A 238,775-nucleotide genomic window follows, 5' to 3' on the forward strand; every position below is an offset into this window, starting at 1 on the left:
TAAACTACCAAAGGATCACACAGGCAGGAATGATCCATTCCTTCACAGAGTGTGTGGGGTCATGAAAAATCTGTTTACACTACAGTTTCTCATCTGTAAGGATTTGACTTTTGTAGTTTGAATGCGCTGTGCTTCCCCTTAATAGATGCAGAACAATGAGTGATTAATCATGACATTTTTATTCCTCTCTGCCACCTTTGCTTTAAGTCTTCCAGCTGTTGTCAACCTGTCAAGACATTAAGCAGTTTATGGTTTATTTCACTGACTGTACGTTTTGGATATTTATGAACTGTGTGCATTCACTGAATTCCTTTTTCTTTTTTCCCTTCTTCTGAAGACTTTTTTGAAATTATGAATAACATTTAATACTGAAACACTATTTTTTTGAACACACCCCTTTCAACTAATTGCCCAATTGCACAGCTTTAAGAGCGTGCATATCATGAATGCTGGGTCTTGTTTGTTTTCTGACAATCTACTGAACCTACTGGTAACTTGTTTGCCACGTAGCAATAAAAAAAATACTAAAAACCTTGATTATTCTGGTTAGTCACATTGTACTGCTATTATTTTGAACAAGACTGTATATATATTACCATTATATATATATATATATATATATATATATATATATATAGAGATATAGATATAGATATAGATATAGATATAGATATATCTATCTATCTATCTATCTATCTATCTATCTATCTATCTATCTATCTATCTATCTATCTATCTATCTATCTATCTATCTATCTATCTATCTATCTATCTGTCCATCCATCCATCCATCCACCCATCCATCCATCCATCCATCCATCCATCCATCCATCCATCTCTCTCATTATTCCATAATGTGAATATGTAATAAAGTATAACTGTATTTCGAAACATAAACATAAACAGTTCAAAACTTCAAAGGCTAATTTTGATCTCAGTTTGAAACAGTGTTACCAATTAGCCCTGGCAGAGATTGGCCTCCTGACCTCTGACCCCTGCTGGGTTCTCCTGCCCATTAAAACCCTTTGGGGCCCAGCTGGAGTTGATGTAGTGCCCATTCTCTTCTGACCACTAAACACACAGCTACATTCAGTTTGTAACTTCCATTTTCTGTCCCTTTGTCCCGTCTCTCTGTTCTCTGCGTGTCCTTCTTGCTCTCGTGTTGACCTTTGAGTCTTGTTTGGAAGCGATCCAGAAAGATCGGAAAAATCCTTCCCTACCATATGCTTACGCCAGCTTATTGCTTGAACTGAAAATGAACAAAATGAACCAACTGCCTGTGATTCAAAGATGTACATGAGTGATATATTATGATAAAAACTAACTTCAAAATGTCAAGTAATTAACGGCACAAATATTGATAATAAGTCTGTAACAAAACAAAATAGACCACTTTCAACATAATTAATCTGAAGTAATTGGATACAGCTAGTAGAGTTCACCAATATTAGCACTTTATTGTGTTTTTGCCATTAGCGTTGTTAAAAATACAAGAATTACAGGCCAGCATTTACAGCGCTGTCCTTGAATTGAACTAATACAATGGTTATAATTATTGTTGTTGACTGCATTGTTAACTCAGCCCCTCCTCAGAATGCTAATAAGCATTTCTCTCTCTCTCTCTCTCTCTCTCTCTCTCTCTCTCTCTCTCTCTCTCTGCTCCTCTGCTCTTGTCAGGGAAGTGCAGTAAAAGAGAGCAGCAGTAAGATCTTTAGTGGCTCCCTGGGAGCAAAATCAAAGGCCTCATTGATAACCAAACAGGGCGACATCATTGGGTTACAAGTGTAGACCCAGCAGGATGCTCTCTTTCATAACTCTAGGCACATTCAGCTGGGAAAAAAACCCAGATTTAAAGTCAAGTTTTAAAGTCTAAATTTTGAGAGAATTATTCAAAATGTGCTTTTTAGGTGTGATCAAGCAATTTGTATGTGCTACTGGATTTGTATTACAACTAACAGACAAAATCTTTAATTTAGTTTTGCTAAATTTTCAAATACGTTAAAGTGTTAGTTCACCCAAAAATGAAATTGATGTCATTAATGACTCACCCTAATGTTGTTCCTCACCCGTAAGACCTCCGTTCATCTTCAGAACACAGTTTTAAGATATTTTATATTTAATCCGAGAGCGTATGATAGTGTGTCCACACTATACTGTCCATGTCCAGTAAAGGGAATAAAAACATAATCAAAGTAGTCCATATGTGACATCAGTTAGTTAATTAGAATCTCTTGAAGCATCGAAAATACATTTTGGTCCAAAAATAACAAAAGCTACGACTTTATTCAGCATTGTCTTCTCTTCCGCGTTTGTTTTCAATCCTCAAATAAAGATTCAAACGGTCATGAACCAGTGTATTGAGTCATGATTTGGATCGCATGTCGAACTGCTGAAATCACGTGACATTGTTGATCCGAATCATGAATCAATACACTGGTTCATGACCGTTTGAATCTTTGATGATTGAAAACAAACGCGGAAGAGAAGACAATGCTAAATAAAGTCGTAGCTTTTGGACCAAAATGTATTTTCGATGCTTCAAGAAATTCTAATGAACTAACTGATGTCACATATGGACTACTTTGATGATGTTTTTATCCGCTTTCTGGACATGGACAGTAAGCTAGTGTGCACACTTGGATACGCTCTCGGATTAAATATAAAATATCTTAAACTGTGTTCTGAAGATGAACGGGTGTGGAAAAACATTAGGGTAAGTCATTAATGACATATTTTTATTTTTGGATAAACTAACCCTTTAATTCAGCATTGATAATACATGTTTCTTGAGCAGAAAATCAGTATGTTAGGATGATTTCTATAGGATCATGTGACACTAAAGACTGGAGTAATTCAGAAAATGTTGCTTTTCATCACATGAATAAATTGTATTTTTAAATATATTACAATAAAAATCAGTTATATTAAATTGTAATAAAATGTCATAATATTGCTGATTTTACTGTATTTTGAATCAAATAAATGCTGTCTTAGTGGAAATAAAATATATTTTTTGCAAAGACTCATTTTACAGACCCCAAAATTTGTTTTTTTTTTTGTATGCATAGATTTAATTGTTATACCCTTGTCCTTTTCAGTCTAAACATTTGAAAAAAATCAACAATAAAAAAAGTGACCATTTTTAAACCTTTGATTATGCAAACAAGAGTGAATTAAACAAAAAAACATTTTAACATGTATTGTATACATTTCAAACAATTTTGCCCCAAATAAAGTTTTTCCAAAGTTATAGTATACTTTGTTACAAGGACACAACTATAAATACTATACAATTCTAAAACTAATAATATCATTTATACAGAATATTTTCATTGGTCATCATTTCCAATCAAGCTACAGTCATTAAAAAGTGTGAAAATATTTATTTAATTCTAAGTATTTAGGAAACAAAATGCTGGCTATAAAATTAGGTTTAACAAGACCAAAGACTATGTAATTATTTGAAAAATGTTTGAAACATCAAATCTTTTTCACCAAAGGTCAATACAAATGTAATTTGTTAGTTAACAAAAATACGAAATGGTCAGAGGTCACGAAGAAGAAGACCTGCCTGAAATGTAAATCATATTCCCATAAACACCATAGCTTTGTCATACATTAAATAAAGAAAAAATATAAAGTAAACTTTACTTAAACAGACAAAATGCATGTGAGATTGTGGACAAGTTAATTAATTACATACAAAAAAATGTGTGATTTGTTTGAGCAGGATAAAGTATCTGAAGTATCTAAAGTCCACCTAATTACAGCAGTTTCCCAGCATACTCTTCCTCCCTACAGCAACAACATGGTCACTCTCACTGTGTGGCATTGTGGAAGTTTCATTTCCATCAACAATGTGCGGCTCATCCTTCAAGATCAGTAATATCCATGTGGGGAATTTAAAAATTGTTGCTTCAGACTTGTAGGAGTAAAACAAAAAACAACAGGGAGGTTTTTTTCCAAACCCGCACTCCATCCTCACGCTCACGCTGCTGAACAACATACAACAAAACATATTTGACATTTATGAGAGGCTGGCCTGGGGCCTATTGCACAAAACTAAAGGGATTAAGCCGGGATATCTTGGTAAACGTGTCATCTGGATGCAAAATTTAGTACACCGCTGTCATGTAAACGTATAAGGCAAACTCACACCAAGAATGATAACGATAATGAAAGATAACTGTATATTAAATTGATCCAGGATCACCAAGATATCCTGGCTTAATCCCTTATCCTAGTTTTGTGCAAAAGGCCCCTGGACTACAATTGCCAAAATATTGTGCAAACTATTGAAAACTATTAAATTAAGATTTAAGATCACCACAGAAACCATGTGTCCAAAAGGCCCGGTTTCACAGACAGTTTGCATTTTAGTCTGGGTCTAGACTTGAGGCTTGCCTGTGAAACAAGAATGAGGTTTATGGGATTTAACAAAACAGATAGTTTCGTCGGAGGGGTGGTTGGTTTGTAATGGGCCCTTGCTGAACGGAAACACATTCCTAACACCCATGTCATAAAAACGATTGTGTTGAAAAGAAAAACTATGCAAGGAACAGTAAAATTCACAATACTGTAGATTGTGACAAATACTAGAATATAATACATGTTGCCAAAAATATTTAGACACCCCTTCAAATAATTGAATCCATGATGTTCCAATCACTTCCATGGTCACAGGTGTATAAGATTAAGCACCTAGAAAGAATGGGCCGCTCTCAGGAGCTCAGTCAATTCAAGCGTGGTACTGTGATAGGTTGTCCCCTGTGCAATAAATTAATTTGTGAAATTTCCTCACTACTAAATATTCCACAGTCAACTGTTTTTATAGCATTATAACAAGCAGTGGAAGCAATTGGGAACATCAGCAACTCACCCACAAAGTATTAGGCCACGTAAAATCACAGAGTGGGGTCAGCACATGCTGAGGCGCAGTGCACAGAAGTTGCCAGCTTTATGCAGAGTCAATAGCTACAGACTTCATGTGGCCTTCAGATTAGCTCAAGAACAGTGCATAGAGAGCTTCATGGAAGGGGTTTCCATGGCCAAGCAGATGCATCCAAGCCTTACATCACCAAGTGCAAAGCGCCGGATGCATTGGTGTAAAGCACGCCGCCACGGGACTCTAGGAAAGTGGAGACTGCACTGTGCCAAGTGTAAAGTTTGGGGGGGGGGGGGGTCAAAAATTATCATAAACACACTCCTAAACCTTGTGAAAAGCCTTCCCAGAAGAGTTGAAGTTGTTATAGCTGCAAAGGATGGGCTAACTCCCTATTAAACCCTTCTGATTAAGAATAAGATGTCATTAGTAGTGAGGAATGCATAGGAAATACAGAATATGATCTATTTTCACATTTCAAATCAGAGACGGACCACTGTTATCAATCTTGAGCAAAAAAAAAACTTTACTGAAACTTTTTTTGTAAAGCATAAATAGTGATTTTAAAAGATTGATTTCATTTTATACAAAAATAATACAATGTGGAAAGAATCACATTTTGTATAAATCCAGCATAAAACAGGAGAATAAACCAGCACTGTAACCTCAGGTCAACTGGCAGTGGGAACATACTCAACAACATTTAATAAAAAAAGCATTCAAGTGACCTTTTGACAAGTATTTAAACTCTCAGGTGGGACTAAAAAGGGATGCTAGTACTAGTTTTCTTAAGTTTACCACAATGACAGTGTCAGTTTTCAATTTATAGACATATATGCCAGTAAAAACAAGGTAAAGAGCCACAATAAAAACTATTTCACAATGCTTCCTGGTAGTTCGGAGTTGTGTGTGAGCAAATAATACTGTTTGAAATGGCAACGGGCTCAATTTCCCAACTTTTATGAAATTCCTACTGATAACAATTACTGAGACCAATTCAACAGGACGCTCTTTTTCACATATCTCTCCACCATGACAATGACAGTTTTAATGTAGGTCAATATTTAGATTAGAAAGGCACGTCATGATTCATGGCCGTTCCCTTCAGTATCACAAAGATGGTGAACGACGGCTATGCGGATAGAGTTATCTGTCTCTCTGATCGACCGTAAAATTCATCCAGTATTCCTTGGATGGTAGTCTGTTAAACTGGGTTCCACCATCTGAACGCTGGCACAGAAAGACAGGTCTTATCTATCTGACGACACTAATGCAAATAGTCAACATTGACTATTTTAAAACCAGGCTTACAGGTAGATCGATGGGTTCAGGTTTTGTTGAAGGTGTTTAAACATTTATCACAAAAAAAGACTCATGCACTCCGTCGCATTGCATATTTCAATACGTCATACCTGTTCCTTAAGATTGTCGCATCCTGAATCACAGTGTACACGTTAAGACAGATAAAACAGCACACCACATGGACTATCAAATATTTACATCCTTCATAATAATGAAATAATAGTGATATAATAATTGCTTGTATTTACATCCAACTGTACAGAACATTGTCTAAGCATTTAGATCTCATGGAAGACGTCTTTGCATCACAGTTATACGTTGCATAAACCTTTACAGATGCTTCTAACATTGGCTGATTGTCATTGTATCCACACAGTTCAATTATAATGTCTTCAAGGGGCACATCTAGAGACATTTTGTGCTCTTATTCCAGGAAATGGCTGGAAATCATGTGTCTTATTCCTTTCTGGTGCATCTTTGTATCTGTAGATTTGTCTGACCAGGTTTTTCCTATTTGTTTGTTCTTCAGGATCTCACCCATTTTCATCACCGAGAAGGAAAATACTGTCTAAAGTGTGTACCCTTGTTGATCGTCCAAGCCAGACTTCTCGTCTCCCTAAGATGAAACAAAACAACCGACAGTGTTCGTTCTTGTGGGTCTTGCCCTCCACTCCAGCCCCTGGTTTATCGACAAACTCATCATCCAATGTGCCGCGAGCACTTATTATGGGTTGCCACAGATACGGGCTCGATGAGGGGGAATGGAGGTAAGGATGATGTGCTCCTGTTGCTAGGCATCGAGGATCGTGCACGCTCACCAGGCCTGCAGCGGACACTGCAAAATAAAGAGAGAAAATGTCACATAAGCATTCTGTATGAAATGTGAACAAATCCTGCAAGAGTGGAATTTCCTTATCAGCCACACCTGACCAAATATATACCTCATCCCTGTGCGCTCTTTCCCATTGTAACTGAAATTTTCGTATTGTTTGGGTGTTTTTACTCTTTCTTTGGGGAGGGAGAGGCAGGTGACCCTGTCGTGACCCGCTGGCCGACAAACAGACGCACCTGATAAAGGTGCCGGCCAGCTGCTCAGACTACACTCATTAGATGCAGGTCTCCAAATGGAGGTGAGGTTTTGTTGTCGGGCTGAGTGGGATAACTCTGCAAACAGGAGAGTTATAAAGACAGAGCGTGGTTTGTAATGTCCCCCAGAGTGCCCACTGCACCGCCCAGTCCAAATACAGCAGGCTGATAAGAGCTTGAAATTGCTCTCTCAGTACTGGGGGGCTGAGGAACCACATACCTGGGATATCTAAACGCCTGCAACCAAAGTTTGCAGTAAACTCACACGAGAAATATTGAGGATATTTGCAAATTATTCAGAATTAGAGTAGCACATGCTGGTTGGAATTTCAAGCCATCAGGGTCTGTGCTGCCAGCGAAGTGGCAGCGTGGGAAATTGGACATGTAAAAGCGGAGACTGCAGACCACATTTCAGGCTAGAGCGGTCACAGAGCGCAGGGGAAAGGCCGTAATTACTGCATACACTCCCATCCACGGCAGGGGAGCCGAAGGAGCACGAGGGCTTTGATTAACAGTGAGGATCATTTCCTCAGGAATGACTGCATTGAGAGAAAGAAAAGAAAGGTTGAGAAAAAAAAAAAACTACGGTGCTGCTTGAAAGTTTGTGAACCCCTTGCAGAATCTGTGAAAATGTGATTAATTTTAACAAAAAAAAGAGGGATCATACAAAATCCGAGAAACATGTAAGTATCTTCTGTTGCTTCCGAAGGGTTGTACTAAATGAGTTTGATATCCTATTTGATATTTAGACAATATAAGAAATCCTGTTCAAAAGTGTTCACCCCCGGTGTCTTAATGCATTGCGTTTCTTTCTGGAGAATCAGTGAATGTTTCAACCTTTTTTTTTGTAGTTATGTTTGAGTCCCTCAATTGTCCTCAGTGTGAAAATATGGATCTCAAAATGGTCATGCTGGAGAGGGTTCAAATATGCAAAAGATGCTGGAAAACTGAAGAATTCTACTGACCTGGAGGAACACTCCTCAGGACAAGCAAGGGACTCAAGAACAATCACAAAACAAGACAAAAAACAGCCATGGATCATCCAGGGAACGACACACGGTATTGAGAATCAAGGGTACAAACACTTTTTATTTTTATAAATACATCTACTTTTTTTGTCTTTTGGACTATATGACTGAAAGAAAGAAAGAAAGAAAGAAAGAAAGAAAGAAAGAAAGAAAGAAAGAAAGAAAGAAAGAAAGAAAGAAAGAAAGAAAGAAAGAAAGAAAGAAAGAAAGAAAAGCGAAAGGCGGTTTCATCAATCAAGTCGTGCTCAGGCTGGGATCACGGGTGACTGATTGGTCAAGCTGTTCAAAAGGAAATAGGAATTCTGAGGAGTATCCACGGTGGCTCGCTTCACTGATTAAGATGTGCAACAAACCCAGCTAAACAAAGACACTGAAGCAGGTTGGGTTTGTGCGCAGATTCTCTACCTGATTAATACCCTGTTGGTTTTTATCTAACTAAAAAAATTCAACATCAGTCCTATCCAGAAATCTTATGTTGATCACTGAGAAATGTTAGTGATTAAATTATGTTTTTTAGTCAGGTGTCCTGTGCTTAAAAGCAATATTCTGAGTTGCATAAAACATACATGAAACTTTACTGTACAACCAATATACAATTACCAGTATGGAGACGAATTGTGGATAAAATATACTTAAAAAGTCTGTGAATGTTAGATTTGGTCTGTGCTAATTTGAGATATATAAAACATGTTGGTAGCCTATGAAACAAATCCAATTATACAATGTTTTTTTGTATCTTTGCCCAGGAAGCAATTTTGCATTTCAAAGACGCGTACAAACACAGTCCTGACATCTAGGCTAAAACAAGGCAAAATTTGAGCCCTCAGTGAAAATGTAATAGACGTCTAATCACAAGCCAAGAAAAGACTAGTCATCAATTTCAAAGAAATGAAACCAAACACCTTGTGATCACTGTTGACTTTGCTTACATGATGGAGTATCATAGATTTAGCAAGTTGATGACATGTAACCAAATGTAACCAATGTAACCAAATTCAAGGATATTTTGGCTATGTTACTCATAGCCAGACTATATCGGGTCTAAACGGTGAATTGACATGATTGACATTGACTACGATGAGTTTCTCTTCATAGCCATTATTTTGCCCAACTGTCATAAATACAGCAGAATGTCGTGAAAAATCATGTGACTGAAACATGAATAGTAGCTGGCTTAAAAACTTTTGTGGATAATGTCATGACCATCTTTAGCTTTTATGATGCTAAAAAAGTTTACAATTAACAATTCCATCCCAAATGGAATTACCCGTAAGAAGCTAGCAGAAGTATGTAGGATGGACAGATAGACTGCAGATAGACTTAGGCATCCATTAAAGAAACCAATTAGGTCTTTTAGAGCAGATCTAAGAGACTTAAATCAGTGTTGGTAAATGTTGCAGATGACTGACCTGTTTGCTGGAGGACATTGAACTCAGTGTGCTGAGGCTATTGGCATCTGTCACCAGCATGGTGGGGGGAAACCGAGACGAGTGAGAATACTGGGGTGGCTCCTGCTTGTGTGAGTACACTGTAAAGATAACACAAACAGAATGTCATATCAACAGGTATTTAAAAGAACTCGACTAGATCAGTAGATACTGGACAGTGGATGTGGACTCACTGTGTGAGTGTGAGACGGATGCCATGAAGGGCTGTTGGCTCATGTGGCCAGACGACTGTTGCATGAGCTGCTGGTGTGGGCTGTTTAGCTGCTGCGAGAACTGCACCGGCTGCAAAGCTGCCAGACTGCCTGCAACGCTGTTGATTACCGGTACTGTCTGTGCCTGCGATGTATTCAAACCTGGATGCGAGAACAATGGGGCGTCAAGTGGAGAATGTATGAAGAATCTGAAGAGGAAAGCAAGGTGGTTGGACACTCACTTTGTGCGATGGCCATGACTCCAGAGAGGGGCATTAAGGTATGTTGGTGCAAATGGTGAGATGCATGGATGTTGGTCAGTGTGCTGACTGGAGGAAGACCTCCACCTGATACAGAGATCTGTGAAGAAAATGCACCAATAGTTTAACAGAATGACTAGAATGAATGCTTCAGTCAGAACTGTTTTAACTGTACTCTTATCTTAAGAAGGTGTTGGATGCCTGACAGACACACAGAGGTTTATTTGAATAAGCCGAGTTTAGAGGTGGCCATGCTCAGACAACCGTCTGACTACTCAGATAAGCTGCTGTCATACTCCCTTCCTCCTACACTGCCGTTGACAGAAACCCACCCTAAACCATGATGAATTTGACCTATAACTTAACACTGTAACCTTGCTAGAAAAATTAATGCATAGAAAATTGCCCTGAAACAAAAAGCTACACGAACATCTCGCCCAACTCAAACATTAGTATTCAGATAAGCAACTCCATTGAGCGCCGGTGTCACTCAACTGACAGAGAACAAGCACACCTCCACCTTTCTCCTCCTCAGCGGGGCATTTAATCAATATAAACAGAATGTTTCTTTGTCAGGTTTGTTGGCACAGCCACGGCCGTGCCCCTTTCTCACTACCACTGGCTAACATTTGCTAAGATCGGCCCAGGAGTGCACTATGAGCCAAGGCCTGCCGTCTGCCTCTAGCTTTAGTACAATGCAGCACTTGTAATCCAAGTTACTGGGTGAAAGTAGTATCTATCATGGCCCTACTTTGTGTTTCTGTGTCAAGAGCAGACATGGAGTTATCTTATCTGGAAGTACTCACCATTTTGGCGTCAGGTGACAGGAGACTGTGGCTGGGGTCCAGTGCCCCCGGAGAGACCTGCTGTAATACTGACTGGCTGGTTACCATGGCATTACTGCTATGGTGATTGATCGTCGAGGAGGAACTGACTTCACCAGGACCTTGTTGGCTGTACCGCATACCTATTGGGGAAGCAAGCAAGAGAAAATAATCAGATTTAGTCTCCTATCTGCTTTACAATTTTGTAAAGTCTGTATCTATTGGTCGCAGGCAAGTTAGGGCACAGCAAACAAACAGGGCCCTCTGCACCTGGTCCCTGGACGGTCAAGGTCATCTGAATGTGTACATGTGGGTTGTCTGCAACTCTAAAAACTATGCTGCACTGACCTTCAGCACTTTGTTTGAATAATCTACATCAGGAGTGTCTAATCCTTCCCCTGGAGGGCCACCTTCTAGCAGAGTTTGGTCCCAGCTTGAATTAAACACCCGAACTAGCTATTCAAGGTCTTTAGGATTACCGGTAATAGATACTTCCAGGCAGGTGTGTTGGGTGCTAAACTTTGCAGGAAGGTGGCTATCCAGGATGAGGATAGGACACCCCTGATCTACGTGAAATAAAGCTTTATGAGATAATAATGCTCTACTGATGCCAAATCTCTGTTTAGACCTTTTATATTTTATGGGTACTTTTGAACATTCAGGGCCACAGGAATCCAGCCTGTCTCCTATCAAATGGATGTTTGCCAACCCCAAGCTCCACAGATATGAACAAGGTAAACATTACTCAATTAATGCTAATGTCATATGCATTTCTCAGTCCAAAAGTCTTTACTCCTACATTGAAATACCAGGTTTGGACAGCCAAGCAAGATGACGACACAGCCAAATGAAATACGCCTTATTTGTGATGGCCTCTTCCCAGAGTGCTCCCAGAGCTAAATGATTGGCAGAACAGCAAAAATATGACAAAGATCACTTGATCCTTTTTTGTGTTTCATTGTGCAGGGGAACTCTGCAGACACAACTTTGCCCCCCTCTGCACACTTACAGCATTGCCAGCTCTCTGCAGTGTCTTGTAAACACCAGCGCAGGACAATAAAGCACTCCATTGGGCCTACAACCTGCTCAGAACACAATGGGCCAGCAACCATAAACAGTCTTTACTTTACTACCGCGCACCCACTAAAAGTGTCAGAGAGAGAACAGGCTATTGTCCGACTCCGTCAGGCATTCACTCGGACTGCAGGGATCTCCTCTCACGCTCAATCATTCAGGTCTGCGCTGTCTGGGCCATGCTGACCAGCAGGAGGGCTCGGTTTCTGAGGGAACCAGGAACCGAAATACAACCGTTGAGACCACAACATAAAAGTTACACGGAATGGTATCATAAACCAAGTCTTAATTACGCTCTTCAGAAAAGCATTGTTCGCTATATCTAGACAGTATATAAGGTTATTGGCTGGTACAATATTCTTAAAATAGCTAAATATTGGCTTAATCTCCAGGGAAAATATTTAGCTCGGTCACTACTTTTGTTTTCAATTCACTTTGTAGACGCCTTTTAGTATAGCTTGACCAATACATAAACTGCTACCGGAAAATTTGGTTAAAAAAGCAGAGGGTGGTGGGAAATCCTAAAGGGGAGTGGTTGCAGTAGACTTCAGCAGATTTTAAAGGGTTCAGCTCTCCCTGGGACACATGTAATATCAAAGCCTTGCTCTTCATCCCCAGGCAGTGCTCATTATAGCATTGCCGCATATGAGAGGCCTCCTGGGTCTTAGCAGGACGTACACGGCCTTTCAGCCTTTCTGTGGCCCCCCAATAGACTGACCAAGGACGGTTGAACTCTACTGTCCTCTGCTTCTCTTTTGCTATTATATGCCAGAAGTAATTAAAAATATATATTACTTAAAGGGTACATTTTCTGGTTTTCTTGGTCATGAGGTGAGGGTCTCAAATGCAAGTTTTGTTACTATTATATTAATAGATAAATAGGTATTGTTTTAGTGCTTTAGTCAACCACTCCAACATATTCTACCTAAATAGGATCAAAGAGCATTCTGGAAGCGGGTTCCTTTCCCAACAGCACCACAACACAAACATAGGGAAGAGCACAGCCAGCCCCCAAAACACATATCGGTTGACCTTCCAGCAGCAGCGAAATGGCCTGTCTGTTATCAACAGGCCAAACCTGAATCAATAAAAAAAAAAGGTAGAGTCCTTCTCCAATCTGACCTGGTAACGACCTCTTAACAAAACCTGGGTTTGCGTAGGTTCCGAGAGGGGGGCTGAGACCGGGAATCACCCAGTACCCTCCATACCTCGAGCAGAAGGGGCTCATCAGTCCTGTCTGGCCCGAAAAGAGCCAATAGCCCAGCGGACAGCTCCTGCTGTTCTGCTCAGAGCCCAGCCACTGCTTCTATACCCCAGCCTATAAAGGTGAGAGGGGATCCGAGGTGTCCCTCCCCCTGGCCCAGCAGAGATAAATGAACCTCGGTTACAGTCACTACAGTCTTCTAATATGCCATAGACAAAAGGGTTCCCTGCTGAGAGAGGGTAAAGAGAGCAGGGAAGAAGGGAGTCCCTTATCAAAGGCCTGGGAGATGTAGTAGCTGAGGATTTTAATTGTCAATTAAGCATGCATAATACAGGCTGTGCCCTGGCAACGTGATGAGGGGTCCTGCTGTGTCATTCTTGTCAGGCCTGCTTCTGACACCAAAAAACAGCTGATTCTGCTGGCAGGGCACTGGCGGGACACCTTGTAAGACCCTCGACTAAAAGCATGGAAGAGAAGACTGACTCCATCCCGTTCCTCCCCTTCTCATCCAAATTAACACACAACCTGAGGTCACTGACTGGTCAGGTGTGTAGAGGGAAACACCACACGCAAACAGACAAGCCACTCATTGCTATGCATATGCACAGAAACAAGCAACACACCCACGGCGAAAGCACTCTGGCTCTTTGGCACTCAAACATGAAAGCGCAGCAATAGGTAATGAGCTGGTTGAGTCAAAGAGTGTATTGCTTTTACTGCCGAAGTCTTGCCATATCAAACTAAGTCAATAAATCCTTCTGGGAATACAATTCATTAGATAACAGAGGAGCGGGCCTGCAGTAAACCGCAGTTACTCTACAGGTATAACTAGGAGTCAAGAGTGAGTTGAGCCACATGACCCAGGGTTGACCCTGTGTCCTGTCCAAGGGTGGCTGCTCTTTGTGCCTCACTCTTGCCTGCTGACTTCAGTGGAGCTGAGATTGCAGGTACAATGCAGATTGTTCTTGGTGTGTGTTTCAAAGCTGGGAATAACAATGCCATTTGCTCAGCTCACTCTGTCACTCTCATTGATCACTGCCCTGCTCTCTTTCTTTCCCCCTGATCTCATCAACTATCTCATCTTCAACCTCGTTGCCACACCATACAGCAGAGGATCCAATGGTCAGTGAATGTATTTTCCAACCTAAAGCCACATTCACAGGCTAAAGCTGATGATACACGGGGCAACTTTTTGAGCAATGTTGCCGGGCAATTTTACCAAGCGAAGTTGCTGTGGGCATTTTCCCATTGAGAATGGGCAACACATTTCTTATTGGATATCAAGATAGAAATGTGTTGCCCAGTCTCAATGGGAATGTGCCCAAGCAACATCTTTCTGCAACATTGCTCAAACAGTTGCCCAGCTTAAGAGTAAAATCAAATAATACACGAGATAACAATGAATGTGCCAGTACCTTGCATCTTGTTGGGTGGGGAGCTGCTGGCTTGTGGGTGATGTGGGGAAGTGTGCGTAAGGAGGGAGCTCAGACCGTGCGTTGACCCACTGTAGCCATCCATAGCCAATTTTTGTCTAAAAGCCTCTTCCTTCCTCCTGTTGGCAAACCAGTTGTAGACTCGCACCTCTGTGACCAGGTTGGAACCAAGCCCATGAGCTTTGGATGGCGATACTCCTCTCTGGAGGCACTCAGCCCTGAATGTAGTCAAGAGAAATGTATTAGCATAACTGGGATAAAAGTGAGGAAGTAGTTTTGACGTTCATAGCAAGTTCTTCCTTACCGATTGCACTCCTCTACCAGCGCCTCCCTCTCCTCTTTGCTGGGGTTCTTCTGTCGTTCGTAAGCCTGGTAAAGAATCTGTTGGGATGCAGGCCCCCACTTGAAGCGGTTGCGTCTGAGCTTCTTGCAAGCAGGTTCAATGGCAGCATCCTCCCTTGGCTGCACCATACTCTGCCCAGACTGACTAAAGTCTGCGAAAAAATTTAGCATCTGATCCTGAGTGCATTTTTCTGACATGGTGCTGCCACAGCTTTGTGTGACCTGGTTGAATTCTGAAACATAATAGAAAAAAACTTTGAATTGTCAAATAGGACAGTGTTTTTTAATCCAAGTTTAATTAAGTATCATCTTCTGAAAGAAATTAATATTTAACCCTTTGATGCAAAGTCATTTTTAAGCATCCGGAGTGTGACGCTATGCTGCCTTCACATGCTATCAGTCTCATCATGTTCAAATTTTGACTTCAGAGGGTGTTCATGTACTTTTTTTAACTAGGAAAATAGTATTTAGCCTATAGCATTACACCGAAACACCATGGTTGATAAAGCACATTGTGCTTTTTATGACAAAATACATTTTAAATGGCTGACAAAAATTATGATGCAATGTCTCCACAAAAAAAAAAAATTATAATAATAGGCCGCCCTAAAAATCTCTTACTGATGCATCTGTTTCTGCTTTGTATGGTTGTAAAATTACATATGGAAAAAATAAAAATGGAAATTATTTTTGTAAAGATACAAAATTTTGCAAAATCCTTATAATGCATGCATCAAAGATTTAGTCAACTGGTGGAAAATGTACCATGCAGTGGAACCAGACTGTTATATTACTAGGACAATATTCTCACAGTAGCTTAGAAAACTGTCACATGCAGCAAGAAATACAAATATTAACTTACGTCGTAAGATCTCCCGCTGTTTCCTGACATACCAGGTGTAGAGCGCCGCGCGTTTCTGCGTTTTCATAGGCGTGCCTTTATTCAGGTGCTGTGACAGGTGCGACTGATTGAGGCCTGTCACATCCACCACCTCGCGCTGAGGGATATTGTGCTGCTGCATGTATCCTTTGATCATACGGGCCGCGCGCCACGGGTCCTCCCTAAAGAGACCGGAAACATTAAAACATAACTACAACAAACTCATTTTACACGAAGCTATTATTGAGTCACTCTTTATTTGTTGGTCTCGCTTCTTTTATACATTTATGATAGTGCATTTAATAATCTGTTTAACATGTTATATGTTTTGTAAGTGCGGTCAGTTGTTCCCATCGCTAATAAACAATCGTTAATCAGTGTATTCAATAGGTTGTAAATAATGCCAAAGGTTAAAGACTTCATTGCGTGCGCGCAATCCAACTACTGTGATTTAATTACAAAAGGACACGTTAGAGACAACTGAAGGACTTCACGACAGCTGTATTGTTCACCGAGAGCATTGTAAAGCCATTTCGAAAAGAACAATTCGTAGAAGGCCCTAAAGTATAATTAAACATGGTTTTAAAATGGCTCTGTATTTTAGAGAGAATTATTACATTTTGCGCGAGACGAAAATTACTAAAAATATGGTAAGGAATAGAGAATCCAAACACATTTTTACAAAAGCATTATGATTTTTATCTAAATGTAATAAAATAAATAAGTAAGCCTTTCGCATTATGAAATTAGCTTCAAGATAATAGGCTAACAATAATTTGTAGGCCTATTCATCAACAGAAAGGTTGCTGGTTGCTAATAAATCCAAAGAACTTTATTCATCATAGGCTACTTAAAAAATACCGTTCACATACAGAAAACATTTACATTTATCTGGTGAATTTGAAGATCTAGGCTATAGATATAGGCCTAGACTAGACTAAAATCATGTTTTATATATATATGCTATATGCTATCCTTTATAATATTTTCTCATTATTTTCTTAAAAATTCAATTAAAAGCGGTGTAATATTTATTACCACGTTAAAATAATAATAGGGTAGGTATAAATTTAAAAAAGAAAGAAAAGAAAAGGCGCAACGCGGTATCCATGATTTAAGATGCATTTAAGCGAAGTTCTGTCTTACCATAGTATTTTCGGATTAAACCTATGCTCTTGAAATCTGTCCAGACAGTATGATTTGGAGACTGACAACATATATGTCCGTGCGCGAGCTTGCTTTATAACTTTCGACAATGAATAACTAGATCTCCATTCACGCTAATCATTCGTCACTGTGTGTCTTTCAGTTGATGATTTATAGGATAAAATTAATAACTCAACTCCACGTGCTTTAGCTTTGATTTTCAGCTTTATTTCGTGACGTCGATGTTGATTTTATCATTTGTTGAATAATATAAAGAGATAGAAATGTAATTTAGCCTACGCGTCGTGTTTTTGTTGTTGTTGTTGCTACTGAATTTTAAATAATTATAATAGCATAACTATATAATGACATATAGGCTATAATAATAAGAATAATAATATCCTAATAATACAGCAATTGTTATCAAATTATTATTATTATTATTTTTATTTTTTTGCATGGCCTAAAATAGCCTACATTTAGCCTACGGACCACATGAAAATCAGACAACAGTGCGCGTGTATTTATTTTCTTTCGAGAGGGCAGTTGGTTAATAATAAATAGGATCTTCTTTAGTTGATATATCTCTAAAAAATAACTCACGTAGATAATTAGTAACCAGAATGTGAAAAGAGGAAACTGGCGCGTGCTTTTAAATTTGTAAACACCAGTCGTTTATCTGTTCTAATTTTGTTTCCATGATTTCAGGCCATTGTTACGCATTTTAATAGCTACTTTTTCCCCCTCATTATTAGCCAGGCTATTATAACCAAATCTTCGTCGTTGATTTAACCTCGTCTCGATTTATAGTCTAGCCTAGGCTACATTTGATCAGTTTTCAGAACTTCAAATAAACATTAAATTAATAACAAAATGTGTAGCCTATGATTTGCCCATTTTGACTTTAGCGATTTTAAGGCAGTAGCCGAATTAAACTTCTATTGTAGCGAGAAGATATTTTATCATTATTTTTCCAGTAGCCTGGCCGTAGGGGAATTATTAGGCTAGCCTACGTTTTATTTTAGCACATTTTTTAGTAAATGTGGACTTTTTTTTTCCGTGAAGATGTTTGTATTAGAACGAAAAAATAGCTATCTTAAACTGTTTTTAATCCTAACGCTTGTCAATTGACAGTAATTTGACACTAATAGTCGGCCTTAAACTGCTTTACAGTAGTTCAGCTGCCCCCTTGTCCCATATTTCTCCGTTTTGTCTATATAAAGAAAAATATGATTATAGTAGAAGCATAAACTTACGCCAACATTCGCTCGATTTCTGCTCTCTGCTCCGCCGCCTCCTCTGTGTTTTGAGACTGCAGCTCTTTGAGGATCGGCGGTGTATCGTAATCATCCCCGTCCTCCGAGCCCTCATCCCCTGATAACTTCCCTTTACAGTGTCCATTGGTCAGCGTGTGGAACACCGGCTTTGTATCCGTATCACTGACTTTGGAACCGCAGGGCGACATCTGAAGACTGTCCAGTTTAACTCCAAAAGCGCTCGGGCTTGGGTCCAGGTCTTCCAAAGCTTGCAGAAGCACATCTTTAGTAACTCCAGAGTCCAGCAAGGCGCTCAAAAGCTCCTGTTGCAAAGACGTCAACTTGGAAACCATTTTTGCAAACATCTAAATGTTTAGTAGGTAGGCTACGCAAGGAGGTATACAGAGGGAAATGCAGAATGGGAAATTTTCCCTCCTCACGCCTCCAATGATCTCCTCCGAAGACACCTGCTCCCAGAAGTTAGGCCACTTCCCTGTCGGACTGAATGATATAACTTGCCATGATGTTTCCAGAGGGCAGGCGATATAAAATATGTTAATGAGTGGGCGGCTGCTGATGGCTTTTATGCAAATGAGCTGTCCTGGGCCATACTGACTCGCGCGCAGGTACAGCGTGTTTACACACTGACTGGCCTGTTATCAGCACAACTATAAAGGACTTTGGACTTTGGCGACTTTTGTTAAAGCGCGTAATAATCATAACAACAATAATAGGCTAATAATAATAACAACAACAACAAGAATATGCACCTATTTATTAGCAAAATGTCGCTATAAACTATAGATCATAGATAACTGACATCACATGACAAAACAAACACCAAGGAATGTTTCAGAAATAAATATGTTTTAGTAAGCTTATGTATAATAACTTTATCTTTAATAGAATACAGTTTGATTTTGTCAGACTACCAATAGTTTGTTCTCAATGGAGATTTCTACAAAATAAAATAAAATAAAAAGGTTTTCTTAACATCTCTATGGATAAAAACAAAGTGACAAAGCTACAAGTGCTGTCAAATCGATTAATCGCGTACAAAATAAAAGTTTATGATTACATAATATGTGTGAACTGTGTATAATTATTCCTCTAAAAAAAATGCTGGGTTAAAAACAACCCATTTGGGTTGAAAATGGACACACCCAGCGATTGGGTTATTTTAGCCTATCCGCTGGGTAACATTTTTGACCCAACCTGCTGGGTAGTTTTATTTAACTCAACTAGGCTATTGTGTAAAATTTACTGTATGGCTGGCTTAAAATAAACCCAAAGTATGTTTAACAAATGAAAATTATTAATAAGATGAATTAATCATAATTAAACAATAAACATTTATTAAATAGCTTATTAATAAATGTTCACCTTTTGTTGCTGCTATAATTATCTGATGTTTTAATTTTCAAACTATTTTGAGTTCATTTTAAGCCAGTCATTTTTAAACAATAGTTGAGTTAAATAAAACTTGCAGTTTGGGTCAAACATTTAACTCAATCGCTGTGTCCATTTTTAACTCAACTTGGGTTGTTTTTAACCCAGCATTTTTTAGAGTGTATGTAGCCTATATTTAAGAACGCACACACTTATAAAAGTATTTGCATGTTTATACTGTATATAGGGCTATATTTATATTATTCATTTTATATATAAATAGTACACATTTATTATCTTAAATATATACATGCATGTGTATGTTTATAGATAATAATTACACACACACACATACATCATGTAGAAAATAACTTTTATTTCGGATGCAATTAATCGTGATTAATCGATTTGACAACACTATAATCATTCATTTATTTACACGTTAAAGCCTTCCCAAACATGATTCTAGACCACATGAGGATAGGCTTGGATGAGTAATTTTCTCATGTCTTTTTTTAATCATTAACAACAAATAATAACAAACAGCAAAAAATGCAACAGCTCATCTCTGTTGTAAAAGCAGGTTGTGTATAAAGCGTATCAAGAAAAAGACATATTTTTATAGACAGAAGACAGAGCTGGATCATTTTAAGCTTAAACCATCCAACCAGTCTGGTCAATAGCCGGTGTTAGAATTAGACTATGTGACTAAACAGCTTAGCCCAGTCATACATTTTGTCTTGATATAGATTTTTCAATAGTGAACAGGGGAAAAAAAACATGCATCTCTAAACTTTGCATCATTTGTACTAAATAACAGAAAAACATACCTAAAAAAGGACAAAACTGCTATTCATATGTGCACCAACAGGGGCAGTTTGAATATGTGGTTTGAAGGTTTGTGGAACAGTTGGAAGGGCAGTAACGGGTGCATGCAAATATCATTTACGGCCTGACTGCTGCCAGATGCCTGAGCTTCATAACTGACATTCAGGATCACAGGAACACATGGCTTTACAGACATCCAATGTAATTCTGAGTCATTCTGAAAACTTGAAGAAAGAGTAGTTTCTCTATGGATTTCTAATTCCAATGAAGAGACTGATATTTGAATATTGATTTGATATTTGTAAATGAAAACTATGAGGAATAGAAACAGCCGGCCTCGGTCATTTTCTATTGTTATCAGTTCTACAGGCTGGTTCTTCTGTGACTTTCAGACGTAAACTGGTTAAAAAAAGGGGGATTTCTAAAAATTAGTCTATTTCAAAAGCAAGTTTAATCCGGTTTAAGTCAGTTCATAGTTCATTCAGTGTGAATGGGATGAAGCAAGAGGTTTTAGGTTAACTGTGAGCATAGGAGGTTGACCCAAACTGTGCTTGGCAGCCATTTGGATCTGTAACCCCTCCTCCGCCCTCAGCCTCCCTCCATCACAGTCTGGGGCACAGAGCGGAACGCTTGGAAACTTTTTGGGCGAAAAGGGCAGCGAAGGTATGGTGTGTGTGTGAGATTCAGCAGCCGCTGATCATGTCTCGTTCCACACAGTAACCTGGACCTTACCCCCAGCGTGCACCCTCCGACCGTTCCACTCTACTGAAGAGCTTGTTTTTCTGTTGAAACATCCAACTTGATAGAATTTGAAATAGTGTTAAATTTAGCCATTTTGACAGCAATATTAATTGTCCAAAGTAACCCAGTTAACCTCAAATTAATTTATTCATGACTTACACCATAAAAATGATTTTATATTATTATAATATATATATATATATATATATATATATATATATATATATATATATATATATATATATATATATATATATATATATATATATATATATATTAGGTACACTACCATTCATTAAGTCTCTTCTGCTCACCTGCATTTATTCGATAAAAATACAGTAAAAACAGTAATATTGTGAAATATTACAATATGAATGACTTGTTTTAATATATTTTAAAATGTAATGTATCCCTGTGATGGTAAAGCTGAATTTTCACCCTTATTAGACTTTGATTTTTGTCACATGATCCTTCAGAAATCATTCTGATATGATTTTCAAAAAACATTTCTCATTATAATCCATGTTGAAAACATTTGTGCTGCTAATATTTTTGTGGAAACCACATTTTTTTCAGGATTCTTTAATGAATAGAAAGTACAAAAAACTGCATTATTTAAAAAAAATTTTTTTACTTTATTAAACCCTTTGATGCATCATCATGCATAATTTGATGCATTGGTGAATAAAATTAATAATACTTTGTCCTTTCAAAATAAGAACTGATAATAAAATTATAATTTTTTTAGTTGTCAAATGATTAATCACATCCTAAGTTTGTGTTATAATATATGTGTATAATTATAATGTAATTTATATGAATATAACACATTTTTCTTAAGTATATACATGCAAGTGTGTGATATATTATATATATATATATATATATATATATATATATATATATATATATATATATATATATATATATATATATATATATATATATATATATATATAAATTATGATACACAGTACACAAACACTCATACAACTCTTTAAAAAAAACTTTATTTTGGATGTGCTTAATCGCGATTAATCGTTTGACAGGACTTTGTTTTTTTTTCTTCAAGAATGTCATTTAAACAGAATGTCATGCTCTTATTAAACGCACAAGAAGAAGAGATGCCCACGTTAGAGTAACAAAAAGTGTTTTTGAAATCCAAAGATTCTGTCACCTGATGGAGTTTGGGTTCCTCGCCAGTCTCGCCTCTTGCTTGTTTAGTTGGGGATACTTAATACACAACAATATTATTGATCTGACTGTACCGATGCTGTACGCAAACTGAACTGAGCCGGACGATGACATCATTTTTTGCAGAACTGCTTTATAGATGAAATGAACTAATTTAATAACTGATGATCTTTACAACAACTGAATTAACACTGATGCATCATTTTCCTGTTGTCACTGTAGAGCTGCGTTGAAACAATCTGTAATGTATAAAGCATTTTATAAATAACGGTGACTGGACTAAAACACTGAAGTGGCCCATTATCGGGCAGTGGCAAACATTCTGATATGAGAAGCTGATTTAATACCTGGGAAGAGTTGATAGATCCTCTTACCGTGAAACATTCAATGAAGCATGAGTGACGCTGATTAACAGCCTAGATGATCTGATTGGATCACAGAGTTTCCACTGAAAGCAAATGAAGCTTTGATCTGTCCCAGAGGAAACTTGGGAGTTCTCGACTATTTAAGGATCCATTTTGAATCCAATGTTTCTCCTAAAATTGAAGAAAATAAAAACAGATGCACATGAGACAGTACCATAATAGTGAAAAGCTATTAAATTAACCTAAAAACAGATTCTTTTTGAAAGAATCTGATGAAAAACGCTGGCGTTCATATTGAATCAGACTTTTGAAAACTGACTGCGAGTCTAAAATAGATGCGGAAACAACACAGCCGAAGTCAATACAGTGCGATTCAGGCTGCAGGTTCTCCTCCCTCTGCACAAACAGGACCTGTGATTGGCCGCATTGTTGTTGAGCGTGCATGGCTGTGGCTCTCTGTCTCGGGCTTTGACCGACACACTGTTGGCTCAGTCAACACACACTAGAGAGTAAGTGTGGGTATGTGTACACTTTTCCTGAATGGTGTCCAAGTCATGAAAGTCTCCTTGTTGTGTTTATTCTTACAAGTACTAGAGGTGTGTGTAGGCCCTGTGAATCAACTGCTTTGATTTGTTAAGACCTGTCCAATCGCACAGGCTTTGAGGTTGAATTATTGGCTTGTTGCCTTCTCCGCCTCCTATAGTGACTTCTTTGTTTCTTGATATTCTTAATTATAGTGACTACATACCTGATTTGGGGAACAAGCCTACAAGACGCAGTGCAACTACAACAGGTGTTAGGTATCAAATCCTCTCTAACAGATAAAAATGCACCTATCTGAGACAATAAGGACAAATTACTCTCACAACAAATGAATGAAGCAGGTTTGGGAGGCATCTATGGAGGAGCCCCGCCTCTGTTCAGGGTCAGGATGCCCTCTTTAGCTCCTCATCAGGGCTCCATGACCCCATGCGTACACCTCCCTTTCCTTTTTGCCTGTCCCACTGCAATTCTGAACCATTACATCACACTTTTACAAGGTTTTACTATAACAAGCATGTAATTCCCCGCAGTTTGTGCTAATAAACATGCTCTATACACCTGAGATGAGCATTCAGGTGTTATTATGATGTATGGAAAAGGCATTAGACAAAAATAATTAAATAGGCTATATAAACCCAGCTACAATTCTTAAAAGGACAGTTTATGCAAAAATATATACATTCAGTCGACATTTACTTATACTCATGACAGTCCAAAGCTATACGACTTACTTTCTTCATTGTCTCAGTGTTTTTTGTTCATTCATTGAAAGTCATTGGTGCCAGATAGCACAGCACATTTTTAGGGGTCTAGTGGAGACCATGCCCCGACGGGTCAGGGCTATTAAAAATATTAGGAAGGTGGTCAAAATGTTATGCCTGATTTTGGTTCAGCACATCCCAAAGATGCTCGACTGGATTGAGATCTAGAGAATTTGGAGGGCAAGTCAACACCTCAAACTCATTGTTGTGCTCCTCAAACCATTCCTGAATCATTTCTGCTTTGTGGCAGGGCAAATTATCCTACTGAAAGAGGCCACAGCCACCAGGGAATACCATGGTCTGCAACAATGATTAAGTAGGTGGTACGAGTCAAAGTAACATACACATAGATGGCAGGACCCCAGGTTTCAGAACATTGCCCAAAGCATCAAACTGCCTCCACTGGTTTAACTTTCTTCCATAATGCATCCTGGTGCCATTTGGTCCCCAGGTAAGTGACGTACCCGGCCACCCATGTAATCTAAAAAAAAAAAAACGTTATTCATCAGACCAGGCCATCCTTTTCCATTGCTCCGTGGTCCAGTTCTAATGCTCCCGTGTCCACTGTTGGCACTTTCGGCAAAAGAAAGGGGTCAGCGTGGGCACCCTGACTGGTCTGTGGCTATGCAGCCCCATACGCAACTGTGATGCACTGTGTATTCTGACACCTTTCTATCAGAACCAGCATTCACTTATTCACGTATGCAATTTCAGCTACAGTAGCTCGTCTGTTTGATCGGAACATACGGCCTGCCTTCGCTCCCCACGTGCATCAATGAGCCTTGGCCGCCCATGACCCTGTCGCCGTTTCACCACTGTTCCTTCCTTGAACCACTTTTGATAGATACTGACCACTGCAGACCAGGTACACTCCATAAGAGCTGCAGGTTTAGAGATGTTCTGACCCAGCCGTCTAGTCATCACAGTTTGGCTCTTGTCAAACTCACTCCAACCGTTACACTTTTCAATTTTGAGGGCAAAATTTTACTTGCTGCCTAATATATCCCACCCACTAACAGGTGCCGTGATGAAGAGATAATCAGTGTTATTCTCTTCACCTATGTGTGTGTGTGTGTGTGTGTGTATACAGACACAGACACACATACACACACGTTTGTTTTTGTGACATATGAGGACATTCCGTAGGCGTAATGGTTTTTATACCGTACAAACCGTATTTTCTATCCCCTTACACTGCCTCTGCCCCTAAACCTACCCATCACAGGAAACATTCTGCATTTTTACTTTCTCAAAAAAACTCATCCTGTATGATTTATAAGCATTTTGAAAAGTGGGGACATGGCCAATGTCCTCATATTTCACCCTCTCCTTGTAATACCTGTCATACCTATGTCATTATACACATTTGTGTCCTCATTTCACAAAAACATGTGACCCCCCCCCCCCCCCCCCCCCACACACACACACACACACAAAACTATACAAACTGTACATTCTATCTCCCTACACTGCCCCTGTTCCTAAAACGACCCATCACAGGAAACATTCTGCATTTTTACTTTCTTAAAAAAAAAAAAAGAAAAAAAAGAATCCTGTATGATTTATAAGCCTTTTTGAAAAGTAATGTAGGTGATCTCAGATTTTACTATCCTTATGGTGACATTTGGTCCCCACAATGTAATATAAACAAGGGCATGGGCGCGCGCACGCGCGCACACACACACACACACACACACACAGACACACACACACACACACACACACACACAGACACACACACACACACACACACACACACACACACACACACACACACACACACACACACACACACACACACACACACACACACACAGTACTAAGTAAATAAATAATTATTTAATACAACAATAATCATATTGCTTGATGATCTCACATCTGTCGTCACAGATATATCAATAGACTGATCTTAATCAAATCTCACATCAGAAGAGAAACAAATAGACCCCTGAGTCATCGGTATATAAATTAATCAATTTGAATAATTCTTATAAATTTGGTTAATTACTATCTGCAAACACTATCTCATCATCTATTTGACGGTGTTTTTAACCTTCATGTTTCTTAAACTTGTTGTTTCTTCAGTCCAAATGAACCTCTTATTTGCCCTACACATTATTTTAATAATGTATTCCGACCCAGTCAAGGTCTAGAAGGTAGATATTTTCTAAATACATATGCCTATTCTAACACAAAGTCATGCATTTTTAAGGGTTGTGAATTCTGGACACTATTTCTGTTTGGGGTAATTTTGATCCCTTCAAAAATAAATCAAAATACAATTAAAATATCAGGGGAGTATCTATAGTGTTTACAATACATACAATATGTTATGGGGTAGGCTATGTAATGCTATCATGTCTGATATTGATGATGAGGGAAAAAGGCTTGATGGTTAAAAAAATGTGAAACTGTTTTACTGGTGCTGGGTGTCTGTCTGGTGAAATTCCCCCAAGAAATCAAGGAACTTCAATGAACAGTTCAAACTGACTGGAAATGTTTTGGCACAGTTCATGCTCAGCGGTTCTGCCGGTACGGAGAGATGTGAATGTTGAGTCCTGTCCACCTGACTAGAGCTGGGCAATTAATCAGACAGCTGGCGCTCAGGTTAATAGCTCGCGCATATTCAAACGGAATGACTCAGAGAAAACAAATGACCCAAAAACACACATGCAGACACACTGAGGCATGAAAGGAAAGGGAAGAAATACGCCAACCAAATCCCATTCCATTTCGTCCCCCGGGCTAGAGGTGCACATCAATGATAGCGAAAGGTCACATGAGACAAATGTGTTAGCTTGGCTTTTGTTTGCTATGACTCGAGTGGCTGGAGTTGGAGGACAGTCACTTTCCAGACTACAAATTTATCGACTTCCAGTTCTATAGTCTTTGATTATTGGAATGAGGAGGTGGTTTAAATCAGTTTTTGTGTGTCACAAATGAAACTCAAACTGAAAGAAAAGGACATATGTTTAGTCTGCCAACACCCAGCCACTCCTAAACATTCCACACGTAAGACGGCCAAAGGCTCCTTACCTGTGACAGGCCACTAGACTGTGCATTTGTTAGTTAGTTATTAGTGTTTCTAGTGCGTTGCGTTTGGTTACGATTTGCATGTTCAATGGTTGTTTTAAAAGTTTAGAGAGTCTGATGAAGTTTCAGTGATTTTTGCACACTGGCCTGTTGTGTGGTGTGTGCGTCAGTCTGTTGAAGTTTCACTCACTGGCGCCACCCAGAGGTCAGAGGTAAAAGGAGTAAGAAAATAATATAAATATAATTTATTTTTTATAACCCATATGTTGCTGTTCTAGTTTTTTTTTTTTTTTTTACTATTCTTTATATTTATTAGTGTGTTAAACAAAAGTAGAGAACTATATTTTTGGGTCATTGACGTTTTTAAAATCCACATCTCATTCTTATGTTAGTATTATTCATATATTATTTATTTTTAGATTTAGATTTTTTGTTTAATTTTAATTTATATTTTAGTAATTTTAAACTTTCTATATAGCTTAAATCTGTATTTCGTTTTTTAGTAAATAAAATAAATAATTGTTATATTATTTAGCTTTTTATTTTAGATTTAAAGATTTTACTTTAATTTAAGCATATATTTTTGTAATGTGATTTTGTAACATTTATTAGTTTTTTACTGTCTATATAGCTTAAATTTGTGTTTCAGTTTTAGTTTTTTTATATTTAGTACCTTAAAAAATAAATGTTAGTAGCCTATAATTTATATATTATTTAGCTTTTATTTTAGATTTTCCTTTTGTTTATTTTAATTTTAGTTTATATTTTAGTATTTTTTGTGGGGGGGGGGGGGCTAAATTATAGATTTAATTTAATTTAATTTACCCAAGTTAACATTTCTACATTTTAACGTTTTTTATCTAATATTTAGCCTATGCTTTATTTAATTTCAGCTTTATTTCAAATAACTATTTTATTAAACAGAAAAAAGTGTAGAAATTATTTTCATTAAGAAATAATTATAATACAATTATATACAATTACAAATAATCAACAAGTAACACATTGAATTAAACATGAACCGCTGAAGTCTTTTCTTGTAACACATATTCCAATAATCATTGTTTTATTTAAAACTCTGGCAAATCACAATAAAAACTCTGGCATCTATGAATTCATTAAAAATATAAAATACAATTCATACATGCAGTAGTTTCAATGCACATCTTTGAAGAGAAAAGCCTTATCAAAGGGAATTATTTGCTATATGATATGCGGCATCATTCAGTCTTCAGCCCCAAAAAAGTTGAACAAGTTCTCAGATTCACCTTCAACCCTGAATTCAGACCTAATTCATCTTACATCTTTCCACAGACTGAAATCAAGTGCTTGTGGATTTGATCCTCCTCCTCAAATTCACTTAATGTCCTCACCTCCCACCCAACATACACACAATTAAACATTCAAAGGCAATTACCTGCATGGTTTCCTCTGCGATTAAGGCTAGGGTTTGGAGCTGCCTCATTAATGCAATGGCACGCAGGACGGCCATCAGTGGCCATGAGAAGTGGAATGTTCTTACCAAAAACCTGCAAAATACACAGCTTAGCAAAAGTACACATAGTTTTCACAGAAATACACTTCAGAAACTTTCAATTAGGCTCATTATAGGCCTGTTTGAGTTCATTAAAAAACATCTTTAAGTCAAAACTACATTTATTATTTCATTTCTTAGGTGTTCATGTAATTACAGTATATATATACTGTACACACTCACCTAAAGGATTATTAGTAACACCATACTAATACTGTGTTTGACCCCCTTTCGCCTTCAGAACTGCCTTATTTCTACGAGGCATTGTTCAACAAGGTGCTGAAAGTATTCTTTAGAAATGTTGGCCCATTTTGATAGGACAGCATCTTGCAGTTGATGGATATTAGTGGGATGCACATCCAGGGCACAAAGCTCCCGTTCCACCACATCGCAAAGATGCTCTATTGGGTTGAGATCTGGTGACTGTGGGGCCATTTTAGTACAGTCAACTCATTGTCATGTTCAAGAAACCAATTTGAAATGATTTGAGCTTTGTGACATGGTGCATTATCCTGCTGGAAGTAGCCATCAGAGGATGGGTACATGGTGGTCATAAAGGGATGGACACGGTCAGAAACAATGCTCAGGAAGGCCGTGGCATTTAAACGATGCCCAACTGGCACTAAGGTGCCTAAAGATTGTGAAATACTCAGACGTGCCCGTCTGGCACCAACAACCATGCCACACTCAAAATTGCTTAAATCACCTTTCTTTCCCATTCTGACATTCAGTTTGGAGTTCAGGAGATTATCTTGACCAGGACCACACCCCTAAATGCATTGAAGCAACTGCCATGTGATTGTTTGATTAGATAATTGCATTAATGAGAAATTAAACAGGTGTTCCTAATAATCCTTTAGGTGAGTATACACTGTAAAAAAAAAGACAAATTTTGAACTTTTGCAGTACAATCGACTTGGATGTTTAAGTTATTTCAACTTAAATTATGTTAAACTGACTTTTAAAAATGAGTTACTTCTTGTATAACTAATAAAAACAAGTTTAACCTTTCTTAACTTATTTTGATGAGTTAAAACAATGTAAAAACATATGTCATAACTTATTGAACATATAATTTTTTACAGTGTATATACAGTATATATATATATATATATATATATATATATATATATATATATATATATATATATATATATATATATATATATATATATATATATATTATTGTTATGATTATTTTTTAAACATCTAGCTGTGAGATGTCACCATCTGAAGCCTGGGAGCTTTTCTTCAAATTCTTCACAAATAGTTCCAATAGATGCTTTTACAATCACCTACAATAAAGGGCACTGAACCATCAGTTGTACAGTCTTCTGTCGTTTATAGGCAATAATGTCTACTTTTATGACAATGTAAACACAGCAATATTTTGCATGCAGCATTTTCACCTTTAAGATCTGTTCAAGGAGCCTTTTCACACCAATACTTAGTTCTTCACAAACTGAAAACAATCAAATCTGCAAAAACTGTTATATCCTATAACTCCAATATTTGGAATCTACAAGTGCTGACTTTTTACAAGTGTTGGTTTTTCTGTATTAACATGAAATAAATCCAGAGCACGAGGGACTTCTTATTGCGCCCTTAACTGTGCGGGAAAGCCAAAAAGCAACCGGTTACCTAAAGTGTCAAGATTTTTTTTCCTGTCAGCAAATTGTCGTCCTTTTCTGATGGCAGCAGTAGCAGGTTATCCATTTCCTCTTTATTTCATTTTTTTTGCCAGCTGTTAATGAATAACAGATAAGGTGAGGAATCAGCATTTCCCTTTAGCTCAGACACTAATCAATGTTTCTGCAGTGTGTGTGTATGTGTGTGAGAGATCTAAATGGAGGTATTGTCTAATGGTCACCTCACTGTAACTGTCCACAGCTAGAAGCTGCCAGCGTTCAGGATCCACTGAAACACAGTATATATGAGGAAGGTTAAGGCACTGGTTAACAGTAGTACATATTAAAAAATGGAGTCCACTGATAAGTTTGGAGGGAAAAAAGATTAATTTCTAAAAAATAAAATAAATAAAAAATTATATATATATATATATATATATATATATATATATATATATATATATATATATATATATATATATATATATATATATATATATATATATATATATATATATATAATTAGGAGTTTATTGAGGCAAACGTCGTATTTTGGAGCCTAAACTAAAGTTAATAATTTTTTTTAAATAATGTTTTATGATTTAATATATATTTTTATTTGAATATTAATATCATGTTGTTTTATTTAAATACATTTTTGGTACATTTTATTTATTTTTATTCTAAAGTTCAATATTATTATATTTTAATGAAAAAAACGCTTTGGTTTTGTTTCTCTTCATGTTTCTCTTCATGTTTATACAGTACACTTAATAACGATGGACAGAAACATTTTACAAGAAAGAAGAACATTTTCCATGTTTTTCTTTGCACACATTTATAATGATATATCATTCACAATATAAACATCATAAGTATATCTGTGGCATCAAAACATTTGACAAATAATTATTAGGCAATGAAGATGAACATCCATAGAATCTTTCCACTCCGTAAAAGGTTATTTTATAGTGGAAAGGGATCTTTAGATTATTCGAATGTTCTTCATGCAATACATATATATATTTAGAACTGAATACTGAACTGAACTCTGGGAAACCCCAAAAAGATTTAAAAGATTACACTTTATTTTAGATGGTCCACTTTACACTCTACTAGGCAACTTTGCAACTACATGTCAACTAACTCTCATTAGAGTTTTAATAGACTGTAGTAGACTGTTAGGTTTGGGTTAGTTAGAATAAGTTGACATGCTTGCAAAATTCTAAATTGGTCCATCGAAAATGCATTGTCCACACTATATTCTTAAACTAAAATAAGTCTTACCAATCCCACTTTTAAAACCTCTAAGTCTCAGTTGTTTCTCCTAAAATCAACCATAAACTCTTAAAACAGAAAATAAGACGATTGTTCACATACAGTTATAGAGATGTATACTAATTAGATTTCTGGCTTTTGTTTGTAGTCTAGGTATTTTGGCAAATCTGCATGATTTGTGATCTTTTCTGAATATCTAGAAGAAACACATGATATTACTGGGGCTTTTTTCTCAGGAGAACTACTAGAGAAGTTAGTATATAGGAGATGTCAATTGTGATTTGTCTGCATTAAAATACTGAAGGGGGCCATTTACGTATAGTTCCAGGCAACACAACCCTGCAGGTTGTGTTTACCCGTGTCGAGATGGCTGTGTTCAGAATCTCTGCACTCTAAAAAATGCTGGGTTAAAAACAACCCAAGTTGGGTTGAAAATGGACAAATGAATGAATTGGGTTTGAATGAGTCCATTCAATGGGTTCAAACAACCCATTCTCTGGGTTTGTCCATTTTCAATCCAACTTGGGTTGTTTTTAACCCAGCATTTTTTAGAGTGTGAGTGTATCTGCTTGCAATGTTCTTTTCGATGCCCCCCTGAGATCTCAATCTTGCGCAAATACCTGGCAATATGCCACCTAATGTTAAAGCCAAAGTTATCCATTATTTCATGAGTAAAGAGAAAAACTTCACACTCAATCAACCATAGTGTCTGTCCCAATGTCTCGAAACACCTTCGCCATCATCACACACAGATTAATTTAACTCTTTGCGCCTAATGTGCCATCACGCAAGACCAAAAAAAGTGCTTTGAAAAGATTCTTGTTTGCACAACAGCACCTAAAGTGAGAAAGAATCGATCGGATCTTATCAAAGTGAGAATATTTGGACAGTTTTGTTTTGTTTGATGTTGTCACTATGGTGCTGGTGGCCCTCCTTCAGAATGGACTCTGCCTTTTGTCCCTTTGCTCTCCGTCTCCACGGTCCTCTGCTCCTCCGCTAATGAATTCATCTGCACATCTCCTTTCCTCAACCAGCACATTAACCCCGACCACTGGAGCCATCCTCATGGAAAAACGGTCCCTCTCCAAGCATGGAGAGCAGCATCGGATTGACCTTTCCACCTCGGCCCCCCTCTCGACCTCTTGCTCTGAGTCTCGGTCCATCTGCATTTCAACACAGTGCCAGCGCATACTCAACCTCCTGCCCCTCACGCCTTGATACATTGTCAACAGCCCGTGGGGGTCTCAAAAACAGCCCTCCTGGGTGCCCGTACTGCATGCCACCGCATCGTTCACTACATTCAGGAATGAAATGCATGAAAGATTACTATTTTGAAGAAAGAGGGAATGAAATTGAAAGCCATTGACTTGTCCACCCCCCAGATTGATCAGACATTACTGTACCTCTTCACAAACCCCCTGCTGAGATAGACTACAAAAATACAGTTAGATACAGAGAATAGATCTAACAATTTCATGTAATTTTACTGCAAACACAGTTCATCTACTGATCTCATGTCAATTTACTGTAAAAAGTAAAAAAACTGACATTGCCAGAATTCCCTTCCACTTCACATTTGATGCTTTTTTTGTGCATTATGGTTTTGTGTTGTATCGTATTATATGTTGTTAAAGGGGGTGGTAAAACACGATTTCACTTTTTTAAATTTAGCTTGTGTGTAATGGTGCTGTTTGAGCACAAACAACATCTGCAAAGTTATGTTTAAATTTTAAAGCAAAGGGAGATATTTGCTTTCAAAGAAATCAATTTCTAAGGACTACAGCAAACGGCCGGTAGGGAACTACAGCCTTTTCCTCCAGACTAGCTGACATAAGCGGGTTCAATATTTACATGAACCCCTTCTCCGATAATATTAAATAAGGGGGGGGCGAGGCCATTTTGCAATGCCGACAACGAAACACTGTTATTTTCATCCGGATTGTAGGTCCACTTTGTTCAGCCTTCCTAGGGACGGGGGAGTTAGGGATCAATAGTTAAAATTTAAATCTCGCTCTCTATGCTGTACATTTTACAGAGTGGCACAGAATGGCCGCAAGTTCAAAGCAGGATTCGCACAACGCTTGTCCTGAAAGATGGAGAAGTTCCAACTTTAAAAACAGAAGCTGTTCACAGGCCATAACCTTTAAGAATGATTTATTTTACATACTATTTTACGCCGGATGCCCACAGCCTGTAATAACTTTACCAAACAATTAACACAATCATTTTCTACCCTGTTCCCTCACATAATGTCACATAACATATATCAGGTGCAGTGGGTGATCTTGTGTTATAAATCCAGCAGGCTCCGTCTCCCTGTCAGTATTGAAAACATGTAATGGCAGCACCCCGCCTACAGCTTGTGATAACTTACTGATTATCAAACACGTGAACTAGGCGGTTAGCGAATCAGAACACAGATGAGCCAGCTAACCAATCTGAGCCCATTGCATATTTTTGAAGGACTGGCTTCATAGAACCCAAAAAACCATCAGACCGTTTTTACAAGAAGGCACAGAGCAGTGTAAAATAATTTTAAAAAAAAACGAAGCATGAACACATTACAGTGCACCCCACAAACACAATCAGGCCTTTGTAAGAATGTGTTTTACCACCCCTTTAAATTAATATTTATTGCATTATTTTAAAATGCCATGCCAAATATTAGCTCATTTTGGATTTCATGAGAGCTGCACATTCCAAAAGAGTTGGGACAGGTAGCAATAAGGGGCTGGAAAAGTTAAATGTACATATAAGGAACAGCTGGAGCACGAATTTGCAACTTATTAGGTCAATTGGCAACATGACTGGGTATAAAAAGAGCCTCTCAGAGTGGCAGTGTCTCTCAGAAGTCAAGATGGGCAGAGGATCAACAATTCCCCCAATGCTGCAGCGAAAAATAGAGGAGCAATATCAGAAAGGAGTTTCTCAGAGAAAAATTGCAAAGAGTTTGAAGTTATCATCATCTACAGTGCATAATATCTTCCAAAGATTTAGAGCATCTGGAGCAATCTCTGTGCGTAAGGGTCAAGGCTGGAAAACCATACTGGATGCTCATGATCTTCGGCCCTTAGACGACACTGCATTACATACAGGAATGCTACTGTAATGAAAATCGCAACATGGGCTCATGAATACTTCCAGAAAACATTGTTGGTGAACACAATCCACCGTGCCATTCGCCGTTGCCGGCTAAAACTCTATAGGTCAAAAAACAAACCATTTCTAAACATGATCCAGAAGTGCAGATGTTTTTTTTCTGTGCCAAGGCTCATTTAAAATGGACTGTGGCAAAGTGGAAAACAGTTTTGTGGTCAGATGAATCAAAATGTGAAGTTCTTTTTGGAAAACTGGGACGCCATGTCATCCGGACTAAAGAGGACAAGGACAATCCAAGTTGGTACCAGCACTCAGTTCAGAAGCCTGCGTCTCTGATGGTATGGGGTTGCATGAGTGTCTGTGGCATGGGCAGCTTACACATCTGGAAAGGCACCATCAATGCTGAAAGGTATATCCAAGTTCTACAACAACATATGCTCCCATCTAGACTTCGTCTCTATTAGGGAAGACCTTGCATTTTTCAACAAGACAATGCCAGACCACATACTGCATCAATTACAACATCATGGCTTTGTAGAAGAAGGATCCGGTTACTGAAATGGCCAGCCTGCAGTCCAGATCTTTCAACCATAGAAAACATTTGGCGGATCATAAAGAGGAAGATGCGACAAAGAAGACTAAACTATTCCTAAACTTGAGCAACTTGTCTCCTCAGTCCCCAGATGTTTGCAGATGTTATAAAAAGAAGAGGGGATGCCACACAGTGGTCAATATGGCCTTGTCCTAACTTTTTTGAGATGCCATTAAAATGTAAAATCAACTCATTTTTCCCTTAAAATTATCTATAAATGCATCTATGTTGCATTCTAAATAAAATATTGAAATTTCCACATCGAATGCTGTTTTTATTCACAATTTGTACAGTCACAACTTTTTTGGAATCAGGTTTGTATAAGGCAGCAACTGAATGTAAAGGGTTAATTCACCCAAAAATGAAAATTCTGTCATTAATTACTCACCCTCATGTCGTTCCAAACCCATAAGACCTTTGTTCATCTTCAGAACACACATTAAGATATTTTTTTTATGAAATCCGAGAGCTCTCTCTATAGACAGATATTTAATTAACACTCTCAAGGTCCAGAAAGGTATTCAAGACATAAAGGTGCCCTAGAATGAAAAATGTAATTAACCTTGCCATAGTAAAATAATAAGAGTTCAGTACATGGACATCACATACTGTGAGTCTCAAAACACCATTGCCTCCTCCTTCTTATGTAAATCTCATGCATGAAAAACACCACGGAAAAATAGGCAAATCTCAACATAACACCAACTGTGACGTAGCCTAGAAATCTAGACGCACCCTAGCGGCAGCAAATTTAATCTGCCCGCAAGTGTCGTCTAGGAACTCTCAATACCCTTCTGAGCTGTATTCCTCACAATCTGGACGGGCCAATCACGTCGTATATAGAGTCGGCGGGCGGGGCCATAATGACGACGGCCGAGTTGCTTTTGCGTGCTTCTAGTAAACACAGAAACTGGCGAACGGCGGCGGTCTTTCGAATCAGCTTTGACCGTGACTCGGGAAGACTTGGAGTTAAACTTTTTTCTGAGAAAAGAACAAAGAACGGCACTGAAGTCATTCTTAAAAAGGGAAGATGTGTTCGGCGTTTAGCCGACCGGATATGTTGAATGTTTAATCTATCAACAAGCTCTGTTTCACCTTCGTTGCTCTGGTTGGTTGTAGCGCTATCCTATCGCGTGCAGAGGGAGTTTGAAAGACAACCGTTTATCCCGCCCCTCGGATTGAGCCCTTGTGGTGTGGCAGGCAGCGGGGCGAGGGACCGCGAGAGCGGGCCGGTGATTAATGTTCACGAGTGCCAGCTGCGTGGCACACCGGTCTCGTCTCGCGGCCATGTGACGGGAGCATATAAGGAGGAGCAAGGACAGCGGAAGACGAGAGAGGACCAGGCCTGGATTTTAAGTTATGTTTTGTTTTTGTGTTATTATGTGTTTGTGGGCAGTCGTCCGTGAGGGGCTGCCCACCTTTTATTTTGTGTGTTCGCGGGCAGTCGTCTGTGAGGGGCTGCCCACGGTTTTACTTTCATTTTGTTTATTTCTTTTGAATAAAGTTTGTTGAACGTTCGCCGGTTCCCGCCTCCTTCCTTCCCATGAACGAACTTCTCTACATTGGTGCCGAAACCCGGGAGGAAGGAGGGACGCGCTGTCGGAGAGCCCTCGCTGCTGAGGGGGATCGCGGTGCTGAGGAGTTCGGGCAGCGCGGATGATGAAAGACCGCGAGGGCTGCCCGAGGCGATGGTGCTGGAGCGAGAAAGGTGGGACAGAGACCTCGCTGCCGTGCCCCTGGGTCGAGGTGGGGTGGCTGCCGTCCGAGAGGGAGCGGAGGAGTCGCCGCGCTTGCCGTGAGCCGGAGCCTGCTGCCATCCGCCTGAGAGGGGAGGAGCAGGGAGCGCGGGGCTCGCTGCCGGGTCCCTCAGAAGGAGGAGTCACCGCCGGCCGCCAGGGGGCGGAGGAGGATCGAGCTGCCCACCAGGCGTCCAGTGCCATCGCACAGCACCGCGAGGAAGAGCCTCTCGGCGGGCGGAGGGCCGAACGGCAGTGTGTCTGGGAACCGGACCAGAATTTTTTTTTTTCCTCTTTCTTTCTTTTTTCCCTCTCTCCCCTCTCTCATCCGCGGGCTCCTCGTGCTCCCGTCTACATCTCTCTCGCCTCTCTGTCCCGCCGTGATCGGCCCCCCCCCGGGAGAGAGAGGGGGGGGGGGGGAGTAGAGCGCAGTCTCGGGAGTGCCCCCCGGCCTGCGAGGGGAGATGGGGGTATGTGGTGTGGCAGGCAGCGGGGCGAGGGACCGCGAGAGCGGGCCGGTGATTAATGTTCACGAGTGCCAGCTGCGTGGCACACCGGTCTCGTCTCGCGGCCATGTGACGGGAGCATATAAGGAGGAGCAAGGACAGCGGAAGACGAGAGAGGACCAGGCCTGGATTTTAAGTTATGTTTTGTTTTTGTGTTATTATGTGTTTGTGGGCAGTCGTCCGTGAGGGGCTGCCCACCTTTTATTTTGTGTGTTCGCGGGCAGTCGTCCGTGAGGGGCTGCCCGCGGTTTTACTTTCATTTTGTTTATTTCTTTTGAATAAAGTTTGTTGAACGTTCGCCGGCTCCCGCCTCCTTCCTTCCCATGAACGAACTTCTCTACAGCCCTGTCTATGGTGAGTTTCCAGACCAAACATCTTGATGTGGGACTGGCTTGTCAGGCTAACTGTGACGCAATCGCTGGGATCATTAATATGTACGTCCCCAACATTTGCATATGGAAGCACATGTTCATTGTCAGGGGGAACTGCACAGTCATCGGGAGTTCAGCAGGTAAACAAGCGTCACGCGAGGACAGCGAAAATAGCAGATCATGGACACAAATGTCATGTTCCAGGCTGTGCAGGGGACGTGAGGACTTTTTATTCCACAATTTTCCCACAGATAAAAAAATGTCAATAGTCATGGTTGATGTTTATTATAATCGGATACCGCAACAATTGAATTCAAAATCATTCATTTGCTCGGCCCATTTTACCGCGGACAGTTTTTCTAACATGGGACAATATACAGCTTCGCTCAGCATCTAAAACAGAAGAAAGGGGCAATTACAACTGTATTGCTGCAAGCAGTAAGTAGTGATTTATCTACTTATTGACTGTTTAAACTATTTCTGATTAAATTGAAAGTTTCTTAGAGACAGCATTGTCTAGATAATGCAAGATGCAGTAACACAGGAAACTATAAAAACGAGGAAATAGTGTGTCTAATGACAAAGGTTAATATTATTTTGCATTTTATATTTTCTCGTATTTCAGAGCACATCATGGTCACTGCATAGCCTACATTGTGACTAACGTTATATAAACATGCAATATCGTTGATGAAAAAAGACGAGTCTAAAATGTAGTTTAAAAAATAAAAATCCCCCAATCAGAGCTTTTCTGTAAAAAGAGCACATGCACTATTCTGTGTTTTACCTAAACATGTGCATCTCTCTCTCTCTGAAAACACCAACAAACAAGTAAGCTGCATTTTAGCAATCTATGTTTGAGATGTTCTGCTTAAAGTGTCATCAAGTCGGTCTGTGTTCTGTCAGGACTCAAGAGGCGTTGAACAACTGAACTTGTGTGAGCTGCTAAAATAAGTCAATCAGAACAGAGCTCAACATTAATATTCATGACCCTTCCAAATAAGGCAAAAACAATTTCTAGGGTTGTAAATGGACCTATTAAACTGTATCGGGACAATTTTTGCCTTTAAATAAGCCACACACCCTCTATGTAGATATCAGAGAACAATTTAACATATTGTTTCAAATCATTCTAGGGCACCTTTAAAATCATCCATGTGTCTCCAGTGGTTCAAACTATTTCCAAACTAAATAACATGAACCTGATATTTCATCTCACACAGCTGTGAGACATAGTTGCATACTTCTTGTTCATATGAAAATTAAAAATATGAGTAGAAAAATTGTCTATAAATAAATAGGTCTAAAAGAATGTTAACACATTTTTGTAATTTGCTGTATATAAATGCCAAATACTGGATCACATTTATGTCACTTCTAAAAAAAAGATCTATACATTTTTAAATATATATTTTTCAAAATATGAAAAGAATAGTTCACTGAACTGTTAAGAAACTTATAATTAGGTAGAAATTTAATTATTAAATTATTGAATTAATCCTAACATTTTGATGATTAGACACTTTACAAGACAAAACTACAAATGGATTTTTTTTTTTTTAAATATCTCATTCCTTTGATTTACCACAACAATATTTTGGATTAAACCTTAACCGAATCTCCCGTCTCCACATCAGTGCAATGCAAACATGAGCGAATGACACAGAGAGAAGGAGATCCTGCGGCGAATCACTCATTGAGCGTGGAACGAAGCCCAGGTTTCTCAGGAACACTCATAAAGCGTTGCACCGCTTTACAACCCCATTGCTCAACATCACATGCCTTGAAAGATGGGATATTACCTGAGATAAGGCAAGAGGGATCAGGCTTGGCACCAATCTGACCTCTCCCTCCATCCCTTCACACACAACCACAGGGAGTGGGACATTTTCATAAGGGGGGTTCCAGACCTCCTAGGGCTTCCTGAATGACATTAAAAGTCAAGCACTGATGCACAGTAGCTATGTGACATATTTGCTAAAACTCTCTCCCTGAATCACTGATCCAGGACTTTAATACGCCTTGCTGGAAAGTAGTCGAGAGCGAGATGTTTTGCCGAAATCAAAGAGGATCAGTGCGGTACCGCAAGGACTGTGTCACTTGTAGATTCTATAAATCATGTCTCTGTGATAAGCTAATTGCCTTATCCTTGACAGCAGCTCACTGAGAAAGCAATAAAGGGGCAGGATTACAAGATGTAGAACCATAAAGAGCTGGAGAAAGAGGGAAGAGGGAATGAAGCAAGAGAAAAGCACATGTAGAAAGTGGGACTAAACTAGCAAGGCAGCTGGATGTTTTTCTTTGCCTTTGTTCTGCCTGAAGGATCTCAAAGCCTGATGAAAATAACTGAAAAGGCACCAAGTAATCCTATCAGGATAATGTAGATCCAGGAAGTAACTATTCCTTCCTTGTCTGTTCATAGAGTGTGGAATCAAGGTCAAGAGGAGAACAACTATCAAGACTGTTGAAGCCTCATAAAAGACTTGTGTACCTTTACCCTGTTTCCCGTAGTTCCACTGACACTGTTGGCCAACACAATCTCAAACAATGTTACAAAGAATCTCCTTCTATACTCACATACCACATTCAAATGTTTTGGGGTGGTACGATAAAAAAAAAAGTTTCTTATGCTCACAAGATCAGTAAAAAAGTGCAGTAAAATCAACAAAATTGTGAAATATTACAATTTTAAATAATTGTTTTTCTATTTGAATATTTTAAAATGTAATTTATTCCTGTGATGACAAAGTTGAATTGTCATTACTCCAGTCTTCGGTGTCGTATGCCCCTTCAAAAGTCATTCTGATTTGCTGCTCAAGAAACATTTCTTATTATTATTATCAGTCGAAAACAGTTGTGCTGCGACGTATTTTTGTTAAAACTTTTCAGGATTCTTTGATGAATAGAAAGCTCAAACTGCAGCATGAGGAGCAGCACTTTTAACATTATAAACATTTGTACTGTCAGTTTTGAACGAGAGCCCCCATTCTCATAAGAGTCTCACATTATTGAAAATGACATGCTATTTAAGGAAATGAAATTTAGTGGAGTCAAAAGTAAAGGCCTGTTTTACACTAAGGACGATAACTATAAAGAAAACGATAAAGATAGAGTTCTCAAAATCATTCTCTATATTAAAGAATAGCAGAGTTCTGAGGCGTTCTGACATAGTGCTTCGAAAGCGTCAACACCTTAGGAGACACAGAAATGAAGAAATTGTTAAATAAAGTGGTTATTTTGTTTTTTCAGCACAAAATGTATTCTCGCCGCTTAATAACATTAAGGTTGAACCACTGTAGTCACATCTGGACTTTGAAATTGTTAATTAAATATCTGTCTATGAAGGGGTTAGAAAGCTCTCAGATTTCATAAAAAAATATCTTCATTTGTGTTCCGAAGAAGAACAAAGGTCTTACAGGTTTAGAACGACATGAGTGTGAGTAATTAATGACAGAACTTTCACTTTTGGCTGAACTATCCCTTTAAGATATTAAGGATGTATAAACTTATAAAGTAAATTTTGTTAATTTTAAAAATCGCATGAAGATAATAAATGTGACCAAATAACCATTTGAAAAAATTAAAATATGTTGCAATATGGATGTAAGAGGATCTGTCAGGTCGATGGCAGTTGGCCTGAAGTGCAAGTGTTCAGCGTGACTGCCTCAGACATTTCCTGCATTGCTTTGTTCGGCCCCATGGCTGCCACTCAATTTAAAGCAAAGCTATTAGAACAAACTGCTCTTGGGGGCACAAAGGTAGATTGGGCATGACGCTACGAAGCTAATCGTCCAAATGTCCCCTGTGCAAGGACAAACTTTGAGGGCTGAGGACAACTGATCCAAAATGTAAAAGAGGATCTAAAGAAATCTGAGAATGTGTCATTTGATCTAAAGAAAAGCAGAAAGACAAATTTACATTTTAAATAAAGAATGTTCTTTTGAATATCCTATTAATCAAAAAGTCTCATATCGCCATATTAAGCAGCTTATGAATGTTTTCAACATGTGAGTGAGCAGCAAATCGGCATATTAGAATGATCAATATTTTTTTACGGATCATGTGACACTTAAAGCTACACTGTGTGATATTTTCCCCCATCTAGCGGTGAAAAGGTATATGACCATCAAGTGAATAATAGTTTTTGTTCCTCTCAATTATGATTTCGTTTTAACAAAAAAATTCTATGGTGGCCGATTTAGTCCAAGATTAACATGGCAATCCCCCTCTTCACATTCGACACGGTGCCATCGAGTGTTAAAACGCGAAAGGCGAAGCTTGAATTTATGGGTATGTCCCTCTTTGGCTAATGTACTTTCAAGATGGAGGGGCAACATGGCGACCAGCATTCAAACCCCTCACCCGTATGTATTTTCAATGGCATATTATAAACTTACGAGATTGTTTTATTACTTCAAAGAAGTAAACATACATTAATGAGCACATATTTTTTAAAGAACTAAGTGTTTTTAGCTAAGAATAAACTAAAAAAGTTACACAGTGTAGCTTTAAGACTGGAATAATGATGCTGAAAAGATGGACGGATGGATGGACAGAAAGACTGACAGGCAGGCAGGTATAGATAGACAGATGGATGGACAGATACAATGAGACGCTTAAAAAAAATGATGTGATGTATTTTTCTAGTTCTAAAACTTCCTCTTTTTTACTTTCTCTTCTGCCTCAACTGAACAGCATAATTAGCCTCTTTTTAATAAAACAAGAAGTGAGGAAATCATTAACTCTCCAGGGGAAATCCTGTCTGTCTTATCCATTCCAGTCTACAACTATCCCAGTTCCTTCTTGACATCACCATAAGAACCATGTGATCTTGATAAGGACCATGTGCAGTTGCATTAAAAGGAGCATCTTCATTTTTTGTGGTTTGCATAACTTGATATCAGAAGATGGAACTTTTCCAACAATCAGACATAAGGCACAGACGCATTTATCATCATGTCAAAATACAACTATTCCATTTGATAATTATGAGCCTAAAAATGTATAAAATAACCTAATATGACTCTAGCAAATACGGCAACTGTTGATTAAATACTTACCCTTCCAAAGCACTTTACCCGGCTTCACACAGAAAAATAGGGTGTCAAAATTGTACCTTTAGGGGTACAACAGCTTGTCGCTGGGGCAGTACCCTTAAAAGGACAACTTTGTACCATTTTTACCACAAAAAGGTTCAAAGTAGTACCTTAAGTTACACATTTGTACTCAAAGGTACTAAAATGCACCTTTTAGGTACAAAGATGTCCATTTAAGGGTACTGCCCAAGTGACAAGCTGTTGTACCCCTAAAGGTACAATTTTGACACCCTATTTTTCTTTGTGTAGGAATAAACTTGCAAAACTGCCACAGCCTTAAAATCAGAATGAGAAAGACAAAGAAAGAGTCATGCTTCAGCACATCTTATCACACATAATGGGCTGTAAAAGAACCCGAAGACCTAAGCTCCTCAGGCACGATTAGTATCTGCTTCACGTGATTAGCTTCAGCAACTTAATGGTGTCACACCAAAACCTGCACAGGACGAGTGCACAAATACCAAAATACCACCAAAACAATATTAGTACAATGTAACGTTATGTAAATAAATCCTATACAGAGTGGAAAGATATAGGTTGCTTGCAATGAAGGCATGTTGACCTTTGCCCCATGGAAAGAATTATACATATAAACCTGAGATTACTATCCATCTATCTATCTATCTATCTATCTATCTATCTATCTATCTATCTATCTATCTGCTTTCCTATCTATTCATCCATCATCCAATATATCGTATCTTAGTGTTTAAAATTTGTCCTAAAAAACTTTCTTTACAAGGTTAACAGTCCTCCTAAAAATGTTTGGAACTGTATTATAAAAACCGCCTGTATATCTTTTGACTTGATTATCGTCATTACGACGCCATAACACTAAGGCTCGTAGACGTAAAATTTCCTCATAATTATTTTTGTAGAAATAGCAGGTGTGTTGAAGTTTTGACCTGTCTCTCACCATTTTAAACGCATGTTTTCCGTGTCAGCAACAGCAGCCCGTCAGGCTGTACGTTAGGCCTCAGTCAGAGATGTTGTGCGATGAGAGCGCGCCCTCTAACGGCTCAGCGCTGATAATGGCCGCTGCAGGCCCTGGATGAACATCAATCTCTAGGCCCAGATATATATATATATATATATATATATATATATATATATATATATATATATATATATATATATATATAAAAACAGAATAGGCAAACACAAAATCTTTTAATCACGATTTAATGAATCTGACAGGCCGCTTTTGTCAATGGCGGTACCGAAGAGGGCATAGGGCATATATGCTGTGTAAACTATACAGTCATATGATCAAGTGCAGACATCAGAGTTTCAACAACAAAAAAAAGCTAAAACAAGACACATGCAAATTAATTCTAAACCTAAATAGCAGAACAGCAGACAGGAAGACGGCAAATACATCTGTTGGGCAACCAGACCTTAACTAATTACATTCAGAAACCTGTCCTGCAGACGACTACACAAAAAGACTTAACAACCTGTTAGTAGCTTGATGGAGTTAGGATTTTGTAATATGACTTACATGGTGTTTTTTTGCTCTTAAACTTTATTTTATACATCTCAATTACATACATCTAATCCATTGTATATTCAGATTCCAAAATTCAACACTAGCTCTCTCAAACGAAACACCTCAAACATCAAATGAAAAGAAAATATACATTTACTGCAGAGGTAATCAGACAAAAAATTCCTTCTAGAACAACAGAATGCGTCAAATCAAACTATACAGACGCGCCTCCATACAACCAAATGTGCTTCTATGCTTTGCCCCAATACCCCAAAAATGACATACAGCGCATGGCATTTCAATATATTACAGCACTAAGTCACCAAAAATATATCCATTTATAGCAGACATATGTGCTGGTCAATACTTAACATTTTCTGACTTCCTTTATTATTTTAATTTTTTACAACATATGCGCTAGGAAAAACCTGCAAGGACCATTAACAAAAACTTGGGGCCTCTAATGAAAAGCAATTTAACTGCAACATGTACACAAGTAGTATGGGATATGATCCATGCAGTTGTGCACAGCCAGCATAGTCATGGTATGGTCTCGTTTAATATTCGTAGATGACATCAGCCACCAGTGCATCACAGTCTTCATTGGAGATACATTCTACGGTCTGGTCTGGTCCGGTCTGGACTCAGCCAGACTTGAAGAGGAGAATGGCCACCTGGCCCAAGTAGAAGTAGATGAAGTGTTTTGTCTCATGGGTCACGTAGCTGCCGAAGTTCCTTCCCACAATGCAATGCCACGTGGGATTGTATTTCTTATCGAACTCCTGTAACACGAGACAACGTGGTTTTAGGACACAGAAAATGCAAACGCGACAAAAATACACGACAGGAGTGCAAGATGACGGAGTGGCTCAAATCTCACCTTTTTGATGTATGCGGCAATGTCCTTCTCTATGTTGTATTTCTCCATGGCCTGCGTGGCACAGTCCACAGCATCCTGCTGCATGTCTTCAGACATGTCTGCGTTTTTGATCACAGCCTTCCTGTCGGTCATGGTGCCTGAAAACATAAAGACCAACCTGGTTAAAGTCGAAACAGTGGGGCCTTTCATGGGTGCTTCTTCCCTGACAATAGCAGGTAAATTCCTGACAGAAAGCCATCAACTGAGAGGATCTGATTTGTTAAGGTAATTCAAATGACACTAGATACTTCAATGAGAACCAAGCAGGTCTTTAAATCCAACACCATCATGTGCAGCTAGTGCATACTAGTAATGCTAGGGCCAGTCAAACTGCTCAAATCCTGTATATAAAAGTGCTTAAGTAGCAAAACTAATACTGGGATCCATGTGGCCCAAATGCATACAGGCAAAACTACTAGAGAAACGCTGAAAGATCATGCACAGATACGTCAGAACTGTTGGTTTAGCACTCAAACTAATAATCATGATGGCAATCGACTGAATCACGGTTTAAGGTCTGGATCATCTATCAAGTCATTGACAGGTCAGGATGGAGGAATGCTACGTCACACCTCCATTCACAGCGTGCGCGTTTGATGCTCCAGCAAATCAATGAAACGCAGGTGCACGCGGCGTTCTCATGGTAGCGTCTTTATTTCAACGATAAATGCATCTTTGCTAAAGCGATTGTAATATCGTGTGAGAGAGAAAATACGGGGTTTAAATATCTAAAACGAAAACATTTAGGCTCAAAATGCATGCGAGATCACTCGAGATGGTGTAACTATTCCACTCACCTGTCAACAATATTTGGCAAGAGAAATTTGCAATTCAAAACAGTCGCCGTACGAGCTTTCGTCGTTTCGGATGTCCCTTTGACGCTAGGAGAAGAACATAAGGATCAAGTCAAACGCCGACTGGTGCCCGCGCTAAAATCCCTGGCTCTTCACAATGCCGTCCTACACAGCGCTCGCCATTGGCTGCAGACCAGCCGCTCCCTGCGCCCCTCTGCCAGCATCTTATTTCATCCCACAATGCATCTTTAACCGGAGACCACAGGGAAATGTGCTTGTTTGGGTATAAGCTTCAGGACTGTGTAGGCCAGGAAATAGCTTAAATTAGACTCGGTGGACCTTCACAATGAAAACACGTCACAATAAATTATTGCAAGGTTAGAGGTATCATTGTGCCTCTCATGCTCAGTCCCACACAGTGTAATGTTACTAAAAAAATGAATAATGTAATGACTGTCTCCGATTCGTCTTCATAGTTTATTTCCGATTTCTACATAATAATTCAGTTCTTACAGATAATTGCACTTCTATACTAGCCTATCCATGTAGTATAAACATATCCAATATTAGTTATTCTAACTACATAATAGGAATACGATTGCTTGTCATGAAATTCCACTGATTACAAAACTCACGTTGGCATCTCGACATAAAGTTAGTTATTTTTTTACAATGTACATGATGACTTATGTAACAAGTCGCGGTTCATTCAGTGACCGCTTTAAAAAATGTATTCACAATAAAATAGTCAGCTCACGCCACAAGTTATTATGAGAATCGCAATGCATTGATATTGGTCGGACTATTTTTCTCTCTCCATGTAATTGTTTACCCTAACTACTGTTTACAGTAACTAAGCATTCATTTTTTTGTCTTTATTTACTCCCTACAAACCGTCTATAGAATACAAAATATGGTTTACTTCGGTCAATGATTGTCTGGGCACCCATTTAGTTTGTACAGACAAATAAATGTTTAAACATTGCCCAATATCTTGCTTTCCACTAAAGTAATGACACTTAAATGAATTTAAGAAAACTACAATTTATAATAAACTATCTGCAAAATTATAACATTATACTCAACCATTCAGAACCAATAAAAAGTAAATAAATGCACCATACAGAGTTTTGTACCAATGAAACCTTTATTTAGGCAAAAAAACTTCACTAAAAGAAACCAAATGCTAGTGATGTTAAGCATCTACTGTCCACATTGGGACAGTGTAAATCTAAAAATGCCTGAGTATACCACCCATCCCAAATGTAATTTTCCCCCATTTACCATATACGGTTCCTGTCGACTCCATCCCCATAGATTGCTCCAGCATCTGCTCCTCCAATGTGTTAAATGTGAAGGGCCAAAACGTCTACATACTCCACTGAGGTATAAAGAAAATAAAGGGGGCAGGGAAGTACTTTTGAACTGTGGTCTTAAAATCCTATGATCCTGGGAGCAATTGATCCTGTTCCATGTATCCAGCATTCCCTATCCTATCTTCATTATGTACTGATCCCAGTGATCCGGCATCCACTGAGCCTCTCCTCCAATCCAAACCTTAAGATACCAGCAAAATCAAGAGAAAGGAGGTAAAGAGTTAGAATCAAATCCACTCAAACCTGCCTTCTTTGATGCATGCATACAGCATTAAGGCAAAGACAGACTATCAAAACTAACCTAACACTAAGACTGAGTCGAATAGGTCATGAAAGTTGGATCTTTGAACAAAAACCCAACTGGTACATTTTTACAATGCCATCTGACGTGAAAATTCTTTAATTAGTAGTTACCCAAATAATGCCCTGAGGGCCAAGAATAGTATTTTTCTAGACATATTGGAGGATTGTTCTACTGCTCAAATTCACCCTTTTACGCAACAAAGTATAGATTTAGTAATCCTTTATTACAAAGCATCAGTTCTGCGTCACGTCTAGAGGAAGACAGCATAAAAGAGTTGTTTTGGAACCCACTATCCCATAAACATACATGGCATTTACAAAAATATTGGGAGCCATCACATAACCCTTTGTTTGGTCTATGAAAAGACATCCACTTTGTATTCAAAAAAAGTGATGGGCAAAACAAAATGAAGTCAGTTAAAAACATACATTTAAAAAGAACCAATGGGTGAGAGTGTGTGGGGGTGGGGGTGGAGAGACAGAACATAGGACATTTAGAAGACCATAATTCTCACAAAACAAGAGGGGGTAAATTAAAACATGGGGCTTGTGATGTGTAAAAAACAAAACAAAAAAATGGTTTTGGCTCCACCAAAGAGGTGAGAAGAGTGGAGCGCTTTAGGACCGAGAGCGGGAACGGCTATGGCGAGGGGAGTACTGGGGAGACCCTCGGCTGCGGCGTGGGGAGTAGCTTCGGCTACGGTTGTTGCTGCGGCTGCGACTCCTGCTGCGACTGCGGCTCCTTGACCTTGATCTTCCATAGCTCGGACTGCGGGGACCGTCCACCTTCACGCGGATGTACGCAGTTTCTCCCTGGCAGAGAAAGAACTTTCCACTGAGCAAATGTAATGTATAATCATGTTAACATTGTCACTATACTTACCAGACTTCTTTGGTTGCCCTCAAAACACCAGTATTTCCATTTCCATTAACCAGTAAGCACTGACTACACAAGATGTCTAGTTTGACAAGGTTTACCGTTGGCATTCACAAGGAGAGGTCAACCGATAGTGGATTTTCCTGATAATAACTACATTCAGAAATCTGTCCGATAAAAGATTAATCGAACAATAGTTTTAAAAAATCAGTAATATGAAAAATGAATGAAAATTAGTACTGAACAGTTATGAAATTAATGAGAGCGTTGTAATAAATTTAAATAATACAGCTGTGCTTCAAGCATTTTTTTGGTTATAAATAAATAAAATAAATAAAGAGCAATTTCTTAAAGGTAGCTTAAATGGTAGGTACAAAATGTCCCCTGTATTTTACCTAGCCATTATGTTTTCACAACCACTTCAAAAAGTTTGGTAAAAATCAACGGTTTCTGCTGTGCTGGTGCTTTATCTTATGAAGCAATTGGAAGAGCGAACGCAAAATCCTAGGCAGCATTCACATTAACAAGGTTATTAACAACAATAATATATAGCTCAGCAACAATTTTCCCCCTTAATAACCACATATTAATTAGCAAAAACAATACATCAGACCATCCACTATTCACAAGTGTGGGTTCCCTTAAAACAGATCCACCTAGCATATCATTAGGGAACTGCTTACCTTAAGAATATTCCAATGCTAAGTATATCCAAATGTTTGGATTAAAATCTCAAACCTACCTCATGCGACCGGAATTTTGTGTTATCCAGTTTGCGAACGGCGTAGGTCATGTCTTCTTTGCGAACAAACTCCACCACACCAGTTCCATCTCGGAAAACGTCAGCGTAACATACATCACCTGCTTCACGCATGTGATCCTTTAGATCCTGCCAGCTACCACTCGGTGGAAGCCCTGGAATGAAATACAACGATCAATACAACTTCAAGTGGCTCTTAAATTAAATTAAAACTCTGACACCACCTTACCTGAAACAATTACTCTGTACTCTGAACGTCTGGATGGGGGACCATATCTACCCCTAGGAGCCCCACCACCTCCTCCTCCGCCGCCGCCGCCACCACCACCTCCACCACCGCCAAACCCTCCTCTCCCCATTCCTCTCCCGCTTCTCGGAAACTCAACCCGAAGACGATAGCCATCGTAGTCATAGCCATCCCGAGCATAAACAGCATCTTCCGCATCTCTAAAGGAAACAGAAAGAAAAACAATGGCATGAAGAGCCAGTTAGTGCGGCTAGGGGTCGCACTGAGAAACTATCAACATATCTACTTAACTAATCCTCAGCCACTAATCTGACCAGCTAGTTATGTCCCTTAATAGATAAAATTCAACCAAAACTGCTTCAAAATACAAAACAAAAACAGAAAGGTTGGTGACAAACACTTATTTGCAACTAATTTGAATCAAACTTAATTTGTCTAGTTAAAAAAAAATTCATAAGTTTTCCTAACAAAGAGCAAAATTATTATTTTTTATATCAAATGGATAATTTTGAGTTGCAACGCCTAACGTTACCCATTACGACGACAAGCATGAATAAATGAGCTCTGGAAACATGGTGAGCACGGCTAAGCTAATTAGCATGGTAGCACAGAAAACAAAAGTAAAATGGCTTTTAAACAAATAAACACACTTAAAATATATATAGAGAGAGACCGTTAAAAGCAGTTACACAAGTAACAGGTTTTTAAATTGCTTTAAGAAGTGAAATTAGTCAAAGTGAAATTGATAACGTTGAAACAAACAGATTAGCTTTTTGGCTAAAGGCTCAACGTTCAGTTTTGCACACCTGGGGTCCTCAAACTCGACAAAGGCGAATGGAGGTCCGCCACGTCGATTTTTCAAATCGATATCTCGAATGGCCCCGTACTTATAAAAGACATCTTCGACATCTTTAGTGCGGATATCAGGGGGCAGATTCCCCACATATATGCGGCAGTCGTTGCTCCCAGCAGGGCCGCGGATCACACCGCCACCAGACATCTCAGCAGACATAAACCTTCCTGCTAAACAGAGAAATTACACATTTCAAGTCGGTTAAATAACGAATGTTTTGATTAACTTCCGAAATATGTTAAATTAACCTAGTTTCCAGTCAAACACAAAACAAAGAGACTTACTATTGTTTGATGCGCCGCTCGCACGCGCACACCGAGAGCGTATTTCCTCTGGAGTCGCGCGGGTCGCTTCCTCTTCAGTAGGCGCGCTGTAGCCACCGCGGATTAATCTTGTGAAAAGGGCTGTTTGGCGGGTAGCTACATCCGCGAAGCGAAATAGTTCACATAGTAATGTTAAAATAATTTTTTAAAAAAACGTTTTATGTGGGTGGGTAATTGGTATGAATAAGGAACGAAGAGGTAATGTCAAGCTATTAACCTAATTACTTCGCACGGTTTATTCTTGTCCTGGGGTATCAAAGACAATGTGCTACTTTATTGTTTGCACCTGCAACTCTGGTAAACTGGGGGTACAGTACACAAGGACAAAGTTGAAAATAATAAAACACGTACTATGTGTATATATATATATATATATATATATATATATATATATATAAAACACGTACTATGTATATATATATATATATATATATATATATATATATATATATATATATATATATATATATATATATATATATATATATATATATATATATACATAGTACGTGTTTTATATATATATATATATATATATATATATATATATATAAAACACGTACATACACACACACATATATATATATATATATATATATATATATACATACATTCATACATACATACAGTATATACTGTAAATAATAAAACACATGCTATATTTTATAGTGTGTGTGTGTGTGTGTGTGTGTGTGTGTGTGTGTGTGTGTGTGTGTGTGTGTGTGTGTGTGTGTGTGTGTGTGTGTGTGTGTGTGTGTGTGTGTGTGTGTGTGTGTGTGTGTGTGTGTGTGTGTGTGTGTGTGTGTGTGTGTGTGTGTGTGTGTGTGTGTGTGTGTGTGTGTGTGTGTGTGTGTGTGTGTGTGTGTGTGTGTGTGTGTGTGTGTGTGTGTGTGTGTGTGTGTGTGTGTGTGTGTGTGTGTGTGTGTGTGTGTGTGTGTGTGTGTGTGTGTGTGTGTGTGTGTGTGTGTGTGTGTGTGTGTGTGTGTGTGTGTGTGTGTGTGTGTGTGTGTGTGTGTGTGTGTGTGTGTGTGTGTGTGTGTGTGTGTGTGTGTGTGTGTGTATGTGTGTGTGTGTGTGTGTGTGTGTGTGTTTTTATAAAACAAAGGAAGCATATCGTGTATTGAAAGATTACAAACCAAACACATCTTCTATTTTCACAACTTTATTGAGCTTGAGCATTATTATCATTGCAGCATTTTTAGTTTGTATTACAGTTGTCAAAATGTTTTTCACTTTTGTCAATAATGTATTTAAGCCAATCATCCTGAATTAGAGAGGCAAAATGATTAACAAACTTGTAATCCATGCTGTTATTCTTCACCAGAGCAAAGGCTTTATTAAAGCTTTAGATGATGAAAGGTTAGATTACAGAAGCTTATATCACAGATCCTTATAAATATCCTAAGAAACCCTTACATTTTGACAGTAAGTGATAAGGATCAATATTACTCAGTCAACTGTAACGTGTCCATTTAATCAGTTGCATTGTTTTCCTAAAGAACTGTCTCAGCAACAGAAGCACATTTTACAACGTTTTTAAGACAAGCAGAAGAAACCACACAATTTCACATCCTCAGAAAGTAAAATCACTTTCATGTGCTGTTTTACATCAATATCACAATAATGAGATAATAATAATTAATCTACATATGTTTAAGAGTTTTATATGGAAGAGGGAGTGAAATGTGCTAGCTTTCAACTAATGCTGGAATGTGGGAATCAGCATTTCAATATGCATAGCTGGAAAGGTAATGGGATAGACCAGTGGCTCCACTGCTGTCACCACAAACTGAGTACTTCCCTTGGGATGCCAGACTGTTGATCTGAGGAAAAAAGACAAATAGAGAAGCGGTTAGAAAGAAAAAATATCTATCTTATCTATCTATCTATCTATCTATCTATCTATCTATCTATCTATCTATCTATCTATCTATCTATCTATCTATCTATCTATCTATCTATCTATCTATCTATCTATCTATCTATCTATCTATCTATCTATCTATCTATCTATCTATCTATCTATCTATCTATCTATCTATCTATCTGTCTGTCTGTCTGTCTGTCTGTCTGTCTGTCTGTCTGTCTGTCTGTCTGTCTGTCTGTCTGTCTGTCTGTCTGTCTGTCTGTCTGTCTGTCTGTCTGTCTGTCTGTCTGTCTGTCTGTCTGTCTGTCTGTCGATTTGGTTGGCATGCCTCTGCTCGTTTGATGAATTCCTCCGTTGCGGCGGTCTCATTATCTCTCTGTCCACGCCAGGTCTTCAGAGCTGAGGCCTGCAGTGCTCGGCCGAATGAGAAGGTAAGAGCCCAGGGCTTTACCAGTGGGCAGTTATTGATGGCATTTAGGTTAATGGAGGCCTCTTCCTCACTTTGACCACCTGAGAGAAAGGTCACCCCTGAAAGTGCAGGAAGTCTGTAATTACCCAATGTCCAGACTCGTCAGTCATTTTGAAACCAGGTTCACATTTTTTAATATATCCTCACCTGTGACAGCAGGTGGGACAGTACGGCGCAGAGCAGTGACTGTTGCCATGGCAACCTCCTCTGCACTGTATTTGGTTGGACAGCTGTGTCCAGGGGTCACCATGTTGGGCTTGAGTAGTGTGCCTTCCAGATACACATAATGATCAAACATGGCTTTGTAGACCGCTGCAAGCACCTGAATCAGTGACAGTCAATTTAAATCATATGATAATTCAAGCAATTTTGAATGAGTGTCAAGCATAGGGAGAGATGAAAAAGATTTAAAAAAAAATAATAATAATAATCACCCTCATGTTGTTCCAAAACTTTGACACATTTATTTAAACTTATTTCTATATAATTATTTTGTACATATGTCATTTCGACTTCAGGTTTGGAATGGCATGAATGTGAGTACTAGTTATTGATAACCGAATTTTAATTTTAAGTGAACTATCCCTTTAAGAAGTAAAGTTGAGTAAGAATAGTAACGAACCCTCTCTGTGACAAACTGGCAGCGCTTCAAATCATGGTCTCCATCAGGTAGGATCTCAGGTTCCACTATGGGTACAATCCCATGCTGGAAGAACAGTTGGGAACATTAAGAAATGACCTTTAACATATTTCTATTGTTTTTTATAACTCTCAATTTAGCCTCATTGACATTTTACCTGCTGACAAATACTAGCATATCGAGCAAGGACTTTTGCATTTTCTGTAATGCACAGGTTGGACGGGGTGGTATCACTGATTTTCATTACACAGCGCCACTTTGCAAAGTCAGCTCCATCCTTTTTATACTGAGCGCAGCGTTCTGAGAGCCCATCCAGACCTGTTGAGACAGTAGCGCTCCATTTTTTTAAAGTTCTGCCTCAAAATGGCCCTAACTGTGTCCAGTACATTACATCAAAAAATCAGGTAAAAGCAGTACAACTTTAACAATAATACTTCTCACACATTACATCCAAACAAAGATAACATTGTATACTACATTTTTTTATGTATAATAATGATTTTTTTAATGTATAATATGTATAATTATGTATAATTTTATATTTTATGTACAATAATATATATATATATATATATATATATATATATATATATATATATATATATATATATATATATATATATATATATATATATATATATATATATATATATATATATATATATATATATATATATATATATAGGTATTTATGTATTTATTTAATATATATTTGTGTGCTTTCCTGAAGCTCAAAGAGTAGAGTGTGATGCTAACAAAATCCACATGCATGGACTGATAAAAATATATGTCTTCACTTCAGCGTATACTGTATTTTTTCCCCAAAAAAACAAACATATAAATGTAAAAATACCCTCATAGGGTAACTAAGAAATGTATTTATTTTGGGTCTGTGCACCTACTCAAATTAACACAATAGTCACACAATTTCAAGAAATTAAAAAAAAAAAAGTGTTGCGGGTCAAAATTACATAATATTTACAAATTACTGAAACAAAAACCATTGAACTAATGTGAAATTAGTCTATCACATAAACGTATCAACAGTGAAATGAATTGAATGAGTAGATATTCAGATCCAGAGAATGGACGTTTTTGATTTACCTTGTGTAGTGGTCTCTCCATTAGTCCCTGGCAAGGGAACTACACCTTTGTCAACCTGTGAAGAAAGGGAATTTTCTTTGTTTTCCTTTTTCTTTTTCTTTTTTCTTTTTTTACAAATGAAATATTTAATTCAACTCATTGGTTTAGAGACACGACAACTTGTCACTGGCACACTACCCTTAAAGAAATAGTTCACCCAAAAATAAAAATGATAATGATATCATTATGATAAACCCATAATTTTTAGCCAATCTAATCTAATATCCTAGCTCTTCCCAGCTTTGTAATTGCATTGAATAGTGGCTGAGTATTTAAGTATTAACTCCAAAAAGTGCACCCATCCATCATTAAAGTAATCCATATGATTCCAGTGGGTTAATAAATGCCACGATGGGTTTTTGTAAGAAAAATCTCCATATTTAAAGTTTTACAATATAAAATAATCCCTGGCTTCTGGCAGCAGTTCTTCGATTTTCGAGTTTCAAGTTTTAAAGAGAAATGCTGGAGGATTTCAATATAAGAGAAGTGGCGCTTGAGTTTTTATAGGTCAGGGTCAGAGGTCATCCTTCCAACGGAACTCGATTCTCATGAACGCGCCCTTGCTGGAAGCCAGTGATTATAGTCTAAAAAGGTAAAAATATCGATATTTTTCATACAAAAAAACATTGCTGCGGTTCAAAAGGCCTTTATTACTGGAGTCGCATGGATTACTTTAATGATGGATGGATGCACTTTTTGGAGCTTTAAAAACTATTCAATTCCATTACAATGCTGAAGAGCCAGGGTATTATTTGATATTACTATGATTGTGTTCAATTGAAAGAAGAAAGTCTAGGACTAGAGGGTGAGTAAATTATGGGATCATTTTCATTTTTGGGTGAACTATTCCTTTAAAGGGACAACATTATCTATTCTATAAGGTTGAAAATTCAAATAGTAATTCCTATAAGGTTTACAATATGAATCTTTTAGAGCAAAGCAAGGTACGAAGTGGCCCTCATGTGCGACTGGATGGACAAACAGTTACCTCTGTCCAGACATTGGCAGTATTTCAATTAAATGTATTTTAAATACGCATTTAATTACTTTAGTGTACTTTGTAATTTGTATTGTGCAGGTTTGGAAAAAATAAAATGTAGTTTGTAACAAAATATTTTGAGGGAATGTATTTCAAATACTTAAATACTTAAGAAAAATCACCATATGCTTATCACCATAGTAAATGATTTTGCCATATTTTCGCACTGATGTTGGCAATAGCAATGTCCTGGTTAGAAGCACGAAAATCACGTGACACCCTTAACAGCTCTGGACCGGGCTCCCTCCAAGAAGTAAACGAGTTTTGAACACAGAAGAGGGACTCCCAGAGTCGATTTGAAAAAACGCTGTTTGCCAGCTTCTTTATTTTCAAGTAGCATGCAACTCTGCCCTGTCATTATGTTATGCCACGCCCACCGACTCTATACACGATGTGATTGGCCCGACCAGAGTTTGGTTTGTACAGCTCAGACGTGTATTGAGAGTTGCTAAAACACTCACACTAGGACACTCGCGGCAGATTAGATTTGCTGCCGCTATGGCGCTATTGTGCCTTATGAGATCGCCGTAAGCTCGTAGCTCCTCTGAAATCTCCATACTAAGCAAGCATTCACAATATAAAATCCATCTGCAGTTTTTACACGTTTTTAAACTTATGACATATAAGAAATATTGATATTCCATCGGATAATGTATAAAATAATCATCAATCCTATTGTTTTTCAATAATTGCGCATACAGCACAATTCTACTATGGAAAAGGCATACGCGGTTGGCAGCTTTGAGTCTCGTGTAAAATGTGTACCATGAATGCAAGATTATTGTGGGAGTATTTTTGTATTTTCAAAATACTAATTACTTTTATTTAATTTTTTTAAATATTTTTTTTTACATAAATATTTTGTATTTTATTTTGTTACATTTCATGAGCCAGTATTTGTAGTTTATAACAAAATAGTTTTTGATGTATTTGTGCCCACCTCTGCCCCTGTCTCAAATACATCCCATTTTTTTCTAAAGAGAAATGGAATTTATGGGTTGAATGGGATTGGGAAATGTTGCAAGCCAGATTCAAACTCCAGTGCCTGCATGAGCACCAAGGCTCAACATTTCAAAGCAAACGCCAGTGAACCTTCAACAGGTGAGACTTCATACCTTGATCCCGATAGTGATGCCCTTGTCCTTTATCATCTTGACGAATGGGATGCCATCATCAGAGTTCTGGTAGAGTGTTTCGTGGAAGAAGATCACTCCACCGATGCAGTTATCGATGCGGTCATCAGCGGTGAAGAGCACCTGACGGTAAAGGCGGCGGTTCTCCTCGTTGTTCTCCACCCCTATCTGGTTCAAACGCTTCCCCATGCTGCCTGTTAGAACATGCACAAAACCAAAGTGTGTTCTTGTGCTTTTCTTTGACACAGCAATTTCTGTCAAATAACTGGAGTAAGCCACACTAACCTATGGACTCGTCTGCAGCTAAGATGCCTTTCCCTGGAGACACTATACGCAAAGCTATCTCATGGAGCTCCTTCTTTTGCTCAGTGGTGAGGGGAGGAAACTGATGGGTCATTCTAAACGCCTGACACAACCTGAGGATACAGTAAGAGGACAAAATGAACACAACAAAACAAAAATTTCACGATAACTGCCTTCCTGCTGAAGTCATCTAGGATTCATAGGGTTCACATTCACTGTAAGAAAAAAGTCTGTAGGAAATGCACTCTAAAAAATGCTGGGTTAAAAACAACCCAAGTTGGGTTGGAAATGGACAAACCCAGAAATTGAGTTGTTTGAACCCTAGTAAATGGACCCATTCAAACAACCCAATTTCTTGGTTTGTCCATTTTCAACCCAACTTGGGTTGTTTTTAACCCAGCATTTTTTAGAGTGTGTTAAAATTACAGACATTTCCTTCAAACTTAAAAGACAACACAAAGCAATGCATAATTCAAAATACATCTAAAAATGTAAAAAAGCCATAGAAGGATCATTTTTGATCCCTTGTAGAAACCTTTAGTGAAACGTTCTTAAAATAAAAAATTTCTATTAGTGTGAAGATTATTTAAAAAATCTAAAGAAGCCCTTTTCTTCTATTTTGTGGAATAGAAAAGTTCCATAGATGTTAAAGGTTCTTCATGGAAACATACAGTATAGGCAAAAAAATTAAATTTAAACACCAGTAAAAAATCAACAGCGGAAACATATGGCTCTAATTTTACAGACTTACTTAGAGGAAAACCTGGAGATATCAGGGAATTGTAAAAATTGGGTTCTAATCTTGGGCTCAATTTATTTTCCAGTGTATGCCCAAATGTACAACATTGAAATTGGTCTCTGTGATTTCATTCTCTAGAAAAGATTGATTTATAACCCTCATGAGTTTCACTTTTTAAACAAAACAGCTCCTAAACCTTAAATCCATAAAAAATAAAAATTGTCACCTAAAGGCACGGCAGCTTTTGCATTGATTGTTATTCAGAAATGTAAAGCATTTACTTTCACAAAAGCTTAACTGATATCAGCAACTCTGAAGCACACTGTTTACAAGCCTCATACATAAGCTATTCTCTTTATGAATGACTAAGTTGCCAAATTACTTCAAAATATTATTTTTAAGTGTAACTTTGTTAACATCTAATTGAAAGCCTTTATTATAATTAACACGTCTGAAAAATCTGGAAACTGATCATGATTCTCAGCATTTGGAAACATTTTCTAAATGCTAACTCACTTGTGAAGACAAGTTTCTCCACTTCAAATTCCACAAATGAATAGTAATCCAGAATGGTCGAGGCAGTAAATTCAACAGATGGAACGACAGAGATACTCACCAAGTCAGAGCAGACCGAAAGACTCAGAGCAGAGGGGCTTTTTCCTACAGACGAGATGAGACGTGACTGATTCTTTAACAGTGGCACTGTCCCAATTCTTTATGAAGGTGATATCCCAGAGGATGCTGACACTATAAGGCGGAGCTTAACGTCATGCCCTCATTAAGTTATTGGGGGTGGTGTTAAAGGCCACCAAAGGTTGCCCACCTGATCCCATTTCTCTAGCAGCATGTATTCTCATTATTTTACACTTCTGGATTTTTTAAAAACATTTTTTAAACGGCGCAAAAGTTGCTAGGGTAGTGTGGGTTGTTGCCATGGTGTTGCTAAGCTGTTCTGGGAGGATATACTCAAACAAAGCCCAGATAAGGTTTGGATCCTTTCTTCAGAGCAAGTCTATATGTGTTTTGTTTGCCCATTTTATCATCAGCAAGGGGAAAATTGAGTCTGATCACTCCTGTAAGCCCCGTTTTTTGAGGTATTATTGTAATTTTGTAACCTGTTGGCAGCAGGGACTTCCAGGCAACATATTTCAATTTGAAGAGGGTCAAATTGCCGTCGATAATATAATTAGATTATATATTCCTCAGGCCAATCCTCAAATCTCTAGTCAGATGAGATTCCCATCATACCCTTAGGAAAATGTTGGCAGTCACAGAGCGGCTGAGATTCAAGTATATGTGATAAAAAATGAGGTGGGGTCACGGCATAATTTCAAGTTCTATACAGGTGAGTAGAATTTTTAGATGACTTCGTGATCTAGTTTTTCAAGGACAAAACAATGGAGTCAAAGTTTGGAGAGTCAGTTTACCAATGCATTGATCTGTTGTGAAATGATGTGATCAATGCTTTCGGATCTGAAAGTGCCTTTTATTCAGGTCACATGTAACATGCTTAGAAAAAGGCAGTCTTTATCAGGACCACAACGTTCAATCCATTCAAAAGTAGTAAGATAACGTAGATAAAAATGGCAGGTTTAGAGGGATACCCAATGCCCCACTATACATAAAGGACCGAACACATTTGAAGTAGACTCTCAGGAGAACTGTTAAGAGTTACGGATATTTTAAGCCAGCTCTACTGGGGCTGTGGTTTTTTTCCTGATACCTAATTAAAAACATTAATAATGATGCTTTATCTGGTGTTCAATTTTCAGCCCTATTAAGGCTGCTCCCATTTGGGTTTGTCATTGCGCTCACAAATAGGTCACACCAAAGTCTCAAAGTTGGAGAAATGTCTCCAGGTATCATTCACCGATATATCTTTTACAATTCTATCTTTCGAATTGTAATGACACGGAGTTCTACTTTCATTCTCCTTATCAGTTGATGAACGAAGTCTATTTTGGGGACACGTTCAGAGTGATCTTTACAGTACTACTGAAAACTCATTTATATAATCAAAGCCAACTGTTAGTTAACCAAGATTTATTTTTACCATAGTAATTGCACTAAATTGATACTACATAGTATTGCAATTCACTGTATTATATTTGTATATTGTATTGGACCATTGTACATCGTTCTGCTATTCTACTTGAATTTTTGTACATTTCACATGTGTATTGCATAGGTTGTTTCATTGTACATGCCTATACAGTATGTCATTTTACTATGGTGCAGCTACTACACGTCTTAACCTGTACCTCAGTGTCTGTAGGTTTATAATTCGTTTTGTTCCCAAAAGCTAACTTGTCCCTCGATGAGTTTTAGTTTATTATATCCAATAGGCAAGCACAATACAAACGAGAGTGAACGTTAGTTCAACAACAATGAATGGGAATGGTCTCTATTTGTTTCACTCTGCTCGTGCAATAGGCCTAGTGTTAATTTTTCAGTGCTTCTTTCTGGAGATTACACTGATACAGATTGTTGATACAAGTAGATGGCAGGTTACTGTGTTTTTGAGTCTCATTAAGTCATTCCCAAACCAATTCAAACAAAACATAGATTCATTGGGCATGAAGCGGCACTGTGAACATAAAGGCTAAATGTGTTACGGCGGAGTCATCACCGGCGGCCATCTTGTCACAGGCAAACTTTCTGTTGGGCTCTGTGGAACCTGATGTAAGGTGATTGATCTGTACGAACATAAATACTCTTATCTCGCTGAAATCTTGACGGATTTACAAATGGTTTGGTTTCTTGCAAACATTATTAACATGGCTACAAATCTGGATGCTTTAACACATCGAAATTGCAGCTTTTCGGTTTATGACACCAAACTATCGGGAGAGCGATTTGAAAGCTATAAGCTATATAATTTCTCTTGTTGGTGGTCAGTGTGTGTAATTGACCAACGTTTTCCACTTTTTATGTCATTTTTTAGCCAGGAAATTACTATTGTAGTAGTTAAATATTTGCTTAGTTTTCACCAAAACTCATTAAATGTAGCTCATTAAAAAGTTATGCTGCATTACTGAATGATTCAGTGTTTGAATGAATCGGTTGAATGAATAACTCGCTCATTAAGACTCACCTGCTGCCACCTACTGGTGGTTTAGTTTCATGTTTAAATTTTCTAAAATGTCTTATTTTTCCCAAAAATCAAATTTCATAACATTATTTAATGAAGTTGTAATATTTCAATGCCACAGAAGTCTCAGAAACCATTTTGTGAGGTACCTTTTTCCGCCTGCAAAGTCATTGCCTGTTAGGGCAGTGAAGCAACAAGTCAGCTGCCTAGTTTTGGATGCATGCAGCCTTAACTGGCTGCATCCAAAATTGCATACTTCCCTACTATATAGTAGGCAAAAAGGAGTGTGTGACAAAATAAGTATGGTTAATTTACATTACTCGTAAAAGAGTAGGAAAAAATACCGGGATGACCTACTTCTGCTTAGATTCTGTGTGCATATGATGGACACTTTACTATCCCATGAGGCCACAGGAGAGGATTTATGAATGACAGTGAAGAGACGTAATTTATGCTGGTAGATCACATGGTAATGACAACATGGCGAATGTAGTACGTCCAGATTAAATTCATACTACACACATCCATACTATAACATAGGCTTTTTTTTAGGACGCAGACCATTTTTATGTGAGCTACTGACTCATTAACTCAACCGATCCATTCAAAAACACGGATTTAAACAGTTTTGCAGTGTTGCAGGAAGATGCACACAAGTCGATTCTGTAACTGAATATTGTGTCTAAAAATGTACTCACAAACAATATCACAGTATACTTATATGCAAGCATGAGGAGTTTTATTTAATAGATTATCACACATATGGTGTCCCAGTAAACACGGTAGCACTGTAACTGCTATAAATATATAAATTACATTTAAGTGTGAAGATACAGTATGTTTATACAGTACACAGGAAATTATGAACAAGACCCAGCAGTTCTTATATTATAAAAATACTTAATTAGTGAAGGCAAAATTAAGCTTTCAAAAGTGAGGTTAAATATCTAATACATTTTTTATTAAGTCTAAACCAACTCAGTAGTAATACTTGTTAATGAGTGGCTAGTCAGATTGATTTGTTTGTGCTTTATGTGGATGAATTATCAAAAAATACTGTAAAATTTGATCTCATCTTTGGCAAAACATTGCATGTTACAGAGAAAACAAAGTTTGTTAATTTTATGCTTTCATGGAGAACTGGTTCCTGATGCTTTTGTTTCTGTCTCAGCTGTGTCTTCATCTACCTCAATTTTCATCAAGGTAGGAGGCAAATCCACAGGGGCCGATGAAAAGTTCAGCAGGTCACACTCAAAATTCTCAAAAAGCAGATCTGATGATAAACCTCGCATCGACCTTTCCAATCGGTCAGGATGATTCTTCAGCTCGAGGATTGGCTTGATGGGACATTTCTCCAGCAGCTGGGAATCAAAGGATATGCCGTGGAAAAACTTCTGGCTTTGGAAGTGCTCCAGGCACCGTAAGCGACGCGTGGGGATCTTGCATAGAAGCTACATTCAGACAAAGTCAAAGTGTTTTAGCAGTTGTGTTTTGGCTTGAGTATGTGCAAAAACAACAGGGTTGCACATCATTCACAACTGAATTGAGCATTTCTGAATATTCCAATTCAGTTCCTGAATTTGATTTGAACTAGTAAACAGAAATGAAATGAAGTAGCAAACAAAATTGTAATTTTAAAGGGTTACTTCAGCGATTAGCATATGGCTTTGTATCAGTAGAAATCCTGGATTATATTCAAATGATTGTGCTTTCCCCTCTCATATCCCCCTGAGACAAGAGATTTATGGATTTTATTTCTGGAAAAATTCCTCCTATGATGGAAATTGACGATATTTGCTTCATAGGAGGAATGTTTGGCCAAAGGCTAAAGACTACAGCCAGCAGAGGGAGCCATTTCCGCATGTTTTGAACTCGTGCATGGGGGATGGAGATCACACTCACAGCTCAGCTCCTGCAGGCACTCATTTAAACAGAGCTATGGTGAGCAATGTAAGTCTTTTAACTTCTCAAATTAATTTCTATGAAAGTTAAGCTTGCAAAGGCACAAACTGAAACGCGCCAGACTGAACTTGCGTTGTGAATGTATGCCGCGAGTGTAGTCGCGATTACCTCAGCTCATTCAGCTCATTTATCTGACTCCTCCAGTTAGTGCTCAGTGCTGTGATACTCATTATATTTAACAGATTTAAATATTCAGTTATTAATTGTAGTGTCTTCTTCAACTCAGTCACAGTAATCCAGTAGGTGGCTTTAGGAATGGCCTCACAGGGCAGCGAAGCATTCTGGGAATTGTAGTCTTTCATCCCCATGAGACAAAAATACATTTTCTGTCTTTTCTCAGTCTAGAAGGCACCACATTCAAAAATAATTTCACATTTCTACTACATTGATGACCCAGTTTAAATACAGATTCATCTTCCCAGCGCTGAAGTACCCCTTTAAGTAGAATTAAAATGAAAAGAAATTCATATAAATCTGCAAGTGTACAGTATTTTTAATATACATTTTCAGCATGAATTACCCATAAATTATATCTTCAACCTCAACATAAAATATATGTTATTTCCATTAGGCTATATTAACATTTTATATATCCACCAATCAGGCATAACATTATGACCACTGACAGATGATGTGAATAACAGATTATCTCTTCATCATGGTACCTGTTAGTGGAAAAAATGGCCAAAAGTAAGGATTTGAGTGAGTTTGACAAGATCCAGATTGTGACGGCTAGATGACTGGGTCAGAGCATCTCCAAAACTGCAGCTCTTGTGGGGTGTTCCTGGTCTGCAGTGGTCAGTATCTATCAAAAGTGGTCCAAGGAAGGAACAGTGGTGAACCGGCAACATGGTCATGGCTCACTGATGCACGTGGGGAGCAAAGGCTGGCCTGTGTGGGCCAATGAAACAGATGAGCTACTGTAGCTCAAATTACTCAAGAAGTTAATGCTGGCTCTGAAAGAAAGGTGTCAGAATACACAGTGCATCGCAGTTTGTTGTGTATGGGGCTGCATAGCCGCAGACCAGTCTGGGTGCCCGAGCTGACTACTGTCCACCGTTGAAAAGGCAAACAGTGGGCAAGTGAGCATCAGAACTGGACCACGGAGCAATGGAAGAAGCTGGCCTGGTCTGATGAATCACATTTTATTTTACATCACGTGGCCGAGTGCGTCGCTTACCTCTGGAACACATGGCACCATGCACTATGGGAAGAAGGCAAACCGGCGAAGGAAATGTTCTGCCTGGAAACATTGGGTCCTGCCATCCATGTGGATGTTACTTTGACATGTACAACTTACCTAAGCATTGTTGGTCTGCAACAATGCTTAGGTAAGTTGTACATGTCAAAGTAACATCCACATGGATGTTCCCTTTCATGGAAACGGTATTGCCTGGTGGCTGTGCAGTAGGATAATTTCCTCTACCACAAAGAAGAAATGGTTCATGAGCGGTTTCAGGAGCACTACAACAAGTTTGAGGTGTGGAACTGGCCTTCAAATTCCCCAGACCCAATCGAGCATCTGTGGGATGCGCTGAACAAACAAGTCAGATCCATGAAGGCCCCACCTCACAACTGGGTCTAGTGAAGTCCATGCCTCGATGGGTCAGGGCAGTTTTGGCAGCAAAAGGGGGACCAACAAAATATTAGGAAGGTCATAATGTTATGCCTGATCTGTGCCTTTATATGTCTTATACATAATGCAAAAATAATGCAACATATACTGTATATAATCATAATGGATGTCACCTCTATGAGCAGGAAGGCCAGAGCTGGACTGAGGTTTGCAGGCATGACATATGGATACTCACTGACCCTGGTCATCATAATACAGTGGTCTGCTTCTGCAGGCAAAGGAAACTAAAAAAATCAAAATAATACAGAAAAGGCTTAGACGATCTGTATCAGCCCATTACACTTTCTACACATCACAGAGCTCTGCAAATTGTATGTATACATTTTGTGATCATCCATTAAGTACAATGCTCATCTTACTACCGCCTTGTCTTACCCCTCCAGTGGCTAAAGCGTAGATCAGAGTACCAAGAGACCACCAGTCTGCAGCATGGCTGTACGGGCCCCCGCTCAGGACTTCAGGAGCTGTTTAATGACCAGATAATGTAATTAAATATCCATTTTTAGAGAAATAGCTCAGTTGCTTAGAGCTATACACGTCTTTAGTTACTGCCAGGTATACTTGGTAAACAAGTCTTACTATGGAAATCCTGTCCTATTTAAAACAAGTGCAGTTCAGATTCCAACCTCACCCATGTACTGTATTGTTCCACAGATAGTAAATGCTCTATCCCCACGCTCAAGGCGACGAGACAGCCCAAAATCAGTCAAGCGGAGGTGACCTAAATGAGACAGCATTAATATTCCTATTCCAGAAGTCCCTTTACCAAAAGCTTAAAGAGTTGGGATTGACTGCTGGAAACAATCCAAAGACACATCTGTCTGTCTGTCTGTCTGTCTGTCTGTCTGTCTGTGTCTGTCTGTCACGGATGTTTCCCATAATGCTGCAGTCTGGATTAACTTTACCTTTATCAGTTAAAAGGATGTTCTCCATCTGTTTAAGAAAAAATAAGTTTTTTCTTAGAGCATTTTATAGGGCTGAACACAAACTTTTTTCAACTTCAATAATTTATTTATATGTAAGGTGTATTGTTCAACACAAAGCAGTCATATCATAAACATTTGAATAATCCTTGTTCGTGTTTGACACCAGAATACATAAACACAGCAGTCAAACTAAATAAAAAAAAGTACTGGATGATAAAAACACAGCAGTCAAACTAAATAAAAAAGTACTGGATGATAATTGTAATACCTTCACATCCCTATGAATTATTCCAAAGTCATGCAAAAATCCTGGAAATGAAAAAGGTGTTGTAGCATATTACTTTGACTGTCATTGATACAGCTGTGAGTGAAAATGGCTGGACTAAACATATTTAATCTTTTTAATACAAATGAAAAGCATTTAAAGTGTTCTATACATTATAAATCTAAAAACACCCACCCAAGGCAGAGCCCAATTCAGCAGCAAACACCTGAACATCTCTCTCATCAAAGCAGCCCTTCAGTGTCCAGTAAGTATACAGGTCTCCAGCGCTGTAGTAATCACACACTGAAGACAAACACAGGAGTGAGAGAAAACAGAACAGATGAGAAAGACAATGTCACAGTAGACTGAGTGGCCTGACCTTGAGGCCACCATCTTGCAGATATAAGTGGACTTCATTCAAGCATGATATGAACTGAAGCAGTATTTTTGAGTATAATCACAAGCCAGTGACACAATTTCACTCTGTCACAGGGTCACGGAGGACTTCGGAAAGGAAGAAGACAAAACACAATGATTGAGTCTCATAGCTTGTCCTAGCTGGCGAATGGATGTGGAGGGAAGAACATATGGGGAAAGGCTTTAGAAAAAAAAAATACATTGAACGAAACAGATAAATCACATGGAAAAGGACAAAATCAAATAAAAGTATTGGCCATTCGTAATATATCTGGAAAATGTCTTATATGCAGTAAACAGGTAAAACTTTTAAATACATATGTATATGCATTTTATATCGAGTACAGTTAGATGTTAAACCTGAAGAGAAACATTTTAAATGTAATAAAAATGTATTTGTACACTGTAAAAAATTATTTAGAAAAAAAGTTACCTGGTTGCCTTAAAATTTTGAGTTCATTGAAATTAAAATTTTGAGTTAATACAATGACAATTTTTTGAGATTCGACAACCTTTCTTAAAATATTATTAAAAGATTTTGTAAGCATATTGGGTAATTGTGTGTGTTTTATTTCTGATGACGCAGTGAAACATGCCAAATAGTTATATTTTCATGATTTATCAAATTTTTTTATGTGGTTCAGATACAATTGGACACATTGGACATTGGAGTTTCTATTTATTAAACAAATTTCCTTCATTGTATCAACTCAAATTTTTAATTTCAATAAACTCAAAATGAAGGCAACCAGGTTAATTACTTTTTAAAGTTAAACCAACAAAAACCAACCACATTTTTTTTACAGTGTATAGCACAGACAATAAATCCCTTAGTGAGCAAGCTATAAAGATGACTGTTATAGAAAGGAAAAATAAAACACTTAAAGGGCTATATGTAGGAATTTTCATGTGGTAATTTTTTTATTGTCAATGTGTGAACAGCTTGTAACAAACCTAAAAAACTCGACCTAAAGGTTGTCTATGAAAGCCTGTAGACTGATTATTATGTGAAGAGCTAGGGACATTTTTTTTGCCAGGAAAATTAAAAGGATGAGACGTTTACGCACACTCACGAGAGCATCTCATCCGTTAAATGACACATGACCTTGAGTCACGTTCAGAGTGTGTGCAGTGCAGGAGTGCAAGCACGAGCATTAAAGTTCCACTGAAGTGCATTGATTCATTATTTGAGGGGGGCTGGGTCGGGGAAATCACGATGCCGACTCAACATCGTGATGTCTGTCAGGCGATGGCATCTATCGGCCCAACCCTAATTGAAACATGCAGCATTATTCAATGTGTTGACGTAATTTCCATAGAAACAGGAAGACAGGGCGGGACATATTGAGTGGCTCCTCCCCCTTTTTAAAATAGCCAATAGCGTTTAGTTTATATCCCAACTTGGAAAAGCCATGGTTTCCTCCTAAAATCTAACTGCGTCTCCTCCTTATCTCCTCCATTGCTCTAAAAAAATAGCAATCTGTACAGAATTTAAAGGATCGGATATGTTTTGTAGTCTGCGCCAATTCATATGATCCGCTTTGTGTTATCATGGAATGGATAGCTACATAGCTGTAGCTAAATCTGGTGTGAAGCATCTTTTCTCTTGTAAGATTAATGTACTTGGACATGGTGTCAAATAAATAATAAACATAAACATAAACATCATGACCGGAGTAGACTATGTGTACGCTGTGGCAGTTTGCATGACACTAACGTGAAACCAGACTCCTAATAGAAAGCATATTAACACTGTCTGAATTATTCCCTATCCCCTATATAGTGCACTATGTATGAACAAGTGAACCATTCAGCTTTAGTGTCTATATATAGTGTAGGGGGCGGACACTTTAGATTCTAGAGGGCATTTGATTAGACAGAAAATCTGAGAAGCTGCAGTGCAATGTGATGTAATCAAAAATGACTGATCCATATTGGCGAAAGTTAGAGACTGTTAGTATTGAATGCTTATACAGGTCCTTATAAGCATTCAATACAACATTTTTTTGCATATTGTGATAAAGTTCATTATTTTCCATAATGTAATGAAAAAAATTAAACTTTCATATATTTTAGATTCATTGCACACCAACTGAAATATTTCAGGTCTTTTATTGTTTTAATACTGATGATTTTGGCATACAGCTCATTAAAACTCAAAAAATCTCAAAAAATTAGCATATTTCATCCGACCAATGAAAGAAAAGTGTTTTTAATACAAAAAAAAGTCAACCTTCAAATAATTATGTTCAGTTATGCACTCAATACTTGGTCGGGAATCCTTTTGCAGAAATGACTGCTGGTATTACTGTGCTCAACTGGCCTGCCAACTCTCCTGACCTGAACCCCATAGAGAATCTGTGGGATATTGTGAAGAGAAAGTTGAGAGATGCAAGACCCAACACTCTGGATGAGCTTAAGGCCGCTATCGAAGCATCCTGGGCCTCCATAACACCTCAGCAGTGCCACAGGCTGATCGCCTCCATGCCACGCCGCATTGAAGCAGTCATTTCTGCAAAAGGATTCCCGACCAAGTATTGAGTGCATAACTGAACATAATTATTTTTTTGTATTAAAAACACTTTTCTTTTATTGGTCGGATGAAATATGCTAATTTTTTGAGATAGGAATTTGGGGTTTTCGTGAGCTGTATGCCAAAATCATCAGTATTAAAACAATAAAAGACCTGAAATATTTCAGTTGGTGTGCAATGAATCTAAAATATATCAAAGTTTATTTTTTTTCATTACATTATGGAAAATAATGAACATTATCACAATATGCTAATTTTTTTAGAAGGACCTGTATATATAATGCCTAATTAAATTCATAATCAAAGACTTAATCAATATTTATCCTATATTATTATTATAATGATTTTTTATGATATTTTACAGTTATGATTTCACTTGATCAATAGTCTTTCATTTAATTTATTGTATTTTATTCATTTTATATTTCCTTTTACTGAAACACTAAAGAATCAAGATGAATATTGCCTGAACTAATGTCTGTACCTCTCACTGAGAGAAAGCACGCGTTATCAGTATGTTTCGGGAAAGTTTCTGGTCAGAACTGGAGCTTAATCAGCTCCAACCTTGGAGAGACTGTGTATCTTTGTACGTGTGCAATATTCTATGTTACAGATCAGTGTTGAGAATGGGCATCCAAAGAGATGGGTGGACTTGTTGTTCTGGAAGAGCTTGCGCCTGCTCCAGATCTGGAAGGTCACTACGGGTCTAATTCCGGGATGAAAGACTTAAAGCAGCACTAGGTAACTTTTCAACCTTCATAATATATTTTCAAGACTCTTGTGATGATACATCGACTTACAATAGGTTGAATGACACGTCTGCCATAGCCTGATGGGGTCTGTATCGTTTGTAATCGTACTTTTAAACTTCGGGTTTCGGGTAGTAACCCGAGAAAAAAAAGAACTACAAAATTCGACTGATTTACGGCATATACGTCACTTCCACCAACACCCACACTTCCTTAAATTCGGACGTGCGAGCCCAACTTTTTTCGTCGGATAATATAGTCATGTCCGAAGCAGCAGAGACAAATAAGAAAGAAAAGGTTTTGTTGGAGGAAAGCAATAAGACGAAACGAAAAAGTGATGGGATTAAAGGCATGACGAGGATCAAACTGTGACCAGCGTTTGCTCGTCGGCGTGAGCTGAAGGAGGCGTGCCCGACCGATGCTGTCCTGCTTGTTACGGTGATTACCTACCACTCAAACATTGAACTGAAGTATCATATAGATTCTGTAAAACGGTAACCAATAGACTACTGTAATGCTTCCTGTTCTCCTGAGTTGTAAGTCGCTTTGGATAAAAGCGTCTGCTAAATGCATAAATGTAAATGTAAATGTAAATGACGCTGACTTGTAAACGTGAGCATCGTGATTATTTAGCGTTTGAAAAAAATAAAACCCATGAAATTATATTCATATGACATGCTGAAACATATGCCACTGACTGTACCTGGGATGAAGACATTTCACACGCGACGCCAGAAGAACACCTGCATGTGAACTCCTCCTCCTGTGTTCAACTGTTAGTGCTGCACCAACCCGCGGGACACTTTTATGAAGTTATTTGGCCCGCCCCGCACCACTGTATATATTTTTACAACCCGCCCCGCAACCCGCGACCATTAAATAGACATACCGGGTCCGCGGGTTATGAGACGACCCGCGCATCACTAGTTCAGGGCTATCAGGGTTGTCATGTCAACAAATGCACGCGCGATGGCATCCCCTGTTGTAGGATGACAGATCTTACGACAGTAGTTGAGGACATTATTTTTTCCCAACTGTAGGGGGACCCCGAGAGCAAAAGTTGCCAACTGCTGCTTTAACACGTGCCATCTGATTTACTGACAATGTGTGGAAATTTAGCATGACTGTTAATTTTCTCTGAGCTAGTCAGAATCCTCCACCTTAGTAATGACGTGGATAGACCTTGAAAACAGTATAACTGATGGGGTATGTACGATAGGTGGGGCGACGAGATGGGGAGAGAGGGAGTGTGGCCTACGAAACTGCAAATATTCTTCAGTAAATTTGTCTTTAATAAATTGCACTCCTGACTCTTGATCTACATTTTTCCCTACTGGTCTTGGGTCATAAACTGTTAACCCTTAACAGCCCTTATTATACCCCAGAGCCGTGTGGATATCTTATGATGGACAGATGTACTTTTATGGACTTCAAAACAGAAATAGCCATTCACTGCCATTATAAATCTCGGAAGAGCCAGGACATTTTTTTAAATATATATCTCTGATTGTATTTGTCTGAAAGAAGAATGTCATAAACACCTAGGATGACATGATGGCGAGTAAATCATGGGCTAATTTTCACTTTTAGTTGCTAGCTGTAGTTCACTTACCAGCCACAAGTGTCACTAATAACAAGGGTTTTTGAATTCTACATAAAGCCCCTTAAATTTTTTGTTAGAATAAAATAATTGCTATTAAAGCCATGATTTCTGAAGAGTCTTTAGAAAGCAGAATGAAAAATAAAATTCAGTAAGTGTACTAAAAATGATTGCATTATTGTATATTGAATTAAAATGTAAAAAAAGGCTTTGAAATACATTTAGTAATTTTGTAATCTTTATTCTCACAAATTTTCCCTTGAAGCCCCCTGAGGATTCCCAGACCCCAGTTTGAAGCCTGCTTTAAAACATAGGAAAAAAGAGGGAGAGGGAGTTTGTATGTGGTGTGACTCACTGATGAAGAGATTGCTCTGGCTCTGCCAACAGTCCCGGAGACTGAGGAGGAAAGGATGCCTGACTTGTCGCTACAATGTAACAGTGTAACACAAAATGAGATGGACATGAGTGCAAGCGCTGAGAAGATATGAGAGTACTAATGGAATGAACAAAACAACTGATGTATGAAATGTGTGCATGCTTATAGGGCATTGACTGAGAGGAAGTCAATGTTGTCCATGTATCACTGGCCCGGTTAGAACCAGATCAGACGAGCCCTAGCCGACACAGAGCGTAGCGGAGCAGTTTGACTCACTTGAATTATCACCTCCTCTTTGGACTGCTGGAGGACTCCATGTCTCAAAACATCAGCTTTGGGTAAAACCTAACCAGCAGTGACAGAAAACATTCTGCAGTGAAGAAGGCGCAGTGTAACAAACACATCACATTTGGAAACAGGAAATAAAATGAAAGAGAATTTAGAACAAGGCATGAAAAAACAATCACCTTAATAGCATAGGTCTCATCTTTAGACAGGTCCTTCACCTTCAGGATTGGACCAAATGACCCTTTAGCTATAAAGCCAACAATCTGAGAAGAGAATCATTAGTTACAAAAGAAAATAACATGAATTTAAAGTATTTAAAGGTACCCCTTGTGAAAAAGTATACTGTAAAAAAATATGTTCAATAAGTTATGACAACATATGTTTTAACATTGTTTTAACTCATCAAAAATAAGTTAAGAAATGTTAAACTTCTTTTTATTTGTTATACAAGATGTAACTTATTTTTAAAGTCAGTTTAACATAATTTAATTCATGTTAAAATTTAAACATCCAAGTCGATTGTACTGTACTGTATTTTTTTTTACAGTGATATAGTGCACTTAATTGTATTGAATGTGAACTTATGCCATGGGTCAAATCTTTAAAGTATAATTTTCTGCACTTGAAGTTAACATAATAATAATAATAATAATAATAATAATAATAATAATAATACAATAAAGGGCCACTGTGTTTATGTTTCTAAACACAGTTAAGTACACTTTCAAAAAATACAATTTGTTATAATCATTGTTTTGATCATTTTTTGGTATGCTTTAAAGTCCTCATGAAATCAAAAGGGACTCTATTTACTTTGTTAACACACATTTACATGTCTTAGGGTGAACAATTAATCCTTGCAAGTTAATACACAGAAAAAATTCTTTGTCACGGTGATCTTTATTCAAATTCTGAAAAATTACTTCCGGTCTGGAAATGGCGTTCCTTCTGAGATGATGTCAGTTTGACGGCTTAGGTTTGAAAATGCGTAACCACTCCCCTCTACCGTTAGTTTGCTGTGAGCGAGAGATGGAGAGGTGGAGCGCTGAGGTAAAACCCTCCGAAGCACCGAAGAAAACTCACTTGCTACTTCCGGTTCACTGGGACTTTAAGGAAGTGCACTTATTTTGATGTGTTTACTACCATACTAAAGCACATGTAAAGTACTTGATTACTGAACTGTAGTGTAATTCAATATTATTACACAGCTCTCTGAAATTTTTGATTCTGATTGGTTCAGTCACAACATTCTGATTTTAATAGTCAGTAATTCCCCAATAATGACCGTTTAGTTGTCAATAGCAATGCGTGAATAACACTGATCATCTCTTTATCACGCCACCTGTTAGTGAGATATATTAGGCAGCAAGTGAACATTTTGTCCTCAAAGTTGATGTGTTAGAAGCAGGAAAAATGGGCAAGCTTAAGGATTTGAGTGAGTTTGACAAGGGCCAAATTGTGATGGCTAGACGACCGAGTCAGAGCATCTCCAAAACTGCAGCTCTTGTGGGGTGTTCCTGGTCTGCAGTGGTCAGTGTCTATCAAAAGTGCTCCAAGGAAGGAACAGTGGTGAACCGGCGACAGGGTCACGAGTGGCCACAGCTCACTAATGCATGTGGGGAGCAAAGGCTGGCAAAAAAAAAAAAAAAAATGCTGTAGCTCAAAAAAAACAAAACAGTTTGTTGTGGGGCTGCGTAGCCGCAGACCAGTCAGGATGCTCATTCTGACCCCAGTCTACCGCTGTAAGCACCAATGTGTGTGGGCACGTGAGCATCAGAACTAGACCACGAAGCAATGGAAGAAGATGGCCTGGTCTGATGAATCACGTTTTCTTTTACATCACATGGATGGCCGGGTGCGTGGGCTAGTGGAGTCCATGCCTCGACGGGTCAGGGTTGTTTTGAAGGCAAAAGGGGGACCAACACATTATTAGAAAGGTGGTTATAATGTAATGCCTGATTGGTGTAACAGAGCAAGTTTTTGCAAATGTGTGAAAAAAATCAATAATTTAGCCACAATACAGTAAAAAAATAGCAAGGAAGAGGTTACACAAGAGTACAAAACAGACACACTTACACATGCAGACACACGCACACACACTGCTTTAATTGAAACAATGTTTAAAAATATATAAGAACAAAATTGTGTATTATTTTCAATGGGGAAAATAGCTTATACAATTTTTATAAATGTTGCATAATATGATAAAATCCCCTAAAAATTCTAAATAATAATCAAAAAAGTTTTCAATAATAGTCAAAGCGATTAATCACGATTAAAAGTTTGTAAACACACACACACACACACACACACACACACACACACACACACACACACACACACACACACACACACACACACACACACACACACACACACACACACACACACACACACACACACACACACACACACACACACACACACACACACACACACACACACACACACACACACACACACACACACACACACACACACACACACACACAGATTTCAAACACTCATAAGTTCAACTAATTGCAATTACTATAAATTTGTAGTGTGATACTTTTTCATTTAATTTCATTTGTTGACAATTAAGTGTCCAAATATTCGTACCATATTTCTCGCAAGTATTTTCTTTTAAAGCATATTATTTCTGAAATAACTAAAAGTATGCTAAACAAGAGATAGTTCACACACAAAATTAAACGTAATCATTTACTCACACTTATGCCATTCCAAACCTGTATGACTGGTTCATCTGTGGACTTTCCTCATTTTTCAAAATGTATCATTTTAACTTCCACAGGGCAAATATAGTCATAAGGGTTTGGAACAAGAAGAAGAAAGTAAATAATGATTTTTAATATTTGATTTATGTCACATTTTTAAAGGATTTTATGACTTGTCAGAGTGTCAGAGAGCTACCTGTAAATGCATGTGTCCAGTGAACCTGTGTGGGAATTCTGGCAGGAAAATGGAAATAAAGCCTGGCAGTGTCCACTCCAGACGAGGCCCCTCAGGGTTTGTGTCTGAGGGCCGAGATTGCTCAGAGATGGTGTATTCTCTGCACTGGGCGCTGCGTCTAAATAGACTGTGATGAACAAGAGGAGCTGAGAGAGACAGGAAGCCCTGATGACATGACAAGGATCTCCTCTTCACCAGTGATGGTGATGATGATTCCTGCAGAGAAGAGGACATCACTGAGAAACTACTCCACACACACTTGATAAAATAATGCATAACAGATCAGTAGCTGGTGTGCATTCAAACCTATGTAGTGGTTCCAAAAGGTTTAGGCTAAATTTGAAATGTATGTCATTGCATTATATAACACAATATAAAAGTGAATGTGATAAACTATTGTACTCTGCAGAGTGCAGACCGTGTCAGCAACAGTGTTTTGTTATTGAATGCAACAAAATGTTCATTTTTGTAAGTGAAATACATTTTTGGGTCAAATTTTATAATTAAAGTATATAGGCCTAGTTGCCTAGGGTTTTTTCCCCATTATTTTCATACATTTCTACATATATATTATTAATAATTGATCATCTGTGACTGTGATTGTAATGTTATATTACTTTGCGCGTAGATATTTTACGTAGACTATCAATATCATCCGGCGTTCAATGGATGTTAAAGGTTCTTTATAAAACTATCGATACCAATAATGTAAGAGTATGTCATTAACATCATTCAATTACCTCTTGCAAACCATTTTTAAAACATATTTGATTGAATAACGCATGAGAACACTGGGAACCTCTCACGTGTCAATGTAATCTGAATTAAATTTTGCCTCATGAAATGGATATTTTAGCCTCTATTTTAGTCACACGAAACTGCAAAGGGCAATCAATATTTAGATAGACCGATGTAATTGTGTACACGCTGCGTTTATGTACAAACTATTATGTTATGTGAGGTGTGACTATCAGAGTATTAAACACTCTTACCTTATTTTTACTCCCGTCGCCGCCCATCACATTTTATAAACAATAAATAAACCACTCGCAGTCTTCTTTAAAAACAAACCTTTTCTCCCACAAAAGTCCGTCAAAATAAAACGAACCCTTGTTATTTATCTATATCCTCTTTTTTTTCTTTTCCACACAAAATACGGCTGTTTTAATAAGCACATTACTCCATGTCCAAACCTTTGATACACATGTGGGAGCTCCGCCCACTCATTAATATGAACATATAAACAATGATCACGTTACTGCAATGAACTTCATGCTTCAGAGACGTCATAATCGATTGATTACGTAACTCATGCTTACCGACGTCACCTTTTTTCTCTTAAGTGGCGTCTAATGTCCAGTGGAGAATCCATGTATTTGCATTCATGTACTTAACGATAAAATAATGATATTAAATTCTGGTAGCAACACGTGACTATAATATCATACACATATCATGCTTTTCTGTATACTTGAAATTAATAAATATTTTATTTCTTTAAAACTATTTTAAAGACTCATTATAATTTCTGATTGCTTAAATAATATAATGAATAACTAAGAGCTCAATGGGGGGGCCTGCTTTTATTTTATTGACAAATATTAATTTACATGCTTGGTGACATTTAATACCTCCCATTATTTGTACAAAGAACAACACTAGGACCATTGCCTGGCACAACGGGGGAAAGAAAATCTAAATATAGTGCTCATTTTTAAACATTCAAGCTTGAAATAACATCTTTTACTTTTGGAGCTGACAAGCAAAAAATCAGCAGTGTCTGAAGACATTATTGAAATGATACAGAAAATAACCACAGATACAAAAATATCAGAAAATACTTTGTGTAAAAAGTGCCATAGTGTTAAAAATCACAAAGCATTAATCAGACAGGCTGCAAAAATGGCATAAAACAAGAAGCTTCCCATGATGTCCGAAAACACAAGCAGAAGATCCTCAGTCCATTTGCTTTTGCATTGCACTACAGTACAGTAAAACAGTGGTCAACAAACTAACGTCAAGTACAATTTAGTCTGGAGCTCAAATGGGGACAAATGCGTGACTTTTTTGGGCTAATTCACTAACGGTGGGATAACATGGGTTTCTAGTATATGTGAATTTCAGATTTTTCTTCTGTGCAGCAGCCCAACATACACCAGTATCTCCTGATCCAGCAGGAGAGGCGTCATAATGCTCGAATCACAAAACAGAGATAAACCGTTGAATTGTGGGACACCGTCATGAGCTATAAGGATGTTATCTTACTTGAAAAAGATGTTTGATCCTCTGTGTAGTGAATTTAAACATGTTGAAATGATTTATGGCACAACAGGAGCACAGAAAAACAACGTTAGGTGTACAGCACTCATATTAGACAGTAGAACGACAATCTCATCTTCTCATTGCCTGCAGCCATGGCTTGACCATGGTGCTGGTTTTCGTGTCCACACCCAGCGCGGACGTTTAAAGGCACCACTGGTGAAGATGAAAGGGACCTCAGACTTGGTTTGTTTATCATATACCCCTCCCACTGACGGAGACTCTGTAAGGTACAGCAACGCTTCGATACCAGCAGTTAGGCGAAGGAGTTTCACTTGCGGCGACTGAAGATGCTCTTTTTACTGGAGCTCCTGTCAGCGGTGCTGAAGCCGATCAAAAGTCTTGCCTTCTCGTCCTCCACCTGCTGCTGGAGGCTGCTGTCAGCTTTCCCATCTGTGGCTTTACCTCGAGACTCAGAGCCCGAGGCTGGTTTCAACCGTAGCTTCTCCTTGATCATCTATTTATTTTGGGACAGAAGTATAACAGTATTTGAACACTACTACAACTACACTTTCATATGTATTAAAAAGTTGAGTTTGGGACCGAGAGTAAATTACCTGTGCGACCAGAGCCTTACGACTGTCTCTCTTGACAGCCATCGCAAAGTCCAGCCAGGTCCAGGTGTTGTTATGATACTCCAAACAGGGCAGAACCAAGTTCAGATCTTTCCAGTCTACACTGCTCTTCTCTCCCTACAGATACACAAGAGAAACACAGTCCCAGTGAAGAATGTGAATGTAATATTAAAAATATATATATGCAATGGTGTTGCTGGAGTGTTACACAAAAAAGCAATAACAAATATTACAATGATTTTTAAGGTGCTTTTCATTTGGCCATTAAGATGATATGGCTTAAATTATGGTGATAAAAAAAACAGTACATTTACTGTAATATATATATATATCCGAATTCCCACGATCACTTTATATGATAAACTGATTTAAATTAGGCTTTTATTCAAATAGAAACATTCATCAATGCATGTCCTTTAGGGGCTCTGTATGTTTGAGCTTCCACAAAGAAGTTTGCAGGTTAAGCTTATGATTATGTTCGCTGATCAATGTTTATTTGTGAATGTGAAATTCAATCAAATTTGAACCCAACCGCTCAATTTATATGGATTCGTTTTTACGATCTCTTTATGAATTTTTTTAAGCATCAAAGTGGTAGTTTCTGTCAATGGAGCGTCAGAAATCTCTGATTTCATTTAAAAAAAATCTTCATTTGTGGTACGAAGACGAACAAAAATCTTGCAGGTTTGAAATGACATGGATCTGAGTAAATGATGACAGAAGTTTCATTTTTGGGTGAACTAACATTTTAATAGAAATCTTTTAACATTATAAAAATTGCCAGGACCAACCTTGTAACTGACGCAGAGGGGAACCTGAGGAATCTTGATGTAAATGAAAGAATTATTCATGGCTGCTCTCTCTTTCATCTTATCAATGTCATCAACTGGATGCTGAATGGGGAGAGATTTAGAGGTTAGATAACAAATCATTTTCCTAAGCGGACTTAGGAAACTGTCATCTCATTAAAAAAAATACCTCAGGTGGTTTGCGAAAAGACCTCCTGACTCCAGCGGTTCGATTTAACCCTTGCGTGACCCCTTTTCCGGGTCCAAGCCCTGCTATGGAGTCTTCGGAGAGCTGCCTGGGTTTCACGACACCTGTGATTCAAGAAAACAAGCCTTAGGGCCCTTTCACAGTTTTTACTGTTAAAAAAACATATGCAGGTCAGTGGAACATAAAAAAAAGTTCAAGGTCTAGAGACAAGATGAACTTTTAACTTGAGCTCCGCACTTTTAGAATGCTACGTCACGTTTGAATCACTGCAAAAGACGCGAGATGCAAGCACAGGTCTGTCTAGCAAGTATTTTATATTGAAAAACAATGGAAAAGAAGCACAGTGGAACGGAAAAAACACATTCTGTGTGACCGGCCCCTCCAGTTCACCACTTCAATGTGCACGAAAGTCACCCTGAAGCAATACCAGACACAAAACACTTCAATGTCAAAGGAGCGATGAGCTTTTAATAGCCAAGGATGGGCCATCAGTGTGGCATAACATCAACAGACAGCAATCTAATACCCTCACAGGAGAACAGAGGGAAAAAAGAGGAATGGAGAAAAAGAATCAATGTAAACTGATATTGATCGGCATGGGGCAAACTATTGATGTCAGTACAGCGAGTGCAGAGATTAGTTAAAACAGGAATGTAAAGAAAAAGAGTGTATCAGTTCATCAGAAACAGAATGGCGTAGAACAGTGATACTCAAATTGACCAAATATGTCTTTATAAGAAGATCTGCTTTTGCCCCTAATTCTTGTACGAACTCTCTCTCTCGCTCTCTCTCTCTCTCTATATGTTTTCCAAGATATCTTTGTGATATAGCTGAACATAGTTGAGTATCCCTTTTGTGGTAGGAAGGTCACCTCACCTCATATGATATTGTCAAGAAAGAAAAGTTGACAAACCTGTAGTAACCAGTCTGAACTTGTCTTCCTCATCCCCAACTTCCTCTTCTTCCACATTTCTTCCGGGGAAGAAAAATCCCATCATTCTCTTAAAGAACTGGTACATGAGCTGAATGGTGAGTGGTACCACATTAACCTACAAAAGAAAATACATTTTTTAGAAAGAGGAGGACATACAGTATATATGTGTGATTAAGATCCTCCAGTGTCAGCACTGGATTTCACGGTAGTGACCTCAAAGTGCTCTTTGACGGAAATCCCTCCAACTGGGGGGCGGACCTTACTGAAAATGCGTAGGGCAAGCTGGCGTCCTGATTGGCAGGGGCTCTGAGGACGCAGAACCACCTACAACACAGAACATTAGCACAATTACACCAACTTGACTCTAGTAGATGTATTTAATTAGCAGCAAACCATGAAACAAAGGAAAGCATGGACATGGCTACATATCCTGCTGGTCAAACTCAAACAAAAATGATTGGACGAATGTAAAAATATGAAACAATGAGACAAAAGGTGTAACAGTGGTAGGAAATGCCATTAGCCTGCAATATCAGACCACAAGCGAAAATGCAGGTGAATTTTATCCAAACAGGAACATAAAAACTCTGAGCAGGCATGTCTGGATGAGGATGAAGGTGTCGGACTAACAAACATAGGATTTTACCCACTCCATACATACCCTTACATGCTGCACAAGAGAAACCAAGCAGAGTTATAAGATTAACAAATAGAAGAGATGTGTACAATGCTGAAATTAACTTGAGTTGACTGAATGACTAGTTGGAATCCCTGTTTAATTAGGCTGGCTTAGGGTCATGTTAACATAACATTAGGGGTGTGATGAAATCTCATGCCACAAGATCTTGCGATATTAAATACTATATGTATTGATTTTTCTCGTTGAGGAGATTAGCTGACTCGTGTTTTCACGCCACAAAAACATCGCAAAGCAAAGATTCTCAGCTTTCAAATAGTCAATAAACCTACGCCAACACAGGAGAACACATTCATATTTTTCTAAATAAGTGTTTATCGTGATTGCAGTTTGAGTTTGCATGTTGTAATGTCCACATGTTCTTGTTCAAGAAATTACAGTGGCTGTACCATCTCTATCATAAGAAATGACCAAATATTAAAGATAAATTGACATTATTAAAAGTTGTTTGACCAATATTAAAAACAAAACTTGATCATGTTGTAAAGAGTAACAACAACCATCGTTGGCACCCTCTTTAGGCATTTGTTATAATACATAATATGCACATAAGTTGAACAACTGTCTTGTTCCACCACATGATAACTTGCTTGTGATCCTTTATTTAAACCAATTATTATTGCATGGTTGTTATTTTATATGTATTTTAAGTCATTTTAAATGCTATTATTCACTTAAGTCTAGTTTTATTTCCCCAAAAAAACAACTACAACTTGATAACCAAAATAATCATTAGTGACAGCCCTATATTAGTTAAAACATTTCAATATGCACCTGCAATGTTTAGCATTTTTGTGACTTTCAGTCGAGTTAAACCATTTTTCCAGTTATATATTTTGTCATGAAGATTTCTTAAAAATAGTGTTGAAATATTGTCTCGTTCTTGTGAACACAATATGGTGTATCGTCTCGTCTCATGGGCTAAGTGTATTGTCACACCCCTACAAAACACAGATCCAGCATGTTTCTAAGGGATGTACAGTATAGGCACTGTTATAGTGGATTATAATATCAGGAACATTGATCTCATCAACAATAATTTACATGAAATGTATCGTATAAAATTTGCTAAGAATAATTAAAAATGACAAATAACCTCAATGCTGATTACATGAAACCATAAAATTGTGGTAAACTAAACAGCTGTATGTGTGGCTAGATGGTTGTTGGGAAACTAATAAACTAGGTGACCGTCTACTATTTGTCAAACTAGAATATTGTTAATATAAAACCTTAATTACAGTTCAAATGTTAACTAATTGTCAAGTTGACTTCTAACTAATTGACTAGTTGGTTGTTGGACAACTAATAAATTAGGTGACTGTCAGGGGACAGGATGGTCGACAAGTCAATTCGTTGTCAAAATAGAATATTGTTAGCATGTTACTTTAAATATTACAGCTAAAAGGATATCTATTCGTCTAGTTGACCTCTAACCAAGAGACTAGTGGGCTGTTGGACAATTAGTAGACCGTCCTGCTCCCTTTAAAAAAAAGAAAAAAGGCACCAAATAAAAATGTGCACTAAACCAGCCCCCTATATAGGCCTTAGTTTAGTCTGCATTTAAATGTGTCAAAACAAGTTGAGATCAATAACAATAGATATTCAGTGACACATCTGAAATAATGTCATGTTATTCTCGTATTTTAACTACTACGCCCACTTTGACATCCGTTGGAAATTATTAAGCAGCTGTACCTTGTACACAGCATTGGGAAGCAGGTTATTCATTGTGAACCAGCCCAATTCCAGGAGATGCTCTGCTGTGTCATCAGACTTATTTAACTGTGGAAGAGAACAATCATGCAAAGTTACATACTTAGAAGCTAACATTTTACCAATGATTAGCAAAGAACATTCAGCAAATTCAACCAAAACCTCTATGAGTCCTTGCAGACGTACCTTGCTGTACATGAACCTCTGCAGTTCAAGCTCAGCTATCCCCAACTGTCCATCTTCTTCCGTGAGACACCAGCGGGCCTGAGCGAAGTAGATCTCAGTACGACGCACAACGCTAACGTCTTCTGGGGGTTTCCGCAGCTCCAGTTTGTTTGCCCTTTGCAGTTGGAAGTCCTTAAAACACCTAAAGGGGGAGCAAAGAACTTTGATATATCTAAACATTTTAATCTAATATTGTCAATGAATGATAGACAACTCAGGGTATATAAAGCAATCCTTAAGTTAAATTTACTACTTTTTAATACCTTTTTTACTACCTTAAGAATATTTTTTAAAACCATCACGACACTGAATTGCAAGTGTTAATCAGCAACCTTTCTATTATTTACACAGATTTTGACATATATAACATACAAAAAATAATATTTAGAATCGACACCAGGAGGAAATCTGTTATAAGTTATCATTCAGACACAGTAAAATAGATTTCAACATTCACAAAGGTTGGTTAAGGAGAAGCATTACTGCATACACATTTGATTTCAATTAATAATTGGTGATTCAGCAATTAAATTATTTAGTGTTTTTTTTCCAACAACAAAACCTGAGCCAAATATTACATTTCTATAACTGTGATAAGTTGTTGAATTTAACAAAATACTAAAAACTAGTGCTGTCAATCGATTAAAAACTTTAACTAGATCAACATTTTTTCTGTGATTAGTCGCAATAAAAAAGAAATGTTTTTGTATGTTTTTAATATATTTTTTAATATAACAATTTCACAGTTAATCAAATTAATGTAGAAACAACATAAAGACAGTATGGTATACTTGTTTAAATGGCATCTTTTTATGAATTAAGGCCAGTATTACTGATATTAATACAGCTACTGATTTTTTTTTATATTTTACATTTATTATTAGGCTTCAAAAATATAACAGTTTTTAATTTGAGTAAACTTAAAACAATGCTAACATAAACCCATAATAAATATCATGTTTACTCCTGCCCTTCCTGTCTTAGTTAGGAAATATACAGAAATGTAATAAAGTTATCAAAGTTATATGCAGTCTGCACTGCATAAACTATAAATTAAATAGTTAATCCTTATTAAAGCTACAAAAGTTATTTAGTAAAGAGCAGCAAGTCTCTGTTCCCTGACAGGAAGCTTTATTGGCTGCTGTCCCTTTAAGAGCAGACAGACACGCAGATCTCACTGTTTACTACTGTCATTTTAGACTTTATATAAATCATTTAAGATTGCCCTTATGAGGATAGTCGTTGAAGATATGCCTTGAAGCAAGTCTAAAATAAAACGTAAGCCAGCCACTTCTGTTGAGCGCGCAGTGTTCTGAGCTGATGCCGAACGATCACTGAATATGACGTCAGCATCAAACATACGTTGAGACGGAGACAAAAGATCTTTGATTATGTGCCCCGATATGCTAAAGCCCATATTTAAACGAACTAACGCGAACGCAGATAGAATTTCAATCAGAATAGGACACCTGATAGTCTGAAAAAATAATACCTAATTTGGAAAAAAATAATACCTCTGAGACCACATTTAACACTTTTAATGGCCTTAAATTTGACAATTTTGATTTATCACTTTTTAATACTTTTTAAAACCCCGCGGACACCCTGCAACTTCTAAAATTGTGATGGTGACCAACCGGATAAGGATGTTGAGCTCCTCACTCTTCATCTGCATGTCCGTCTTCTCTTGGTTGAGCTGATTCTGCAGGCGCAGGTTGATATCTAAAATCTCGTCTCCTCTGAACTCCTCTGATTGGGACTGTATGGAATCAGATCAAATTAAATTGTGCATGAGTAGTTTGGAGGACATGATCTCCAATGGAAAGCTATGCAGATGGCTCATGACTGGCGTGAAACTGAACACACTAGAATGAAGATGTGCACTAACCCTCATGTTGGAGTAGATCTGTTTCTCCAGGCACCGGATCTGAGCCAAATGTTGACGTACCGCCTCCTGAAGGTGCAAGATACTGCTACGCTGTTCCTCAGGGTTGCTGGAGATCTCCAGCTGGAATCGCACACGCTGCTTCCTCTCGCTGTGCTCCTAAATAAAGCAAAATATATGGGCAATTAGCAAAAACACAAAAACTCATTCCTAAATTGGTTTGCAGACAATTACAGACAGTTCGAACCTTGCGTCGGGGTTCCACGTGGAGCAGCAGGTTATTGACTATGTCCAGGATCATGGAGTACTGCACTGGATTGGTGGAAATCTCCAAGTCATTGTGGATGAGGGTGAAGGTGTCGACTGCACCTGATATGACCGGAACAAAACACTTTTTTTTTAGCTCTGACTGAACAACTTACAGAATCTTAAGTCAGTTCCTGTTTTGCTTGAGATCACGTACCAGCCTGTTTCTTTAAAAGGTCTTCCTTTTCATGGCGGTCACTGATCTCTGGTGGTTTGATGGAGGTGGCCAGTTCAGGGTCAATGTCGTGGCTGTACCCGATGTAGTACATCCGACAGCTACAGCGAGAGATGATACGCTGGACCTGCTGGGTCTCCTGCACCTGAGACGGCTGGTTCCAATCTAAATCAGAGCCAAAGGAAATGGTTAAAGGTAGGGCTGGACAATAATTCAATATCAATATATATATCGCGATATAATTTTTTTCAATAACGGTGATATGATTGAACGGTGAAACACATTTCCGATATTTCGATGTGACTGACGTTCAGGGCGCAGCCATCAGAAAGAGCAGAACACGATTGGCTTCTTGCGTGATGACATACACCACGGACACGCAGCCAGTGCTCAGCAGTAATAGGCTGATAGATCCAACGCGGCACGTTTTAGCTACAAAGAGAGTTTCCCTGACCGCAACACAAATGTGACTGAACGAGCTTCCACAAGTAAGAAGAAAGAAATAGTTGATAAGAGAAGAAAGACTAACTTTCTTTAGTGGCGTGGAAGTGGTTCGGCTATCTAAAGCTCTATTCGCACGGGATTAGTATTATCTATTCTATAGGGACCTCTGTGATTTAGAAATTACTCTCCCACATCTGAGTTTTGCGTGGCGCATTCACACGGGATAAGCAAAGCCTGTGATTTTACTCGAATTTACTGACTTCTCCCGGATATGATGTCAAGACTTCGTTATAGATAGCTGTATGAAATCATAAACAGGCATCAATATCGTTTTGATTATTTTACAGTAGCCTAATAAATAAATACAATTTCGTTCAGTTAGCGAACAGACGCCATGAACTGAGCTCAGACCAGCGGCAGGAATCAGATTTCATTTATCACGAGTGAGAAGCTGACCATATACGGCGGAAGATTCAGTTTACTAGAAGTTCAAAACTAAATGTAAAAGCGCCTATTTAAACAAGATTGCCATTGTACTATACTGTTCTGTTCTGTTCTTCATTAAGAACAGTATTGATGTTAATATTAAACACACCATTCAATCAGATTACTCTCAAATTGATAATCATTCTAAAGTGAAAGTATAATCCGTGTGGGCGCGGCTGCACGGGAATTCATAACGGTGCGCATTATGTGCAAAAATACTTTCCACATTTGCACACAATGTCATGTATTAACACCAATGCGTTAATTCTCGTTTAAATTACATTTCAAAGCTTGTGAAAGACGGTCAGACATGGCTTCACAAAAATGTATCATTTGCTTGTGTTTAAAGCCTTGCAAAAAGCAGCGTGCACTCATCTCAAACAGAGCACAAATAGGCCACTGAATTGAGTCTTCTTTTATTTATTTTTTGTGCATCAGTAGATAACGGTCAATAGTTTTGCATAAAAGGAGAATATAGCGCTTGTTCTTCACTGAAATTTAAAACTTAAAAGAAAATGCTCAATAGCGTCTGCGAAGTGAGAGTTTTATGTTTATTTGACGGTGATTTCACATTTCTTGTTCGTATAAAGGCTAAATACAAATAAAAGGTGAACATTAATTTATTTGTACTGTTTTTATTTCTAAAATAGTATATAGTTTTATAGGAGGAGGTTTTATAGACTTGGCAAATTAATTTTTCAGAAGTTGGTAGGTACAGAAATCCCTTGTGGCAGTTCTTGGTAGTTTTTCTAAAGCTTTTATATAGTTCATATCGATATCGAAATTATATCGTATCGACCAAAATTAAGAAATATATTGTGATATAAATTTTGGCCATATCGTCCAGCCCTAGTTAAAGGTGTCATGAATTTGCTTTTTACATTTTTTTATACTGTTGTCTAAGGTTAACTAATGACATCTGCATGTTTTGACATTCAAAAACATCATAACTAATAAGTAATATGCTATTTTCTACACTGGTTTTGAGGCTCTCTATGGTTTTGATGGGCGTGCCGCACTGGAGACTTGGAAGTAAACACCGACGGCTAGAATTAGATACAATTTGCATAATTAATGTGCTTCAGCTCCCCTGTCAGTTTAGTTCACGAGGGAGGGAATGATTTGAAGCGGCAACCGGGATTCTCTCACAGGGCTCGTAAATGTCTTTATCAAACAAACACAATGATTTATTGCTCATCCATCCGCGATTGATTGGAATATTATTTTTGTATTACTTGGCCCGCCCGATCGGTGGATATAAGCACGAGCACATACACAAACACGCACATATGTGCGCGCCCAGATCAAGAAAGGAATATTATTTCACTATTTGAGATTCACCAACCTGCTGAGGGGCTTAAGTTTCGGTAGCTCGTCTAGAAAACACAACCCCGGGACTACTATTGCTAGGACTGGGTATTGTTCAAATCTTTCGATCCGGTGCCAATTTCGAACCTCAGTTTCGATACTGGTTCCTAACGATACTTTTTCCGATACCATATGCAACCGAAACTAGCACAAACTAACATAAAGTGTTAATCAACGTTATGGAGATGCATTCAGTTTAAGCAGTGAAATTACACTTATCTGTCAAGTATTTCCCCAAGCACGATTGTCCCCCCTCCCTACTCCTTCGCTGGCCTCACACTTAACGTACCGGGCTACACGCTTGTATCATTCATGATGCAACTTTTTGTTTTGAAGAAGAACAGAAAAAAAAGTGCTTTTACTAATAGACTGCCTAATAGATGCATCATTTATGCTGCGTTTGAAACCATAAAAGTATCATCGTTCGGTGCCAAGCCCTAATAGCCTAGAAATCTAGACGCACCCTAGCGGCAGCAAATTTAATCTGGCTGCAAGTGTCGTCTAGGAACTCTCAATACCCTTCTGAGCAGTATTCCCCTCACTCTGGACGGGCCAATCACATCGTGTATAGAGTCGGCGGGCGGGGCCATAATGACGACGGCCGAGCTGCGTTTGAGTGCTTCTAGTAAACACAGAAACTGGCGAACGGCAGCGGTCTTTCGAATCAGCTTTGACCGCGACTCTGGAAGACTTAGAGTTGAGCTTTTCTCTGAGAAAATAACAAAGAACGGCACTGAAGTCATTCTTAAAAAGGGAAGATGTGTTCGGAGTTTAGCCGACCGGATACGGTGAATGTTTAATCTATCAGCGAGCTCTGTTTCACCTTCGTTGCTCTGGTTGGTGGTAGCGCTATCCTATTGCGTGCAGAGGGAGTTTGAAAGACAACCGTTTATCCCACCCCTCGGATTGAGCCCTGTCTATGGTGGGTTTCCAGACCAAACATCTTGATGTGGGTCTGGCTTTACAGGCTACAGCCCTAACTATTACATATAAAAAGATGTTTTACTCACTTAAGTGTGTTGCACCATTCCTGTCTGATCCAATATAGAAGGCACAACATTGTGTTTTAATCTCAATATGTCTGCAAATCAGCATCAACCTGAGACATACGATTCCGCAGTGAAATGAAGCAAACACGTTTAGAATGTCTTCCCCACGTGAGCTAGAACTTCATTAAAAATAAATGAAGTATTACACATTAGGATCCGAAGGAAGCTTATGCAGCGACTTTGTTCTTCCACAAACAGGAATAGTGCAATATCTTGCTATCTTCTTCGGCATGTTAATTGCTGATGGCTAGCGTGAGCCGATTGAGTCGGTGGGCGGGGCTACTGAACTTAATGTGCTTATTATTCTGTAGAGGCGGTGTTTCGCAACAGATGACGTCAAGATGCGAACACTATCGTTATCTGGGCCTGGTGTCTATAAAAGCTTTTCTTTGACTAACAAGGAAGTTCTCAGCTCTGAAACTTAAAAGGTATTCTTATATTACCATGACCTTTTATATATCAAAATCTCAAGGGAAAGTTGATTTCTTAGTTCATCTGACCCAAATGGAATTCAAAGCCCTTACTGCCTTCCTCCAAGTCTACACTTTTGTTACACAATGCCACTTTGACAGTCGGGTAGAAATCTGCTGCGGAGCTCATCTTATTAAAGGCTTGGCAGAAGTGCACATCAAGGGCACATAGCGATCACAAAGGGGGCACTCGTGAGCATTCTTCTCTTGTGGATTTAACAGACATTTCATTGTGCAAGAAGTGTGCCAAGGCTAATATGTCAGATCCAAAAATGAAAGTTCAGGGGGAATTACCAAGATGGCTATTGAGTGACTTGCTTTAAAGTGGTTTTGGGTTTTCCGAGTGTTTTTTAACAAGCTGCTATGCCAGGGTATTCTAAGCAGTTGTTAGGGTATTAAATGCAAAACACAGTCTAAACAGTTGACTAACCACAAAAGACTGGGCCAGCCGATCATTCAGAGCAGACTGGATTTTTTGGAAAGGCGGGCTTTAAAGTGATCAGAAGAGTGTGAAAAGAAGTGGTTCAGCAATTTACTGTAATTTTTTTTTTGATGTGTGGAGCCCCCAAAAATAAAATGATGAACTTAATATGAGCACTTTAAAATGCACACCTGTGGTGGTGCTGACCATGCCTCCGACAGCTTGGCCACTCTCCATCAGCTCCTGCACTGAGTCCAGGTTCCTCTGCCTGTGCTCCTCAATGTTCTTTACCTGTAGGTCCACAAAATAGGATTTGACTGCTGTAGTACATCATAAACCGTATTAGAGTGATATCTGGATTCTGGACTTCTGAACTAACCTCCAGCCACAGTTGCCAGTCTTCTTGTTCAGAGGGGTTTTGCTCCATGGTGGCGAAATACTGCATACCATCTAGTAGGCATGTCCAGGTAGTCTTCTGTTTGAGTGTATCACTGTACCAAGCGGGATGGTGTTCACATTGCAGTAGCTGTGCCTTGGCTGCAGATACCAGCACACAGCCAGCAGTCTCCGTGCCTCGCAGCATCATCTAAACACAGCGCACATGGGAAGATGTTTAGATCTGCTAAAACAGTATCTTGCACTATGGGTCACTGCTTTGTTTGTACCTGACAGTTGACAAGCTCTATGAACCAGTTGCGGTTGTAAACGTCATCAGTTTGGCAAGCGGCAATACCACAGAGCTGGTCGCACACTCCCGCGTCCTCTTCAGAGAAGACCACAAACTTATCAGTCTCCTCGATAAGCTTCTGCAGCATAGAGGTTCCTAAAAAGGATCAAAAAAGCAGATGAACTAGGTTAAAGAAAGCCTAGGTAGACTGAAGACTTGCCAGTTTCAGAACTGGAATAATAAAACCTCACAAATGAGCTACAACATACACCACATTTTTGAGCCGACAGTAAAAAGAAGAGACTACCTTCATTCTGACTTTTCTCTGGGCGGGTGGTTGTGGTGATGACTGGTGTAGCGGGAGCATTGTTTGAGGAGTAGCTGGACATGGAGCGCTTTAGCTTTTTCATCTGCACCTGAGTGTCAATTCGCAGACCCTTCAGAGCCTCAGTGGAGAGGTTCCTCTTCAGCACGGCTGCTTTCTTATAGCCGTCATACAACCCAAAGGCGATGTTCCTGTTGGTAGTGGTCCAAGATGCCCGCAGGTCCACTAAACACAACTTGTGCGTGTAGGAAGCATTGGTCTCGTCTTTTGAGTTCACCTCCTGAGATTGATATCACTGATATTAGTTTGTCGGTTAATGAACACGTACTCACATTGGGGGCAAATATTTGCCATCTAAGTGACATGTTAAATAATATAATATATAGTGAAATATTTCCTGTAGATAAATGATCATGTAAGAGTAGTGTATCACCTCCTCTATGCGGTTGCTCTGTCTCTGGTAGCTGAGCGAGGACAGGCTGAGCAGATGGGTCTTCTTAACCTGGGCGTTGATCTGGTGGTCGGCAGTCTCGTCCCAAGTGGAGGCCATGAGGTGCACAGTGACCAGAGATAGCTCGCTCACCATCTGAGTAACGTTCCACTCAGAGATCAGTCGTCTCATCACAGTGCCAGCTGTAAAACATGCAACAAATATTTCAGAAGAACATTTCAACAGTGTGTTAAGCAGAGAGATTGACTGAAGTTTGCTCTCTCACCCTGTGGGATGAGCCTCTGTGCTCCTCTGGTGAAGACATGGCCTTTACTGCACTCCACCTGAATGCCTCTCTGCTGAGCAAATGATGCCCAGTAATGGACCTGCACATGAACATTTGGACAGGTTTAACCTAGATATTATTTAAATCACATTTAATTCTTAACTATCTATCCAAACTGACAACAGATGAAAATATTTTGAACAATTAGACAGATAGACAAAGTATTGTGTGACCGAAGCCTTTTTCACCTGTAGCTGTGGGAAAGATGCTGTGTAGGACATCTGTTTGTAGTGCTGTCCGAGCTTCCTGCGGGATGGTCTGAGGCTGTGGAAGAGCTTGCCTCTGCAGATGGGCCGGGACACGCTGGTCCAGGTGGCCCAGAAGTTCTGCATCCAGCGCAGGGTGCTGCTGTAGAGGAGGATTCTGGGCTGACAGGGCTCTGGGAAAAAATAGACACAATTTAAAACCAAAGTTGAAAATGACCCATAAGGCTGGAATACACTACATGACTATTGCCCAGATTTTTTTGTTGACAGATTATACAGAAATTCATTTAGTGGATGATGAGCACAGACTCCGATTTTGGCTTTGAATCCTTCGAGGTGATAGATTTTTTTTTTACTTGAAAGTCTGCGTGTTTAATGTATGACGCACAGTTTTCTCTGTAACCATTTACAAAGTTGGCAAGTGTATGATGCTTAGTTATCTGTTCCAATTTTAAAAGTTGTGTGGTGTTTTCCAGCCTTTGTCAGCATTTTAAAAAAAAGTCTACAGTTCTAACTTTTGCAACAGTGCTGGTCGAGGTCCATGGTGATGGAGAGGTTGAGGTTTTCAGAACGGAAGGCCCTGTAGGAGTCATGTGGCTGGACTGAGGTGACATCCGCAATGTTCTCTGTAGCACAGACCATTATGGCATGGTGGTCATGTGGATTACCATGGCATAGCCATTGGAGGTCAAGGATCATACAAAGGCTCGGGAGATGCAGGAAGCAGATATCATCATATCTGTATAGAAACAGACCGTACACTGTTAAAACATAAGTCACATTTTAATGGAATGCAACACAATGCAACTACTAGTCTTGTACTTGGAGGCTGTTCTAACGTTGACGTCCAGGTCACCCTTGAAGACAAACTGCCCAGGATTCCAGTCAAAGTTCAGCTTGCTCCACTCCCAGTGCAAGTTCTCTGTAGTGTTGTACGGGTCCTACACAAATTAAACTTTATAGTCAACACTAGATTTATACATGTGAGTTTTTTTTTTTTTTAAGCAGTTAGTAGTTTGTTAGTACCTCAGTAGCAAGCTGGTGCAGGTTCGCCTGTTCGATGTCCATTACCCAGCAGCCATGCAGAAGAAGTCTGCTTTTATCCCACCAGGTCAGTAGAGGGGACGGGTCAGCTGTAGGTTTGGTCAGTAAATCAACAGCCTGGCCAATCAGCGTCCAAGCAGGATCCCAGCATGGCCCCCACACAATGGTATAGAGGGAAATATTCGCTGTAGGAAGAATTAGACCGGTTAAGTCATTGTTGTGCCATCACTTTACAGACTTACAACATCAAAAGTGTGTTGTGACTCACAATGGACATCGTAGTAGAACTTTAGTGGTGGCATATTCCTGTAAACGGTAACATCACCCCATGGCTGGCCGAGCTGGACAACCTGTTTGCGCTTTGCTCTCAGCTGCCCATCTTGCTCGGTACCCATCAGGCGTCCCGACAGGGACCACTCTCTGATCTCAAACAGGTATCGAGGATAGTCCCGAATCCGCACTGAACCACAGAAGAAAATGTTGGCTATCATAGACAATCATAATTGACTGAGAGTAGAATTCTGTATTAGCACTCAGTTGATTTCAACAGAGTTTGATGTTTGCATGTTTCTACCGATACTCTAAAGCCTGGGACACACTAGCAGCGAAGAAAACCAGTGGTGTTGTCGCCTCATGTCAGCTGTGTCTGGACCAAAAAGCTGCGCTTGAACACACAGCACAGGCTACAGCTGACTGCAAACTAGCATGGGCGTTCTGCGTATGCATGTAAGGAATTAACTGTCTATATCAGCAGGTATCAATAGTCTGTATTTGTCATTCAAAAGGATAAAACAAAACAAGGATAAATGAGACATACAAAATGTAAACAAAGCAGCTTGCTTACCATTTTGAATCTCAATTATGTTGATAACATTCTATATTTTAAGTGGCTCATGTTATGAAAATATTCACAGAATTGAATGCCAACGACCAGATGGCCAACCAGTGGCTTGGTGTGTCCAGGCCTGAAGTATTAAAAGTTTAATTTACTAAAATTACAATCCAGACTGAAAAAAAAAAGTTTCTAAAATTAAAATAAAAACCTGAAGTGCCACTGTCCTGTAAAGTTTAGCTCCAACCCCAATTAAACACATCTGAACCAGTTAATTGAGGTCTTCTGGATTACTAGAAACTTACATTTCTATTTATGCATTTGGTAGGTGCTTTTATATCAAGTGACTTACATTGCATTTAAGGCATACATTTGATCAATTCATGCATACCCTGGAAATTGAACTCATGACAGTGGAGTTGCTGGCGCCATGCTCTACAGTTTGATCTACAGGAGAGGTGTGCTGTGGTAATGTGGAGCTAAACTCTGCAGGACACTGGCCCTTCAGGAGCAGGATTGGACACTCCTATATTGAAGAATGCTTGACTTACCCAGAAATGCATTAAGCTTGAATTTAAAAGCACGGCACCACTGGATCACCAGCTGCAGGCCATCTCTTGGGAAGGGGCTGATGCCATCGATGTCCCTAAGCTGCTCTCGAATCTGCTCAGGACCGTGCAACGACTGATCCGCAAGTGCCACCAGTTCAAACTCTGACACCGTCCAGGTGAGCAAAGACTTGCGCATGGGTGTGTTGGAGTAAAGCCTCTTGGATCTCTGAATGTAGATCTCAATGTGCTTGCGCTCAAGGGAGGTGTAGAGCTCCTCAATTTTACGGGCTGGCAGAAGCTCGCCGTGCTGTTTGCGTAGGTCAGCCACTTTCTTGTCCAGCAGCTGGAGGCGCTTCGCACTTTCCTTGCTTTCGTCCTTCATTAGCTCGTAATTGTCACGCAGTTTGATCTCAAAGACGTCGTCCAGGAACACGAAGGAGAATTGGTTGATGCGGATCAGCAGGTCCGGTGGCAGGCGAGAAGGCTCTACCGGAGGGGCGGCACCGCTGTGTAGGGTCTTCAGCCACTTCTGCACACTGATAGCCTTGTCGAAAGTGTCAGAGAAGTTGTACTGATAAGGGAACTCAATGGCAAGGGTAGGTGCAGTGAAGAGCCAGGTGCGATTGAGAGATGTTTGGAGGAAAGGGAATTGAGATCTGTGCTGTTGCATCACCTCAAGGTCATCCAGCATCTCCAACTCTGCACCAGAAAAGGAGAAGATATCATTGCCATCAAAGTTGAACACCAAGTGGGGAGTCTTCATCAGCACAGCTCCAGGCCGCTTTGAAAGCAACAATGCTTCTGCACGGAAGATGATGTAGTTGTTCTCGGCCACATGGGCGGTAAACTGACTGCTTGCCAGCTCTACAGACACTAACATGCCAGAGGAAGAGGCTGCAGACTCCGTTTCATCCTTTTGTCTTAGGCTTAGAGATGCAGACAGAACCTTCCAATAGCTTTGGCTCTCTGTGATGTGCTGATACAGAAACATGTGATCTGATGGGGTCCACTGCACTGTTAAGGCATTTTTACTCTGCACCTGATCATATAAAGATGGGAGGAAATTAAATCAATGTGTGGTTAAAGTTGGCATGAAACAGAACCCTCTAAGTGTTTAGATCACAAGTTATCCCCTAAAATGCCACCATAACAAAATTACAAAATAATAAAATGAGCCCCAAATTTTGACATTATTGTAGTAAAACGTACAGTCCAAAACAGCCATTTTAAATCCAGATTTTCAGTGTAGTCTCAAAAGTTTAGGACCTCACTATAGTTGTTAATGGGTTTTAATTAGGGCTGTGAACCTTTGGGTAGGCAGCGGATCGATTCGATTCACGACTCAAGAACGATATTGGCCAAATTCAAACAAATTCAAAACTATTCGATTCGAGGCGATTCACATTAAAATTCGATAGGATTCGATTGTACATTTTTTTAAATATGCATTAATAGGATTATTAAAATGCTTCCCCTAATGTGTCTAATTCAAAGTGTAAATGAGGTCAGAGAGTACAATAAGGTTCATTAGTTAACATGAACTAATAATGAACTGCACTTATAAAGCATTTATTTATCTTTGTTAATGTTAATTTTACCATTTACTAATGCATTATTAAAATCTTGGTAACATTAGTTAATGCACTGTGAACTAACATGAACAACCATGAACAGCTGGATTTTTATTAACTAAAGCCCCGTTGCCACCACAGGAACTTTACCCAGGAACCAGGAACTTTGGGTGGTACTTCGTGTGTTTAGACCGCAGGAACCAGGGTCTAAAAGTTCCGGGTAAATATTTCCCCCTCCAAACGGCCCTGCTCGCGAGGTAGTACTTTTTCAAAGTTCAGGAACTTTCGAGGGCGGGACTTGAGTGCTGAACATGCTGATTGGTTGAGCTGACGCAGCATTTTATTTCAACTCGGCATTTTTAAAAGTCTTTTGCGAGGTTCGGTCTACGTTCAGTAATAATCAGTCTTACACGCCGCGCTCATGTTGACAAGAGAGGAAAGTTAATTTTTCTGAGGGGTTAACTTTTTATTTCGTAAGTTATGAAGATAATGTTGGAGTAATGACACAGCGTATATTGCCCCAGGCAGTTTTTACTTTAACTGCGCCTGACAGAATTTTTTTTTTTTCTCAGATGATTATTTAAACAATTAAATAGCTTATAATATAATACTGTATTAGTCCTGGTGGCCGTTAAGAGTTGCTATGGCTACAGTTAACACACTCCAGCTGCTGGAGAAAACAGCGGTGACATTTTTGATGTGGCAGACAAACTGCTTATGTGACAAAATGATTGCGATTGAAAGTCATTACATGTAAACACCAAATCGGTTTAGATAACGTCTCATGTAAACAGTCCACTAAATCTTTCAATCGGTAGGCTACACACAAAAATGATTACTGTCCGTTAGGGCTGTCATTTAAAAAAAAAATCTAATTCGAACGGAATTCAAATATCAAGCAATGCATTCGAATATATTCAATTATCTACAACGCCGTCATCTCCAGCAGCTGGAATGTGTTTACGGATGCCATAGCAACTCTCAACGGCCACCAGGACTGTTACTTGAAATAAACACGACGTTTATAGTTCGTACTACTTTATTCAGTGCACGGCCAAGTTTCCCACAACATCCATCACCGTCACCCGCACGCAGATTCAACACTCTGCTCATGCGCCAACCTCCGGCACACCGTGCCGTATTCAACAGTGTAGAAGCACATTTACCGTAATGAACAGTGTAGAGGGGAGATAACATGTTAACAATCTCCCTATACTTTAAACAAACAAAAAAACAAAAATTTGATATATAAACCATATATAACAACGTCAATAGTTACCACAAATAAAACAGTTGTTGCACATAAAACTGCAAGTGTTCAGTCTTTTTGAATGTAACCCTTTTAAGCTAAGTATCCACAGTCCTTAGCAGAGCACTTTCAATAGCACCACCGTCCTTCACTGAGTGCTTTCAATAACAACAGAGCAGACGCTCCCTTCTTGGTAAGACAATCAGCGAGTTGAGTTTTTGTGTCTGACCAGAGTACCTTCTTTATTCTTTTATTCTGTATGAGCTCTTTTATACTGCTTATTTCCAGTCGAAGTCGTTTCTCAGTGACCTGTTTTGTTGACTTAAGAGCATCAAACAGAGAGTGATTGTCCGTAACACAGATCAAGGGGGGAGTATTGAGCTCAGCATTTCCAGTTGTGAGCTCAGAAAAGAGGGTAGCCAGAAAAACAGCATTATCTATTCCATCCGATAGGGCTAGTGTCTCCCCTGCCAGAGTACTCCTCACCACACGTCGAATTCTCTTAGATTGCCAACAGAGAGGAGAAAACTTCCCTCCTTCTCCCATGAGACCAATCAATGTTCCCCCTTGTGTGCCCCCATCAGGGAGATTTCCAAGGGAAGCATCACTGAAAACAATCAGGTTGAGAGCATCATTGTTTCCCAAATGCTGAAACTTGAGAGTCACCTTTTCAGATTTAATCTTTCTAATGACCTTATTTGTCTCATGAATAGACTGGACTGTAGCATCTTTTATGTTTGACGCTAAGCTGCTTGCATCAAACATAATGTCTGGTCTGGTTTGTTTTGCAACCCACAGTATCTGTCCTATTTTTGACCTAAGCTGCTCTTTTTCTGTCTCATTAAGAGAGGCATCTCTCTGCACAGCACGTGCTGCTTGCAGGCGAATAGGCTGTAGATTTTCAATGTATATATGCTGATGTACATGAACTACATCGTTAATAGTGACAAAGTCCATTCCCACATAGCAGAAATTTTCATGTTCTTCACGTCCAACATGGAACGCAGACTTTAGTATAGGGATTACATCTGTTGAGAAATTTTCTGAGCCTGCCCAAAGAAAATCATCAACATGACATGCGAGTACTCCAGTAACCTTGCGCTGCTCGTCCAACCAATAAAACACTGCTGGATCTACTTGAGACATTCTTCCACCTGTACTCAGCATGATTTCTTTTACTTTGTTGTACCAGTATAGCGATGCATCTGCAAGACCATAAACACACTTGTTTAGTTTCCACAGAATATTTTCCTTTCCAGCTTCAGGAGGAGGTCGGACGTAGATTTCTCTGGACAACTGCATACCTTGTAAGAAAGCAGATTTGATGTCCATAGAATGGACATGCCACTTATTTTGACAGATTACTGCTAATAATAGCCTCAGAGAGTCGGAAGCACAGGTTGGGGAGTCTTTCTGCAGCTCGTGGATATTAAGCTCTTCAAAACCTCTGGCTACAAGTCGTGCTTTAGGAACAATGCCATTGGGAGTTTCTTTGAGACTACAGGAATTGAGTAATTCCTGATCATGTGTGTTTATTTTGCAGAGCCTGGATTGATGTACTCTAACTAGAGTCCCCCCATGTCTTACAAATACAACAGCTCCATCTTGACCAATAACTACCCCTGGTCCCTTCCACTCAGGACAGTCTACTCTTTTGTAAAATACCTTGTCTCCTGTCACATACATGTCATCTGTGGGCATGAGCTGTTTGCGTAGCGCCCTTCTTATCCGCTCAGAAGACTCTGCTTCAGTGAATGCTTTCCTAGAAGCATGTAACGAAGAAATGTGTTCTCCAACTCTAGTACTCATTGTAGTGCCTTCTAGAGCAGGTAGTTTGTCAACTAATACAGAAGGAAGGTTTGGATTCTGTCCAAACACTAGTTGATATGGACTGTAGCCATGAACGTTCAACATACTGTTCTTGGCCATGAGGGCCCAGTCAAGGGCAGTATGCCAGTCACATCCATTTTCTCGTTTGACCTTCTGGATTATTTCAGTGAGCGTTTGATTATGTCTTTCAAGTAGCCCGTTGCTCCAGGGACTGTATCCTGCTGTTGTTTTTGTCTCAATGTTAAAGTTTTCAGCCATGTCTCTGATTTCTTCATTGTTGAATTCTCCACCATTGTCACTGTACAGCCTCTGGGGGGCGCCATGGACACTTATCCAAGTGTGAATGAAGGAGTTGACAATTTCAGATGACTTCTTTGTTTTAACAATGTTTCCAGCACTGAAACGTGTAAAGTGGTCGATAATGTGAAGATACCACACACCTGGCTCCAACTCGTGCAGATCCACTGCCACAGTCTCATTATATTCTGAAGCTAAGGGTAGCCCCACTGCAGGTTTTGGCTTCGTCTTTTTGAACTTTTGGCATATTTCACAGTCGGATACTATTTGTTGTAAAATAGTAAAGCATTCTTTGTCGTTGTTTCCTGAACTGTGAATGAGTCTCTGTAGCCTGTCTGCTGACGCATGACCAAACTGTTTGTGGAGCTTCAGAAGGACTTTGCGTTTCTCATCTGGAGGCATATTTTCTGTCACTGTTAGGACTATGTCAGCTTGACCTTTTTTAGAATCTTTGTCTCTGATATCAACACAGTAATGTCCAGAACTAGTAAATTCAAGAGGAATGGATTGCTTGAACATCACTGCGCTGTCCTTTTCCATGTCCAAAATGGTCCCTGCCTTCTTCAGGGATGTTTTACTCAGCAGAAGTGGAATGTCAACCTTGACAACTTCAGTTTCAATCTGGCATTTCGTCAGTCCTATTTTAGCTGGCAGTTTCACATTTTTTGTGGAATATACCAAATTCCCATCTCCAAATCGAAATGGTCTGCAACTGGGAGTTTCTGTTTGCATCAACTGGCTCAATTGATCTTGGGTGAGGTCTTCAATATAGCTTTCCAGCCATTTCTCCCCACACACAGTACGTGTACAAGCAGTGTCAATAATTGCTGATCCCAATGATTCAGTCATAAATATCTCTGCATCTGAGATGGCTGCCTTTGTAAGCAATGTAATGTTACATTCCTCTACATTTGCATCTTCAGTTACTCTTACTTGTTCAGTTTTTTTGTGGGGACAGTCTTTTGCCCAATGAAATGTACACTGGCAAATAGCACATCTGGATCTCTTACCGAACTTATCCAGTGGATTAGTCCCTGGTAATGGCTGCTTTAGTTGTCCACTTTGGAAAGTTGTGCTCCGTCTTGTCCTGCCTTGTGGTCTTTGTTCTGTGAAAAACGCTACATCCTGGTTCACTTGTATTCCGTTCAACGAGCCTGTCGATTTCCCTCCGAAAATCCTTTTTAGAGCAGACTTCATGGAGGAGAACGTCAACTCGGTGCAGGCCGTCAATGCTAGCTGTCTGCTTTTATCGTCGAGACAGGCCGTGTCTAACAGTTTAAACGCCAGTACAGCATCAGGAAGCGTCATACTATACTTTTTTATCCGGTTGTAACGCTGTTCGAAGTCAATTATGTAGTCCTCCATTGAAACTGAACTATTCTTCGTTATGCCATCAAAATATGAATAGGCTTCATACGCGCGATCTTTTTCCTCTTTAAGAAACACGTTGTCCAGCTTTGCAATCAACTTTGCCATACCGTCATCACTGTCCAAATCTTCCGCAGGTATTTCCATCGCTGTTTCACGGGCTCTCCCTTCAAGCCCCAAAGCGACAGCAAGGGCTTGCTTCTTTTTATCGAGATCGGTAACCCGCATCCAGATATTAACTTCATTCTTCCAACACTCGTAGGGCCTGGCTTCATCAAACTTCGGCGGAACTTTATAACTAGCTGCCATCTTTTAACCATCCTCTGCTACCATGTTACTTGAAATAAACACGACGTTTATAGTTCGTACTACTTTATTCAGTGCACGGCCAAGTTTCCCACAACATCCATCACCGTCACCCGCACGCAGATTCAACACTCTGCTCATGCGCCAACCTCCGGCACACCGTGCCGTATTCAACAGTGTAGAAGCACATTTACCGTAATGAACAGTGTAGAGGGGAGATAACATGTTAACAAGGACTTTACGGTTTTATAAAAGCTATTCATTTGTTGTAAAGTGTAATAATCATCTCAGAAAAAATAAATTCTAATGTCAGGCGCAGTTGAAGTAGTTAATGATTGTTTGCTTACATAGGCTTAGGGACAGTGTCATTATGCCAACATTATCTTCATAACTTCTTATGAAATAAAAAGTTTCTCCCTCTAGCATTTTAAATCGAGTATCGACCAAAATTAACGATTCACTATTCAAAATACATGTTTGAAGATTGATGTATACGTATTATCAAGATTTGTATATTTCGTTTTCGTGCAGGCACTGCAATCGCTTCTGAGAACTAGTGGTTATGTTATAGGTCATGACAGCTGTGTGTGTGAGCAGTGTAGTGGTGTAGTACCTCCAGACTGCGGGTGCTGATGTGGTAGGAGAATGTGAATGCGGTTAGGGTCATGATGGGGTTGGGAGTTTGAGTGGCTGGGCAGCAGGGTTCCATACTCTCAGTGATGGCCTTCACCACAGCCAGAGAAACACCCTGGACAGACACACTTGAGTTCTCCCCCGATCCTTCAGCCACCACTGTGTCCACCCTCACTGCAACAGCCCCTTTAATGCAATACATAAAAACAAACTCACATACCGGAATAAGCTAACATGCATTACAAAACATTTTAATATAAAATTTTTTTTGAAAAGAAACTTATTTTATTTAGAGGGTTATTTAACTTCCAACCTGCAACATTGGAGAGTGTGAATGTGTTTACATCCTCAAGACTGAGTTTAAACTTAAAGAGTGGTGGTGGGCAGGTTGAAGGCTTTTCAAGAGGGGAATGTAAAGAGATATTTTCTGCCTTGTCCAATTTAAGAACAGAGAACAGACGAGACAGACACAGAGTGCAGGTCTCGGACACTTCCAGCTGCAGGCCTTTCAGATTGGACTCCATACAAACACTCCCAGAAGGGTTGGAGTTCACAGTCCGTAGCTTATTATAGCTGCCCTGTGAACAAATTAAGAAGGGGATCACGCACAGCCAAAACAATTTCAGAAAACAGTCTATCCATGCATAATAAAAGACAACTTGCTAGATAAAAACATTGATTTCACCTGGAGTGTGAGGCAGTCTAGGATAAGCGCTTCCCCCCAGACATGTTTTCCAGCGGGGTGAGGAGCCTGCTGGATATGGGAGCCCTGGCCCACACGCCACCAGAAATGATCCAGGGACAGAGAGGCTTTCTCAGTCACAGTCAGACTCTTCATGCCATCGTCTTCTGAGTCCAACAAGTGCTGCAGTTCTGTGAGGCACACCACAGTAAGTCACGCATGACAACAGAGACACTTTTGAGTGTCCAATACATTTTTATTTTCAATCAAAATGTATATATAACCAGAGTTTAAACAAAAAAGGAAAGTGCTCCTATGCTTGTCTTTCAAACTCCCTCTGCACAGCGTGCACGCAATTGGATAGAGCTACAACCAACCAGAGCGACGAAGGTGAAGCAAAGTTCGCTCTAAAAGCTTAACTCCAAGTCTTCCAGAGTCGCGGTCAAAGCTGATTCGAAAGACCGAATCGCCAGTTTCTGTGTTTACTAGAAGCACGCAAGCGCAACTCAGCCGTCATTATGTTAAGCCCCGCTCATCGGCTCTATACACAATGTGATTGGCTTGACCAGAGTTTGGCGAATACAGCATATAAGGGTATTGAGAGTTGCTAGACGACACTCGTGGGCAGATTAGATTTGCTGCCGCTAGGGTTTGTCTAGATTTCTGGGCTAAAAATACAGAAATAAACGACTGAAAATGAATACAAATGGCTAAAAGCACATAAAATTACTAAAACTTAAAATGAAAATATAACAATAAAAGCTTATTCAAAATGATTACTATAATAGTATAATAATACTTAAATAACACTGTCTAAAGTACATTCGAGCCAATGTGGCAATTCAGATTTTTAGCTCAAATCTGATTTTTCATGACCTTTTGTGTCCCATATTAGACATTGATCTGATGCTCTTAAGCTTTTTTTTAAGCTTACCTTTAATGCCATTCCAGCTTCTATGGATATGTTCTCTTAAACTTTTAACTATCAGTAATATACTGTATTCATTATCATTTATCACAATAATGTATTAATTATAAAATTATTTAATTGTGTAATTATAAAATATTATTAAGCAAGATTATCTCTTAATAATAAGAATACTATTAATTATAGAATACAGTTAAAATTGTATTATAGAATTACAGAATATATATATAACTCACAACAACTTCTTGGATACAGCGAAGCTATATAATTTTTTTCAGAGTGAAAACACTCGTTTATGTTTTACATCTGACGGAACAAAACCTGCTGTTGTTAAGGAAGGCAATTCAAGCCAACTATCTACTCTGCTTAACAGCATTCAATAGTCACACTTCACTATTTACCAGCGTTGGCTGAGATGAAGCCCAAGGCAAAGGGTGGCGTATCTCCTAACTGCACGGACACGTTGACATTGGACACGGAGGAGCTTATCAACACGGGAGCATCCAGCTGAGGGAAACGCCTGGGAGACAAAAGGACACTTATGTGAGAACAATAAAAAAGACCTCCATCACAGCCAAATCTGTGACTCTCAGCAAGCAATACCTTTTTTTAAGAGCCGTTTTTTTGTGCGAGGGCTGGTCCCATGACAACATGTCCAGCCAATGAGAGAACTCTTGATGACGGTAGTGGATGATACAAGTGTTGATGGTGACCGTGCTGGAGATGTCAACAGATGTCACCTTAAGTGAGGAGTGAAGACAGAAACAATAATGAATGATGCATGCATCAAAAAAATACAAGTGCTTTGATTTGGTTAGAGAATTCATATTGAAAGCAACAAAACAACTTACCTGCAGTATTGTTCTGAGAGTGTTTAGACATATAATCCTCTGTCTACTTTGTGACAGCAGAAGGCCATCTGAAAAATACCCCGTCCCAACAACATTTATGGTTAAAGTTTTCAGATTCCTAACCTTAAGTATAATCAATAATAATAGTGATAAAGAGTGTGTTCTAGAGTCCTATACCCACCCTCCAGCAGAAGCTCTAGACGGCTCTGTGGGAAACTGAGCTCAGGGGTGAAACTCTTCAGAGGAAGCTGTTCATCATCGCGATCATAACCCACCTTCAAAGACTTCAAAGTCCAGTTCAAATGTCTGAGAATCAAACAGTTTGTTAGAGCACAAAACATCATTTAAAGGTTAATAACAATGACTCTAACAGCACAGCTCACCTCTTCTGACTGTGCATGGACAGTGTGATGTTAGTGTTTTCAAAATCCACATTGACCTTCTGTGGAATCAGTTTGTGAAGCCCCTCAATTGCTTCGGTTTGAATGTAAGAGTCCTCATCATCTTCAAGAGACAAACAGTAAAAAACTTTAACAGAGTTGAGTTTACAGCAGGGTTATTAGTTAAGTAAGGTGTTTTTACACGGTTTGCTGCGGTCCAAGTGTGATTGTTCCCGGTGCCCCCCTCAGCGATGGTCTGGATCCCATAAAAACCTGGCTCTTTTGCATTCCTCTTATGTCATCAAAAACATGCATAGTGCATGATAAAAAACCGAACGCAAGTGAATATAGTGTTTTTTTTTTATTATTTGGTGCTATTATGTGAAGCAAAGTGAAAGAGACTTGTGTTTAGTGTATGTATGTTGCATGAAGGCTCGCAAATGGACCCTTTTGAAGAGACGGCAGACTGCGAGCCATTAATTTGCCACTCTGCACTATGCGCGCTCACTCTTACGCGTATACAAGAAAAAAATTAACACATTACAGAGGTGTTTTGTCGCACTAATGATGTCTTGATGAGCTAAAACGAATGCGCAGGTTACTTTACACCTGAGTCTGAGTTGCTTTCATATCCTGCAAATCAGTTCATATCAAGCACCACAGTTCCAAGTGTAACCAAACTCAGACCACCTCCTACAGTTATTCTCTGTACTGTACCCTGTTTCACTCCTGGGAGAGCATGACAGCTTTCACATTACCAATCATTCAAGCGAACCGCACCCTGTTTCATACTAAACTGTCCGAGTGAAAGCACTCGAAAACCATAAAAAGACTTGAACTGAAATAAAATGTATAAAAACGTACACTATTTATAATTCAGCTACTTGCCAAGGCAACATTTCTCCTTTTTGTTTAGTTTAACATGTAATTTAAACTAAAAATTAAGAAAATAAAAATGACCAAAACTATTTTTTTAACAAAATAACTAAACCTTTAACAAAAAATGAAAAATATAAAAACTCAAAATATGAATCAATGATACTAAAATAACACAGATTTACAGTAGGGCTGTACATGAAATTATTATTTTTTTTAATCAAAATTGTGATTGCAGTTTAAAATGTGTGTATGTGTGAAAGTCACATACGTCTATAGAAATAAAAAAATAATATTTTTTTTATATTATTAATATTACTAAATAGAAATAAATAGATAAGAAATAACTATTGTAAGAATTCACTGTAAAAATATACATAATTACATTTTGTTAAAATGAACTGTGTAAATAGAATACTACTATAAATGGCTAATTTCATTTCACCATTTTCAAACGTTATGATTAAGGTTTTATTTTGGAAAACCACAGGGGGCCCGTAAATCTTCTCTTTTGTTGACAACAGCCGGTTCCATGAGAAATTATTCTCATTACAAGTTAAAAGATGGTTGGCGCATGTTGCATTCTCAAACACGCTTCATATGGAGCAGAATTTACTGTGAATCAAGCTGCTCTGAGACACTGAAAATACTGGAATATAAGATGCTTGGCATGTAAATAAACACAGTGCTGTACTTTACTCTGAAACTTTGATATTCACACTAAGCCATATCACGATTTTGGCTGAATAATGATTCATCATGCAGCCACAATTTAATGTGTATATCAAATTTAAAATCTGGTTTAGTCAAACCTGCAGTTTGACTGGTGCAGTGAGCTGGAGCAGATCCTGGAAGTTTGGGTAACTGGCTGAGGAACAGACCCTCGTGAAGTTCGGCCAGCAGAGTTCTGACACACAGTCCCAGACGGCCTGGCCTGAGATCAGGCAGACTCACGTCACCATTCAGGACCAGACTCAGGGACACCTCTGCCAGACAAGTGTCCTGCTAATGAGAGGACAGGCACTGTTATCGCCTTGTAACCGAATTATTTATGTTTTGTACACAATATGGTGAAGTAAAACCTTAATACAAGTACAGTATCTGTGGTGTACATACCAGTCTGCTGCTCTTCAGAACTTTACTGCTAAGTTGTCCAACTGAGAAATCCCAGGCCAACCTAAAAAAATATCAAGAATCTGTTATTTTAGTGGCCAATTCTTTAAATGCCTTGCTCAGGAGCAAAACGGTTCAAGTTTGTGGCTTGGCCCTTGTGGAACATTGAAAAGGGATGCACAATATACTGGTTGGTTATTAGACAATTTTGGATAAAAAGAACAATATATGCATTTATGGTAGGGCTGTCAAAATTAACATGTTAATAATGCGTTAACGCAAATTAATTTTAACGGCACTAAATTTATTAATGCGCGATTAACGCAGCATGCGTTTTCTGTTTGATCCGTGGCATAGCCCGTAGTTGGAGAAGTAAAGGATGCAGCAGCAAATATTAATAGGGAAAGAAATAGATTAATATTACTATTCTAAACCAAAAGTGCAGTTATAGCCTACAAGCTACCATATTTTCATATTTTACCATAAGATAATTATTGATTATCATCGAATAAGTATGGTTTCACTAATAATAAATTACATTTGCATAAAGCATCCATATTTCATACGCATGTGGATTAGAGTATTAAAAACTTAATTTAAACTTCATTTAAGATACATTTACAACTGATAAAAAATATGTGATTAAGTTGTGATTAATCTATTAAAATATTTAATAGATTAATCTATTGATCTTTTGCGATTAAAATATTTGAATCGATTGACAGCCCTAATTCATATTGGACATTTAATCGTACATTATTCTTCCCTTTTTAATACATTGAAATTACACTACTATTCAAAGGTTTGGGCTTTATAAGATTTTGTTGAAATAAATGAATAGTTTTATACAGCAAGGGCACAATAAATTGATCAAACACGACAGTTTAAGACATTGTTACAAAAAAAATTGTATTTTGAATAAATCCTGTTCTTTTGAACTTTCTCTTTAGGAAAGAATTCAGAAAACCGTGTATCACGGTTTCCATAAAATTATTAAACAGTGCAATTGCTTTAAACATTAATAATTATAAGAAATGCATTATAAAGTTACAGTAGGGTTGCATGAATTGGGGAAAATCGATTTGAGATTTTTTTGTGTGTGTTTTTTAAAGTTTGCTGTGCTTGTATGTAGGATTGAACAATTTTGTACTACATAACCCAAAAGCTGCTTTAAAAATTGATACTAATAAAATGTGTCTTGAGTAGCAAATCAGCATATAAAATGTTTTATCTGAATGATCATGTGGCACTGTGACTGAAGCCTGTAATATGCTGGAAATTCAGCTTTGCCATCACAGAAATTAATTACATTTTATCATATATTCTAATATAAAAATAAGTTATTTCAAATTGTAACAATGTTTCACAATATTACTGTTTTTTTATTGTATTTTAGATCAAATACATGCCTTGGTGTGCAAGAGACTTCAGTCCAAATCTTACCAAACCTTAAACTTTTGAATTATAGTGTTCTATTACCGACATCTAACACTCCCTTAATATTAATCTTAAAAATACACTTACAATTTAATAACATTTAAACAACCCATTTTTTATACTGTACATGATCATATTTGTGATGCCTAAATTTACTTTCATGTTTAACATGACTGATTTTAGCTTTTAGAGTTTCATTTTTAATTTATAAACACAAGACCTTTTTTTATTCATTTATATCAACCCCAACATAGAAATAGTTACCTGTTCATTGGTTTTAAATTTTAATACCAGTGCATCCCATCTAGATGCCAGCCCTGAGCTCTACCCATTACGCACACAGCTACTGGTCACACAACACCATGCAAAGCTCTTTTAAAAAAAAGAGCAGAAGTTCTCATTTTCAGAGGTTAATCACCTTTTACTCTGATGATCGAGCAGCAAAGTGATGGCAGAGGACGTCATGTGCCAGAGTGACTCAGGCAGGGCCAGATTCAACACCATCACATTTATGGAGTCGATGTGGAATGACAGCAGCTACAAAACAGAGACATTTGGAAACTTTAAATGAACTATATATATATATATATATATATATATAAGTTTATATATATTCTGAAGGTTTTAAAAGTACTTATATGAACACTTTTAAATGAAAATGAGTGATAAAAGGTTAGATATAATTTTGCACACACCAACTTAGTAAACGATTTTATATGTTAACAAGTATATATTTAAATCTTGTCTTGATAATGTTAAACAGCCTGCATTTCAACCTTTATTACAGTGCAATGTCTTGCTGCATTTAATTCCAGTACTATAAAAAAAAATTCTGCAAAATTATATGAAATTATCTTCTGTGGTAATCATCAGCATAATGGCTATGCATTAAGATTAACACTCCAAACCTCTAAAACAAAGCTCAAGTTCTAAATGTTGATCACCTGAGAGAAAAAATGCAGAGTAGAGGGACTGAGAGCAGGTTTTTTGGCACTCTCTTCATTACTTTTGGGAGGTCGGGGCCTAAACGGCTCCTGCAGGTCGAAGCGAAGCCGTGCATCACCCACACACAACGCCAAGAACCGCCTGAGAAATACAACATAATGAAATGCATCAACAGACAATATTCATTTTAACTACATCTCATAACTATACTTACGGCAAGTCCGGGTTAACTAATTTACAAGAAATCCATATCCTGTCAATTTCCTACAAAACACAAAAGAGAAAAAAGCTTTACAGCAATTTAAAATATAAAACATTAAAGCAGTTGCAGCTCTTAACGCTCTAAATCCTACAGTATCACGTTTAATGTGCACATTTCTAAGGAATGATTAAAACTTTCCTGATAACCTGTTGCACAATCTATTTACATGCCTTCTGTCACATGATTGATCGTTTATACTTCTTTCTTTTTTTAATACAGAAGCATACACACACATATATTATGTAAACACAAACTTTTATTTTGGATGCGATTAAATGACGTGACAGCACTAGTAATAATATAGTTATTAATATTTCAAGAGGAAAATTTAGTGGACTGCCAAACCTTTAGTTTACTTGATTATCTGTACATCATCACAATGATGATTGATTATCTCTCAATCATCATTGTATTGCATTGCACTGTATTATATGTTTTGATCATAAAACTAAGCGCTTAAATATAATCTTGTTTAGACATATTATTGGGTGATATACTTGCAAACTGATATGTATATGCATTCTATGCAAGTGGTCTGTTATGCTGTTATATGCTGTTATTTTATTGATTTACATTACAATCTATCCAAATTTCATCTTACTTTTTAGCCATATCAGCAACTGCACCAAATTGCATATTTTAGCTCTCATTCCTCCTTAAGTAAGAACTCCATTTCATTTTCCCTTTTTATATCATAAAATAAGAGCCATAAAAGCCTGATGTATGAAACATGATACTCATATTTCATGTCAAGCTTTACAGGGTTAAGAGGATAGGGCTGTAATTAGGAGCAATGCAATGTTTTATTGAAGCAGAAACTAAACCCACCAGAGTGTGTTGAGGCTGAAACTGAACACTGATTCCTCGCACCGAGAACAGACCCACGGACTTGATCTTGAGCTCTGCATTCAGGGCATTGTGGAAAAAACGGACAGCCAAACTGCAGGCAAACCATCTAATAAAACATAAAGAGGAGAAATTTAATAGGTTTTAATGTAGTCTTTGCAACAAAAAAAAAATTATTCTGCAAGTTGACATATTCATTCTTGCATGCTGGTTTCTTACCTAAAGAGTGAAATGAATACAACTGCCAGGATAAGAAACACCGAGATGGCAATCAGAAGGGCGTGCATTGTGCTGCAGACCTTTCTTCACATTTAGCTTACAATCATGGTATGCTGACTCCAGACCACCTGTCAAACAGTCACTGATGTTAATTCATCTACAATTATCTCCAAGACATGCTAGTTAATACGTTAACAGGGAGAAAGGGGGGTTAAAGTTTAAGGATTTTGAGAAACCAAATAAATGCATTTACCAATATGAACTAATCTTAATATTCTGATACATTCAGTCTCTTCTGAAATGCATCCACAATATCACAAATTACAAACATATAACTGAATACTGGCACAGAACCAGAATGTGTTGCATTAAATCATCATTTCACACAGCCAAACTGAGACAGACCGAGAGCATTATGCAATAAACAATATAACATTAATATTATATTGTTTTATTCTCAACACAACCTAATATTTTGATCGCCAGTCTCAGGGTTGTGCCACTCTGGCACTGCAAACTGCTTTAGGGCGGATCTTGCAATGCAAGCATTAGCCAGTTAGCAGGAAAAATAACCCAACCAAGAATTATTTAACTTCGTAGTTAAGGTGTTCACTGTAATTAGCAACGCTTAAGTCGGGTTACCCACCTGAAATGGTTTGTAATGCAGACCTATCTTTTCGTGTACACCGCCCCTCCGTCTCATGCTAGGCTAACTTAGCTAGCAACAGGATCATGATGACAGCACTCTGTCAACAAACTGACATGCTAATCATGTTTACACCCCTATTAAAACACACAACATTAAAAATACATACATTTTAAGGCTGACAAATCATGTTTCATTTTGATTTAGATTTGAAGTACTTGTCTTTCCACTTGTAATACTTGTTTCAAGTGTGAAGGCAGGAATATTAACTTTTGCAGTTTTTTCATAATAAAAGCCCATGAGGCGCACAGAAAATACTAATATAACGTTTTATTTATTGGTTTCTTTTTTATATTTTTTTTCATAAAGAGCCACACACGTTTAATACGTATTACCATTTATAGGACGCAATCATTGTCTTATTTCCACTTTTTTAAATGATAGTGTGCATGTCAGTTTTATAAGTTGGACAGTCAGCTGACGGTCATCTTTATCTCAGAGGGTGTCATCTGACCAGGTCAGTTACACCATCGGCTCTCAACAGGTGTGTTTGACTTGCCCATATTAGTATTCTTCCGCTGTAACAAAATAGTATCAATGACAGCATTTATTTATCATTGTTTTGTCTGATTTTGGATGTTAAAGGGATAGTTCACCCAAAAAATGAAATTGTGTCATCATTTACCCACCCTCAAGTTGTTCCAAATCTATATAATGTCTTTGTTCTGCTGTACACAAAGGAGGATATTTGGAAGAATGTTTGTAACCAAGCAGATCTTGTCACCCATCGACTACCATTGTTTCCCCTTCTGTGTTAGTAAATAAGGGGCGAGATCGGCTTGGTTACAAACATTCTTCCAAACATATTCATTTGTGTACAGCAGAACAAAAAAAGTTATATAGATTTGGAACATTTGAGGGTGAATGATGACAATTTTCAAAGACACAAAACTCAAAGGCTTCGAAAACATAAACCATAGTTTTTCCATTTTCATATTGACAAAATGTGTCAGATTTGTAATACATTTAACTTCTTGTGATAACATCCTTCAAGTCGAACACACCTAACTTTTTTGACTCGAAGGCCCTCCAGTTTGGCTACAATGCTTTCTCTGGTACTTGGTCTGTAATTATTACAACATTGCTTGTTTTTTTGTTTTTTTTTAATTAACAGATCTTGGAAGTGTTAATATTTTACATTAATTAAACATGTTTCAAATAATTTACATCATATACTGTAGAAGAAGCATTACAATACTGATCTCTGCTGGCCATTGGAATGAAACAGAAAAGCTTTGTGTCTTTCTTTCTCTGCACTATGGAATGCACCATGAATGCTTATATGCATTTTTAATTGTAAACTAATAATTGTGATTAATTTTGTACGGCACCAAAGGAACTGTTTATTTTTAAATCCACTGAATATTTCTAACATTACACTTACTGATTATCCTCTTTATTTTATCAAATATATATTTTATATATATATATATATATATATATATATATATATATATATATATATATATATATATATATATGTATACATATATATATATATATATATATATATACATACACGCTTAAGAGAATAACTACATAATCATATGAATTTACTTAACATATACTTATTTTTCATCATGTCCAATTGCAGTTTTGGGGATTGTAAGGTGTTCTTAATAGAATTGGCATTATTTTCATAAAAGAAACCCGAATGATCATTAGTAAACCATTGAAACGTAGAACAACAATAATCTGGTTGACTGCACTGCCTGGATCTTTTCACGCAGACCGTCTTTATGCTGAAGCCTTCTGCTTGTTGTGTTTGGCAAACCACTCATCACTCTTATCTGCAACCATGGCCTGTGAAAGAAACCAAACAGAAAACACATGAATGCGGCTTGTAAGTGCATCACAGGATTTGTTTTGTACTCTGTAACGTGGAGAGACTTGCGTGGATTACCTCATCCAGTAACTCATTCCCCTTGGGGTCCATGGCAGAAAGCTGCCTGAATGCCTCATCACCCACAAAGCAGATCTCATGGCCATCCTACATTATGGGGAGATCTGAGTCAGGCAAGTGTACATTTGACAAACGCTCAACATTCAGTCTCAATAACATTGCACAATAAATTCTCACAGGATCTGCAAGAATGACGACTTCCACTGTGGCTTTTCCCGGTGTGTCCAGACTCACAAGAGGGGTGAGGATTTTGTGATTTTCTTTTTTTATTAGGGCCTCAATGTCTGGTAACTGCAAAACAATTATTATTATTATTGTTTTTTCCACCAAGTAAAATCAGATGAGGATGTTGGTTCTGAGTGAATTATCTGACCTGATCCCGAGGGCAAGCAAACGCAATCCTTCCAAAAGCAGTACCATGTTCCACAGCGCCTCCAATGTCCTGCAACTCCAGCTTACACTACAAAAGCACAAGACTTGATAGCATGACACATACAGTACCGTTCAGAAGTTTGCAGTCAGTAAGACTTTTACATGTTTTTGAAATGCACACCAGGGCTGCATTTGTATAGTCAAATATGCAGTAAAAATAGAAATAATGTGAAATATGAATACAATTTACAAAAAGAACTGCATTTTCAGCATCATTACTCCAGTCTCTAGTGTCATGATCCTTCAGAAATTATACTAATATGCTGATTTGAAGTAAAAAACTTTTCTTATTATTGTCAACATTGAACATTTTTTCAGGATTCTTTGATGAATATAAAAGTTCAAAAGAAGAATATTTGTTTGAAAATTTAAAAAAACTGTAACTGTAAAAGTCTTTACTGTCACATTTTGATCATTGCTGAATGTAAGTACTGATTTCCTTCATCAATTTGCTTTTGAACTGTAGTGTGTATCAGGGCTATAACCACCATAGACACTGAAATAATCCTTTAACAATTTAATTCCTTTAAATAAACCAATAAGACCAAACACCCCCACCCTCCCCACTTAAAAAATAAAATAAAAATGATTTGGTCCCTCAATGTTGGTTACGGCCTTGGTGTGTATGCATTTGTATTTTGTATAAATCAATTTCCTGCCATAAGGGCCTGATGGAAGCTTTATAAAAAGAGGATAACCAAAATCAAACTCATTCATGAGGTCTTGTGGCATGTCCTCATAATTTAATTATTGCCAAAAATATAATAAATGGATTATTTTCAGCCAAACCTGATTATCTGAGAATCCCATTAAGGCAGTCTTTTTGTCCTCGTTTTTCTCAATAACTTTCATTCCCAGCAGGGCAGACCAATAATGAATAGAACGCTGCAGATCAGACACTGCCAAGGAGACTTTCTGGACAGGATCTATTACCAAGAAAAAATACAATCAGTTAGGAGTCAATATATAATGGCATATTAAACTACTACAGTTACCTCATATATTTGCTTCCACATTTCATAAAGCAAGTTTTCACATCTCTATCATAATAACACAAGCTTCATGCAAATACCCACCAAAGTTTGGCTGTTCCTTGTCTATAAGGAAGAAGCGGTATCCTCCCGGAGCTTCAGTCATGTAGAGAGAATCTCCAACTTGTGTGAGAGGCCAGTTTAACCTCTTAGCATTACTCACAGCTTGACTAGACTGGAGAGTGAGACCCTAATATTGAAGAGCATAGATAAAGGAAAGATCCAGATCCCATTTAACATTTTATATTATTAATTTATTTATAATTTTTCCTCAGAGGTCTCAGATGTATCATTCTGTATTTGTGGTTCAATGTATAAATTCTTAAGGAATTTACCAGGAAGTCATTGCCAAGGCGATATTCACCCACTCCATAATTATAGGTCAACTCTGCCACAAAGTGTTCATCTTCTGGTCCAAATCCCACCATGGTTTTACTCCATTTCCCATCATATGGACTGAAAACAAAAAAGCAGATCTATGTTTAGAACGTGCCCTTGATACAGGTAGTTATTTAGCTAGTCAGATACAAAAAAAACTATTAAAATATGACTAACCCATTGCAGGTTGCTTTGCAGCCCTCCTCAAATTCCTCATGACGCAAAATCTGTAGATTAGAGTCATTTATTGTTAATAAATCAGGGTTTGAGACTGAAGATATATATATGCGACGTGTCAAAACGCCATTTGACAATAACATCATTAACTGTCTTATCAACATTATTAGGAGACAAAGTTCTCATTGGTTTTAGAAAACAGAACTGGAAAATTAGTGTCAATCGTCAATAGACAGCTCTTCTACCTTCATTCCCAAGACATCCCTGTAAAAAGTGGCCGTTCTGGTCCTGTCTCCTACTTTAAAAACAAAATGCAGTGCTCTTCTAAGTGCCATCTCTGTTGAGTCTCCCACTGTAAACGCGACGATCAAACACTGTGTATCGATACACAAACCTTTCGATCGATTGTTCGGCTATCGACAGGCCACAGACTAAACCAAATGAATTTGTTTCTACGTGCATTTGTAATGTCATTATATAGCCTATAAGGGCACATTACGTCATTATTTTATATTGTTTAACGTAAGAAGTACGACATCTTCAATTTAATATTGATTTATTGGTCAATTCTTATATCATTGTTTGGTACAGTCCATTCTAGTTGAGTGAGAAAACTGAATCAATGACGCGAATCGGTTCTTTTGAACAGTTCTGTCAAAAGAATCGGTTCAAATCTGTTGCGGTTTATCCTCCCTCTCTCTCTCTCTCTCTCTCTCTCTCTCTCTCTCTCTCTCTCTCTCTCTCTCTCTCTCTCTCTCTCTCTCTCTCTCATTTTATTTTCACCTGTTTTGTAAGTGTCTTGTTAAAACTGTCATAAAACCTATTTCCAGTATAATTTATTTGATTTCTGCTATTTGTTCATTCAGTAGGCCTGCTGCCTACACTACAACCCTCAATTTCAAATCCACCGATTCATTCTGTCGCTTATACAATTTTCAAATATTATATTACATGTTATTAAAAGAATTATAATTTTCATTTATTCGTTTATTATTATTATTATTATTATTATTATTATGCATTAATATTTTATTAATTTAAATAAATTACATCAGTGTCTAATTTGTTTTATTATGCTTAATGTTTTGTTATTCGCTCAAGAATCGAACATCGTAGTTCATTCTCAGTGACGCAGGTGGAGGTCAACAAATATGGCAGCGCTCATGTATAACGTGAGTCGTGTATTTGTTATTTTCGGGGAACATAGTTTTTTATTTAGAGGACATAACCAGATATTAGTGAATTCGAGGCGATATGTGCGAGCCCTCCGGAGGAGACCCGTGGCGATTTTGTATCCTGATGGTGAACGAGAGACATGTATTAAATCAAACGAATCAGCTAATAAAATTAATCAAAAGCTGTTCAAACAAAAAGGCAAAAACCTCGCAGAGAGTGATACGAAATACTACAAAGAGAAAGTCTCTGAGAGAGCTGGCAACAAGAAGCGGAGTGGTCATGTGTCTGAATGTGCAGAAGAGTCTCCACACGTGGACAGACTTGGTGGACTGCGCTACGAAAAGGCCCCTGCTGGAGATAACAGACTCGCGTGAGTAGATATTATTGGATTCCACCAATTCATCTGCATACTGGCAAAATATATCACGTGAGTTCTGTAGAGCAAGATGTCTGGTTAGTTTACAGTTCACTTCATTTTTTGGTTCACATTTGCTGGGTGAGGAGCACCAGATATATGTGGGTCTATGTTAAAGGGATAGTTCACCCAAAAATGGAGCCTATCAACTGTTTTACCGACATTCTTCAAAATATCATCTTTTGTGTTCAGTAGAGGAAAGAAGCTCGTACAGGTTTGGAACAACTTGAGAGTAAGTAATGACATATTTGTCATGTTTGGGTGAACTATTCCTTTAAATATGCATTGGGGAAGAGCATTGTTTTACACACAAATACAGGATACATCTTTTCAGAGAGGATGCATAAATAAGTGTTGTTGTTTTTTTAAAAACCGTTTTTTACCCAGAGGTTTTGACGTTATGAATGATCTATTGTCCATGTTCTTGTTTGTTGTGTCAACAAGCATTCAGCATCACACTATTTACAGCCAGTGTTGTAGTGACAAATTGCATGTTATGCTAAATGCTGTTTCAACTGCGTTATAATGACCATTTATGTCTGTATTAGGTAGCTTATGGCTTAGTTTAACTTTATACACACATTTGCACTTACGCTACATATATTCTCAATCATCTTTAATGTAATTATGTGTAAGTGTTTAATGTCAAAATATTTCAGTTATAAATAAAACAAATGAATGATGTTCAATTGTTCACTTAAGTTATTATTATAATTATTATTATTATGAATAAATAAACAGTTAATCAAGTGTAAGAAATTACGTTCAATTGGTTTTATGCAGCACCAATGTGCTTTCGTACTCATTAGATAGTAAGCTATGCGTGTTTTAAATTAATATAATTCGTATACTTTGATAATCATTAACTGACAGTTTGGGGAGAACCGATTTCAAAAGGACCCGATTTGTTTTGCCACCAGATTTTCTTTTCTCCACACGGGTAAATTACTAAAATATATACATTAGTATAGGTATTAAGTAAACACATGAATTGGAAAATGGTGTTTGCACTACTTTTTTTTAATTCAAGGAAACTTCGTCATAAAACAATCATGTTGTTGTACCTTCAGGAAGGTGTCCAGTGTGGCCTGCTCCAGAACGTTTCGGGAAAAGGAAGGCAAGGTGCTGCTGGAGGGCAGGCGTCTGATCTGCGACGCTCTGTCTGCTGGAGCGTCCCCTCAGATGCTTTTCTTCAGTGCGGTGGAGCGACTGCAGGAGCTTCCTCTAGATAAACTACAGCAGGCCAAGCTCATCAAGGTCAAATATGAAGACATGAAGACCTGGTCTGACCTGGTCACTCCTCAGGGTGTCATAGGTCCGTTGCCGAATCTCTTATAAACCCAGTTAACCTTTAAATGTTTATTGCACACCTCAAATCACACATTTCATTCTGTCAAATCACAGCTATATTCTCAAAACCTGATGCCTCCCACCTGGCATTTCCAAAAGACTCACGTCACCAGTCTGTGCCTTTGTTCCTGTTATGTGACAATATACGTGACGCTGGAAACCTAGGAACGATTTTACGTTGCGCGGCAGCTGCTGGTTGTGACCGTGTTCTTCTGACCAAAGGTATGTAATATGCTTAAATGGAAATGGATTTTTGTTGAAAAGGAACATGTAACACTTAACGCTTGTGACACATTAAAAACTACAGCCTGTTTTTGCAACCCAGGTCAGTTTTGACCCAGTTGAATGTACATTTTTACTCTACTTTATATAAATAAGTAGAAGTTCTTTTGCGATTTTAAATAACTATATAGTGCGCCTGAACTATAGCAAAACTAGCGTCTGTCAATAATTTTTTTTAGCAGTATTAATGAAGATATAATTTTCAGAAATGTATAAGAACGTAAATTATGAGTGATTAATTAATTATCCATTTAAACCATACACCATTTATTGAGCTTATAACTCATGACTGCTCAAAAACAATCCAAATGTATGAACACTACATATTTTCTAACAAACAACTTAAATATACTATTTAATGATTTCAAACAAAATATATTCATTTAACTTGAACAAACTTTAATGATAATTTACTTTTTCAAATTTGGCTTTTGAACTTTTGCTGTGTAAGAGTATGGGCTGAAGTTTATTAATGTCACTTACATTAGTTACAAACCAAATTCAGTCCTAAAAATGTGTGTGAGGTATGGGAAAGAAGCTAAATGTATTTGAGGGACCAATCTAACTCATAGATGCACAACAAGGCCCCAAAACGGCATTATATAATGTGTAAAGTAATGCTCGATATCCGGGTTAAAATGGACCCGAAACATTACAAAAAATTATATTAAAATTAAATCTCTTCACATTTTCAAAGTCATAATTATTTTAGAAATCTGAATGAAATGACCTGAATGTGTTAAACACTAAGCACTGGCTGTTTTTTTTCCAGGTTGTGTGGATGCCTGGGAGCCCAAGGTTCTCCGTGCTGCAATGGGAGCTCATTTCCGCCTTCCGGTTTTTCCTAATTTGGACTGGGATGACATTTCTAAGCACTTACCAAAGGACACAACTGTCCATGTAGCGGATAACTGTAGCATTTATACAAAAGAGCCTGCATCTGCTCCACTTTCAGGACAAAAACAAAATGTTACTTCAGATGAATATGTTGAAAGTGACTCTGATGAAGAGTCCGATGATGAACTTTCACTGCCATGTGTGAAGCCTCAGGTGTACCACGAGAGTTGGGCTCAGAGGAGCACGGCCCTGGTGATTGGCGGAGAGACACGGGAACTGAGTTTGGAGGCTCTTCGATTGGCTGAGGAAACCGAGGGTAGAAGGCTCTTTGTGCCCGTGGCTCAAGGAGCGGAGAGCTTGAACTCTGCGATGGCTGCTAGTATACTGCTGTTTGAAGGCAGACGGCAGCTTTTGAAGTCGCTTGACAAAACACGCAGAAGAACAAGATCTAAAATGTTCTAATAACGGATTTTCTTGTAATGCATAAAGAAAATATATTTCACCAATAATGTCCAGTTCTATTAAAGTCAATTCGACAGAGGTCGACAGACAGGTTTTGTCCTATCAGTGTTACCCCTGTCAGCACGCTACCGTCTTTTGCAGCTTATTTTCGCTGATTGAACGTGTTAAATGAGATTTAGAATGTCTCCGTTTTGAAAGTAAAATCATTGTGATGACTATATATTGCACATGACACTGCACTACAAGTTTGTCAATATCACCAATAAACATTTCAAACAGTAGCAGGATAATATGCTACATTGTCACATGACCTCATTGCATTCCATGTTAACTTAAAGGTTATTTTGAAGAGAATTCCAATTTTGTGTAAAAATATTCGATATTAGAATTCTAGATATTAGAATAATTTTAGATATTAGACAATAATAATTGATATTACAATTCTATACAGTTTTATCTAAATTATAAACAAAACTTAAATATGTATTTTAATACTAAATGTAGGCATTACAGCATAAGGTACAACAATATGTTCATTTTACAAAATGTAAGATTATATTTTATTACATTATTAGTTAAATGTGTGTTAGATGATGGCAAAAGTAATGTATACATTCCAATGATGTACTAAAAGCGGAAAAGGTTTACCTTTGCGTTTTTTTCGTGTACAGCTGACAACGTTGCAAAAACGATCCGCTTTCACACAGATCCGCAAAAACAATTCAAACGCTGTATTGTGCTGCCATGCCTGTGGTTGGCGATGTAACTGAGAAACACTGTGTCTATACACCAAACACATAATATGCATGACGTCACCATTTTCACAATTTTTGTAGTTTACTTGTTGACTATAACGGTATCGTTTTTTCCCCGAAAATGCGCAATTTGAAATTTGTTTTCAAGTTTGCATTTTTAGGCCCCCAAAAGGCTGTTGATGTGTAAATGAACGGCCAAAACGCAAAGTTTTCTGTTTTGAACAGAAAAGTTTTGTATCATTTGAAAGGCCTTTAAAGAACTACTCTATGAACCATTAACACATGGTTACCAAGATCATTCTCTGGGATGCGTTTTCATGAAAATCTAAACAACAGATTAGCTTATAACGCTTGTGTATGTGGCATAGAATAAGTCAAATTAAATCGCTAGTTTATACCACTAACAAGGCTCAAAATAGCCTCACACTAACACGGTAGCATAATGAGGGTCCCTACATGCAAATCGAAGCATTGAGAACTTTGTAAGTGTACAAACAGTTTAATAAGATACTTTATAAAGCCAGTACATTCCGAGTTTATGGACAGGCGCCATCTTGGAAAACAGTCTCTACCAGTCATGTGTTCTGTAAGTAAGGGACTCACGGGCCGCTTTGCTGAACAACTGAACTTCCATGAGCCGCTGAAATAAGCCAATCAGAGCAGAGCTCAACATTAATATTGATGAACTTTTAAAATAAGGCAAAAACAGAGCATTAGATCCTGGGGACAATTTCTAGGGTTGTAAATGGACCTGTAAAACTGTATCTGGACAATTTTAGACCTTAAATAAGCCACATACCCTAATTAACATACTGTTACTCATTCTCATTCTAGGGCACCTTTAATCAAAAATATCTTCGTGTTCCGAAGACGAACAAAGGTCTTAGGGGTTTTGAACGACATGACATGAGGGTGAGTAATTAATGACAATTTTCATTTTGGGGTGAACTAACCCTTTAATGTAACCTAAATGATAAAATAATCATAGAAAAAATCCTAGGGATTGTATGAACTGAAAAAAATTATAGTTTGAATGCAATTTTAGTCTGCTAAATGAGTAAATATCCAGTACCAACCAATAATAATAGACCTTAGGCAGGTTAGACGCCATATTGAATTTAATGAAGATGAAGAGGCTGTGAGGGATTGACTTGCAGTTACAGACTTTACAATGCCACACACTGTATAAAGGTCTAAGATCACGTCATCTTTCTAACTCTCAACTTTTAAAACCGTTTTAATTCCTGACAAAAAATAAATAAAGGGTAATGGCGTTACCTTGACGGTCAATAACAATATAAAAATCAAGTATTGATGTGGATCAATGAACAAAGTAAATTTATCTAAATCACACAGATAGCTATATAATGATTCAAGGGAGTTAAGTTTACATGAAACGGTAGTAAAAGAGTAGTAGAGTAATATGTATAAAAAGAACAGCGAGTTGTAATGCTACAACGTCATTGAAAACACAACTATGGACAGACAGACTGTGTGCTTTAATTGGCTACATTTCGAGCTTGCAATTAGATGCTGTTTATTGTGCCTTCAAAAAACACTGACCACTTTAATACAGGGGACCTTCACAGAAAATCCACTTAAATGTCATGTTTGAGATGGGAACAGATCAGTCATTCAACAACATCAAATATCAACAAGGTGGGCAAAGTCCTTATAAGAATCAACTATAGACAACTGCATTAAAAGTAAACAGCGGCAGCTACAAAAAGAAAAGATAGTGCCTTCTATACAAGGATATTAACATCAGCTTGTTCATGTATGCATATTTATCAGCACCCATAAGAAGAGAATCACAGCCGTACCGAACATATGGCCATGGATAATGTGCAGTGTCTGTGGAAAAATGATAATAATACATCTACCAAGCTATATTTATTCTAAACTCTTGATTCTTGAAACAATATCCAAGGATAGAAGGAAATACTTGCTAAAAATCTCGATAAGAGCAAATCGGAACAAAGTTGTGTTGACTTGCAGCTGCAGGGTTAAATCTTATCTCTAAATGTGACGGCAAAAGACAATCAACGTAAAAATCTGCATTTTACCATCAGCGCTGTAGTAAATGCAAGGCACCACAGGAGGAGGCGGCCGCTTCACGATGGAGGGGCACGTATTAAAAGAAAAAATGTCAATACAAAGTACGATTCTGTTCGAAGAACAGACAGGAAGAGAAGGGAGAGCACGCCTGGAGGTCAAGGGTCAGATGGAGGTTCGGGTAACGGTGCAGGGGAGTTTAGTGCAGTCCAGGACTTCAAATGGGCTCTGGTTTGAGCTTCTCAGCTAGAAAGTCACTAACAAACTGTTCTACCACAGCCGGTGTGATCTCCTCCACGTCTTTAACGTATTTGGCACGAGCAGACATGTCCAGGATGGTGAGAAGAGGCGCGGCCTCAGGCAGATTGGTGTAGTCCCGCAGGGAATCGCTCATATCGTCCTGTCGGGAGATGAAAATGATAGAAATATCATTGTCTGTGAAAAGCAAAATGACTACATTGTGTCTGTGACTAAAAAAAAGTGAAGAAATGAACTGCAAGTATATGAGAAACAACCATCCAGGAGACACTAGGAAACTGCATCAAGGCCAGCATAAAGCTCTCTCTCTCGCTCTCTCTCTCTTTAAACCAGTATGACAGCACACACGGGGGAGTTTTCTTTCTACTCCCTCCTGAGCAGAGTTGAGAGCTCCTCTCACTCCCCGCGGAGAGGAGGTCTCTGCTACAGCAGGGGGGGACCAGGAGGGAGTACAAAAACATCGCATAACCCACCTTGTTGTTTCTGAGGCACTACAACCCCAGGAAACGTCAGAGAGATGAATCACACTGTGTGTGTGTGGAAAACATTCCCATTATTCCAGTCAGGGGCTCCTAAATGTGTGTTTGTGGGGGAACAAAGGCAGCGGCAGAGTGATTTTTATTTTCTGAATGCCTTTCTTCAAGATGTGGTTTGACCTTAATACCAAATGCTGCTCACTGAAATATACCAACAAGAAACAAACATAACATCTATAGATGGATCATGAATTGAACATAAAAAATGATGGTTTTGCAAGAAATTTTGCTCATATACAGCATGTTGATAAAACATCCCTCTCCGATCGTTGATCACGTGTCTGTTTTTCTGTTTAATTAATTACTGATTTCTATAAACAATGTAAGAATATATTTTATATTTTTTCATTCTATTTCAAGACATTTACTGGATTGAAGCAAAGTCCACTTAATTTACTTAATTATTCATACACCATTATTTTATAGAAAAAGCATGTTGAAATGGAAGCATAAAATATGATGATCAGGCTTTTGAGGAATGAACATTTTTCCATCTTAATCTTCATTGTATTGCATTGTATTTTATGTTTTGTCCCCTACAATAAAAATTACAGAGCGTTGATTAAAAAACTAAGCATTTATATAGAGTGATATAGGGGGATATTTATAGGCCTATGTATTTAAGTAAATATCACTTATTTACATTACAAGCTATCAGAATTTCATCTTACTTTTTGGCTTTAGAAATATCAGTAACTGCATCAAATTGCATTTGTGGTTGTTTTCCCTCCTCGATCAAATATAATACTTAACATAAACAGATATGCAACCTTTTTTAGATTCTCTTTTATATTTTGCCTAATGTTTCAATAAACGGTTCCATAAAAAAAATAAAAAAAATAAAAAAAAATAATAAAAAAAATTATATATTATATATTATATATATATATATATATATATATATATATATATATATATATATATATATATATATATATATATATAAAATAAAAATTTGACTGACTTTTTATGATATCATGATTTACAGGATTAAAAGTGCCCACTTTCTCCACCAGAATAACGCAATAGGCCATCTAGCCTAACACACTATTATACTTATCCTTCTAAAAGTCTTTCAAATGAGAACCACAGTTTCAAGACATTATAATAATGCAATATTTGAGTTGCCTTTTTTGACCACAAGAGGGCACTACAAGAGTTTCGATGAGATCTCAGCTCGTTTATTCCATCTCTAACTGGTTCGCAGTGAAACCGAGTTATTCCACAGCAGCACATGGATAAAACCGCAATCAGATCTCGGGCCTGTAAAAGACTTGCTGTGCTCTTTTTCTTACCTAAAAAGGACTCGTATGGTTTGGTATAAGTTTGTGACCTCATCTTCAAACAAAACTACTATGAGATCGAATGGTAGTATTGTTACAGTGAGGAAAACTTGACCCTTGAACATTATAGTTACTACTTCAAAAAAATACTCCAAATCCGCAACACATATGCAATATAAAGGGTGGTGAATCAGCCAATCATTTAATTGCAGAATGTCCATTTCCTGTTTTATGAAACAGGAAAAGTGGATCACTGGTGATTTTTCACATAATCATTTCCTTTTCCACATTCCAGATGGATTCCACTGTCTGATCTGAGCCCACAACAATCTGCAATGGATTAAATTGCTGCACCAGGAGAGACAATGACTGTCAAAATGTGACATATTACAACGCAAACAGCTTGTTTCTGGGATTTGCGCTCAATGCGCCCTTGTAAAATTGTGAAGCGATAAAGATCAGCGAAAGCCGTCCATCAGCAGAAGCAAATACAGTGAGAAATGGAGTCTGTCAGTGTAACCCTTCCAGGCTTTTAGATATGAAAAGATTACATCTTTCAGGCTGTCTACCTCTCAATGGAAAGCCATGCATCTTCTTTTGTGGAGCAGCTAACCTAGTGTAAACTGTTCTTCAACCCTGGCGGCCCTTCCGCACACACACATAGTCCCTCGCCGCCTCCAGCGCTGAGCTCACCGTGCGGAGACAAAGGGTCAGCCTGTGGCTGCCTCCAGCTGCTAGCGTGATAAGGGCCAGTGTGTTTACCAAATTGCACCGGCCCTACAACGTGAAGTTTATTCTGCCTATTGTGGGCCTGTAGCATTCCATAAGCATTAGCCATCTGCTCGTGAAAGCAGAGATAAGGCTGTCTGATTGGCCAGCTCACTACGAAGGTCCTGTGCTGATTGGTTATCTGAGAGAGCTCTGATCTGAACCCAAGAGTGTTCTAGCGGTGCTCTGCACCAGACATTGGGTTCAAATAATCACACAGTGGAAATAAATAAAAGCCATCGGTGCAAGAATGCATCTCCCGCTGCCAGGCTTTGATCGACTATTTTGTGGGTGATTAAAGGAATACTGTATACTCAGTTAGATGCGTATTAAGCTCTATCGACAGCTTCTGAGGTACAGTATATGATTGATTAGCACAAAAAAAAAAAAACTGTCTACAGGTTTATAAAGACACCAGCTGACAAACCCTGTTTAAGTGTTTTTAATGTCTTTAAAAGATGTCTCTTATGCTCACCAAGACTGATTTTACTGTATTTTTGATCAAATAAATGCAGTGATATTTAAAAAAATAAATAAAATCCTGACAGCAACACTTAATTTTAAGTATCATTACGCCAGTCTTTAGTGTTACATGATTCTTTAGAAATCAATCTAATTTGTTGCTCAAGAAACATTTATTATTATTATTATTAATAATAATATTATTATCATCAGTGTTGTGAAAACATTTGTGCTGCTTAATATTTATGTGGATACGGTCATGCATTTTTTTCAGTATTAAAAAGTAAAGAAATACAGCATTTTTAATACTTTTTTTCCTTTGTGACATTATAAATGTCTTTACTATCACTTTTGCTCAATTTAATGCATCCTTGCTAAATAATAATAATTTATTTTAAATCTTACTGACCCCAAACACGCACGTTTACTTATCTAAATTGAAAGAGCTTCTATAATTATCTGTATATATAAAAAATATATATATTTTATAACCTAACCCTAACCCACACCTACCCCATTATAGAAAACTTTCTGCATTTTTACATTGTTTTAAAAAAAAGAAGACAGTAAATTACTATACATAGTTGTATAACTGAGGATGTCCCAAAAGGGAGATTTTTGGTTTGCTCACTTCTGGGTTCAAATTTGTTCCCAAAATATGTTTAAGTAGGTACACGCGCACGCACGCACACACACAAAATAATAGTGTTACCTATAATAAATATGTTTTGAACCCCACCTTCAACAGTTTACTTGTGAAGAAATTCCACGTGCTTTCTTTGAAATAGCTGCTCAATGAAACATGAAGTGTTAAGGTGTGTGGATAACAGGGTGTTCAACCTCTGAACACACACTTCTGTCTTCTATACTCATATCCTACAGCTGCCCTGGCCCTTAACAGTCTACAGAGTTTCTTACACTATCTCATTTTCCTTTGTTTCCCCACTCACACTATCTGCTCTCATTTGACAGCGCTGGCCTGTACACATGAAGTTAATCCTTGATACTGATTTGCAGTGAAATAATGTGTTGAGTTATGCAATAGATGAATAAATTAATAAATAAAGACCTGTTGAAAACATTCTACATATAATGGTCATATATTCTGTCTTCAGTACTGGTTAAATTATCAACATAAGTGGCTTGCTGTCAATTACCACAGGAAATAATATTGGCTTGCAGTTAGAAAGAACAAACATTAACATCATTTTCAGTAATTCACTTATAATGGAAGTCTATGGGGCAAGTTATTTAGCCAGAATAAACATTAATATAGACAAAATTATCGCCACAAGACGTTGTCACAAGATGTGTTAACATGAGAATGCAAGATAAAAATTTCGAAATTCAATTGCCTGTGCATTATCATAACTCGGAAAAATATGTTTACATATTATGGATTATCTATTAAAAATACAAAAATAAAACAACTCAAAGCAAAGAAACAAAATAACGCAAAAAAACTCAAAAAAAATCAACACAGTTAAGCAAAAAATGAAAATAAATAAAAACAAAAAAACCAACATGATAAATTCAACAAAAAAAAAACTAAGCAAAACCAAACACCACAACACGGTAGAGAAAAAAATGTAAAGCAAAAAATAAAAATAAAAAAAAACAAAAAAAAACAAAGGACGTAGACAACGCAAGACACTGAGGGTTTATAATGTCAGATGTTGGCAAACGTGTAGTGTAGCGCTGGGTTAGACATGCACAGGTACAGAACATGTGCGGGGAATGCCTGAAACTCAAACCATGGCATAGCAAAGCCATCCTGAAGATCTGCCATATCTGGGCGTGCCTCACACAAAGAAAGAATGAACGTGTCAAGAGGGTTAAAGTGAGAAGGGGAAAAAAGGAAAGAAATGGGTGCCTAATCGTCTATTAATGACGGCCACCGTCACATGACTTCCGCAACGGTCACAAAGAGAAAACAGGAGATGAGAGTTATGAAAAGGTTGGCTTTCCTCCCTCTCGGCATGCAGGCTTGAAAGACGAAAAGGTGATCAGGGAGATGGAAAAGAAAAGCGAGTGAGCGAGGGAGAGAAAGAAGGGCACAGCTGTTTTGGCACCCTCTGCGTTTGAGGCTTGTGCTACATGTGCTTGCCATTCAACTGCAGCTCCTTTTATTTACTGCATGTACATGTTGGTGATTGCATGCCGCCCTCCCGAAGGATTGTTTTACACAAATATACAGAAACAGATGGCACGGCACACTTGTGTGTAAATGCAAGCACACATTCAGATTGTTGTGGCAGAGAAGAAAAAAAAGGATAAACCCTTAAAGGAACTCATGAAGTCATGTGCTGCTTTTTGAGATAAATGAACCAAAATTTGAATCATTATTCAATAATAATCTTCCCCTCCAGTGAGCTGTTACTCAAAGTGGATCGAGTCAATTTGAAATGATTGCATAAATATTTTTTAATTTTTTGACAGAACTAGTCCTTTAATTGTTCAATTACACACATATTGACAAACTTACCTCTCCAGCTACAAAAAAGAGCAGTGGCGTCTCCTCCTCCTTGGCTTTGTACTTGGCCATGATCTTCTCTGCGATTGGCTGGATGAGCTCCTTGGCCGGCTCCAGCTCTCCCTCTTCCTCAGCATCTAAACGAGAGGTTAAAAACAGCAAGATGAGAGAGAGAAAAAGGCATGATGTGGTAGAAAGATGAATGAGCATAGTAGTTAGAAAAGGGAGTTGAAGAGCCAATAGGCTTTGAGTGCTCCTCTGCAATGATCTCGAAAGAAGAGAAGAATCCGCTGACCTACGAACAGCACGAGACAGGGCCCTTCATGCAGCTGCACGGCGTTGGATTCGCTGAGCTCCAGCACGGGCCGCGGGTGCCACGGGAAGAGCCGACAGTCGGGGTCATTGAGGATCTCCACCCGCCCCTGTCGCGTGATCATGTGACCCTCTGTGTCCAGAAAAATCAGTGTGGGGATACCTGGAGAAAGTAAATTAATAACATTTATTCATCTAAATCTGTTTTTGTTCTAGCCAACCAAGACAAGTGTGAAAATATTTTTTTTTTACATTGCTATATATTAAAGCTGCACTATGCAACTTTCCTTCCACTGGAGGGCGCCTATTCAAAACAAAGGTGTAGTTTGATGACGCCAAGTGTGAGCGCAGCATCTTGGGAGATGTGGTCTTCTCATCACAGCCGGTGGAAAATAGGACTCGGGCAGAAATCACGATCATGCATGTGGTTATTAACATTACTGTAGTCTAAAGCAGAGCAGGGCCGAGTGTCGTCGAGCTGAGCACGGCCGCTGGAGCGATTGTTAAACAAATACCTGCCTCGCGAACACTGGGACTTTTATTATGACGGGACGGGACACAGTCGCCGGGCGTCTGCAGTATTTCCGCTCTTCCGGTTATGATTATGAGGTATTGCAGCTCTGTTTGTCATATTAGTTACATTTAAGTGTGTTGAAAATGATGTTATGGCGTTACTCAGTGCGTTCACTTGTTCACACTGCTAAGAGTAAAGCGCTCCGGCCAAATAAAACCCGAAACCGAGGGTAGCACAGATATGACGAGATTGACAGGCGACTTCCTCAAACGCTATGCTGAAACGTCCCTGTCCTTAGTTAAAATAGCAATTTTCTCACAATTTACAAATAGTTGGAAACATCTGGGATATTGTAGGTACTCAACTGAACAAAATATATAACACCGGCCTAGTGGTTTTTGGATATTTTACTGCAAAAATACTATATAGTGCACCTTTAAACATTAAATATGGTCTGATTTGCTGTGATTTTGTCACAGTAGCATCTCATGTTCAGTGATGACCATAACGTGAGTAAATGCTTGATGTGACTTCTCACTGGTCATTATAGGATTCAAGCATACAGAGATAATCTAATGAAATAAATTACAATATAAAAAAGGGATTTTTTATGAGTTCGGCTGTTTTCGGAAAGAATCAGTACAGTGTATCCGTCTTTTATAAATATAATAAAATTAAAGACTAATCGGAGATATGACCTACTCTGTAGGTACTCAAGATTAACATGAGATTGGCAGAAACTGTGTTATTTACCCCTTAAGATTTAGAATCTATTCTAAAGAAATTGTTTGTTAACTTTTGTGTTAAACTTATTGTAAAGTATTAGCGATATGTTACTGTGTTTGATTTATATATTAGTTTTTACATAATTTTTTGTGCTTTTGTCGACAAACTATATTTTGTTTATAAGAGTAAAACGAACAAAAATACTTAATTTGACAAAATGTCAACAAAGTTAAAGGACAATTCGTCTTTAATTGTATTACTTTGTATTGTCTTAGACATATCTTACCATGTTTAATGGCTAGTGTTTGAGAACAGTAGCTTTAGGCCACATAAAGGTCTCCAACACCCAGCACACGTTCTTTCACAAAGACAAAGTCAGACGGCCTGTGGTCACACTGATCTCTCTGTACGGCCGGACTCTCTCAAGCCCTCTTTGAGATAGAAATCTGCCTGCAGTATTAGTGGCCTTATCAGACTCGCACACCGAATTCAGGCTGGAGGTGGAGGGATGGGGGAGTCAGTATCAACTCATCCAAGATGAATTCCACACATTCCAGACCGGATAGGCCAGAAGCCAGTTCTTTCTCTCTCAATGCATCCACTCCCAATGGAGAAGAGCAGAACGCAGAGAGAGAGTTTTTGGACTGTTAAAGGGGTTGTATGATACCTGGTCCATGTATGAAGAGTTTTTTGGGGGCAGAAAACTAACATAATTTGTTATTTTTTTCAATACTGGCAATTACAACAGAATTACAGACTTACATTTAAGGATATTCACCCCAAAAAACAAAAACACACTCACACATTGGTAAATGTGTAGCTATTGTGTTAAACTTACTATAAAATGTTAGATATGTGACTGTATTTATACTTGCTTACATTTTTTCCCCACATTTTTCAAAATGTTATAAAATTGTTAACGTTCTATTAGTTTGGGCACACATGTTTTTCAATTAATTAAAATTTTGCCATTATTTACTTACCCTCATGTTGTTCCAAATCTATTTAGAAAAATGTATCGTGTTTTTTTGGGGGGGTGGCCATACAATGAAAGTCAATGGGTTCCAAGTGTTGTTTTGGACCCCATTGACTTTAATTACATAGGCAAAACCAGTTAAAACATTCTTTAAAATATCTTCTTTCGTGCTCTTTAGAAGAAATAAAATCATGCCGGTTTGGAACGACATGAGGGTGAATACATAAATGACAGAATTATAATTTTTGGTTGAGCTAGCCCTTCAAAAACCTTGTTTTCAGAAGTGTTAAACAGAGTGAGTTAAACTGAAAGGGAGCGGTGGGGAACAGTAATGGTAAAGTAAACTTGATTATCCGCCCACATTCCTGAGGTCCTACAGCTCAGTTTGCAGTTCCTGGCAGGGTCAGCTATATCCAGCGACGGCCAACGTGACATCCAACCACATGCTGTTCTATCAAACAAATGCATTTCCACCTGAGCAAAAGCTAACCAAATTCCACAGACGTACCTTGGATTCCATAGAGTCTGTTCAGTCGTGACCGTCTGGCCTCGTCTGTGTACGGCACTGCCAACCACGGCATCTCGCTGAAGTACTGTGTAAACGATTCTTCCGACCTGCATCATAAGACACAGCTTTATCGCATGTTTAAAATGTTCCCCACATTTCAAATAATCAAAGGCATATACGGCTGATATTTATGTACGAAGTTAGGAATCCACCATTTATCAGTACCATACGAGTTATCGGCTGATATTCGAGATTTATAATTTATTGCCATCAGTTGATGTTGTACTGTAGGCCAATATTGGATATTTAAATTCACTCATTATTTTTCTAGGGCTGTCAAAGGATAAATCACATAAATCACATCCAAAATAAGTTTGTGTTTACATAATATGTGTGTGCGTACGGTGTATAATTATTATGTATATTTGAATACACATACAGGGATGTATATATTTTGGAAATATTTGAATGTATATATTGTACTGTCTATGTATGTATGTTTGTGTGTGTGTGTGTGTGTGTGTGTATTTATATCAATTATATTATATATATTTTATATATAAATATAGCTGTATATAAATACACAATATACATGCATGTGTGTATTTATGTAAACATAATTATACACAATCTTTTATTTTGGATGCGATTAATTGTTTGGCAGCACTATAATTTTCTAAGTTTTACATTTAGATTACCTTTGCCATCATCTAATGCTCACTTAAAGTTAATCTTTAAGTCTTAAATAATCATGTAATAACACTGTTTAATGTAAACTTTAGCAAATATCAAAATTAATATCCATTTTTCATACTGTACATAATGTCGTGATGCCTAAATTCACTTGAAGCATTGAGAATGATTGTTTTTAGTGTTTCATTTAAAAAAACATTTTTTTTTTTTAGATAAAATAGTATATTTAATATCGGCTATTTATAGGTTATTGGTATGAGATGGAAATAATTATTGGCCAGAATCGGAATTATCGGTGCAAACATATATTTAAAAAAAAGTCAGAGCCCACACTGAAAATCAGAGATTTAAAATACATTTAAACCTGGAAATGTCTAAATTTAGGATTTAGAAAAACTAAACAAAAAAATTATAAAAACAATTATGACAAAATGAATCCACTGAAATTGTTATGCTACTAATATAATTTATAGTAAAAAACTAGAATTAAAAAAAAAAAAAAGTATTTTTAAAATGTTTGTTTCCTACCTATCAGCACTGACAAACACAATCTCAAATTTGTGTCCTGATTCTTTCACTTTCCGGTATGATTCCACCAACACTCGTGTTAGACTGCGACAAGGAGGACACTGCAGGAAGAACACACACACACACACACACACACACACACACACACACACACACACACACACACACACACACACACACACACACACACACACACACATAAACACACACAAACACATACATAAGTTATGACAAGATCTCCTACAGGGTTTCTGATAATAAACAGCACTTAGTGGCCTAGCGAGCGCCCAGAGCACTTAATATTACTCTCCCTGCAGTTCAGCACTCCTTTAAGAAAAAAACAAAAAACAAATGTGAATAGGGCCTGGAAGAGCCTTTAAACTCATCCTTTTTTTTATGGCTTGGAGGTATTTTGTGCTGCATGTTTTTCTCTTTTCACAAGAGTGCTACATACAGCCTGACGTGTTCACTCAGCTCTCTTCAAGAGCTCTCCAGACCCTCTCCAGACCAGGCCCACACTGAACGAAAGCTCAGCAGTTTCATGCAGAACTCAAACGCCTGTCATTCACAAAGTTTTAAATATCCTCCGGCCCTTCTACATTTCTTTATCAAATATTTAGGCAGGATTAGGGGTGTGTTCACACTTGTGGTTCGGTTGGTTAGTTATCCAAATCAATGCCGTGTGCTGGAATAAATGCACTTGTGTCTGTGCGTAGTCTACATATGATGCTTTTTTTTGACCAGCCGAGAACTTGTAAAGAGCTTATAAAATGTGTAAGAGAGGAATCCCGTCACACACACAAGCGAAGATCTGCTGTGAGGAGACGCGGTTCTGATGCCTGTACCGAACTGTGATGGCCAACACTGCGCCTATGAAGAGAAAAGGCAGGTATGCTCGAGCATTGTCCTTTTTAGGGTCGTATCTTTCTGTTTTTGGTTTTGTCATGTCGTTTTGTTTGCACACAAGGGTTTAGATTGGAAGCGTTCGCCCTTATTCAAATGAACCGCTAGCCTGACAAGCCAGACCCACATCAAGATGTTTGGTCTGGAAACTCACCATTGACAGGGCTCAATCCGAGGGGCGGGATAAACGGTTGTCTTTCAAACTCCCCCTGCACGCGATAGGATAGCGCTACAACCAATCAGAGCAACGAAGGTGAAGGAGAGCTTGTTGCCAGATTAAACTTTCGCCGTATCCGGTCGGCAAAACTCAGAACACATCTTCCCTTTTTAAGAATGACTTCAGTGCCGTTCTTTGTTCTTTTCTCAGAGAAAAGCTTAACTCCAAGTCTTCCAGAGTCGCGGTCAAAGCTGATTCAAAAGACCGCCGTTCGGCAGTTTCTGTGTTTCTGTTTACTAGAAGCACGCAAGCGTAACCCTGCCGTCATTATGTTAAGCTCCGCCGAGTTTTGTGTTTACAGCTCAGAAGTGTATTGAAAGTTGCTAGACGACACTCGCATTAGATTTGCTGCCGCTAGGGTGCGTCTAGATTTCTAGGCTAACGGAGCAATCGCACCAGGGTTTGCTTTAATCGAACCAAACATGGCAAGTGTGAACACACACTAATGCTTCAAGCGTGTGTGTAGTACTCATTTACCATATTTAAACCCATTGAACAGATTTCTCTACACTGTATAAAATTATTTAGAAAAAAAGTTACCTGGTTGCCTTAAAATTTTGAGTTCATTGAAATTAAAATTGAGTTAATACAATGAACATTTTTTGAGATTCGGCAACCTTTATTAAAATATTATTAAAAGATTATGTGAGCATATTGGGTAATTGTGTGTGTGTTATTTCTGATGATGCAGTGAAACATGCCAAATAGTGCTACTTTCATGATTTATCACATTTTTTATGTGGTTCAGATACAAAAATATTTTGAGTTTCTATTTATTAAACAAATTTCCTTCATTGTATCAACTCAAATTTTTAATTTCAATGAACTCAAAATTAAGGCAACCAGGTTACTTCCTTTTTTAAGTTAAACCAACAAAAACCAACACATTTTTTTTTTCATCAAATTTTTTCTCATTTTTTTCATCAAAAAAATGTCCAATAATCAGCATGAATTAGACAAGAAGATACTTTTTTGTAACATTATAAATGTAATTTTTGATCAAATTAATGCATCCTACTGGGAAAAAAAGTATTAAAAATATCTTACAGACCTAAACTTTTGAATGGTAGTGTACATTTAACAGAATTCCACTAAATGGAATTTACCAGCAACACACACCACAAACTGTAATAAAGAATTTACAATGTTCAATCGTAAGGGTCAATCGAAGGTTACAACTGAAAATGTTGACCTTTCCAAGATAGTGCTGATGTTGATGTATGCTGAATGTGGCATTTGTATTCGTATTCATGAACCAACCAATCAGACTTGGGGAGAAAGAGAGAGAAAAAATAATAAATAAATAAAAATCACTCCTATTAAAATAAACAAATTAGTCAAACTGGAAATGTATTATTTGAAGCACATTCTGCATAAATGAACGCTTCAATATTATGTTTCAGCTCCAGCATCTTTTATTTTCCCATATAAATAAAATATTAAAATATGCAATTGACAATAATATTATTAATATTTATTAGATTATTATTGTTGAAAAATAAGAGGAACTGATTATTCAGAGGTAAAAATACAAGTAAAATATTCTCTTCTTTGTTTCCGTCTGTGTGTGTTTCTTTACAGATACAGAATCACAAAGCTACACACTCTTCCTCTTTCCTTGAGGCCATCTGAGGTCATTTTTCTAAATGTAGAAAAAAAGTGGCATTGGTATAATCAACGGCAACAATATGTCCAGGCACACTTAGTCTTATAAAAGTCACTTTAATAGAGGTTCACTTTATGTTGGTTAGGAGCAAGGAATGCCGTGCTGGAATAATAAACTGAAATATATAGCTTGGTTTTGTGGCTCATCTTCACAATTTGTCTGGGTTTTGAAAAGGGGGGACTGGAAAAACAAGATCCCGCTACTGCGGCCTGGCACTAGCAGTGCCCGTGCTCGCCGAAGCGCCAAGAAATGCTGTCATTCAAGAAACCGTTCCACCGTGAACGTGAATGAGCGCGTCACATACTGGCCTGAGTGTACGGAGTGACTTTTATGGTGGTGAATAACAGGGTGTCTGTGGAAAAGGTTTGACATGATGGGAAAACCAAGGGGAAGAGTAACACCACTCAGCTTTGATATCTGGTTCATGAAAAATGACTTATGAAAAGGTTGTTTTAAAAGACTGAATTAAAAAGATTCACGAAACACCCTTAAACTTTCACGCAGGTTATTAGATGTTTGAATCATCTCGCTCAGCGAATCGTTCAGAGCTATTACTGACTCCCTCACTGAACCGTGAGTCATTTTTTGGTCATGTTACTGTGATTTCTATTAAATTACTAACCAGTTTAGTATCATTGAGATATAATAGTTTTTTGACCAATATTTTTATATTCCATCCTCATTTTCATTTTAGTTAAAGTTTTAGTAATTGTGTCATTTAGCAAAGTCATTTTTACCATTTTTTTTTTTTTTTTTTACGTCTATTTTTATAACTTTTTATATGAGCTTTAGTTATTTTGGTACATGAAGTTAAAATGAGAATGCAAGTTTGTCTCCAAAGTACAGCTAGGTTAAAAGGAGATCCAAATGTATGCAGTTGAAACAACTGCAATTTTATCTCACTGTATGGCTAGGTTAGAAACACTAACACAAAGCGCTCACCCAGTGTGCAGAGAAGTAAACCCCCACGTAGGAGCCCTCCAGGGCACTGCTGTCTGCCGTCTGTCGGTTGTTCCTGAGCAAGGGCCCAGCCACCACCTCCGCAAAGGGCTTCGGCCCCCAGGGGAACTCCAGGCCTGCAGGACGGGTGGGAGCAGAGAAGAGCAGGACTCTGATTACTGTCACACAATCCTCCTTTCACTGCCAGCACAGCACATGCATATGTCATTCATATATTTATAATACACACAAGCCTCTCCTCTGGATCCTGATAGCACATGGAAATAATTATGAGCTAAAACTTCACATACACACTCTGGGGACACTTATTTTACATCTTGTGAAAAGGGGCAATCAAACACCCCTTAAATATTCTTTTCTGTAGAAAGACAAACATAAATAATGACGAAAGCCAAAATATTAGATATCACACATGTACTGAGTAATTTTGTAGAGGAGGGGGTCAAAATTATAATTTTTTTACCTGAGATTTGGAGCCAAATTACAGGGGTAAAAATTACATTAGAAATCATTATTTTATTTTTTTACACAGAGATTGGTAGGTCTGTTAGAAAAATCTGTTGACTTTAGCAATCTTAGTTGCATTATATGCCAATGGTAACAGTTCAAAAATGGGAAAAAAGCAGTTCTTGTGGTCTTTGTTTGAATGCCTGTAACTCAAGGAGTATTACAGATCTCTTAATAATATCCTTTTAGATTCTGATTCTTAACAGACGTTTGGTATCTCCATTTTAAAATCCCTCGATGGTTCAGTATAACCATCTGGAAATATAAATGTGGCTACATGTGTAAACTGGTACATTTCAGTGGTTGAAAACCAATGTGGGTCAATTTGGATACAGCTGTAACTGGAAATGTATCTTATTTTTTTATCACCTCAATTGCATAGAACATACCTGTCTCAGTGCCATTTGTACTGTTTTTCAAAAGTCTGCATGCTTGTAACTCTTAAAGTTATATCTTATAGTAATATATCTTAATATCCTTCTAGATTCACATTCTTAATAAACTTTCTTTACTTTCTTAATAAGCTTTATTTTAAGCATTATTCAGTTCAGTCCCACAGATAAGGGCATCTCAACACAGCTCTTGTTAAAATTACTCATGTAAAAATGTAAAAACATTTTAATGCTAAACGGTAGCCTTGTCCTATAGACTCTCGTACATTTCATTTGTATGAGAGTCTGGCCACTCTTCATTGACAAGCGTCAACTTCCTTGAAGACGGGTACTCTGCTCAAGTTTAAAACTATTGGATCTGCCCAGAGCCAATCTGGATCTGCCATAACCAATCGCTAACGTTTGGTCGTGATGCACGGCATGCGCAAACTAGCGCACAACATCAACATCATCGTTCTCAGCCCCTCCCTTTGTACGCTGATTGGACCAGAGAAAACCAGCGAATATACCGCGAACCCAGACGGAGTACTGAAGGAAAATGAAAATTGAGCGGACGTACGTAGGAGGGCTGAGCCAGGCTAAAACGGAGGAGGAAAACGGAGAGAAACTGCCATTCTGTCAGTTCTGCCCAACCTCACGAAGCAAAACTCAGTGAGTCAGTGATTCATTTCATTCAGTGAGTCAGTGATTCATTTGCATTGGGTCTCAAGTTGACAGTTCACCAGTAGGGATGTTTTTCAGTGAATTGTGACTTAAATGTTGGTTTATTAGTTCTACAAATCTATCCAATGGAATATATCTTGGTATATAGTATTATGTATGGAACATTTTTGTGATGCTTTTTGATGTTTTTGTGCCATTTTGTAGCTTAACAAACATGGCCACTATAATACACCTTATGTTTTGGACCAAACAGTGAAAGACCAAAAATCAAGTGTCTTGATTCTTTGTTACAGGCTTTAAAAGCCAGAAAGAACAAAAGTGCAGAGCTGTCGCTGGGGTTTTGAACCTGCTCCTGTACTGGCTACTGTGCACATGTTCTCACACACACACACACACACACACACACACACACACACACACACACACACACACACACCGGATATCGCACATGCTTTCAAACAAAAGCTCTTGGCCATGCCATCACATTGAAAGCAGAGTCATCAATCCTGCACGCCAGTGTTTCAGAATGGCACTGTGCTCCATGAGTTCATTTTTCACTCTTACTGCTGGTAACTGTTGGAGCTGAGGCTCATTAAGCTGAGGAGGAGAATCCGTCATGTGGATCACCTGACAAATTTCACTGCATGAATGGTTTTATGAAAATGCAGTGGCTCCCTGCCTTTCCAGACAAATAAATGGCTTTCTTTCACCTGCAGAGGAGTTACAGATGACACCACTCAAGTGAGCCGAGAGCTATTAAATGCAGAGCTCTTCAAGTACCGTAACCATACAGACAGGTGAAGGGAAGCGACGGACAGCCATGTACCATGGTGCCCAGTCAGGTATGCAGTGCGAGGTTCTGAGCATGCGGAAGTCAACTAAAAGGGACAGTTCACCAGCAAATACGTTTTGTTTGTTTCAAACCTAGGGCTGGGTTTTGATTCAAATTTCAAGAATCGATTCGATTCCGATTCTCAAGATCTTAAATCGATTATCATTATTCGATCCGATCCGATCTTTGAGATTTAGATAAGTGTTTTTAAAGAAAACATTTTTTCCAGCTGTTACCTGAATATTACAGGACTGTAGTTATGCAACATATTGATACTATTCTTATAGACATTCAACTGCAAATTAATGGAGTATTGATGGTTGTAAAGAACAACTGTGCGCTGTGGAGAGGGCGCGTGCTCATGACAAGCCAGCCATTACAATTTCCTTGGCAGTAAGCGCGTGCTGCAGTGAGAACGGCTGTGACGTAAGCCGCGTTCTCAACATATCCAGCAGCCCGAGTTTACTAGTCTACCTTACTCTGGTATTCTCTGTCCGCCGCGGTAACGAGAGAAGAGGAAGAGTGAGGAAAACTCGGTCTGTCCGCGACGCTTCTTCAGCACGGCGGCGGCGGTATAGTGACGAGAGCTTCGGCTTGAGTTTGTTTACCTCCTACTCTAGTATTCTCTGTCCGCGGCGGTTCTGGAGTTTTCAAAGCTGCCATGTTCGTTGTTTTAATGTCCTTCCACCTCACACGCATGCGTGAATTCAATGACGCGGCAAATTAAAATTCACGGGGAAAATGTAGGCCTACTATTAAATCGATCCTATGAGTTACGGATCGATCTTTAGAAATTAATATGAAAATCGATTCAGAATTGGTGAATCGATTTTTTTAACACAGCCCTATTCAAACCTTTACGGCAATTTTTTTTTATGGAATACATTAGTAGTAATTTTGGAAAATCTACACATGGGTTGTTGTTTCTACCATTTTGAAATGTTGTCCAATTAGTGAACTACGATGCATAAATGAATCATTCATGTTCCTACTTACACCCCTCTGAACGGGATAAGAACCAGTGGGATTGGGAGTCCTAACAAGGTCGGTTAAGCCTAGTTCAGACTGCACGACTTTCAAACTCGTCGGGTCACTGCTCTTTTCACACTGCATGACTATCTGGGGTATCATTCAGTCTCTGCTGTGTTCACACTGCATGATGGTTTGACGACAGAGGGGTTCACACTGCATGACTGAACAAGAGGAAGAATCGCCGACAACTCTCTCGCTCTCCGGTGTGCAAACTACGTTTCCCAGCTACACGTGCGATGTGACAAGTAAACAACGCGAGATCACACGTGCGTCAGACCGGAGTTCTCGCGCGAGACTTTGTATTGTTATTAAAAATTATAAACTGCACAAAGTTTGCTTCAAATTGTATGTGCGCTGATTTGTGGAGAAAAAGAAAAAAGATTATGGCGGAAGAAATTGTTGGAGAGACAGAGGGAGCCAGGATTGTGTTCTGCAAAGACAGTTTGAGGTAAATAAACTATTTTGTAATGTGCTGCTGCTGTGGCTGGATGTGCAAATGTTTGGCCTTTGTTTCTGTTTGATAGAATTGTAAATATATCTATTAAAATACTGATATTCTGCTCTATAACTCCTCCCTGAACCTCCTGCTGCCCTGTATCTCACTCTCTCATTGGCTGTCGGTCCTCGCTGATGTAATTTTCAGTCAGTCAGAACACAGTTCACACAGGAGGAGTTTGAATCGCTGACAGGTCCAGATATTTAGCATGCCAAATATCTCATGGGCATCGGCGACTCGTCGGCGATTCTCTCTGATCACGTCTTTGATTATGCACACTGCGTGATTGTCACTTGCGTGCACAAGCACCGATTTGCTTATGATCTCAGGCATTTGTCGGCGATTTCACAAAACCTGTCGGCGACTCAAAATCAGGGCAAAAATCGGGCAGAGTGAAGTAGGCTTAAGTCCGCAGCCTCTAGCATCAGTTACTAGTGCACCTCTTAAAGGGTGAGTTCACCCAAAAAAGAAAATTATGTTATTAATTACTTACACTTGTGTCGTTCGACACCCATAACACCTCCACCATCTTCGGAACACGACATGACATCTCCAACGACATGAGTGTGAGTAATTAATGACATAATTTTTTGGGTAAACTAACCCTTTAAGGGCATGGGAGTGAGTTTTGCCCCTTTTAACTAGCTGGCCTCAGTTACATTAATAACAAAAGAAGTTACTTTTTTGGGTGAACTATCCCTTTAAACCCTTTAGAGCGCTAAAAATTGAACCCTGGTACTCACCTTTTGGATCATCTCTCACTACGAGCAAGCCATTCAGACACACAACCTTCCCCGTGGCAGCGTCGATGAACACCAGAGAGGGAATACTAGTCACCTTGTACTTGTTCCATAGCTTCATCTACAAAAAGAAAAGACAGACAGACATATACTGAGATGAGAGACTGGGAATCAAAAGATATTCTAAAGGAATATGACTGAAAGAATAAGGAGGAGTGGGAATGTGTGTGTTAGAAAGCGAGATCATGATTCATCTCGGCTCATTTCTCCTTTTTCAAAGCTTTTTTTTTTTTTTTTTTTGCCTTTTTTACCATTAGATATACAATCATTACTTTCCCATCTTTCCATGTGAGGCTTAAAAATAGGGTACAAAACGTATTCCTCTCACTCTGAAGTATAAAGAGACTCAGAAATGTGGCGAGTTGAATTAAGTGCTATCCGCAGCCGAGGCGAGCCGGCGAAGAATTAGCTGAGGGCCAGAATCAAACATCTACAGGGCTGATTCAACTTTAAAGAGACTGGCATCTGAGGAAATTCGAGGGGAGCGCTTTATCTTTCTGTAGTCTCACTCAAACTGTGCCACACGGACTAAAAAGCCAGCGATTAAACCTCGCTCGACAGAGACGTTTGCCTATGTAGTCTCACGGCTGCGGCGGCCACAGCCGACTTCATCCTTTTGCAGGTGAGAAGAAACCTGGTAAATTATTCAGGAAGTGGACGTGCAAAGGTTTAATGGATGAAAGATGTCTATAAAAGTAAACTACAGTAACTGCAGCGGACTGATGCGAAACATGTAGCGCATGAGCTACGGACATGAATGATTTATCAAAACACCAGACACACATGCAAAGACTAGAGCCGGCAGTTGGTTACATTTTTGACTGAACTACATGTTATGCTTACTAAATATATTGAATTAAATAATTGTTTCTAAGAAAAGTTATTTTGTTGTAGTCATACAAAATAATAGATATTAGACGACAATGAGCAGAGCCAAATTCATTTACATTCAGATCTGGGGCATGACTAATTGTACCAAAAATTACAATATATAGTTAAATCATATTAAATTTAGTTAGTGCCGATTTAGTTCCTTCCATCCACCCCCCCCCCCCCCCACACACACACACACACACACACACACACACACGCTACAAGTCAATTTGATTCAGTCATTTAACCTTCTTCATATGGGAATATTTCAGTTTAACATTTGCTTACATATTCTGCTAATACTGTAAATAACCCATGGCATTGTTTCAGACAGATTCGTCATCTTTCAGAGTCAATGGTTTCAGGAATTCTAGCTAAACTAGTTATGTTCTCATAAGAACCATTTGTGTGTAGTCGTGATTCAGACTACACTGTTCACTATTCAGGTGCCGTGAAATGTGATTTCTTTACACACAGCCAATGAAAATACTGTAGGCAAATTAAATCAAAATAAAATTCTACACAGCCTTGATATAGTTTCAGTTTAAAAATATACATGGAGTGTGAAGTCAAATGTTACACGTAGTGGAATAAAACAGTGGAGGTGTTATCAAACTCTTTGATGCATAGTTGATGAAATGTTTTCACCGGAGGACAGTTTAGATTGTGAACAGGCAGTCAAAGAGTGTTTCTCTGTTTCTCTAAGCCTGAAGGATTGTGTCCAGAGAGCGGCTCCAACACAAACCTGCAGCGCTGCCATTGTCAACAGTCAAGTTGCTCGCTCAATCACTGGCCTGTCTGCACCCAAACTTCTCACTCCGGCCCGAAGCGCAAGCGCTCACCCTACGCTTCAAATCAGTGAGGTTAAAGGGCACTAACTGTAAAAGTCTCAAGTATCAACAATGCTGCCTACCTTACACACACACACACCTGTGAACCTGACACAGCTGTGTGTTTGGGCTCAGCTCTACAGTCAGTCGCGGGAGAGGACAGGAGAACAAAGCTCGGCCGCAGGCTGTGAGACAGCTGTATGAGTGACTGGATGAAGGAGACGGGTAATATGAAATGAAAGACAGCTCCATGATCAGCCATGTCATCGGCTGCCCATCAGTTCAGTGAGGCTAAAAACACTCTGAACCTGATGAAAACGGCTAATTGAGGAAGAACATGGACAGTTATGAATGCTGACATGTTTTAGAGGTTAAAGAGTTTCTTCATGAAACCAGCAGATGAGCCTGTTCTTTTAGTATTAGTATTTTTTAAATGCATATTAACAGTGCAAAAATATATACAACCAGGTATGAGATAAAATAAAATGAAATGACCTGAATGGATAAACTGATGGGAAATGTAGTCCTACATCTCTTTTGGCGATGCCCATGTACAAATCCAAATGAACTTGAAATGACCCGTCAGTGAGAAATTCTTAAGCAGCTTGCAATATGTAAGATTTTTGGATTCAAATATCCCAAATCCACTAGAACAATGTTATATGTTTTGTTGACTTATATGCTTACATTATCCTAAATGTTTCCAAGAATGTTTAAATCCAGAAATCTAAGCAATTTTAACCAGGACACGGACTGTGTCCAAGCGGTGCCTATCAATGACATCATACCCACGTTACCCTCAATTTCCGGTTTTATTTTGTAGAAGCCATGGAAACACCAAATACGCTTTAATATATTACGTGATTTATTACACAGGTGAGCAACTGTAGCAATCGCTCCAGCGGCCTCGTTCTGCTCCAACAGAACTCAGCCTTACTCTGCTTCATACTACAGTAACTTTAAAAATTCTTTAATACATTAATGTCCATGAATATGATTTCTGGCCAAGTTTTATGCCCACTGGCTGTAGAGGTGAAGACAACAATGCCTGTAACTCCTTGAAAAAAAGGCATTAAGCAACACCTTTGTTTTGAAAAAGCGTCTCTAGTGGCAAAAATTACATAGTGCCTTTAAAGTGATACTTCACTGCTTTTTCATATTAAACTATGTTATTCTCTTAACTAAAACGAGTTGATACATACCTCTCTCGTCTGAGTGCGGGCGCTTAATCGCTCTGACGCGCGGTGACGATCTGATAGCATTTAGCTTAGCCCACTAAGCCCAGTTCATTCACTATGGTACCAAACAGAGAACAAGTTAGAAGCGACCAAACACCTCCACGTTTTCCCTATTTAAATACAGTTACATGAATAGTTGAACGATCAAGTATGGTGACATAAAACGTGGTGCTTTTTTAACCGGATTAAAAAGGAGAACTATAATGTATGGCGTAGTAGCACTTCTGAGAGTACTTTGACTCGCCGCAGTAAAAAGTCCCAGCTGAAACATCTTCCCTCAATATCGCGTGTCAGAGCGATTAAGTGCACGCACTCGAGAGGAATGTATAAACTTGTTTTAGTTAAGAGAATAAAAGACTAATATGAAAAAGTGGTGAGTATCCCTTTAAAGCCAAATAAATCACGATGCCTGCTGTTTAGCGAAGATTTTTTGTCTGAAAAGATAACGATAATTATTAATAACAGACCAGCAACAGTTATTTGTAACCGTATTGTTACCGTTTTACAGTAGGTATTATTTTGAAATAAGGTAAAAATCTATAGGCTATAGTAACTTTCCATTTTGCCTTACTGCAGCTCTCTTGCACCTTCATTTGTACAACATATCAAAAACCCACCTACACACAGCAGCATTAACAGAAGTAGAGCATAAGAAAAGACAAAAAAAAAGAGCAAGAAACCAATAGCATTCAGCTCTTGCATACAAATGACGATTTAAAGCATTTCTGCTTGTTTCAGAGCGGTGCAGCCTGGCAAATCGCTCCACAACTGAGATCATCAAGCTAGAGAGGATCACAACTCGCCTGATTAGCATAATCCTGCAGGGGATGACGGTCGGTAATCATGGCGTCTGCATCACCTGCATTCATCAGTCACTTCTACCCACATCAGTAGAGGCTTCTCGAAATAATGATGATATATGGCAAATTACTTTCAATTTCCTTTTATTTTCCACTGGTGAAATTTAACTTTCCGTCGCAAGAGATGCAGAAAAAACTGTGACTGTCCTCATGACACTGTGATGGCAGGCTGAAGGGGAATATCATTCTCTCATTTAAAACTCTGAGCTAGTTTGCATATTTTCAAAGTGTGGACTTTCTTTTAAAGGACCTTATTATTAATTTTCTCATTTTTATGTGATGGCAACATTTACACAGACTCTCTGGAGGGCCGCACACTCATTTAGAAGACCCTGAGCGCTGTTTCTGAAAACTGCAGTACGCATGATGAAATACAAGAGATTTCATTTCACACCAGTAACAATAATGGCCTCAGAGACGTGCCATTGGCAAAATCAACAAACATTAGTGACAGCCGGCATTAATAACCTTCGTCTATGGCAGCTCATGTTGTTTCTACTTTAGTCAGAGCAAGGCCTTCGATGTGCCAATATTCCCTGCTGTGACCATTTAACAACCACAGTGGACATTAACTATACATTACATTCACTCAAAACACACAGGTCGAGCTCAGGCCATTTGTTCAACCACAAATGGATCAAGCATGCTTGAGTAGTGATGAAAGAAGACTCTCTTCATGGCGAAATGAGTGAAAATGGATGAAAGGACAGAAATAATTATATATTAAAGAAAATTAAGCTTTTTGTATTACATGGTGAAAAAAATTATGACAAAGCTCATCACCCATTTGCCTACTTATTTAAAAAAAAAAGATCATTACTGTAATGAAAAAAATCTGTTTTAAATGGTATAATAATCATTTTATATAAAACGTACATTTGTAAACTATTGAATTTAACTGTCTGTACACTATTTTATTACTCTATTACCCAACAGTGGAAAAGCGGCTATATTGAATGTTTTTGACAATAAAAGTCTTTAAAACCTATGAAAGGCTTATACGTTTTCCAGTATACCATAGAAATGCGATTCACATAACCCTAACCTGACACCAGACTTCATTCGTTCCAATGGAAAGCATATTTACCTTCGCTATCCTCTATATAGTGCACTATGTGCCATTCACCATGTATAAAATAGTAAATGCGTGAACAAGTGAACGATTAAGCTTGAGTGTCTAATTACAGTGTAGAGGGCGGGGCACTTTAGATTCTAGAGGGCATTTGATTGGACACAAAATCTGATGAGAAGCTGAAAAGCAGACTGATGTCGTTAAAATCATTGATCCATATTGGCAGAAGTGAGAGACTACGTTTTAAATGCTAATATCTTCTAAATGCAAATTTTGTCATTGTTTTGGAGCGCACTCGATTATAGATAACAGTAACATATAACTAAAATATTCATACTGAAAAGGCAAAAAACGTTTTGGATTTCAAATGCAAATTTTGATTGCATTTTTTTTACTTTAAGCCTAAAATGTATATTTGAGCCGTTTCAACATCTCTTAAAATACATAAGTGTCATTTTTTTGTTTCAAGATTCACACCAGTAATGTCTTTTTTTCTAAGGCATGTTTAAAAAAGATACTTAAAGGCACAGTCCGTAATTTTTGCCTCTAAAGGTCGCTTATTAAAACAAAGGCGCTGCTTGATGATGCCGTGATGAGCGTGGAATCATGGGAGTTGTAGTCTTGACTTCTACAGCGTGGATATGACGTCATTGACAGGCGACGCAAGGACACGGTCTGTAACAATCTCAGATTTAAACATTTTTTTAAACATCTGGGATAATGTAAGTACACAGGTCAACAAAGTATATAACATTGTTCTAGTGGTTTTTAGATATTTTTATCTTACATATTGCGCCTTTAAATGTCCTAATTGAACTGAGGCCTAATCCTGGCTTAATCTAAGCCGTGTCTGTGAAACCAGGCCAAGATTTCATGAAAATGCAGCTTTGCTTCATCAACTGGGCCAGTGAATCCTGTTACAAAATGATTTCGAGGCAGACTCTCAGGATGCTAAAAGCTGTGGAGACCTGCAGCTTTTCTCCGTGGAGTGCCAATCCTTTGTCAAGAGTCGCTTACAGACCCTCGGCCTCCTGTGGTCTCCGCTAAGAAACGCCTGCCGGCCACTGGGTTTTAACAGCACGTGACTCCTTCACCAGCCTGCAGAGTCCTGCTGAGCCCGCTCAAGCAGAAGATCTCCCCGCAGTCACCGTCCCATTCACCTCCCGCCGTTAGATCTCTGACTTTCAGCGGATCTGCTTTCATCAGAAGGGGGAGAACGAAGGGCAAGTGCCAAGTGGCAGCACCACGGACCGGTTTCAGAAAACACCCGCTAAACAATGCAGTCAAGAAAAGGAACACATGTACAGTGCTCAGCCTGCCGTCGAGAGAAAGACAACGCTCTTGCTCTTCAAAGGAAAATGAAAACATTAGCATAGGCGTTTTTGGCAAACACTTAAAAAGGAAGCGCTGGAGCTCTACAGCGTCAGACAATAAAGCTAGTGTCGCAATTCATCCCAGAGTGCTTCTACAGAGGAGTGCGGATACCGTGACTGAGCCGACACCATATTGGTTTCATGGAATTCACAGATCGGGGCCAAAGAGTTTTCAAGTTTCTGGCAGGATGCCTTCGGACATGCGGACTCCCATGCTTTAATCCTCTTAATAATAATCTGCATCAAATGAAGAGATCACTTAACTTGATTCCCTGGAGACAGTCGCAGTCGCTAACCAGTGAAAAAGGGGCATCAAATATACGCCACTTGATGTCAGCTATGATTTATTGTTGCCGTGACCTCAAAAAGGTCCATTATTTTAGCATAAAAGCTGATAATACCTTATAGATGTAGTGCAACCGTCTCTGGTTTGATTTGAGCTTTTAAAGTGGAAACATAAGACTTCGCTCACGAGTCTAAAAGGTCCTACCTAGGTCTATCCGAATATAATTATCACCTGGTAACTAAATTGGAGGCATGTTACACCCACTTTATAAATGACTGTAGAGTAGATTAGATGTCCTCTTTTGTTGTTTTCTGGATCTGAGGATCTTGCCATCTTATCTAACAAAGGAATCGTGTTCACATGTGGGGGGGGGGATGTGTATAGAGCAGGTGACTGAATTCAGAGAAAAATAGAATAAATAAATGCATGAATAAAATAAATGAATACAATAAAAATAAATATGAATATATTTAACACATGCATTGTTATACAGTGTTTATCAGTGCAAAGCGGATTAGTAGTTCAGGTAGGCCAGTATTAGGGCTGTCATTTTTGAAAAAAATCTAATTTGAACGTATATCAATATTTTTTAAATATTTTTCTCCATCATGCCCTGATGACATTATCTAAACCGATCTGGGGTTTACATGTGCTGACTTTCAACCGGAATCATCACAGCTTTCAGTTTGTCTGCCGCATCAATAATGTCGACGCTGTCTTCTCCAGCAGCTGGAATGTGTCAACAGCCGCCAGGACTTATACGGTTTTATAAAATCTATTTATTTGTTGTAAAGTGTAATAATCATCTCAGAAAAAATACATTCTTCTTTCAGGCGCAGCAGAAGTAAAAAGTGCATGGGACAAACACTGTCAAGATGAAAGGGTGTAGCCAGGCTATGTCTGTGTCATTATTCCAACATTATCTTCATAACTTCTTATGGAATAAAAAGTTTACCCCTCAGAAAAATGAACTTTCCTCTCTTGTCAACATTATAGCCTGGTGTGAGTGCTGTATCACATCATATAAGGATGCACACAAACTCAAAAGTAATCGGGTCAGGATGTTTACATGGTGAAATTTTTCGTTTGATTGGTTCATGAAAAGGTTTATCTTCCCTATCTCAACCCGAATACAATTTCATTCGGTTTGGCCATTTCTATTCCGACTGAGGTGTTTATATGGAGCATTTTCATTCAGACTGGACTTTTAAACCGATTACAGTGCTCAATGTTAACGCACCTATATAGACTGTTAAAAAAAATGTGCTACATGGCACTTTAAAAAACAGATAGTTTGTTTATAGCTCGATTACGGATATTTCACGTCATGTTCGAATGCGTATTCAAATATTGGATAAAAAGTGACAGCCCTAGGCAGTATATTCCATTAAATCAGTTATACATTTTGAAATCTGTGGCATCGTAAATGCCTGAAATTCTACTGTGAATTGTTTTTACATTGCAGGTTGGGGCACTTTCCATCTGTCATTTCCTCTGGCTTCAAGCCTCTGCATGTGCAAAGTGAAATAACACGTTGTATTTCATTTAGCAAAGCATTGTCGGCCTGATGGCAGAAGATGAGTAAAAAACAAGACGGGGTCCATTTCGTGCTTTCGAGCAAAGCGGGAGCGAGAGAGATGCTTTGGAACAGTGTGTGCATTTCACATCTCGCCCTTACTTCCTCTCTGATGAGCCTAGCAGGCCTCTCTCGCCTCTCTCTACACTTCATCACAAAAGCTGCGTCGCCTTTATGACCTCCGTTGTGAGGGACAAATCACAATTCTAGGAAACAGATTCCTCGCGCACGGTCATTTATCCCACCCCCGCCTTTAAAACGCAGTGTGACATTGCTGCATCATATTTACAGGCTAAAATATTCATTGGCCCATCCGTTAGCGGGTAGAGGCATTGTACACGCCAATATGCAGGCTAAATTGCTTTTGGATAGAGGGGTTCGGTTGCCATGGAAACTGCCCAGTCAGGACATGTCATAGAGTGGCAGGCACATTGTGGGATCTCGGGTAATAATTCAGTGATAAATTAATGCTTTAGTGAGGAAAACAGGTGCCGGAGTGTCACGGGGGAGTTTAGAAGAGGGGAACAAAAAAGAGAGACACGCTCATTCAGACGTATAGGAAAAAGTGAGATGGAATGACACAGATGGAGACAGAGAAAGGAAAAAAAAAGAGAGAGAGAGCGGGGTGTTCGTCCAGCTTTAGCCCCAGCCACACAAAAGCCATTTTCTGAAAGCAGGATTAATCCTGACTTGCGCTCTCAATGGCAGGGGGTCTTTAGTGCAAGATTTTACTAGGTTAAAAAAAAAGCTGGCTAAAAGCAGAGGATTGTAAAAGCGCAAAAAGCAAGGCTTTAAGCGATACGCAGCATTGTCTACAGCAAATCCCGTTTGCTACTGGGCCTCTGAGGAACAGGGTTAGAAGTCACAGTAGTGAGGGGGTGCTTTGTGTCCCATGGGCCAGAAAAGACTAAATGCTCTAGCAATGAAGTTAAAGGGATAGTTCACCCAAAAATGATGAGGTTCATTCTCAGGTTACACAGCACATTTGAGCTTCCTCAACAACCTGAGGTTCATTCTCGTGTTACCCAGCACATTTGAGCTTCCTCAACAACCTGAGGTTCATTCTCGTGTTACCCAGCACATTTGAGCTTCCTCAACAACCAATGAGGTTCATTCTTGTGTTACCCAGCACATTTGAGCTTCCTCAACAACCAATGAGGTTCATTCTCGTGTTACGCAGCACATTTGAGCTTCCTCAACAACCAATAAGGTTCATTATCGTGTTAAGCAGCACATTTGAGCATCCTCAACAACCAATGAGGTTCATTCTCGTGTTACACAGCACATTTGAGCATCCTCAACAACCAATGAGGTTCATTCTCGTGTTACACAGCACATTTGAGCATCCTCAACAACCAATGAGGTTCATTCTCGTGTTACACAGCACATTTGAGCATCCTCAACAACCAATGAGGTTCATTCTCGTGTTACACAGCACATTTGAGCATCCTCAACAACCAATGAGGTTCATTCTTGTGTTACGCAGCACATTTGAGCTTCTGCAAGAACCAATGAAATTTTTAAAGCCAAAATTCAATCTGTTCAACATATAAAGTGATCAAATCTCTTAAAAAATATTCATTAAGTTTTACAATCTCTATTATAATGCCAAGGTGAAATAAATCATTTTTTACTCAATTTATGAGTTAAGCAGTTGGTTTGCAGAACGAATCAAATGTGATTAGATGATAACTATGTTCTTTTGTCATTCTGCCATTGATGCACTGCAAAAAATACAAAGAATGCAAGCAGTCTTCAATAGTGGTTCACTTTTATAAATCAGGGCAGATTGCATTCATACCAATTGCAAAATATAAACCATTCCTCATCGTGGGTGCGGTTCCTTTGTTGACATTCAAGTTCTAAAAGTCATCAAATGGACTGTGCGGTGACACAATGCAGTGTCAGCAATGGCCCTTTCTTTCTTCACTCATCAACTTGAGACCTGGACCATTTCTGGCTACGTAAACTGGCACATCACCAATCGGACCAGGCTGAGGCAGTCTGCATCACAATGGCCCCACTCACGGCGAGGAGAGGTTCACTTAGAGCACGTTTTTTCATAGCTCCTTGGTCTTGCCAACAGTAACTAACATCACACCCTGCAGAAGAGGATACGCAATACTGTATGCAGAGGTGGGTGGCAAAGACCCACAGAAACAAGAGCTTAAGCCTCCTACACGTTCATCGCCTTTAAAAAAAACAAGGCATCTGGAAGCTTCGTAGAAGATGCCAAGCACGATACAGTCAGACGTGTATTTCATGTAGACTCTGCAGACAGGTTTGGGTTTATGAGAAAGCGATCATTCATTCCCTTCCCTTCTTTCGTCACCTCATCCTGACCTTTCATTGAACACCCACTCAGTCACTCTGGGCAGAAGAACAGAGAAAAGGGAAAGAACGAGAGAGGCAAAGATTATGCACTTAAGCATTGCTGCACCACAAAGAATTCTCATCAGTGGCCCGCAATGCGATCACTCAGTGAAAACATCATTGCTAATATCCTGATGCAGAGCCACTAAAGTACCGCCTGATGGGCATAAGGAAATTATGACCGCAAGCGCTATTGACACTGATTTGGGGTATTGGGGCCAATCCGAGATCAAGCCATTGTGGCATAGATGGGATGATGGTTTTACTTCTTAAGCAAGAAAGAAAAACATATGGGTTCCTATGTCAGGAAACTTTTAAATGACATAGAGGAAGTGGGACATGACAGTTGTACAGAAAACGCATTTTTTTGGTGTTCACAATAAAAGGGAAAATATTTTCATGTAATTTAAGACACATGCAGTTTAGTATTCAATGTATTCATTTAGTATAAAAAAGTATTCATGTTGGTTTTGAAGAACAAATTTTTTAAAGAAAAGTTAACATTTGTAAAAATTAAAGCTGCAAGTGCACACTGGAAAGATATAATTTTCAAAATTAAAAAAAAAATTAAAAAAAATTATATATATATATATATATATATATATATATATATATATATATATATATATATATATATATATATATATATATATATATATATATATATATATATATATATATATATATTATTTTTTTTTAAATTTTTTTTTTATTTAATCATTAATTAAATAAAACATGCCCCCATAAAACATGGGGTTAATGATTTATTTAATCATTAACCCCATTAAACATGCCGATTAAATATATTTTTACAAAAATATAGTGCATCTGGAAAGTATTCACAGCACTTCTCTTTTTCCACGTTTGTTATTTGTTACAGCCTTATTGCAAAATGGATAAAATTCATTTTGTTTTCCCTCAATACTACAAACAATTAGCCTGACAAGCCAGACCCACATCAAGATGTTTGGTCTGGAAACTCACCATTGACAGGGCTCAACCCGAGGGGCGGGATAAACGGTTGTCTTTCAAACTCCCTCTGCACGGCATGCACGCAATTGGATAGCGCTACACCAATCAGAGCTAGTTGAAAGATTAAAGTTTCGTTGCATCCGGTCGGCAAAACTCAGAACACATCTTCCCTTCTTAAGAATGACTTCAGTGCCGTTCTTTATTCTTTTCTCAGAGAAAATCTTAACTCCAAGTCTTCCAGATTCATGGTCAAAGCTGATTCGAAAGACCGCCGTTTGCCAATTTCTGTTTAATAGAAACACGCAAGCGCAACTCTGCTGTCATTATGTTAAGCCCCGCCCACCAACTCCTGATTGGCCCGACCAGAGTTTGGCTTTTATAGCTCAGACACATATTGAGAGTTGCTAGACGACACTCGCGGGCAGATTAGATTTGCTGCCGCTAGGGTGCGTCTAGATTTCTAGGCTAACAAACAATACCTCATAATGACAATGTGAAAGTAGTTTGCTTAAAATCTTTGCAAATTTATAAAAAATAAAATAAATCACATAAGGTAAGTATCACAAACCAAGCCATGAAATCCAAGGAATTGTCTGTAGACCTCCGATACAGGACTCTATAGAGGCAGAGATCTGGAGAAGGGTACAGAAACATTTCTGCAGCATTGAAGGTCCAAATGAGCACAGCATCCATCATCAAGAAATGGAAGAAGTTTGGAACCACCAGGACTCCTCCTAGAGCTAGACACCTGGCCAAACTGAGTGATCGGGGGAGAAGGGCCTTATTAAGGGAGGTGACAAAGAACCCAATGGTCACTCTGATGGTCACTCGCTCCAGTGCTTCTCTGTGGGCAGAGGAGAACCTTCAAGAACAACAACCATCTCTGCAGTACCGTCAGGCCAGTATGATAGAGTGGCCAGGCGGAAGCCACTCCTCAGTAAAAGACACATGACAGACCGCCTGGAGTTTGTCAAATGGCACCTAAAGGACTCGGACCATGAGAAACCAAATGTTTGAACCCATTGGTCTGAATGGCAAGCGTCATGTCTGGAGGAAACCAGGCACCACTCATGACCTCGCCAATACCATCCCTACAGTGAAGCATAGTGGTGGCAGCATCATGCTGTGGGGATGTTTTTCAGCAGCAGGAACTGGGAGTCTAGTCAGGATCAAGGGAAAGATGAATGCAGCATTGTTCAGAGACATCCATGATGAAAACCTGTTAGAGTGAAAGTGCCCCACTTTCAGTTAGAGCACAGACTTGAACCCGATTGAACATCTCTGGAGAGATCTGAATGAAACCTGATCTGATCTCCAACCTGATGGAGCTTGATAGGTCGTGCAAAGAAGAATGGGAGAAACTGCCCAAAAATAGGTGTGCCAAGTTTGTAGCATCATACTCAAAAAGACTCGAGGCAGTAATTGGAGCCAAAGGTCCTTTAACAAATTATCGAGCAAAGGATCGTATTGTTTTTTTATTTTTAATAAATTTGCAAAGATTTCAAACAAACTTCTTTCACGTTATTATGGGGTATTGTTTGTATTTTGATGAAAATAATTAATTTAAACCCTTTTTGAATAAGGCTGTAACTGTGACATAAAATATGAAGCATGAATACTTTCTGGATGCACTGTACACACACATACATTATGTAAACACAAACGTTTAATTTGGGTGTGCTTATATGCAATTAATCAATTTCACAGCACTCATTTTAAAATAATGTATTCCTTTGATGACAAAAAAAAATATTACTCCAGTCTTCAGGGTCACATGATCGTCCTGAAAATCACTCTTATATGCTGATTTGCTGCTCAAGGAAATAATTATTATTACCAATGTTGAGAGCAGATGCTGCTTAACAGTTTGATGGAAACCATGATACTTTTTTATTATTTGATGAATAGAATGAACAGCATTTATTTGAAATGGAAATTATTTGTAAAAATGTAAAATACTTTACAGTCCCTTTTAAACTACTGAATGTTTCTTTTCTGAATAAAAGTATTACTTTTCCTTAAAAAAAAAATCAAAACTTCTGAATGGCAATGTATATAAATTAAATATAATAAAAAAGTAAAGGTCGAATTAAAAAAGTGTCATGTCACTGACTAATCTCCACATAGTAGCACATCGTTCATGAGAACACCCAAATACAAATCCATCTTAAAGAGACAGTTTTATTTTTAGGTTCCTCCATTAATTCACCAAAGCTGAACATCTTCAGCATATGGGCCGTCTCAGACCCTCCAGGGTGTTGTAAATCTCAAGAGTAGTTCGGTGGGCTGCACAGCTTCATAAAGCTACTATAGAGGCCTGACAGCAGGACGAATCCAAAAGCTCTGGCTCCAAGTTCTACTTCAGAGGAAACTACAGGCACATTATATGTCGATAAATGCTTTTGGCGGATGACTCGAAAGCGTTTCACACTTCATATTTCAGACAGCATCATAAACTGCACCTTTATAATGTAGAATGATGATTTGTTTATGCTTTTAATGTGAGCAAGCAGGGTAACCGTGTGACTGCGTGGCATGTAGGAACATTGGATTTCACTGTGACATTTTATATCTGTCTATTAACCCACTTCCTCTTCTCTTCTTTCGCTCATTAAAGAGCACATCTGTTTTCTACAGCTGCAGGGTAACACTGCTGATTCTGGAAGCGATGCGCATCTGGCCAGACCTCGTCTTGCTTAACGCGCACAAACACGTCGATGGCCTTTCGCTCGCTGATCCCAGAACAGCATAAAATGCTGTTAAATCAGATAAGCAGGGATTGGGCACTCTCAGAGAGCCGATTACACCGACAACTTTCATAGGTTTATTGGCTTACGGCCCACCAAATTTCCAAATCATTAAAACCTCCACCTCTTGACCTAGTTTTGACTTTGCTCGGCCTGCCGCATGCAAACGGACGTCTGCATTGGGTAAGCAATGCTAAAAAATCCCCAAAGCAACGCTAAACGTCCCTCAGAGAGATTAACGAGTGTCAGTTGGTGTGTAAAGGAGGGGAGTGTTCAGTGTGTGTTATGAGGAGAAGGATGCGGACAGCTGAACGTCAAACTTTCAGGGTCACTTCGGCACATGGGGCAGCTGTTGGCCGGGCGGCCCGGTGGGCAGCGGTGGGGGAGGGATCAAAGGTCTCAGGGACGGTCTGGCCTTGAAACATACACACCGCTCACCCCCACACAACCTCTGCACTCCAGTGACCCACGAGTCCCCTACGAGTCTGCAAATGAAGGCATTTTTAAATAAACAGCAGACTTTAAAGATCTGCCATTATTCAGATGCCACACGCAGCAGTAAGAAGATCTACCGGTAAAGCATACAGTCTTCGTTAAGGTAACATGAGCAGCACTGAAGTGCACTTGAAAGGGAGGACGTCAAATGAAATGCGTGGCATGGTGAAGGCGCGCTCTCAGCACGACGGACCTCTCGTCACCCGGAGCAGAGGTCAGAGGTCAAGGGACACATGTTCTCTCTACAGTAACATCTATAGTTTGACAAATGGATTGAGTGCTTTAGGGCCATAACACTCATGACAGTTTTGTTGATTTGATTAATTGATAACAGTAATTTAATTAAATAATACATTATATATTTAAAAGGATTTAATAATATATTTTAAAAATAAATGTTAAATATTTAAATATTTACCAAAATTGTTTTAAACACCCCCACCCCAATTTTTAAAAACAAAACAAACCAAAGAAATAAACTCCAAAAAACAAAAACAAAAAAGAATAATAAACAAGAAATTCAGCTGGGTATATATATATATATATATACCCAGCTGAATTTCTTGTTTATTATTTTTAAATATATAATATATATATATATATTGTAACATGTAACATTGTGTTTTAGTGGACAAGGAGTTAAATGTTTATGTGACACTATTCATTTTGGTGTTGTGGACTGTTATCATACTTCATTACCTGTTATTTTTGGGGAAAAAGCGGAAATAAAGGGGAGAGGAGTGCCTCGTTGTTTCAAGTGCGGTTCTCTGTTCAAGTCGGGGTGTGTACGGCGTGGGTTGTGGCCTACAACAGCCCAAATAAACACCCCTTTTCACCAACACGTCTCATTATTGCCGGAGAACGTTACAATATAGTAAACCCTAATGTTGTCTTTACTTAAACAAATCAAGTAATCTTGACTAAATATTACTAGTTTAGTCCAAAAACTCAAAAATATAAGTTACATAATTAAATATAAGTATAACTTATTAACCTACAAAATGCATAAACTTAAGATTTCAAGTTGTATGAACTCAAAATCATAAATAATCAAAATAGCTCACTCTGGTCTTGCTTTGATGTGATTGGCCATGCAAGGAGTTCTGTCTAGCAACAAGAACTAATTCACTGATTGGAGGACATTTACAAAAGGCGGTCCTTTTCGCCTCGTCTATTACTTTTTGCTGATTCAAATTAAGATGGAGACTTTTTCATTGTGATACTTCGATAAGTAAAAATGTGTAAGTTACTAAACCTAACAATAATACGTGAACTAACTTATAACTATACAGATTGACTTATTTTCTGTTTTAATGAAAATAATAGTTTCGTTTAAAGTGACCATGATGGAGATAAGTGTTTGCTTTAGTTGGGCTCTTGTCCCTTGACTGCGTTTCTTTGGCTGCTTTGTGTTTGTGAGACACATTTGTTAAGGAACAGAGTCAAGAGAAAATATCATCAAGTGATGTTGTTAATTTATTGATGATGATAACATCATCATGTATTGGCAGAATCTCTGATCTCATGCCGAGTCTAATGCTCTAGTTGTCAAAGTGGTTTATAATAGTTTTAAAATATTAATAAAAATAGCCATGAGATCCTTCACTGTTGTGGTAATTGAACAATTTATTTATTTATAGACCCCCACAGACATCAAGAATCCGCGTATGAATTTTTACAATGGTGACAATCAAAATAAATAAATAAATAATAATTCTGATAAGCAACTCTGAACATAAAAAAGCTACAAAAACATCAGAACAAAACAGCAAAAGGAAAAGGAAACAGTAAGAATCAAAGAAAATTAGTCACAATTTAGATGCATAATTTATTCATGCTGAGATGCATGTTGGGACCCATGGGGAAGTTTTGATTGGTAGAACCCAGCATGGTGGTGTACTGAACTGGTGTACCCAGTTTGGTGAACTTAACTATTTAAGTACAGTGGACGTGAGCACCAAGTTAAGTGAACTTAAATATACAAGTTTTGGGAGATTCCATTACTCAATTGAATTGAGGGAACGAGTTTACTCAAATGAATTGAGTTAAATCAACTTATTGGGATTTTCAGTGTTTATCCTTTTATATATATATATATATATATATATATATATATATATATATATATATATATATATATATATATATATATATATATATATATATATATATATATATATATATATATATATATATATATATATATATATATATAAAACCCAGCTGAATTTCTTGTTTTTAAACAATAAAGTGCACTGTTCATGCTTATAACAAATAATTCTGATTATTTTGAATGAATTGTGATAGACCTAACAAACTTTAAAAAGGCACATTCAACACTGGCTTGGAAATCATAAAGCATTGTCTATTCTGTTACTGAATTTGAAATCAGTTCTAGTGATAAGAAGGTGCTGTTAAACAAGCCTGCTGTGTAGTTTTTATAGCCAATGGTCATGTGAAACAGGATACTCACAATGGGAGGGTTTTTTCCCTCTGAGTTCATGACTGGGAGAGTCAATGTTACCTTTTGAGTTTCCTCTTGAGCCCTTAGATGACTTACTGGCCTTTTCCCTGTAAATCACCTTAGCTCTCAACTCAACAAGACAGAATAATTCAGTAGAGAAGCAGTGCTTGCTGGAGTTGTGTTTGTCGGTTACAGCGCTCCATATATCTGGATAAATAGCGTCGCCTCTGCCTGCTGTCAAATGGCCAAACATGCAGTCATTGACATGTGAGGGATGCAGAAATTGTTTATAATAAAAATGGAAAAGTTATTGAACAATATGAATGTTTAGTATTTTATTAGATTGTATTTATTCTATTTAGTAAATGATACCACATACATAAATAAAACCAACAATAGAACATTATGACTAGGGCACATTATAAGAGCACATATATATAATGGCTGCTTATGACCTACAGTAACCATATGAAGATTTATAATTGGGAAATTCACATGGAGCAAAGGCTGTGAGAAGTCAACCACTGACCTAGCGACCTGACAAAGTAAAGGGAATTATGAGAAGAATGAACCACGCAGTGCGGTTGACCGAGAGAGGTCAGCATTCGGTGTTTATTATCCTTCTTAAGTGGATTGGAAGTAGTTTCCTTGAAGTAGTGTCGCAGAGTACCGGTCCCTTTAATGTGAGCAAATAGGCACAGATAAACACGCTCAATTGTTTTGCCTCCTTGTTCCTTTAGGCATTGTGTATTTGCTCTGTGAACCTTGTAAAGCGGTACACCATTAAGACAGGAAGGAAGGGGAGCGCCGCTTGCTGCGGTCCAAACTTAGTCCAGAATTCCTTCCATAAGAGCTGAAACTAAAAACTGCATGCCAACTATTACCTGAATGCACTAGCATAACCCTTTTACAGTGCTTTTCCTTTTCTCAAACGTTAATATAGTGTTTTATGATGTCTTATGCACTGTGTAAAGAGTCATTAAACCATAAACCATGATCTCACCTGCCAATTGTTTACATAAGGTCCTTTTTTTCCTGTGCATAATCTGCATAGCTGGAAGATGTGTGTATAGTAGTTAAGCAGCGCAAAGTACGACTGAAGCATCGGGCCTAAACCCTCATCAGAAAGGTGTGATTAATGTTTCCACTGATGGATATAAAAGGTCTCCCTGGACAGAGAAATGGAAAGGAAAAGCGAGAAGGATATTGTGGCTTTTGGCCTATACAAAATGTGTGTTAGACATAAAAAGTATATCTGAAATTCTGGCTGTGTTGCCAAAACCTCTGCTGTAGACATGTTTGAAGGTTACAATTCAAGATGACCACAAGTGGCAGCTGTAACACTGCAATAAGCCGTCAAAATTGCAGGAAGACTTCTTCAGCTGTACAGTTAACCATAGAATGTAAAACGAAAGAAAGATGGACGACGCACCTTCATGTCTTCTACTGTAGAAAAGTGAAGCAGCCAATGTCTAAATATGGCGCTGAAATCTTGATGCCCAAGTCTGCGTTTTGACCTTTATTCATTCACAGCATTATGAATTCTTGATAATCAATGATAAAAGTTTTACTAGTTATAATGTTCATTCTTGATATTAAAGGGGGGGTGAAACACTCAGTTTCAGTCAATCTCATGTCAATCTTGAGTACCTATAGAGTAGTATTGCATCCTTCAGATCTCCGAAAAGTCTTTAGTTTTATCATATTTATAAAAGAAATATGGGCTGTACCGAGTCTTTCCGGAAAAAACCGAGCGGCTGGAGGCGTATCGTGTGGGCTGAGCTATCTCAGCTAATACAGATAATGATCCACAATCAAATCTGAGGCTGAAATAAATTGAACAGGAGAAACGGCAACATCAGGATGTCCGTCTCTGTGGTATGTACTGTATTTAGGGGCCTTTGTGTGCAGTTTATGAGGACATGATTCGGTTTATGGACTATTGTATGTGACTAGACCTTAGAGGTAGCAAGCAAAACGGTTTTGCACGTCAGAGTCAGACTAGTGTAACGTTATACAGAACAACAATGAAGTCCGTTAGCGCATTTGAATGACGAAGCACGCGATCGTGTCGTTTACTGATGTTTACTCATGCGACGATAGCCAATAGCAGAGACATTTGAAGTTGATTTACTCACCGGCATCTTCCAAAGCAGGACCGCTCTTCCAAAGCAAGGACCTTCCGCTCTATTTAACGTCAAATAGACCCATACTCGAAAAAAACTCGCCGAAACTTGTGAGAAACCGGAAGGAGTATTTTTAACACAGAAATACTCCATCAAACGTCCAACATTAGTTTTTGAAACTTTGTCTATGTTTAGGATGGGAATCCAAGTCTTTAACAGTGTAAAAAGCTCAGTATGCATGAAACAGCATTTCACCCCCCCTTTAACAATTTAATTTAAAGTAGTAAAAACTCTAATTCTTGATATCCGTAATTGTATTTTAAGTAGTGAAATGTCAGGCTGCCATTCAAAGTTCAGGAACTGAATTCTTGATATCAATATAATTTCAGATATATAAAATGGCTTTCTTACTAGTAACAACCACATTCATAATATCAGAAATGAACAGTGTCACTAGTGGCAAGTGAATTGTTGATATCAAGAATTCATATTTGAGAATGTATAAAAGTCAAACGGCTTGCCATAGTCTGCGCAGTAGTGAGCGTGAAGTGGAGCCACAATATCAAGGCTCCGCCCACACTCCAGCAGAATCGGTTAGTAGTAGTACAATTTACAGCAGGAAAACTCATTAAATCTGTTTTTATTGTTGGCCCCACATCAAATGTGTTGTTTTGAATTTTGGGGTGGCCAATTCAATTGTCAACCGATCTAGACATGCCCCTGATAAACACTCCAGCAACATCCCACACTTCATTCCAGATAAGTAATTCATTTCCCAAGAAATCAATAATTACAATCAAACAATGGATTTGTGGTAGTCGAACAACAGTTAATCTTTTACAGTGTTACTGTGACATACCTTTAATAATCCACTTTCAGGACTAAAAATGTGTTTCACAGCTGGAGTCCCCAGAGGAACTATGTCAGGCACAAAAGCAGCTCACATCAGTGCGGCAAAGGCCTGGAATGCACTGCAGGTTTACCATTTATAAATAACCAGCAGAAAGAGTCAGACACAAAAGCCAGTGCTGTTCAGCCTCTCCACCAAGCAAAGCGGTGTTGGTCTTGCCATACTGCCTTTAACTTGGCTAATGCCAGCAGCTGGCGTTGCCAACAAATCAGAGAATGTCAAGGCAGCCAGGCAGCCAACAAAAGGCTTTGTGTGTGTGTGTGTGTGTGTGTGTGTGTGTGTGTGGGCATGTTTTTGTGACATATGAGGACACAAATGTGTATAATGACATGGGTAATGACACAGGTATTACAAGGAGAGGGTGAAATATGAGTACATTGGCCATGTCCCCACTTTTCAAAATGCTTCTAAATCATACAGGATGAGTTTTTTTAGAAAGTAAAAATGCAGAATGTTTCCTGTGATGGGTAGGTTTAGAGGCAGGGGCAGTGTAAGGGGATAGAAAATACGGTTTGTACGGTATAAAAACCATTATGCCTATGGAATATCCCCATATGTCACAAAAACAAACTTGTGTGTGTGTGTGTGTGTGTGTGTGTGTGTGTGTGTGTGTGTGTGTGTGTGTGTGTGTGTGTGTGTGTGTGTGTGTGTGTGTGTGTGTGTGTGTGTTGTGAAGAGCAATAGAGAGTCAGAGCAAATGAGAGAGGCGGAGGGCATTGCCTGCAGCAATAGAAAGCGATTTATGAAATAAAGCATAAAATAAAATGCAAATCCATGAAATCGCCAGCTTCAAATGATATAGTTATCCCTCATTGTGATTGAACCCCATCATAGTGGGGGGGGGGTAAAAAGAAGACTGAGCGGAAAGCAGCATTTTTGGGTATGACACTGTATATACTCTGTGTGTGTGTTTCCATGTGTTTTTGTATTATTCACTAATTCACCCTAATATACTCTGTATATATACACTATTATATAAACATCCAGTATTAAATACAATATTCCCATACAATACACCATCACAGAACATCTAATAATATGGTTGATTTGCCAGAATCAAATCTCTGATTCCCATTAGCCTCAGTGCACTTCACACACAAATCACTGCTGCCTCCCTCTCCACTAACACCACACACACTTTAATCTGCTAAACCACAGTGTGACCAGACAATTAAACACTTTTGGATTGAGGGAATGATAGTACAGTGTAGGCAGTTATGTTTTATTTGTTACAGTGCAGAAAAACAGATTTAGTTTCTTTGTGTGTCGGAGGGATTCCTGTTGCTGTTTTTACTTCTTTACACAATTTATAAACTTATCTTAAGTTCTCAGCTGGTCAAAATAGCATCATATGTAGGCTACGCACATGCAACGTATAGAACACATTTATCCCAGCACACAGCGTTGTTCCAGTAAGTTCCGTCTCAAAATAGGCATTATGCCATAAATGCCAACCAGTCGGGTTGTAAGCGTATCTCCTTGTCTTTAGGTTCGGTATTTGGTTTGGTGAGAAAAATGGCAATGTGAACACCAAGCGCACCAGGATTTAGGGTTGTTAGACCCTAAGGGCCCTATTTAACGATCTGAAACGCAAGTATCAAAGCGCGAAGCGCAAGTAACTTTGTGGGCGGGTCTCGGCGCTGTTGCTATTATCCCGGCGGGATAAATGGCTCTTGCGCCCGGCGCAAATCTAAAATGGGTTGGTCTGAAGTAGCTTCATTATTCATAGGTGTGGTTTGGGCGTAACGTGAATAAACCAATCAGAGCGGCATCCAACATTCCCTTTAAAAGCAGGTGCGCAAGTTCCATTATTGATTGCTATTATTATGGCGTATTTACCAGGCGCACGCCAGGAGCGGTTCACAGCCGAGGAGACTGATGTTCTTGTAAGGGCAGCCCTTACGAAACAAAAATATATTGCAGTATATTGGAAAATTTCATGCAATACATTAGGCAATATATTCACATATATGGGAATATATATTTATATTTTTCAATATATTGCAATATATTGAAAGCGGCAATCATTTGTATATTTTGCAATATATTACATGAATATATAATATATTTTATAATACCATCAATATATTATTTCATATATTTACAATATATTAAAATATATTTCAAGTAATATATTGGTAAATATATTTTCCTTTCGTAAGGGAGTGAAAGACAGAGAAGTTGTGTTGTAGCCTATGGGGATGGGAGAAACCCACCCAAAATAGCGTCGGTTAAACAGTTTTTTCAGTCGATTTTCGTTTTGTTTTTTTCTGGTTCTTGACGGACAAACCAATTTGTCAGATGTCCTTATATACATATATATCTTGCCACTATTGGGCAAACAGGTCTGATCCTTATTACTACAATTAGCCTGAATAATTTGTAAGCTAGTTTTATTCCAATTTTTTCACATCTTTGTGGCACACCAGAATGTGTTAATATTTTTTTTTTGTGTAACAATTTATGATTTCCAAAAATAACTTTTGCATCTGTGTAGATTTCATGAGCAAAGTGTATGCGTGTTGTGCACGATATACATTATGGTCAAGCATGCGCCCTTAAAATAGCATAATGAACAACGCGCAACGCGTCACTGACTTTAGACTAGGTTTTTTTCTGGTCAGAGGCGCAACTGTTTAATGAAACAGCAAAATAGCACCAGGGATTGTTTGCGCCGGAACATGCCTCCTTTTTAGCGCTGAACCGCCCAGGGAGCGCAAGTTCATTCACTAGTTTAGCGACGTGCTTCTGTGGAGGGAAAAGCGCGCTTTGCGCGGGTGCAAAATAGGAATGACACATGGGTGCAAGGTGGGTGCAAGATAGGGCCCTAAGTCTTGGTTTTTATTGGTTTTATACCGCCCACCGTGGCATGAATAAATTAGATTATTAAATTTAAACCTTTCATTAAAGTGTAAGCGTTTACAAACAGCCAATCAGGACAGTCATGAGCATAGAATCAGCTTCCCGTTTGGTACTGATGATTATAAAGTCATATCTGTCCAAAGACATGTCTTGTATCTGGTACATCACATCCAGGTCTTATTTGTGTCAGCCTCATCTGCTTCAAGCGGATCTAATTAAATGCTGTTCCACATTAACAGGATTGAGTGAACTTACCATTTCCTGTGCGCTGCCCCCAACAAGCTTTTGAATGGCGTTTACCGTAATGCACTCAAGCAGCCGTGAGATGAAATGTTTCCTTCAATACATATGTGCCGCCAGACAGAAGTGAAACCGACATTTGTACGTACACGGAGGCTGGCTTTACATTGTTCCCAGGGATTTGCGGGACATGCTGGAGCAAGGGGGGGGGGGGGGGGGGGGGAAACTGGTGTTACACTAACACAAAAGCAGGAACGATTACGTTTCAAGTAGTCTTGAGCCTTGAGGTGAGTTGAACCTGCTTTAGATGCTTTTATTTGTTTAGTTTAAGTAATATCCTGTTCGAACCATTCAACACAAAGACGATAACAAGCACCTCGCAGCTCACTTGTGTTTATGCTAGAGTACAACTAACCAAGACTTTCATGAGACATTTGGCCTCAGATGCAAAGTGAGCATCTGGTTTGTTAAACCATATTAGTATCCTGTTGTAGTTTTATTTTTTTCATCCAGTCAGTCAGTCACCCCAGCAAACGTAGCCATTAGGCATCAAATTGTCATCCTCTGCTCTCTTGTTTATATGTTGTTTAATCTCAGCCAACAAGACAGCTGAAAAGCATGTGCCTTTTTTCTTGCAGTACAATGTTCACTTGTGTTATATTGTTCTCTCAAATGAACCTGGGTGGTCTTATTCATTCTATGCAGGGGCAGCAGCTAATGGGTCGATCTGGACTGGTTCAGCTCAAACCGGTCTTCACAAGAGACTCTTTAGGGGTTTTGCTTCCCCCTGCCAAGTTTCCTTGAAAATAGAAAGCCCTCACTGCAAAACAAAACACTCAATGTCACCATTAGCTCTGTAATGAGCTCACAGACAATGCGAATGGCCTGGCAGTATAATTGAGAAAGTCAGCCGATTGCACATGCCCAACAACAAAGACAAAACTTGCAAAAGGAACCATTGCAGGCATGCACCGAAGACATGCTGGCTCCGTTATGTTCTCTGATCAAGCTTTCCCACACATGAATGGCTCACTGGCTTGGGTCCATCAATGCTCATTTATGTTGTTCTTTGTTTGCCTGCAGGTCAACAGTTCTTCCTCAATTTTCTTCTTCACCTGAGCACCAATCTCTCATCATAAATGACTCCTTATGGTCTTCTGTACATCTTTCTCCATTGTTGAATGCAACCCATCTAATAAACCACTGATTTCCTCAGAGACTAGAAACTCCATCTATCAAGCATTAGGGAACAGCTGAGCCTTTTTTATTCAAACACCCAAAAAAACTCGTTTTGCGTCTATCATTCAAAATGAACCCTTCAAAACCAAGACTTTGCCTAGTCAAAATACACACAGCCTAATGATTCCTAACAAAGAAAATGGGGCAGACTGACCACAAACTGATGGAGGTAAATGTTTTTTGGTCTCTAGGGATAAGTCGACAGGATGTTTGCTAACTGCCGTCATCTCCTGTAAATCCTTTTGTGCTATCATGAACTCAGATAGCAAGAGCATTGGTCAGCCCATAAAGCATGTCGTTTAACACACAAAAAGTTCAGATGAGCTATTCTGGTTCATTTAAACAGGCATTTTAATGCAGCTCGACTATGCTAAGTTAGCTAACAGGATGATGTTACATGTTAAAAAATAAAAGGCAGGATGTCCTGCATTCAGAGTTATTCCCCTCCAATAATTTTTCACTAACAAATGTTCAGCACAATAAATTAGTTTTCTGTCCGTCTAAATTACAACCATATGATACACAATTCATATTTTCAGGGAGTTTGTGATTATCATAAGGGAGATTAGCTCTGTACTCAGATAACCCAAGCCTTCTTTCCCCCACCCTTCACAAACACACACCAAGCCAAGACACAATCTTCTCCAGATTTAAAACTGTAGCTCACTTGGAACTTTTGCTTACCATACAAGAGAGATCTGCTCCTTTCCTGAGCCTTTTAGTATCCCTGTGGCTTTACGTCAGAGAGATGAGCCAAAGACAAAGACGTAGGGGTTGTAATGCAATTATTTTGGTCTTTAATAACCAGCATTCCTGCACTGAAGTCTGAGGGATTGTGGTTTCTGTTAGAAGGGCGCTGTGGGCTATTTCACGTCATGACAGTAGAAGGACAAGAAACAATACACTACTGGTTAGGCTAGGGAAACCTTAGAAAATGGTAGTACTTTGTCTCAAATTCTACATTTCAAATAGCCTGAATCGTCCTGCCAGGTCACAGTTTCAACACATACCCACAGGCTAACATCACATCTCTTCCCAGCCAGAAGAAAATCTACACCGCGAGTACCCAAGTGCTTTCTTTGGCCACATTCCTTGCCGCACTAAAACGTCAGCTCGGCAGGCAATCAATAGCATGTAATTATGATAACAGGCTCTCACTCTCCTATGCTGTAAACCAATCAGCCAGTTGTAAAAGACTTTGTTTGATGCAGATTAATTCAACCACCTCAACAGCATAGAAGAAAAAATCTGGTTCTGGGCCAGAAAAATTGTCAGAAGACCTTGTAGTTGACAATAGGTACGATTTTTAAACTGGAAAAATCCTAAAAACCACTAGAACAATGTTATACATTTTGTTGATGTCTGAGAGTTTCAAACAATGCAAACAACCCAACAAGCTATGTTAACCAGGTCACGGGCCATGTAATTTCATCAATTGTCAATAGTGCGGTGTGTATCAGCAGTGTCTCTCATTAGCATTCGCTCCAGCGGCCTCATTCCGCTCCCATGGCTTCCGATCTCTAGCTCATTCATGAACAAGATTGCACTGCAAAAGATAATATGACTTGTTTCTGGAGTATTTTATCTTAAAACAACCGAGATGCATGCAGACAAGTATCTGTTTATCTTGCATTTAATAGTTTAAATTATATATTTTACACTGTCAGAAAAGAAAAACTGTGAAAGGCACAATTTGAAAAACGGCTCGTCACATTGACACCATGACAGCCATGAGACACCAAGATGAAGGTCAGCCAACAGCCACCAGTTGGGCTAGTTTTTGCAGTGTTTCACATGTCGGCTCTAGTCGGGTTCCCTTCGCAGGAGTTCACCCGATTCAACATGAAGTGGAGTTGGTGAGAAAAATCACTCTAATTGGCTGTTCAGTTTATCGAGCGGGGCAGTGCATGAGAATAAAAGCAAAAATTATGAGAGTGAGTAAAGTAGTCAAGATGGCAAGAAGGTTGTTGTAATTTTACGCCGTCTTACCTGAGCAATCCAATATTTTCTAACAACTTGAGCTGCCCGGAATGAAGAAAGTGATCAGCATGATTGATATTCAAATTGTTAAGCAAGTGCTGCTTTGTTCTCTGGTTTGTATATCGTAGACCTTATATCAGTTTCCCTTCATGAGTGAAGAATATAGACTATTGATAGGTGCTCATGAACAGAAATTTCCTTAGACGCAGACACAGAATGCAGCTGTGGTCTTTGCAGTGTGTTCAAGCACAGATTTTTGGTCCATACGCAGCTGAGGCAAGGCGACAACACAATCGGCTGCTAGTGTGAACAACCTTTTACCGCAGTGTGAACAACCTTTTAACCCTCTAGAATGTTCAATGTTTGCAGGATAAAAATGTATTTCGAGTCAATATGAAACAACATTCTAGTGGAAGTGACATTTATAATCATTACTTGAGAAACCAAAACTCGAAACCCCTATTAGCAACCGATCAGCTTACCGACTGGCATTGTGCAGTGAAAAATTTCCTGGAAGTGTGATCAAGGCTTCAAACCTGTTGGTCTTGAACCAGGAACCAGTAAAGTCAAGCCAATATTGTCCTCACCACAACATTTTTAAAACAGTGACGCAATATGGCTAGACTGCCACAAAAAGCAAAACTAGATGGCAAAAAGCTAGACCGCTTCCAACTCAAGTAAACCACAGCTAGCTGTGATGGGCATTCGGTTGACGGACAGCCTGTTCCTAGCCTAGAAAAAGAGCATAAAACGTTCTACTGAGTTATGCCAGCTCTGTCCAGCACGCAATGTTTTACCAGCGAGAATGCTGTCATGACATTGGCACTTCCTCTGTGGGCACAGACGCTCCGGCAGTCTTTCAACCAGTTCAACTGACCCGCTTCAACTATTCCAGCAGCCAATCGGGATAGGGCATCCCACTCCTTTCTTCAAACCCTCCTATTCCCATAACCCCCTGCCCCTGTCCTTGATCTACAATTATCAGCACTAACTCTCCATTTTCACAAAAACGGCAATTTAACGCTTAGAAAGGTTAATGAGTGAATAATTACATTTTTAATGAAGTCTGAAAACAGCCTGACTAATAGGAAAATACAGAGAGAATGGAAAAAGTGAGGGAGCAATCTGCCCATGTCCAGAAGGCGAGTTTAATCCTTGACACCTGTCAAAGTGCTCAGACGGCGCAGACCCCCGTGGTTCATTAAAGGCTGCAGTTGCACAAAAAAGCTTAACCCAAGAGCCTCTGCTTTGAGATGGACCTCTCAGCCCAGGGGGAGGTAATCCACACACAACCGAAGATACACTCCTTTCCTTCAAGAACACATCTGTCTGAGCTGCACTCAGATCAAGCCTCATACTTACAGCTCTCTTTTGCGAACTCTGCAGGGTGCTCAGTCAAACAGTAACCAGGAGGTTAAGCAAAGCATTTTAATGCAGGACACATCAGCTGTACCGAAGCATTCGAGAATTATATTTAGAGTTCTAGAGGGCGAATTTAGCATTGGGGAAGACAGAAAGGAAGGTGTTAAAGGGTTATTTCACCCAAAATGAAATTGATGTCATTAATGACTCACCCTAATTTCGTTCCACACCCGCAAGACCTCCGTTCATCTTCAGAACACAGTTTAAGATATTTTATATTTAGTCCGAGAGTGTATGCAGACTATACTGTCCATGTCCAGAAAGGTAATAAAAACATCATCAAAGTAGTCCATATGTGACATCAGTTAGTTCATTAGAATCTCTTGAAGCGTCAAAAATAAATTTTGGTCCAAAAATCACAAAAACAACGACTTTATTGAGCATCGTCTTCTCTTCCAGGTTTGTTTTCAATCCTCAAATAAAGATTCAAATGGTTATGAATCAGTGAATTGATTCATGATTCGGATCGCGTGTCAAACTGTCAAACTGCTGAAATCACGTGACATTGGCGAGCCGAATCATTGATCGATACACTGATTCATAACCGTTTGAATCTTTATTTGAGGAGTGAAAACAAACCCAGAAGAGAAGACAATGCTGAATACATTTTCATTTTTGTTATTTTGGACCAAAATGTATTTCCGATGCTTCAAGAGATTCTAATTAACTAACTGATGCTAGCCTGGATGCCAGCCGAACTTAGCCCCGCCCACAAAATGTTTAGGTTGTGCAGTTCGGTCTGGCCTCGCTCCATAGAGGAGTAATTATCCCCGAACAGAAATTGTTCGGACCAATGAAATCATCAGGGCGGGCTTTAGACGATGACGGACAGATGATAAACAATAACGTAATCATGCACGTCATCAAAGGGGCTTGGATTATATTTGTTCAAATCTTAAACGGAGAGCTTTAAGCTTAAGCTTGAGCCAATTGATATCTTTCCTGGTTCGTTTGAAACACGCCCCATAATCACAGCCCAATGGAGCAGTTTCAGACTGATATTTTGACTAGAATTGAGTATGACCACATCAGGCTAAACCGATGTCACATATGGACTACTTTGATGATGTTTTTATTCCCTTTCTGGACATGGACAGTATAGTGTGCACACACTATCATACGCTCTCGGACTAAATATAAAATATCTTAAGTCTTACGGGTGTGGAACGACATTATTTATGACAAATTTCATTTTTGGGTGAACTAACCCTTTAAGAATAAAAGGTAAGACAAGTTAAAATGCATAAACACACAAGTATACCAGCGGAATGCATCGAGATGCCATGGTCCCCAACCGAGAGTTTATTAGGAATACAGCTTTCTGCCCAACATTCCCCTCGAACATTCCTAGTGTCTTTCCCCAAAACTGCAAAGCAACCGACCAAATGGTTTGCTGCTTGGATCAATAAACTGGCAAGGAGATTTAATTGTTTCCACACACCAGATTTCCACTTCCAGTCAATCCTGCACCTCCCCCCAGCTTTGAACTTGACTTGACATGCAGCCAAATGCACAGGATGGAGCAGCCAAAATGTGAATTCAAGGTCACTTCGGCTGGTCACAAACGCAGGTATCCATTGGGGTTGACAGGACTGCAGGGGGCCTGGACTTTAGAAGGGGTTTAGTGGTAGATGAATGAGACAGAAGAAGAGGGGATTACGGGGGCCGCTCGTGAGGGGCTATTGTTCGAGCCTGAGAAACTGTGTAATGGTTGCATGGTTGCATTCAGAGCATAAGGGAGCAGCGACTCCTCGAAGCGACGGGGAACCTTCTAGCAAGGAAGAGTGGGTCAGTAGAGTCTTGCTGAGCTCTCTCAAAAGTCTATTAAAAGTCCAGGACACTTCCTTTTCACAAGCATTAGACCATTGTGGTAAAACAATGACTGTGTTGGAAACGGGTTTGGTTTTGGGTTACTGGCTACTAGTCGCAAAAAGGCAAACTTATTGTCTTATAGACTTGCGGTGGCCACTGCAAAGACCACAGGATGTCCCATGTGTCATTTCATGATTCTGAAGGCTACTCAAGGTGCAGTTAACTGTAGTCCTTTTGCAGAGCCTGAATTGATGCAGACTTCCACCAGACCAAACACCGGAGGACCACAAGGGCTTAGGGCAACATTTGGGATAGGGCCCTGGACCAGAGAACAGCAATGGTAAACTGCTTCTCACTGGGGAAACTACTGCAAGGAGCTACTAAGAAGCAAATCCTTCCAGCCTGTGAATGTAATTATCTCACAGGCCTTGAGCGCCTTCCACCAACAGCAAATATATGTTGTCATCATAATCATACCAGTATTTTTACAAGGAAACACAGCTAATCCATCTTGTCATTGTGGAATGTGTCTGGGCCAGCAAGAAGGTGGGAACTAGACTGGTTAAAGGTCCCGTTCTTCACGATTCCATCTTTCAAACTTTAGTTAGTCTGTAATGTTGCTGTTAGAGCATAAATAATACCTGTAAAATTATAACGCTCAAAGTTCAATGCCAAGGGAGATATTTTAGAGTTCCCTTTCAAAGCCTACAGCGAACGGCCGGTCTGGACTACAGCAGGAAGTGCAGGGATGTAATGACGTCACTAGAACCATTTGTTGACTAACCCTCCGCCCACAAGTACACGCAAAATAGGGGGCGTGGTCTTGTTGCTCTCCCACGTGGAGAAGAGCGCGCATTCAACGCTTGCATCTCCCCGTTATGGTAAGAGGCGGGACCTGTCCGGGCAAAGTGCGCTAAGCTGCTGTCCAATCACAACACGGGAAGCGCTGGCCCAATCAGAACTCGTTACGTATTTCTGAAGGAGGGACTTCATAGAGCAAGGAAATCATCAGGCTGTTTTTAGGACAGAGGAAACAGCGCTGTACAGATAAGTAAATTGTGTGAAAAATACTGTTTTTTTACACGCGAAACATGAACTCATGTTATATTTCACACTGTAAACATAATCAAAGCTTCGAAAACACGCGAAGAACGGGACCTTTAATCAAATTAATTGTTAACCATTTTCCGTAAATAAAAAATATATAATTAATACAATAAAATAAATACAAAAAGCAAAAAGGAAAAGGGTAATTCAAAGAAACAATCAGAGGAAGAAAAAGAAAGAAAGCACACAAAAAAAGAGAGAGAAAGAAAAAATAAGTAATGAGACAGAGAGGCCACCATCAACTCTTTTGTTTCCATGCTAAATGAGACACTCTTGTAAGGCTGAACAGTGGGCAAGGGAGGAGAGACAAAGCATGTGTTCAGGTCTCCCCTTTGGCCTTTTCACCCCACTCGCGCATAGTACATTTTTAAGCGGCTCTCTCTCCACACTTAAGTGTCTGTTCTCACTCCTGGATACTCACCCCTGCAGACCATTAAACTTTAATAGTATTTTTGTTTCAAATGCCAGAGACCCTCAAGAACCACTCCAAAGAATGAGAGTCTCAGACCTGTTTCTTCACAAAAACAAAAAAAATCTGATTTAATATGCAAATAGTGAAATGAGGTTTAAGAGCTACGGCGGAGGTAAGAGAGATTATAGCAACTTCAGAAGACCATTAAACCATTAAAATGGTAAAAAAAAAAAAATCATCATATTTAAGCGAGCTATCCCTCTACAACTTTCTTCACAAGTCTAATGTCCTTCACTGTTGATTTCCTCCCTGTTCTTCACACAATGCGAACCCAGACCACAAAAACCTGAACGCACAACCCAAATTCCACCACTTAGTGTAAACCTCAACCCAAAAGCCAATCTACTCATTTAAGAAAGCCCTCTCCGTCCCACCAAAGGAGTGGCTGGTGCGGTTTAACTGAAAATAACCTTCAAAATAACAGCCGCTTACTCCCGAGCAAATCAAATGATGATCCACCAGTGCAAACAACTATGAAGACATATTTCATGCAGTAATTACAATCATGGATAACAACAGAATGGTAATATGCAGAATTAACATGGTATATTTATGAAATGCACGGATGCAATTTAAAGATCAAAGCTTGAGACAGTTCTTTGGAAAGGCCTTTTAATCTTGCTCCCCCTCTCAGCCCGGCCTTCAAGCTGCGATGACTGCCTCTGATTTTAATTTTACCATAAATGCCTGCACAAACTGGAGTTACGAGGCAATGGCAGCCCAATTAAATTAATATTCTAGGATAGCCAGCTCGCCTTTCAAGGCCAAATTCACTCACGGGTATCTCTTAAAAAAAGAAGAAGGGAGGATGGGGGGTGGTTGCCCCGAATGGGAACAGGGAAGAGAGAAAGGAATGGCACAGCAAGAGCCTGGAAACCAAAACAATACCACTGAAACTTTTATTGTCGAGTTCACGGCAGGAGGAAACTGAACGGGCAACACCTGCAGTTTGTAGTGTGAAAGCTCAAACTGACATGTCTGTGTGTGATATACTTCCAGATTTGGGATATTTTGCATGAAAATATTAAATGATGGGATCTAAACACATTTCACAATGGTTAATCGGTTTTGTACAGATTCCAGAATTATTGGTTATGAATCATTATAACTTTGTTGTAAAACAAACAAAAATAACTAATTAATAAAATGTATTAAAGGTCCCGTTCTTCGCGTGTTTTCGAAGCTTTGATTATGTTTACAGTGTGAAATATAACATGAGTTCATGTTTCGCGTGTAAAAAACACAGTATTTTTCACACAATTTACTTATCTGTACAGCGCTGTTTTCTCTGTCCTAAAAACGGCCTGATGATTTCCTTGTTCTATGAAGTCCCTCCTTCAGAAATACGTAACGAGTTCTGATTGGGCCAGCGCTTCCAGTGTTGTGATTGGACAGCAGCTTAGCGCACTTTGCCCGGAAAGGTCCCGCCTCTGACCATAACGGGGAGATGCAAGCGCTGAATGCGTGCTCTTCTCCACGTGGGAGAGCAACAAGACCACGCCCCCTTTTTTGCGTGTTCTTGTGGGCGGAGGGTTAGTCAACAAAAGGTTCTAGTGACGTCATTCCTGCAGGAAGTGCAGAGGTGTAGTCCAAACCGGCCGTTCGCTGTAGGCTTTGAAAGGGAACTTCTGTTAAATAAAATATCTCGCTTGGCATTGAACTTTGAGCTTTATAATTTTACAGGTATTATTTATGCTCCAACAGCAACATTTCACACTAACTAAAGTTTGAAAGATGGAATCGCGAAGAACGGGACCTTTAATCAACCGATATATGTTCATTTTTAATGTTATCTTTAATGGCCAATAAGAAAATGTAGCTGCTATATTAAAGGAGATAAATAATGGATTATTTCCTTCAGCTGAGACACTTCAGATGCACACTGAATTGCTTAAAATATGATTGAAATCACTTCAAAAAGGAAAATACAGTTCCGTGCAACATGTACAGTGCAAAAACATTTTGTTTTTGTAATCAGGCATTAGAAAATTATATACAATTTGGATTTATCGGCCAATATCAGTTATCGGCTTTTAAATATAAAGAATTATCATATCAGCAAAAATATGAATATCATTGCATTCCGATAATTGATTATTAGTTATGTATTAAAGATGATTAAAATGGATATTACAACATGGATATACGGTCACAGTGTTATAAAATAGTTCATACCGGTGATATAAGATTTTTTCCAGGCCACCTATTCCTAGTAGAAGTAAAAACGAAGAAAAAGTACTCAAGTCCTTTTAAAAAAACAGATTGACTAAACATTTCACCATTCATTATCCACAAAATGGACCACAAAAGGCAGTTTATTGTATATATCCGTCCCTGCACTTACATAAACTGCTTTACTTTTTCACTTTAGAAACATTCCATGTGTTGTGGCCAAGCCAGATATTTAGTTTGGCTGCGCTCATAGCTGGGGGACAACAGACAGAATAAAATGAATCAAGGCAGATGAAGAATGGCCGGTCATTCGCTCGACGGGGTGCCTTTGTTTTCATCTACACACTCATACCCGAATTTGCACAAAAGGCACCATTCAATTGTGTGCATGAAAACATTTGCAGCAAACTTTCAGTATGGAAAATTATAGATTTGTATCCAACTCAACAAGCCAACCGCTTTAGTTTGTCACAGCTGATACAAAGAGCCGCATGATTAATCAATAAAAGATTGTGATCTTGATTCAAACACCGTGATCTCTTTCCTAAATGACAATGATTCGCATCGGTGTCTATTAAACCTTTAAATCTGTGTTGGCATTGCCTCTGACCCAAAATAAATCAGTTATCATGATTCATGTGCATTGGTATGAAAAAGATTCACAACCAGTCTTTGTAACCACACAGTATAGGGGGCAGTCGAGGCCTAATGGTTAAAGAGTCAGACTGGTAAAGAAGATTGTGGGTTCGAGTCACAATACTGGCAGAAAACGACTCGAGGTGACCATTGGGCAAGGCACACAACCCCTAATTACGATTGTAATATTACACTTACTCTAGCAGGTGCCGATAAGTGACTGTTCAAAAACCTATTTGTCATTGAATCATTCTTTCAAGAAAATTAAACAATTAAACAAGTTTTAAAAAGACATTCAATCGTTATTTCAACCCATTTATTTTATTTTAAGAATTCAGATTGATTAAGGATTTTAAATAGACTTCAGCAATAAACATTTTGTGAGAACTTCTAGAAAATGCCATGCGTTTTTGTTGTTATCTGTTCGTAAGAGAATCGTGTTCTCGGTTTAAAACCAAACAATTGTGATTCTCAACTCCTCCAGAATCATGCAGCTCTAGTGATACAGTAGTCGTATACTACTGTTAAAAATGTCTGGGGTTGGTAACATTTTGTAAAGTTTTTAAAGTATTTTATGCTCAACAAGGCTGCATTTATTAGATTTTTAGATTTTTGTGAAAATGTATTACAAGTTTAATTGCTTTCTATTTTTAATATACTTAATGTAATTTATTTTTGTGATTTATTCCCAGATAATTTCATCAATATTTAGTTTCACATGATTCGTCATGTTGATTTGGTGTTAAAGAAACATTTCTTCTTATTTTATTAACAATGCTGTGAACAGTTTCTTAACTAGTGCTTCTTAACTAGTTTTTTTTCCAGGATTCTTTAATGAATAGAAAATGCAAAAGAATGGCATTGATTTGAAATTGAAATAAAAATGTTTTTGATACATTATAAATTTCTTTAGTTACAGCTTTGCATTCTTACTGACCCCAAACTTGATCAGAAGTGTACATTAAACTGTCATATTTCAACAAATAAACTATTAATTGGTTAAACACGCACAAATCCAATTACAGGTTAAATATGCACAAGGCCATAAAAAGTCCTTACCAAAAAATACATCTATATAATGATAAAGTACAACTAAAATGCTCTTATAGTCTTTTAATTCATCATCATCTTAAAGCACCACCACTAAAAAATAAAGTCCCCAAAAAAACTTGATCGACCTAGTAATCAACTGATGGACTAGTTTCCCATCCTGATCCATTCCTAGAACTAACTAAATCATCAGGAAATAAAGACCCCACTTTAAGGAATTGAAATCTTAAAATATTCGGTTAGCTTACGAAACCAATGATATATTGTGGGCTTTTCCGGAGCTCTGTGCTTCCAAGAGGACTCAAAACAATAGTTGCACATCCCTTCTCAGAAGACTTGAGGGTCAGGTCAGTCTTCAAGTGTACAATCCTGACCTCCGTGATATTTCATCTAACAGAGCTTTGCAAAAATGAAAAACAGGAGGTGTGCACTTGGATGTAGATCTAGACTAGACTGCAAGCTATACGTACATCAGCTTGGCGCCTTGTTCCCGTTTGAGAGGATTTCTGCAGTATTTATACTACTCGGCAGCAGAGGAACATAAACAGACACTGATTAGTGTATCAAGCCGTAATTAGTGTTAAGGGGCTTATGGGTTATTAAAGTGAGGATTTGTTACTAATACACATCCACCCTCCCTCAAAAAGAGCCACCCACGCAGTCAAGCAGCACTCATCGAAGACTCTATTTGGCGCAACCTTCTGAGCGGCGCGATTACACACAGATCTTCTAGAAGACTTGAGTCACTGCAGGTCATTCGAGGTTAATAGGCCTCGCTCGATAATAAGGATGTGGTTTGCAGACCATGCCACGTTTCTGTAACCCGCACTCTCCAGGCAGCCAGTGTTCTCCATGGGACATCCCTGACTAAGTTTCCGTGACAGAAAATGGTGAAATGGTTCGGTCTGCAGAGCCCTTGGAGGTTTGGCCTTAATGAAAGGACAGTAATTCAAAGTTATACGTTGGAGAACTTTCTCTCTGTTAAGCCGGGATATATCATCAGTGTATGAATCTCTCTGTGAAAGGGGCTTATGTCACAAGCTTCAAATCTAAATTATTTTTTTGACACAGCAGGAATATACAGAGTTAACCATTCTCCTACATTGCTTCTTTATTTTGTTTTAAAGAGCAGACTTAATATTTATTTTGGGTCCTAATTAGGAGACGACGAGCACATGAACAGAATATTTTCCAAGCCGTAAAAACACCCCTTCCCTGTGCCCAAAACTAGGCGTCTGTGGATGAGAGACGGAAACAAGGACTGGTGGGACGTTATCCCACTCAACTTGACAGACTAAGGAGAATTTTAGAATGAAGCGACTTCAACAACAGCTCGTTTCACGCATCATACATCATTACGCCATTTCTACGTCATTGCACATGCGCACAACTCTCCAGTTTCGGTTTTCCATCCGATCAAGTGTGTACATCAGATCTTGATCGGTTTACAAAAGGTCAAATCTGGCCAATTCATTGCGATATTAAGGGTGCTTTCACATCACTAGTTCGGTTCATTTGGTCCGAACCAAGGGCAAACAATTATACATTGTTGCATTTTTCTGATTTTTTGGTTCCTTTTCACACCACACTGATTGCTTTAGTCCGAACCAGTTGAAACAAACCAAAACGCAGGCACGTGACAACATCCACATCACTCATTGGCCATGGCGTATTTCCTAAACCGCTTTTCGATTGGTCAGAATTTACGTGTGGGAAAATTCCAACAGGAGAGGCAAAGCCAGCAAACTATAATAACACTATGGAGAGACGACTGCGCAGGCCAGTTTTGTCCCTAGCCATAATCTACTACACGGTGTGTATTTACCACAGTATGTAAACAAAACATTTCTATAATGAAGCGCGGATGCGACATGAAAACAACGTTCTAATAATGCACTGCAGACGGCGAGCACGCATCGCTCGTCACTTCAAGAGGGGGCGTGCATTAATTATTAACTCTTGACATGCTTCCATCTTCCGAAAATATTGCCAACGATCTATCAGGTAATAATATCATGCACACAATGTCAGCGCAGCTAACTACGGCAGCTGGTTCAGTCCAAAAATTATCAGTACTTTTGCAGTTGGTTCTGTTCGAGGTCGGATCACGTTCTCACCACAAACAAACCGCTCCAGAGTTCGTTTGAAATCGTACGGAGACCACCTCTTCAAGGAGGTCTCGGTACGCTTGTTTGGTCCGCTTTTGGTGCGCACCCGAGTGCGATTGCTGCTTTCAGACCTGACCAAACGAACCGCACCAAAGAGGGAAACGAACTCTAGTACGATTCAACCGAACTAAATGAGGCAGGTGTGAAAGCACCCTAAGTTACTTTTTACAATTGACCTGTCGGTAAGCCCCTCCCCTCGAACGCAGATGAGCCAATAGCAGTTGAGCATCGGTTGCACGGGCACTGGAATTCGGACATCTTTAGGTTTCGGCGTCATAGAGAAACATTGGAAAATCTGAAGCTCTCAATGGTTTGATGGTGTTTATGCTACAAAAATAGTAAAACGATGTTCCTGGGGAACTTTAACACTGATTCCAGATATCCTGAGACAATTTTTTTTGGGTTGTCATACTCTCATTAAGTTACAATTAAAGTTAGTGATAGGTAACTGACTGTTCTCACGTCATGTAACGGTGAAAGTTAGATCAAAAACACATACATTTAATTTGCTGTGTATGTTAATGATAAAGCAACGGAAAAAGAGAGAGGGAAAGAGAGAGAGAGTATGTGAATGAGACGTTAATGCGCACTCCATATGTTCAGTTTGTTCAGCTCTTATAGTGATTTTTTTGGAGTGAAAAACAATGTAATAAACTTCATAAACCATCAGAAAAGTTTGGTCATCATTTAGACGGGGTATATGCTACATTTTGTGTCAACAAAAATCTTGGGATAAGGTTTTTACACCGACAGCAGTCATTGTAAAACATAGCAAATCCGTTTGTTTGTCCGAGTTAGCAACAGTAACTAAGGGAGGCTTACCAATAGGTCAATTGGATTACTAGGGTCCATGTAAAATGCAACTAATAATAGGAGCAAATCTGCAGAACTGCAACATCCTACAACAGAGGATGTGGATCTTCAAATTGTTCAGGTATCAAACCAACCCAATTTTATCCCTTTTCTTTGGATAGTAAAGTGCATTTATATCTTTCATCTTAAAGGGTTAGTTCATACAACAACGAAAAACAACAACAACAACAAATAGGCCAGCTCTCATCATTTACTCACTTCTCTGTAATTTTAGGCCATATTTTAAAGAATGTTTATGCTGGTCTTTTTTTTTACTTTCTCAAAAAAACTCATTCTGTGTGATTTATAAGCCTAATGTCCTCATATATCACCCTTTTCTTGTAATAACGGTGCCATACCCAAGTCATTATACACATTTGCGTCCTGATATTTCACAAAAACATGCCCCCACACACACGTCGTGTTTCCATGTTTTATGGGGACTTTCCATAGGCGTAATGGATTTCATACTGTACAAACTGTACATCCTATCCCCCTACACTGCCCCTGGCCATAAACCTACCCATCACAGGAAACATTCTGCATTTTTACTTTCTCAAAAAAACTCCTTCTGTGTGATTTATAAGATGTTTTCCTCATGGGGACCTGAAAATGTCCCCACAAGGACAAGGATTTCGGATATTGCCATCTTTGTGGGGACATTTTGTCCCCATAACGTAGGGATTACCAGGCCACACACACACACACACACACACGTTACCAGGAGGCTGTCAAGCTCCAAAAATGACAGCTTCATTTAAAATTTTCTGAAGATACACTTTTTTTTCTTTTTCTGAGAAAGCACTATTGTATTCAGACCCAGTACACAACTACGGACTATTTTCCTTTATTTGTGCTTGACAGCCACTGTACGCTATCGCTTTATGAGAAATAGCAGCCGAACATTCTTTGAAATACTCCTTGTCTTTCACAGATTAAATTAAATCATATGGTAAAAGGCAGAACTTTCATTTTTAGGTGAACTATCCTTTTTAGGCATAAGACTTTCCTTTTAAACATCAGTCATCACTTCCTTATGAACACCTTTTTCTAGCTGGTTTTCAATCCCGCTCAGCAGCTGTTGCTTTTACAGCCTCAAGCAAACCCTCCCATGTCCTATTAGAGGCAGAAGAGGCAAAGCAACACTTGGCAGTCAAACCGGCGGTCCTTGCCATGGCCTCCCCTTCTATAAACAAACAAGCTGCACATCCATCCCATCCAGAGTCGAACCTCCGCTCCATCAGCAGCCAGTGATGCATACAGAAACAGAATGGCACAGGGAATTAGACGCACCCAACGCAGAGAGGCAAAAGCAGCTTCCAGGGCCAAACCGCCTGGTCTGCGGGGCCTTTTAAAGCTGCTGAAGGAATGAACAGGTGGTGAAGGACACGCTCACCTGTGATGGGTGGAGGAGCCGCAGGGTTAAAGAGAGGCCTGCTGCTACTCCGCTTTACTTAGAAGTCTGCTGACTGACGTTTACAAGTGAACAATGGTAGGTTCACAACATACTTGTGTCACTTGATATACATTAACGACATTTAGACAGACAGTCAGTTCTGGACAGACAGTCAGATCTGGACAAATCCATAGAAAGTTCTAGCAAGGCAGATTAGATACATAAATAGATCAAGGGATGTCTCAAGATAACGTGATCTACATTGATTTAGATAGACAGACAGACGGACATCTTTAGACAGACGTTTTGTACAGACAGACAGTATTGTTGTGCTAACAGACGATGATATTGTGTATTGACGATAACCAGAGATATCTTTAAAAGCATCAGCTTTCGGCAATATCTAGAGGATTTGGTATTTACAATTATTATATTAAATTATTATTAATATTATTATTAGGCCATAAGTATTGAATTAATAATACATTTTACCCACCATAATTTCATAGCAAATCCCCACACAACCGACGCGCTGCAAGGATAATAAAAGATTAGATTAGCTTACTCCGCATTTAAAATGTTTTAAAAACATTTTGGTCTATTATTTAATTACAAATTAATTACTAATCACTTTAGATTAGGTTCCAATTTGTATTAGTTAGTAATGTAATTGTTAAGTTTAGGTTTTGGGTAGGATTAAGGATGTATATAATATGGTCATGCAGAATAAGGCATTAATATATGCTTTATAAGAACTAATAAACAGCCAATATCATAATAATATGCTAATAACTATAGTGAGAACTTGTCTCTAATCTAAAGTGTTCTCAAAAATTGTATATAACAGTCTATAATAGGTTAGATACAGATACAGACATACAAACATATCCTGTTTTTCCTAAAAAAATAAGTGAAAAAAAAAAATGTGTTTGTGTAGTGTGCTTGATTAACTGAGACTTCTTACAGCTCGTTGGCCATGTTTGTTTTGTTGCTTCTATTCCTCTCCCCTTTTTTTGTAAGTCGCTTTGGATAAAAAGCGCCTGGGACAGTCCAGTATTTCAGCTCGATTTGTAGTGTCCTGACATTACACACACACAAAAAAAATAATAATAATGTTTTGTCCTGCATTTCTTATTTCCTAAATTGTCATTGCTAGGTCATAAAAAAGCGAGTAGTAATCTTCTGTCACACAAGCATAGCTTTAACTTTTAGTGAAGCATTTAGTGCATTTAGCATTTAGTGAAGGTGGGAAATTAGAGAGTGCAAAGGAGAGATCAAGTCAGATGTGAAGAAGTCAAAGTGTGTGTGTACATTTAATGAGGCTCTTCAAAAAGAGTTTATCAAGTTATTATGCACAGCAAGTTAAAAAAAGGGGGAAAAAAGAACTCATGAGAAGCTCTCTCGTGAATTCAGTTCTCTTTGCACCTGAATAATGATCAAATACAGACACAATTGTCAAAATGCCCCTCATCTGGAGTATCTTCCACAAATAGAGTTTGCAGATTATGGCTTAAGTGAACGTAAACTGCTCTGTGAAAACCGGATGCTTGTCAGTAAATTAGAAGTATTCGGTATTAAAGTGACAGTAGCCTAAAACACCTGTCGGTGTAATAAATGTTAATCAAACAACAAAAGATGATAAATAAATGTATACATGTTAAAAACCTACTGTACTTGAAAAACTTATCTCTATTGTATTTGTCCCATTGTTTGTAATTAGCTTCCTTGTCTTTTTGTATTAACAAAAATAAAACGTTCATACTATACTAGGGCTGGGCGATATGACGATATTATCATATATCGACGATGTCTCGCAAATATGTCGATATCGATAACAGTCAGTGTTATCAGACGATAATCGACGTCATAAAAATGACGACTGATAAACTCACAGGACATTGCGTTGCCAAATACATTATAAATAGTAGTTACCATACACACACACCTTTTTAGTGTTTTTGATGCATAACTACATGTGTTAAAGCAAAACATTGAATTATGGATAAGACGTTGGTTGTGTTTTCATTATACACGCGCAAAGAGAAGCACATTGGCTTGGCTAAATGTTTTAAAACGCTCTAAAAATATTATTTCCTATTAGGTTAAATTATAAATATAATAGCCTATTAATAATACAAACATTAATCAAACATGGAAACCTGGAAAACATTTAAAATAGCCTACTTACGCTTAAAATAAAACGAGAGAGAAACCTTTGGGGGAAAAAATAGCTCAACGGGAAAAAAAATAGCTCAACCTTAAACGGTAGAAAATGTCTATAAAACCTAACCATAGGCCTGTATTTTAAATACTATAAAATAAAGGTGTTAGAATAAAATTATTATAATATAAAAAATGAAAGAAAAATATATCAAAGTGAAGTAAAAATGCGCGTTAAACTCACAGCTCGTGCAGTGACGGAGCGCAGTATTCTGAACAGAAACGCATGAGCTGCTCGCGTCAACACTGCACTTTGCTTAATTAAATATTTTCGTTTCGAATGGTTTCGTTTAAAAGTGGACATTTTAAGCTTTCTATGCGCATATGTCTGTGAGGCAAGTAGCTGCTGCGTTTCGGTTTATTTATGAGACGCGCGCTCCAGTTCATTAGAAATTAAAGCGATCACTCCGGCGACTTCGACACATGTCTTCCATTTGCATATTATTTATTAAACCCAGGCAATTGGCCAAAGAAACCTTTATTAAAATTAAGATACAATTTAAACAAAACGAAAGAATGCTTTCTACAAAACAAAACTTAATATTAAACTAAATATAACCACCAAAAGCATTTCTGACTCACTTGCATCTTTGCACTTATCATAATCAGATGAAATTGTGAAAAATACTATTATAATAGGCCTATTCAAAAATAATATGCAAAAAGAAAGAAGACAAATATTGTTTAATGGCTACAACAAAGTGAGCAACAGATAAATGTCTGAGCTGGATTTAATTATTTTACAGGTGAGCGGTTCATGAGCGCGCGCCTGCGGATTATTGAGCCGAGTCAAGCCAAATCAGCTTTATTTATTATATAGTTCTTTTACAATGACGATTGTTTTAAAACAGCTTCACAGTATTAAACAGGACAATATTACAGCAAAATTTGATTTCCAGTCATTCTGGGAAAACAGTGATGTTATCAGCTTATTTCGTTAATTTTAGTTTTAACATGAGTCACACCGGTCCGCTTCGCTCATTACAGGCTCGTTCTCATAATTACAGTTAATGTGCCGGGCCGGGCAAGGCTCGGACACAACGAGCACAAGCTCCGGTAGTGTCGGGCTTGATTTTTTGAGCACGATCTAAGCTCTAATTGACATTTAATGTGTCATTTCTGCTCGACCACATATCCGTCGTCTTTGAGAAGCGGCTGCAGAGCGGAAACGAGGCCGCTACTGCTGGGTATAGTGTACGTGAATATGGCTGCGGAGGGTTCACTTTCTTTCTTCTTTTTTTGCACAGCCTGCAGATAGCCTCTGTTGGATCCACTGGTTCACCATTTGCATTTGGTTTAAATCCATAATACTGCCAAATTACTGATGTACATCTTTTCTTGGATATTAAGCGTTGTCCTCCATTTTATGCCTGGAAAATTTTGTGGCGCAGGGGAGTGGGCGGGATCAGTGCGGAGTAGATGATATTATCGGATATCGCGATGTTTTTGAAGGCGATTATCGCCCCCCAAAAATTAACATATCGCCCAGCCCTATACTATACTGTTATCATTAAATTAAATTTCTCATGAAATAAGTTTTTTGTGAAATGTGAGGACACAAATGTTTATAATGACATAGGTATTACAAGGAGAGGGTGAAATATGAGGACATTGGCCATGTCCCCTTATTTCAAAGTGCTTCTAAATCATACAGGATGAGCTTTTTTGAGAAAGTAAAAATGCAGAATGTTTGCTGTGATGGGTAGGTTTAGGTTTATGGGTAGGTTTTATACCATACAAACTAAAGGTTTAGTTTGTATGGTATAAAAACCATTGCGCCTTGAATGTCTATGGAAAACAAACGTGTGTGTGTGTGTGTGTGTGTGAGAGAGAGAGAGAAAAAGGAGGTTTGTGATTGCCTGTACAACCTGTCCTGTATTCCACCATAAGAAATCTGGTCACCCTAGATCCAAATAATAATACACCCTAGGTAAATAATAAACTAGCCAAATAAATAATACAACAATGAGGTGTCTTCTTAAAAAAGTCAATAGGAGAACACAACAAAGTTTAACCATGATCAATTTGATAACTTCTATTTTCATCTGCCTGTGAACTACACACAGCGAGCACGAGAATGGCCATCGAGCTTAATGTTTAACCTGCACCAACAATGCTAAATGGGGAAATGGGACACGCGAGACGCTACGCTTTTCCACCACAGTAATCTCACAGGCGGTATGAAGCGTCTCTAATTGCCTGGACACTTCTATCCAGAACTCTGTCAAAAGATGCGACCTCTTGCTCTCATGCTCGTACAAGCACCTTAAGCTGATAAACCCTTTTATTTCATCCAGCCTCGAGATCAATTCCCCCTCAGTTTCAAAAGCTGCAGAGAAAATGATTAATCAAAACAGCGATTACGGCCATCCGCAAAGTCACACAGACTCCCCACTGTTTCCTCTCAGCGGGAGGCGACCGCCGACCGTTGTCGCTGCGCTCATGGAAAATGCATGCGATTCTTTCGCTTCATTTACAACAAAAACTATTACACACAATTCATTCAAAATTATTGCTGCTGTTGGAATACCAGATGGATCCATTTTCCACAATATACCACAAACCAGAACTAAAATGATAAGTGATTTCATGATAATACTAGAAAATGTATTACAATGGGTTCAGAATTCATTTCAGAAACAAGCAAGATCTCCCCACTTTTGGGGAAATAAACATTAAATCATCACATGACCACTTTGTGTTTGGACCACATGGGAAATGGGCCTATATGATTCAAAACCACATATTTTAACATATTCAGTGTAACATATTAAAGGGGTGATAAATTGAGAAATCAACTTTCCCTTGAGCTGTTGATATTTAAACGGTCATGGTAATATAAGAATATCCTGTAAGTTTCAGAGCTGAAAACTTCCTTGTTATTCAAAGAAAAGCTTTTATAAACACCAGGCTCAGAACTTACGTATCGCTACGAAACACCGCCTCTACAGAACGTGTAATCCAGTAGCCCCGCCCACCGACTCATGGAGGGCTCGTGCTAGCTGGTCAAAAACAATAAACATGCAGAGGAAGATAGCAAGATATTGCGATATTCCTGGTTGTGGAAGAACACAGTCACTGCATAAGCGTCCTTTGGATCCTAATATTAGAAATGTGTGGTTGAACTTTATTTTTAATGAAGTTCCAGCTCACGTGGGGAAGGCATGTTTACTTCATTTTACTGCGGGATCGTTTTGTAAACAAATCTCCGGTCGATGCTGGATTTGGATCCGACAGGAATGGTGCAACACACTAATGTGAGTAAAATGTGTTTTTATATGTAATAGTATTGCATTTTTATAGGTCGTTTTGCTTATGTGTACGTGTCTAACAGATCATACCTTTAGCACGCTGGACTCAGACACGTATGGGCCAGGGCTCGCAAAGCCCGGCAGGCCGATCAATCTCATAATATTCCGTTTTTGATCTGTGCTGTTGTCTCTCTCGACTTGACATTTGAAGGGCGGAGCACGCACACGCATGTGTGTGTGTGTGTGTGTGTGTGTGTGTGTGTGTGTGTGCGCGGTTTGCGCTTATATCGACCGATCTTGCAGGCTATGTGTAATATAAAATAACAGTCCAATCAATAGTGGGTGGATGAGAAATAAATAATTGTGTTTGTTTGATAAAGACGTTTACGAGCCCTGTGATCGAGCAAATCATTCCGGTTGCCTTCTCCCTCAATCTCTCCCTCATGTCACTGAACAGACAGAGGAGCTTAAGCTCATTAAATATGCAAATCTTATCCAATCCTAGCCGTGGGCGTTTACTTCCAAGTCTCCAGTGCGTCACGCCCATCAAAACCCAGCGTTCAGGAGAGAGGCTCAAGACCAGTGTAGAAAATAGCCTATTACTTATTAGTTATGATGTTTTTGAATGTAAAAACCACACGAATGTCATTAGTTGACCTCAGACAACAGTAAGCTAGTTCATGACACCTTTAAGAATCAGCTTTTGGAAAAACAATTATCAGAAGACTGCTGAAATTATTTACTGTGTAGAGTATTTTTACACAAACATTTCAAATATGTTTTTAATGTTCATAACAGCTGTGTTCATGAACAATTCATTCTCAGTGTCACTTCATGATCCTCAGTCGAGCGACTCCTGAACAGAACAACAGCTGGAGGGAGACAGTTCTTCTCCTCCAGCCCATTATTTCAGGTCTCAATGCAACAAGCCTGTGAAAAACACCTCTTCTAGTGAACATTCTCAAGCCTTATTTAAGTTTGTATATAATATATATGTAGTTTTTTGAAAATTCAAATGACAAATGAGTAAAGCTCTAAAAATATAATATGATTCCATTTTGATAAGAAAACCACTTTGTTAGTTCTAACAATTAAAAATTACAGTAATAGAACAACAACAAAAATAACAGATTATCATTTATTACGAAAGTTATGTGATACAATCAAATTAAAGAGATTATCAGAGAGAAAAAAAAGTTGTTTCAACTTAAATTGTTCATGCTGCCTTAACATTTTTAAGTTTAGTCAACTCAAATATCCAAGTTGACGCTTAGTACAACTTCACATTTTAAGTTAACTAAACTTAAAATGAAGGCACCACAAACACTTTTTTTTAAGTTAAAACAAAAAAATTTTTACAGTGTGGTTCAAGCCATCGGTTGATTGGATGGAGGCAGATCTGAATGTGAGCTTGCAGTTGTAAGGAAGAAGCAGATTTGATAAGGATTTAATTATTGGAAAAGTCTGAAATACATCAACTGAGATAAGTCATGATGACACGCTCAAAATTGTGCAGTTAGTTACTATCGTAAATTTCCATTTCATGCTTTAAATCACATACTGATAGCAATAAATAATAGAAGTGGTCTAAATATTCCACTTCTGTGGAAGTCTCTGAACGCAATGATTGGACAAACATTTTCTGGTCCTTTTCGAAACAATTTCTTACCTTCCCGTGAACAAGTTTTTCTGTACCGCTGTGCACCCTACTCGCTCAGACTTCACACGTCATCAGCGCGTTCTGAATGGCTATGCATGCAGTCACCGTGCACCATACACAAACAGCATCCACCTTTTACAGTTCCTCCTGATGCAAAACAACAAGCTTAGTGTTCATTTTGTTACATTTTTCCATGACTAAGACGAGACAAAAGATGAGATGACACAAATGTCCTGAAACGATAACTGTGACCATATCAACACGCAATATTGTTGACAAAAAAAGATTTAACGCACCTCTTGAGAAGCTTTGCAGACTCTGCTCTGGCTGTGCTCGTTAATTTGAAGGAGGTGAGGCTTTGGAGAGGCTCTGAAGGGAGGTTGGGATCTTATGCGTTCAAAGCTAGCACACGATTGCTAGCCTCTCTGAAACTGCCTACCTTACCCTGCCTGCACTCTACAAGAAAGTTCAAATATAAACTGCATCATGAAAAAGTGTTTCAATCCCATTTAATCGGTGATGATCATTCCAATAAACCAAAACAAAAGTTCTCTCAACTTTTTGGAGGCATGGGAAAGGCCAACATTTTGCCACTGTCATTGAAATTGAATGACTTCCTGTCATTCCCTGTGAATGCCCCTTCGGCCTACTCGGAATACCCCTGAATAACCTTCAACTAAAACTCTCTCTGTTCTTAACTTTTCATTTCAGCACACAATTACGGCCCTGCATTCTGGAAATTCTCCATCGTTTGCCACAATTCAATCACAAGACACCAATTGTAAAACACTGAAAGCTCACAGTTGTCGGAGCAGAGGAGCTGGACCCTTTCAGTCTACTCTGAGTCCAAACCACACTGGAAGAAAAGTTGATTATGAGAATTGTCCTACTTGCTCTGCTGTGCCAATACCCACTAACGACAGCTCTGCGTTTACGTGGAATATGATAACATCAACCCCCAAAGAAAAGAGATGCATTAAACAAGAGGATTTGGATTGTTTTGGTTCACTTTAGAAATAAAGAGGATTTTCCCAGAGAACGCTCCGGACAGTGGATTGTTGAGTGCGTCCAGGGCGCACTAGCCGCAAGGATTCTATCCTTTGACGAAACACCAGACATTTAACAAGGTCAATAAAAAGCAGATGCAATTTTATTTGACACTATACAACCAACGCTGCCAGTGGGAAATACTTCCAGGTTCCAGCGGCCACAAGCACTTTCTGCACAAATGTTAAAAACACATTCGCATCTGAAATACCAATAAAAAGAAATGAAAAGCAATGACAGACGGTGAAAACATCCTTTAATGTTTTTTAATAATTGGAAAGTTTTTACTTGGACACTTTGAGACGTTATAAAAATAAAGAGCTGACTTCAGGGTCAGTGGCCCGATGTCCTGTTTCCTCCTCGCTTCACATCTGTTAATGCTAATGTACATGCTATATGGCAGCACCCCTCTCTTGTTATTAACCACACCTGCAGCTTTAGTCAATCAACAGCTTTTGGTTCGCACATAAAGCCCCTTCAACCGTTAAATCTGAAACAGGAGAAGCGTGCAGGACTATCAATAATCCTTGGCAAATGAAAACCACAGAAACAGAAGTATAGCCTCCAGGAGCTAGCACTCAATATCTTCAATTTATTGGCCGAGGTTCAACAGCACATGCTTGCAAGGAACATTTGGATATTGTGTTAAAATGGCATGACAGACAACTTAGTCTGGTTGCTTTAGATACAGTCACCATTAAACGACCAGGCTGGGAAATTAAAGGGATAGTTCCCACCACTACGTCCGACTGATCCGAGGGCGCGCGTGTGTGTTTCCTGTGGTGTACAAGAGGTAAAAACGATATAAATACTGTTCGTTTTCTCACACAAACCGCTCGTTTCGTGTCTTAGGCCATCAGTGTGTACTTACGATGGGGGATTGTTTAATTTGGACTTCTCTGTGTATGCTCTTTGAGGTGGTGACCATAGACCTGCATTATGTGAGGCACAGACAAGAACGGTTTGACCTAAAATGATCAAAATTGAAACTACTGGGGAAACAAATACTCCTACATCTCGGATGCCCATGAGGTAAGCTAAAACATATCAAAATTTAATTTCAAAGTGAACTATCCCGTTAACTGAGCCCATTAGCCTCACAAAATAAATAGTGTACAAATTGTGTACAAAGCACATTTTTATTTTTTCAACTCTAGGTATCGACAATAAGGGCTGCCCGATGGCCCAGGAAAGACACTCGGGACAGTTGACAGAATTGTCACTTGTCCGATCAGGACAATAAAAGAGAGAGTGGAGCATTTAAGTCGCACGTGCAACACAAAACTGACAGGAGCAGCTCTGAACAGCTCATATCTCATCGCTTTAAGTTACTGAAAGAGAAAACACACACGAAAACCCACAACACACGGTAGACATGACAGGGCAGGTAAAAATGAACCACTGACCCGACCAGTAGAAAAAAATCCTTAGCAATGAGTAGGCTACTGTACTCAAATGGGCCCTTTCAACTGATCAAAAGCAAGGCAAGGCAGTTCTATTTGTATAGCACATTTCATACACAATGCCAATTCAAAGTGCTTTACATAGAAATGAATTAAAATAGTGATAACATTCATAAGAAATAAGAATACCACGTGTAAGAATCAAAATAAAAACAAGGACAATTAAAATAGTTGTAAAGAGAAAACAGATCCCCATCTGCCTGATTCTAAATCAGGAAGAGATGGAGCAGGTTCGCAATGTCTCCTGGACCTTACAAGTCAGTCCAAGACGGCTCCTGTAGGGGACGTTACCTTTGCCCCGCAGGGCCTCCCCTTTCTAGAGTCCGCTTCTTTACACGGTCTCCTGCACAAGCAGAATGAAGCGAAACACACTGCTCCCCTTTTCCAATCTCCTCCAGTCAGACAGCCCTTACCAAAAACAATAATCAACAGATGCATAAAAAATAGAAATATACAGTTGCAGAGAATAAAAAAATAATATGATATATAGATAAAATAACAATAACCAAAGATAAGAACAAAGGGAAACTAAAACAGTTATAAAAGAATAAAATGATGACGTACAGTGACACAGTGCTCATTCAGTAAATGCATAGCTAAACAGATGTGGGCACTGTCATAGACACATAATGTCTATCATAAACACATCATGGGCGTTGTCCCAAATGGCACACTTGTGGTCTTTTAAGTCCATACTTTCATTACGTAGCGCCGCTTTGACTGTCGGGAAGTCTGCTGTGGATCTCGCACCAGTGCAAACCCAGAAAAAATATGCACAGAGGGCTTCTGAAACCCAAAATGACAAATGGGACCCCCATACGGTCTAATAGACTTAACGGACATGTGCACGCAGCAGCCACTGTAAGTCCACAAGACCGAAAGTGCATATGAAGTGTGACATTTGGAACAAGCCATATAGGCCATATGTGAAACTTAAATGCAGTTTCCCAAAAACACATACGTGTGCAGATAAACTACTCTCAGTAATTGACTCGTTGGTCGACTAGTCAATAAATCATCCATTGTGAACAATCCTAATCCTGTTTGATACATGCATCTTCACTGCAGTCACACGGCCTCTTAAAGTAATAGAAAACAGCATTTTGAAATTGTAATACTATTTCACAATATTACCGTTTTACTGTATTTTTGATCAAATAAACACAGCCTTGGTGAGCCTTACCAACCCCAAACTTTTAAATGGTAGTGTAATTGTTTTAATGTATAATAGCACAAAAGTCAGAATGAAGTGAACCAGGAATGCTGTCATTATTGTGAACCACACACACAGCATGGAGTTCATTCCGGACACTGTAAACAAACTTCAGCTCTGAGAACAACGCTGACATGGAAGACTTGGACTAACAGTCAAACAAGCTTCTAAATATAATAATCTTACTTCAACAAGAGTATGGCGTTATTTTCGAACAACAGCTATTCTGTCGCCCACAAAATTACCCACCACAGTGAAATAAAACAAAACTGCATTTAGCTGGTGTTAACTTCCCACCCTGAACACGACTGGAGCTTAGCAGCTTCTCTCCAAATCTAACATCTGCCTTCTAAGTCACCAAAAGCAAAGCTGGTGGAGACCGACAGACACAGAGGAGTCAGAGCAGGTCATGTCCCTCAGAGGTGAAGGAACAAGCAGAAGCATCCGGAGCAAGGGGTCGCTGTGATGACTTCAGAGGCGCTAATGGGATATAATCCATTTGAGATGAAGCAATTCGGAAGATCTGGGGCCTCGCTAAATCCTGCTACTTACCGCAGGAGTTACGTGCTCCCGGTTCATTCCCCAGGCTATGTGGCAGAGTTCATGCATAGTGTTATATAACGTTTCATCAACTCCGATGACTCATTCATTTTGGCTCTTGTTAATCATAAATGAACTCCACTTTTTATGGCTTTAAGCAATTGTGACAAGAAAAAGGCCAACTGGATTAATACTTTGAGGGAATTTAGCAGAGGATAAACTATAATAAAACCATTAATTACATATTTCCACTGCGGAGTCTTTTGATCTCAAGGCCAAAAAGTGATGATTCTCATCCAAGGCGTCAAGACCCTCAATTAAGACGTCAGTGGGTTTGGGATTTCTAAGATATTCACCCTCTTTTGCGTCAACTTCCATTTCCTCCATCAGAGCGATGGATGGGAACAGGCTGAGAAAATTCTAAGTGAAAAATTTACTTTTTTGTAAATAAAAACAATATAAAAAAGATCTACACATATTGAAATTGGTTGAGCTGCAAAGTTCAAAGAGCTAGATGGTCTGTGGAAAACTTGAAAGAAAAGAAAGCTTTTTTGCATAATGTAATTTTAATTTGTGATTTAGTTAATGTTAACTTAAATACATTTAACGACAAATAAAAAACTTAATATTAAATATATTTTTACATTAAACATTTAAAGTTAACATTAAAGTTTAACTTAAAGTTAATCTAAAATTTTAATATGTTGATATCAAATATAATGTAAACTAATACATAGATCAATAAACAAACAAACAAATAAATATATAAAAAAAATCAACTAATATATAGACATATAAATAAACTAAAACAGATAAACTAATAATTTGTTTTAGTTTATTCATATAAATAACCATCTTAGTTTATTTATCTATGTATCAGTTTTTATTAATATTTATATATATATATATATATATATATATATATATATATATATATATATATATATATATATATATATACTAATAAATAAACAAAATAATAAATAGATATATAAATAAAACATAGATAAACTAATTAAGATAAATAAATAAGCAAACTAATGAATATAAAAATAAACCAATAAATAGGTAAATAAACTGAAACAGATAAATAAATTAATAAATAAATAAATACATAAATAAATAAACTAACAAATAGGTAAACAATAATAATACAAATTAACAGAATAAATAAGTCTGATCAAAAAAATATTTAGCTATCTTTATACTTCATATTTATGTTGGGAACTGCATATTTTGGAGTCCAAAAAGTTTGAAAATCCATGGCATGAACTGATTTTTAGGGGGCTTTACTATTTTCAAAATTTGTACAAAATACTTTTGCAAAATAACATTTGATGTGGAAAAAATAAGATTCAACATTTTGAAAAATGTATTCTATGTTTCACGGAAGAAATATGACATTAAATGAAACAAGGAGAAAGTCAATTTAGTGAATATTAGCAACAAGTTGAGACGGAAACCATAGCAACACAGTGGCAGGAGTTGACTTTGTGTTTGCGGTAAAGACAAGAGAGCAAGAGAAGCTGTTATACCTTTTATTTACATTTTTTGGTATATTTGGAATTGTATTTAGTATTAATTAATTCATGCACTCAATGGACTGGCAACTAGCTAAAGCTAGAAAAGCTGCTGATAATGCATAACATTTGTGGATAAATAACGTTAGAGCAATACCTTATTTTAATCAAATAAGCCATTGTTGTTTCGTGGGCTATGTGACGTCAGAGCGCGTAACTGGGAGTACATCGATCTAGTACGAGTTCACAGGTGGGAAGTCACGGGTTTGACTGCTGTTCCAGTGCACCATCACAGGTAGAAGTTCTGAAAAACACAGGTTACGGGTTGCCTGGAATGTGGCATTAGTGCCCCCAAAAGGCATTCCTATGACTAAAATTGTTCCCATTTCCTGCGGCGTGAACAAGCCAAAAAGCGGTCACTTTCACAAAAGCCCCTTATCATCGATTTCTCTTTAAAGGGTTAGTTCACCCAAAAATGAAAATTCTGTCATTAATTACTCACCCTCAACACCCGTAAGAACACAAAGAGATTTTTGTTGAAATCCGATGGCTCAGAAAGGCATTCATTGACACCAGTGTGTTTTCCCTCAAAGGCACTAAAGACATCGTAACAAAACCCATCTCACTACAGCGGCTCTACAATCATTTTATAAAGCTACGAGAATAGTTTTTGTGCGCAAAAAACAACAACTAAATAATGACTTGTATAGTGATGGGCCGATTTCAAGAATTTTAATTTTTGGGTGAACTAACCCTTTAAGATCAACCACTGCCATGGCTTTAACTTGATTTTGGGTTAACTACCCCCCCCCCCCAAAAAAAAATAATAATAAAATAAAATAAATAAATAAATAAATAAACATAAATATACAATATATAAAATCCAGTATGTGACAACTTTTTTTCAGAAATTTTCCAGACCTTGTTCAGTAATGGTGGACATAATTTGGTAATAAATGTGCTGCATTGAATCATTACAGACTTTAATCTGATGTCGATTTGAAGATGGAATCTCTGCCCACCTGCACACTTCTGTGAGGTTCGTCTCCATTTCCAAAATTTGTAACCCTGCCACTAGGTGATAAATGGACAGAACATCCCCTTTCAGTCAAGGTAGACTATAATCTGGAACATGGACAACAAACTTGTCCAGGGTCACAGCCAAACTTATTTTCCCTGTACAGACTGCTGGGAACAGGACGGTCTCACATTGCCTGAGATTAAGCCCTTTCCCTGTCTGTTTTCATCTAGTCTAAATAGGTAACTAAAATCCTAGGAAACCAGTTCTCCACAAGAATTCACCATGTCCACACTCCTATTGTAACCAGTCTTAACATTACAGTGCTTCCAGTGAGAAAGAAACAATGGGGACAGAAAGGAGGTGTAAATCTAGTCTTGAATAAGGAGCTACATTTGGCGACTGCTGTATTTATGAGTTCTGAGCATCTTGCTGGCTACACACACACACATGCCTTATATAATCTGTTAATATACTGTAATCAAATCGCAAGAAAATGTAGGTTCAGAGACAGACATAACACTTCTCTGTGTATAATAACACTGTAGCTGAGGGGATATATCAGGGAAAACAGGACTTTCCATCGTCTTTTGCAATTCAAGAGTTCATCAAACAATGTTGACAAAACACTGAACGTGGAGAGCTTCCTTCACAGTCCATTTTAGAAAAAACAATAAACTGCAAAAACATTAAATCATGATTATGACATCTACCCTCTACATAAGACCGCTCACATGTATGCATCAACACTTGATCAGCATTCAGCAACTTGACTTGTCTTAATGAATGTAAACTTTGAATTCAAAGATGTTGTTGACCAACCCATACACGTTTTTTTTTTAAATGTTCTTCACTCTAAAGCCCTACTCAGACGGTAATTGTTTCTCATTGGGTCGTAAGCTATTTTCATAATTTACAGGGGCTAGTTTGTGATTTTATTGCCATCTGAATCCAGAATGTCCGTGTTTTTCTCCCACCACCCAGAATGACCTGTTTTTTGACAAGCATGGACGTGTGGTAATTTAATTGCCGGCTGAATCCACATCTCGCTTTCAAAAAGAGACCTCTTCAAAATTCATCCTTTTTGACCACTCCGGAGCGCCGTATCGTTGCACTTCGCTGTAATTTAGATGCATTTTAAAGATCTACTGAAATGCTGGAAAGAATCTTTTATTACCGCTTAAAAGGGAAGGAAGAAAAGTACGTACACATTTGAAATGGGCCATTATTACAGTAGCAAAACTTTAAAATAACCTCATCCTGATGTAAATAAGAGGCTATATTAACTCATTTCCACATTTTTTAAATGACACATCATTTTGAGATAAAACAAGACTGTAATGCGTTTATATCTTCATATTTAAAATAAAAAAAATATTTAAATGATAATCAGAATAGTATTTTCCCATTATAAAATTAAATATAAATGTATTCTTATTATTCCAAGCATATGACATTTTATTTACATCTGGCAATCATGCGACTGACCACGTGAGCAGCGCTTTCCCTCCTGGGTTCGTAGGATCACGAAACTCGCTCCTCCACCGTAAATAATTTGCCATTCATCCACATGAGAAACAATTACCGTCCGAATAGGTCAAGGTCAGTTTATTTCTAGTGCACATTTAAAAATGGCCAATGGCCGACCAAAGTGCTGTACACATAAAACATAGCAAATAGTAACTAGAAACACAGATAAAATTACAACAACAAACAAACCAAGACAGAATACTTCTTTTGAGCTAAAAGCAACAGAACATAAATATGTTTTAAGACATGATAAACTCAGACAGAGAAGAAATTGATCTGATATACAGTGGAAGCCTGTTCCACAGTGTGAGGCCACTTTAAAAGCTCGGTTGCCCCTTGATTTTAACCGTGTATCTGAAGGAGACTGAGAGGGTTTTTTTTTTTCAGATCTAAGGCTTCTATTTGGTGAATATAAATTAAGTAAATCCGACAGATAAGAGGGCGCCAAATCATTTCAATATTTAATAGGGCTTAAGATGAAAAAAACAATTCTTTTACGATTAAGAACTGTTCATTGAAGTTCTTTGGGAAACTAAAAATTGTTCTTCTACGGCATCACTGGCGGAAAAACACACGTTGGAACCTTTATTTTTAATAGTGTAACAGACATTTACATATCAAATAAAGGGACATTTCACACACACACACACACACACACAAATACTTTAATTAACATCATGCCATTCCTGGATGATAAAAAAAAAAAAAAAAAAACTAACACTTTAAGCATTTAAAATTAATATTTATTTTAGAAAAAAAAATATTAAAGAATTTATAATATTGGCCATAATGTTAATGCCAGGGCTTAAAATTGTCAAGTATAATGAAAATTTTGCAAAAAATGTTGACCATAAAGAAAAAAAATTCTAGAAACCATGCATGCATTATCTTTCTAATCTGAAATGAATTGTGTGTCATTCACAGGTCCATCTCAGTTTACCCGAGCTCAGCATTATCAGCACACAGAGTCACTCAGCAGAAAGAAAATCCGTGTTCGTCACACTGAGCCAAATGTACCGTTCACCGATAGCGAAGCCGGCATTATCACCTGCAGATAAGGCCGTCTTTTTCTATCCGCCAGCCCTGAAATCAAAGCCGCGCGGAGGGGCACGGCTCTAGGATATGTGATGAACGGGGAGCGTGGGTTTTCATCAGATCACTGACACCCTGATGACAGCAGCCCTTAGCAATGTCAAAAGCTCCGAGCAGCTGTCTCTGAATCTGCAGAGACGGTGGCACAGCCGAGATCCAGAAGGCCTCCTCCTCTTTCTCTCGGGTGCGGGACCGCCGGCTCGCCGGTTACTTCACAACGCTGGCAGATCTAGGCTTTGGCAGTAACTGGGCCAAACCTGTAATTGATTTACGAGCAGCTTTCTCCACTCCGCCTGACGCTAGTGTCCTTGTAAGGCAGTGCCAACACAGACTTCCCCTTGATACCCTGCAGACGGCCTCCACCAAACACAACTTCTTCTCCAAGCATGACTGGAAAAACACTGAATTAAAATGATATGACTCAAAAGTAAGTGGACCGATGATGGGTGATAACACTGGGTCCAGTCAGAGGTGAAAACCAAAGCCATTTACTGTACCCATAAATTCACAATTGAAATTCATTCACATTCATATCATTCCTTGATGTTACTTTTCTTTCTTCCACAGAAACAAAAAGAGATGTTCAGAAGAATGTCCAAGCTACTCTTTACATATGACACAAAAAGGTCATAGAAGCATACAAAAAACTGTTGGCTTGTGCACTATACTAAAATCTTTTGCAGCATTCAATAGATATGAAAATCAGAACAGAATTGAAATAAACACACACACACACACACACACACACACACACACACACACACACACACAAAAAGAAGACTTCTTCACAGCTCAAAACACGTTATGCAAGATGTGTGTGTGTGTGTGTGTGTGTGTGTGTGTGTGTGTGTGTGTGTGTGTGCCACTAAAATTTGATTGGATTGTAAAACAGCGTTCCATGATATTATTGGCATATTAATATTTTCCTCCATCCGTGCTTACAGCAAATTATTGTTTCATAGGAGACGTGTTACATAACATTTCAATAAAAAAATAAAAAATAGAAATGTTTTTACAACAAAAAAGTTTAAATATAACATGCACTGACAAAACGGGACACCTACACACTAGAGTTTGCATTTTAAAGAGTTAAAATGTCAACTTTGAGCAAACAAATATAAATGGCTCAATCTATACTTCTCAACAATAAGTTATGTAAAAAGTGTGATATGTCCAAATTCGCATATTCATAAATCAGTCGGCCTAAAGTACCTAGATGACCTGCTACTTCTGGTGAGATTCTGAAGTGCACATCTGACGGACACTTTTCTATCCCATTAAGCCACAGAAGATGAGTTGTGTATGACTGCGTACGCAACACAACTGAAGCTGATGGGTTATCACTTTACAAATTTAGTACACCAACATTATTTTTCACACTAGCCTATTTAAAGCACTTTATTCAGATGAAGAGAGTATGTCATTTCGGACGCAGCCCATGCAGGTCAGAGGCAAGTTCAGTATTCACAGAAAATCCCATTTTCAGCATGTCTACTTTAAAATGACTTGTTTATTAAAAAACATTTTGATTTCATCTATGAACTACTAGTCTATCTAACCTGCCACAATGCTGCAGATGTTATTGAGCCGGTTCTGAATCCACAGCATATTAAAAGAGAGTCGTAACATGGTTAGGGACTTTGTTTTTGTGCTGGGGGGGCTTATCTTTGCAAATCTCTAGCTGATGGGAAACAGGACAGACAGAGTGAAGCGAAAGAGGAGGAGACGGACCAGGTGATGGGACAGATTGAAAAGGCCAACTGAATAGAACAAGGATGTTTTGAATAGCATAACTATTTCTGCAGTATAATATAGCATGTATACAGTGCATTACTTTACATAAAACACCTGGATGACAACAACGAGCAGAATACAAGTGCTGTGTCCCACAATGCAAAGCTCTCTAATTAACTTTTCATTTTTGAAATAAACAAGTAATGTGATAAGGTCTTGACAATCATAATGAGGTCATATGATAAAGGTGCATGCTACTGAAAAATGTATCCTGGAGTAATGTCCATTTTTTCAATTACTACTAAAAAAAAAAATTCCTGCAGCGATACATAGAGCTGCCTTTTTTCTGCCCCAGGAGAGAGGGGGAAATGAGCCACTTAATACCCCGCACTACCACAACCTCAACTCTGCTTTGCAGCAGGCCAACATCATACAGCAATTAAAGCCTTCAAAGAACACAAACACAAAAGACCCACTATATTCACTCTCCCATGAAGAGAGGAAAGACGATTCATCCTCATGCTGAGGCTGCACATAGGAACGTGACATTGGTCGGTCAAAGTCTTTACAGCTCAGACTCTCTGCAGGATGCAAACTGTTATTACTTCAAAACAAACCTTAGTCTTTATCTGAACCAGCCCGGGCCATTTACATCTCCCATTAAGAGCAAACTAAATAAGCCTCAAGGAAAATCTAAGATGTGTGATCCACGTAACAGCAAGCTACAATGGTTTAGGATTATTTATGGCTTCATATTATGTTGCGGCTTAGCCTGCCTTGCTAACGGCAAAAGCATTTTGGCATGCAACGTAAAAGTGTAGCTAATAAGTAAAAATAAGATGAAGAATAAGCTGCAATATTTAAGCCACGAGGGACAAAATTGTGATATGCTCACACACAAACAGTTAACTTTTTTTACACACACATATATTATACACACATACAAATAATACATATACATATACTTTTCTTAATGTATATGTATGCATATGTGTGTGTGTAATTATATATATATATATATATATATATATATATATATATATATATATATATATATATATATATATATATATATATATATACACACACACACACACACACAATTTTCTTAAATAATAAGTTATGACAACATGTTTTTACATTGCTTTAACTCACCAAAATAAGTCAAGTAATTTTATATTTTTTATAAGTTATACAAGATTCAACTCCTCAGCTTAATGTTAAGTTGAAATTACTTAAACATCGAAGTTGATTGCACTTAATTTAAGGCAGCAACCTTTTTACAGCGATTAGATAGATAGATAGACAGACAGACAGACAGACAGACAGACAGACAGACAGACAGACAGACTATAGACTTACAAATGTGGAAAAACAAGCTATACAATTTATAGTTGTTCTGCACTGACATTTTAGAGCAGAATATTACACATTTTCACACAGAGGAGCTAATGCATTAGGTAAATTAAAAAAAATAAAACAATACTTTCACGGTGTCATATAAAACAACTCTGGCATGAAATCAAAAGTTTGTTAAAGTGGAGATGTCGAAATTTGTAAATATTTGGATGTAAACATTAAGGCATAGGTTATTTTTAATCTTAAAATACATGGGAAAACGTTCAATTAAACACCAAACAAGCAAAAAAGACAACATCCAAACCCTATGAAAATCCCTCGACCTCTTGATGCATGATAGGGTGCACAAAACCATGTCAGCATGTAAAAAAAATAATAATAATTATAAAAGTAAAAATTCAAAAGTAACCTTGGCCTATAACAAATAATGGTGTCTAAATAGTAGTAAATAGTAGGCTATACTACTACATGCATTTTGGAATCCAGATTTAGTTTTAGCATTAAAAAAATCTTGCATAACACAACATACCAAATCAAAACAAATCAAAGCTGAAATAAACCTTATACTCCTTTAAAAAAAAACTGCACAACTTCAATATTCTCTTTACACCACACATGTACACATCATTTGTCAGTCTGCATTATCAAAACACTGCATGCGATACAATCAGCATTTTGCATGGTGGCAGATTTTATCTTAAATATTTGTATGTCTGCCACTGTAAACCGCTGTGAGCTATTAAAGGTACATCATTTGCTCGTCGGTGAGACGTGCCAAGGCATGCAGCAGGAGGTGGAGCTGGTGCAGTGGACCAAAATGGATACCAGCACACAGGGACAAATCTGAGCATGATCCAAATGGCATTATCCATAAAAACACCACTCAAACCCGAGAGACATACAGCGCTAAAATATCAACCAAATGATTTGGTGGTAAACATATCATGGGGTGTGTGTGGGGGGAAGCAACACAATTACACACAACAGAATTTACAATGCAATTTATGCAAAGCCGAGTCTGTGTTTAGAATGGTAAGCATGATAAATGAATTCATGTTTCTGATGGTAATCCAGATTTAATAAAGGTTATTTCTCATCACTGGTACACCAGAGCTGCCAACCTGAAATATTTACAACCGCAAGATCACGTTTATAGAAGCAAGAGAATAACTCAATTAAATGTGTTCTGAGACGCAGTAATAATTTCCAGATTTGTTTTAAATGACATAAATAAGGCCTGGTAAAAAGCTGAACAGCAAACGTGCTTTCACTTTAACAACAGGTTATTTATTGATTTACAATCTACGCCCTTCATTTGAAAGGGATAATATGAAGACGGACATAAATCAATCATCTAGATATATTACAATGATTTATATTGCACAGCCTGAACACTTACTTACAGTCAACGCCAAATCCCTTTTAAAAATGCAATATTAAGTAATAGCTAATTCTGTCATTTAGGATGACTCTTTTTTTTGTAATTAATGGTAAAGCACTATTTTTTATTTATTTTTTACACACTGGAGGCGTCTCAAAAACTACCAAGCAACCTAACTAGACAGCATTTTTACTTTATAGGCAACTGGCAGCTGAGTCTGTATACGAGAGTATAATGGTTTAGGGCCAGTGATTTTTTTAGTTTGTAAAGGATGTTTTTACCTCTACAATGCCCAGCAGCATAAAGCCTCCAGCTAAAATAAAAAGACACCTGCCTACAACAAAAGCTTCATTATTTTCTCAGATTACAGTTAATTCATATGCTACATGGGAGTCATATAAAAAAAATTCAAGTGTGGCTGGTTTTCTTTGTGTATCTTAGAATGAAAATATTCCAGACTTTATTCCCTTTCCACTCACAAAGGCCAAAAGTCTTTTTTTTTCCTTTTCTTTTTTTGCTACATCTGAATAAAACATTCAGATTTAGATCTAGATTTACAGGGGCTGAAGAATAAAAATAGGTTTGCTACCTTTAAAAAACAACATAAAAATCTCAGTTTGGAAAGAGAGATTACAGTTTTATACTACTAATAAAGACGTTTTAATTAGTGGCCTGCCATTGAGAATACTTTAGTGATGAACATGATCAGTTATCATCCGAATATGTATCTTTATAAGAGCTCAAAGGGTGTAAAACAGCCTAACACACTCATTTGATCCCTTACACCTGCACACACACATACACACACTTTTCTTAATAATAATAAAAAAATAAAAAATAAAAAAAAACATGTACGTGATGTAATACATTTCCAATCGTATGTCATCTATTAAATCTATTGGATCATCTTACCTTTTTGTGTCTGTCTTTAAAAGGCAACGCCGGCCATTGCATCTCCTGCAAGAAGTCCTGCCACTGTTTCTGGTCCTGATCCGATGAGATGAAGACGATTTCCAATTTGTCCTTGTGCTCTGAGGATTTTTTAAACTTGCTATAAAACTCGCACAGACTCGCGTTGAACTGCTTGCAGGGACCGTTTAAACTGCAGCCGAAGTAGAGCCCGAGCAGAGACAGTTTACTGCCCAGCGCATGAACATCCACCTCGGCTTTCTCCCCGTTGACGAGCCGCTCTCCGAGCAGATTCACCAGAAACTCCGACATCGCTGCTGAGCTCTCGAAGCGGACCGCTTTTGGTTGCGTTTGCTTATTGGGGTGATTTGAAATGAAACCCAGAGTGCTCGGTGAATATCCACAGGCCCTGGTGCCCAGGTTGGCTGTCCTGGAGTCGCCGCACGGGTTCGAGAGACAGCGGCCGTCGTGTGTCTCTCCACTGTGAGCACTGTTAAGGAATGCGCGCTCCAGTTATAGACCGGCCCTCAGCAACAGCGCCGACTCCCGCTGTGAGACTTTCACACCATCTAGCGGCGAGACGGTGCAATTGCACCCAGCCATACAGTGCATAGTGCATATAGAAATTAAAGTAGACTGTCTTTGTCTCTGCCAAGACCGAATGATAACTCACTTTTCTCTTTAGAATGGATGTATGGACAGATTCTTAGAGTAACAGTATCAGTGCTGCATGGTATGCATACTTAAGTGTGTTTTATGCATATCTTTCAACCATTGCAGAAAAGTGGTCACAGAGTCACGGTAATCACCTCAAGCATCCCATGTTACTCTAAGTTGGAGAATAAAAAAAATAGCATACAGCTTTATATTATGCTATACCTCAAGACAGGAATAGGACAATGGCCCTCCAGGACCGAGTTTAGGGACCCCTGATATTGATGTACTCATTCGGTAAGTGCAATGCTATGCGAATGCTATCAAAGCATTCATCGAATTAGCTAGTTAAAACTGGTCATTTCCACTACTTAAAATATTTAAGTTGATAGTTTTAATTTAAATGTATTAATTATCTCACTCCAATATGAAGTTAAGAGCAATTAAATGTATAAGTACAAAATAAAAATCAGTTTTACAACGTTGTGTACAATAATATTCCATCATATTATCTACTCTTAAATTATCTTAAATTGTTTTACAAATAACATACAGGTTGTTGATTGTATGTTATGTTATTGTATGTTAATTGTATGTTATAATTGATCGTATAAAGCCTGATGTATTTTTTATTTTATTTTTAATTAGTGTATCTGCTGAGTCGATGTGACGGCATTTTCACTGTCACACACAATAAAAATGAATATAATTGGTATTGTCGTCATTTAAAATGCAGTAAATGGTTAAACATTTCTTTCTTTTACATGGAACTGTTGATATAAAAACTTTTCAGTCTAGCAGACAAGCCAAATCTCAAAATGGTCCTATAATGTGACTATCTCAAGCATAATTCAATAAATTACAACTTTTATAAATTAAAAATAAAAGCACATAAATGGTAATAAATACCTCAGGCATCATTTTACAAGTGTCTATTTTAGTAAATGTCAACCTTTTTTAAATCTATTTCTTAAAGCACATGGTAAGTTTTTGTCTCAGAATTGTTCAATATATATATATATATATATATATATATATATATATATATATATATATATATATATATATATATATATATAAATGGAATCACTATAACATTTTTAATTTCTGTTGTCCTTTGGTGCATACTCTTAATTGTTGCTATGTCACACAAAAAGACACATTTCAGGAAAAAAAAGACGAAAAAAGTATATTTTCTCAAACATCAGACTTCACATTACATAATGTATTTTTTTTTCTTCAAAAGTAGTGTTTTACAAAAAAGCATTTTTACTGCATATTTGTCAAATACCTCTGCATTGTACTACCTCAGAAATTACAGATATTATTATTTTATTTCACCTGTTTAATCAGATAAGATTGTGTTCATAAGATTATATTGATTATAAAATATTGTTCATAAGATTGACCTGAGTATATTATGTTTGACACATTTCACGGTTTTGTGCTGCAATAAACTTTAAACAACTTTAGACTTGGACGGCAATAAAACCCCACAATTACTCTCACAAAACTCTGAAAATGAAAAAAAAAAAAACAACAACATGAAGATGCATTTTTCACAACATTTTATTTTGTTCTGATTACACACAAACAAACATCATCTTCTAGGTTAGGATTATAAAATGATTTTCATGATTTTCTTGTAAACAAATATTTTTTAGTGTGCACAGCGCTTTACAATCACCACAGCACAAATTCACAACATAATAACAGGGCCACGATTCGTTTGGCTTAACATTCCAGAGCAGGAGCATAGATTACAAATGAAAACTAACAATGGAGAAACCGTGTCAATCCTTTTTTAAATGTGGTTGTCATCCAGCATTATTCCACACAACATTAATCCTCTGTGAACATCATTCGAACGAGGTCTGCTTTAAAACACTCATCTTCAACCAGCTTCTGGGGCTGAAAAAAGAATATATAAGCTGCATAAATTTATCATTTGTATATAGTTAAAGTATGTATAGTACATTGGCAAGCAGCATGCGTATTAAAACAGTCACTGGCAAAAAACATTTACTGATCTTTACCGTCCCATAGCGCAGAAGTGTGGGTACTGCTGTCAGCTTCAGGGTCTTCTTGAAGTCATTATTTGGGTCCTTCCAGCTAGCAACAACAACAGTGAATGCAGTAAATGTAGGCCCAAACCAAATCTAAACACTATGTTTTATTAGATTCAGTCTGTGCATTGTGCACCGCTGTCAAAGTGCATAGACCAATAAACACAGACATATGACAGCAATAGCATACACATGGGCAAAATAACGCAATATCTGACGGAATGCAATATGCAGCAACATACATTAATATAATTGGCAAAATGTAAACTTACTAAGATCTCTCCCCTACTTGGCAGTAAATGAAGACAGTTCCCTCTGGCAGATGAGGCAGCTCTCCTCTGACCACTGGCTCTGCTGCAGAGGTGGGGAAAAATACAGACAGAAAAATACAAAACATATAAATATATATATATATATATATATATATATATATATATATATATATATATATATATATATATATATATATATATATATATATAAACATATATCATAAATAATGTTAGTGTACCTGTCACACAGTCTGGACACCAGCTCTTGCCCTGGCCATCTTTATTTCCTGAGAAGTAAGCGAATACCTCTTTTCCTTTTCGTTCAGACACAGCTTTACAAAATTCCTCGTAGCCGTGAACAGCAACTTCCTCGTATTTTGTCATGATTTATTTACTGTATAGTGTTTAACTGTATAACTGTTACTTGTTGTTTAGCGGGAATCAGCTGTTCAAAGACAAAGTCCAGAAAGATGACTGATCTTTGCATAAATTAAGCTGAGGGTGTAAAACTTACGATAACAGCGACAGTGTGTGAAGTATGATGAAACGCTCTTTTGCTAAAATAAGAGTGGTATGTTTTAAAATAAAAGTCTGTCAAGCTCGATCATTTAAATTCAGTAGCCCGTATTTTCCACAATGGCTGAGCATTTTCAGCCCATTTATTTATAATTTTAACTATTTAAAAATGATTATATATTGTTTAGCCTACGTGAGACTGGTTTGTATTTTACTCCAAATCCATACACTTCTTTATACCACCACAATAGCCTAGTTTCAGTAGACCTTTTAATTTTTATTTTTTTATCAATTTAAAGTGAAATGTAAAACTTAAATCGAATTGTTGTATTTAAATACATAATACGTGAAAACAGCTGTACATAGTTCTTTATATATTTCATTTTTTCTTATATATATATATATATATATATATATATATATATACACACACACACACACACCTATCAGGCATAACATAATGACCTTTCTAATATTGTGTTGGTCCCCCTTTTAAAGAAAAAAACAAAACAGCCCTAACTCATCAAGCCATGGACTCCCCTATAGACTCCTGAAGGTGTGCTGTGGTATCTGGTAACAAGATGTTAGCAGCAGATCCTTTAAGTAGTTAGTTGCGAGGTAGGGCCTCCATGGATCGGGCTTGTTTGTTCAGCACATCCCACAGATGCTCGATTGGATTGAGATCTGGGGAATTTGGGGGCCAAGTCAACACATCAAACTCGTTGTTGTGCTCCAAAAAACATTCCTGAACCATTTTTGCTTTGTGGCAGGGCGCATTATCCTGCTGAAAGAGACCACAGCCACCAGGGAATACCGTTAGGGTGTACATGATCTGCAATAATACTTAGCTAGGGGGTACATGTCAAAGTTACATCCACATGGATGGCAGGACCCAAGTTTTCCCAGCAGAACATTGCCCAAAGCATCACACTGCCTCCGCCAGCTTGCCTTCTTCCGATGTGTTCCTCGGGTAAGCGACACACGCACATACCTGGCCATCCACGTGATGTAAAAGAAAACGTGATTCATCAGACCAGACCACCTTCTTCCATTGCTTCGTGGTCCAGTTCTGATGCTCACATGCCCATGAGACAGGGGTCAGCATGAGCACTCTGACTGGTCTGCAGCTATGCAGCCCCACACGCAACAAACTGTGCTTCACTTCTGACACCTTTCTATCAGAACCTTCTTAAGCAATTTGAGCTACAATAGCTCGTCTGTTTGATCATACCACATGGCCAGCCTTGGCCATCCATGACCCGTTGCCGGTTCACCACTGTTCATTTCTTTGACTACTTTTGATAGACACTGACCACTACAGACCGGGAACACACCACAAGAGCTGCAGTTTTGGAGATGCTCTTTTTGTTGCTATTACAATTTGTCCCTTGTTAAACTTGCCAATTTTTCTTGCTTCTAACACATCAACTTTGAGGACAAAATGTTTACATGTTGGCTAATATATCACACCCACTATTCACTTCACCTGTCAGTGGTCATAATGTTATGCCTAATCAATTTATATACACAGTATAGTCAAAAGACTGGACACAGCTTCTTATTCATTGTTTTTTTTTATTTTATTTATTGTTTTCAACATTCTATATTAATACTGAAGACATTGAAATTATGACGGAACAAATATGGAATTACAAAAATGTCTTAACCCAGAATATGTTTTAGATTTTTTGATTTTTGAAAGTAACCACCTTTTGTTTTGATGACAGCTTTGCAAAGTATTCTCTCATTAGATTGTCAACTGGAATGACTTTCCAACTATCTTGAAGGAGTTCCCAGAGGTGTTGAGTACTTCTTGTTGGCTGATCATCCCAACAACTCATCCCAAACCATCTCAGTTGGATTTAGATTGTGAAGGTCATCTGATGCAGCACTTCATTACTCTCCTTCTTGGAAAAATAGCTTTTACATAACCTAGAGGTGTTATGGGTCACTGTTCTGTTGGAAAACAAATGATGGCCCCACTAAGTGCAAATCAGATGGGATGGCATGTCCCTGCAAAATGCTGTGGTAGACATGCTGAACACCAACAGTGTCACCAGCATATGCTTCACATTGAGAACCACACATTCAGGAACCATCCATTAACCCTCTCTTAATCAGATAAAGCCATGGCAAATTCCAAACAAGCAAAAATATAAAATTTGGACTCATCAGACCAAATGACAGTTCTCCACTGATCTAATGTCTATTGTTTTTTAGCACAAGCAAGTATTTTCTGCTTTTATTCTTCCAAAATAATGGTTTATTTGCTGCAATTGTACCACGAAAGCCTGACACAAGGCCAGTCTTCTCTGAGCAATGGATGTTGAATTATGTCTCCCACTTGAAATCAGTGGTTTCTGAGGCAGGCAATTCTCCCGTTTGATGGGTTTGACAACACATTCAAAGTTCTTGAGCTTTTTTGGACTGACTGACTATTGGCTATTTTAAAGTAATGATGGACTGTTTTCTCTTTACTTAATTGAGTGTTTCATTACATGGATTTGTACAGTAGCAGTACTAGTAGGGCAATTGACTCTGTACCCACTCTTCCGCGCAACTGACGGTCTAAAGCACATTAAAAGAAGGCAGCAAGAAATATCACAAATGGACTCTTGAAGAGGCACATCTGTGGTCTGAAAACTATTCCAGGTGACTACCTCGTGAATCTGATGCAAGAATGCCATGAGTGTGCAAAGCTGTCATTAAACCTTACTTTGGGCAATCTAAAATCTAAAATATATTCTGGGTTGTTTAACCCTCCACTACATAATTCCATACATGTTCTTGCATAGTTTGGATGTCTTCAGTGTTAATGCACAGTGTTGAAAATAATAAAAAAATAAAGAACAAACACAGGAGATTAAAGAACATTGTGGAGTTGTCTATATATATATATATATATATATATATATATATATATATATACATACACACACACACAGTAAACATTTTTTGTTGGTTTTTGTTGGTTTAACTTAAAAGTAAGTAAGTAAGTTAAGTTTATTGAAATTAAAAATTTGAGTTGATACAATGAAGGAAATTTGTTTAATAAATAGAAACTCAAAATATTTTTGTATCTGAACCACATAAAAAATTTGATAAATCATGAAAATAGCACTATTTGGCATGTTTCTCTGCGTCATCAGAAATAAAACACACACAATTACCCAATATGCTTACAAAATACAAAATATTTAATAATATTTTAATAAAGGTTGTCAAATCTCAAAAAATGTTCATTAACTCAATGAACTCAAAATTAAGGCAACCAGGTACCTTTTTTGCCAAATATTTTTTTACAGTGTGTATATATATATATGCTAACTTTATCTGATTGAGTTCTCTTATGCTGAAATTACTCACAAATTTTATGATAGTTCAATAATCTCCATTCAGTTCAAAATATTACTTTTCATTATTTCAATATTATCTTGCTTAACATTGCAGCATTTCATGCTTTTCATCTTCAGAAAGATCTTTCTTCCTCCTCATATTGCATGAGAACTGTGACTTGCTTAATAATGTGGAACATCTTTTTTTCAATCCAAGTTTAATAGGTCTAATGAACATGGTTTACATCATAAACAAGAAAATACATATAGAATTATGGAGAACGTGACATGTAAATTGCAAAATGACGTGATGCACATGACAATGTAGCTCTAAGGAAGCAGGGCGTGTGAGCAGCAGCACATCATCTTCCAACAGCAGGAGCAGGAATGGCTGGGTTGGGCAGTCTACATCTATTCAATGTCTTTGAATATAAAACAACCAAATATGTGGTCACAAAAAATAAGAAAGTGGGACTCTTATACAGAATGTTTCAACTCATTGTGATGGGATATCTCGTCGGGTAAGAGTTATAAATACTTAATTTAGTCTAACCCTGACCAAATCTAAGTTTTGCTTGAAACAATTACCTTTTTTTTCTCAATTTAACATTTTCTTTTCCTCTCTTGAGTTTTTACAGTTTTGATAGGAAAATATTAAACATGCTTTATCTCAACAGGTGGGTCTTTGTGACAAAGAAAGAATACCAGGCAAAAGATGACACTATCGAGAGTTCTGTGGTAGTTAAAGTTAAAGGAGTTGCAAGCGTCAACACAACAGATTCAAAACTCTGGGGACCGGAGGACTATGTTATGCCAAAACAGGTCAGTCAAACACACTGTAGTCTGAAAAGGTTCTGATCAGTTGTGTGTCATATGATTGATGATTTGCTTTACCCCTTAACTGTCACCCCCCTTTTTGAGAATAGTCATGAAAATGCACTATCCAAACTTAAAGGGCTGTAATTCATGAATGCTTTGGAATATAGACTTAAGTTTGGTCTTGATTTAAAGATGACAATAAGATTATTGCTGAAGTGAAAGCATTTCAAAATATAAAATAATAGAAAAGTTATGGAAGTTTACATTTATTGAAAATGAAAAATACAGTACTAAATATTTTTATTTTATATAAAATAAATATTTTACAAAAAAAATGTTACAAAAAAATTACTATGAAATCAAAGCCATGTGTCTAACCAAATTGTGTTGCAAATTTGAAGTTGATATCACAAAAATTGAAGTTCCCATGAGATTTTGTTTAGGGGCTATAAAGGGGTTACAACTGCTGTTATGATAGCTTTTTTTTTTTTTTTGAGGGGCACTCTCGTCATAAATTACTATTTTACTGTCCACATGTAATTTTTATCATAAAACAATGGACACATATCTCTTCAGGAGTGTTAGACCTTTCCAACAATATATAGTTTGTCATGATTACATTAGGATTTAATAGTAATATAGTGAAGTAAATGTAGAATGCCCGTATACGTGCAGGTGACAGTGAAGGGGTTAACATTTTGTTTAATTTCACTTTCAGGGTGAGGATTTTCTTTTTATAATAACCAATTACATCGAGACGGCAAACCAAAAAATGGACAACTGTTCAGAGGTAAAACTTATTTAACTGTCAGTTTTCCCTTTCTTAGGTCAAAGTCTAATCCCCCTATGTTTCCCCTTAGGTTAGGGGTTAGGATTAGGGTTAGACAGCCCATGGAAAAATAGAGGAAACCGACTTTGACACAACATCTTCACCATCAACCCACATCTACACTTTCAACAACACTTAACACATCAGCTGTTCTCTCAAACACATCTAGGTTTTTGACTGTAATGCCTCAACTCTGTTAAGCTAGTAGGATAACATCAGTAGCTGATTACAAACCCTCCTTGCACCCACTAATTACCATGCTCCATTCAGCCCATTACCAGTGTAAAAGCACTTTAGTTATTTTGTATGAACGGATGTATGCTAATTGTGGTTAGCAAAACACTACAGTGCTTTTTAGCTACTTCCCCATTATAAACCAGATTGGATTGATTTGTATATACTTGCAGTGGTTTTGCGGTGATCATTTCATGTTCTTGTCTCAAGGGGACATTCGCACATACGTTTTTTTTTGCATTTAATGTGTATTATGGGAATGGGAATTTTATATATTTTATATAAATATTATTTTTATTTTCCTTGCGTGTGCAGAGGTGGACAAAGTACAGAACTCCAATACTTGAGTTTAAGTATAGCTACTAATGATTAAATATTACAGCGTAACAAGTTGTTAAAACAGATTTTTACTTAAAGGCACAGTCTGTAAGTTTTGCCGCTAGAGATCGCTCATTCAAAACAAAGGCGTGGCTTGATGACGCGTTGAGGATCCCTTTTAGGGTATGTGTCCACCAAAGCGTTTCTTTTTTACACGGTTGGCTGTTTCAGTTGTTTTCAATAGGAGGACCACCGCGTTATTAGAGGCATGAGTGTAATGAGGCGCTGAGCGGGTATTTCATGACATCACCGTTTCACAAAATAATATATGGATTGGCTGTACATATGAAAATACAAGGTTTCAGTTTCAGATTTATCCACTCAGGGACCCGGTTTTAAAGGGGTCATATAATGGTACATGCACTTTTACAAGCTGATTGAATGGAAATGTGTGTTGGCAGTGCCTGTACACAACCATCCTATAATGATAAAAAAGTGTTTTTTTTTTTTAAATCTCCTTATGTTTTCCCGTCTCAAATAGAGCCGTTCAGCCGTGTGACGTCACACGGCCCGACACTCCTCCCACGACTGTTGATTGACAAGCAGTTTCATCTCAGACCCGCCCTGAGCGAGCTCTGTCACAGTCTGCCATTGTGAATAGGCGTGAGCAGAATGGCGTTTAAGCGATTGTAGTGTTCTGATCTTGGGTGTAATAATGAACACAGCAGTCATTCTGATGGTCCTAAATCCAAACCGCTCAAGATGCAGTGGCTGAGTTTTGTTTTCGTCAATGTTTTTATGTCTGCGCGAACCGTGAATTATTTCTCACCAATGAGTAGTTTGAAACGTGTACACTAAATGTAGCTAAACTGGGTAAGTTACATTACGGCATGCTTTCTATGTATGACATTCTCAATATAATTCATAATCGTACGTTTATAATGAACAACGTATTATGGTTGTGTTATTACAAACTGTGTACGCCGGTTTTAAAGTTAACGTGGACGTGCTAACTAACATAAGCTTAATTATGTAGATGGTTTATAAATTACTGTCAAAAAATAAATCGTGTTGTAACAGTTATTACACTGCATTGATAACGTTAAGCATCACTGACAAGCCGACATTTACAGAAAAACAAGTTTTTATTGGCATTAGCTGTAACATCAATCTGTCAATGAACGAATGTAAACATCAGTAAACACATAGCATTAATCGTTACCCTGCCTGTTCATAAAGACAGATCAGTGACACTAGGTTAACCAACCATTCAGAAACGTCCCGTTTAGCCTTAATTGTCGCATTTCGTTGAAGCTGTTGTCTTGTCCCGTTGTCAGACACCGGTTCATATTGCTAAAGTTGCACAGATCTCCTCAGAGACTCGCATGGCCATTCTTTCGGCTCTACTGTTGTCAACAGCGACACTCCGTGTGTGTGTGTGTGTGTGTGTGTGTGTGTGTGTGTGTGTGTGTGTGTGTGACAAGGGGGTAATCTAGCACTCGGAAAGTGTTCCACCCATAGGGACTGCCATTGCTAACCAAGCCATCACCTGATGTTAGCATCCTATTGACTCCCGAGTCACTTTGACAGTGAATAACTTTACATCTGAGGCGTTTAAAGACTCCATTTGTCCATTGTTTATTTATAAAGAAACACGAAAATGCATAAAAGGCTCCATTACCTTGTATTTTACACTATCGCCCCGAAGAAGCTGTTTTTGTAAAAATAGGCTAACGATTGCGTCATAACCAACGCGACTCTGTCGCACAGTTAAGAAATGACCATATAGACCTGAGGAGACTCTCAGAAACAATCTTTTACTGTCTATGAGACAGTCGGGGGACGTGGAGACAAAGTCCGATAAAGTCAAGGGAGAAGAATGGGGAGAAGCCGATAGTGAGCCAAAAGCAACGGGAGAAAATATTTAAACAACATGATTCAGATTTCACTTTCCACAACTACTAGAAGACCTACAGCTGTCAGACAGGAGGCTCACGTCACATCTACGTCGTCAAGCTCAATATGAGCCTGCGCAGTTCGCTCAGCCATCAGGAAGTGAGTGCCTCTGATTGGCCTCATTTTTCCGCCGTTGAAGTCAATGGGATAGCTCTGTCCATTTCTTTTACAATCTATGGTGTGTGAGAGTGAATGCGCCCCACAGAACAGAGGGGCGGGGTGAGCAAAGCTCATTAGCATATGCACGAGAATGGCTTGCTGAAAACAGAGCTGTTTTTGATCAGGTAAAATGAGTTCTTACAATACTAATGAGAATTTTTTATTAATGTATATTACAAAGTTTTCATTTAGACACTAAATAATCATATTAACTTGTACAAAAATGCCATTATATTACCCCTTTAAAAAAATACCAGTATCAGGCTCCTAAAATGCTGCATCTGTCTAGATAAGAAAATGTGTTTGTATGTGAAGAAGAAAAAAAATCATCCATTGACTTTCAAACCTGCTAATGACCGACCACAACAAACTTTTTTTGATGTAACGGTAAGAATTATATTTAATTCAGTGCATTTATTCCACAAGATGGCAAATGTAATAGTGATTTGGTCCTTGAATAACTTAACAGGGAGTGTAATTTGAGGACATGATCCAAAGACTCACTCATAAGGTCCGTCACTTGTCGCCGCCTACTGGCGTAAATAAGTAACCAGCAGAACAAGGCATGGAGAATCCCCACTCGCATCACTAATGCTGCCTTCATGTGCTATCGGGATTATCGTAAATACTAGTTTGATAGTTAAAATAATTGACACGAATGCCCTCTTAACTCCAAATTTTAATGTGATGAGCTTTAGATTGACGACCAATCTAAAGTATGCAGATTTATTAATTTGACGCATGTTCTCAATGGGAAAGTGCCCATAGCAACATCGCTCTGTTACATTGTTCAAAAAGTTGCCCCATAAATCATCACCTTAGACAAGTTCCTCTCAAAATAAGTTAATATTTTCAGTAGGTTTATACATTTATTGCTAACAGTAGGATATATGGCTTTTTTTTAGAACCCCTTAATACCAGATGCCATGTGCACTAAGGACGAAGATTGCAGAGAGGGAGAGGCTGTTAGGGCTGGAAACGGTATTGTCACAAAGTCTGAAGTTAAAGTCGATTTAACATGCTAACTAAGTCCATGCTGCATAAATATTTGCCCTCCATTTATTGAAATATATCGTATTAAAATATGTTAATTCTCCATAGGAATTAAGACTGGAATTTGTTTGAAAACAGACGAGGATTCTAATGGCACTTGTGAAATAACTGGCTGGTGTCCCACTGAAAAGTCCCAGGAGCCGGAGTAAGAACATTTTCTCTCATTAATGGAAGACTTTTCTACTTCAAAGTATCCACCTTCTTTTTAACGTAAGAATGTTTGTAAATTGAATGTGCCTGGCTTCCTGTGTCATCCTGCTTGACGTTGCAAAATATTTAAAAAAATTACTTTATTCCTGCATGCGAACAAAGCTGAATTTATCCTCATTACTCCAGTCTCAAATCACATAATCCTTCAGAAATCATTATGAGGATTTGATGATCAACAAACATTTATGATTATTATCAGTATTGAAAACGGTAATGCAGCCATGGTGAGCAGAAGAGAGTTCTTTAAAAACATTTTTAAAAAATCATACCGTTCTCAAACTTTTGTTTGAGTAGTGTATATAATTAAATGGCTGACAATGATTTTGGATCGCTACAGGGCGCATGTTTGGTACGATTCGGGGCCAAACCTCATATTCTTTCATAGGGCCCAAAATTGCTAGCGACGCCCCTGGCTATATGTGTCGAAGCTTCGACCTAAAACTTACACTTTTTCACAGTGTTGAAGTAGCCTATTAAAATCATTCAGATATTGCGTTGCGATATGTATATTGCAATATATACATTTGCGATATTTTGATAATTTCTATATATTGTGCAGCCCTACATTGTGTGCACGCTGATTGCCAACAAAACACAGACATTTGATACAGTTTCAACTCGAGACAGGGAACAAACAAACACACTTGCAGAACTCCGATGCCCTCTGAAAAAAACATAACACATCCAATGTTTCCTTAAAAGGTGCGGTGTGTGATTTATAGTGCCATTTAGCGGTGAGGTTGTGAATCCAGGAAAAAATGCCATCGTTGGAGAGAGCAAAGCGTGACCATAGACTGTTAAAAAAAATATGGACGTAGTGTCCGTGACGTCACCCATACGATTCCGAGTAGCCGTTCCGAAGCCGTTCTGACGTTGCCATCTTGGCAGCGCGGCATTGCGCGTCACGACCCGGATAACAGAAAATGGGCAAAGAGGCAGGATGTGGGCGGAGCTGAGGTGACGCAATGGCTAAAAGACAGCGGATAAATGGCTATCCACCTTTCAATCAAAGTAACCACACCCATAATTATGCAGAACTTAAAGGCCTCATATAATGTAAATGAATGAGTTATAAAAAAACCACCCCCCTTACAGTTGTCATGCACACGTTCTTCCTGGAGAAGGGCCCATAAAAGAAATTTCACCCATTTTGACATAATACATGGCCATACTCGAAAAAACCTTTCCGGAACTTGTTCGAATTACAAAGGAGTTTATTTGGCAAAAATTTTTATTTTAATACTCTATCATGCGTCCAACAATTATTTTTTTGTGTTATGTTTAACATGAGAATCCAACTCTTTAACAGTTATAATATGACTAATAATGTGTTGATGACTAATAAGTCAGAATGCATGCAATAGCATTAGACAACCCCCCTCCCCTTTAACAAACAAAAATAGTTTTACCATTTATAGCGGCAAATGAACTGGAAGTCCTGCACATTCACAGAATATTAAATTTCACGGTGCAAAATAAGGTGGATAAACTAAAAAAAAGTAATTGTAAGATTAAGTTTTAAATAAATAAGTCACATTGATATGCTCATGTCAAATTCTTTTAGCACAGCCACTGTAATGAGACAAGCTGAAAACTTTACCTTGTACATAAGGAACTTCATCCGATTTTCCAAGTATGACTTCTCAAAGTAAGACATTCACTCTGATGCATTCATTAATAATGTGTACAAACCCAGCACAAAACTATTTATTGAATAACACACTATATACCATTACCATTCAATTATTTCAATTGTTGTTTTTTCTTCTTAGATTTAATGTAAACAAAACCACAAAAAGTAAATCATATTTAAGAAGCTGCTTGTATGATGAAATTTCTGAGCCGTACTGTCCTATATTTCGGCTGGGAGATATTGTGAATAAATCAGGATGCAGCTTTCAAGTAACGGCACACAAGGTGAGAATACTGAAATGTGTGCCAGATTTGCAAAATTGTATTTATTAGTCAGGATGTGACTGAAATTTCACCATATTAAAACATGGCGATATATCTCATCGAGGTTTGTTTATTTTATGTTAGACTTATTAAATATATATTAGTATTCATCCTAATTAGATATATGCATATAAAGTGAATACAATATGTAAATGCGTCATATCTAAGAAGGGCTTGAATGTTTTTTTTTTTTTGTGATATAGATAAATGGACATAAATATTAGCTATAGATAAATGGACATTAACTAAATGTTGTTTGGCCAATATTAAACAATAATAACAATTTAATAAAGTCTAATAATCACCAGGTCGTTGGTGATTGTAATCAACCTAATATATTTAAAACTGATGTTTACTTAAATAATTTGTGTCAAAACTACATGAATAATTTTTTGTTGACAACTAATTGAGCAGCTTAGAGGTAATGATGCTTTGCAGGGATTAAAGTGATCTTTATGTGTATTTCAGGAAAGGGAAATATGTTGTTAGCTAATGCTAGTGTTTAGAGGATTTTCTGTAATGTTTTTGAATTTTGTGGTTACCATGCAGAATGCATAGGCTTCGGACACTCAGTGATCTATGCTCATGTCAGGAGTGACATCACTGTTTCCTTATTTGTTCATACATACCATACATACATATAACAAATAAATAAATAAATATCTATATCTATATCTATATATATATATACATACATATAACAAATAAATATATAACAAATATATATATATATATATATATATATATATATATATATATATATATAACAAATAAATATATATATTATATATATATAACAAATAAATATATATATTATATATATATAACAAATAAATATATATTTTATATATATATATAACAAATAAATATATATTATATATATATATATATAACAATATAACAAACAAATATATATATATATATATATATATATATATATATATATATATATATATATATATATATATATATATATATATATATATATATAGACAGTGTAAAATGATTAACAAAATGGCTTAAAATTGATTTTACAATTAAATGTTTAAATTTAAGTTTGGCAAGCATAAAAAGTCATTTTTGTAAATGTATCAATTTAATTTAAACTGTATTGGCCCAAACTGAGTTGGACCAACTCAATTACATTTAATTGCATAATTTATTTTTATGTTGCAGCTACATATTTATTGGATGGAAATCCTGCCCTCAATTCAATTGCGTTTGTCCAATGAGTTCTTTTTTTGAGTGTATTTTTATTAACACAAACAATATTCTACGATTACTAATTGTCTAAATAACTGAACAATTACTAGATTACCAAAAAAAAAAAAAAAAAAATCATTAGTGACAGCCCTAGTAAAATGCACCTGCATTGCTTTATAGACAGTAGACAATTTTTCCATTCATATTTTGTCACTGAAGATTTCTTTAACATAGACTTTCTTAAAAATATCGTCTCATCTCGTTTTAGTGAGCCCGATATTGTGTATCGTCTCGTCTTGTGAGCTGAGAGTATCGTTACACCCTTATTTACTAGACGTTATGTTGCTTATTGTGCTGAATGTAATAATTTCATATAATGCATTGCCAGGGTGGTTCATTTGCGATTCTGATTGAGTGGTCCTGTGACCTTGATAAAGGGGACTCAAAGTGCAATCCTCGCTACAGCTTTCTGTCTCTGGGCTGTGATGCCGGATATAACAACAGGTACACTTATCCAAGGCATTAAGTCCCAGGAATTATGAGTTCTATTTTTTCTAAGAGCTTTGCTGCGTTTCCTGTGAAAGTAAATAATTGATGAATAAATGTAAATGAATAAAAAGCAGTTATGCTCAAGATTTCCAATAACTGTCTTCTCAGATTTGTTCGCTATAATGATGCTGCAGGACAGAAGCAAAGAACTATTTTCAAAGCGTATGGAATTCATTTAAACATCATTGTGTTTGGAACGGTATGTGACTCAATGACAGCAATGCACAAGTGCTGTGTATATGTAATTGTATATGTAATATTCTTTTTTATGAGTCTTTTCCAGGCAAGAAAGTTTAGTATTATTAATACCTTCATCCATATAGCATCGGTTCTTACTTTAATGACAGCTGTAAGTAAATATTCAGATAACTATGCATATTTGTAATAACATTGTAACTTGGTATTTGCCTTTAGCTACAGAATGCCATTGTAACATACACCAATCAGGCATAATATTATGACCACAGGCAGGTGACGTGAATAGCACTGATCATCTCTTCATAACAGCACCTGTTAGTGGGTGTGATATTTTAGGCAGCAAGTGAACATTTTGCCCTCAAAGTTAATGTGTTAAAAGCAAGAAAAATTGACAATATTAAGGATTTGAGTGAGTTTGACAAGGGCCAAATTGTGATGGTTAGATGACCATCTCTAAACCTGCAGCTCTTGTGGGGTGTTCCCGATGTGCAGTGGTCAGTATCTATCAAGTGCTCCAATAAAGGATCAGTGTTGAACCGGCGACAGGGTCATGGGCGGCCAAGGCTCACTGATGCACGTGGGGAGCGAAGGCTGGCCTGTGTCCTGATCAAACAGACGAGCTACTGTAGCTGAAATTGCTTTAAATAGGGGGGTGAAACACTTAGTTTCAGTCAATCTCATGTCAATCTTGAGTACCTATAGAGTAGTATTGCATCCTTCATATCTCCGAAAAGTCTTTAGTTTTATTATATTTATAAAAGAAATATAGGCTGTATCGAGTCTTTCCGGAAAAAAACAAGCGCCTGGAGGCGTATCGTGTGGGCGGAGCTAAAGAATGACGATCGCGAACAAAGCGGTGACGTCCTCAAGCGTGGAGAAACCCATGGCTATCTCAGCTAATACAGATAATGATCCAGAATCAAATCTGAGGCAGAAATAAATTGAACAGGAGAAAAAGCAACACAGGACGTCCGTCTCTGTGGTATGTACTGTATTTAGTGACCTGTCAACATTTGTGTGTCTTTACTCGCAGTTTATGAGGACATGATTAGGTTTATGGACTATTGTATGCGGCGACTAGACCTTAGCAGTAGCAAGCAAAACGGTTTTGCACGTCAGACTAGTGTAACGTTATACAGAGAACAGCAATGAAGTCCGTTAGCGCATTTGAATGACGAAGCACGCGATCGTGTCGTTTACTGATGTTTACTCACGCGACGATAACCAACAGCACAGACATTTGAAGCAGTTTTACTCACCGGCTGCTTCCAAAGCAGGACCGAACCTTTATCGCTGGGACCGCTCCGTCAAAAACACACTTCTTTGGTATGAGTTGGTGAAGTCCTGACAGCAGTGACTGTGGAGATCCACTTTGTGACGCGACTGAAGCGATGTTGTGAAGCTTCCCGTCCATTCTGTGTTCAAATCGGTTCAAATGCAGCGCTGCCTTCCCGGAATGCTGTGCTGAAGCGTTGAAGTCACCCATAGGAATAAAGTGGAGCGCGGCGCGGAGTGTTTATGGGCGTGCATTTTCTCTCTCGCTCTAGTCACACGCGCGCACCCTACCGGGAGAAGAGCCCGTGCGGCCCATACAAGGACCTTCCGCTCTATTAACGTCAAGCCGAGCCATACTCGAAAAAAACCCGAAACTTGTGAGAAACCGGAAGGAGTATTTTTAACACAGAAATACTCTATCAAACGTCCAACATTAGTTTTTGAAACTTTGTCTATGTTTAGGATGGGAATCCAAGTCTTTAACAGTGTAAAAAGCTCAGTATGCATGAAACAGCATTTCACCCCCCCTTTAACAAGTTATTGCTAGTTCTCATAAAAAGGTGTCAGAATACACAGGACATCACAGTTTGTTGCGTATGGGGCTGCATAGCCACAGACCAGTCAGGATCTGATCCCACCTCGCAACTTACAGGACTTAAAGGATCTGCTGCTAACGTCTTTGTGCCAGATACCACAGTACCCCTTCAGGGGTCAAGTGGAGTCCATGCCACAACAGGTCAGGGCAGTTTTGGCAGTAAAAGTGTGACCAACACAATACTAGGAATAGTCATAATGTTATGCCTGATCTGTGCATATAACTGTGAAGCAGAGACACTCATTTAAATGAGCATTAATAATTTACAAGACCAAAAATCCAAGTCATAATGTTGTTGTCATACATCTTCCATTTTTATATGGCTGCTAACAAGACTGTTTTTCTCCAGGGCTCTTTCTTGTGTGACTTCATTCTTCTGTGCATGATGAAGAGCAGAGATTTCAGAGATTCCAAATTTGAGATAAAAACAATGTATGTTTCTAGAATATATGCTAGAAATACCACTGCTGTGCTGTCTTCTTTAATTTAAGCTTAATATAATTTGAATAATACATTACGCTCTTATTCTTTAATGTCAAATGTCATTAAACACATGTATAAGCAAGCATTGATCATCTTTATATTATATCTCCTTAAAGGAATGACAAAGAAAGTCCGAAAAAAAAGAAGACAGCGATTCCAAGGAGAAAGTTCAGTTTATGAAATGTGCAATAATTGCAATGCTTGTAGTGTGAAATATGAGGAAAGTGGTTTATATCCAACAAAAAAAAAAACATTTTAAAATGATGTATTCATCTTATTCTGAGGCACACATTAGCTGAAGTCTAGATGTTATTTATATAATATATTTGCATTATGTATAAATGCAATGACATATTCAGATTTATGTTTGTCTTGGACTTGTGTTGCACCTGTATAAACTTGATGCATGTTTATGATTTGGCTGGAATCTTTAAATGTCTTGTTTCACTTGTTTCAACTCTCAATGTTCAGCTTGCTCAATGAGATGTAAGTCTGCCATGTATTGTAAATGAGGGAATTGCTGGTCGCTTGCCACTTGTTTTACACTAATGCTTAGTCTAGCAGCATCAAGTACAGGTCCATCTAAAAAAAAAAATAGCATATTGTGATAGTTCATTATTTTCCATAATGTAATGATAAAAATGTAACTTTCATATATTTTAGATTCATTGCACACCAACTGAAATATTTCAGGTCATTTATTGTTTTAATACTGATGATTTTGGCATACAGCTCATGAAAACCCAAAATTCCTATCTCAAAAAATTAGCATATCATGAAAAGGTTTTCTAAACGAGCTATTAACCTAATCATCTGAATCAACTAATGAACTCTAAACACCTGCAAAAGATTCCTGAGGCTTTTAAAAACTCCCAGCCTGGTTCATTACTCAAAACCGCAATCATGGGTAAGACTGCCGACCTGACTGCTGTCCAGAAGGCCATCATTGACACCCTTAAGCGGGAGGGTAAGACACAGAAAGAAATTTCTGAACGAATAGGCTGTTCCCAGAGTGCTGTATCAAGGCACCTCAGTGGGAAGTCTGTGGGAAGGAAAAAGTGTGGCAAAAAACGCTGCACAACGAGAAGAGGTGACCGGACCCTGAGGAAGGTTGTGGAGAAGGACCGATTCCAGACCTTGGGGGACCTGCGGAAGCAGTGGACTGAGTCTGGAGGAGAAACATCCAGAGCCACCGTGAACAGGCGTGTGCAGGAAATGGGCTACAGGTGCCGCATTCCCCAGGTCAAGCTACTTTGGGCTACAGAGAAGCAGCACTGGACTGTTGCTCAGTGGTCCAAAGTACTTTTTTCAGATGAAAGCAAATTTTGCAAGTCATTCGGAAATCAAGGTGCCAGAGTCTGGAGGAAGACTGGGGAGAAGGAAATGCCAAAATGCCTGAAGTCCAGTGTCAAGTACCCACAGTCAGTGATGGTCTGGGGTGCCATGTCAGCTGCTGGTGTTGGTCCACTGTGTTTTATCAAGGGCAGGGTCAATGCAGCTAGCTATCAGGAGATTTTGGAGCACTTCATGCTTCCATCTGCTGAAAAGCTTTATGGAGATGAAAATTTGGTTTTTCAGCACGACCTGGCACCTGCTCACAGTGCCAAAACCACTGGTAAATGGTTTACTGACCATGGTATTACTGTGCTCAACTGGCCTGCCAACTCTCCTGACCTGAACCCCATAGAGAATCTGTGGGATATTGTGAAGAGAAAGTTGAGAGGCTCAAGACCCAACACTCTGGATGAGCTTAAGGTCGCTATCGAAGCATCCTGGGCCTCCATAACACCTCAGCAGTGCCACAGGCTGATCGCCTCCATGCCACGCCGCATTGAAGCAGTCATTTCTGCAAAAGGATTCCCGACCAAATATTTGTGCATCTGCATAACTGAACAATTATTTGAAGGTTGACTTTTTTGTATTAAAAACTTATTTTATTGGTCGGATGAAATATGCAAATTTTTTGAGATATGAATTTTGGGTTTTCATGAGCTGTATGCCAAAATCATCAGTATTAAAACAATAAAAGACCTGAAATATTTCAGTTGGTGTGCAATGACTAAAATATAGGAGTTTAATTTTTATCATTACATTATGGAAAAATGAACTTTATCAAAATATGCTAAGTTTTTGAGAATGACCTGTAATTAGCTTAAGACTGCGATGACTCAATACATTTATTGCATTACTTCAGAAAGTCGATTATATTTATAATGGCATTTTAATATGATAAGATTCATTAAACTCATGCAATGAATGAATCATATTTGATACATTTCCTTTTAGTTTTTATAGGGTCATATAATGGCACATGCACTTTTACAAGTTGATTGTATGGAAATGTGTGTTGGCAGTGCCTGCACAAAACCACCCTATAATGAAAAAAAATCCATCCAGTGTTTTTTTTTTATTATCTCAAATTTAATAATTTATGCAGTTCGACTGTGTGACATATTGTTGATTGACAGCATTGTTACTTTCAACACAGACCCACACTGAGTAAGCGGTCATCATCACAGTCCGCCTTTGTTGATACGTTGGAGCAGAATGACGTTTAAGCGATTGTGGTGTTCAGTTCTTAGGTGTAATAACGAACACAGCAGTCATTTTGATTTTTTGAATTTTGTTTTCAAAGGGAATATTGCCCCCGAACAACGTCAATGCTTTCATGTTTGCGCAAATAATTTCTCACCAGACTGCTTTATAACCGAGGGTCAGTATAAAGCAAGTTTTACCAAGAAGCTGCTCCTGAAACAAGGACCACCAGTTATTTGTGTTCCTGCTGCACCTCCAGAAGAAGTGAGGGTAGTTTGAAACGCTTGCACGCTTCACGATGAATGCTGCAAAAGTTTACAGGGTAAGTTATCTTGCATTACGACATGCTCTCAATATAATTAATAATCCCACGTTTATAATGAACAATGCATTATGGTTATTGTGTTATTACAAACTTTGTACGCTGGTGAGAAAGATACGGTTGCAGATGTGTCCTCAGAGACTCCCGTCAGCATTCTTTCCCCTCAACTAGCGGGCAGGTTGAACAAAGCTCATTATCATTTAAAGTCGTATGCACTGAAATGGCTTGCTGAAAACAGAGCTGTTTTTGACCAGGTAAAATTAGATATTTATGAGAGCTTGTAAAAAAATGGCCACAATTATGGCACCCAATTTTTGCAACATAATTTTCCCAAGATAAACAGTTCTAAGTCTTCTTCTATAACGCCTGAGGCCATCCTTAAAAATATTTTGGTTTGCAGTAAAAAAAAAAAGGTCGGTAGGTAGGTCAATTTTTTTTTCTTTTTAAATTTTAATGTAAAAAGAAAAAAATATATACATTTTTGGGGAAGGTGATTACGTAGGTATGAATTTAAACAAATTAGCATATCGTGATGTCAATATTTCACTAGCTCGTTATATTACATTTCCATTAGGCCTGCACCCACATAAATGGTAATTGTGCGTTTTCTCCTTAATATTATGACTTTGTGAGTGTGACTCTTTGTGAATATTATATTTAAATTATTTAATTTGTATTTCTTTAGATAAAATATTCATTTCTATTAATTTTCCACTGAATTATGTGATCTGGTGGGCATATTAGCTTCTAGTGCTTTCTCCCTGCTGTGTTCGAAATTGCCCCCTGAATTTTGACAGCGAGTGTGCAGGAATATACTACTGGCTGGAAGGGTTGCCGTTTTTGCATAGTTTGTTCTTGCCGTTTAATAATCTCTTGAAACTTAGCAAACTGGTAGCCCCCTATAGTATGATAAAAAGATTTTTTCTTGACCGTGTCATGGAAACTGTATAAACCAGGGCCGTTTCATCCAAGGGGCATATTGGCCTCCTCAAAAAACTGGATAAGAAAATAATCAACATTACAAAATGTGACATTAAAAAGTGCATAAATCACTTGTTTTTCTAAAGTAACACTGTCCAACAGCAACAGTGTTGTAGCGCCGGTCCAGCCAATAAATCGCAATAATCTATGTGCTTTGTTAATATTGATATGAAACGAAGTCTCAGATTTCAAATGACGTCAATTTTATTATGAAATAAAAAAACAAACATCTTTCAGCCGCTGTGACTTGATATCAATCATGTCACACAGAATCACTCAAACTGTGTTGCAACCGCGGAAAGACGTCAAAACAGCTTGTAAACAATGTCATGTAACGTTACATTTACCTCAGAAAAAAACATATCCATAAACTTATCAGCAAGAAAAATGTACAAGGGTTCAGCGATTAGCATATGGCTTTGTCTCAGTAGAAACCGTGGAGTATAATCAAATGATTGTGCTTCCCCCCTCATGTATGCATTTTATTTCTGAAAAAATTCCTCCCATGATGCAAATTGACGATATTTGCGTCATCTTTGAAATGTTTGTCCAGAGGCTAAAGACTAAAGCCAGCAGAGGAAGCTATTTTCACATGGAGGGATGGAGATCGCACTCACAGCACTCAGCTCGCAGCTGCAGGCATTTATTTAAAGGATGCTTAGCAATGTAAGTGTTTTAAGTTCTCAAATTAATTTATATAAAAGGCAAGAAATTAAGCTTCCAAAGGCATGAATTGAAAACGCGCCAGACTGAACACGCCACACGTGTTGTGAATGTATGCGCGAATGTGGTCGCGATTACCTCAGCTCTCATCACGAGAACGCATCAGCTCATTTATGACGTTAAATGTAATCTGACTCCTAATCTGAGTTAGTGCTGTGAGACTCACGCGGCAACTCGATCATTATATTAAACAGACAAGTTCAGTATTTAATTGTAGGGTCTGTTCTCTAACTCAGTCACAGTAATCCAGTAGCGGTGGCTTTGGGAATGGCCTCACAGGGCAGCGAAGCATTCTGGGAATTGTAGTTTCATCCCCATGAGACAACTACATTTTCTGTCTTTTCTCAGTCTAGAAGGCACCAAATTCAAAAATAATTTCACATTTCTACTATTTTAATGACCCAGTTTAAATACAGATTCATCTTTGCAGTGCTGAAGTACCCCTTTAAGAGGAGCATTTTGCTAAATGCAACATATTGCATAGGCTATTCATTGTCATTTTTAACGTTCTTTAATATTTAATGAATGTATGAATAAATGTGGCACGTTTTTATGCAGCCACCATTTAAATGTTTATATTTAAAAATAAAAAAATGGAGTAGAAATATGATTATGTAATTGTAAAGTTAATAGGTCTATAACTTTATTATAATAAAAAAAAACATCACAGTGTAATTTAAGTAATCAATAAATTGTTTACCTTCTTATTATAACTGATTTCCATAGTTTACATAGGCTAACAGTTTACGTAACAACAAAAAAAATTCTTGAGTTGGGTAATTTTATGTTCTGGAATAAATAGCCTGGTGCAAGTGTGTCTTAAGCTTGTTTGCCATAGACCTTATTTCAGCTATTTAACCAAAACCCCATTAAAAATCCCATGGACTTTGGGATTATTGAACCGGAATTGCTAATATGCTAACTTTCTGCGTTTTGGCCTACAAATTTACGTCATACCTGCACCACTCTATAAGCAAGCTACCCCATGTCAAACATAAAAACAAACTTTAACATTAGACTCCAAGTTTATATGATAGGCCTACATTAATTTAAGCTTTTCCTCAGTTGTTTTCAAAGAAAACACCAGTCATTTATAGTATTTTGAGTCTGGTTTTGCCATAATTGATACAAAAATGCTCTTGTTGTCTTATGGCGACATCATGTGGTTAACATGTGAACAGGCAATGTGTTATTGACTGAAACGCAATACATTTTAATTTGGATATTTCCACATCCAACCTCTTCTAATTCAAGTAAAAATAATTAAAAGGAATTACTTAAATTATACTTGATTTGAGTAAAGTATTTAATTTCCTTCAAAGATTGAACATGGGCCCTAGGCTTGTGGACGAGTGTCCCATTTCAGATGTGTGCTTGGCTGCTTCCCCCCGCCCACCCCCACAGCTACATCGCTGTGTCTGTTCGTTAAAGTAGTGCATAGGTATTTACATAGGCCTATATGAAAAAAATCATTTGAAGTGTATTGTATGTTTTAAACACAGCAAAATTATTATGTATTTGACTAAAATAACAGCAATTATCTATTCTAGATATGTATGGTTGTCAATGAATGGGACTATAAATATAGCTTTGGTTTTAAAAAGATTTTCCCAATAAACAGGCAAAAATAAACCTGGTGTCCTCCATGAATCCTGTTCTTTAAAAGCACTAACCATGACTTCAGAAGTGAACCGATAACATATGAAAGCAGCATATAGTCTAATCAATATTTAGTTTGATTAACTACCGACCCACCCCCACCCCAAAACGGCAGATTTTAGATGAGGATAAATCGCATGCATATCTAAACACTCCCTTATCTAACGGTTCAGTAATGTTTGTTAAACCACTGTAAGTACTGCTACATCAGTGTGTTATGGTGTTCTTGTGGGCTCAATAATAATCTTGTCAAAAGGGTTTAAAAGTGTCTACCATGTGCAGAAAAACACTTTATTATTACATGGATTACCACCCACAGAATCTTGACAGAATTGGCACTTGCGTCGGAGCTCAGTTAACCTCAGGGCAACTGTGTGACACAGCTCTAATTGGCTTTGTACAAAACTGTGCCATGATGCCATCTTCAAAGGTTACAGGAGTTAACTGAGGATACTCTGGAGTATTTTGCCAAACACTGTGCAGCACGGATGGGCATTTGGGCTGGAATTGGGGCCTGAAGATATAAGGCCTACTGTTTTACATTCTATAGAGAACACCCAGCAAGCAATAGCCGTCATTTCACCGTCTAGGTTTACTATAGACCTGATATAGTCCGGCTATGAGTAGCCCACTTTTAGCCAAAAGAATCTTGAATTTGGTTACATGTAATTTTTGTCCAAATAACTTGTGAGATGTATAATATTCCATCATGTAAGCAAAGTTAACAGTGATTACAAGGTGTTTGGTTTCATTTCTTTAACGAGATATATTCATGGCTGTGCGTAGCCACGGTTTAGCTCCTATACAGACCGGCTATTCGTAGCCCACTTTTAGTCAAAAGACTAAACTGATTAATTGTAGTTTTTGGCAATGTAGCACATGATATGGTTAATATTACATCATGTTCGCATTGTCAATAATATCTGCAAGATGTGTCATTTCATGTCATGGTCTATCTGTAGCCACGGTTTAGCTCTGAATTGGACGGGCTGTGTGTAGTCTGCTTTTAGCCCACCCATTTGTAAACATTTGAATTAGTTTTAGCTTTGCTGTCCCGCATAACATTCACTTAAAATGTAAGACAGTCAAAGAAAATCGTAAGCTAGATATATTTGAAAAAAAAAAAAAAAAAAAAATACAACTCTCAACCGCTAGGTGGCAACTGTAGCCTGTGCTACTGGCAACGGCAGATATCGCGAAACACATTTCTGTCGGTTGGAGTCGATTGTTTTTTACACAAGAGGAGGACGAGAACGGAGAACAACAACGGGCAACAGTAAACGTTAAAGGACATTATTTGGCCTTGTAAGTATCTGTGTTTTCATTTTGACATATGCTCATTATATACATTATTTGTTATCGTGTATGAACGGTGAGATTTTAGCTAGATAACATTGTAGAATAAAGCCATGTGGTTAGCATGCTACATGTACACCTTCAAGGGGATGAACATGAAACATGTGCAACCTATAATAATTTGTCATGAAAGCCACAAATATCCTTTTACTCTTTGGATCATTATATGAAAATATGAGTCTTTTTTAAATGATTTAAAATAAATGAAGAGTTGCCACAGTACTGCAGGTTTTCTTTGAGTTTGTTCAAGATATGTTATGTATAAAAACTGAATTCTGCTTCTCCATGTTTAGTTTTGACTCGGGGGACAGAAAGCAGACCTGACCCAGATGACCTGAGAGGATGGCTCATAATGCAGCAGAAGATCAGAAATTCACTTTTGCCTTAAACCATTCAATGCTTTCCCAATCATCTACCTCATTGTTCTAATGCAACATAATGGCTAAAATATCTTTTAAACCCAAAAATTTAAATTCTGTCATTTACTCGCCTTCAAGTTGTTTCTTTTTGTCTGTTGAACACAAAAGAAGATATTTTGAAGAACCTGGGTAATCAAAAGCTTTATGGGCCCCATTGACTTCCATTGTATTTATTTTCCTACAGTGAAAGTCAGTGGCTACCATCAAATATCTGGTTACCAACATTCTTCAAAATATATATTTTTGTGTGTGTTCAACAGAAGAAAGAAACCCATACAGGTTTGGAACAACTTGAGGGTGAGTAAATGATGACTCTCTCTTTAAACATGTCACATACATGTATCTTAACCTTTTATAGCCCAGCTTTAGTGCGCATCCAAGCAAAAGAGAATGACGTCATCACAATTACTGTAAATAAAGTAAACAATTATGATGTCAACATTGCTTTTCTTGTGCAATGTTTTGTTTCTTATTTGGCAGATGCCATGATGACCGACTTCCCAGCGGCAACAGAGTTTGTTATATTTTATTTTATTATATTATATTACGTTGTTAATATTCCATATTTCTTATCCTAATTTTATTTTTAATTTTATTTTTAACATTTTATTTGGTCATTTTTATGTTTTAATCTTTTTGTATTATCTTAAGTTGTCTCTGTTGTTAATATTCTTTCTAAATAAAACTTTTATATTTAATGTGTTTTGATTGATTGTTATTTTTTTAGAACCTGTTATATTTGAGTGAAAAGAATCCTTTAGCCATTTTATTGTCTATTAAATGTATAGATTAGTCATGTGTTAGCCGTCTATTTGATGACTAGGGCTATGATTAGACGTCTATTAGATTTTCACTGACAGCCCAAATTTAGCCTTGATTTAGCCTAGACCCATATTTGCTGTCTATTAGACGTATAGATGTAGCCATTCAGTAGCCATCTAATTTTGGGCTATGATTAGACGTCTATTAGATTTTCACTGACAGCCCAAGTTTAGCCTTGATTTAGCCTAGACGTCTGGGCTGTGTTTAGACGGTTATTAGACGTCTTTTAGACGCAAAATTGCTTGCTGGGCAAGAAGGAATTATGTAGTAATAAATGTAATAATTTTGAGATCACACTGATCAGAGGGGATGAATTCATTCTTATCACAAATTTGTTATTTTATTATTATTCATCTAAAATTAAATATGATTCCTCACCACCCACATATGATATAGGCTACTCTGATCATTCCTCAGTACTCCATATTATTATTACATGATAGCCTACACAGAATTGCGGGGTAGGCCTATGCTTTTACTGAATAACTTGGGCCTAGACGAAATATTAAATATTTCCAGCTACTAGGTCTATCGTATTATGGTGGCCCAGTAGTGCACAACACAACTAAATTTAAAACACATACATAAGTTCACAACACAAGGAAATTAAGCCACAATACAACGGAAAGCCACAACGCAACAAAAAAGCCACACCACCACAACGGAAATGCTCCCGACCACTAGGGGGCTCTGAGTGCGGTAAAGTTAGTTTTCCTTGCCATCGTTCTATAGATTTGCATAGACAGTAAAAGAAATGGACAGAGCACTCCCATAGACTTCAACGGCGGAAAGTGAGGTCAATTAGAAGCACTCACTTCCTGATGGCTGAGCGAACTGCGCAGGCTCAGACTGAGCTTGACGACGTAGATGTGACGTGAGCAACCGGTCTGACAGTTGTAGGTCTTAGTAGTTGTGGAAAGTAAAATCTGAATCATGTTGTTTAAATGTTTTGTCCCGTTGCTTTTGGCTCACTATGGGCTTCTCCCCATTCTTCTCCCTTGACTTTATCAGACTTTGTCTCCACGTCCCCCCGACTGTCTCATAAGCCCTATTCGGACTGGATTCGTTTAACATGGGGACGTGGGGGTAAAGTAATTATTACCAGAGGTTCTCAGTGATTTTAGTCCCGTCCGAATGTGCCATCTCGGTAATCATTACGGACAATGTCAGTAAAGATTACCGAGACTTTTACCTTCTGTAAAAAGGTCTGGAAAAATGACCTCGGGTAATACTAATCCCGTTCGAATAGACCTGCTGTAAAAATGTATGGTAAAATTCTGTCATTTCCTCTTTAAAAGTTTAAAAAAGCGCATTTTGCGAACTTGGAGGCGCTTGAAGCATTCGGTTGCGTTGTAGGTGGTGGGACAAATCTGTGGAAAATGTCCGGTATTTTCCGCATATCATTTAAAGCAAAAAAAGAAGATCAAAAGCACTTATTAGAGGCACAACACTTATTTTAGCTCTAGGAAAGTGTCTATTACCAACATAATCCAATCAGAATCGCTAGACTGGACCTAACTGTTTATTAAAACACACATATATATTGGAGACGGAGTTCAGACTGGCGCTCAGGTTGTGTGTTTGCTCACGTGATAACGGTGACGTCATACGCACATGACGTCAAGGAGGTGCGTAAAGCGAGTTACTCCTCCCACTTCTGCTAGTTTTACTGAGATGTCTTATCCCGTGCGAATTGGCCATTAATATGACAGACGTCCTGAGGTAAAATGACTTTACCCCCATGTCCCCATGTTAATCTAATCCCGTCCGAATAGGGCTATAGAGAGTAAAAGATTGCTTCTGAGCATCTCCTGTCTATACGGTAATTTTACGGTAATCATTAGCCTATTTTTACAAAAACAGCTTCTGCGGGGCGATAGTGTAAGATACAAGGTAATGGAGCCTTTTATGCATTGCCGTGTTTCTTTAGAAATAAACAATGGACAAATGGAGTCTTTAAATGCCTCAGATGTAAAGTTATTCACTGTCAAAGTGACTCAAAAATGAATGGGAGTCAATAGGATGCTAACAGCAGGTGATGGCTTGGTTAGCAATGGCAGCCCCTATGGGTGGAACGCTTTCTGAGTGCTAGACTACCCCCTTGTAGATTTGCCTCTTGCAAAGATATTAAACACTACTGTCAGTTTTAAGCTTGTAACTATTGTATATCTACATGAAATGAATTCAAAATTCCCCTACATGCATAGCTGCATAGTTATACTTGTAAACGCTTACTCGCGATCACGGCGCTTGATGCCTACGTTCCATCTACCAATTCCGACCTGCAGTTTAAACATGTAATTTGTATGAATTAAAATGACTTTTTTTGTTTAAATGTTCAAATTCCAATGTTGTGCATTACTGAGTCAGTTTTACCAATACAACCAAGCTGTTAAATTTTAACATGTCTGTTTTTAAGTTTTAAAAGTAATTTTAATTCATACAAATGGCATTAACTGCATGGGGGAATGCAGACAGACGTTCCCTTGGGCATCAAGCCTATAATGCATGTAGGTGATTTTGAATGTATATTTAATGTCGATATACAACTTAAAACTGATCTAGGTGTTTATATCTTTGCAAGACTGGCAAACCTATAGAACAATGGCAAGGAAAACTAACTTTACTGCACCCTAAGAGGCCTCTAGTGGTCGGGGGCATTTCTGTTGTGTTGTGGCATTTTCATTGTGTTATGGCTTGATTTCTTTGTGTTGTGAACTTGTGTTTGCTTTTAAAATTTGATTGTGTTGTGCATTATACTGGGCCACCTATTGCTCCGCACACTAAAATAATTCCAAACAAAGCCTAACTAACATACCAAATTAACATTGCAAATCTTTAAGCAACAGGACATTTTGAACAAATCTAGTATTCAGTGTCAGTGATTGTAAAACTAAATTCAGTTGCTTTGATTCACTCAGAAACACAGTCACTTGTTGCCACTTTCTTTGTGTCGATGTAAAGAAAAAGTCACCAAAATACATTTGCAGACTGATAATCTGTCTAGAACGCATGAAAAGACAGTCGGAGTGATACAGTGAAAGTCCCAGTAGCGTCAATCAAAATCCAATGACCAGAACATACGGTTGCCAATGTGGCTCAGAAAGGCCTCCATTGGCCACTATGTAATTTTCTCTCTCAATACCCATATGAAATGTACTAAAGATGTTGTTACAATGTTGTGACTTATGTAGTGATGGCTGATTTCAAAACGCTGCTTCGTAAAGCTTCGAACCGTTATGAATCAGTGTATCGAATCAGTGGTTCAATTGCCAGTCACATGATATCAGCAGTTTGACAGGCGATCCGAATCATGAATCGATACGCTGATTCATTAAAGGGGTACTTCAGCGCTGCAAAGATGAATCTGTATTTAAACTGGGTCATTATTGTAGCAGAAATGCGAAATTATTTTTGAATTTGGTGCCTTCTAGACTGAAAAAAGACAGAAAATGTATTTGTCTCATGGGGATGAAACTACAATTCCCAGAATGCCTCGCTGCCCTGTGAGGCCATTCCCAAAGCCACCGCTACTGGATTACTGTGACTGAGTTAGAGAACAGACACTACAATTAAATACTGAACGTGTCTGTTCAATATAACGATCGAGTTGCCGCATGAGTCTCACAGCACTAACTCAGATTAGGAGTCAGATTACATTTAACGTCATAAATGAGCTGATGAGCTCTCGTGATGAGAGCTGAGGAAATCACGACCACATTCGCGCATACATTTACAACGCGTGTTCAGTCTGGCGCGTTTTCAGTTCATGCCTTTGGAAGCTTAACTTTCATAGTAATTAACTTGAGAAGTTAAAACACTTACATTGCTTAGCATCCTTTATATTAATGCCTGCAGCTGCGAGCTGAGTGCTGTGAGTGCGATCTCCATCCCTCATGTGCTCCAAGGCTTCAGGAAGACGTTTGGAAATCAGCCATCACGATATAAGTCGTTATTTTGTTGTTGTTTTTTTGCGCACAAAAACTAATTCTCATCGTTTCATAAAATGTTTGTAGAGCCACTGTAGTGAGATGGGCTTTGTAACAATGCCTTTAACCTTTTATGGGTCTTGAGAGCGGAAATGACATTGTGGCCAATGGAGGCCTTGCTGAGCCATCAGATTTCAACAAAAATACCTTCATTTGTATTCCCGAAGATGAACGGAGGTCTTACGGGTCTGGAACGACATGAGGGCGAGTAATTAATGACAGAATTTTCATTTTTGGGTGAACTAACCCTTTAACAATTGACCTATCAGTAAGCCCCTCCCCTCAAACACAGATGAGCCAATGGCAGTTGAGTATCAGTTGCACGGGGACCGGAACTTGGACAGCAGTACAGCACCATTGGAAATTTCATCGTTGGTTGTGTTATGTTACAAAAATCGGAAAATGATGCGTCTTGTACTTGTAACACTGATTCCAGGTATCCTGGAGGATATGCTGGGTGTCATACTGTCATTAAGTTACAATTAAAGTTAGTGAGTCCCTGGTAACATTCAAACTGAAATAACCAACTGTTCTGTCATGTAGCGTTAACAGTGTAGGTCAAAAACACAAACGAGGGTCTACATTTCAGTGCGTCTCTCCATATTAAGATGGATAAATGTAAATTATTTAATCTTACCCTGCAGTACATGCACAGTGTTGATCCTGGATGTTGTCATGTGTGATCGTTGACGAGCGTAACACAAGGCTTCTCCCGCTTGCATTGTGATCTGTAAACCCGCTTCCAAATTAATCTCCCACTTATTTGAAAATCTTTTATATAACCCTCCATTACATATTTAAATCCAACTTGATGCTTCTCTTCAAGAGGTCCTTCTATGTCACAGACTTTATTGTGATTTATCTTCAAAGTTTGACGTTACATTTTTGATATTTCTGTTTATGTATGTCTATATAATCTCTTTAATGGAGTTTTTTTCCAGATAACTTTACAAAGTTTATTATCACCCCCGAAAGGGCACAAAGTCCGGATATGTTTTAGAGTTGTATGAGTGTTTTTGTATAATTTGCTGTGTATGCTAATGATAATGCAACGTAGAAAGAGAGTTTGTGAATGAGATGTTAATGCGTACTTCTTATGTTTTGTTAGCTCTTAATACGGAGTGAAAAAGGACGCAATAAATTTCATAAACCATCAGTTAAGCCATCAATTGGAGGAGGCCCGCTACATTCTGTGTCCATAAACAACTTGCGATAAGCCTATAAGGTTTTCACTGACAGCTATCATTATAAGACAGTTACTTAGCAACTCAGTTTGTCTGTCCGAGTTAGCAACAGTAACTAAGGGGCCTGGGGTTGTAAAACCATGTAGTTTAGCATAATAGTGAAAAACCTTACTAATAATATAATTATATGGATAACATTCATTTTCTTTGACTTTATTAGAAATTACATATGTATTTACATCTTACAGATTCAAAAATAATTTTTAAAAAAATATTTAAATATTAAATTTTGTATCCTTAATGGAAAGGCCCTGCAACAATGAAGAGACAAATGAACAAAATACATCTTTTCCATTTTTGATAAGGTAAAGTGGTTTTGGGGAAGTACAACAAACTAATTTTTAAATATTCTCTTAAAGATATATTTACTCCATTATTATTAACAAATTCAGTACTTATGTGCCACCTGACTGATTCAAGTAAAAAAATATTGTACTTTTGGGAATCAAATCACTCAAAAAAAAAGTATTGTTTTTGAATATTGATTATTCTGATATATAAGTATTACATGTAGCAAATCTCACAAGATTTAGCAAGTAACTTAATTCTCAAGCCTTACCATATTTCGCGTCCTGTAGTTACCTTGTGAGTTATAGTATGATAACTAAGACATTGCTTGATTTTATATACAGGCCTATATAGGGCCGTAGCTAGAGGAATTGGGGCCCCCTGAAAAAATATTGATGTGTAACCACATGTTAACCTAGGGGCTTATTACAAAATAACAAAACAGATAAATGTAAATTACGTTTTTTTTCTTAACACCAGCAAACGTTCATGCATTTGCTGGGTTGAGGAGCCTGGCTCTGTAGACAACAAATACCATGACTCAAATAGTTGTATCAAGAATAAACCAATACTTAGTTTAGTTAAACTATATGTGACTACTAAATACAAAAAAATAAAGTGCTCCTGACAAGTTAATATACCCAAATGAGTATCTTCTGCACTGACCCTCCATGTCATCTTTGGAATGGGGTTGTGATGATGCCACATCTGTTGCTGCAGAACATTAAAATAAGTATAAAGAAGTCAATCTGACAGTCTATATGTAACAGAAGATGGTGGTGCTGTTGTAAATCCTTTATTTTAAAAGGCAAATGTTCATAAACATTTTTACAACTAATAAAAACTAACAAAAACCAAGAAATTGATCATAATAAAATCAAAACGCAGGCTAACCATAAATAAATTGTCAAGAATACTTGTCTTATTTATATAAAGATAATATGTAACTGTGTAATATATTATTAAATAAAGCCAATAAATGTATTCATCCAAGAGCAGTGTGTTGTAGGCTATTCGTGTTTTCTGGACTGTAATAAAATGTATCAACAGCCGGCAGGTGGATAATGCTTGTGACATGGGTTGTGACATTTTTTTCTGTGCTTTATACAAACAAACTCTCTTTACAATAGCGTAAAAAGACAGTGATTTTGACCACGTAATCATTTGATCAATTTGACGGCGGTGCGTGCCGCTGCCGCGGTGCAGGTAATGACATAGGCTAGTTGTCCCACGAAAGTAAATATGACAGTGAAATAACGATAGGCTATACGAAGCTACTAACCTGCCTTAAATAACGCCGTGGTCGACTGGGATAGGCTACAGCAACTCTCCTGGCCTCCCTCTCGTTCTTTTCAACGTGTTTCAGGTACCCTGCATTTGTTTCCTTTCCCCCAACATTTTCAGCCTGTCAGTCAGTCTCCTGCTCATTAACTTCAGCTGCCGCCTCAACTCTGATTGGTTCTGTTCACGAGCTGGGGTGAGACTTACAATTTTATTGGGTCAAATCAATGATCTAAAGTTTGTCACTGACTGATTTAATTAATAAATACTAAACCGGACTGAACCATTTGTAGGGAGAGCAGCAGATATTTGAAAAACTTATTTAACCTATTTGCATGTTTTTGTGGTTTTCATTAAAATCTCAGGCATACAACTAATAAAAATATTAGAATTATTCATAGAACAGGGGCCTAGTATAACTTCTGGATTTTGTGGGGCCCCTTGGGCAGTGGGGGCCCCTATAATCGTCACCACTTTTCACCCCACTAGCGACGACCTATATAAAGGTTCTTTGGTGTAGAATTCATGACTTTAAACACATTTGACATATAAAATAACATTCAGTGTTTATTTCAAGAAATGTATATTTCTTTTTATTTTACACAGTCTAATGCTCTTTTCACATAATGTTCTCTAATCCAAATAGGTTTGGATTAGACCTACATTTATGAATTAAGGTAATGAAATTAACATTTAACTTTTACTCAGGCCAACAGCAAGAAGAGAGGGACTCACAGAATTGTGGGAGGACCTGCACCACCACTGACAAAAGAAGAGGAGATGGAGGAACAATATTAAAATCCAAAAGGGGAAAAAAATTTATTAAGCAAATAAAAATGACCAAATAAATAGTGAATAATTTGTGTTTATTTAGTACCTGTGGTGTATGGTATTTCAGACTACCCTTCCTTAGGGTATTCTTCCATTCTAAAGTAATCTGTTTCATTCAGAAGGTGTGATGATCATATGTGTATCAATGCATCCAAACACATTGGAAATCCTAAAGGAAATTCAAATAATTTGGTTACTTCCTCAGCTTCCAATAAGATATTAAGTGAATGCTCTTCTGGGAAGGAGTTCGGTGAGGCCATGGAGAAAGACTCTCGGTTGGCCTCGAAGAAATTCTGGCAAACCGTTTGACGCCTCAGGAGGGGGAACTTAAGGAATGCCCTACCAACACTGTCTACAGTAGAGATGGGCAGCTGTTGACCTCAACTTGGGATATTGTTGGACGTGGAATAAAAACTTCAAGGATCTCCTCAATCCCACCGTCACGTCTTCCTTTGAAGAAGCAGTGGCTGAGGGCTCGGAGGGGGACTCGTCCATCACCCGGGCTGAAGTCATTGAGGTAAACAGCTCCTCGGTGGATGAGATTTGCCCTGAGTACCTTAAGTCTCTGGATGTTGTGGGGCTGTCTTGGCTGACACACCTCTGCAGGATCGCGTGGCAGTTGGTGACAGTACATATATGGACTAGCAGACCGGGGTGGTGGTCCCTTTTTTCAAGAAGGGGGACCAGAGAGTGTGTTCCAACTACAGGGGGATCACACTTCTCAGCCTCCCTGGGAAAGTCTATGCCAGGGTTCAGGGGGAACAGTGTGTTTTTCGTCCTGTTTGTGGAACACTGGACCAGCTCTATATCCTTTCCAGGGTGCTGGAGGGTTCATGGGAGTTTGCCCAACCAGTCCACATGTGTTTTGTGGATTTGGAGAAGGCTAGAGACCATGTTGGAGACCAAGAGACCATGTTGGTCTCTAGCAGGGCTGCCCTTTGTTACCGGTTCTGTTCATAATTTTTATGGACAGAATTTCTAGACGCAGCCAAGGGCTGGAGAGCGTCCGGTTTGGGGACCACACGATTTCGTCGCTGCTGTTTGCAGATGATGTTATCATGTTGGCAACCTCAGACCAGGACTTTCAGCATGCACTGGGACAGTTCGCAGCCGAGTGTGAAGCGGCTGGGATGAGAATCAACACCTCCAAGTCCGAGGCCATGGTTCTCAGTCGGAAAAGGGTGGCTTGCCCACTTCAGGTTGGTGGAGAGTTCTTGCCTCAAGTGGAGGAGCTCAAGTATCTTAGGGTCTTGTTCACGAGTGAGGGAAGGATGGAACGGGAGATTGACTGATGGATCGGTGCAGCATTTGCAGTAATGCAAGTGAAGCACCGATCTGTCATTGTGAAGAAGGAGCTTGGGGGAATTGTCCAGCAGAATTGTCTGCAAATGGGTTAATAAAAATAATCTTATTTCTGTTTAGGAAAGACACAAGAAACAAGATTTCAATAAGAAAGACAAAGATTTTTTTTCTCACCCCATCGGCAGAGAATTTTGCTTGTTTTAAACAAAAAACTCACTTCATTTAGATTTTATTTTACTTATCTAGTAAATGCATCTTGATTTAGGAATTAAGAAGTCAGGGAATCCTCCCCTGACATGAATGTAACTCCCTACAAGTTACTGCAGCCTCCTCATCTACATGATGCTAGTTTTGTCATTTTGACAGTGTCCTCTTGATAAAATATTCATAGTGAATGAATATACCTGCACTGCAATAAATGCTTTTCCTGTCTTGTAAAGATTTTTAAATCAATGTGCATTTCCACAAAAGAAATGCATGTTCCTGGGGACGAAAGAAAAATGCTAATTTACGTGCATTTTTCTTATTTGGCAAATTATCTGCTAATAGGGTAAGAAAAATTACTCAGCATGAAAAGCATTTGTGCAGCGTGAATGAATGAAGTATTTAAACGTCGCTTGCACTTTAAAAAGGAGGGGGAGACTGAAATAAACTCCAGGTTTACAGAAGAAAACCTGCTCCCGACCAGGTTAGGTTCACAGATTAAGTTACCCCGGTAACTGACTCTGAGTATAAGTTACCTCACGTTCCGAAACGGGCTTGACTTACACTGCTTTCTTGGGTATACAACCTTTCTTGGGTACCTCCCATTCAGAAACAGAAAACTCAGTTTGCCTTATTTTAGGGTATACTCTGAGTTTTCACCTAACCTCCCCCTGGAAATGGCTGTCCATCAATGTTTACCATCCAAAATGACAGAACTGCAGAGGATCTCCAAATCCAGCTGTGAAAAACTTGTTG

General features: G+C 38.2%; 11 protein-coding genes and 2 long non-coding RNA genes across 22 annotated transcripts; 2 read left to right on the plus strand and 11 right to left on the minus strand.

Annotated features, from left to right (window-relative positions):
• Positions 1-5,388: 5,388 nt before the first annotated feature.
• Positions 5,389-18,864, minus strand: hnf1ba (HNF1 homeobox Ba). 2 transcript variants are annotated; one of them, XM_067451082.1, is made up of 9 exons: positions 18,357-18,864; positions 15,937-16,136; positions 15,037-15,307; positions 14,715-14,950; positions 11,004-11,164; positions 10,180-10,297; positions 9,920-10,099; positions 9,708-9,826; positions 5,389-7,019 (listed from the first exon to the last, which is right to left on the minus strand). In XM_067451082.1, exons 1-9 carry the CDS (start codon positions 18,719-18,721, stop codon positions 6,999-7,001), a joined length of 1,671 nt encoding a protein of 556 aa, XP_067307183.1. In that variant the 5' UTR covers positions 18,722-18,864; the 3' UTR covers positions 5,389-6,998. The 2 variants fall into 2 exon arrangements, with proteins under 2 accessions (XP_067307183.1, XP_067307184.1); XM_067451083.1 differs by lacking the exon at positions 18,357-18,864 and adding an exon at positions 17,101-17,234.
• Positions 18,865-22,340: 3,476 nt separating this feature from the next.
• LOC137085274 (uncharacterized) lies at positions 22,341-44,030 on the minus strand. Its single transcript, XR_010906947.1, has 4 exons — positions 43,967-44,030; positions 28,628-28,739; positions 22,883-23,044; positions 22,341-22,747 (listed from the first exon to the last, which is right to left on the minus strand). It is a non-coding gene; the product is annotated as an uncharacterized lncRNA (long non-coding RNA).
• Positions 44,031-44,216: 186 nt separating this feature from the next.
• On the minus strand, positions 44,217-46,454 carry dynll2a (dynein, light chain, LC8-type 2a). Its single transcript, XM_067451086.1, has 3 exons — positions 46,256-46,454; positions 45,420-45,556; positions 44,217-45,321 (listed from the first exon to the last, which is right to left on the minus strand). Exons 2-3 carry the CDS (start codon positions 45,549-45,551, stop codon positions 45,184-45,186), a joined length of 270 nt encoding a protein of 89 aa, XP_067307187.1. The 5' UTR covers positions 45,552-45,556; positions 46,256-46,454; the 3' UTR covers positions 44,217-45,183.
• Positions 46,455-48,134: 1,680 nt separating this feature from the next.
• Positions 48,135-51,108, minus strand: srsf1a (serine and arginine rich splicing factor 1a). Of its 2 annotated transcripts, none has more exons than XM_067451084.1 (5): positions 50,953-51,108; positions 50,622-50,838; positions 49,798-50,015; positions 49,551-49,723; positions 48,135-48,744 (listed from the first exon to the last, which is right to left on the minus strand). In XM_067451084.1, the coding sequence occupies exons 2-5, from the start codon at positions 50,825-50,827 to the stop codon at positions 48,550-48,552; spliced, it is 792 nt and encodes a 263-aa protein (XP_067307185.1). In that variant the 5' UTR covers positions 50,828-50,838; positions 50,953-51,108; the 3' UTR covers positions 48,135-48,549. The 2 variants fall into 2 exon arrangements, with proteins under 2 accessions (XP_067307185.1, XP_067307186.1); XM_067451085.1 differs by having other exon boundaries at positions 50,622-50,835; positions 50,953-51,069.
• A 1,029-nt stretch (positions 51,109-52,137) lies between these two features.
• On the minus strand, positions 52,138-59,078 carry aldoca (aldolase C, fructose-bisphosphate, a). 3 transcript variants are annotated; one of them, XM_067451087.1, is made up of 9 exons: positions 58,941-59,077; positions 57,568-57,698; positions 57,265-57,476; positions 55,072-55,126; positions 54,125-54,285; positions 53,950-54,033; positions 53,475-53,649; positions 53,187-53,386; positions 52,138-52,814 (listed from the first exon to the last, which is right to left on the minus strand). In XM_067451087.1, exons 2-9 carry the CDS (start codon positions 57,677-57,679, stop codon positions 52,719-52,721), a joined length of 1,095 nt encoding a protein of 364 aa, XP_067307188.1. In that variant the 5' UTR covers positions 57,680-57,698; positions 58,941-59,077; the 3' UTR covers positions 52,138-52,718. The 3 variants fall into 3 exon arrangements, with proteins under 3 accessions (XP_067307188.1, XP_067307189.1, XP_067307190.1); XM_067451088.1 differs by having other exon boundaries at positions 57,568-57,688; positions 58,941-59,038; XM_067451089.1 differs by lacking the exon at positions 53,187-53,386 and having other exon boundaries at positions 58,941-59,078.
• A 3,105-nt stretch (positions 59,079-62,183) lies between these two features.
• rskra (ribosomal protein S6 kinase related a) lies at positions 62,184-76,331 on the minus strand. The gene is made up of 12 exons (XM_067451828.1): positions 76,112-76,331; positions 75,081-75,335; positions 72,347-72,430; positions 72,156-72,224; positions 71,859-71,928; positions 66,400-66,507; positions 66,208-66,248; positions 65,919-65,946; positions 65,645-65,734; positions 65,389-65,477; positions 65,127-65,237; positions 62,184-62,866 (listed from the first exon to the last, which is right to left on the minus strand). Exons 1-12 carry the CDS (start codon positions 76,136-76,138, stop codon positions 62,546-62,548), a joined length of 1,293 nt encoding a protein of 430 aa, XP_067307929.1. The 5' UTR covers positions 76,139-76,331; the 3' UTR covers positions 62,184-62,545.
• Positions 76,332-76,691: 360 nt separating this feature from the next.
• Positions 76,692-110,309, minus strand: LOC137084702 (bridge-like lipid transfer protein family member 2). 5 transcript variants are annotated; one of them, XM_067451092.1, is made up of 41 exons: positions 110,195-110,295; positions 110,026-110,125; positions 109,380-109,507; positions 109,143-109,269; positions 108,267-108,316; positions 108,052-108,193; positions 107,526-107,644; positions 105,674-105,734; positions 105,370-105,562; positions 103,685-103,805; positions 103,483-103,607; positions 103,302-103,369; positions 103,054-103,190; positions 102,852-102,970; positions 101,526-101,713; positions 101,154-101,418; positions 100,821-101,026; positions 93,587-94,625; positions 92,472-92,663; positions 92,186-92,388; positions 91,982-92,100; positions 91,675-91,898; positions 91,142-91,332; positions 90,894-90,993; positions 90,611-90,810; positions 90,160-90,457; positions 89,851-90,008; positions 89,565-89,771; positions 89,377-89,476; positions 84,930-85,112; positions 84,714-84,835; positions 84,470-84,625; positions 84,219-84,340; positions 82,543-82,723; positions 82,339-82,425; positions 80,157-80,267; positions 79,923-80,058; positions 78,992-79,113; positions 78,805-78,906; positions 77,996-78,130; positions 76,692-77,895 (listed from the first exon to the last, which is right to left on the minus strand). In XM_067451092.1, exons 3-41 carry the CDS (start codon positions 109,445-109,447, stop codon positions 77,710-77,712), a joined length of 6,663 nt encoding a protein of 2,220 aa, XP_067307193.1. In that variant the 5' UTR covers positions 109,448-109,507; positions 110,026-110,125; positions 110,195-110,295; the 3' UTR covers positions 76,692-77,709. The 5 variants fall into 5 exon arrangements, 4 of the variants coding, with proteins under 4 accessions (XP_067307193.1, XP_067307194.1, XP_067307195.1 ...); XM_067451093.1 differs by lacking the exon at positions 110,026-110,125 and having other exon boundaries at positions 110,195-110,309; XM_067451094.1 differs by having other exon boundaries at positions 105,370-105,559; positions 110,026-110,285.
• A 1,279-nt stretch (positions 110,310-111,588) lies between these two features.
• On the minus strand, positions 111,589-114,441 carry glod4 (glyoxalase domain containing 4). The gene is made up of 9 exons (XM_067451830.1): positions 114,252-114,441; positions 114,007-114,056; positions 113,787-113,907; positions 113,497-113,641; positions 113,210-113,346; positions 112,362-112,448; positions 112,166-112,279; positions 111,989-112,075; positions 111,589-111,888 (listed from the first exon to the last, which is right to left on the minus strand). The coding sequence occupies exons 1-9, from the start codon at positions 114,339-114,341 to the stop codon at positions 111,823-111,825; spliced, it is 897 nt and encodes a 298-aa protein (XP_067307931.1). The 5' UTR covers positions 114,342-114,441; the 3' UTR covers positions 111,589-111,822.
• Positions 114,442-115,109: 668 nt separating this feature from the next.
• On the plus strand, positions 115,110-118,594 carry mrm3a (mitochondrial rRNA methyltransferase 3a). Its single transcript, XM_067451831.1, has 4 exons — positions 115,110-115,552; positions 116,668-116,912; positions 117,002-117,169; positions 118,002-118,594. The coding sequence occupies exons 1-4, from the start codon at positions 115,158-115,160 to the stop codon at positions 118,526-118,528; spliced, it is 1,335 nt and encodes a 444-aa protein (XP_067307932.1). The 5' UTR covers positions 115,110-115,157; the 3' UTR covers positions 118,529-118,594.
• Positions 118,595-120,383: 1,789 nt separating this feature from the next.
• Positions 120,384-201,865, minus strand: nxn (nucleoredoxin). Its single transcript, XM_067451095.1, has 8 exons — positions 201,387-201,865; positions 139,787-139,904; positions 135,104-135,237; positions 131,376-131,476; positions 130,155-130,261; positions 127,414-127,593; positions 127,131-127,255; positions 120,384-121,738 (listed from the first exon to the last, which is right to left on the minus strand). Exons 1-8 carry the CDS (start codon positions 201,693-201,695, stop codon positions 121,556-121,558), a joined length of 1,257 nt encoding a protein of 418 aa, XP_067307196.1. The 5' UTR covers positions 201,696-201,865; the 3' UTR covers positions 120,384-121,555.
• Positions 201,866-203,588: 1,723 nt separating this feature from the next.
• Positions 203,589-204,923, minus strand: txndc17 (thioredoxin domain containing 17). Its single transcript, XM_067451833.1, has 4 exons — positions 204,615-204,923; positions 204,376-204,457; positions 204,074-204,149; positions 203,589-203,948 (listed from the first exon to the last, which is right to left on the minus strand). The coding sequence occupies exons 1-4, from the start codon at positions 204,757-204,759 to the stop codon at positions 203,880-203,882; spliced, it is 372 nt and encodes a 123-aa protein (XP_067307934.1). The 5' UTR covers positions 204,760-204,923; the 3' UTR covers positions 203,589-203,879.
• A 3,549-nt stretch (positions 204,924-208,472) lies between these two features.
• On the plus strand, positions 208,473-220,300 carry p2rx8 (purinergic receptor P2X, ligand-gated ion channel, 8). Its single transcript, XM_067451835.1, has 12 exons — positions 208,473-208,747; positions 208,904-209,048; positions 209,764-209,835; positions 213,447-213,522; positions 213,643-213,739; positions 215,369-215,452; positions 215,577-215,721; positions 217,352-217,467; positions 217,621-217,711; positions 217,796-217,861; positions 219,930-220,012; positions 220,180-220,300. The coding sequence occupies exons 1-12, from the start codon at positions 208,614-208,616 to the stop codon at positions 220,241-220,243; spliced, it is 1,173 nt and encodes a 390-aa protein (XP_067307936.1). The 5' UTR covers positions 208,473-208,613; the 3' UTR covers positions 220,244-220,300.
• LOC137085282 (uncharacterized) lies at positions 208,478-235,765 on the minus strand. 2 transcript variants are annotated; one of them, XR_010906949.1, is made up of 3 exons: positions 235,684-235,765; positions 235,043-235,115; positions 208,478-208,648 (listed from the first exon to the last, which is right to left on the minus strand). It is a non-coding gene; the product is annotated as an uncharacterized lncRNA (long non-coding RNA). The 2 variants fall into 2 exon arrangements; XR_010906948.1 differs by having other exon boundaries at positions 208,599-208,648; positions 235,068-235,115; positions 235,684-235,755.
• Positions 235,766-238,775: the final 3,010 nt, after the last annotated feature.

The sequence above is a fragment of the Pseudorasbora parva genome, chromosome 8 (assembly GCF_024679245.1).
Source record: "Pseudorasbora parva isolate DD20220531a chromosome 8, ASM2467924v1, whole genome shotgun sequence".
Taxonomy (NCBI): Eukaryota; Metazoa; Chordata; class Actinopteri; order Cypriniformes; family Gobionidae; genus Pseudorasbora; species Pseudorasbora parva.

Bases quoted from the DNA above. Each gene is read 5' to 3' on its own strand.
- aldoca (XM_067451087.1), bottom strand. From the start codon at position 57,679: ATGACCCATCAGTTTCCTCCCCTCACCACTGAGCAAAAGAAGGAGCTC. The intron at 55,127-57,264 runs GTATGAAGTCTC...CTTTCTTCACAG, and splicing joins GCATCACTATCGGGATCAAG to GTTGACAAAGGTGTAGTTCC. The intron at 53,650-53,949 runs GTTCGTTACTAT...TCACTGATTCAG, and splicing joins GCCAGTTTGTCACAGAGAGG to GTGCTTGCAGCGGTCTACAA.
- LOC137084702 (XM_067451093.1), bottom strand. From the start codon at position 109,447: ATGCACGCCCTTCTGATTGCCATCTCGGTGTTTCTTATCCTGGCAGTT. The intron at 94,626-100,820 runs GTACTACACCAC...TTATATGATCAG, and splicing joins TCAGCACCCGCAGTCTGGAG to GTGCAGAGTAAAAATGCCTT. The intron at 92,664-93,586 runs GTAAGTCAAGCA...TCTGTGGTTCAG, and splicing joins CAAGCTTAATGCATTTCTGG to TGCGGATTCGGGACTATCCT.
- txndc17 (XM_067451833.1), bottom strand. From the start codon at position 204,759: ATGACAAAATACGAGGAAGTTGCTGTTCACGGCTACGAGGAATTTTGT. The intron at 204,150-204,375 runs GTAAGTTTACAT...TGTTGTTGCTAG, and splicing joins CAAGTAGGGGAGAGATCTTA to CTGGAAGGACCCAAATAATG. The intron at 203,949-204,073 runs GTAAAGATCAGT...TTCTTTTTTCAG, and splicing joins CACTTCTGCGCTATGGGACG to CCCCAGAAGCTGGTTGAAGA.
- rskra (XM_067451828.1), bottom strand. From the start codon at position 76,138: ATGGGCGGCGACGGGAGTAAAAATAAG. The intron at 72,431-75,080 runs GTAGCTCTCTGA...TTCTCTTCTCAG, and splicing joins CTGGACACATGCATTTACAG to ATTGTTGGCTTTATAGCTAA. The intron at 66,508-71,858 runs GTGAGTCACACC...GTTTGTCTTCAG, and splicing joins CCAGAGCAATCTCTTCATCA to TGTGTGATTACTACAGCGCT.
- glod4 (XM_067451830.1), bottom strand. From the start codon at position 114,341: ATGGCACTTAGAAGAGCACTGCATTTTGTTTTTAAAGTAGGAGACAGG. The intron at 114,057-114,251 runs GTAGAAGAGCTG...TCTAATCTACAG, and splicing joins GGGATGTCTTGGGAATGAAG to ATTTTGCGTCATGAGGAATT. The intron at 113,347-113,496 runs GTGGGTATTTGC...TCTTGGTAATAG, and splicing joins CAAGGAACAGCCAAACTTTG to ATCCTGTCCAGAAAGTCTCC.
- dynll2a (XM_067451086.1), bottom strand. From the start codon at position 45,551: ATGACCGACAGGAAGGCTGTGATCAAAAACGCAGACATGTCTGAAGAC. The intron at 45,322-45,419 runs GTGAGATTTGAG...CTCGTGTTACAG, and splicing joins TTGCCGCATACATCAAAAAG to GAGTTCGATAAGAAATACAA.
- nxn (XM_067451095.1), bottom strand. From the start codon at position 201,695: ATGTCGGAGTTTCTGGTGAATCTGCTCGGAGAGCGGCTCGTCAACGGG. The intron at 127,594-130,154 runs GTACGTCTGTGG...TACTTTCTCCAG, and splicing joins CAGACTCTATGGAATCCAAG to GTATCCCCACACTGATTTTT. The intron at 121,739-127,130 runs GTAAGTTTGTCA...ATCTCCCGACAG, and splicing joins TCTTTTTTGTAGCTGGAGAG to GACGATATGAGCGATTCCCT.
- srsf1a (XM_067451084.1), bottom strand. From the start codon at position 50,827: ATGTCTGCTGAGATGTCTGGTGGCGGTGTGATCCGCGGCCCTGCTGGG. The intron at 50,016-50,621 runs GTGTGCAAAACT...TGTTTCCTTTAG, and splicing joins GTCGAGTTTGAGGACCCCAG to AGATGCGGAAGATGCTGTTT. The intron at 48,745-49,550 runs GTAGGTTTGAGA...TTTCTCTGCCAG, and splicing joins CAAAATTCCGGTCGCATGAG to GGAGAAACTGCGTACATCCG.
- hnf1ba (XM_067451082.1), bottom strand. From the start codon at position 18,721: ATGTTTGCAAAAATGGTTTCCAAGTTGACGTCTTTGCAACAGGAGCTT. The intron at 10,100-10,179 runs GTGAGTGTCCAA...TCTCGCATCCAG, and splicing joins AGTCATGGCCATCGCACAAA to GTTTGAATACATCGCAGGCA. The intron at 9,827-9,919 runs GTGAGTCCACAT...TTATCTTTACAG, and splicing joins ATCCGTCTCACACTCACACA to TGTACTCACACAAGCAGGAG.
- p2rx8 (XM_067451835.1), top strand. From the start codon at position 208,614: ATGGCTGGGTTGGGCAGTCTACATCTATTCAATGTCTTTGAATATAAA. The intron at 208,748-208,903 runs GTAAGAGTTATA...TTATCTCAACAG, and splicing joins GTGATGGGATATCTCGTCGG to GTGGGTCTTTGTGACAAAGA. The intron at 220,013-220,179 runs GTATGTTTCTAG...ATCTCCTTAAAG, and splicing joins AAATTTGAGATAAAAACAAT to GAATGACAAAGAAAGTCCGA.
- mrm3a (XM_067451831.1), top strand. From the start codon at position 115,158: ATGGCAGCGCTCATGTATAACGTGAGTCGTGTATTTGTTATTTTCGGG. The intron at 115,553-116,667 runs GTGAGTAGATAT...TTGTACCTTCAG, and splicing joins GCTGGAGATAACAGACTCGC to GAAGGTGTCCAGTGTGGCCT. The intron at 117,170-118,001 runs GTATGTAATATG...TTTTTTTTCCAG, and splicing joins CCGTGTTCTTCTGACCAAAG to GTTGTGTGGATGCCTGGGAG.